General features: G+C 38.0%; 5 protein-coding genes and 2 pseudogenes across 12 annotated transcripts; 2 read left to right on the forward strand and 5 right to left on the reverse strand.

Moving 5' to 3' along the window:
- Positions 1-69,359: 69,359 nt before the first annotated feature.
- On the reverse strand, positions 69,360-113,681 carry C1D (C1D nuclear receptor corepressor). 3 transcript variants are annotated; one of them, XM_074332079.1, is made up of 6 exons: positions 113,244-113,681; positions 106,399-106,567; positions 74,039-74,185; positions 73,236-73,302; positions 72,866-72,921; positions 69,360-70,230 (listed from the first exon to the last, which is right to left on the reverse strand). In XM_074332079.1, the coding sequence occupies exons 3-6, from the start codon at positions 74,174-74,176 to the stop codon at positions 70,066-70,068; spliced, it is 426 nt and encodes a 141-aa protein (XP_074188180.1). In that variant the 5' UTR covers positions 74,177-74,185; positions 106,399-106,567; positions 113,244-113,681; the 3' UTR covers positions 69,360-70,065. The 3 variants fall into 3 exon arrangements, with proteins under 3 accessions (XP_074188180.1, XP_019573760.1, XP_019573767.1); XM_019718201.2 differs by lacking the exons at positions 106,399-106,567; positions 113,244-113,681 and adding an exon at positions 86,861-86,942; XM_019718208.2 differs by lacking the exons at positions 106,399-106,567; positions 113,244-113,681 and adding an exon at positions 84,212-84,346.
- Positions 113,682-117,652: 3,971 nt separating this feature from the next.
- Positions 117,653-139,977, reverse strand: DNAAF10 (dynein axonemal assembly factor 10). 2 transcript variants are annotated; one of them, XM_074332080.1, is made up of 8 exons: positions 139,693-139,976; positions 132,291-132,391; positions 130,088-130,218; positions 127,912-128,013; positions 125,012-125,127; positions 124,073-124,207; positions 121,243-121,340; positions 117,653-118,600 (listed from the first exon to the last, which is right to left on the reverse strand). In XM_074332080.1, exons 1-8 carry the CDS (start codon positions 139,873-139,875, stop codon positions 118,393-118,395), a joined length of 1,074 nt encoding a protein of 357 aa, XP_074188181.1. In that variant the 5' UTR covers positions 139,876-139,976; the 3' UTR covers positions 117,653-118,392. The 2 variants fall into 2 exon arrangements, with proteins under 2 accessions (XP_074188181.1, XP_074188182.1); XM_074332081.1 differs by lacking the exon at positions 127,912-128,013 and having other exon boundaries at positions 139,693-139,977.
- A 305-nt stretch (positions 139,978-140,282) lies between these two features.
- On the forward strand, positions 140,283-147,351 carry PNO1 (partner of NOB1 homolog). The gene is made up of 7 exons (XM_019718223.2): positions 140,283-140,575; positions 140,813-140,962; positions 143,098-143,181; positions 143,368-143,428; positions 143,665-143,782; positions 145,682-145,752; positions 146,456-147,351. The coding sequence occupies exons 1-7, from the start codon at positions 140,369-140,371 to the stop codon at positions 146,521-146,523; spliced, it is 759 nt and encodes a 252-aa protein (XP_019573782.2). The 5' UTR covers positions 140,283-140,368; the 3' UTR covers positions 146,524-147,351.
- A 3,421-nt stretch (positions 147,352-150,772) lies between these two features.
- PPP3R1 (protein phosphatase 3 regulatory subunit B, alpha) lies at positions 150,773-215,299 on the reverse strand. The gene is made up of 6 exons (XM_019718240.2): positions 214,865-215,299; positions 179,901-179,940; positions 161,384-161,560; positions 160,264-160,323; positions 157,681-157,865; positions 150,773-152,911 (listed from the first exon to the last, which is right to left on the reverse strand). The coding sequence occupies exons 1-6, from the start codon at positions 214,865-214,867 to the stop codon at positions 152,864-152,866; spliced, it is 513 nt and encodes a 170-aa protein (XP_019573799.1). The 5' UTR covers positions 214,868-215,299; the 3' UTR covers positions 150,773-152,863.
- On the reverse strand, positions 158,584-159,900 carry LOC109438390 (transmembrane protein 106C; annotated as a pseudogene).
- A 33,200-nt stretch (positions 215,300-248,499) lies between the features above and the next one.
- Positions 248,500-263,898, reverse strand: CNRIP1 (cannabinoid receptor interacting protein 1). 5 transcript variants are annotated; one of them, XM_019718255.2, is made up of 5 exons: positions 263,742-263,898; positions 263,190-263,394; positions 262,727-262,885; positions 261,027-261,177; positions 248,500-249,502 (listed from the first exon to the last, which is right to left on the reverse strand). In XM_019718255.2, the coding sequence occupies exons 1-5, from the start codon at positions 263,773-263,775 to the stop codon at positions 249,338-249,340; spliced, it is 714 nt and encodes a 237-aa protein (XP_019573814.2). In that variant the 5' UTR covers positions 263,776-263,898; the 3' UTR covers positions 248,500-249,337. The 5 variants fall into 5 exon arrangements, with proteins under 5 accessions (XP_019573814.2, XP_019573824.1, XP_074188185.1 ...); XM_019718265.2 differs by lacking the exon at positions 262,727-262,885 and having other exon boundaries at positions 263,742-263,893; XM_074332084.1 differs by lacking the exon at positions 263,742-263,898 and having other exon boundaries at positions 263,190-263,696.
- A 16,106-nt stretch (positions 263,899-280,004) lies between these two features.
- LOC109437648 (large ribosomal subunit protein uL10) lies at positions 280,005-281,597 on the forward strand (annotated as a pseudogene).
- The last annotated feature ends 2,900 nt before the right edge of the window (positions 281,598-284,497 follow it).

Genomic DNA, 284,497 nt, shown 5'->3' on the forward strand with positions numbered 1-284,497 from the left:
TTGTCCTTCTTTTTGTATCTTCATTTAGCCTATGTTTTGGTTTCTACAAATTTTGTGGGGTTTTATAATATTTTTACTGCCTTTATTGATTCAAAAAGATAAACTTAGTTCCAAGGACCCTGAAGACCTGTACGGTGACCTATGACTCCTTCTTCTGACTGCACAGGGCAAGCATTTGATGTTTAAATCAGACTGAGCCTATTTTGTTGTTGTTGTTGCTCTTGTTAGTTTTTGTGAAACTCACAAGTTTTCTTGGGGCTGCACCTGCTGAGTGAAAAAGCCTGAGAAAGAGAAACTGGTCCTGCTAAAGGGGACCCGAGTTAGATTATGTCAACAATTCCACTGCCCTGAAAGGACATGGCCTGACAGGTCCCGTGTTGTCAAATGACAATTGTAACCCCTTGCATTTCAAGAGTCACGCACAAATGGTTCCATCTGAAGCCCTCTGGGTAATAGTAGCCTTTTGAGGTTATGATATCTCTGGATGGAATTCAATAAGAGAAATTCACTTTCAGTTGAGCCTTTGGAACAGAGCCAGGTAAGCCTAACAATGCAATATGCTTCCAAAGAAAGCTGGACTTATCCTCTTTCTTTTCTCCTTCCTTATTCTCCCTGCTTCTAACCTTGTTCACACATTACCTCTTCCCACTTCCATTCCCTCCTTCTATCAGCAGACAGCAGAGCCTTCAAAAATAAAACCCAGCACTTAAATAGGACCGGTTTGTATAGAACGACACCAGCTCCCATATGCTGTCTTGAGAATTCATCTCTTCCTCGCTGACCTCTGCTACTTCTACCAGGAAAATGGCACAGAGCCACCGTGAAGTGGAGGCCAGGGATTATCACAACCACCAGTTTTCCATTACTTGTTCAAAGAAAGAGTTTGATTTGTTTTTTCTTACTATTTTTTTCCTTTTAAACTGAAAGCAGAGGAACTATACAAAGCCTGCCCAAATCCCATACCAATCTCTCTCTCTCTCTCTCTCTCTCTCTCTCTCTCTCTTTGGTTTATTCATTTTGCCAAGATTTTCCTTTAAATAATTATTATTTCTTGGCCTGGAAAAGGTTGTAATTCTCTTTGTCTTTTGCATTTGATCATCCAAGTGGATTAATGTGGGTGTTAAATGGGTGGAAGAAGTCGTTTTCTTTGTCAAATTCTCTTAATCATCCTTTTGATTTCACACTCCCATTCTCCCCACCCACACTCACATGCCTCCCGCCCCTACAGAAATGTGTGCGTGTGTGTGTGTGTGTGTGTGTGTGTGTCTTCTCACATGTTGTTCTCTTTATTAGAACACATTTGAGAGCCTGGAGTAAGTAGATGTGTAAAAGAGTACACCACACAAACGTACACCTTTGTATCAATCAACTCTGACTGTGTGTAGGGATCAGGGAGGGGTGCATGTTTACACTTTTCTTTTGCTGTCTGTAGCTGCAGCTTAAAATTTGGTTCTCTGAAAACCTCTCTGGTTCTAATGTTATCAGCTCAAAGCGCTGCCTTTGGGTTTTGTTTGTTTTTCTCTCAGACAAAGCAGAAAGGAGGCAGCAGTTAAATAATATTTAAACCAACACCAGTGAAGGCCAACCATCCCAAGTCCAAAGCTGGTGATCCTCTTGTGAGAACAAAGCAATGTCTTCTAATCTCAGGTGCAGCACCTTGGGACTCTTTTAAACAGGTCCCATCAACCCACAATCCATGGGCTCTCCCTCCCTCCCTCCCTCCCTCCCTCCCTCCCTCCCTCCCTCCCTCCCTTCCTCCCTCCCTCCCTCCCTCCCTACATGGATTCTTACAGATCCATGCTATAGTGAAATCAGTATTAAAATTTAGAGACTTAAAAGTTACCATGTGTGGGTGAATGGGAAAGCACTCTACAAACTTAACAAAAGACACTTTGAAGGGCTTGGTCCCTCCTGTTCAGTAGGAAGTGTCCTAGATAGAAGACTACCTGGGAGGCAAGCAGCCAAGCAGAGAAATTCAAAGACATTTGACCAACTGGCATTAAGGTAGTTAATAGAAATAAAAATTTAGTTGGTATCTGGAAGATGCCATCATTAAAATCAAGTGCATTTGAGGCCCCACATGTGATTTATCACCCAAACAGTTCCATGATGTTCTTAGAGTCACCAACTTCTTAACCTACTTGCAATGATAAACTCTTAGGGAGTGATACCACCTGGCATAGAGTCATTAAAGCCTTCCTACACCAACCCTGTCCATGAAGCTCCAAACACTGACCGTCCAGGCACCAGTGGGGGTGTCACTGTGTCCCAGTATAGAAAATTCATGCACACCGTTACCTGCATGCGATCCTCTGGTCACCCAGTCATCAGGATGAGCGATCATCATGATAGATCTGTTATCTGTCCAGTTAAACAAGAAAAATAATTTTGCCTCAAGTACAAATTTTGATTGATTGGTAATAACTATCTCAGAAGATGTACTGAAAAAGATTGTGAAGCCACATCCAAACCTAGCAGACAAAATATAATCAATTAGCTATGTCTTCCATGGGTGAGAGAGGTAACGTAGATGCTGCCTATTAGCTATTCCTGACAAGAGGATTGCAAAGGCTAGAACAGAAGACTTCATATCAACGTTTCCAATTCTGCCAAGTAGAAAAGCCCCACATATTTCCAGAACAGCAAGTGTTTCAACCATTTAAAACGTGTTTCTCTCTAACAGCTGCCATTATCTACAGTGTGTCAGACACTATAGTAATATCAGTACCTACATCTTTATAATAACATTGCAAGGTAGGTGTTATCCCCTTTTTGCAGCTGACAAAATATACGTTCAGAAAGGTTAAATAACTTGTCCAAGGTCTCCTAGACAATAAGTGGTGGAGCCAAGACTTGAATGCAGGTCACCTGTGAAGTCCAAAGCCAAGGATCCTGCTATAAATCCTGCTGCCTCCTTGGGATTAGAAGACATGAAGGAAGCATCAGAGAGCGGGAATCCTTGGTAGTTCACTGCCAAGCCTTACAGCAAAGTCTTCAAAGTGCCCATCATTCTTTTTGGCTCCTGACAGCTCCAACTAATTGTCTGCCATTAGGCAGTTGAGATTTTTAATTACAGTTATATTCAACTGGGCTGAAATTTCAGCTAATTATAATTGAAATTGAGGGCTAAAATCAAGTTTCAAAGGTCATCCAGTAGTTTTCTTTGGGCATATGTGTATATTTTAATGTTAAATAAGTAAAACATGTATATGATTTTAAAAATCAAATACTATTTGAAATGACTTATATTGAAAATCTATGACCCTCCCCCTGCCTCACCCAGTCCTGCTTCCCAGAAGCAAGCACTTTTAATCATTTCTATTTTTATTTTTCCAGGTGGTTACTTCCAAACTCTATATAATAGATGTATAGTTCTATTTCTTGATTTATTATCTTTAGACATTAGATACTGACTTCCATTATGATAAATTAAAATGTAACTCACCTACACCACCTCTACCTTACTTCCCTTCCCCTTCTTCCCTTTCCACTTCCTCATCCCAATTTAGTTACATACCATTTTCATTTCTTCCACTGAACACTTGCAACTTCAAGTGGCATAGTAAAGCCTCATTTCTTGTTCCATAAACTATTCACAACTATTTCCTTTCTTCCGTTCCCTAACCTCTGTCAACTATACCTGTAATATTTACATTATCAAAATAAATAATGTTTATAGTCTCTTTGAAACTATAGTTAACACCTCCATGAAGTATACAAGTGAATTCTAAAACCTGAAAACCAGAAAGTAACATAACATTTCTGATATCTATTCACATGGATTCTTCTTCTTCATATTCCATCAATTGGACAAAGCCATGCCACAGATGAGTTTGCTTTAAGTTTGGACCATTCCTTTATTGTATAGTGTTGCTGTTATTTTCCTGAAGCCTCAGATTCTTTTTCCTTATTTTCTGTAATATTATAAAAGTCTCACAATTTCCAAAGTTTTCTATATACAGCTTACCCTACAAATTCCCCTGTCACCCATGAAAGAGGTGCCAAGGCATTTTTCGCAGCAGCCCATGCCTTTCCTCTCCAGTTGGAATTAATTTCTCCCTAGTGCTGAGATGCAGCTGCCAGGCTGGGATTTCTGTTTGCTCTTCTTCTAGGTTGGAGCCTTTGTCTTCCATGGAGTCCTCTTTCTTAGTTCACTCCCTTGATTTTTTTTTTTCTGTCTTCCTAAGACAGAATGAATGATCATAATCTTTCTGAGTCCTTGAAAAAACTGGTTTTTATTATGACCTCAAACTTGATTGATAGATTAGCTAGGTATAGAATTTTAGAACAAAAATAACATTCACTCAGAACTTTGAAAGGATTGCTCCATATCTTCTAGCATCCAACATTGCTGTTAAAAAGTTTAATGCAATCCAATTAACAAATGGGCAGAGAACCTGAATAGAAATTTCTCCAGAGAGGACATACAGATGGCAAACAGACATCAGAAAAGATTCTCAACATCACTAATCATTAGAGAAATGCAAATAAAAACCACAATGAGATATAACCTCACAACTGTCAGAATGACCATCATCAATAAAGCAACAAATAACAAGTGTTGCTGAGCATGTGAAGAAAAGGAAACTCTTATGCACTGTTGGTTGGATTACAAATTTGTGCAGCCACTATGGAAAACAGTATGGAGGCTCCTCAAAAAAATTAAAAGTGGAACTTCCTTGTGATCCAGCAATTCCACTCCTGGGTATTTATCCAAAGAAATGCAAAACACTAATTTGAAAAGATATATATGTCCCTATGTTCACTGCAGTGCTATTCATAATAGCCAAGATATACAAACAACCAAACTGCCTATCAATAGACAATTAGATAAAGAAATTGTGGTACATATATATATATATATAATGAAATATTACTCTGCCATAAAAAGAATGAAATCTTACCATTTGTGACAACATGATGGACCTAGAGGATATTATGATAAGTGAAATAAGTCAGACCAAGAAAGACAAATACCATATGATTTCACTTATATGTGGAATCTAAAGAACAAAATAAATGAACAAACAAAACAGAAACAGACTCTTAAATACAGAGAACAAACTAATGGTTACTAGATGGGAGGAATGGTGAGGGGACTAAGAAGTACAAATTGGTAGTTACAAAAGAGTCACGGGATGTAAAGTACAGTATGGGGAATACAGTCAATAGTATTGTAAAACCTATGTATAGTGTCAAATGGGTACTAGACTTATTGGGGAATCACTTCAAAAATTATATAAATGTCTAACCACTATGCTGTACACATGAAACTAATATAAAATAATATTGAATGTCAACAATAATTTGTTTAAATAGTTATGGTGATATATAGTACAGCATAGGGAATATAGTTAATAATATTCTAACAATTATGTACAGTGCTGACACTGTACATGTATATAATATAGACTTATTTGTAAGGTATATAAATGTCTAATCACTATGTTGTTTTGTACAGTTGAAACTAATAAAAAATAAATAAAATAAAAAATGTTTAAAGAAAAAGTTTAATGCCAGACTGATTGTTATGGTCCGAATGTCTGTGTCCCCCAAAACTTTTATGTTGAAATCCTAATACCCAATGTAATGGTATTGGGAGGTAGGGCCATTGGGAGATGCTTAGGTCATGAGAGTGGAGTCCTCATGAATGGAATTAGTGCCTTTAATAAAGAGACATCAGAGAACATGTTAGCTCCTTTTCACAATATAAAGATACAATGAGAAGGGGCCAGTTATGAGCCAGGAAGAGGGTCTCATCAGAATGCAACTATGCTGGCGCCTTGATCTTGGACTTCCAATCTTGAGAACTGAGAGAAATAAATGTTTGTTGTTTATAACCTACCCAATCTTTGCTATTTTGTTATAACAGTCCAATCAGACTGAGACACTGATTCTTGTTCCTTTCTAAATTGCCTGCTTTTTCTCTAAGAAAACTTTTAAGATCTTCTCTTTATCCCCAATGAAGGAATATTTTATGATTATTTGTCTTGGTGTGGATATTTTTTTATCTGTTTCATTCAACAATCAGTAGGTCTTTTTAATCTGAAGACACATCTCCTTCTAGTTCTTGGTAACTTTCTTTTCTTATTTATTTAATAATTTCCTCTTCTCTGGTTTCTTCTGCCAATTCAGAAACTCCAATTAAAGTCAATCTATTATTCAGAGGATGAAAATCCTGGATTTATCTTTTTACCTTTTTTTTTTTCTAATTCTTTCTTTCAAATTCTTTCTTTCTCTCCTTCCTTTCTTTCTTTCACTCTTTCACTCTTTCACTCTTTTTATTCTAAATTCTTAGAGGTTTATTTCACTTCGTCTTTCAACTCTTATATCAACTTATTTTGTTAGTAATCATCTTTCATGTTTCTTATTTTATCCTTTTTCCCATTTTGATGAGATTTCTCCTGTTTTACTGATGCAATATTTTCTCAAGTCCCTATGAGGAAACTAAATTTTTAAAGTGTTCCTCTTTCCCATGAATTATTTCCATTTCCTCCGAGCTCATTTTTGTTTGTTTCCCTTGGCCATTCTCTTTCATGTTACAGCTCAAATGTTCTAATAATCCTCAAATGTCTTTTCACATTTAAGAAGAAAGCAATAGAACAGCTGACTAAGAGCTCTGTGAAGAAGGGTTTAGTTTATCAACTGGCAGGTTTTGCTTCAGGTGAACAGGTGGGACACCAGTCATAACATCTGGAAATGCTTCTATTCTAGAATGAAGAAAGCCTTACTGTGGAACAGTAAGTCTCGCAATAGTCCTCCTCCAAAGAGCATGTTCAGTTTCTTTAGAAAATATTCAGCTTGAGGACAAGGACTGTTTTAGGTTGCACGAAAAAAACGGAGGGAGTGGGGTCAATAGTTCCACGGATCTTCAATTTGTCTTCAGCCCCACTTCCTACCCCGACCCTTTGACATGCATGCTGTCTCCAAGGACAGAGCCTCTCTATTATTCTTTTGGCAAGGGGTGCTCTCCTTTTGCTAAAGCCCAGGTGCACATTCCAACCCCAGAGCTTTCTTCAATGTGTTTCATTAGCCAATTATTTCTCCATATGTTTTCTTCCTTCTAGATACTTGTTGAAAAATATGAACCATTGCTACCTTCATAGTATACACTTAGTCCTTTAAGTTTTTACAAGTTTATCATTTTCTAAAAAAAAAATTCTTTACTATAACTTTAATGTCATCAGAGAGAGAGAGAGAGAGAGAGAAACTTCTGCCATTTTGAACTAAAATTTCTACAGTGGTTTTCAAGCAGTGTTCCACAAAGCCAAGCTCATGGGGAAAAGGGTAGTAGAAAGAGCAAAGGTGGGACACCAAAATGAAAAATGAGCTGATGAGATATCCCCCCTCAACTAAAGCTCTTTGCTTTTATTATTGTGCTTTTGCAGATTTCAGTTGGTTAGATTTTCCTATAAGAAAGAATTAAAAAATAATTCAAAACAAAATACAATCAAGTGCTAAAATAAGTGGCCCAGAAAATGAACTTTCAAGTGTGGGCTAGAATAGTCCCAGAATGGTAGTTAAGAGAGGTAGGGCAAGTAGAAAGCTCTGGGGTTGAAAAGGTATGTGGGCACCCGATTCTACAGGACCTTTTAAGCTTACAGGACCTTGTGTTAACAAGTCTTGGCTTTATCCTAAATATAAAGGAGAAATTACATGGCTTAAAACAAAGAAGTAAAAATAATTCATGTGTGTTTTTCAGACACAGAGATCAATGGAACAGAATAGAGATCCCAGAAATAAATCCATTCACATATGGTCATTTAATCTATGACAATGGAAGCAAGAATTTACACTGGTGTAAAGACAATTTATTTAATAAATAGTGCTGGGAGACCTGGACTGACACATGCAAAAAAATGAAACTGGACCACCTCCTTACACAATATACAAGAACAAATTCAAAATGGATTAAAGACTTAAATGTAAGATCCAAAACAATAAAACTCCTAGAAGAAAATATAGAAAGTAAATTTGCAGACATTACCCTTAGTAATATTTTTACTGATATATCCCCTTGGGCAAGGGAAGTAAAAGAAAAAATAAACATATGGGATTACATCAAACTTAAAAGTTTTTTCACAGCAAAGGAAAGCATCAATAAAACAAAAAGATACTCCACTGAATGGGAGAAGATACTTGTCAATGATACATCTGATAAGGGGTTAATATCTAAAATTTACAAAATACTCATTCAACTCAACACCAAAAAGACAACACAATTAAAAAATGGGGAGAGGACATGAAGAGACATTTCCCTAAAGAGGAGATACAGGTGGCCAAAAGACATATGAAAAAATGCTCAACCTCACTAATCATTAGAGAAATGCAAATAAAAACCACAATGAGATACCACCTCACCAGAGTCAGAATGGTTATCATTGATAAATCAACAAACAACAAGTGCTGAGGAGGATGTGGAGAAAAGGGAACCCTTGTGCACGGTTGGTGGGATTGCAGACTGGTGCAGCCAGTATGGAAATCAGTATGGACGTATCTCAAAAAACTGGAAACGGAACTACCTTATGACCCAGCAATTCCACTCTTAAGTATCTATCCAGAGAAATCCAAGATGCTAATTCGAAAAAATACATGCACCCCTATGCTTATTACAGCGCTATTTACAATAACCAAGACTTGGAAACAACCAAAACTCCCATTGGTAGACGACTGGATTAAGAAACTGTGGTACATTTATACAATGGAGTATTACTCGACTATAAAGAAGAATGAAATCTTACCATTTACAACGATATGGATGGACCTAGAGAACATTATGCTAAGTGAAGTAAGTCAGCCAGAGAAAGACAAATACCATATGATCTCAATTATATGTGGACTCTAAAGAACTGAGCGAAGTAAAAAGAAATAGTCTCAGAGATACAGTGGAAAAACTGATGGTTGTTAGATGGGAGGGGAGTGAGAATGAGGGAGAAGGGGAAGGAATTATATAGCATAAATTGGTAACTACAATATTGCCATGGGGATACGAAAGACAGTTTGGGGAATATAATCAATAATGCTGTAAAGAGTTTGTAGGGTGTCAGATGGGCACGTGTCTTATCAGGGAGACCATTTCATGGATGGTATAGATGCTTGACCACTGCACTATACACCTGAAGCTGAAGCTGAATAATATTGTATGTCAACTATAATTTAATATGTATATAGTCACGGGATATGGAGTACAGCATAGGGAATAGAGTCAATGGAATTGTAATAGAGATATACAATGCCAGAGGGGCAACAGATTGGGGGAGGGGGGTTATCACTTTGTGAGGGGTGAAATGTCTAACTAGTACATTGTTTTGTACACCTGAAACTCATTTAAAAAAAAAAAGGAATTGGGGAAGTACAAATTAAAAACAACAAAAAGAATTCATGTGTGTTTTTAGAAGTTCCCCCTGACTTCAGATGCATAGATGTGCTCATCAAGTGGGCAAGGACCTTGCACATTTCCTCTCCCTTGAACCTTACATGTCCTGTGGAGGTGGGACAGGCAGGCATTATTGCTATTCCTAATTCACAGGTGAGGGAACTGAGGCTTAGCGAAATTGTATGAATTGTTTGAAGTTACATCCATAGTAAATGTCAGAGCCAAGCCAGGAATCTGCCTTTCTGAACTCCTTTTGGAGTTAAGTTAAAGGTATAAAGGAACCATTGTGAACCAGTGGCGTTTGGCCCAAACTGACCAGTCAGTGTCACAGACCAACCTGAAGGCCTTTCCCTGCACACTCAGGAGCTCCTGCCACCAACTTGCCAACTCCTCAAAGCTTGGTATTCCAGTCACACCAGGTAATCTGGAGTTGAGGATGTAGTGCAGAAGGAAGACAATACTGTGAATCATCATCTACTATCTCCCCTCCCTTTTGTTCCAAGCTCCTTTTATGGATACTGTACTGGATCGAACAGCGTCTCCCCGAAATTATGTCCATCTGGAACTTCAGAATGTAGCCTCCTTTGGAAACAGGGTCTTTGTAGATGTACTTAGTTAAGATGAGGGCATGCTGGAGTAGAGTGGGTCCTAAGTCCAATGACTGATATTTTTATAAGAAGGCCATGTGAACACACAGAGACACACAGGGAAAGGACTGTATGATGATGAAGAAAGCAGAGGTGAGAGTGATACATCCACAGAGTGTCAAAAACTGCCCGGAGCCCCCAGCAGCTAGGCAGAGGCAAGGAAGGATTACCATACAGGATTCGGAGGGAGTAGGGCCCGGCCAACACTTTGATTTCAGACTTCCAGGCTCCAGGACTGGGAGAGAAAAAAAATTTCTGTTGTTTTAAGCCACCCAGTTTATGGTAATTTATTACAGCTACCCTAGGAAATGAATACAAATTATAAATTCAAAGCCAAGCAAAAACAAAAGGAGAAGAAATAACTAGTCGCATTTAAAATGATCGCCAAAAAAATTACAAAACATAGGAAGGATTTAACAGAAAAATTAAAACCTGACTCCTCGTTTTGGTGCAATGACAAATGTTTTCCTGGGTGCTCAGTTTGTAAAATAAGGATGCTGTCAGCTGAAAACATGGACTTCGAGAGAGAAATGATGTGGCGGCATTGAAGTCCAGGAAAACTGAGCCTGCCCCCACCAGGACATTTTTGTACATTGGGATGGAGGCCTGCAGAGCACTGTTCCACACTGTGGAAGCCACCATTTCCTGACTGTGTGTCCTTACTGTGCTAAGCACTTGACTAGCTTTACCTCACTTCATCCTCAGACATTCCTGACTGGCAAATACTAACTATTTGTTGCCCGTCAGACTAACCCTGAGAGGTGCTTTTCTACAGGCGAGCTCTAATGTCCCTTTCAAGGTTTGAGTGCTGTGAATTCTTTGCTTCTCTCTCTCAGCTAAGCCAGCACACAGCCAACTTCAAGAAAGGGCTTTCCTAGTCAATGAAATACTCCCTGTTTCCCGAGCTCCAGCTAAGCCTAGAAGTAAACACACTTTGGGGCAAACCAAAACTCTTCTTTGTCCTGGCTTTTTGCCCTTGTCAAGTTGAGTGAACAAGAGTCCAAAGGTGAATCATATTTGGCCTTGGTACAGAGACATCGGGCATATACGCACGTACACACATCCTTCTTACCCAAACACACCTACCCTAGCCACGTGCCTGTTACCAAGGCCTTACTGGCAGAGACCTGGCCCAACTGGTATCCTAACAGGTGAGGGTGGAAGGAGATCAAGAGTAAACCTATTTCCAGTTAACCACAAGCTGGTAGATTTCCAAGATTAAGCCCTCAGGAGCATATTATATTTAATAGCCCAAAATGGGCTCCTCAAGGTATCTGTCATAGATGACCAAAAAAGAAAGCAGAATTAGAAACCCTTTGTAATCTGAAGTGAGGAAGAAAAAACTTATTGAACTGAGAACCAGGAGATGGGGGATGAAATCCACCCTACTGACAATTGCTAACCGTATGACCTTGGACAACTCACAGCCTCAATTGACAAAGGATTAAGTCATCCACGAGGCAATTCCACAATTCATGCGGTGGGCAAATCCCTCCACTAGCTTTCCTCCATTCCCTGGACTTCTCACTGCTCTCATCCTCCTCACACTGCTGTCCACACATGCGGGCACCTGCACACTCTGCCTTTGCACAGGCTGTTTCCTCCCTCTGGAATGCCCTTTCCAGCCCATCCTCTGAGTGTTCAGACACTTCCCGTCAAGATTAAATCCACAGGATTCTACAAAGCTGGAATCCTCTTGGATCCTTTCAGTTTGAAATAATCTCTTTCTTCAGCTACTATACCACTCTATCTGTGATGAAATTTGATTCTTTCTATCTCATATTTTAGTTATTTGAAGTATGTTTGTTAACATCCCCTTCCATTAGTCTGTGAGCTTCTGGAAGGCACATCCTCCACCTGGTTCATCTTTTGAATCCCTGTCATTCCTGGCACATGCTCAGAAAGTCTACGGAAGTTGCCCAAGGACACAGAACTCATTAGTTATAGTTATTCTCACTGTGGTTTTTATTTTGTTTTCATTTGGGGCCAGAGTTCCAGGAAACTAATAAAATTGGTTCATGCAAATAACTCCATGTTATGTGACAAAGAAAATTTTACACACATATTGGAAACTTTAGGATGCATTAATGACTATGTTTTGAAAAGGACAATTGGAAGGAAACCGCACTCTTTATTGTTTGGCTGAGCTTAATTCTGGGGAACATGTGTGGCATGTATAACGGCTATCATCAAAGGACCAAACAGGTGTACCAGGGCTGCGCCTGGGGTCCGAATTCTGTGTATATTCATTAGAAAGACATTCGTGAGTTGCTTTGGAAGCGGATTGTGGTGGAGAGAAGGAAAAATTTGCTCGGCAGCCATTTGAAACAAAAAATAGTCCCCCTCCCAGTGTGCTCCTTATCTGTGCAGCCTGACCTCAGGTTGGAGGATTAGAACATTTCTTAAAGAATAATGGATCTGTTTGCCTTCAGAGTCATGACCTGTTTCTTCTAATTAAGACAAACATTATACTTCAGTATAACATGAAGAAGGGAGGAAAGTGAGAAGGTTTTGAAAAATGAAGCACTTTTGTAAATTACCTAATCCTATTTGTTTTGTTTCCCAGGTGTTACCAGCCGCTCCTACTTGAAGCCTAGCACAGCAAACACCATCCATTTGTCCTCTAATGACAGACTGAAATTATTTTTAAGGCCATCTCTGTGATTAAAAGCTCAAGAAGCAGCCATAAATTACCTGGCAGAGCCATCTATTTACAAATATCATAAATAATCATAAACATTATATATAACCATAAATAAAAACCATAAAGTTCACCCTTTTCCAGCAATCAGACAAAGCCAGCGAGGAGGCCAAGTGGCTCCATTCTGCTGACCCTCATCTGCTGGTGAATGAGACCTTCAACTCCCGCTGGAGGAGGCTGGCTAGTCTCTCTGGACTGTCTGAGAAAAATTGACTCAGTGTGCAATCCCATCCTAATGCTTGCACATTAAATGCTGGTAAGCAAACACCACTAATCACCCCCATGGGGGCTAATATTGATTTGGATCTTGGGATTTCTAGTGTTTAAGAGCTGTGATCTGACATCAGACAGTGGAATCAGATGGCCTAGCTTCACCATTCACCAACCAAGCCACTTAAAGAAAGTCACTAAAATTCTCTCAGCCTCAGTTTCCTGAACAACGATAATGCCTACCCCATAGGATTAAAGAGTAAATTAGATAATGTATATAAATCACTTAGCACAGTGCTTGGCAGATAAAAAACAATCGAAAAACAATGTTCACTGCTATTATTCCTCAAGTATGTTTCTTGCTCGACATGGAAGTTGACCTGTTTTGCTTTGTTTTATGTAGCTTAAAAAAACAAGTGAAAACTGAGGAGACACAAACACACACTCACACACAATGGAGACTGTGAGCGAACAAGGTAGTCCCTGGTAATATCTGACTGGGAGCACTTATGAAACTATTATATTACAGAACACAGGCAGCATTGCCCAAAACAGCAGAGCCTGAGACAAAGGCTTAAGTGCCAGCTGTTGATTTGGGGGTGACATCTCAGGAGAAACAAGTGGGAGGCAAGAGGAAAAAACTAGGGAAGAGGAAAGAGTCGGCATAAGGATGCACTAGTGAGTTGACCACTGTTCTGTGAGCCTGGGTGCTGGATCCCGTGGGACCACATAGAATGCCCATGTTGTCCACCAGGGAAGAAGAGGGAGAGCATTGCTCCACCAGCTCCTGTTGCCCTTTGGTCAAGGGTTTTCCCGTGGAGCATAACCTCCTGCACAATTTCGGGTTGCACAGGCACGAGTTCCAAGCAATTCCTGAAGGAACCCCATGCTGCAACCAATGGAGGAGAAGCACACAGAGGAACATAGCGCGGGCCTGAGGATTGCAACCATGAAACTGGTGGAAATCTGTGAACTACTCATCACCACGGTGACTGGATGAACAGATAAAGCCAAAATGATATTAAGTTATGAACAGCCCTAAGCTATCAACCTGAAGAGGTTGAAATGTTCTTAAAGTACACAGCTAGGAAATTAACTGTTTTCTGAAACACATGCTATCTCCAAACGTCTTTAAGCCCATGCCATTGGATGAGAGGAACTTGATTATTTCTTGGCTCCTGACTCAAAAGTTAACATCCCGGCCTTGCTTACTTCACTCTTTTTCATCCCTCTATTTCAAAATCAAAGAATCTCAAAGTTGGCAATTCCACCTATCTCCATCGGAAACATGGGGCCTTTCCACAACAGCCATGATAAAAAGTACCTACTGTGTGTTAGGACACTCCCAGTGAAGGAAATTTCAATTCCTCAGGAGGCAGCTGTTACCTCTTTCCATAATTCTATTAGAAAAATAATCTGTTACCAGAGGGTAAGGGGGGTGAGGGGTGGGAGAAGAGGGTAAGGGGGATCAAATATATGGTGATGGAAGGAGAAGAACCCTTAAGAATATAAGGGTATTCTTTTATCACCAGTGTACAGTTACTCGAGTAAATAGCTGTAGGTCGCTTTGGGTAAGGACTCGGGGAATTACCACCGTGTGTATTTGCCATGATGTTGCTGGGTCCTTCCTCCTGGGAATTTGATTTCTCATTCAAGGAATGGATTCTGGATTAGAAAATTTTCTCAGGTTAGGAAACTGGAAAAGAATTGTGACTTTTTAATGGGTGATTGCTTTCAGCCTCCTAATTACACTTTCTTAATTTTTTTATTTGTATATTTGAATAGTACCCCTGTTGGCTACCATCTGTTTTTCCCTTAGGGGTGCCATGTTCTGTTATATCTCTATCATTCTCTGCAGATGAGGACTGCCAGTCATTACAATAATTGCGTCTATCTGTCTCTGCTAATAAAGCCTTGTCACCTGACCTCTATTTTTTTCAGGGTCCTAGTGTGCCCATTGCTACTAGTAAGTGCAATTCTGCAATGTTATTTCCTACCATAGCCCTGGCCTGCTATGGGATTTCCTAGTGATGCTGGGAAATTCCTCACCAGGGCTTCCCTTACTGCTTTGGAAAATGGTATATCCTGTGACCCCCCCCTCCCATGGGACATGGTCCTCTCATTGGTTTTCTGTCTCCTATAGTATATCCACTCTAACATGTGCCCTTCTATGAGCCTTTTAATCCCTTCCTCCAAACTCATCTGCTGTGACAATCTTGTATTTCTACCTCACTTAATGTACTTTTAGGAGCCATCCTGTTATTATATTCAAAGCATCTCTGAAGAGTCCTTACCAGGGTATAAAATTCTGCATCTCAAAAGAGAACTCCCAAATCAATAAACTGTCCCTTACCCAACCCTGTGTTCCATGCTTCCCTAAGAATTCAGCCCAAGAATACTGTCGCAGCTCCAGTTGGTACATGCTGGCTAGACTCTGAACTCCTTTAGGATACAGTGCCTTTCCTTCCTTATCAGGCCCAGACTTAAACCCAGGAGATGGCGTAGGGAAGGTCCTGGAAAGGAGCTATTGTTTTGTGTGGAGTGTCCTATCTACTATCTTCAAACAAGAGGTCCTTATTAGGGTGAAGAGGCCCACTTCTCTGGTATCAGAAGTTTTAGAGGATTCTGAGGCCTTCAAGATTTGGGGGTGCATCACCCTAGATGTAACCATCTTATGTGGCAAGATTCTTTCCCAACTTTGGCCTAGCCAACCTTCATTGGTTGAGAATTAAAACTTTGGAGCAAAACTATTCTTGTGGTGAAGCCCTGGGCCTGGTCCTCAGTTTTCATTATCAGCTGGGGTGACCAATTTATCCCAGTTTGCCTGGATCTTTCCCAGTTTTAAACTAAATGTCCCACATATTGGATACACCCTCAGTCCCAAGCAAACTAGGGTAGTTGCTCACCCTAGTGTTGCCTCCCTCACCATCCCCTTGAAGGAAATGAAAGCCTATTGATATGCTACCAAGAAGGCCCTCTGGATTTCGTGCTTGGTTTTTAATTGCTGATTAATTACTCACTTCTTATTATCATTTTCCAGAGCATCAGCTACTTTTATCAATAGCCACACAATTCCACCTTCTTATAGGTACTATTTCCCCAGTATTTCTCGATACCTGATTGGTCACATCTGCTAAATGCATTCTCCTCCACCAGGATGTGATTCTAATCCACTGCCGGTGAAAGTTTTAACTACGGCATGACCATGTTGTTACTTGTGCCAGGGATTATCTGTGCTCTACCTTCTACTAGTGATGGGCCCTTTATTGGCAATTGGGCATCGAGTGATCTGGCTCCAAAATCCCACTCCAGCATCTGATTTCTTGACTACTTGTGGCAGCAACTGCTGCAAGTTGGGTTCCCTTGGAAGCGAATCCTAAGATGTAGAATGGCATGCACGTGAGTGACTAGGTAGTGATCTTGGAATTGACACATGCAGAAGGGAAGGGAGGGAAACAGGATTGGGTAGGGGGACAAGTTGTGCTGCATTGCGGTTTCAAAGGAGGACTCAGCTCACCCTACCGTGAGCTCTGAAACCGGTGTGACACTTCAGAGTTGTCCCCAGTTACATCCTATGTAGTAAAGAATTTAACCTTATCCAAAGAGAAATTTTGCTTTTGCCTTCAGCTCCTATGATGTTATCTCGAAGCCCCTGGAATGCCCCACCTGATACAAGAGTCTCTGTTTACCTAGGGGTTTGGGCCAGTGCATATAGTCCAACAATATGAGTTAGGTGCTTTGTGTCATGGGGTATCAAGTTGACCTCTGGAGGAGTTGGAGACTGAGATCAGCCATGTGGGCAGCCAACCATGTCTATGTGATGAAGGCCCAAGTAAAGACTCAGGTCACTAAGGCTCATGTGAGCTTACCTGGTTAGCAAGGCTCTATGTGTTTTTCACACATTGTTGCTGGGGAAATTAGTGCTGTCCACAATTCCACTGGGAGGGGACTACTGGAGCTCCTTATGGGAAACTTTCATGAGTTCTGTCCTCAGATGATTGTAATCCGTATCCTTTCACTGGAGTAAACTGTAAACATGAGCATACCAGCTTTCAGTGAGTTCTGTGCATTCTTCTAGTGAATTATTGAAACTTAGGGGGTGTCTTGGAGACCTCAAAACTCTGCAGTGGGTATGGGAAGTGAGGACAGTCTTGTGGAATTTTGTATATCCTTACTTTGATTAATCATTGGATGTAATGTGTGTTGCCCCTAGAAGGATGGTAACTTTGGGTGAGGTGTTCTTCTGCCAAGGCAACCCAGTGGGGCCTGGCAGCTGGGGGTTTTCTGTTAATAACACTCTCACAAACTGAGGAATGAAGCTGTGATATATAGCAAATATATCACAGTATACAATGCAATGGGACAGGCTTTAGTCATCAGATGTAAAGGACTGGATTAATATTTCTTTGAAAGAAAGAAAGAACATTCACATGGCCACGAAAGGGGGAGAGTGCTGCATGGAATGGGGTGGGGGGAAATTATATTACTCCCCCCCCTTTTTTTTTTTTTTTTGGAATACTAGAAAATGGCATGCTTGTTTCATGGATAGATTCTGTCTGTGCCATTATGTGTCCATCCATGATTTTCTATGACTGTTCTCAGCAGCTCATTTAGTGGAGTTAGTCATTCAATGCTGATTTCTAATAACAACGGCCAAAGGCACTCATATAATCAGGATCCATAGCCCCTTGCTGGAACCCCTCTCAGCAATATCCACAGACTGACTTTAACAAATTTCCTAAAATTTGAAACCTGTGCATAAAAGTCAGAAGCCAAAACAATAGCATTGCTGTTATATGTAGTGCTTTGTCTATGAGGTGGACAGTCCTCTTTGTGATTTACATCATGCCGATCAAGGCCAAAGGAACAATCTGAAAACAGGGGTGTCAAGATTGCATTAACCTCATAAGAACACAATTCTAACAGTTAACACCTATCAGCTGTAGTAAGTAATGACCATCCAACACACACCCAATTCCAAGCCAATTTTGTTAAGGCCTTCTGCTGTGGATCTATAGCCACTGATCAAAGTATGCAGCAGCCATTAAAGCCCTAGCAGAGCATTTAAAAGGCCACCAAGTTTTCATTGGCCTTCTCTATCTTCTGCCTCTGCCTCCCTCAAAAATTGGAATGACTTTCTCCTATCTAGAAAGCTTTGTTTTTTAATTAAACATCTCTCAAGGAACAGTTTCCACAACTTCCCTTGGTACTCGCTTCCTACGTTCTTTCACCCTGAAATTTGAGTGAAAAACATTTTAAGACATTCCCTTCTGCCATACTGCCAATGAAAATAGATTTGGGCTATTCTGCTCTCAACTGAATTTTAAATGTTCAGAAAATATGAAATTTTTCCTTCTCTTCCTCTTACCCGTTCAGACACTTGGCAAGCAGTCACATTAATATTCTACTAACCCCAGCAAAGTAAATAGCTGCTACTTTCATTGATGGCTCTCCTAAATCAAATGATTTATCATGGCTGCACAAAAGAGCTGTGTTTCAGCTCAGGAACCACAAAGGGATGGATCCATGCCAAAATCCAAATCCTTTTCCAGAAAGGGCTCTGGTAAAGAAAGGTCATCCCCAAGAACAAATCCATTCATAAGTCCTGAATAGAGTAAGCATTAAGTCCACAATTGAAGTACAGTCTTCTTTATCAAAACTGAGTGCAAGATAGAGATTTTTTTTCTCCTAATTAAACAGTTAATCAACTTCTCTTCCATCTTTCTTTATCATGACAGATGGATGCTTAAATATAAGATTTGGGATTTAATGCTCTTCTGAAGCTGTATTAGTTTATAGCACTACAAGGTATTCCAGCCATCACTATAATTACTATACATGCAAAGTAGAGTACAATAATGCAACTCGTACTTGAATTTTGGAACATAAAAGTGGAAGAAATGAGAATTCTTAAGCAGCTTTTAATACTCAAAAAGAGGCTACAGAAGCATCTATCTCTTGGGTCTACAAACACTGATGCCCACACTCAGCAGGGAGGAAGAAAGGCAGTCATGCAACCGGAAGTGCTGAGCACACAGAAGAACAAAGGCCCACGAGAAGGAAGTAGCTGCTATTCGGAAACAGCACTATTTTCTTACCCAATGTTTCCGGGTCTTCTGATTTTCCCAGAGAAACTGGACATTCAGTCCTCACGTAAAATTCAAACATTGTTAAAACTCAAAATTCTGGGAGCCAAAATCATTCTGAATGCCAAATTTAGTTCATGCACCACCAATGTGAAATAGGTGAGATTCTGGTTAGATAGAAGGTAACTTACAACAGTCCAGATTCCTTCCAGCTCCACAAAATACTGCTGCACAATTAATCACCCCAAATTTAGTGGTATGAAACAATAAGGATTTTATTATGCTCAGGATTCTGTGGTCAGAAATTTGGATGGGACACAACCAGGATAGTCTACTATGGGCCGCAGCATCTAGGCTTCAGCTAGGAAGACTTACTCGTCTGGGGTAATTGAATGATGGGGGCTGGAGTCTTCTAGAATTTCTTCAATTGCATGTCTAGAACCTGGCCTGGGATGTCTCAGAGTTTGAGCTTAGCTGGAACTGTCAACTGTAGCTGCAATATTTACATATATGGCCACCCCATGTGTTTTGGGCTTCCATTTAACACGGTGGCATCTGGATAGATAGTAGGCTTCTTACCTAGTAGTTCAGGATTCCAAGGGCAATTGTTCCAGAAAACAAGGCATAAGGTCATGGCCTTCTGCAACTCAGCTTCAAAAGTCATATCTCTATCGGTTGAAGCAGCCACAAGCCCGCCCAGATTTAAAGGGAGCAGACATAGACCCAATCTCTCCAAGTGCAAAGAGAAAGAACTTGGCAGCCATTTCTTTTAAAACCACCACAGGTGGATAAAGCTTGTGTTTGGATGCCAGAAAGATCAGAATTCAAATCCTGGCTGTATTTTTTACAGAGTGGAATTGAGCAAATTATTTAACATCATTACTCCTCAACTTCCTCATTAGATTAGAAATGTGTGTGAAACCCAGGACACATTGTGAGTGCTCAGTGAATGGTAACGATTAGGTTGGTGCACAAGTAATTGCGGTTTAAAGGTTTAAAAATAATTGCAAAAACTGCAATTACTTGTGTACCAACCTAATAATATTTCCATTTTTATCCTATTGTGGAGGAAGATGATCAGGACTTTCTTAACTAGAGTACCCTTGTAGTTCTACAGTGTTTCATTCTTTAGAGAACTTATTCCAGGGTCAGTGACTGAGCTGCCAGGCATTTTGTTTACTGACAACACACCTTGAGTGCCTAAGTTGATACAAGGAAGGTAACTTGCAAACAAATTGTGACCCACCCAGAGTACAGCAAAGAATTCTCATACCAGTCTCATGATGATGCTAGCTTTGACCTACTCAAATCATTGAGAAAAGAAACACCCTTTGAAAATGGCTGCCTGCTGTGGAGTCTACAAAACCCAAACCACCACCAGTCTGTAGGTTTTAGGAGAGAGAGAGGCAACAAGAAATACTGGGTGGGCAAGTAGGGAGAGAAATGATCTTACAGTGCTTCTCTGCCTTAAGTCGAAGGAGCCTCTTAGTACCTGTACGTGTTATAAATAATATAATCACCTCTGTGCAATTGGACAGAGCTAATGGAGCCAGTGAAGCCCGTAGTATATAATATTTATTTGAAAGAGAAAATGATTTCATTTTTATTTTATTTCTGGTACAGCAAAGCATTCGAGTAGCACACAACGAGCTTTTCAATTACATGTTTAATTCATTCAGATGATTTGTGCACAGCAAGGAGATCTTAATCTCAGGGATTCTTAGTAAGAATGTCGTTAGGTTAATACAGTTCTCACAGGCATCTTGGATTGGGTTCTACTTAACACCGTTTCACAGATCGAGCCCTGGAGCTACTATAAAGACTGCCACAGGCCCAGCGGGCAATAGTAAAACATCCCTCTGCTACCGTGTTTCCCTGAAAATAAGACCTAGTCAGACATTCAGCTCTAATGCATCTTTTGGAGCAAAAATTAATATAAGACCTGGTCTTATTTTAATATAATATAGGACCGGGTCTCATATAATATCATATCATCATATCATATCATATCATATCATACCAGGTCTCACATTAATTTTTGCTCCAAAAGATGCTATAGGGTTGATTGTCCGGCTAGGTCTTATTTTCAGGGAAACACGATATGTCGGTTCCTCAGAGATGACTTCTCGCACCTTCCAGGCCAGACCAACTCCCACGTGGAACATACACTAGGATGGAGTATCTCTCACATTTGTAATAAAATAGTCATTTGTGTAATTATTTGTAATTGTCGAGGTTCCAGACTAGAATGAAAATTGTATGAAGTCAGAGACCAAGTCTTATCTCCAGTGCCCAAAACAATGCCTAGTTCACGATCAGTGTTCAATACAATTTGGTGAATAAATAATCTGCAATACAGCATTGTTTCCATTGTTTGCAAATTGACATGAAAAGGAATCCATTTGTTTTCCAAATCAGGCTATAAAATAGTATGTAAAGTATGTAGTAGAGTGTAGTTTTTAACAGTGTTACATGAATGTGGGCATGCTATTTATCCTCAGTGAGTATCAGTACCTCATCTGTAAAAGAGGGACTAATAATAATCCTAAATATAACGTGCTGTTATACAAGGATTGGGTGAGAAGATTAATTAAATAAAATACTGTGAAAACAAAATTATTAATAAAAAAAAATCTCAGCAAAGTGCCTGAGACATATAAGTGCATGATAAATATTAGCTATAGTGAAGAAAGCACTCCTATTTTACAAAGAAAAGTACACTTCCATATGTATATACAAAAACTAAAACTTTTCATATGAAATTGCTAACATGAATATGTTGGTGGGATTTTAGATTTTTAAAATTTTCTTTTTGTATTTTTCTCTATTTTCTAGACATTAATTCCGTTTTAATTTTTTTGTTGTTGTTAGCGGGGTTATAGGTTGGTTTTCTTCTGTAGCTCTTGCTGCCTGACCCTGTATTATAAAGCAGAATATTTTGGAGATGACATCTGCAGAAAATAATGTCAGACTTATTTGAGGGAGGAAGATCAAATAAAGGTATCAGATGGCTAAATGGATAAAAGTGTTACCTGGCCACATTCTCTAAATTCCATTGAAATGATAAAGTAAAGCACACAAAAATAAATTTTAGAAGAGCTTAAAAACCAAGAGTTGCCACTAAATATCAGAACCTTGAGAATCTAAAGAATCTGCAATTCCATTAAAACAAATGAGAGGCTCACCAATAAAGAAACCTAAAACAACCCTATGATCAGAGGCAGTAGAGATAAAAACAGGAATAGGTGGCAGGTCTGGTCACTAGTGGAAGAATTGTGTCCAGAGGCTGGTAGAGTGTCCAATGCCGGCTTTTGCTCTGCAGTATGCAAATTTTGACACAGGAGACTCTCAGAGCAGATGTTAGGACTGGTACAAAGTAATTTCCTAAATAACTTTAAGCTACCTCAAGGGAAGAAACAAGCCTTCATCTGAAGATAAACTACTGGTCACCCTAAAGAAAAGTCTAGCCTACCAGGACCCATCATTGCTCTTCACTCCAGAACAACCACCAACACCTCCATCCAGAACTAAAGGAAACAGGCATTTCCACGTGCACTAGGAAAACATATCTGAGCTATCAATTCTGTTCATTTACACACACTTACCTAAAAATATGAGTTGTCATAGAGTATTGTCAAACATTCAATAGAAATCCATAGCTAGCAGAATGAAGGGAAGGAAGAAAGGAAGGAAGAAAGGAAGGAAGGAAGGAAGGAAGGAAGGAAGGAAGGAAGGAAGGAAGGAAGGAAGGAAGGAAGGAAAGAAAGATAGGAGGGGTAAGGGAGGGAAGGAAAGAGGAAAAAAGAAAAAATAGTTTCAGCATGGCTGGAGGAATCTCTGAACTCCAGAGATTAAGAGAAAATTCTTAAAAAATTAATAGAGGGGGAAAAAATCTACATTCAAAAGAACAAGAATCCTCCAGGTATAGGGCTTCTCCTCCGTAACTAGGATCCAGAGCGCAATGGAGTAATGTCTTCATGTTCTTCTGAAATAGCATGATGAACCCAAAATTCTAGACTCAACTATCATTTAAGTGTCAGGGCACAATAAAGACTTTTTCAGACACATGAGTACTCAGATGTTTTAAAACTCAGAAAACTTTTCTGAACAAATTATAGAAGTGTGTACAATATTAAAATGGAAAATGCATCTAAGAAAGAGAAGGGATTAAGAAAAATAGTAGTGAGTAAAAATAAACCATAAGTATATAGTTACTGCTAAATAACTTTAAAAAGCATGGCGTTAACCTTAAATGATTTTTAAGAGAGAGGTGGAAGTCACACCAGTTCTTAAATGCTTGGCTTGGAAGTGGCAAACCTCACTTCTGCTTAGAGACCGCCGGTCCAGATTTAGTTCGCAGCCTCATCTAACTGCAAGGGGCTGGGAAAACTAGGAGAGTGCATGAACATTGTACTAGGTGAATATGAAATGTCTTCACCATAGTTCATAATGATTTTATTTTCTCCGTAGACTATATTTTTCAACAACACGTTATATCCCTCTTTGACTTCATAATGGTTTTCATATTGGATCCTATTTTTCTAGAAATTAATCTTGACCCATCTATCTTTTTGTTTTTGGTTATAATTTATATGGTATAACTTTATCCCTTTATTTTCAATCTTTCTGTGCCTTTTCATTTTGTGTCTCTTGTAAACATCTAATAACTAGAATTTATTCTCTAAATTCTTTAAGTGTTTCTATCACTTCATAGGTTATTTTAGTCTAGCCATCTTAGCTTTGATAACTGATATTTGATAACTGATAACTGTTCCCATTCCTGCTATCTTTTTCTTTTTTATGTGCTATCTTTGTGTGTTTCTTTTTTCTTCTTCATCTTTTATTTTTTGCTGACTAAAGAAGTTTTCTTTTTTGCTCTAGTAATTTGGATATTACATGTTCTATTTCTACTTTTCTCCAGATTAAATTTACACTGAACACATATTTAAAAATCTTTAATTAAAGGTTGAAAAATAACTGTATATATAAGCTCCTCTTGAAACAAGGCAAGATGCTTATCATGCTTCTATTTTACTCTTTCCCTCTGCATCCTCTTCTGTTTGTCAAAAACACTTGAAATTCTTGTTTCCTTTTATTATTATTATTATTATTATTATTATTATTATTATTATTTTAAAGTTAGGCCTTTATTTACTAATAAATCATTTCTTAAAATTGCCAAGTAGTATTTACACTGGGACTACAACTAAGGCTCAAATTTAGGACATTTACTATTGCAACTCACTGTATTAATTTAGTAAATAAAGTGTTCTTAACTTGATGAAAATAGTTACAGCAAACATCATAGTTTAGGGTGAAATAGTAGAGGCATGTGATTAAAATTTAAACAAAAGAAAGATGCCATATGGCATTATTCTGCATTAATCAATGCAGTTAGATAAGAAAAGTGAATAAAATTTCATAAATATTGGAGAAAAAGAGACAAAACTGCCATTATTGTCAGATTACATGATTATCAATTTTTAAAAAGCAAAGAAAATAACACCCCCCCCCAAAAAAAAATAAAGAACCAATAAGAAGTTTCAGTAAGGTACCCAATCACAAGATCAATATATAAAAATCCATAGGTTTGTACATAAAAAAAAAAAAGAAACTAACAGAAATTGGGGTGCAAGTTTACAGATCCCCAGAGGAACAAAAACTATGAACTACCTAGAAATAAGCAAATAAGGAGATGCATAAACCTTATGAATAAAACTGTTTTCCTGAAGTACTAAAAATTTTTGCCAAATGAATGGGAAGACTGCATCTTGTACAATAAATATCAATTCTCCCATAATTAATTTATAAACTCCAAGGAATGCCAGTCAGAATATCAACAGGGTTTTTTTTTTAATGGAGCTTAAAAAGCTGAATGAAAAGTTCATTTAGAAGATCAAGTACACAAAAAGCAGTAAAAGTAAAAAGTGGCAGTGTTTTACAGGGTGATATTGACATGATACCAAACAATGAAATAGACTAGACAGTTTCAGAAACCAAACGCAAATTTAGTATGCAACAAAGAAAGGATGAACTAGACAATAAATGATGTTGGAACAAATGACTATGCTTTTGGAGAAAAGGTATAAAATTAGATTCTTACCTTATACTATATGCAAGAATAAATCCTAATGAGATTAAAGATCTAAATATTAAAAAGTTATCAGAAGAAAGTTTAAGATAATAACTTTATTTAGGGAATGTTTTTCTAAGCAAAAGCACAAAATGTATAAATCATAAAAGTAAAGGTTCCTGATCTAACGATTCACAAAGTTAGAACATCTCTAAAGCAAACAACACCATAAACAAACTTCAAAGAAAAATGAGAAACCAAGAGGCAAGATTTGCACTATAATAAAGTTACTACCCATTCATAAAGAGTACCTAGAAATTGGGAAGAACAATTTTTTTTAAAAAAGGAAACTAGATATGATTAGGCAATTAACAGAAGAAACACTAATGGCGAATAACATGAGAAAGTATATTCAACCTCACCAGGAATCACAGAAATGAATATTAAAGAATATGATGATACCATTTTTTATCTCTCAGACTGGCAAATATTTAAAGATTCATAATACTTATTTATGAAAAGAATGTCGCAAAATGGATAAATATACATTGTGGTGGGAATGCAATTCAGTATAGAAGTCCTCCCTTATCCATGAGGGATGTGTTCCAAGATCCCAGTGGATGCCTGAAATGGTAGATAATACAAAATCCTACATATACTACGGTTTTTCCTTACATACAAAGCTATGATAAAGTTTAATTTGTAAATTAGGCACAGTGAGAGATTAATAACAGAATAATAAAATAGAACAATTATAGGAATATACTGTAATAAAATTTATGTGAATGTGGTCTCTCTCAGCAAATTAGCACAAATTTATTTTTCATTCTTCATAATTTCAGGAATGAAAGATTCATTCTTACTATAGATCTTAGCAACCTCAGCATTTTCTTTCCTTATTAAGTCAAGTACTTCCACTTCTTCACTTAAAGGAAGCACTTTTTGGCTTCCTTTTGGCATATCTGAATTGCCAGCGTGACTACTCTTGTGATTTGGGGTCAGTATTAAGTAATATAAGGGTGACTTGAATACGAGCACTGTGATACCGAGACAGTCAATCTGATACCTGAGATGCTACTAAGCGACTAATGGGCAGGGGGTGTATAGAGCTGATGCACTGGACAAAGGGATGACTCACCTCCGAGGTGGGACAGTGGGAGATTTCATCATGATACTCAGAATGGCATGTAATGTACATTTTATGAATTGTTTATTTCTGGAATTTTCCATTTAATATTTTCAGGCTGCAGTTGACCACTGGTAACTACTGAAAGCAAAACTGTAGAAAAGGAGGGACTACTGTGCAGGCTTTTTGGTGGCCACCTTGACAGCGTCTAGTCAAAAATGCAGACACTAGGCTCTTCCACTTCTGAGAATACATCCTATGAAACACTCATACTGATGGCCCAAGTCAAGCCACGTGTACTGGAATACTCACTGGTCCTTGTTCACTTGGATTCAGGTTAATGTCCACCACTAGCATGGTTATGCCAATTGTGCTGCAAAGCAGTCACTAAGATGAGGGAGGCAGAGCTGCATGTACTCAGGAGGAAACATTTCTAAGACACTTTGTTAAGAGAAAAAAGCAAATCACAGAATAATACAAATGGACAGCTGGATGCATTTATTTTTTAAAAACTATATATATGTAGGTTTTATATCTACTGTGTGATCAAACAGTACGGTAAATGTTTAAATAAAACAAATTTATTACCATAAAAGACACACTGCCAAATACTCCCCCTCGCTTCGAACACACTTGTTGTTGCCACTTTCTGAAGCAGTTCTGGAAGTCCTCTTTTCTGAGTGTCTTTAGTTACTCTGTCATGGCTGCCTTGATATCCTGGACCGATTCAAAATATTTTCCTTTCATGGTCATTATGACTTTGAGGATGAGGACACACAGTAATGTTTTTATTTGACAGAAATTGCGGTATCAGAAATGATGTAAGACACAGAGAGTTGTCATGATGGAGGATGAAACCGTTTGCCCGTTTCATGTTAATGCATTGTTCGTGCTCCATGATTTATGGCACACTTTAAAGCACACCTTCTCTCAACCATAGCTCTAATGCAAGTGACTGCACCAAACAAGCTGAAACTTGTCACGCACTGTTACTATCGTTCAACACATCACTTCCCGTATTGAAGATCATTGCCTTTCCGTTGGATGAAACTCAGCAGCAGCATTCACCATAGTTTTTTTTATCACACCTCAATGTAAATATACAGAAAAAGGTCTGAATGATACAAACCAAAGGGTTAGCAGTGGCTATCTAGTGGGAGGAGAACAGCATCAGTGAAGGAAGAGATTAGGTACTTTGACTTCTTATTCTATGTCCATCTGTACCATTTAAATTTTTACACAGAACAAGCATTCACATATTACTTCTGTAATTAAGATCAAGTATCTCCAGAACTCCCTGTTTTGTTCCTAACCACTGGGTCCTGTCCTAAGCACTCACATCCGTTCAGTAAAGGCAGCTAAAATCACATGGCTTTGTGAAAAGAACTTAAAATGCACTCTGTGAACAAAAACCTTGCTCCAATTTCATCGTGTTTTGCTGCTTTATTTTCCCATTGCCCCATGTGTGTGTTTGTGCCGACTGCTTTGTATATATCTCTGTGTGTGGCCTTAAACCCTATGGAGAATCTCAGTGAGAACTATGAACAGTAGAGGGTCCCAAGTCTGGAGCCTGGGATCCAGTTCACTCAGTTCCACTTAGTAGCTGTGAAACCCGGAACAAGTCCTAGCATCTCCACACTTTTATTCTCCATCTGAAAAATGCAGTGTCTGGCCCTGTGGTCTCAATATCTCTTTCTGGTTCTTAGCCTTTGGGATTCATGTTCCGGGCTCCTTCTTCTCTCCACATCTTAAAGGCGCTGCAGCAGCAAAGTGTGAATGTTCAGCTCCCTTCATCAGCACAGATTGTTGAGATTTGACTATAAGTCCATGTGGGGCCAGGGGCTGATGAGGAATTGATGAATCTCTCATCTGCTGTCAGAATGTACACAGAGAATCATTTTTATTTCCCCGACAGCACCACCCATTTGGAGGACAGATTGACAGTTTACGTTGGGGGCCTCTTTGTGAGGGTCTGGTGTGGGCCCCGGCCAGCAGTCACAGACCCAAAGATCTGAACCAGGTGTCGCCTTCTGGGAGTGGCTGTCTCTCTGGTTGGTCTGCTCTTTTGTCAGTGAAACAACTCCTGTCATACCACCAGTCGCCTTTGGTTCTGTTCTGTTTTGTTGTTTTCAAATGTATATATTTTCCCCACCTGATTTACCATATATAAAAGATAACATATATGCAAATATATATATATATATATATATATATATATATACACACATATATATAAAGAATATGTACAACTTTAAAACTAATACTATAACAAATACCCATCTATACCCACTATTGTGTCTCCACGCCCACCTGCCTGCCCAACACATTGCTTTTCCTACTGTCCAATATTAACTATTATCCTGATTTTTTTGTCATTAATAATCTCCTTGTTATTCTTTACACTTTAGTTAAATATGTAGAATTATCTTTTAAAAAAACATTTTTTTCCATACAATTCTTATAAGGATTAAATGAGATAATGCCTAAAATGCTTAGCACAATGCCCGACACATAAGTATTCAAAAATGTTACCTGTTGTCATTCTTTTAAACTGCCACTAACATAGTGCAAATGAACTTTTGTTCATGCAGCAATTCATTTCATTCATTTTTTAATCACCTACTATGGGTCATCTTACCTCTGCCATGCTAGATGCTATAAAGTCATACAGTTTGGGTTTGTTTATTTTTAATCTTTTTAACTTTTTATTTTTCAATAATTATAGACTCACAAGAAGTTGTAAAAATAGTACAAGAAGGTTCAGTGTACCCATCACCCAGCTTCTTCCAAAATCCTATATATCTATAGCACATGACAAAACCAGGAAATTGACGTTGGCACCATGCAATTAACCAGACAACAGACCTTCCTCGGATTTCATCAGATTTTGCATGGCCTCTCTTTTTTGGTATGTGCTTGGATATAATCCTGTGACATTTTATCCCATGGGTGGACTTGTGTAACCACCACCACTATCAAGATATAGAACGATTCCGTCACCACACAAGAATCCCCTATGCTTTATGCTCACACCCTTCCTCCCTTACCTAACCCATGGCAACCACTAATCTGTTCCCCATCTCTATAATTTTGTCATTTGAGAATGTTATGTAAATAGAATCATACAATATGTAACCCTTTGAGATAAGCTGTGCAGTTTTACACTCATGAGAAATTGGCCTTACGTGCTGACCCTGAATTTCTTGACTGGGAAGGATTTCTTTACTAGATTTCTTCTGAGAATTAGTTCCATCTTTGTTTCCTTCCTGAAGAAATCTGAGAAACTCAGCAGATAAAGGATTTAAGCATTAGGATTCACCAGGACATTAGAAGGTGTGTCCATGAGGCATACTGAATGGGAGGAAGGGAGAAGGAACAGGTGATAATCCTGGAACTAGACCCTCTAAGATATTTGAGGGTCCAGATGTGAGCTTAGTAATTAATGACAAGAGTGTTCAGTTGTTGCTCATGCTGGAAATTAACAAGCTTGGAAGAGGTTTATCTATAAATATTAGAAATGAGTTTCAAATACATTTGTCTATCCCTCCCACCCATAGCTGAGCAAAAAAAAAGATTGTTTGCAAATTGAACAGCAAGCCAGGAAAACAATCAGAAAGCCCTTTCAATCAGATATTTTGGAAGGCGCTTGTCTACAAACATCCCTTGCCAAGTTTCCAGGCTGTTCCTTTGTAAGCTCATTTTTGAAGATTCGTCACAAAGCAGGAACTGGAAGAAGAAACATGTTTTATTTTGTGATACAATGAAGTCCTTTGTCCAACAAATAGATGTGATAATATCATTGTGTTGGATACACTATCCCCTTCTCCAAAGTGGTTGTGGCTGCTTTTTTAATTTTTGCACCTTCAGTCTGGTTGAGAGCACTGAAAGAATGGTGCTAAAAGCCTCTTTTCAGGCACTTCAGGGCCATTCTTTTGTTTGAATTTACTTCCCCTTCCCCACCCCGTCCCTGGCACCAAACTCAGCCTTACAAATCAGCTCGGACTGGCAGGAGGGATGAAGTCAGCAGGGACTGTGCCAAGTTCCTCTCCAGGCTCTGTTCACCCAGGCCTTGCTAACTCGTCTCTCCACACAGAAAAGGAATCTCAGCTGCTCTCAGGAGAACTTTGTACATACGCCAAATAGCATTTTGGGACAGTTGGAACAGAGACCCTCCCCACTTCCATTTTACCTAGACTGTGTCAGGCAGAGCTGAACACTTTGCAATTTACCGTCTTTTCCCTTTAAGATTAGAAGCCCTGTCTGATTCTGAGACTGATTCCCAGAAGGGTATTCCAAATGAAGAAGCATTTCTGTAAACCAATGACACCAAAAATTACTTCCTGTGGCAAACCGTTTACTGTCTCCCACTGGAGTAGAGAGCTCACTCTCCTGAGTGCTACAGTTTTCTAAAACACACAAATCCTACAAAAATGTAAGGACATGACCACCGATGGTATTTCCCAGCTGCAGGTGTACAGATTTTTAGGCACCACAACTTTGAATTAGCTGAGCTGCATGGTGTTTAGAGCATTTCTCAGTTGGGACAATTTTTCCCCTCAGGGGACATTTGGCAATTTCACAGGGCCTGTGAAGAGAAATAAGATAGCCTAGATTTGAATCCTACCTTCATCCTCCACCTAACCTACCCAAGCTTCAATTTCTCATCTTCAAACTTAAAATTTTTCTACTTGCCTTACTGAATTGTTGGGGGCATTAAATGAGGTCAGAACCTGCAAACAGCCTACTGCTTAGCATACAAGGGGTACTCAGTAAGAGAACAGACTGTTCCCCTTCATTCCTCGCCTCACACAACCTCCTTTCTGACCGCTGAGTCTCGGCAATCGCTCTCCTCTGCCTCACTGCTGAGTCAGCTACTAGAGGAAAAACCTGCTCTGCTTCCTTGTGGGCAGACCTTCTGGTCTGGTGGGGAGGGCTACCACCACCCTGATTTTTTCCATCACAGGTGTGAGGACAATATCCAGAGTACCCCAAGTGCTAGCCGCAGAATGTGTTTCAAGGGAGGGACCACAGCCCAAGTCTGAGCAATCATGGCCATCCTGAGAACTATAGCTAGAACTTTCAGGAAACACATTCTCTTCTTTCTCTGGGATTGATCAGAAAATAGAAGAACTAAGTAAGTCGGGAGCGTCTCCTAGCTATCTTTGCCAACGCAAGAAAAAAAACCAAACCAAGAAGGAATCAACATGTATAAACAAGGGACAATAAATAGGCAGGGAGAGGGAGAGATGGTGTTCCCGTAATATCTTTCAATGAGCTGTTTCTAGCTGACATGTGTCTGAGTTAGGTTTCCATCACTTACAACTTAAAGGTCCCTGACTGACAGAGCTGTGTGAAAGGAGTTAGAAAGCACAGGGTATCAGGATACTAACCAACCCACAAATACCTACTAGGTAACATGCCAAGCCCTGAGAGGAAGAAAAAATAAAGTTCCTGCCCTTAAGCTGTTTCCAATCTAGTTGGGTGGACAGACAAATACATAGCAAAAGGTTAGCATTACAAAGGTGTGTGAAGGCTGAGAAAATCACAGGGCATACTGCTGATAAATTAGCAGGCATTCCTCTGTGCTGGAAGGAGCAGGGACCCCTTCATAGAGGATGTGACTTAGCCATCATGGCTCCCTAGCAGCCTGAGCTAAGAAGCTGCCCTCTCATTCTCCCGTGTGCTCAGAGCTAGAGAGCGCCATTATACCTCCAAGGGCTTCAGCTGTCACTGGGCTGTCACCACCCTGATGAGCCTGGTAAGACAAGCCCGGTCTTCATTGGCCCAATGCCCACTCTCCTCCTGGGCACTGCCCATCACTCTCATTGATCAACTTCAAGTGTATAGCCCCTCTCCAAAGCCTCTCCTCTGCATTTTTACCAACCCCCAGGATGTGCTGTATTTCCTTGCCCCACGCCCAAGCCCCTATCCTTCCCCTTCTTTCCAGACCCTTCCACTGTACTCGCTGAAGCTCTTACTCCAAGATCAGCAAATACCCACATCTCCTCCCATCTCAGAAAGTTCCTTCTACCCCTTTTCTATGCTAAGAGTCAGCTGTCCTCTGAGCACAGTTCCTCTGAAAGGTCCTTGCAGGTGGTGAAACTTGATCTCCTCATTCCCCTGGAGCTTTGCAGTCAGGAAGTAACATTATTCCCAAGGTCACTTCCAGGTACTGCTTTGCCCTCTGGACACAGTCATGGCTCCTTTGGGGATTGGGCCTTCTCACCCTGCCACCTCTTCCCCTCTTCATTGCTCTCATCCACAGATATCTTGGCTCATAGTCTCGCTCTTCACCCAATTCCTGGTATCTTTCCTGGTGACTTCAAACCCATGTGGAATTTCCATTTAACATCCTGGGGTTTCATCCCCTGACACAGTCACCACATTGCCCAACTCCAGGAGCAAAACGAGCAGTGTACACTTGTGAGTGGCATGCCCTAGAGGTGTTCATTGTACTTTCTGCCGGTCCTATGCAGCATCACAGTGTCTTGACATCATCTCCAGTCACCTTCTCTTCTGCCCAGCGAGCCACCACCTCCTTCAATCATTCTGCATCACTCCAACATGAATTCAAACCCCTCAGTCCTTTCAAGTCACTTGCTCAAGTATCCCCCCCATAACAGTCCTTCCCTATGGAAGATTAGGGAATCCATTACCTCCACTTTCTGGCAGTTCCCTTTACTTTCACTTCTTTCTTAGTTCATCCTGGAGTTCACAGTCTATCATTACAATTACTCCCTGGTAAATACTACCAGACTTTTGTCGCCTTCATTTCTTTCCACCTGGCTAGCAAAACGTCAGCCCTGAATGAACCAAATTACCTGCTATCCCCAACCATCTGCACCCAGGAAGCAGTATTTCCTGAGAAAATCACAAAACAAGGAAGGTGGGTATCCAATAAATCATGACACTTCCCTCTCCCTCATCACCCACATCCCCTAAATCACCAAGTCCTAGGGAGCCTTCCTTCTCAGTACCTGTTGGGTACACACTCTTCTCTCTAACTCAATGCCTCCACTGAGGTCTACACAGCATCAGCACCCACACAGACCACTGAAACCACACAGGTTGAGTTTTAAAACATAAATATCATGTCATTCCTTTATCTGTTCCTAAACCCCTTCAATGACCTATACTTGTTATGAGAATAATATCAGAAATTCTTATCACAGCCTACATAGCATTGTATGACCTGGCCCCGTTTATGTATCTACTCGGATCTCATGCTCCCCTCTCTCTCTGAAGCCCTGTACACCAGCCTCTTTGATTTTTTCTGTTCCTTAAAGTCATCATGCTTCTTTTAACCCCCGGAGTCTTCCCATAAGCTGTTCCCTGTCTACAATGCCCCTTCCCGACCTTGGTTTAGGTCATTCCAGCTCATCCTTAGCCCTCAGCATCAATATCTCATCCTCAGAAATGTTTTCCCTAAACTTCCTTCCCAAACACACCATAAACAAGGTCAAGTTACATTGATAAATGATCTCTTGATACACCACACTTATCCTTGAAAAACACACCAAACATATAACTAGTTGTGTTATTAGTTGTTTAAATCCTGTTTTCCCAACTAGAAAGTAAGTTCCATGAGGGACAATAACTGAATGTTTTGCTCACTATTGTACCCCCAATGACTTGCACACAGTAGGCATTAATGAAGATGACTAAGTCAGTGAATGAGTGAAAACATGAGCTTGGCCTTGAAAGGTGAGCAGGATTCAGATCAGCAAAAAGGATGAAATTTTTATTATCTCTGTACAAAGTGTGAAAGTGGTTAAGCAGCCAACCAATATTTATTGAATGCTATTGAATGTATAAGCTTTTTGGTGGTGACTAGAAATGTCTATGAGTACTAACAGATAATAACGGTCTTGGAAGATACATGTTTCAGAAACATCTACCTTCTATTTGTAGATACTGCTACCACCGCTGTGTCCAGAAGGGGTCTAGGGGTTAGAACTGGGGGTGGGAGAGGTGACAATAGTGTCAGTAAGAAGGCACCTTTCACCATTTTCAGATAGAAGTCTCTGCGACATCTCTGCTAATTCTACAGCCAGGGAATTACCAACCAAGAGATGCTGAAGACAAAGGAGATGTAGCCTCTTAGCTGCTGGCACATAAATTCATAAGATGTAAACACATACCACTAGAAATAATACTCATCTTCAACTTGAAATGACACTAAAGAAAACACACAGTATATGGCAAAGGATGCAAAACAAAGGGAGTATTAAAAATAAGAACATAAAATAGAGTGATTGCCCTAGAATCAGAAATCTGTTGTAACAGGCAAATAGTTCCCTAAGGTTTGTCTGAAAAACAGAGGTCACTGTCCTCTCATCTCCCACTTCCCAGAAACAGACAGTTCCAAATCTTATTGTGGATTCTTTTGCCATTTGTCTTCACTTCTCTAAAAACAATACTATATACTATATTATATTAAAATATAAATATACTTAAATATGCTCGACTACTACTTCTTGATTTTTCCCATTTAAAATTCTGTACTGTCTTCCAACCATCTCAGATGAGGACTTAGCTCTTTTTTATGACCCATACTTGCTGCCACTTACCCCAACACCACGTAAACACACATTTTTCAATCCCCTCTTCCATCAAAAAGCTGTTTTATAATTTTGAGTGAACCGATATTCAATGCTTATATTACTATGACTATGTAAATAAATTCACAGATTAATCATGTTTTATATTTCAATTACTTTTCCTTTCCTGTACTTTTTGTCTTTCCTGGAGTTATTGTCTCCTTTTTGATTTGGATAGTTTTCTGTGGACTTACAATTGAGTCAATCCTTAATTCTTTCCCAGCTGTGTAAATCTTTCAATACGTTCAAACATATGAGATCTTCTTTCAGTTTCATCTTCCTAAAGAAGGCTCTTCCTAAACTTTCTGACATTCTCCGATCTGGGCAGGCTACTTTCTCCAAACCAGCTGTCCTGATGCCATCTTGGAATCACCCTTCACCATCATCCTGGGAATTCTTTGGCCTTGCTTTTGTGTTGCAGCTCAAATCTTCCTCTTTCTTAATTTACTCCCTCTCTTTTGTGGAGCATCTGAGGAACAGTGCATGGAAGATACATTATTTGGGGGAACTTGCATATCTGAAAAAAAAATGTCATTAACCTCAATTTGTTAGATAATTTGACTGAATTTAAATTTTCAGTCTAGATATCACTTTCTAGCTGAATTTTTAAAGCATTGCTCCATTTCTTCTGGCTGCTGCTATTACTCTTAAAAAGTCTGAAGCCACTCTTATTGGCAGTCATGTTTTTATTTTTCCCCTGGAAATTTTAGGATATTTTCTTCATTCTTAGTGTTCTATAATTTTAACATGACATGACTTAGTGTGACCTTTTCTTCTGGTTATATATGGTGGCATTTTCTTGCTTCTTCATATGTGTAGTAATTCTTTGATTGGAAACTGAACATTGTGAATTTTACACTGTTGAGTGCTGAATTTTGTTCTATTTATTTTAAGAGTGTTGGACTTTGTTCCAGAAGGCACTTGTATATTAGTTTGACCCTTTTGAGGCTTGTTTTTAAACTTTTTTACAGCAGATGTAGAAAATACTTTATTTAAGGGTTAATTTAGCTCTCTTTGAATGCATAACCCTACTGGGCTGTCTACTGAATGATCTGTACATACGTGTATGCAACAAGGCTACTTCAATTCCTAGTTAGGTTCTGCTTTCTGTGCTTCAATTCAAATATCACACCGAGGCATAAGCTTGGACAATTGTAGGACTCACCTGACATATCTTCCTTCTCTCAGGGATCACAGTCCTGCTCTCCCTATTGTCCAATGTCTGCAAACAGTTGTTTTATATAATTTGTTCTGCTTTCTAGCCATTTTAGCAGGAAAGCAATCTAGGCTCTATTAGCCCATGGCCAGGAGAGTAAGCCTGGTGTGACCTTTTTAAATTCATTTTTTGGGCACTGGCTGGACACTTTTAATTTACAAACATGTGTCTTTCAAATCTAGAAAATTCTCAGTATTATTCATTTGATAAGTTTCTCCCTTCTGTTCTCATGTTTTTGTGACTTCCATGAATTGGATGTTGGACATGCTGAGTATTTCTCTACTTTTCTTGCTTTTGCTCCCCTCTTTTCTATTTCCTTGTCGTTTTCTTCTATCTTCTGAAAGATTTCCTCAACTTTACCTTTCTAGTAATTTTTTTATTTGTACTCTCACATTTCTGTTTCTAAAAGCATTTTCTTGTTTTCTAGGTGTTCCTCTTTATAGTATCCTGTTCTCATTTCATGGTCGTGTAAAAGAATGTTGAATGGCCATTCTGTAATAATCTTACTGTGGCAATGTCATTATCATATTCAGTTGTGTGTATACAACACCTAGCACAGTGCCTGAACAAATGCCAGTTAAATTATTGAATACCGTATGTATAGATGAGTTGAAAAAATGGTGGAATAAAAAGCAAATCTGGGTTGGAGGCACAGGCTTAGCTACTTACTAGCTGAGAAGATCTTAAGCAAGTCATTTTCTTTTCTCTTTGAGTCCCACTTTCTTCATCAATGAAGTAGAGATGCTGTACTCTGCCCTGGCTACCACCCAGAGCTGCTGTAAACATCAAGGGAGGTTCTGAGATCAACGCAGAGGGCAAAAATTACCCTCACAGAGAAAAATTACCTTCAGGAAAACTCTTAAAACACTCATTGAGTGTATTGCACATGGTCTTATGTATATAGCTTTGAACAGTAATTCTTTGCACACAAAATTTGAAAAACACTGAGCTATCTCTGAAGAAATAAAAGCAAAGTCTCTATGTAGGTAGAGGAGTGGTCATGAGCATTTATGGTATTCTGCTTTTCAGATCCTATCAAATCTTTAGGGCAGGTTTTCTCACTGGGGACCAGATGATTCTTTGTTGTACAATGTTGTCCTGTGCATTGTAAAATGTTTCGCAGGCTCCAGGGTCTCTACTCATCCGATGTCCATGGAAACCTCTCCTTTACTCCTCCAACCCTCTGCAGTTATGACAACCAAAAATGTCTTCAGACATTGCCAAATGTCCCCTGGGGAGGATGCACAATCACCCCAATTGAGAACTGGGAACCTCTGCTCTAGGGTAAGTGGGAACTATGTTTTCTAAAGCCTTCCTGATTGCCTTCAGTTTTGACTCCATTCTTCTTTAATATTAAGTCTCCGAAACCTTGTTACCTGTTAATACATCAGTTTGTTGTTGCTCTGAAGATTAAATGATATAATGTATAGAAAAACATCTAGCATCGGGCAAGGCTCATTGATAAATGTTTGCTGGTTTTGAATCTACCCTGGCTTGGTCAGACCCATGGGCACATTGTTTTTCGAAAAGCAATAAAGAACATGTCCACCCACTTCCTGTCTTTCCAAGCCCGCATTTCCTGTCAGGTATCATGGAGCTACCGCTCAGACCCTGGGCCACAGGTTTCCTCCTATGAGGGGGTTAGGTTTAAAGCTGACATATAAATTAAATGCATTCATTACGGGATTATATACCATGTGAAAGTGTTTTGTAAACGTACTACTTCTAAACTTTTGTTCGAAGCTACCCTCCCAGGCCTCCTTAGGTAGTAAGGAGTCATTTTGAGATCCTCAGATTTCCTAGCTCTGTCTTTGATTTTGTTCAATAATTAATCAACTTTAGAGATAATGTTCTTATATGTACTTCATTGTTATTTTGCTTTGCCATTTTGCTTTGAATGACCTTATATCTAGAATGCACGCTCCTAGATGAAAGTGGGGGCCATAGCTATTGTCTCTTGATCCCCCAACAGTACCTACATGGATGTCTTGCATAAGTGCTCAAAAACATTTAGTGATTTGTAGTGCTTTTAAAACATTCTGCACATTGTTTGACACCATCAAAAGTGGAATCGAATTTCGTTGTCCTTGGATGGGCCAGCTTAGTGACTGCCATCTAACAAACAGAACTCAGCGGAAGTAATACAGCTTATCTTCCAAGACGGTCTTAAATGGTGATAGCTTCTGCCTTGCGCTCTCCATTTTATATTGTATTATTTTATATCATTTTATTGTGGTGAGAACACTTACCTTCTTAAAAAAGCTTTTTAAATGTACAATATAGTATTACCCACTATAGGCTTAGTTTTTTCTTAGAACATACACCTGGGGAGCCCTGAGCTGACACATAAGAAGTCTGGCTACCCTGAAGCTGCCATGCTGGAGTCCAGAGAAGCCACATAGAAGAAGAAAGATGCCCAAGGAACACCAAATGTTCTAGCCCCAGCTGTTTTAGTCTCCCCAGGATTAAGCCCCAGACATGTGAGTGAATGAGCCTTCAGAAGATTCCAACCCCAGCCTTCAATCTATTCCATTTTATTTCCCAACTGCCCCCACTGAGCCCTGCCCAAATTGCACACTCATAAGCAAAGTAAATGTTATGTTTTAAGCCACTAAGATTTGGGTGGTTTGTTAGGCAGCGTTAGAGAACTGGGAGAGATTGGACTCAATGGCAAGGAGCTATGGAACACCTAATCAAAAATACTACCCATTTCGAATACATTCCAAAAATGAAAGGTGAATGGTTAAAGTCACTCTAATTGCACCATCTTATTTTGCTGGTTCCTTCTCCTGAGCTATAGAAAGAAGTAATGTTACCTTGATGAAAAAACACCCAGAAACTCTCTGGGTTGACATAATATGAACCCCCACATTCCAGCTTCCAGGGAATTTATATTTTACTTTCCAACCCACACTTTTAATTTTTTTTGCTAGGTGCTTTCAACTAGTGGTTTCAATGATATTAATGATGAAATGTGGCTTCTTGCTAGACAGAAGTGGAATATTTGTCCTTGACTCCTTACCAATTGAAGTGCAGCGATGATCTTATTAAAGTCTTCTAAGAAATTCAGCACAGCCACCAGACTCCTTTTTGCTCAGACTGATAGGTGTCCAAATGCAGACATTATTGCCAGCTCTGAGTCCAGCTAGGATGGAAATAGTTTCGTAGACTGGGGGCGAGTCTCTTCCATCAGCCCTGATACTCTCAGTGGATCCCTTTGCCCTCTCTGGCTGCATTTCTTTTCTAGCTTCTTGTTTAAAAATCAAACTTCTCTGGCCTTCACAAGCAATTTACCATGAAAAATGTAAACTGATGTCAGATGTTAGATTCATCGAAAAACATCCAGGAAAATCAGAACATTGTATTTTAATCAGTTGGCAGGTGGTCCATGATTGTGATGAATTTCTTACTCTTTTCCAAATGTTAATGTCCTCTTGAGGAATAAACTGTTCTAATGATTGGATTAATGGCTTTGAAGGTGAGCATTCAGCTTATGATAGTTTCAAACCTTGGAACTGTGCATAGAGAGGTGTTAGGTTATGCACTCGACAGAGAAATAATTATGACCACATAATGAAAAGGAGGAAGCTTTCAGAGAAGGATTACGAAGTGGGTCTGAGTCATGAGGAAAAGACACTCCTTCAGCAGGATGAAACAATCCTTAATCAAGTGCAGCTCAATGTGGAAGACACGAGGTCAAGTTTCCTTGAAACTGCACAATTCACACCGACCAGAGCCCCAGTTGGTGAAAGCATTTTCTGTCTCTAACGCGAAAGGAGGGAGAGTCAGAGCGATGTTTTTCTAGCAAAACTCAACTTTCTTTCAAGCTAATGTTGAGTCCAGAAAGTCCGGAAACTTGAGAGTAATAGGGTAAGTTCCCAGCTTTTTCAACTCCCCAGGAGGAAAGCAGGGCAGACAACCTCCTGGTGACCAAACACACTTCCAGCTGCAGGCCAACTGGTAGAATTTGCTTGAAAACAAATAAAGAGCAACTGTCAGCAACAGGAGAAAAGAATTGGAAATATTATCCAGAAAGGAATTATTGGTCTCTCATGGCAGTGTTCCTTTACTTTAAGCCGTGGCTGATAAAAGCTTTTCATCCTCTCTGCTTTGCAATCCCTAATTGAACCCATCCTGAGCTACCTTCACAGGAAAACACGGAGAGTGCTTCAGCACACAATGCCGTCACACATGGAGTACACGACTTCGCTGGACTTTTAATGATGAAGCCAAGGCAGGGAGTCTCCTTGCTTTGCCTGAGATAAATATACTGTGAATCCTATAGGTGCAAAAATTCAGCTGAGTGGCACTGAAGAAGGAAAGAGCAAAAACTGGTTACCGCCTCTCCCAACTCTTGTCTTGTGCCCAAGCACAGGCAGACCTCCAACAGGTACAATAAATTCGTTTTCTATGTGGTGTAACAAATTACCACAAACGTAGTGGCTTGAAACCACACCCACTTATTATCTGACAGTTTCCATGGATCAGGAGCCTGGACCTCACTTAGCAGAGTCTCACACGGGTTTCACAAGGCTGCATTTTCATCTGGATCTCGGGGTCCAAACTCACTGGTTGTTGGCTGAATTCAGATCCTCCCAGCTCTGCAACTGAGGCCCTCAGCTCCTAAAGACTTGCTATCCCTGCTGTGTGGCCCTCTAACAACATGGCAGTTTATTTGTTCGAGGATGTGTTAGCCATAGCCTCCTCAGGCTGCCATAACAGAATTCCATAGACTGGGTGGCTTACACAACAGGAGTTTATTTTCTCAGGTCTGCAGGCTAGACATCCAAGAACAGAATACCAGCAATGGCTGGGTTCCAGTGAGCGCTGCTTTCTTTTCTTTCCAAATCTCACCTAGAATTCTTACCTTTTCTTTAATACCTCCAGTGATGGGCAGCTCACTACCTGAGATAGGCAACTCCATTCTGAGCAGTTCTAACTGCTGAGATGCTCTGTCTCCTTCCAATTTCACATGTGGTTTTCCAGAGGTACTTGAAATAACTGTAAGTCCTTTCCAAAGCCATTGTGTCTCACACTTGAAGATGACTCTCTTTCTCAAATCACTTCTCCTCCCAGAGTTTATCAGAGTTGGTGTCTTTAGCATTTAGAGTGAGACTCCTTCCTCAAGTGGAGCTGTCCTGTGCATTACAGGATATTTAGCATCACTGGCCCACTGGGAACTAAATTCCAGGAGCCCCCATACTTGTAGACCACCTTTGATATTGCGACAACAAAAGATTCCCCCCATACTGCCAAAAACCTTTGGGAAGGGAAAGATATGGTCCCTGATTGAGAACCACTGTGAGTCTAGGCCGTGACCCCCCACATGCCCTCAACCATTTACTACATTGGACATGGTACAGTTATAGAGTGTTTTGTCAGCCCACGGAATTCTCAAAGCAGCCCATGAACACAGGACTGCAGAGGGGACAAGAGAACTAAGGACAAGAATGAACATTGAATGGAAGGAGACTTTTTCCCTTTGCCATACTTAGGAATCTGCTGTCTTACACCACTCCCACACGTACCCACCTAAACACCACCCTCCTTCCTCCTATGGTGATTGCATATGTTACCAATTAAGTAATTTTGCTGAATTAGAAATCCAAATTACATTGTTTCCCACCCAAATAGCCACCCCTCAATTATTCTGCCAACAGAAGTGCCTTGTAGTTCTTTAAAATCTTTTACCTTTCGCCATTGTTTTCTTAGCTATTAACAGACTACAGTTGGATCTTTTGATTTTGATTAAAATTGCTTGAGTCAGAATGATTGTTAAGACAGAAGATAATTGAAATCCAAATTGCCCTTGAAATTGCTTTGAAATCAGAGTACAACACTGGCAAGAGATTATGATGTCATCAAATGTTAGACCACCACTCAGGCCCTCCAATATCTTGTCCACTCATTCCCAGATTTTTCTTGATTACACACAGTATAGCTGTTGTATTTGGGAAAGCAGTGAGCAATAGGCAGTATGGTGGTAAAAGCATGGGCTTCTTACTTTGAATCTTGGGTCTGCTGCTGTGTGACCATAAGCAACTTTGTTAACCTCTCTGTGCCTCAGTTTCCTCTTGTATAAAATGGAGATAATGCGTACTTCCTTCAGTTGTTGTAAAGACTGGATGAGCTAAGGCACTTTAGCAGGTACTGTCAACACTCCAACAACCAGCTCCCTCACAGACGCCCTTATTTCCTCTCATCTGGTCTGGGATAGCAGCCCTCCAATACTCTGACCGGGCCCTGCCCATTCCCTGTCCACACCTCCCTGCCCTCCCCTGAGCCTGACACACACAATCCTCTGTCTGCAGGGTCCTTCGCACTCTGCACTGCCCACAGTCACACAAACCCTGTCTTGTCAGCATTTTATCCAAATTTCAAGGTCCAACAGATATGCCACCTTCTCCAGCAGCCTCCGGGAATCTTCCCGGTCAAAGTCCTGCTGTCCTGTCTTTCCAGCCACACCCTCTATCTAGGCTCCCCTGGCCCCTGTTTCTCTCTCTCCTGCACTGGGGACATCTATGCACACTTCCCCTGCCCACGCTGGGCAGTTAGATCAGCTTTGTTTCACTCACACTCACACCCTCAGGGCAGCACTTTGCCCACAGTTGGTGCTCAGCGAAAGGCTCTGGAAGTGACTGCCCATAACACACCATGATATCAGTGGCATCGACAAGAGGGTGGGAATACCTGGGTCTCAGTGTGGAGCGTTTGGAAAGACTTCAGAGAGAAACAGCCCACACACTTCCTTTGCCAGATGTGTCCTTATCTGTAGGAAAAACCAGGACATGAACCTGTTTAAATTATGCAGGCACAGAGCCTTGGACAGTTTGTAGAAGCCACAACCAAGGGGGTGTGTATTTAAATTGATGGGAGGTATTTAGGGGGGGCGAGGGTGGAGGGGGTCTGACAAACAAGCTTTGGAAAGTTCAACTTCACTGAGAACAAAACCATCTCGCTCGGTGTATTTCCTCCAGAAGGGGAATATTCTTATCTGAGAATGGGCAGGACAGAGTAAATCCTCGGGAGAATGGGCCCTGGAAGGACCTGCCTGTCTCAGAGCTTCCCAGGGCCAGCTTGTCGTGATTAATGAAGGGTGTACCCTATTATCACAAGTACCCCAGGACTGGGCTGGTGAGGATCTAGACCCACAAACACAAACAGGCTGGATGAGAGGAAGGAAACGCCTTGCTGCCAAGTGCCCTGTGGCATCCCTTGCCCCCTTCAGGGCACATGTCTGTGCCTTTTCTGCCTAGCTCAGCTCTTCAAAACCCATCCAGCAATGTGAGAAATGCAGTTCTGCAGATCTGCTGGCATTCTCTACAAGGAGTGGGCCCCCAAATTAGGCAGGAGGATTAAGGCCTGTCGCATTCTCTCCCTGTGGCCCCTTCACTGACTTTGTTGTCAGGAACACAGCCCAGAGCGGAAGGAGAAGAGAAAGACCTGGCCTCAGGCCAGGGGTCAGTCCCTGAGGGCCACAGGCTACCCCTACCCCTATCCTCCAGGCCCTTTGACATACCACTTCCCAGCACATCAAAGCCTGCTTTCAGGAGGGATCCCAAGAGCCATGTTTATGCCCTAAGGTCCACAGTTTCCCAAAGGGTATTCACAAATATTGAAAAAAGAAAAGAATGTTTTGCCCAAATGGGTTTGGGAAATCCCCAATTAAAAGATGGTTATTTTCTTGAGGACTTCTTAAAGCCTTTCAAATCTAATGAACACTGGGAAATTCCAACAATGTCATACAGTATATGGCATTTCCCCACATCACTTAGTCATGGAACGCTTTAACCAATGGCATCTCCTAGAACCAGCAGAATTTAATTTAGTCTGTTCCCTCTCTACCCCAGGGCATTCTCAGACTTTCATCCGTGGACCCACTTTCAAGGATCCACAAGGTCAAAACTGTGTTCAGAATAATAGTAAGACATTATTTGTCTTCTTCCCCGTGTTAACATTGGCAGTTATGCTACAAAAGCAGGGTATGCTACGAAAACAGTTTTATTTAAGAATGTCCTTGATGAAGCCAGGAAAATACTAACTTGATTAAATCACAACTTTTGAGTATACATATTTTCAATATGTTGTGTAAATAAATGAGAAACATATGAAAAGCTCTTCTGCATACTGAAGTGCAGTGGTTGTCTCCGGAAAATGCTTTTGTGCAGTTCTTGGACTCGCAAGCTGAACTGGTCTCTTTTTGTTTAATGGGGCATCATTTTACTTGACTGACAGACAAACTATGTGGTTATACAGATTATAAAGATTGGGTATTTGGCAGACATTTTCTTGAAAACTAATGAAATGAACATATCTCGACAAAGAAAACAACTGAAAGGGTTTGATGTCAATTATAAAACTTTGAGCTTTCAAGCAAAAATTAGAATTTTGGAAAACTTGCATGCACCATCATGAGTTTGACAGCTTAAAGACTCTTAATGAGCTCGATGGTGATATTAACAAATGTGATGTTTTGATGATATGATACAAATGAAATATGTCAACATTTGGAAGAGCCGAATAACTCAGTGAACTAATATTTTCAAAATAATTAATGCATGATGTTACAAAATCTTACATGGGTAGAAGATCCATTCAAAGTGCATTTAAACCAGTGGATTTTAATGGAAGAGAATATGAAATTTTCATTGCTATGGCTTCAGATTCTACATGCAAGCTCCTAGAAATTACATGTCAAGATCTGTTGTACTGTCAAAGAAGAATATCCATAAATATCTGAGATGACTATTAAAACACTCCTCCCTTTTCTAACTACATACCTTTCTGGGGCTAGATTTTTCTTCACCTACTTCAGACTAAGCAACATACCACAATGGCTTAAATGAAGAAGCAAATGAGAACCCAGCTCCTCCTATTAAGCCAGGCGTCAAAGAAATTTACAAAAGTGTAAAACAATGTCACTCGGAGTCTTACTGAGTGCTTGTTTTGGAAAGCGTAGAAAAATTTGTTCAATAAAATAATCTAATCTGCATTTTTTTATATTAGTTTCAGTTGCACAAGGCAAAGTAATACTTAGATGTTTATCATTTATATCCCTCACACTGTGTGAACCCCCATCCACTACCCCTCTGACATCGCACAGAGCCTTTACATTTCCACTGTCTCTATTCCTAATGCTGTACTCCGCTTCTTGTAAGTATATACATACATATATATATACATATATATATATATGTATATATATATGTATGTATATATATATACAAATATATATATATATAAAATTATAGTTGGCATTCATTATTGTTCAGCTTCAGGTGTACAGTGCAGTGCTCAGGCATCTACATCATCCCTGAGCTGGTCTCCCTAATGGGACACGTGTCCATCGGATACCCTACAAAATCTTTACAACATTATTGATTACATTCCCAAAATTTATTTTCAAAACCCCATGGCCATCTTGTGGTTACTGTTTTCTAATCCCCTCACCTTCCCCTTATCCCCACCCCCCTCCCATCTAGCAACCCTCAGTTTTTCCTCTATGTCTTCAAAACTGTTTCTGATTAGTTCATTCACTTATTCTTTTCTTTAATTTCCACATATAACTGAGATCATATGGTATTTGTCTTTCTCTGTCTGACTTATTTCACTTAACATAATGCTCTCTAGGTCCATCCATGTTGTTGCAAATGGTAAGATTTCTTTCTTCTTTATGGCTGCATAATGCTCCATTGTATAAATGTACCACAGTTTCTTAATCCAGTCATCTACTGATGGGCATTTCGGTTGTAATCTGTTTTATTGTAATGGTTTTATGATTGATATTTTAATGAATAAATATTTTAAATATTTCTCATTTTAATTTTTATATCTGGGATCAGCAGACTTTTCTATAAAGGTACTGATGATAAATATTTTCGGCTTCATGGGCTACACAGTCTCTCCTGCCACAATTCAGTTCTGTCATTGCAGCGTGAAAGCAGTCATAGGCAATACGTAAACAAATGGGCTTGGCTGTTTTCCTATAAAACTTTATTTACAAAAAAACAGTGGTGGGCTAGATTTGGCCCATGGGTCGCAGTTTGCTGACCCCTATCTTATAGGTAACTATTGATATAAGCAACGTAAACAAAAGCTCTAGGCAGTCATCACTAATGTATGAGTGTAAAGGGGCTCTGCAACCAAAAAGACTGAAAAACACTGCTCTACCTGAAGTATGAACACTTCCTCATCTTTAAAAGGAATTCAGATGTAGAGAAAGACAGAGGGAGATATGTTGGGGTGGGAGCCCTTCATCCTGGGGACATCAGCCTGCTCTGACTCCCTGTGGGGCAGATCCCATAGTCAATTGATAGTTTGGGAAGGTGAACACAACTGCAGTCTACTTGACCATTCCCAGTCACCTCTGAAATTCACTTTATCTAGAAAAAGACTGGTTTCAGCCACTGTGGCCATTGCCACTGCCATGAGCCCATCCAAATGGATGAATAAATGAAATCCATAAAATTCCCTTCTTCATAAAGACAAAAGTCACACCACGTCAAAGCAGATCTGTAGGGTAATCTCTATCCAGCCCCAGGAAAACTACAGGGGATTCTCCTGTACTCGGCCTAGTGGCGAGAGTGGCCTACATGGAGGTGATGGGAAGCGGTCTGATCTTCACACTAACAAAACACTTCCAACTTAGATAGCACCCGAAAGATTCCAGAATGCTTGGAGCATGTCAACTGTAGAAGACTTGTTAGGCTTAGCAAAGAGCTGGCTCCTCGGCCTTAGGTTTTCATTGAATATTTTAGTGCAGGAACTGAGTCACACCTGCAAATCCTATGACAAATGATGTTTTACTAACTTTGAAGAGCTCCAGCTTATTTCCTGGGTTCTAAGCCAACCTGACATAATTGAGTCCTTTCAACAACCTACTAGAAAAAGTTGGTATAATGTCTAAAATATTTCAAGAAATAAACACTTCTTAATGTGTTAATAAGTTCTGTGTCAATCAGCTCTAATAGAATAAAAGCCTATCTTTAGAGACCTCAGGCAAACTCAGAGGGCTGCCATCACCCTATTGCCTGCTGGACCTTTTTTCCAGCCAGCTGACTGTTTTTGTTTGTTTGTTTGTTTGTTTATTTTCCCTTCTGCAGTGCTTTGTGTGACAAGTCGTTTTCTGGCGCCTTTCACACAGTCAGCGCTCCCATCCATCAATCTTCTGGGTATTCTTACTTCATTCCCTTGATGATTTTATTGGATCAACACATCAAGCTGTGAGTTTTGCAAACATGAAATGCCAACACAAATACAGATACACCCAGAAGAGTGGCATTCCCTCTGCAAATAGCAAGCAACACCCTCCACCTCCACACCCCTGACACACACATCAGCCTTTCCTCAGTCACAAAATCTAGCCTTCTCCTCAGAATTCTGCTTCAGCCTCACTGAATGGCAATACACAGGGGTTCCAGTGTTGTCCTTGCTCTTAAAAGGAACACAATCACCAGAGAAGCAAGACAAATGCAGACTACACACATGCAAAAAAAATGGCAGCCCACTTTTTAAGGGACAGACCAGGTGGCCTCCATCTGCTTACAGTGAATAAAAGCAGCCTCAAGGTGAGAAAGCATAATCTTTAAAGGTAGTAAGAACTGCCTTCTCAGAGCCGAGTCTGCAACGTGGTATGTGAGCAAGTCACGAGGACAAGAGTGGGTTTGTGGGGCTGGTGCAAGGGAGAAGGAGGGAATGGAGACCCATTCAAGGGCCACATAGCGCTTCTCAGCTGAGCAGGGTAATAATAGCTCCTTTCAAATTGGGCAAATTTCTGGAGGAAGCATCCAGGAAAACTGAGTCCTGGATCTTTGAGGAAGTCCCAAGGACTGCGCATGTGCGGATGAGACAAAGGGCCACTTCACTTAGGTTCCAGCAAAAAGCAGGGATTTAAACCCTCCAGCACCCAGGAAATCTAGGACCTTTAGGTTGACAAAGACAGAATCACACAGGCCATAACTAAACCGACTCTGCTGCTCACTGGTTGCCTGAACCGGGACAGGTTCCCAGGGTTTTTTAGCCTGTTTCCTCATCTGTAAAATGGGTCACAATAGCACTGTGTTAACTCTGGCTGCCATAACAAAACACCACTGATTGGGGGGCTTACACGGCAGGATTTTATTTCTCACAGTTTTGGAGGGTGAAAGTCTGAGAACAGGGTGCCAGCATGGCCAGGTTTTGGTGAAGGACTTCTTCCTGGCTTGTAGCCTCTTTGCTTTCTCCACACATAGCAGAGAAGAGAGAGAGCCCCGGTTTCCTCCTCTTCTTATACGGGCACTCATGCCATCAAAGGGGTTCCATCCTCATCTAAACCTAATCACCTCCCAAAGGCCCACCTCCAAATGCCATGTTGAGGGGTTAGGGCTTCAACATGTGAACTTGAGGGGACACTAATTTTCAGTCCATAACAAGCACCTACAACAAAGAGTTGTTATGATTAAATGAAATGTATCCCCCACATGGCTTATTTAACACTGTGTGGGGTACCTCATTAGAGCTCATTAAAGATGGCCGTTATTCTTATTTGTTTTAGGGAGTGGGCAGAAGAAGCATTTCCACAGGCCAGCACCACCATTTATCCAGAGTTGTGTTTGGCAAGCAGTTGCAAATGATATTTCGAACACGGGAGTTTGTTACCTTTGGCTGGGAGGTAGCCAGGCCTTGCTACCTGGTCTCGGGAACCTTCACGCTCCGTTGTCTGTGTCCTAGATCTGAGGTATCGGGAGGGATATTCTTCCTCAGGGCCTGGTACCAGGGCCTCCCTGGCAGCCAGCTAAAGATAAGGGCCCTCCTGGGTCCAAGAATGTAGGCAAGAACCTGTGACTAGAGGTCACATCCTCACCTTGTCTTTTCCCCTATAACATGGAGCAGTTCTCAAACTCTACTGTAAACCAGAATCACCAAGAGAGTTTGTTAAGTCACACACTGCTGGGCTCCACCTCCAGCATTTCTAATTCAGCAGATCTGGGATAAACCTGAGAATTTGCATTTCTAACTAGTTTCCAGGTGATGCTAATGCTGCTGGTTTGGGAACTCCACTTTGAGAATCGCTGGTGCAGACCGTGAAGCAGAAGCTGCATTACCTTATTTCCTCTGACAATACAATAATCTCATAAAAGATGGACGTTCCAGTAACATCTATGCCTTCCCCCAAGATTCCAAATTGATGATAAAATCAGCCACTGCAGTTTTCAATGCAGGAAAAGGTGGAGTCACTTGTCACTTCAAAAAGTAGACATGATATCTATCTCCTTATATTTTAGGTGAGTAAACGGACAGCTCAAATAAGCTTGGAATATGTTCCCAGAGTATATGAAAGGAACTATGAAGCCTTGGAGAACTAGGACTAGAACTGAGGAAGGGAACAGAATTCTAAATAGTCAACTAAATGATTATCCCTTTTCCTAGCATTTTCCCTGGCCTAAGACAGTCTTCGTTTTATCTCTGACACCTGGTGTGAAACCAAAATATGTCCAACACTTGTCCAAGTCCCACCCCCATGTTGCTCTAGGAAATAATTTGATTGATTCTTATTTGTTCAACGAATTCGTGGCTTCCTGTCTGTGTGTGGGATTCAGTTTCCCACTGCACCAAACTAGAAGCGCAGCAGGTGAAAACCTCAAATGCTCTTTATCCACCTGCACACTGGAGGCAATCCCCAGGGAATTCCTCCTGCTCAGTGTATTTCGAGATCTTTGCTCTCAAGAGTTTGCCCCGGGGTGCAGTTTTATTCGGCCCCTCGAAATCAATGCCATTTCTCTGAAGTACACCAGGCCGTGCCCAGCTGTTTCCTAGACACCCTCCAACCATTGACGCGACTTGCTCTTTAGGGGAGGTTAAGCTGTGTTGTCACTGCCATGCCTGACAGGTTTGTACCCTTCCCTTCCCAGGGAGGTTTGAACCTTGAGCACAAAGTTATAATTATAGCATAAGGCTCAGTTCACAGCTTGGATTGTTCAGTCTGAACCCAGATCTTCATAGAATTCCTCTTATTGAAGGACTCCATCCACTCTGCTCTCTAAGAAATTCAGTGGTAATTTCCCAAGTTACTTCAGGACACCAGCGCCACCTTTGCTAGAGATGTTAGTTTCTCTCGGACTAAGTATCACCTAAGTCAGTGAACCTTCACTGCTATACAAGAGTTCTTCTTTTATTGGGAGGAGGTAGCTCCAATGCAAGGGGGTTACCTCAAAGATTTTTTTCAGATTACCTCCAATCTGTCTTTTCCTTCCTGTTGTGTGATCAGAAAGCCTCAAGTACCCTGAACAAACTTATCACATTAGACCCACATGTCCTCGATTTAACTCAGTGCCACTGCAAGCAACTCTGGCCCCAAGTGACAGGTGACAACGTCTGAAAACATTTGGGTGGTCAGGACTGGGGCGGATGCTCCTAACATCTAGCAGAAGGAAACCAGGGGCTGCTAAACATCCTACAATGCACAAGACAGCCCCCACAGCGAAGTATTATCCAGCTCTAAATGTCAACAGTGCTAAGCTGGAGTAACCCTGACTTCCCAGAGAGAATGAGCTGCCCGACTCCTGAGGACTCAGTTCCTAAATAATGAACAGGATCTCTGGTCAAACTTCCAACCTGAGAGCACTTGAGAAAGCCCCTAAATCAGGGTTGCTTCTTCACAGCCATGTGGAAAGAATGAGAATTTAAGGCCATGGCGTCTTCCTTGGGTGATGGGTATTTTAGGTTAGGTCCTCCCGGAAGAAACAAGGACAAGAGGTTCACTTGGGAAGTGATCCCTGGAGACCTCAGTAGAGGAATGGAGAAGAGAGACCAGGAAGTGGAGGAAGCCATTAGAGGGGGTTTTCAAGCAAGTTACCACTGTGGGCAATTAGAGCCTAATCCCACCAGGGAATGCTGGGAAAGACTGTAGAACATTATCTTCAGTTATCCCAACTACAAGGCAAGGAAGCTGAGGTATTCACTCACACAGTTATTGGTTGAGGGCTCCCTAGAGATAGTAATTCCCCAGCACTTCCAGGCCACCCAAACACAGGTAGAGTGGGCTCTCAAGCAAAGTCCTCAGGCAAAGAATGGCAGGTGCTGGCAGTTGAAAGTCAGCCTGGTGTGCATGAAACCGATATGTGCAATTGGTTACGGATGGGGCACCACCAGAGTCTGCTGCTATGGAAGTGCCGGGTACATTTATTTCCTACATTGTATTTCTCTCCCATTTGAATATATACAATGAGCATTTCTTACACTAGTTACAAAACTAAAACATCTATAACTAAAAATTCCAGAGGGAAAAGCAGATAGATAGATAGATAGATAGATAGATAGATAGATAGATAGATAGATAGATAGATAGATAGATGATAGATAGAAATGATGGGATTAAATGTAGCTCTTGATATCAGTGAAGCCGTCCAATTCACAACTAACAACAAGGTGATTCAGAATCATATTTTACCCAGTATGAGACAGAGGTGGCCCTCCTTGCAGCATTGGTAGCATGGTCAATACAGCTCCATCATCTCCTGTGCCACAAAACTGAATCGCAGGGCCTTCGCGGTCATTTTCCTAGTGACTACACAGGCTCCTGGACACCACAGGATGGGGCAGCCAAGGCCGAGCTCCTACATTCCCAACCCGCATGCCTGGCTTTGGATCACTCATCTACAAAATTTGAAAATTTAAAGACTTATAAAAAATATTTCCTCAAATTTCAATTAAAAAAAAAAAAAAAAAAACTACTAGCAAAGTAACTCAAGCAAAGACAAGAATGTTAGAGGAAAGTGAGCTGGCTTCAATCAGTCAACAATGGAGCGTCAGAGCTACCCAGTCCATTTAGTGAGACCTCACTTTTCAAAGTCTGGGCTTTGTGGATTCAGAGACAACATAATTCAGAAGTCCAGGCCTTATCAACCATCAACTGCTTTATTTTTATTTTTTTTTTCACTTTAATGCCCAATAGTCTGCACCTCCACTCATGTAATAACACATAAAAGAACATTCTCAGGATACATACACCCAGCCTCTAAGCAACTTTTGAGACGCCCAAAGAGGAACCCATCTGTCAACTGCAAACACCACACAGGATCTTCTGTGTTCTTTTCCTTCTCTGACTCTTCATAATAAATTCCTACTGGTTAATGTGATGTGGTTGAGTGTAACTTACTTAGTTTGTATTACCTGCAACCAAAATATCCTACAGGCAATGCTGGCCCAGTGATGTTACTCTGGCTATGAGAGGTCAGAAGCAGCAGTTGGGTTTGGGGGTCTGTCACTGCCTCACGGATGCGCTCAGCGTCAGTGACACCTCGGTGTGTGTTTTGGTTGGTGGTCATAAAACAGCGCACTTGCCAGGTCAATTTATTTGGCTATTTGGGATTAGCTTATTAAGAAACAGATCTTCTTAAAAGCATGTGTTCTACAGGAATCACCTTGAGGTCCATTCCCAGAAATATTATGGTAATTACAAAATAGTTGGCATATGCCCTAAAAGTTTTCAGGAAGAAGTCATTTCTTCTTTGCTAAATAGTGTTTTGATTCCAAAGACGTACTTGTACAAGATTCTAAACTCTTCACACACCTGAATGTTTCTACGGTACCTACTACTAGGCTCCCTGCTTTTCAGGCCTGCATGCTGGTCTTTGGACCTTTTTCAGGTGAAGCTCTTTCACAATCAAATAATAAGTCTACCCCACCACCCCCACACACACATCTGATTGTAAAGCATAAGGCTCTCGCTTTCACCAAAAGCAGACCCTTAATAGGAAATTTAGTAATGAATGTACCGTGCTTCAATTCTGCCAAGTGCTCCCTCGAAATATCTAATTCATATTGTAAAATTTTTAAAAAAATTTTAATGTTTTAAAATGATCTAATGACTGTACCAACTATCTATTCTTCCAAACTGCCCAAGTACCATCCCTTCGTGAGTTAGATTGTCATAAAGCAAACCAACTGGATGATACCATCACCACCTGCAGAAATGCTGTCCCCAACTTAAAACTTAATATATGGCCTCAACCTTCCTAGCCAGTCAATAGATGATGCATTTAAAGGTTTATAATGTCACTCGTACCAAATCAAAGTCTACAGTATTGCCCACAACCTCTCCCCATGTTTCCTGTAAAAAGACTATGAGTTTAGTTCTCAAGTAACAAATCTGTGGATGAACCTATATAATTCTGTGGGCAGAACAGAAAAACCACATCAGCCAAAGTGATTTCTTTGTGGCTTTGGGGTATTTCTTTTTTCCTTAGCTGCCAGGCAATGTCAGCCCAAATGGCCATACTGTTTGGATCAAATTATTTATCTCAGGTACCAATGATATCAATGTTCTTTCCTCCATTTTGATTACTGGCTCTCAAACTTTCACATGCACAAGAATTCCCTGAGAAGTCTGTTTAAAACCAGACTCCTGAACCCCAGATTCTGGATCAGTGAGCCCAGAATGGCACCTAAAACCATAACTGCCCAAAGTGCCCAGATTTCATTTTGAGAACTGCTGACTTAGCTGTCGGTATTGTTTCTCCTTTCCTTCCTTCCTTCCTTCCTTCCTTCCTTCCTTCCTTCCTTCCTTCCTTCCTTCCTTCCTTCCTCCCTCCCTCCCTCCCTCTCTCTCTCTCTCTCTCTCTCTCTCTCTCTCTCTTTTCTTTCTTTCTTCCTTTGTTTCCTTTCTTTTCTTCCTTCCCTTTCTTTTCTTTCCTTTCTTTCTTCTCTCTCTCTCTCTCTCTCTCTCTCTCTCTCTCTCTCTCTCTGCTTTATTTTTGATAAAGCAGGATATATTCAGTCTTTCAGAAGCAGAAAAGGAGGTATGAATTCTAAATGATATTTTAAAAGCTAACTGTACTTGTTTCAATTGCCTTAACTAACACAAGGTTGATTTAAATTATAATGTTATTCAGAAAAAATCAATATCAGTCTAGGATTAATTTTAGCATCTTTCCCACCAAAAGAAAGTTTTTCGGTTATTCTAAACTTAATAAAAATAACAAAGTAAATTTAAAGAAATTTTTCAGATTTCAAAAGTACCTCAGAAAATATGTATTGATGTATATATTTGTGTACTTGCTACTTAGCTCTAATTTAAAAGATTAATCATGAATATTTGGGAAGGAGAAAGGGTGGAGATTTTTGTGATGCCAGATAAGGATGATAGCCCTAAAATTCAAAACAATTCTTTAAACACACACACCCACACTCACACATCTTTTTTCAATTAGTAAACATTTGAAACCCTACAAGACATTATCATTTAAAATCTCATGAGACATTATTATTTTATACAATTAATATTAATTTAGATTTACTCGTAATTTTTGGGGGGTCTTTATTCTTCCCATCCCCAAACTTACATCTGTATTCATTTTCCTTCTGTCTAAAGAAAACCCATTAGAATTCCCTTTTGTGTGAGTCTGCTCACAACAAATTCTCTAAATTTAGTGCTTGCCTAAACTGTCTTTATCTTCATTGAAGGATATTTTCAACAGGCTTAGAATTCTAGGTTGGCAATAATCTTTGTTCAGCACTTTAAAATATGACTCCATGGTGTCATACCAATGACCTTGGCGAAAACCTGAGAAATCAACAGAACCAACACATGCCAAGCACATTCCATTGTCTCCTAGTTTCTATCATTTCTGTCAACTATCAGTTTGTTGCTTCTTTGAGTGCAATCTATCTTTTTTTTTAATCTGGCTTTTTGTTTAACCTTGGTTTCAGTAATATTACCATGATGCGCCTAAATATTTTCTTTATAGTTAGCTTGTTTCAGATTTGTAGGCATTCTTTGTGGCTTGATGAATTTCATTCTCTTTCTCCTCTCCTTATGGAACTACAATTACTCATAATTTAGAGCTTTTCCTTCACCCTCCATGTCTTTTACTCTCTACCCTGATTTTCCATCCATTTTGTTTCTCCATGTTTCATTAGGGGTATTTTCTTTAACCCTAACGCAGTTCACTAATTCTCACAACAGCTGTGTCAATCCGCTGTTAAACCTAAGTACTGACATCTTCCAATTTCATCATTAAATATTCTGTTCCAGATATTCTATTTGGTCTTTTTTTATAGTTTCCACATCAGCCAAATTTCTCCATCCTGTGCTTTACCACCATTACCAAAGTATGTTTATTTTGATTTCCATATCTGATAATTCTAACATCTGAAGCCCTTGTGAGTCTATTTCCATTGTGTTGTTTCTGTTGGCTTTCATTCATGTCTCCTGTCTGGATATTTTTTATTATGCTTTAAATATTATATTTGTAAAATTCTTTGCAAAAGTAATTTGAGGTCTTGGATAATGATATTGTTTCTCCAGGAGAGAGTTATTTATATTTTCTTCACTGGGTGCCCGGATCAACTTCCCATCTACCTTTTCTGCTCCTAGAGTACAACCCTTTGGAGTACCAACTCGAAGTCGGAGGGGGTGGTGGGGGAAGTACTAGAACTCTTTCTCAACCTGGGTGAGTCCTGGACAACAATCCTTATTGTTTGTCTTCATGGGGCATCAACACTATTGCACGATCACGTGATTTCCTGAGGAAAAGGGAAAAGCAACCTCAGCTTCGATCACCTCTTTGAGCCTTGCTCTATCCTTAAATCTTGGCCTTGGAATTCTTTACTATTTTGTTCACTTTCTACCTTCTTTAAGCAAGTTCTGTTTGTTTTCTGGTTTTGGTTCAGCTTTCCAAGTTGGACGCAGGAGGGACAGTCCAAGTTACTCTGTCCACCGTCATTAAAAGCAGAAGACACTTAAACATAACTTCCTCCTTTCTTTTCAATCTTAAATAAGAGAAGCTAAGAAGACAAAGTTTTCTAATTCCTTCAATTCCCAAGTGGTTTCTCAATTTATAATTACTTAATCTAAAGTAACAAAGTACTCATTTGACCAAAACAATGTCTTTTAAAACAAAACTGTGCTTCATAGCCACAAAGTTTGTCATAGTTGATGTAACCATAGGAATAACTAGATGTACACCCTTGATGTTTTTCATTGAGATTATGGTTTTTAAAACAATGGGTTAAAGATATTTCAAAGTTTGCTGTAACTTTTCAAAATGACCATATAAGTATATTAGCCCAAGCAATATCTAATTAAAAACTGTCATTCGTGTTCTATAATGCTTTTTTCCAATTTGACTGCACTCAAATTTTAACCATTTAAGGAAATCCAATTTCAATTTAAAAACAAACATATTTTATGACCAAAAAACTACTGACTTTTTTTAGAACCTCTTCAGATTAGCATTTGAGATTCAGAAACTGCTCTTCAACCTTTCAAATTCCTTTACGATTTAATGAACATTTGTTGAGAACCAACTATATGTCAAACATATAAGTATATATTGCTAGGTTCCTTTTTAAAATATGTCAGACTCTCGCTCATGTATTTTGCTGATTTTTGTGTCATATTAAACATTAGTGTCTGTAACATAATCAGTGAAAAGAATATTTCCCAGTTCTCTGTGTAATGTATCTTTCTAAGACAGGCTTGAAATTTAATCCGATGTTTGCATTATCTTCCTCATAAACAGGGACAAATGCAATTGCTAATAAATGACATCAAAATTTTTTTTCTACTCACCCAGCAAAAATTATCACCTGTGCTTAGAATTTTTCTAAAGCAAGTCTGTAACTAATTGGAACTTCGAATCTCTACAGCAAGGACCCTGGATAGGATTGTAGTAGTAGAGAAAGTCTCTGGCTTTCCAGAAACACAGATGCAACCCCCTTTTATAAGTGAGAAAACTAAGTTGAGTGAGAATGAAAGACATGTTTAAGGTCCCAGCTAGGCAGGGCCAACCCAGGTCCAGAAGCTACATCTATCTCCTAGGTCAATCCAGAGCTTTTATTCTACATCAGATATCTCCTGAATGCATTTTAGTTTGTGTTTATATACAAATTATTTAACATTGTTATTTGAATGTTTTGAGTAGTGAGATTTATTTTTTCTTTCTTGTTTTCTTAATCACTTCAGGCAAAATAGAGAAACCACCGATTTCTTAAAACCTATAATAATTCAATGGGCTTATGTTCAAGTTGGGGAAACCATTTCTTTCATTTGTGTCAATATCTAAGAACTTCAGCAGTACCTGAGATGGCTCAGATGAATTTTAAGTTCATTTATAAGTTCCTTTTAATGGCACAGTGAGTAGTTAGGCTGGAAGGAATCACCCTTCCCTCACAGTGGTGCAGCCAAGTCAGAATTGTCTCAGGAAGAACCATGGTTCACTGACAAGATTCACTGTCTGACTTTGAGCACATCTTTGTTATATATATTTTTTGTTTATCTTCACATTACAGGTTCGCTTTGGGAAAGTAAATAAAAGCAAGAACAAAGTAACGGATATTGAAGACTGTTGGCTTGTTTAAGCTTTTTGCAAAGTTTCTATTGTCTACTGCAGTCTCAGAATCAGTGCTTCTGAACCTTGGATGGTCATTACATATCCTGAGAAGCTGTAAGCAATCCTGATGCTGAGCCTCATGCTCAGAAGGTCGAATTTGTTGATTTGCGGTGGGGCCTGGGCATGGGGAATTTTCTTTTAAAGCTCCCAGAGTGCTACTGATATGGAGCCAGGGCTGAGAGCCATTGCTCTAGACACTGCTGTGGAGTTGAGAACAATTTCCATTTGTAACAAATACAGGGGAATCTGTCCCTTGTGGTGTGGCCTTCTTTTTCAACATGAATTAGAGAACTTTTGACACTTTTTCATATAACATAATGTCCTTTCCTTTGTTAGAAAGGTTTCACCACCTAACTCCTTCAAGGATTGGCCTGCATTCTCAAACGACGAAGCAAAACCTTAGCTCTCCAGACAGAGTACATAAGATTCAAGACTCAATTGGGTAAAGAAGATGTGGTACATATAAATAATAGAATACTACTCGGACATAAAAAAAAAAAAGAATGAAATATTACCATTTGTGATAACATGGATGGACCTGGAGAATATTATGCTAAGTGAAATAAGTCAGACGAAAAAGACAAATACCATATGATCTCACTTATATGTGGAATCTAAAGAACAAAATAAACTGACAAAAAAAAAAAAAGACTCCAAAGTCAGGTTTCAGGCAAAGAACCTCATATGTGCAAGGTCTGAGAGCTCTAACTTCTCAATATGACCTCTTCAACTATTAACTTGGAAACCTTATTTAGAACAAAGGAGATAGAGAACAAACTAGAAGAGAAATTTTTCATCCAATTTCTCCAGTTTTGATGTAAAACATCATCTTGACTTTACTATTAACAACATAACATTTTATATAGCATTTTATTTCAAAAACCTGACTCCTTTTCATTTTGAATTCATATAGTTGATAGACGTGGTTGTGCCCATTTTATAGATGGAGAAGCGGCTGCATAATTTCAGTGATTTATTCAAAGTCAGAGGTCACTGATAGAATCAAGAAGTCAAAGCTGTGTTGAAATGTTCTTTCTGATGGTCTACAATTCACACTAAAACATATTCTACTGAGATATTTACCTCAAGATATAGTTTAAGACTGAGTGATTTAAGTCTGGATCATCGAATTCCATGAAATTTAAAATAACCATAAAAATAATAGGTCTGTAAAAAAATAAATCCTGAAACTTGTAAGATAGGTCTCTCTAGTCTGTAAAGACAGCTACAAGTTATATTTAGTTTTAGCCTTTAGTTTTACCATCACTTACTTTCATAACCAACTTTGTTTCATTATATTTATAATTTCCCTTAATATATTGATAGCCAATACAAATAAATCAAAATCATGTGACCAAATGAGAGACATAAGGGGAAGTTATAGGCAATTGTTACTGAGGAAGCGTGTAGAACTTTCCTAGAAATTTTCCAAGAAAATTTACAATCCTCTGGCCCCCAAATATTCTGGACTATTAGAAATAGCGAATTAAACTTTTTCAGCATGGTGACTCTACATAGTTTCTAAAGGAGAAACTCAATACATCTCACACAAATCTATCTTGCATTGGGACAACAAAAATGCTCCCCCCCAAAAAAAAATTGCTCCAAAGGAGGGAATGGTGAGAATTATTTCTCTCTCCTTGTTCTCAGTTTGCAGCAGACAGTGGTGGCCAAAGTCCAAGCCCAGAAAGGTTATCGGCTACATTTCAGGTCTCGGTTCGTGTAAATACAGCTGGGACATCTTATTTGAGTCCTGTTAAAGGAAGGTGAGACTCTGTTGGCCATACACCTCATTATGGGGGAAAAACTTTTCTATTTTCCAAAACTTCATTTCCACTAAGAGTCAAGTAACATAAGGTTCACTGAGCCATATCATATGTATATCTAAAGGCAATGATAATGTTGCCAACAAGAAATAAAATCAAGAAGGGCTGAGGCTCCGAGTACTAGGGGTAGGTTCCGAGCTCAACAGGGAAGAAACTCCAGGAATAAGGCTCCAGAATGAGATCTTGGCTTCGCTCAATGCTCAGCGCTCTGAACAAAAGCAACCTTTCTATTCTGTATTTACTACTTTTTGTAATTCATTTAGAAGTTTTCAGACAGGCTAAATACATTTTTGTCTAAAAATGGAAAGAATATATTTTTTAAGTATTATGTTGAAAAACTGAACACTATTTGGGAGCAAAGTGAAGCTATATTTTCTCCTAAACAGATTTCAAATATCCCTACAAACTAATAAAATAACGAGTGTTTGTTACCTTGTCACTCTCTCATGACGATTTCACATTTTTAGTTGAAGCTACATATCATGTGTAAGGTACTCAGCTTGGAACTAAGCCATTGTAACTTTATAGCAATGGGATGAAATCCTCAAAGAGATTCACATAACTTAAAATCTGCTTGCTAAGTGATTTTTTTAAAAAGAAAAGGGAAAACAAACTCTTGTCTATGAACAAGATCTCCAAACTCAATTACTTTTTCTCCAAGAATGCTGTTTAAAACGGGCTATCAAGAAAACAATTCCTTCCCATTGTTCCTTGACATTCAAAATCTCTGTCCACGAGTTTCTTACTAAACAAGTTTTTCTTAGTATCTGGCTCGGAGGTTTTCTTCTTAACTTTTATAAATAGAAAAGTAATTGCATAGGAATCTTGAAAGATATTTTTGTGACTAAAAGAAACCAAAAGAGAACTTCACAATAATGGTTTTGGTAATAATAAAGCATAAATTTAACTTTTTACACTTATGATAACATACATTTAGTGATGAGTTGGGCTGGGGTTTTATCTGTTTTATTTAAATGTCAAGTTTTAATCACTATATTTTTTCTCCCCATCACCCATTAAATCCAAAATAGCTTTCGCTTCATTTCAAAAGCCAAAATAGAAAATTTTCTATGTTCTTTTACTACCACCCAGTGGTTCTAATCAGTAAATGCAACGACAAATCTAACATGGAAGAGACATGAGCCCCTTTAAGAAAACATACACCAAGAAAATCCAAATTATTAAAAGTGATAAATTTTGAAGAGAGCAGTTACATCAGAAAGGGTGACTTTGTTTTGCATAACTATTAAGGGAAACTCCCTGAGAATTGTAGATTCAAGCAAGAGTGGGAGCAGTGCGCTTCTCTCTTTGTATTCTCAGAGGCTGGCTGGGCATCAGCACACAGCAGGCACTCCGAAAGCACTTGTGGACCTTAACCAACTATATCTTTAAACTGTTTCATTAAAATGTTTATTATAAACAAGTGAGGGAATGCACAATACAAAAACTGAATTGGCAGTGAAGTATAAATGGACCAGAGGCTGAAAGAAAATATTTCGAATGTTAATTATCTTCTGGTGGGGAGAATTCCTTTTCCTTTTCTATAAAGAACATGTATTACATGGCCAGGAGAGGAAATCAGTACACTAAATAAATTAATGTACGGAAAATTATGTTTGAGGAACATACCCAGGTGTGCACTTCTTGAATAGGTGCAAGATGGTCTGAGCTGCAGGGCAACTTGTCAAACCTGGAGGACTTTCCCATTGCTGACACCAGCAGCAGAGCACACTGCCAGAAATGTGGCATGGCTCCAAATCATGCTGAAATGTGGGTGTGCAAATTGAACACTGACACAACATAAACCCAAACTGAAACCTGCTACACGGTATTGGAAAATTCAGTGCAAGTTTGGCCAATCAGCAAACCTCATCCAGGGATCTCCTGTGAAGCCGCCTCCGTGAGCAACAAAGACAGAGGTGAAGCCTCCAGAACAGACTCATAGCCTCGTCTCCCTGTGTCGTCTTGGCCAAGGCCTCACCTTTCTGAGTCTCAGTAACTCTGCAAACAGAAAATAATAAACACCCACCTCAGCCGGCTGGTATAGATCACAAAGGAGCTAACCCGAGGCCTGCCTCTCCTGACTAGCTGGTGCTGGCTGCCAAAAATAAATGCACAGACCCTCCCACCCGGATCATGCCTAACATTAACACACGGAACAATTACTCTCCAGAGAGGAAGGGATGACTGAAGAACCTTTTTATTCAGTAGTATACCACTTTTTCAATTGAATAACCTATGCTTTAATTACAGACACTAGTACAAAAAAAATAGGGAACATGGAGCCTGAGTTCCAGCTGTGAAAAAATGACAATCCAGTGGGAATTCTAAGATATCATTTATTCCATTTTATTCACTTTGTCTTGATAAAAAGCAAAAATATTTAAAACAATCGATAAGCATAACATTAAAACAAAGCCCTAATAAATTCAACTGTGCTTCTCAATTCACCTATTAACTAGCATTTCTTATTTCTGACAGAAATATATATTTGTGGAAGATGATTCCAATACTTTTTTTTGCCTTGTAGAAATTTGAATATATCGAAAATGTCTTCTAATGTGTCAGGAAATTTAAGGAACTTGAAGATGCATTTTAAATTAAAGACCACATCTTATTCTGAATGAAAGGATCCAATTGCCAGCTTCTCGGGACAGATCCTGGTCCCACTCCAATTTTATTACTAATAAATGTAAGATTTTCTACATTGCCTTTGATTACAATGATTTTTTTTGCTTTGAACTTCTACAAAATACATGGCAGAATCTACAAACAAAAGCTTTAAAAATAAATACCACCACCAAATGCTGGCGAAGATGAAGAACAGGAACTCTTATTCATTGCCAGTGAAGATGCAAAATTGTCAGACACTTTGGAAGACAGTTTGGTGGTTTCTTATAAAACTAAACATACTCTTCCCATACGATCCAGCAATCACTCTCCTTGGTATTTATACGAATGAGTTGAAAATGTATGCCCACACAAAAACTTGCACACAATTACAGCTGCGTTATTCATAATTGCCAGAACTTGGAAGCAATCGAGACGCCCTTCAGTAGGTGAATAGAAAATCAAACTGTGGTATATCCAGACAATGGAATATTATTCTGTACTGAAAAAGAAATGCGCTATCAAACTATGGAAAGACATAGAGGAACCTTAAATGCATATTACTAAGTGAAAGAAGCCAATCTGCAAAGGCTAAATACTGCCTGATTCCAACCATATGATGTCCTGGAAAAGGCAAAACTATGGAGAAACTGGTTGCCAGGGGTTGGAGGGACGGAAGAATGAACAGGGAAAACACAAGAGGATTTGGGGGACAGCGAAGCTGTTCTGTATATTGTAATGATGGATACATGTCATTACACATTTGTCCGTGCCCATAGAATGTACAACACCGAGTGGACCCTATATATCAATTATACCTTAATTAAAAAGAGTGAACACTAATGTAAACTATGGACTCTGGGTGATAATGATGAGTCTGTGTAGGTTCATCAGTTGTAACAAATGCAGCACTCCGGTGGGGGTACTGATAATGGTTTAGGTTATGCGTGTGGGGGTAGGCAAGGGGTTGGTTAAAAGGGGAACTCGCTGTACTGTCCACTGTGAACCTAAAACTGCTCTAAAAAGTAAAGTTGGTTAATTTATTAAAAATTACATATAAGGGGTAAAGTGAGTACAGGCCATAAATACATCTCACACAATTACAGCCTAAGATGATTATTTCAAATGTTTCTGTAAATTTCAAGGCAGCACATAAGAATTAAGCTTAGCAAGACAGAGTCTAAGAAGATACTAAACGGTACATAGTACCCCCTTAAAAGGAAGAAAGCACACATGAATACTATTTCTAAAGCTCCTTTAACATTTCTTTTCAATGTTACATATTTGAAGCTACTTTCATTATCAAGCTAAGTGACAGAATGAAATTTAATTACAGGTATTTCCACTGTTATACATTTGGCAATGTAATGTAGCTGGGTAACTTCAAATAACAACTTGTGCTAAAATAAAATTTTTAGTGCCCATAATGAAGAAAACACTGTTAGGTTTGTCCTTTTTAGTATTCTCTACAAATTTAAAAACTGACAGATAAAAATCTAGCAATTCCACTCCTTAACCCTGATTTTAATGGTTCCTAGGACAAATCCTAAAATGATTTTTACATTTGGCTACACTTCTGACATGTATCTCTTCTGATGCTGAACAATCAATTTCCATTATAGATTGCAGTGAGAAACAGACCTTGAAAAAACTTATAAGCATGTTTCCTATGAACTAGCCTCCTTTTATGAAAATTAGGTACAATAAAGTTCCTCCTGCAAATAGTATGAAGACATTCTAGCGAAGATCACACTCATCTACATAGAACCCTACTGCTGTGGTATCTAACTTTATCCTGAAGAACATTTAGCAGTTTTGAAAGAGCATGGAAAGCAGATCAGAAAGAGAGCAACTTCCAAATAATAATTCTTATTTTTCTGGCTATCTCTGGAATGCAACTTGTCTAAAATTAAAAATAAACTGAGCCCAAATGTAGGGAAATGATTAAATGCCTACAGTTTTATATAGTTCTTTTTAAACAATTAAATATTTACTACACTTAAGCATTCTTATATTATTTCCCCATCACTGAAGTATTTTATTGCCTAACATTTCAAAAACTAAATTAACTAGGATTCACCGGGTTAAGTGATTATCACGCTGCTTCTTTGAACAAATTTTGTTACTGATTAGTACAACTTTCTCATTTTTTTACCAAAAAAATCATGTACGTGACAAAACCACCACCAAAAGCCAGTGCTCCCTTCATCTCTGCTCATATGAGGGATTATCTTTTAAATCACTTGTCTTTAATTCTGATGATTACCTTAGTGACGCATACTGACATTGATGATTCATTCATTGGACCTCATCTGTGACTCTTCATCCTAAAAATTAGGCTTTAATTTATACTGCTCCCTCCCTCTTATTCCTTCCAGTTTTTGATGCAAGAATTAAAAGAAAATATAGTTATTACCTTTACAACTTAAAACCATCATCCATCGGTGTTGAGCACCTGGATTTCTCACCCTCCGAGGATGCCGTCTTCTCTCCTGCTCATTTCTAACTCACTTCTGCCTACTGTACCTTTACTTTTACGTCAAGGTTGATTTTGTTTCCATTCTTGTATTCAGTGTTTAATCTATTGGTTGATTCTAAAAGCTGAAAAACAATTAGCAGTATAATAGTAAAAAAGATTAAACTGGGCCTAAATTATTAACAAAAACAAAAACTTCTGAGTTCTGATATGTAACTTTAAAGAAATAAAACAGAACAGCACATTATAAAGATTTTGAGGAAAAAAATGTTTAAGATATTGTTTTTAATCTATCCAGATGAATTCAATGAGACTTTTTAAAGTGTACATGCTCGTCATCTAAGAGCACAAATCACATACAACTTGTGTAAGATGTTTTAAGTATTTGTTTTCATTATTTGAACGTGACTGCTGCATTTTATGAGGAAAAGACCCCATGCCACATAACAAGCTTGGTGAAAATCTTTTCTCCATGGAAACCTGACGGTTTTCTTTTCTTCAGGGAAAGGAGCTTCTTCAAACCAAGATAACAACGTTTAAAAGATGGCACACTCAATCATCACTGACAATGTCTGCTAGAAAGGTCTGAACGTTTTGGCTTCAGAAAGAGTATCACAGACCCTTGACATTTCAAGGTCAAAGTTCTGAAATCTCTGCCCAAGTTCAAAACTATTCCTGGATAAGTTTACACAGGTTCCTGGTTTTTAGAATTACATTTTCATCTTGTATCAGTTTCTTCCATGTACTTTCACACCCAAGTTATTAATCTTTTTAATTCCTCTCATCTAATGGCCATTGTATTATTAGGTTGGTGCAAAAGTAATTGCGATTTTTGCAATTTTTAACCTTTAAACCTCAATTACCTTTGCACCAACCTAATAATTTGCTAGGGCTGCCACCAGAAAGTACCACAAACTGGGTGGCTTACACAACAGAAATGCATGATCTCAAAGTTCTGGAAGCTAAAAGACCCACATCAGTGTTGTCAAGGTTGGTACCTTGGAGGCTGAGGGAGTGTTCCAGGCCTCTCCCCTAGCTTCGGTGGTGCGCTGGCAATCTTTGGTGCTCCTTGGCTTATAGAAGCATCATCCAAATCTCTGCCTTCATCTTCACATCATGTTCTCCCTGTGTGCCTATGTTCCAATTTCCCTTTATAAAGATACCTGTCATACTGGATTAGGGACCACCCTAATGACCCAACCTTCACTAACTGCAACGACCTTATTTCCAAATAGGGTTACAATACGAGGTACTGAGAGTTAGGACTTCAGCGTATGCATTTTGGGGGAACACAATTCAACTCAACACAGCCGTTTTTCATATGATAAAGTTTGGTATTTTCCAATCACTACATACTATTTGAGCAAGTGCTGCATTTCCCATGCCTACAACAGAACTTGGCACACACGAGGAGCTCAATCAATATTTGTTGAATGAATGAGTAAATAAATGAATGAGACGGCAAGTGAGGAAAAACACCATGGATGCTAAGAGGTTAGCCAGGCTAAATCATTAGCTGAACAATGCCTTCCTGAATGGAATTTAGCAGGAATTAACATGTGCCTTGGCAAAACTGCAAAATACGATATACCCCATGGATCTCTAAGGTCAGTCATAAATAGAATCACAAATGTTAAAACTCACAAATATCAAAACACACAAAACCCAGAAACTATTACATAGGGTATATCCTTTAATAATGATTTCTTTCTTAAGGGAAAAATAATAAAGTGTCATAAATAGGGTAGTAAATGATTTCTATTTAAGTCAGTCAAGGAATGCATTATTTGAGGGAGCAAAGATCACTAAATGAAACTATCAGCCAGATACATTACAACATGGTCTATAGGCAATCCATTGCGACAGCACTAAATCAGAGGCGATTCCTTGTTATAACAATTCTCGTTATTTTAACACTTAAACCTTTTTGGAGAAGGTCCAAGATGAATTGTATACTCTAACAAATTGTGTGTAACAAGCCTCTATGCTTTTTACAGTAACATTTTCAACAGAGCCTCTCAATAGGTAATGCATACGTAACAAGGAACTGAAGGTATCCTTTTCTATTTCTCCTAATCATCTCATTCAAATCATATCACCATGAATTTCCTGGGTACTTGGCTTTAAAATACTGTATTACTATAAACTTTAAATTCAAGCCCTGGGTAGGTCTACATTCATTTCAGCCAGAAGCATCTTGAAATGTTGAATTATCATCTTCAATTTCCTTCAGTCATTTATTGTAGCTGCCAAACTGAAATGGTGTGCCTGAAAGGCAACACTAAACTGGAAGCAAATAATAAAAAGAGTCTCTTAAATGTTTCATTTATAAAGTCTTATTTTTCCCACCATCAAATTTTGTATACTGTCGGAAATATATCACTTTACAAAATTGACATCTTGCATGCAGTTATTCTGCCATGATACATTTGCTAAACTTCAAGGGACGGGGGCAGCTTCGTTTTTCAACCTTTTATGAACAGACGAGCAATAGAGAATGAGGGCAGTTTTGGTTTTGGCCTTGTGGGGTGGGGTTGGGGGTAGGGGCACAGAATGAAAATTAAACCACAATTGCAGATATCACTATAGCTATCTCCTTTTCTGGATAGTTTTACTAATATTCCAGGCTATATTAAAACTTATGCCATAAAATAAACACTTTAAAAGGGCACATTGAATCAGAGGGTGGCTACTCCAAAGAGCGGTCTATGACAGCTCACTCTGATAAGAAAATGAATCTGCAAACCAAAAACATTCAAATCATTTTCTTGAAATCCTGCTCACAGGCAATATAATAGCAAATTAATCAAGCAGAACAAATCTACAAAATTCTATTAGAAAGCCCTATATACTTTCCCCCTAACATAATTGATAATGACAACTATAAAATGCTAATACATAAAATAAACAAAATATGGTTTAGATTTCCAAAACTAAAGATTTTTAGACCATGATACAGGGGAAAGGATTTTTTTTTCAGTCAAGTACATTCAGATCACGTTTATATAACATAGGTTGCTACCAAGGTCATTCGGTAAAAGAGCCATTGAATTTATCTGAGCAAGTTTACTAATTATGCTCTGAAGGGAAAAAATGAGACGCCAGCGTTTCTTTTTCTTCTCTTTATATACTAAACTTTAGCTATTACACGGGGGTCAGAATCACTGTTCAAATCTTTCTCAGGTAATGTCACTTTGTAAAGCCAGAATTTCTGATAATTTTTTGCATAAAATTATAGTTTAACTGTATCATAACTCAGTGATTCTTAAAGCATCTTTTTCTTCAATGACTTACTCAAGAAAAAAAGTATCTATATCAATCCACTGTCCATTTTTGAAGCATTTCCTACATTTGTAGCAAAATTTCAAAGCCTTATTTAGAAATAATGCCAATCCATTTCTAATAGCTAAGTAGAACAATTTTTTAATCTGCAGGGTATCTTAAAAACCAATCAACTCGCCATAACCTCCTAATTCCAGGAACCATAATTCAAGCTTCAATTTTCCTCTTAACATATTCTACTTTACTAAAATGAATTCCCATCCTGCAACTATGAACAAGAAAATTGTACTTAAAATAATATTAAAAGACAAAATCTCATTATTTAGTATTAGATTAATAGTCTATAATTCCAACCTTAAAAATATCTATAGCTATAACCTCTCCAACTTGTTAATTCCCAAAGAGATTAATAAAAGGTGTAATTAACATCTAAACTTAGAGCAGACTGTCATTTGGAACAAACTATGTTAATAACTGCACCGTAGTCAAATAGATCAACCCCTCACCCTCTATGGTTCTAACTAACGTTAATGAGCACAATTTGTCATAAATTTTCCAGGAACTCTGAAAAACCGAATTGAACAAAAAGACTTTTTTCATAACACTTTATAAAAATAGAATAAAGGCTGGAGTTGTTTTATTTGGAAACTAGCTCAGTATTTGACAACATAAATGTCATTAAATATTTGTGAAGTGAATAAACAAGAAATAAACAACCCAATGCACTACTACCATTCAGCTCCTTATTATGTGCTAAGTATTTAAAATTATATATAATAAAATGGAATACACTCAAACTGTTTTTTATTTCTACTAATAAACAGTGAAAGGCTTATTTACCTAAGAATCTCCAATTTAACAAAATAGAGTTGGACTTTCACAAACTAATAATTTGGCTAATGATATTCTGTAACTATGACATTTTTAATTTTTTATTTCTGAAATTAGAAAACAAACAGAAATGCAAGTTTAAAGTTTCTTTGCAATAAATAAGGCTACATGTACACTACACTTGATTTGAATAACTTTAACTCTCCCATAAAGTTACTTTAAAAAAAAAATTTTTTTGAGAGAATGAAGGTGAAAAAACAGTAAATAACTATAAATGTTCTTCCACTTCAAAAACTATCTGACATCTGAGCCAGAAGACTTTCTGCATTTATCAGTGACTTCCTCTTCATGTGTCATAGAAAGAGTTCAACATGCTTCACAAAATCCATTACATTTTAAGACCGTTTCCAATATATACTACCATAAATCAAGAAAGCCATTTATTCAAGGTTACTTATGGAGAATTAATCACACAGAAAATTTTAACAACTTCTTTTTTCAAAAATTAAAGTACTTTACTGTTCTTGGCATTCCTACATATAATGATGTGGATTCAAAGAGTGAAAGCACTGAGGGAATATAATTAAAATTCATGGGTTAGACATAAAAAATAATTTTAATACACAGAATTCTGTGACAAATATTAGAAAAATCAGAATATAAACACAACGTAATCTCATTTGGATTTGTCCTCTGCTTAAGTGGCAGCATATAACATAGAAAGTTGTTCCAAAACAACTTGTGTGCACTTGATAGAGCCTCAAAACACATGTGATCAAACAATCTGAAAAGTGAGACCAAGAGAACTGTGGGCACTAAGCATCAACGACAAAAACTCATGAATGTCTATATTCCTACTGACTTCTAAAACCTATCTTCTTAATTTCAAGGGCAAGTTTAATCAAAAGAGAAAAATAAACAGGTCAGCTCCACAACATTTACAGCCTTTATTGACAGGATATAGCCATTATGCCAAAATTCAGCCATCAATACACAACCTCATTTCCCATCTAAAATTAATGAGAATATATTTTACTTTAAATGGGACACAGAGGCAAAAGTGCCAAGAATAAAAGTATAACCTTAAAGTCTTAAATTCACACTTCAAATATCAAAAGAAGCAATTCCCAAAATCATGAAAACATGAAGTAACGACACAGAAAAAAAAAAGGACATTCAGTCATTTCATTTTTTCTTATATACAGTGAAAACAGATGTATTTATAACTTCAGCCTTCAGACAGCATACTTCATAAAGTCATTATTCATTTAAAATAGACAAATGTTTACAAAGAACATTTAACTTAAATTTCATAGTTGCTTATAAAATGGTACTTGAAAGATTGACCTACATAAGAAAATAAAAGTCCTGTCAAGAGACATGATAGACTATAAATATAAAACATACCACAATGTTAAAAAACTTCATAGTACTCTATAGGAAAATCAATAAAGATAACTTAATCTTTCTGGGGGAAAAAAGTATTTAGCATTACAAATTTAACTGTAAACTTTATATATGAACTCAATAAGGAATACATCTAAACTTTTCATTGCCACATAATCATCACCTTTTTTGTGTAAAACAATAAAAATGATGTACTTTTTGAACACGCGCACATCAAAACCAAAATGTTAATTTTTACTTTTTCCTTTATTGGCAGCTTTGGATGCATTTTTAGGTTTTGGTTCCCAGAGGGCATTTTTTACAAATCTTGAAGCTGCACCTTTGTCCAGCTTGCCAGCCTTTTTCTTGTCTGTGATTTCCTTGACTCTGTTCATGTATACTCTGATTCTTTCCTTAAAGACAAAACAAAAAAAGAAGGCGATAGATTTATTAAGCTGCTCACCACCACTAACTTTATTATACTATACCTCAGTTAAACTCAATAGATAGGTATTTATTGCCTGTTGAGTGGAGCTAGTAAATTCAAGGGAATAGGATAAACTTGCTCCATGCCCTTCTAGAGTTCATAGTCTGGGGGTATACGGACATTAAAAAGTCATTTCAGAAGTGTTCTCAGTGTTTCCAAAGAGGGAGAACTATACTAAGATATCACTACAAAGATAAACATTGAACTGTTTATATGTGGTTATACATTCTTTAATTTAGCATTAACCTAAATCCACATATTAACTCTTATTTACCTGAAGTCTACCATCTAAAAGAGAGCTCGCATATACTTGCAACATATAAATTAAACTCTCTTAAAATTTTTCTAAACAGGAAATGGATGAGGCAGGATTTATTTATTTTATGTTACCTTCTAGTGACACAATTAAAATAAGCAGAATGCAAATGCAAGATCTTTTATTCAATTTCATAACCGTGATTGATAAGCACATATTTCCTAATGACATATACAGTTCTAATCAGACTTAACAAGGTGAGAAACATAATAGGTTGCCATACCATTAAAATCTTCTGAGGCCATTAATCAGAATAAAGAGCTATTCTATACTTCAATTGGAGAAATAAAGGTGATGAGAGCCATAAAATAGCACAGTAAATGATTGATCACTGCTTAAAAGCAAGTTTCATTAAAATAATCAAAATAGCTATATAAACATACACAAAAATTGCAGAACCTTAGAAGTCTTTTATTGTAAAAGACTGACAACCCTGCTCAAAACCCTCTCAAGGCCACCCATTTCTCCCAAAGCAAAAGCCAAAGCCCTCACAAAACACACCCACTCCAGCCCTGCCTCAAATGACCTTTGTCCAAGACCCACAGCCACTCCCCACTCCTTCCTGTCAGTTGAAATGTTAACCCTGTGAACAGGCCGTGCCATTACCATTTAACGTGGCATCCTATCCAAGCACGCCAATCTCCCCACCATGTGCTATGTTTACATTTTTTTTCCCGTAACATATACTTTCTAACATACTATATGTTCATAGATGTATCATTTGTTTGTTTATATTAATCATTCGTCTCCCTCCACTAGATAGCCTGGTGTCTGCCACAGGGCAGGGATATTTACCGGCTTTAATTACTGAGGAATCACCTCACTTGGAAATGCCTGGCTCCTAACAGACACTCAAATATTTGTATGAATAAATTGACTATTTTCAATGCCTTTCCCTATTCACGATGGATCTCTCACACACTAATTCTGTGATCAATTAGTGATGTCTGTCACAAGGTCAGAAAATGAGAATAGGCTTATGTATGCTTTTTATTTGTCAACCCTTGTCCAGAATATGAATGTACTCCTCCATAAAATGAGTTCTGAGGGAGAAAGAAGACAGTTGATTTATCCTTTTCCAAAGACAGAACCAACTATTAAAATACTCCAAATAACTTTGTGTTAAAGGAAAAAAGAGAAATTTTATAAATGTAAAGTCCATACGTATTAGAAAGTTGAAAACAGATGACACAATGCATACTTCTTAGGATTTAAAGTCAGTATCACTGCTCAAATCAAAATCTGTATATTACATTGTTTTATACTTTTGCTTTAAGTATTCTTCACAATTTCTGTATTTAAAAATAAATGTATTTTTCCCCCAAGAACTTTAAAAGAAGTCTTAGTCTACACATTAACAAAATGAAGAAAACAGATCTGGTTTACCCATTTTTTAAAAAATAAATGACCAAGTACTTCCAAGGTTGTATGTAACATAAGACTTGAGAACAATAATACAGTGTCAAGTATATTTCACATATATATTTACCTTATATTTTATAAACACAAATAAATATATTAATATTCTTATTCATAAAGCCAGGTCGAGGAGGTTACCATAAGTTTGATTTCAATTTTTTCTCTTCCAAATTGAATGATTTAATTTAATTTTTGAAGTCAGCAAATCTCTAAGATACCAGACCTTATATACTGTACTTATACATCTAAATGGAATACAAAGACAAACCTCGAAGATTTATTACAGGTTGTAAATATGTCACTAATGCGGAATTACTGGACAGTACACATACAACTGGTGCCAAAAAAGCTTTTAGCTTTGTTGCTGAACTGGATTCTTTACTGCTGAGAAAATGAATTAATGGAAGAATTGAAAAGGTGGGGGAGAAACTTTCCCGTCTTTGCTAGTAAATCAACTAGAATATACTTTTAAGAATTGTGTAAGAGATTTTTTTTTTTTTTTTTTTGTTAAAGGCAGTTGTAGAGATGAACAGGATTTCAAGAATTTATAGGAAAAATAATATGGAAGTTATAAATAATTACTAGAATCGTAACATTTTCCCAACCAGAGATTTATGTAATTGGTATTCCATATGGAACACCAATTCTCTGACAAAGGTAAGAAAAAGAAAAACTAAACACATGATGAAATCTGACTCACTTTTATAATTTCAACTCTAAATAATTTTGTCCTCCACAATTAGTGTGATAAAGGCACTGTGACGAACTTCAGGAATACTACAACAAACAAACATGCAAAGTAAAAGGAAATCCACTGTAATCTTACCAATTCCTGCTTTACTGGATGTTCCTTAGGATTAACTCCCTGAGTTGCCAAGTAAACTACAAGAGAAAGATTTCATGAAATAAAATGGTGTGTATGTTAATTAAGAACATTCATTAAAGAAACTCTAGTTACTCACTGAAAAAGTCACACAAGAGATAGATTAAATCTTATATTATTCAACTGCTATGTAATAATAAATGTATGTGTGGCTCACAGGTATGTGGTATTCTGATTTAAGAGAAATAAATATCTGACTATTAAAGTTGTCATAAAGTATAATTGTATATAAATGGCTAGCATTTAAAAAATAAATCACCTTTGCCACAATAAATAATTTGCTTTCTGATTAACTCCAAAGTGATATACATACCCCAGAACATTGAATTTAATGTGTAAGCAGAAACTAAATCCACTTTTGCTTGTTCAAGTGGGTCCAACTATTAAAAGAGAGAAAGAAATAAAAACTTTCAGCACCATCACGTAATATTTTAAACTTTCACCAGGCTCAATGTATCAAAGAAATGTTTTTTTCACTTCCTATAATCCAATAACCAAATAATCTGGAAATAATTTGCAAAAGAAGTTTTGTTAACCCGTGATTTTTCCCCACAAATTTTCAATTCAGGGTACCATCTTTAGTTAGACGAGGAATGTGTATAATCCAAGAAACATTCTTTTGAATTATTTTAATTTCAGGAGTTACGATCTGGGCTTTGTATGTCAAAAGTAATTTATCAATATAAACATGGTACATGATGCATTTATGTATAAGAAGCAGGCTAAAATGCTTAGGCACTACCAAAGACAGAAAAAACATAATGAGATTTGTTTTCGACTGTCAAAGTCAATTTACTCTTTTTGTCCTATAGGCTTTCCAGAAACCCTGATAACATCATTGTAATACTTAAAAGGCCAATGATAGAGTCTGTCAAAAAGAATACTGTGAGTGCTCCTTTTTTTTTCAAAACCAAATACAGTCAAAATAAAAATATAGTTAAGAGGTATTTCCTAAAATTGTTTTGTATTTTTCCCCTAAAAATACCTAAACACTTATAAAATTTAAATAAAAGGGGAAAGGAGCATATATCATTAATCTATTTCTTCTTCTATGTTTCCTACCACAGCACTTGGTTTTATGAATTTCATTTTTAGAAATTATGTTTTTTGAAGTACCTTCTGCAACAACTCATTTCTAGAAACAGACATCATGGTCTTCAGCATCTCATCTACGGCACCAATAGAATTCTCAAATGTTGATAAATACTCATGAATTTCTGTTGGATAGTCTTCATTAATTTCCTCTGCTGCCATTATGAACAACTGGAAAAAAAGTAAATTCTTAGAATTCATACTGGAGATAGACGGCTCTTCAGTTTACAAAAAAAAATCAATAGGTCATATCATATATTTCAAAAGTGCTAAAAGAGTTAAAACCTGAAAATAATTAAACAACTCTTAGAATATAATTCTAGAGCAACTACATTCAAATTTGCCCTCTTCTTAAGTTGCCAGGGAACAATTGGGGGATGGGGGAGACAGAGCCACCCAAGTTCACTAACAATACATACATCAGGTTCTCCATGCTTTTCAAGAACTAAAGACATGACTACCAAACATGGAGTAGCAACAATCAAAATCCGACATTTAAAAAACTTTCTGTTGAAGTTAAAGACCAAGCAAAGCAATGAAAGTGTGGTAAGTATATCCCCTAATGCTTGCTGAAAAAAATGATAAGCAAAGCTCTTCTTTTTGAAAAACTTATATATTTTAGCCCTTCTAAATTTAGGCGTTGATCTAGCAGCATGGTATATTAAATTAAAAAATGGGAAATCCTAGATCTAAAATATCTCGTGATTCTTTATCACTAAAATCATTTTCAAGCCTACATTTATATTTATATATATTCCTTAAGCTTATTTAAAATATTAATAAAATTCAAAGAGTCAACAAATCACATAAAAACAGAAAAGAAGAAACTTGGGAGAAATAAACTATATGGTTTTCATTTAGGCTAGAGCATACCTTGACAGCCCATACTTTTAAAATTCACATTTATATCATAATATGTAATATCAACGTGAGAAAAAGCAAAATCCACATCAATGTATTTCTGATGGTATCTAAGACCAAATTTCAGAAGCAATTCTAAGCCATATGTACCATCTTTAGGTTTAAAAACTTTTAATAGCTGAAAATAACTATTTCATTACATAGTTAAGGAGAACAGCAAGAAAGTGTAAAATAGCAAATAGCACAACAAAATTGAAGGAAAAAGACTTGGGCTTTGCATCTTGCTCGATCACTGACTTTGTCACCTGACATAAATCACTGAATCTCCCTGCGCCTCAAATACCTCATCCATAAAATCAGGCAGTTGGTCTAATGATCTGTAAAGACCCTTATAATTCTAAATGTTACGACTATGTCATTTAAGTTTAAAAAGTTCTATTTGAATATTTAGTCACAATATATCAACATTTCTATTCAATGAGTATATGTATTCCACTGAGACATCTGGGTTCATTTAAAAAAAAAAGTGAAGTCCACCTGACTATCACTAGTCGTGCTGCAAAGTTACTATCCAACTACTGTGTAACTAGCAATTAAACAAAGAACTGTAATAAAAGAAAACCACACAGGAAAGAATGGTGACTTCCTATTTCAAAAGGCTGACTGGAAATCCGTATTTGCCTCCCATTCTTCCCAAAAGTCTCTCCAAAAATGACAGAAGAAATGTAAAAATAAGTCCATAGTAATGCTGGAAGCCAAGAGGGGCACATACCCATCAGTACACCTCAACAGTAGAAATTTTTGCAAGCTAAAGAGCAAACAGGATCAGACCAATAAGAAACACAGCCAAGGAGCCTGCAATCCCTTACAAACAAAAGAGGAGAATCTAGAAATAAATAACCCAAAAATGAAGGGCAGTAAGAGCTGGGCCATGCGGGCTGAAAACAGCTAACCCAATTTCTAGAGCTGTGAAAAGACTGCTCCAGCATCTGCTGCCCAGATAAAGGTGCAAGTGCAACGGACACAGTGCAAATATAGACTCATTATTTCTTCTCTTTTTGTAAAATCTTAAATCAATAAATTTGAAAATATGAATAAAAAGAATAAGGTGCTGGGGGAAAAAAATCAATTATTAAAACTAACCTAAAAAGAAGTACACAAACCAAATAAATACATTATTACCATAGGGGGAAAAAACTGAAAATAAATCAAAACATCTATCCTCCAAAAATAGCCAAGCCTAGAAGATATTATAGGTTATTTCTTCCAAACCCAAGAAATAGTTAATTCCTATGGTATTTAACTGGTTAAGAACACAGAAAAAGATGGAAAACTTACGATACCTATTTCATAACATACACAAAAGCTCCAGATGAATTTAAAAGAATAAACATATTAAAAGATTATATAAAATATTTATATAACCCAAAATGAAACCCAAATGCTATAAAAGGAAATGGCTGACAGACTTTACATAAAAACTGGAAAAAAAAACATCTATATAGTAAAAGTATAGCATAAGCAAAGTTAAAAGAAACAGCCTGGGAGAAAATATTTGCCAAAATATAACAAAGGCTTAGATTATACAGAGTTCCTACAAAGCATAAAACAAATTAAAATGATGAAGACATAACCCATCAGATTGGCAATAATTTTAAAGATTATCAAAGTTCAATGCTAGCAAGGGTATATACACTAAAGATAGAATATAAATTGGTACAGATTTTTTAAATGCACATGCCCCTTAACTCAGGAAATCCTCTGGTCTAAAGAAATCGCACACACGCATAAAAATGTATCAAAATGAAGTCCTCAAACTCTTTGCATTTCCTCCACTTTATCTTGCATCAATTTTTCCCTCTGCTGGATCATTATCTATAAAGCTCAAAACATTTCATTTTTCCATCTTAGACAAGAAACAAAAGAAACATCTTGACTTCATATCCCACTACAGCTAAAGCCCCATTTTAGAACAAACTCCTCAAAAGAGTTGCTTACACTAACAGTCCCAATTTCTCTCCATTCTTTCTTCAATCTACTACAAACAGGTCTCCTATTTCTCACTCAAAATTGCTTTTTTCAAGGTCACCCACAGCCACATTGTTAAATTCAATGGTCAAGTTTCAGTTCTCATCATTTAACATCCTTGACTCCCTTCATTTGGTTTCTAGGGCATCACATTTTCTCCGTTTCCCTCCCACCTCACCGGATGATTTCTTGGTCTCCTTCACTGCATCCTTCTCACATCCTCAGCCTCTTACCCCTGAAATGCTCCAAGGGCTGTCTGTCCTTGATTCTCTTTTCTTCTAATTTACTCCCTAGGTGAGCTCAGTGCTTTAAATTATAATAAACTCAGTTTGTATCTCCAAGTTTGTATCCCAGCCCTGCCCACCCCACTGAACTCCAAATTTACGTTTACAACCCGGTACTCAATACCTGTGACTGAACATTAATAGATTCTCTAGCAGAAAGTGCCCAAAACCAAATTCCTAATCTTGCTGGCTGTAATCTTCCCCATCTCATTTCATGGTTAACTCCGCCTTTCCAGTTGTTCAGCCCTAAAATGTCGGAGTGGTCCTTGACTCCTCTCTCACCCTATCTTTACAACATATTCAGAATCGAACTTCATCCTATCACCTCTACAGCTGCCACCCTGGTCCAAGCCAGGCCAAGCCATCTTTGTGCCTTGCCTCTATTGTTGCAATAGCCTCCTAAATGGCCTCCTTTGTTTCTGACCGAAGTTTATTAGAAAGAAAATGAGTGGTTATTCAAAATCTAAGTCAGATTATGTCATACCTCCACTAGGAAACTTCCAAAGGCCTGCCCCCTCACACAGAGTAAAAGACAGTCTTTACAATGCCCTATGAACCCACCACAACCTGCCCTCTTGGTTGCCTCCCACTCCTCCCCTCGCTCAGTCCCTCCTGACTCAAAGGCATCTGCTCCGCTCACATCAGATGAGGCGTGCCCCTTCCTCAGGGCCTTTGTACTAATGTCCCCCCACCACCCCAATAGCTTCAGACCTTTACTTTACCTGCCAGAGCTTTACTTGTCATCTACTGGTAAACCTTTCCTGACCACCCTATTTAAAATGCCCACCCTGCCCATCACACCCTGCACTCCCTATCTCTTTCTCTACCTTACAACCCTCAATAGCATCTGACATATTTATTTCATTCGTTTATTGTCTGTCCACCTCCAAAGACAACTACCTGATGAGAGCAGGAATTTTTGCGTTTTGTTCACTAGCACTACCTGGCAGTCAATAAACACGGTGAAAAAATACACTACGAGTATAACAAAATACTAGAAATAGTCTAAACATTCATCAATTGGAAAACAGCTGGAAAAAAGTCATAGAATATTGTATATAGCACAATGTGTGTAATATTTGCCATTTGTGTGTTTTTTAAACCTGTATCTGTAGATATGTAGAACAAGATCTGGAAAGAGACATAAAAAATAGACATTCTCTCTGAGAAGGGCCAGGAATTAGGGAGTCGGATGAAAGCAGACTCATTTCTTAAACTCTTTATTCTTTATTAAATTTTATTTCAAAAAGCATGTATTAAATTTGTAATAAAAATAATCACGAACTTTAAAAAGGCATATTTTAGTAAAGTACTTTGGCTTTTAACAAATACTGCAAGTATAAAAAACACAAAAAGGTCTTTATTTAAATGTAAATTTTTTCATCCAATTTTTCTATTAGAAAATATTTTCCCTCTCTAGAATCATAACGGGGATTTTTGCTGCAATTATTCCCTGTCCCTAAGCCCCAATAAACAAGTAGTTATTTATTGTTAAAATGGGTTAGGGTGAACACTGACAGTGAGGCAGTAAGTAAGAATAATTACCCTCATTAACTCTGAACTGAACCACTTGCCATTTACCTAACAAAAAAATAAAGGCAAGGCAGACTAAAATATACACATTCTTCCATTATCAGAAATTCCCCCCTAATTCAAATGATTTCTTCTAACATTTTATATACACAATTCCCGAATATTGGTTCCTTCTTCAGGAAAAGTTTGGGAGGGAGCTGCAGAAACTTCCCCCAGTTCCCTTTGTTACTGGGACCCCAGGGTGAACCAGCGACTGTCTGGTATGAGCATTGGAACTCCACCACCTAGAGCCAGGTGCTATGTTAGCACACCAAACAAATTAACTCACCTGTTCCTACAAACAAGAAACCGAGCCACAGTGAATTCCAATAATGTGCCCAAGGTAGTACCCAGTAAAATGTCCAAAGAAGAGAAACTAGAAAAGAACTCACCCACCTTTGCTTCTCACTCCCCTCCGGGGTTCTGTAGGTATCCCTCACCCCTCCACTTACTCCTTCTAAAGCTGCAGAGGTGGAAACATGGAAGAGGACAGGAGAAAATGTGCTTCTCTTCATCCTTCAGGAAGATCTGACTGCAACTAAGGGGCAGAGGTGGGGAAACCCTGCCCAGTAATCCCTGCAGGGTGTCATTTCTGCTCGGCTCCTCTCACTGGTATGGAAGCCATAGTACCCACAGAAGAAGAGGGGTGCACAGCATCACACACAGAACTGAACTCATGCCCCTACCTCCTCCCTTCAATTCTCTACTTCAGGGAGGTCAGTCCAGCCAGGAACCTGGGAGTAACCGCACTCCTTCCTCAGACCCCAAATCCATTCATTCTTGTCAGTATCGCTGCCTATCTCCTTACACCACAAGCTTCCCCCCCTCTCACTGACTAGATTATTTCGAGAGCCTGAGTAGTCTTCCTACTGTCAATTTTTCTCCACTCTCAATTTTAGAATGCTACAAAATGATTTTTCTATAGAGATAGTCTGGCCATGGTACAGCCCTGCATAAAATGCTGCAATCGTTCCCCACCACTTTGAATATGATTTCCAAACCCCTTATAGGATGGGTGCCAAGGCCCTTATGATGTGGCCCTTGCTTGTCTGATGAACCTTAGCTTTCATGGCTCCCCTCTTCCAGTCCTGAAGTTATAGCTGTGACGGCAGTTTTCCAAACGTGCCATGCTCAGTCACTCTAATCTTTCACCCTCTGAGTACCACCCTCCCATCTGTCTGAATAAACGCAACTACAAGCTGCCGTGTCACTTAAAACACTATCTGGTACCATCTGTTGATCTACTTGACTTCCCTTTGACTGTCCACTCCATGAGGGAGCTGCGTTATACTGGTGACACACCAGTGGCTGACACATAGAATGATTCTGTCTCAATTTGCCCAGGACAGCCCCAGTTTAAACCTGTTGTTTTAGCCTGCCCTCTGCTCAGCTCCCCATTTCTCCCCCAGAATTCCCAGTCTGAGCAATCCATGATATGGTTGCCCTCAACAAAGTAGGTCCTCTGACTCTCACAACCGCTCCTCACCCCATTTTGTCAGAGAACAGGAGAGTCAGAGGAGTTGCTCTGGGTACCAGCCAGGGTTCAACCAGAGCAGCAGAACCAGCAGGAGGTATATATGAAGAGATTACCAGAAACTGTTTCACACACTTGTGGTCTGGCAAAGCAATTCTGAAATCTGCAAGGTGGGCCTTGAAGGAAGGGCATGCTGGAAAACTCCTGGCTACCAGCTGAAGCTGCTTTTCAGAGCTGAAATTTCTCGTGTCAGGGAAGTCTCAGCTCAGCTTCTAAAGCCTTTCAACTGATTGTGTCAGTCCCACCCACCCAGTTTATCTAGAATAATCTCCTTAATTTAAAGTCAACTGATTGTGGATGTTAATGACATCTGCCTTTAGAGCCAACAGCTAGCATGGTTTTCACTGAATATCTGGGGGCTGCCGCCTAGCCAGGACGGCCCCTCACGAGACCATGACTCTCCTTTAAGCCACCAGCACTACAGCAAAGAAAGGTGCACTCCTGGGATCCCAAGTTGACGTTCTGACAGCATTTTCCTACAACAGCTTTGTTATTCCTGATTGTCAGGTTCCCAAGTAACAAAACTAGACTTCAAATTACAGCTCACAGATGTGGAGGAAATGACTTTTTTTTTTCAAAATACCATTTTGCAGCCCCAATGAAGTTATAGATTTAGGCAAAGATCACAAACAGATAAAAGTATGACGGAAGTTTTAAGAGGGGTGAGAGTGACAACACCTAAATACATGGTTCTACTCGTATCTTCAATCACTACATGTTGGACAAACACATGTTATGAACCTCCTCGTGTGAAGCAATATGATGTACCCAGCACCATCTGTGTAGCATTTCCAACTCCCCCAAAACGTTGAATCTGAATCTAACTGAGCTTTTAGAGCCAACTTCCATTTCACAGGAAATATGGAGGATAGAGAAACAAGTTAACACCGCCAGAAAGAAAACAGACAAATCTGAAATGAGAAATACTCTGTAGGACAACTGGCCTGGCTTCTGTAACAAGTAAATGGCATAAAGAAAAAAAAATTGTAAAAAGGGAGGAGAGGTAGAAGAAGAGATTAAGGAGACTTACAAGATATAACAACCAAATGTAATGTAGAGACCTTGGTCAGATACACAAGTGTAAAAAGATACTTTTGAGAGAAAAAAAATCTGAATATGGATTGGGTATTAGATAACACCAAGAAATTACTGATAATTTTTCATCTATGAAAATAACATTATAGGATTTATACCTGAAAATATCCCTATAATTTAAAGATGAATACTAAAATACATAGGGGTAAAATATATAACATCTTGAAATCGCTTTTAAAAAGCAAAGTTAGTCTTCATGGATTAATTACACTTTGAGAGCAAAGATTTTTATAAAATCTATGTATATTGTTCCTATAGTGAAATTAGATAGCTAACTCACAAATTAACTTTTAGAATATAACTCAGCTCATAAATTGGGGAACAAGTCAATAAAAGTATAGTCTAGAATACTTAAGCAGTTCTATTATATCTTATCTCATTCCAAATATAATTGGGGTGAGTGGGAAGATAGGTTACTGGGTACTACCACTTTGGTGACAACTGCTAAACAAAATTCATGAAAACAAGACAGAGCCAATGACTTCAAATGAAGTTTGTCTTACTAACATTTCCAACAAAGTCTGACATTCAAGGGTGTCTAATTAAGAATGTAACAAATTTCCTTCTTAAAAAAGAAAAATGGTGATGTCTTGTATCTTTACCTGGCCCTTATAAAGATGTATGCACGAGAAAATTAACAAACCAAGTTTAAAGTCAAAGGAAAAACTAGGGAAAAATACATGCAACATAAAGACAGATAAAAGGAGCTTCTAAAATCAATTTAACAAAAAACAAACAAATTAAAAAAACACCATACAACCCAAAAGAAAAATGAACAAAGAAAATCTGCAGTTCACAAATAAAGGAATCCAGATGTCCAATAAGCATAAAGTTACTCGATCTTATTCATAATTAAAGAAACATAAATCAATGAAACAAGATGCCATTTTTCATGTCAAACAAGCAAAAATTAAAAAGATTGATAGTCCCTAGTATGGTCAAAGGTGAGGAGAAACAGCCTCTCATTCACTATTAACTGAGAGTAAAGTGAGCATTTTTGTGGGGCAATTTGACACTATGCTTCAAAATTATAAATGTACAAATTCTTTGACCCAGAAATTTTACTTCTCGAAATGTGTATTTTCATACAAGATAATGTTCAATGACATCCACTGCAACACTCTTTAAAACACTGAAACATTAAAGCAGGAAACCTATGTATCCATTAATAAGGACTAGTTAAATAAATTATGATATACTCATTCAATGAAAAACTCTGCAGCACTGAACAAGTATAAAGTAGAGCTTAGATTCCTTAGATATATTAAAGTGAACAAAAATTGAAGAACACCATACATAATACATCCCATTTGTTTTAAAGAAAAAAGATATATGAGTGTGGAGGCATACTTGTATATGCGTGTTAAGTTTTCTTAAAGGCTCCAACTCCTGGAGACCCTATGAATGAGTGATGCCCACACTGTCCTGTCCTCAAGTGCCAGGCTCAGCTCCCGTGGACTCATGCCTATGGCTTTTTATGGAGTCATTCCATCTCATATTTGGTCATTTCCTGCTGCCTCCTGTTTTTCCCTAAATTATTGTCTCTTCCAAAGAACCCTGCATTCTCATGATGTGCCTGAAGTAGGACAGCTTCAGTTTTGTCATTTTTGCCTCCAATGATGGTTCACACTTAATTTGCTCTAGGACCCACTTGTTTGTCTTCCTGGCGGTCCAAGGGATCCATAGAGCTCTCCTCCAACATCGTATTTCAAATGAATCAATTATTTTCCAATCAGCCTTCTCCACGGAAAAAGGAAGAGAGTAGGGATAAGTAAAGGAATTATCAGGCAACCAAGCAAGGACCCAATTAAGGTCAGGCAACTGAGAGATGACCCAACTGAGATTGGGTAGCAATAATTTGTGTCTTCTGTGAATGTCTTCAGCAGTGTTCAATAGGCCTGGAACAAGAATGGTTACCCAGGAGGAACTGGATGGTGGGCATAGAGGGAAGATAACGACATGCAAAAGCATCTTTAAAACAACTGACTGGGAGAGAAGTAAGGATTTTCCCTCTGATTGGAATACCCCTGCCCACCCTTCTCCCCTGTATTTTGGTCCTAGTGAAACTTGTTAATCCTTTAAACCCACAAGTGCCCCCTCCTCCATAAAAGCTCCCATATCATCTAAACAAAAGTAGTCTCTTCTTCTTTGCTCCCAAGGTTTTCCATAGTTATCATACTTGTGTATCCATCAATAATACTCCTTCTTGTGTATCTTGATAAATCCAAGGGTGTCAATCCTCATTTTACTTGATCCATCAACTGTATTTGACAAAATAGAACACACCACTTCACCCTGAATTCCACTTTAGACTCTCAAAATTGTCCTTTTTCCTTACTAGCTGTTCCTTACGTCTTTTTTGCTGGGTCTTCATCTTCCCAAACCTATGATGGCTAAAATGCCTAAGGACTCAGGTCTCCTACTGCTTGTCTTTTCTGTTTACATTCACTCTTTTGGTGACTGCTTCCAGTTTTGAGATTTTAAATACCATCTTTTCACTGACAACTCCCAAATGTTCTTTCCCAGCAATGACGTCCCCACGGAATTCCAGACTTAACAGACTCAACTGCCTACTCAACATCTCCACTTGGATGACTAACAAACATCTCAAACTTAACGTGTCAGAACTGAACTCCTAATCTTCCCCCACAAATCTGTTCCTCCCATAGTGTTCCACTTCTCAGTTAATAACAATTTCACCCTTCTGGTTGCTCAGGCCCCAAACCTTGACAATCATCTTAACTCTTACAACCCACATTCAATCCATAAGCAAATCTGTTAGCTTTACCTTCAAAATACATCCAAAATTGAACTGCTACTCACCACATTCACTTCTTTTCACCCGGTGAAGCCACTATCATCTCATCTGAATTATCACAACAACTTCCTAGTAAGTGTCCTGGCTTTCATGAAACTACCCTATCTCCAGCAATCTGTTCTTCAGGCAGCCAGAATGACCTGTTAAAAATCTGAATCAGATCATATCATTCCTCTGTTCAGAACTTTCCACTGGCTATTTACCCACTAGGCTATTCCTTCAAGGCAAGATTAATGTTGCATGACATTTGTATCTTCACATGACTAACACAATATCTTACAACATATTAGCTACTTAGTTCACTATTTGTTAACTGACTAAAACCAATGAAAGTAAACTAGAACCAAATTTTGGAGAATCTTAATATCGGATTAGTTTAGACATAAATATTAGAGTCATCACATAGATCAAATAGAAAAACATATGATAATGTACGTTCTGGGTCTGTTTCCATCCCTATGCCAAGTAGAGTTACACGTAATTATGTACTAAGCTAGATAACAAATCCAACATATAATTCTTTTTGGAACTAGAGAGACATCTGTAGATGTTGCAACCAGAATTCTATTATTGTAATGCCTTTTTTTGCACTGCATTATCTTAGAATATAATACTGAAATGTACATACAACAATAACAATCAGTAAATACTGCTGTCTTTGGCAGACAGTCCATGTTAGTGTCACCTGTAATTCTCCTTCAGACTTACAGTAAAATCTCTGAGAAAAGATAGATTTCCTCGTTGTAAAGCTGTTAACCTCTAAAAACAAATTTATCCCAGTCTGATGATAGAATAAAATATAACTTGTAAAGATTGCTCAAGATTGAGACGAATAATTACATCAGATTATAATTAATTTACTTCTATTGTTTAATTCTAATGTTTAATTTGAAGTGTTTTCCAAATTATAAATATAAAGCAGCAAAATTACTTTCCAAAATCCATGGGATTTATTATATTTTCTCATCTCTAAAATAATTATAATAGTACCTAGGACTCTTTTGACATTAAATGAATAATAGAGGCAGCCAGATGGCTCACTTGGTTAGAGCACAAGGTCTTAACAAAAAGGTTGCAAGTTCAATTCCCACATGGGATTGTGGGCTGCGCCCTCCACAACTAGATTGAAGGACAACGACCTTGGAGCTGATGGGCCCTGGAGAAACACACTGTTCTCCAATATTCCCAATAAAAAAAAATAAATTAAAAAAAAGAATAATACAGGTAAAGCTATTGGAACAGTGACTGGCTCAATTAGCACTCAATATATTAATAATAAAATGATCAAATACCCTAATCCAATGTGAACTATTTAGAGCCATACTTGAAGGGTCAACTATTTGGAAAGAGTAGCTAACAGATGTTAAGAGTCATTTAAAAAGTTAACAGCAATTGAGAAACTATCACCTCTGAATTATAATATATACAACACAGCTATTTGCAGGAAATTGTAACAACTTTGACTGAAAAATTTTTTGTGATTATGTTGAAAAACCGTTGTCCAAATGTATAGATACAGAGAACATTTTGATGGTTGCCAGCTGGGAGGGGGGTTAGGGGTGAATGAAAAAGGAGAAGGGATTAAGAAATACAAATTGGTAGTTACAAAATAGTCATGGGGATGTAAAGAACAGCATAAGGAATACAGTCAATAATATTTTAATAACTATGTATAGTGTCAGATGGGTAACGGATTTACCTGAGTGATCACTTCGTAAATTATACAAATGTCTAATCACTATGTTGAAATGAAACTAATATTGTAATTGAAAATTATTTTAAGTTATTTAAGAAAATGGAAAAGAAGAGGAAAAACCATTGTTCATGCTGTCATTATTTTATCTTTCAACAACGAGTTCTATCATTTCAACCAATCACAAACAGTTCTATGAATTTCAATAGCGATTATCTGGTTATTTTCAGATCCAACCTCAACATACGGTTAAGTCTCAGTTCTGACAGTCACATAGTCCAAATGTTAACAAGTGGATAGCAAACATTCATTGGGGCAGATGCATCTTTATCAAGCCAAACTGAATTGCAGTCAACAAACGGGAAGCCATTAAAGATCTTTTCAAACAGCGAACAGAAGTTTGAATCACGCTGGGCCATAAAGTAAACTTTCCTGGGCCATAAAGTAAAACTACTTTCTTGAGATTATCCACTGCAGATTGCGACTGAAGGTCGAAATCAGCCCACCATCACAGGTGGGCTAATATAGCAACTGCAGGAAGTTCGTGATCATGGATGTAATCGATAAAAGTGGATGACATAGGAAAGTCACTCGTCTACATCTTTCCCTTTGGCCTTCCGTTTTAAACATGGCTTGAAGGCAGCTGAAAATTAATTGTAAAGACATGTGCTTTCAAATTTTCCGCCTTCCAGGATCTGAGAGGCGGAACTAAGGAGCGAAGAAAAAGCGCCAAGGCCAGACTAACAGAGACGTGAGGTGCCCAGCCAGGTAAGCCAAAACCTGCAAGCAGCCACAGGGCAAGTGAAGGGGGGGTCCTGCAACAAGGCTGGGAAAGCGGAAGGCTACGAGGCCCGACCTCGCTCCTCACAGCCAGCCAGAGAATGAAAAGGGACCCCATCACAAGGAAAGCGGACTTCTGCAGAAGCATGAGAAAAAGTCAAACCCCAGCTTTGAAAAATACCTCACTGCCTTTCCACTCCTGTCTCCCGGAAAGCAGTCGGCCGGCGGTGACGTCACGAGGCGCCGACTCAGCCTACGGCGTGAGCGGCGCTCTGTGATGACCTCACGCTGCTGAGCCCGCCCCTCTATTTTCCTTCCGCTCTCAAAGGCAGTGATTTAAAGAGCTTATAGACTACGTTATGGAGGCGTTTGGAACGAGGCGCTGGGCTCCTTTTCCTAACTTTGTATTTGTTCAACATTCCAAATACAAGTTGAGCGTATTTAACTAGGAAAAAATGTTAGTTACTAAAGCTTTGTTCAGGTTTTTACTTTCACAGAATCTCATTCCGGGGTCCTGGTTCCAACTACACTGCCATTGGACCCCTCAAAATGAGTCTTTTCCAAAAGAGCAGCTTCTGTAGTGGAAATTATCCTTGTGAAAGATTATTTTTACAATTCGTCCCTAAGAGATGCTTTTGTAAAATACAGTAAAAATGAGTTACTTGAAAAATGGGGGAAAAGATAGGCAAAATACAAGCTCAGGTTTTTAATTATTAGTTTCAAAAACAAAATTACATTTCAGTAAACACAATCAGAACCAACATACAAGGAAAAAAAAATCACAAAAATTGTTTATATTGTTCATTAAAAGTGTAGTATAAGCGATTAAGCATCTTTTTTACATGCCTAACTTTTTATTATTCCACAATTATAACTTAGCAAAAAACTTTGAACACCCCATATGTCATTCCCTAAAGTTTTTAAAGTAGCAAATGAGCTTTCTTCTGGTTTATTATTCTAATCTAGCCAAATTAAAGATAACCTTGTTTTTATACCCAGAGTAGAGAAATTAGTCTCACAGAGATAAATTGATGGCAATGGAAGAAGAGCTATTTGGATTTTTTATTCAATTACAGCTGCCATACAATATTTAGAAGAAGAGTTTTTTTAAGTAATTTCATCAAGGTAAGAATATTCGTTTTTAGCCTTTATCTAAAACGAAACAACTGATGAATTTTCAAAATTCATCTTCAGTCCTTCATCAGTTGCCAATTCCAGCAATAAGCCTTTAAAGTTATCTTTAAAATTAAATTACTTTTGCTGAAAGCAATAAATTCCAGATTTTGTACATTGTTAGCGTCACAATTACCAAACTAATTTTAAAATATCACAAGGTGCAATATTGGTCCTAGTGCACAATTCACACAACGGGAACTCACCCTGTGATTTCAACAACACCCAAACTAATCCATACCCTATTCAAGAAAACCAGTTCACCAATCATGATTGTTGCAGCAATGGTGAATTGCCATTAAAGTTTCTAAATGATTATTCTCGATTTCTGCACTCATCTCATGGTGGACAGGTAATAACAAATAGTTCATGGACTGACACCAGTCCACAGACTTTGGAGCACTGTCCTTGAAGAGTTAGATACATAACCTTGCCACGAAGACTGTTGAGGCGTAGGAAGACTGAAATATCACTGAGAATAAATCAGACCCTGAGAGTTTATCCTGACCAAAATGATAATGAGGCTTCAAGGCAACTTGTCGCAGCTTTTGTCATTTGGGTCCTTCAGGAAGCAAACATGGAAATGGAGTTAGGAACAGAAGAGGTTTATGGGGATGGTCTTTGAGAGAAGTAGGGAAGAAGTAGGATAGGGCAGAAAGCCTCAGACCATGATGGATATTTGACAGGGTCTTGTCCAACCCAATGGTGAGCTCTAGAGCAAAGAGTGCCTCTTAGACGAGACCATGTTGGGCAGAAAGGGACAGGCAATTGTACCCCACCTCCATGTTCAGCCATTGGCAACATCATGGCTTCTGCTTAAGAGCTGAGGCAGAGCCTAAAGGCGCTACCAGCTTGAGGTTGCCAGTCAACTGCACTTCTACAACTGAATGGTAAATTCTTTCATAAAGGAAATGTGATGGGCACACCTCAGCTGCCATGCACTGGACCATCCACACCACAGTAGCACCACAATCCCACGATTTGGTAAATATTTACAGAGTCCTCATTATGTGCCAGGTAAAAAAGAAGTTATCCCAAATCTTCTGCGTGTTACAGGTAGAACAATGACAAAAGTCCCTCCCCTCAAGGAGCTTACATTCAAATGGACCACTAGGAATACCTCCCCCTCTTCTTTTCCTCCCCTTTACTCCACTTTACTCTCCCATCTTTTCCTTCACCACACTTTCTTCTTCTATAATCCCTGATTTCAAGATTTAAACCTTAGTGTTTTCTGCTTCAGTGTTGCTCAGCCCACTAAGGAACAATGGAGAAAGAAAAGTCATCCAGTGGAATCTAAAAAAAAAACCAAACTCATAGACACAGAGAACAGATTGGTGGCTGCCAGAGGTGGGGGAACTAAGGGGGTTGTGACGTAGGTGAGAATAGTCAAAACTTCCAGTTATAAAATAAATAAGTTCTGAGGATGTAATAATGTACAGCATGGTGACTATAGTTAACAATACTGTATTGTATATTTGAAAGCCGCTAAGAGAGTAGATCTTAAAAGTTCTTATTACAAGAAAAAATTTGTAACTATGCTAGGTGATGGATGTTAACTAAATTTATTGTGGTAATCATTTTGGAATATATAATATCAAATTATTATGTTGTATACCTTAAGCTAATACAATGTTATATGTCAATGCCATCTCAATAAAACTAGGTAAAAAAAGAAGTTATACCAAATCTCAAATCACGGAGGGGGTGGGGGGAATTCCCCCTGATAGTATTTCAAGACCACTGCATTATGCCACCTCACAATTTCTGTTACTCCATGTCACATCAGGAGGCTGAATTGACCTCAAAGTACTAGTGAATACTCCAGCCCTTGGCTGCAGTGAAAGAGAGTGGATATGTAACAATACAGCTGGCCTTAGAAGTGGAAGATAAAGGCACTGATCCCATTCCCAGTGAAGATCAATTCCTTCCCTTTGATTATTGTATAGTACAAATGATGGGGAGTGATGAGACAGCAGCTCTTCAGGGCAAAATAGCTCTGTGACCCTAGGCAAATTATTTAACCTCTCTGATCCTCAATTTTCTCACCTGGAAAATAGAGAGAATAATAGTACCTATTTCTTAGGGATTATGAGGACCAAATGAGATACTGTAAGTCCTTACCACAGTACCTGGCACAGAGTGAACATTTAATAAATATTATTAGTAACAATAATCATCACTATCTAATATCACTAAAACAGGAGGAAATAAAAAATTCTGATGTTAATGAAAACAAAGAAAAATTTTTGATGTTGAATTAAAGAAGTTTCTTAAACGTTAATGTTAAACTATGTATAACAAAATCAGCATCCCAATTAATACCAGAGTAAAATATTGGAATTTTTTTTCTATCTTCTGAATGACAGCATAAGAAAAATCACCATTTTACAGCCGTTATACTAATAATGGACTCAGGTAAGATTAATCAATAGATGATAAATGGAAATAGAACATTCACACTTAAATCATCTCATCACAGATTATTTTTGAATCACAGAGCTAAAAACTGTAATTTTACAGTGGTACCAGCATGGTCAGGTGAGGGCCCTCTTCCAGTTGCAGACTGCTGACTTCTTGCATTCTCACTTGGGGAAAGCAGACGGGAGTTCTCTCAGGCCTCTTTTATAAGGGCATTAATCTCATCATGAGGGCTTTACCGTCGTGACCTAGTCACCTCCCAAAGCCCCCAGCTCCTAATACCATCACCTTGGATAGTCGTCGGCTTTCAACACGTGGATTTGGGGGGGGTGGTCACAAACATTCAAACCATAGCATTCACCTTTGCTTCACTGTGTTTTATTGTCCTAAACAGTTTACATCAAAAATGGAATAAAGACAGAATGTGAAAACCTTCCTAGAATAAGCCATTTGAAAAAATAATTGTGATAAGGCAATGCTTAGTTAAGAAATTGATTCCTGTCGTACTCCTTTCAGATCCCCTGAAACTTTGCCATATAACATCCTTCCCCCCGCCAAAAAATCAATGTTTATAACATAATGAAAATAAATGCATTTATCACTCAGAATGAATCCTTCCTATGAATTGCATGTAGCTCTATGCTCTGATTTCAAAACTGCCTCCTGCCATTTCCACGTCAACACTACCAGTAAACTGAATTTTCTGGACTGATGCTCAAGGTGGAAAGGGAAAAGGCCTTGGACCGAGACTCAGATCATTCCTCATCAAAGGTATGGGCATACGTGCCAGTGAAGTGCTCTGAACCTAATCTGTAGAATCTATAAAATTATGATTCCCAACCTACTAATTATTTTTTCTAAATTTTATGACAGAAATCAGGTGCTATTGTTTGCAATTGAATGCTTTGAGAATATTCCCATGTCTATTCCTGAAAAGCTTGGCTCTACTGAATTTTCAGTATTGTAAGACAGGCAGGCGCCTGTTATGACAAGGCTAGATAGTGAAACAAAGGGACAGTGGATGACTTTTCAGCCCTCTCTGTTCCTGTGCCTTTTGCCACATGACATTGCGAGTCCTTCTATCAGGAGGCAGAGTATATTTTTCCATCCTTCGGTTCTGAGTTTGTCCTTTTGATTTGTTTTGGCCAATGGGGTAACAATGGATGTGATGAACGAGGCGGCTTGAAAATCTGGGCTTGCTCTGTTGTGCTTGTGTCATCACACTGAGGATGTCCCAGGAGGAGGATGAGGGGCACACAGCAGCAGAGCCCAGTCACGCAGCCATGCCCAGCCTAGACCAGCTGACTCAAAGCCCACACCCAAGAAACACGAGTGAGCCCAGTCAAGATCAGAGGGAGGCAGGCCAACTTAGTTGAAGTCTTCAGGCACCTGAGACATAAACGTGTAGTATTGTGTCACACCGTAATTCTGTGGCACTAGCCAACTGCCACAATTCCATACAAATACATGCCAGAGAAGAGGAATGAGTTTAGTTTCTCAGAAAGTGTTAATTCTCCTAGATATTAAGAGAGTTATTTATTGAACTAAAAAAATGTCAAGGTGCCTTACTCTTAATGTATAAGCTATATATCCACTGGGACTCATTTCATAACATTTTTAAAGGGATATTGGTGAAATATAATATTGAAATTAATGGGAAAAAAGTTTATTATAATGCTGCATATCTGTTCAAAGGTATATATATTTGTGCAACAAGCGGCACAGTAATTACCATCTGACAATGCATCACTGTTAGGATATTCATCTGAAGGTTCTACAGTGCATCAAAACTATTAGTTTGCAGGATGAAAATATTAGTTAAATTTCTACAAATGGGAAGGAAATTTGATAATAAATTGTGTAAGAAAAGGTTTGGTTTCTGTCCAATTTGAAAATTAAAAGAAAAAATATGATTAAAATTTGATTTTATCATACAGTAACAAAATTCTGGTTATAACTGCAACACTTATTCTTTCTTAGAATGAATCAGGACAGAATCAAATACTGATTGGGATTTTTGTTAAAATTTTTTCTGACAAAATTACTAGATGCTAAATGCAGTAAGATACCCTAAATTGGATTCTAGAACATATAAAGTACATTAATAGAAAAAATTGGTGAACTCTGAATAAAATTTGGAGTTTAGCTAATAGCAATGTACAAATGTCAATTTCTTAGTTTCAACACAATTGTACCAGGGTAACTTAAGATATTGACATTAGGGGAAACTGGTGAGGGATAGACAAGAATTCTGTGTATTATAGTTGCAGCTTCTCCATAAATATAACATTATTCCAGAGAAGGCAAGAATTCACTTAGGCAAATAGAAATTCAACACAGGCTTATACCCAATTACAATGCAATCCCCCAAACACGCTTGTGTTAATTGTTTTCAGATTATCCCAAAAGGTAAAATCACAAAAAACCACTAATTCACACAGAATTCCAGAGTCCCTGAAAGTTTGTCTTTGGACATCACATTGAGAAAGATTGCTCTAAGAGTGTAGCAGAGGAAAAGTCTGTGTAGTATAGTGGTACAAAGTACACCTATAAAGTCAGAATTCCAGACTTGTAACCCCAGTACAGAACTTAACGGCTGTGTGACCTTCTGCAAGTTACTTTCCCTCTCTGTGCTGCAGTTCTCTCTTCTGTAAAAGGAGATGGTAATAGCATCTTCCTCATAGGTTGTTGGTAGGATTAAATGAGATAATCAAACAGAAGGTAAAATTGTGCCTGGCATTTGCTACTCCCTACACTTCCTTTGTGCTCCATGCTCAGCCAGTCTTACGTGAAGAAGGGCAAGCTGATGAAAGGATCATAGGGCTAAGATTCCTTCCATTTGACAGCATTCCTTTGCACTTACTTTGTTATTTTCTTCCTTAAAGGTTTAAAGGAGCTCCTGACAGCACTATTTTTGCTTTTTCCTTATGTAGTGGGCATCTTTCTTTCTATCCACACTATTTCTTAAGTTCCCATGAGGAAGCTATGGTGTTTACTGGTAAAAGTGCCAATTCATTTCTGGTTTGATTCCATTGTAATCACACTGTCAACTTTACAAGATGTTAATTAAGGAATAAGAGACAATTGGGTGTGCTTTACGAGGCCAGTTATGACATGCCTGGTAAGCCCAGTGAGTGAGCATTGAAATGTGTTTCCTCTGCTCCTCACTATGTGTTAATGGCTCAATTAAACATTCCTTAAAGGAGAGTTTATTCTTGTTCCAGGGGTGGGCGTTTTGTAATTTGTTTTGTTTGGGGATTTTGTCCCGGAGTAGGTCCTTTGAGGCTGAAGGAATTCTACCGCTCTGTTCCCAAACATTTTCCAAGGCTTCCTTCGCTCCGTCCTCAGGGAGGAGTATCTGGAAAAGCTTTCACTGCAGTCTATGGTCTTGATTCCAGGACCACCAAGAAGCATGGCTATTTTTAAAAATTTATTGGGAACGTTAGTTAATAACATTATGTACATTTCAGGTGTACAATTTTTTGTGTGTGGGTGTTCAAATTTATAACACAATAGCTGTACACTTAATTTTGTGCTCACCACCCAAAGTCCCCTTCTGTCACCATATAGTTAATCCCTTTTACCGTCTTCATCTTCCCCCTTCCTCTCTGATAACCACCATTCTGTTGTCTGTATCTATGAGTTTGTTTTTTTTGTTTGTTTGTTGCTTTTTATTTTATATTCCACATATGAGTGAAATCATATGATTCTTGTCCTTTTCCATCTGACTTATTTCACTTAGCATGATACTCTGAAGATCCACCCATGTTGTTGCAAATGGCAACATTTCATCTTTTTATGGCTGATTAGTATTCCATTGTATATATGCACCACATCTTTTTTATCCGATCATCTATCAAAGGACACTTAGATTGTTTTCATCTCTTGCCTATTGTGAATAATGCTACAGTGAACATAGGGGTACATGTATCTTTTTGAATAAGTGTTTGGTAGAAGATATTTGCAAATGATACCTCTGACAAAGGGCTAATATCCAAAATATATAAACAACTCATGCAACTGAACAATAACAACAATAAATCTGATTTAAAACTAGGCAGAGGAACTGAATAGACACTTTTCCAAGGAAAACATACAGATAGTCAATAGATATATTAAAAGATACTCACCATCACTAGTTATAAGCGAAATGCAAATCAAAACCACAATGAGATACCACTCACACCTATTAGAATGGCTATTATCAATAAAACAAGAAATAACAAGTATTGGAAAGGATGTGGAGAAAAGGGAACCCTCACACACGGCTGGTAGGAATATAAATTGGTGCAACTACTATGGAAAACAGTATGGAGGTTCTTCAAAAAATTAAGAATAGATTTACCACATGACCCAGCAATCCTTCTGGGTATCTACCTGAAATTTTTTAAAACACTTATTGATAAAGTAGGATCATTTATAAAGGAGCTCCACAACTGCCCTTTGAAGGCTCAGCTGTAACTGCATCTCTGATTTGGGCAGAGAGACAAACTTGAAGAAATACCAGCGTGTCTTATTTCTTCATGAAGAATCCAATCTTTACTATTCAAGTGAACATTTTCCCATTGGTCTTTGAATACAGTTCCAGGTTAATGTTTCCATATCAGCTCCTTTTTAAAATTAATAATTATATAATTAAATTGAAATGTCATTTTTAAGGAGGAAAAAGATGAAGGAATGGTGTAAGTTCCCTGTGACCTGGAATAATTGTGTTCATCATTTAATAAGGGTTTGGATTTGAGCATATTTTTTCACGTATCATATTTGATAGTTGCCTCATCTTGGCACCAGCATCACACTCTCTACTCAGGATTACTCACCATTCTTCAAGGGGCAGGAGGGGACATTCTCAGTAGAAAAGACTGCTTGACTTTGCCCTGTATCCTCCACCCCTCCAGACAGGGGCCACGTTGGAAGTGTCAGTACTTAGAGCACTAATTGAAACAGAAAGTATAAACAGAATTTTGAGAAGCATAATTTAGAAGCCATGACTCCTCACACTACTTCTAGTTCCCTGTCTCCACATTGTCATTCCTTGAAGCTTAACAAACTACCTAAAGAACCTGCTGGCTACAGCAAGAAGCCAGAATCAAACACATGGGCTCACATCAAAGCCCTCACATAACCTTTAAGGACCTTATTCATAGCATCTCATTTATTGAGCACCTACTATATGCAGAGTCTTCTGTTATAAGACTCTATGTGGTGAGAGACGTGGAAATGTTTCACAAAGCTCTTCTTGTCTCCTCTGAAGTTCCCCAAATAAGTTGATGTATCCACTTTGGTACCACCCTTGCATCTTTGTTTCCAAGGAAACTGCAGGAACATATCTTGTTTTCCTCTGTGCTTCTGTGGAGTTCCTACCTTGTAGAGCTTTAGTGTCCCAGTCCTACAAGTGGTTGTTTAAAAGATCTAGTCATTTCGTTTCCACTTAACCAAAAACAAGCTAGCTAGTTATAAACCCTAACCTGTTGAAACAATGGCTGCATTAAGTAACCCCATTAATAGAACATCATGCTACATTTCAATATACGAAAAACAAAACAAAACAAAAACCTGTTTTCTTTCATTTGGACTTGGAAGTCTGTAAAAAAAAAAAAAAAGAAAAAAGAAAAAAACCTAGAGAAGAAAATTAATTGGACAACTGACCAGGCTATGTGTTATCATATATACATAAGAAATTCTTCCACTTCTGTTAAAAACTTAACAAGTAAGTTCCTTGTTGCAATGCAATTCTGACACTACTCAGAATTATTTCAGATTTAATAGGCTAAGGACACAGTCTTCCAGAAGACTCTCCTTACTTCAAATATCAGCCCAAGGGTTCTCAGGCTACTACACTCTGACCAACTGGTTACAAATTCGGAAGTTTCCACTAGCTCCTCAGGTTCAGTAATTCACTAGCATGACTGAAGAACTCAGGAAAGTGGTATACTTACGATTACAGTTTTCTTATAAGGGATCCAAATCAGGACCAGCCAAATGAAGAGACACATAGGGCAAGACCTGGGAGGGTCTCAGACACAAACCCTCCATGTCCTCAGGACAGGTCACTCGCCCAGCACATCGATGTGTATCACCAACAAGGAAGCTCAGCCAAGCTCCAGGTGGCCAGAGTTTTTATTGATATCATGTTCATTACATAGACTTGCGTGATTGAATCATTGGCCACGGGATTGAAGTCAAGCTCCAGTTCTCCTCCCCTCGCTGGAGGTTAGGCTGGTACCATCTGGCTCAAAGCCCCAACCCTCTAATCACATGGTTGGTCATTCCAGCATGGCCAACCCCCATCCTGACACTATCTAGGGGCCCTCTAGGGTCACCTCATTAGCATAAACTCAAGTAGGATCTGAGGGCCCCACCGTCAATTACAAAGGCACTCCTACCCCTTCAGAAATGCCTATAATTTAAAGGCTCAGTCCCAGGAACCAGGAACAAAGACCAGCCAAATTCTTTGTTATGTAACACTAATAACAACTAATGAATAGTTCCAAATAGCGTTTTGAATCCCAGTTTCAAGCAAGGCTGGAATTCTGTACTGCAGCTCTTCTCAGTTGACTTGGTATGGCTACTTTTAGCAACAGTAATAGGATAACAATACCAGGACCTGGCGTGGTTAAGTAACTCAGGATTAGAAAGTACTTTTGGTTCCCGAAATAAATGGGAAAATGGGTTTGCTGCTAATTGTGACTGTGGTTCAGTAACTGGGCTAATTTCAAAGCGAGGGTTGGTTTATCTGACAGTTTCCACAAAAAGGATTAATTCAGCAGAAAGCCGCTAGAGAAGCAGATCTCACACACTCCATAACTTGGGCTTGGGGAATACCGTGTGAAGACTGCAAGTCAACACAAGTGTTTTCAATATAATGGGAGCTTGGGGTGTCCGTCCTGGGAACTCAAGCCCCAATAGCCCTTATCAAGCAAATTAACTTATAGGATCATAAATCACAATGGATATTTGAAGAGGTCCTGAGTCCTGCCCTTTGCCAAAGAAAGACTGGGACCCTGCAGGCAAAGGAGCGTTGAAGGTGAAAATATTATCCAGATAAACTTAAAAACTTGTTTATGCTACAAAGTAAACTAAAATGTGGAAGTGATTATTCTGATAACAAACAAGACCGGAAATGTTTGGGTAGAGGCATTTATAGTAATCTGTACTATTTTGGACTTGCTCTAAGCTATGACTTTTGCTAATTGGAAAACAAATAGCTATCCATGAAGAGGGCCTTATTCTTTGACAGATCTTTTGTAAAACCCTTGTCCCTAGAGTAAAATATTTGCATCTGGATACAAGAGATAATGGGTTTGAAAAATCTTAATTACCAAAATTGGCTTAATCTCATCTACAGCATAATTAATTCTCCACATTCAGAAACAGAGTATATAATGTGAAAGAAGGGTAGAATGATGGGTGATTTTATTTGCTCGTTTTGCTGTTTTAGAGGGTAGGGAGTAGAAACTTCTCATTTTCTTTAGCAACCATCCTTGACATGTGTTTAATTCCAAATGGGGGTAGAATCTGTTTTTATGTCTTATGTCAGTAGCCGATTTGTTCTTTTCATATCAAGTAATAAACAGTATCTTATTACTGTATTAGTATTATTTTCACTACATTCCCCCAAGCGCCTGTTAGTCGCAGGAGCAAAATTCTTGACAAGATCAAGTCGCACTGACTCTCTCCTATGGCAGCCAACACACAACTGGTCCTGGGGGACCTTCCCTGGGCTGACTCTTCTATTGCTTCCTTTTCACTCTCCCTTTCCTCAGTGTCTTTGACCACTGCAATCATCTAAGAGCAATTTAGAGCAGGTGGCATAAAAGTATAATGTGCAGGTAAACACAGTAGGGAATTCGATCTGCATTCAGATCTGGCACTTCTTTTGCAAACTCCTCAACTAGATTTCAAGTTCTTAAGGACTGTGACCTCTTTCTACCTCTCTAATTTCTTTTTCTGTGCCTGGTACATTACTATAATCCCATCTTGCTGCTGATTGGTTAGTTGATAATTAGATTCACCCTTGTAACTATTATACAAAGAAAAGGTTAGAAAATGTGTACACTGATTAGTATAAAAGAAAGAAACCTGGCATCATTTCCCTGACCATGAACAAAAATACAGTGGAAGTGTTATACAAACAACAACAAAACTGTCAGCAGGGAGAAGTACATCTATATTATGAAGGAAAATACTATGTTGTGTTCATTCAATACATCTAAACATAACATGTATAGAATTTCAGAGAAAAGTAGATAGTTCTATAAGGTAATGACATCTGGGTGAATTTTTTATTCTATTTCCCAAAAATTCTGTGAAAGTTTTATATTACCATGTTTCCCCGAAAATAAGACATAGCCTGACAATCAGCTCTAATGAGTCTTTTGGAGCAAAAATTAATATAAGACCGGGTATTATATTATGTTATATTATATTAGACCCAGTCTTATATAAGACCTGGTATTAGATTAGATTAGATTAGATTAGATTAGATTAGATTAGATTAGATGCGGTTTTATATAAGACCCGGTATTATATTATATTATATTATATTATATTATATTATATTATATTATATTATATTATATTATATTATATTATATTATATTAAAGACCCGGTCTTATTTTACTATAAGTAAAGTGTAAAATCTTATTTTACAGATTCGTCCTCACAGTCCTCAGAAGGAACCAACCCTGCCAATATCTTGCTCTTGGACTTCTGGCTTCCAGAAGTGTCAGAAAAATTTCTGTTGTTTAAGCCACCTGGTTTGTGGTACTTTGTTAGGATAGCCCTAGGAAACTAATACAATAACCATTAACCATTGCTTTGTATGTTGTACAGATGGCCTAAACAGGAAGTTTAACCTTAAAACCAATGTGTGCTTGCCCACACACAAAAATGGATCAAAAGCTGAGAACATTGCAAAGTACTTAAGGTCACAAGATTTCTTAAATCAACTTTATTGAGGTATAATTTAAATATAATAAAATGTATTCATTGTAACTATGCCATTCAATGAGTTTTGGCAAATGCGAGACCATTCCAATTAAGCTATAAAACATTTCTTGGAAAGTTTACTCATGCCCCTTTCCCAGTGAATCCCCCACTCATGTCCTCGGCAACCACTACGTATCATCACTATAGATGGATATCGGGAAGTCCAAAGTTATACACGGATTTTCGACTGTGCAGGGGGCAGCACCCCTAACCCCTGTGTTGTTTAAGGGTCACCTGTAGTTGTAGGATTCTATTTGAAATGTTGTACAACACACTCTTCGCAGCAGTGATGAACACGAACCACAGTAAGAAATACGTTTTCCTCATGACCTATACTTTAAGTATGACCAAGACCAAAATGTCATAAAAGAATCCTTACTATTTTCAATGAACTCTGACTCATTCACTTCCTCCTTCATTTGTCCAGTCTATATACAATTATATAAAATGGTGGAGTAACATCTGTTTAGAGGACAGGAATATAGAAAAGAGAACAAACACCCCATTTATCTCATTTGGTCTTCTTTCTGAAGAGCTAACTAATATTCTCCCGGGTCATAGTTTTCTTTTCTGCCACAAAATAAGAGGTAGCCCACAAACCTAATATTCACGTAGACAGTTTATTATAGAGAAACCTTTAAGCGTTTTCATCACCATTTTGGGCATAGGAAATCTTAGGCACATACAATTTAGATCCTATGACCTGTTGTTAGTCAAAATGCATAATCCTAAATGGGCTGCCGGACTTCTTCTGCCCAAGGCAACAGGATTTCCACTCGGGCTCTACACTGCCCTCTCCTGGTACAACAAAGTTCACATCCTGGCAGCTCAAGAGTCCCAAACCCTAGTCTAGACAACTAAATGCATCCTTTTCTTAAGCAGTGGGCAGACATACATGAACTTCCATTCACCTCTGGACCAAGAAGGAAAAAGAAAATAAAAGTAATAAGAAAGAAAGAGAAGAAGACATTTGGCTATGTCTAGCTTTGGTAATTCAAATTAAATTAGAATGGTTCTTCATCTACCCATCTACCACTTAGTTCCTTAGTTCTTTTTTTTTTTCTTTTCTTTCTTTTTGTTCTTTCTTTCAAGAAATAAACACAAAATGGCTCATCAAAATAGCAATGACTAAGTGGTTGGGAAGAAGAAGCCTAAGTTTGATGTTGCCTTGTTTCTAACAGAATGAAAAAAAAAAATCCTAAACTCAAACCCTATAATTCAACCCAACTTGTCGCCACCCTCTGATTAAAGCATTTTTTAAAAATAACAGATAGAAAGTTGAGATCTGCACTGAGATAAAGATGTTTAGCATAGATCAAAAGGAATGGTACATATGTCAGTTAGATTAAGTGACAGGATGTGGGGAAGTGCTGAGTCCTATATCCAGTTACTTCATGCATGAGCACATTTGCTGAATGAGGGACTCTTAACAGGCTGCCGTGCATAGATGGAAACCAGGGAAATTAATGGAAGGCAATCTACAATGGTTAGAGTGTTTGTTCTGATATGCATCCAAGCCCACATTTCTCCTAATTAGTAATACTACTGTAATTTTTTATAACAGTCTATCTTGCCATGCCCAGGATAGTAAATTATCTTTGAAACTTTCATGTGACATTCCTGAGGGGGTCAACGTTATGATGTAAGTGCTTGATATCCCATATACATAAACTGAATTACATATAGACAGACTATTTCCCCAAGCCTAGTAGAAAGAAAAATATTTAAAATCCACCCCCTCCCCAACACACCAAAAATTCCATTTATGGCATTTTGGGAGGCAAAAGGGACAAGTAGTGTAGAATAATGTCAATCTCAATGGAGCCCAGAAAAGAATAGTAAGTTATTTTTGAGGTGAAGTGGGATTGGGGAAGGGAGAGAATGAGGAGGTATACTTTACTTGCTAAGAAAAATGAAAAAGTCAGACAGTGGTTATTTTTCTGGATGTGTGAGTTACACCAAAAGAGTGCTGCGAAAGATCACTATTAATGCCACATATTTCTTTGGGATGCCATTCATACATTATCCTTCACAATGCAGATGATATTGGCTAGTCAAGATCGGACTATAAATCAGAGAAGTTAAAAAACTATATTAGGGAAATGCTATGTGGCTTATTGTGAGGGTTGCCTCCTTACTTAACATTGTTATAAAAATCTAAAATTCTAGAGCTGGAAAAAACCTTCTCATTACCCTCAGCAGCCTTAACTACTCCCAGTTTAGTAATAATCAAATCAAATCACCTTTTAGCTAAAATGGTTCCATACCCTTGATAATCCAACAGGCCAGGACTAAGGTGAGGGGATTGAGGCACTTGCCGGGGGCACAAAATTTAAGGGGGGAGTTGGTGCCCAAAACCTCAGTAATCAAAATAAATAATATTTTAACTTCCCCTACTCAAATCCCATCTCTGTCGGATCCTGTCTTTATTTAAAATTTTGATATATTGTTCATCAGGGACTTTTTGCACTTATTTTGATATTTGAAAATACTACTCATCTTGATTACTGAAGTTACTGGCACTCTTAAATTCTGCACCCTATGGCAAGTATTTCACTCACCTCACAATACCCCTGGAGCTGTAAATCCATTCCAATATTTATATAACTTCAGATTCAGAAATTTCTTCCTTGCATCTAACCCAGGGTTTCTCAACCTCTGCACTACTGGCATTTTGGATGCCAGATAATTCTTTGTTGTGGGCGGTTGTCCTTCACACTGTAGGATGCCTTGCAGCATCCCTGGCCTCCACCCAGGAGATGTCAGGAGCGCCCTGTCTCCCCGTCCTCCTACCATCATTTCCAAATCATTCCTGATCGAGAGCCATTGATATAACTAAAATTTCTCATGCTGCAAAACCACCTCATTCCTTCCAGTTGTATCCTCAGTAGATAGAAAGCAGCCTTTCATTGTTTTCTAAATAACAACCCCATGAGATTCTTTGCTTTGTAGAGTGTGTGTTTACTTTATAATCTGATTAGAGTAATGATAATCGTGTTAGCATGTCTAGACTTACTGAGGTCAAATCCCTGGCCTCTGTAAGGTTTATTCCTGTCTAATATCTGACATCTCAGTAGACCACTTGGCCATCTGAAGCGGTAGCTTCTTCCAGAAGTTCAGAAATGCCTTGTAATTATAACCCTTTTGTCAAACTATAAACTCAGCTCTCTCCTTGCCTTAGGCCACAGAGACTGGTTACTCCCCTAACCACATTTCATTCTCTTCAAAGTGGATTTCATCTTGGAATTTATCAATAACCTTTATGTAAGCTATCATATCTTCTTCCATCTCAGAAGCTAAGGGTCGAATGAGTCAGATTATATTAAATAATTCAGCAATTCAACTTCCTCTGTGATCTTAGTTTTTGAAATACTACAATTTGGGGAAGGCATTTTGCCTATAATGAGCAGGAAAGATTTAATAAAGTATTTAGCAAAGTAAAAGCCAAATTCATTACAAATATTTTTAAACCTAGAGTCAGACTTGGAAATCAAATTACACTTGGAAGATAAAAATCCATTTCTGGACACTAGTTTTATAACAACATACTGAAAAGTCTCATAGTCATCCATGCAAATGGCAATATGAATTATAAATAGGTAGTCAGATAGACCAGCTAGAAATTGTTCCCAGTGATACACAATCTGCCACCTTCATCCTCCACTCTGTTGAACTTTTATAAAATTCTGGGTTTTCCCTTCCCGGTAGGACTGATGTATGTGGGGATCAAACTATATACAAGATAATTAGTTTCCATATTATACCAGTCAGGGTTGTTAGCTGCAAGGAACAGAAACTAACTCTGGCTGATTAAGTGAAAAAGAAGCATTTGCTGTTGAGTTGTTGGATAGTTCAACATGATTGGGACAAGGCTCAAAATGACTAGAGAAAGAAAGCTGGGAAGCAGGTGGAACCCAGCCAAAAACACAGCCGCTAACCCCTCTAAGAGGAAATCAGCACCGCTGCCCCCACCACCGAATAACAGATGCTGTCGATTGCCCAGCAGACACAGACCCTGAACTCGGGGTGGTACTGCTCATGCTACCATCACCTTGGTACCTCTGGATTCTCCACTGCCTCTGCCTTGTTATGTCACCAGCTCCCAATTCAACGTCACTAGCAGGTGCATCTATATAGTCAAGTCCTGGGTCATGTGCCTGCACCCTACCTGCAAAGAAGGCTGTGACAATGTCTGGACTTTTCAGCTTCGAAAATGGGAGGCAGGCACCTAAGAAAATGACAGCTGTACGTTATGATAAATACAGGTAGGATAAAAGTGAGGTAATTATGAATAACAGATGAAATCTTGGGCTCTGGAGTCAGAACATCTGAATTTGAATTTATGCTCTATTATTAGCTATGTGACCTTGGTCAAATTATTTAAATCCTTAATCATTTCTATTTGTTCACCTCTAAAACAGAAGAAGTACTGTTACTGCCTTAGAGGCCCTTGTGAGAATTAAATAAAAACATCCATGTAAAATTGCTTAGCACATACATGGTACATAGTAAGTAATTCTGTATATCTATATATGTTGTGTATATATATACACATATTTATTTTTAATGCATATGTATGTATTCCAGTATGCACTATTGATAGCAGAGATAGAGCTTCTCTATCCCCGTTCTCCTCCCCTCTTTTATAAACACCTACCAAATACTGACAGTGTATTTGCATATCTCAGACTATTCATTTAGCTTAATGCAGGGCAAGGCAACTCAATTTGACTTTGGTTTCCCTGCTGAAAACATACATGATATAGCAGAGCAATACCAATGAAGAAATAATTATCATTGTGCATATGCTATAGTAGCATAAGAATGGAAGTTCAGAGAGTTGTAGGATTAATTTTCTCTGGGGAGCTAGAAAAGTCATGATAGAAGGAACTTGACAGGGAACATGAAGAACAGAAAATAAGAAATTTCCAGAGAGTAGAGAGAAGGACCCATACTGGGCAGTGAGAAGACTCTCGGCACTGCTGTGTAGGTGCTGGTGTGCCTGAGAATGGGGAAGAGATTGGAAGGACAAGAGCAAGGGGTTGATGGGAAGGTTGGAAAAGATGAGCTGAGAAAGATAGACTGGGACCAGGTCGTCAAACCCTTTTGGGTCACACCAGAGTGCTATCTTTTCATCTGCAGACACACATGCACGTAAAAATGTTAAGAACTGGCCATTCTCCCTAGTAAAGTGTCACAATATTTAAGAGTTTTCATTGATTATTCAGAAGTTAAATCCCAAAGGATTAAGGCTGGCTTAAGCAAAATAGGGGAATAGGCAAAGCTTGTCCCAATCTTTTCCCTCTTAACTTCTATCGCAGGTCCCTAGGGCCATCTGGACCGTCTTTGCCTATACATCATCCAGTGCAATGCGTTCTGCCCCAACTAATGCTCCCAGCTCCTCATCCTGCCATTCTTCTTCCTCCTCCATTCATCAGCACTCTGATTTCTGTTTCATTAACAAGACTGAGAACGGGCTAAACTGGTGGACCAGTCTCGACTTCTGTCCCAGTCTGCGGACCTTCTTTGTAACAAATTGCCCTAATAGTTGCCCAGAAACAATATAAACCCAATTTGACCCCAATTTCTGTTAGCTCCTAGACCTACATCTTCCCAACTTCTGCGTCTCCTCAACCCCAGCCACAGTTAGAACACATGCTCTAATATGGACAGAAGAATGTTTATAGACCACAAAACAAGAATGCTCAAAACAGGATTGCTCCAGAAAATCTAAGGCGAGTGGTTGTTTCATGATTTCTCTGAAGGAAATAGAAGGGTCTTTGGGCTGGGGACTAAGTCTATTCTTCCCTTTCTAGGCCTAGAGTTTGGTCCCAAGTTTTCCAACAGCATTAACTCCGAGTTCTAAGCTCAGGGACTCCAGTAGCCACATGACCAAAAATGGAAGGGTTTGGCTCCTTGCGCACTGTTTGCAGAGCTACGTGGATTTCTTTCAGGTTTTATTTCAGCTGCCAGGAGCCCAGGGGCTCGAGCCTTGTGAGAACCTCAAGAAATATCAGGGAATTGAGAGGAGACCCAGAGAGCTGGTAGTGGTGAGCTGTTGCTGATATAACCAGGATGGAGAGCGAGAAGGCCTAGAAATGGGCCCACTGCAAAGAGTTGTGGCTGAGAGCGCTTCGTGCCACAGGGCCAGCCTCTTTACTGATCTACTCTGGTAAGACACAAGGAACGGTTAAAAATGAGCAATTATCCTTGAGACCGATTCGTTCCTTCAGGGGCAGTATATTTTCCTCACATGCTTTCCTCTTCGCAGCAAGCAAATGCATGTGGAGCCAGTGACTACAAAGTTGGTCATATTGAATTTACTCAGTTTTGCACACGTCTTCATGCATGAAGCATTGCAAACCTTCATATGTAGACTGAGGAGAGAAAGGAAGACAAAAAAAAGAACCCCGCGGCAAGGCCTAAGGAAAAGCTTGTGAAAAGAAAAACGCCAAGATAAAGCAACACAATTTGAAATCCTAATCTCCTGAAATGGTGCCTTTACAGCTGCACTTTCCACATTTCTGAGGGGGTCCTTCAAAACTCCGTGTCAAATCATGTTATAAGCTCCTTCTTACCTGTTTGTGATAGGTTTCAAGGGCCAGTAATTCCCCCATGTGTGGCAGCAAAGTTTAGAGATTTGTGCACTTGAGTAAACGTCCTGCATTGCTTTTTGTGGAGTGCTGGCGAAGGAGCGAGATTTGTTCTCCCTTTCAGAACTAAATCATGCAGCTTCCAGGGACAGTCCAGAGGCAAGCCGGAATCACTCACTTGGTCAGATAATCTAAAGGCCGATGACTTAATATTATACTCTCTGGTTTTGTCCAGTAAGATACATAGCTAGGTAGAATGCCCCTGCATTTCTTTTTTTTTTTTTTCAAGTAGACACTACCAAACAAGACCCCATCTGTAAGGGAGACCTTTCTGGTATCCTTTCCCCAGTCTCCCTCCTGTGGTACCCTTATCTATTGCCAGAGATGGCCTCAAATTCTGGGCATTGGCTGGCTGCTGGGGTGACGACAGTGCCAGGGGGCTCAGGAAAGAAGAGTTATGAAACCATACTAGCTGTGGAGAGAGGGCTTCATCGGCCATGGGAAGGGTGGCGGACAACTCAGTTTGTCTCCTCCTCTACCCACCTGGTGGCACTCTGACTGGCCAGAGGCTTAAACAGGAAGAGGCAGGCATGATAAGCTCTGCACGGCATCTTCAGGACAACAGGTCACAAACACAGTGTCAGCCGGCGCCAGGCAGGTAATGTAAGTGAATGAAATGGGCCAGGTGTAAGGCAATACAGATGGTTGGGATCTAAGGAAAAAAAAGAAGAAAAGACTATCTACTATATTATTTATTTGCTTGTTGTTAAAAATAAAGATAGCTTTCTTTAAAAAAAAAGACAATGGTCTGAAACAAAAACCAAATTAGTTCCTCCTGGCAAAGTCATGTACTTTCTTGTATTAGGCTCTATTGTTCCCTTTTCCCCTTGACTGTCAAGAGGCTCACAGCGATATTATGTCCTTCCATCCTTTCCTCTCCCAACACACACACATGCGCACACACATATGCACACATTTGCCTGGTAGTCTGGAAAGATGTGACATAGGTGATAGAAGTGTTATGCTAATTAAATATTTAGAGTTGCTAATTTATTATTATTAAATAATTGATAGGTGCAAAGTTCTGTTTTTTAATTTTCTTCTGTTTTATGTCTTTCCATATAAAACTCTCTACTAAACATCCAAACTCAGTGGAAAGAACAGTTAAGATGAGTTCTAAATTCTGGCTGTATTAGTAAACTCCAAAGTTATCCTAATTTTCAAAACATCTTGTTATCCTCATTTTAAGGACTTAAAGTATCCTTTTGGAAATTTTTGGTTTTGCTTATGGTTTTGTTTTTCGTTCTTTCTTTTTTTTTTTAATTATCATCTCTGTCTGCAAGCCAAGATTATGAATAGAGATGATATACTTTAGGAAAGGGCCATCGATCCAAAATTAATCTCTCCCAGAGTTAATTCCTGAATAAATTAGGCTGGATGCATTTTTCAACGCTATAAATTATGTGTAATAGGTATAAATAAAACATGAACTGGGTTTCCTCATTTATAACTTTGTATCTATGACACTCCAGTGTAGAAAGGGCAAAGTTGTTTTTGTTTTTTCTTTTTTCGTTAGAGCTGTTGGGCTAGCCATCTCAAAGATTGCAGGAGATACTGTAAAATCAAATAGATGTCCTTTCTATGGCTGAAACAGCTAATAATCGGAAGTCTACAGAAAAATTCCCTCTGCGTACTTATGCAAAAGATCATGACCCTCCTCTTGAGACCAGCAAACCAGTAGAAGAATTGCCAGTAAAGATTTAAGACTGAGGTGGGAGAGGAACCAACATCTCTGGGACTTAGGAAGGCTGTTCTGCTGTATGAAATACATGGCCCATTGTTGGCTTCAGGTTGTTTTATGGTTACAGTTCAGTTCTTGGAGAAATCGATGAGTTGGGATGAAAATAGTTCTCCCTCAGCTGAGGACCAACATGTAGTGGGCACTGTGGTGCAGCCCATCCCCTTTACTTGGCCAGTACACACACCCCTTCACTGTGTGAATGTCCTAACAGCCTTGCCTGGGTCATTTTGCCCTGCCCCACCAAGGCGGGGGTGGCTCCCAGCCGAAGAGCCACAAGAAGCCAGCCCTCTCACCTCATTCTGTTTTGAGGTTTATACTCCAGAACTATACTGTCTGATATGGTAGTCATTAGCCATACGTAGCTATTTAAATTTAAAATTCAGTTCATTGGTTATGCTAGCCGTATTTCAAATGCTTGATGGCCCTATGTAGTTAGTGGTAGCTGTACTAGACAGTGCCAATTATACAGAACATTCCCAATTATATAGAACATTCCCATTATTGCAGTAACCTCTATTGGACAGCACTGCTCCAGAGTCTACCCCCCATGGATCAGGCCAAGGTAGGTTTTACCTCAGGCAGTGTCCTTGCTCACTCATTCCCTGGCCTGTTCCTCTACCTCCTTTTGTTTGCTTCTGAAGAGCACTCCCTCAATGAACCACATGCTCCTGAATCCCTGTCTCAGGCTCTGCTCCGAGGGAATTCAAGCCACACCCTTCCGCCATACCTTACCCTCTGCATTTCTTCTCTCTGGCTGTTCCTGACTTATACCCTTTTGTAATAAACCAGTGATCTAGTGAGTGAGTGGGTTTTCTGAGTTCTGTTGTGAGGCTCTCTAGCAAATTAATTGAACCCAAGGAAGAGGTCGTGGGGACCTCTGATCTGTAGCTAGTCAGTCAGAAGTCCAGGTAACAACCTGGACCTTCCACTGGCATCTCAAGTGGGGCAGCGTGGGGGTGGGGCAGTGGGTGGTTGTAGGACTGAGACCTTACCCTGTGAGACCAGAAGCTGTCTCTGGACAGACCGTCAGAATTGAGTTGAATTGTTAGGACACACAGCTGGTGTCTGGAGCATAGCTTGGTGGTGTGGGGCAAACCTCCCTCCCCATATTGGAATTTAGTAACTAATATACTATTTAAAAGTAAGTTTATCCTACAATTCCTGACTTTGCAGACATCCTATTGAACCACCGGGTTAAAAATGCAGACTCTTGGGCCCCACTCCAGACCTACTGGAAGGGACTTACTGTGAGTGAATTTCTCACTTTCTGTGAGAAATTTGCATCAGTAACTGCCCTCTCCCTCATGTGCTCTCTGCTTGAGAGGGTACATCCATCTTCTCCTGTTCTTGGATATCAGTGCTCCTGGTTCTTGGGCCTTCAGACTCTGACCAGGGCTTACACCATTGGCTCCCCTGGTTCTTAGGCCTTCGGGTCGGGCCTGGAACTATACCACGGCTTTCCTGGGCCTCCAGCTTGCCAACTGCAGATTGTGGGACTTCTCAGCCTCCATACTCATGTGAGCCAATCCCTCATAATAAATCTCTTTCTGTATATCTCTGCATATCCTATTGATTCTGTGTCTTAATACAGAGTTCAATATATCTTTTTAGGGGGACACCCATCAACCCATTCCATGATACAATAGCAGCAGCCATTGTATCAGACAGAAATCTGAGGAAGAGTTAGGAGCTGGCAGCTGTGGACAGAAGAACCACATTAGGCATCGCACTGTGGATTGTGTTTGCTGGGAGTCAGGCATTTGGGGGAGAGTGAAGGTAGTTAGATATGAGCTCTTTCCATCTGTTTCTAGCCAAGGAAACGAACTGCAATTCTGGAAGCAGTTCAAAACATGCTGCAAAATGCCTCATTCCTGAGCCAAATGCAGTTGGCCTGTGCTGTACTGGAGCTAAAAAAAGAAGAAAATGGGGGAAGAGGATGACTTTGTACTATTTCTCTACGGTCCTGAGGGCACAATGAAAATCGACACTTTTAGCTTGAGACGTTAGCTGCCAGGATTCTAGTAGGGTTTGTCAAAATACACGAAGTAAATGTGCATTCATTATTCTTTGGGAACCCTAGTTCTGGTGGCCTTTTCCATAAGCCATTCAGACCCCATCAGCATCCAAATTTTCCCATAAGGCTGTCTCTTGATTTTATTTCATTGGAGTTAAATGTCCTGTTTGGAGCCCTCAGAATGCCTCACTTAGATATTACACAGAGTTTCATAAAAGACCAAAGAGAACTATCCAAACATATTTAGAAGCAAAAGCCACATCTGCTGGGCCTTAACACACAGAAGATTATGGCTCTTTATGCTTAGGATGTCCTTCTTGGCATCCATCTACAGGCTTTTAAATGCCCTATCAGACAAGCCTGGACACTGCTCACATTTATACATGTGAGGTGGCAGTGGAAGGGAGAGGGTAAGGATTCAGGCAGAAAAGGTGAGATGCACTAGGGAGGCAGAAGTGAGAACGAGGAAATTACACCCTGATATATGATAATCAATGAACTTGATTGCACAGTGACCAGAGGGAGGGTATGTCCAGAAATGAAAGTAATAATAATGTGCTCCCTACATTTACTGAGCACTTACTTGATATATATGTTGCTCTTCCTGTAGCTGTGGATTCATGGCTTTCATCACATTTGTAAAATTATTATCCATGATCACTTCAAATATTGTCTGTCCTCTATTTGTTTATTTATCTTCCGTATTGTTTAATTGATGGGTCGATGTTTTCATCTCCCCATGTCTCTGTTCAGTATTATGGATAATTTCTTTAGCTCTTTTTTCTAGTTTACCAATTCTCTTTTCAGCTGTTTCTAATCTTCAGTTTAATCCATCTATGGTGTATGCACACAACCAGGGCACACAGAAAACCAAATAGCTTTTATAGCACCCACAAAACTTCCTTACGTCAGTCTCAGGAATTTTCCAAAATAAGAGAAGGCCTGATTTTTAAAAAAGTAACATCTTTATGCGATAAAAACTATAGAATTAAGAATTCAAAACTACTACTAAGTCAGTGAACTTCCTGTCGGTTTGTTCAATATGGACTTCTTCAATTAGACAATTTGATTACACGACTGAATACCAGCTGCACAATGTAGAGAGAGACTGCTGTTCTAAGTGGTCAGTTTGGCCTAACAATCCATATATGCTATTGAATAAAAGTGATGACTGGGGCCTTCCAAAGATTAACGGGCCAGTATTGGCAGCTGAGCCTGCTCCTACCCCTGGGGAGGGGGGATTTGCTTCACGTTTCCCCACAGGATCCCTCCTGACCGTTGTGGTGGCCCGTCACCTCCTTCACCAGGGTCTTCTGTTCCACAGAGGGAACACCCACCCCTCTGGGGACAGGTGTCTCAGACAGTGCTTGACAAATGTGTCTCACACCAAATTCCACTTTTCCTAGTAAAGACAACAAATAAAAATCCTCTCCAATCTGCAGGACGTCCTGTGGAACTTGTCAAATGGGAATCAACTGTGGCCAAAGCTCAGCCATCTCAAGCGAACCCAGGGGATCTCTGTTATGAGCATGCGTCACTGATACCTGACTTATTGTAGGGGAGGGAATTCCAGACAAGAAACCAGAAGAACAGAGGGAAATCAGAGTTTTACTATATTTTAGCAGCATTACCTTAGGCAATTCATGTAACAGCTCTGAGCCTCGGTTTTTCTCATCAGTAAAATGGGGCCTGGGTTGGGAGTACCTGCTTTTTGGCCCATGAATGATTGGGGGGCAGCATTTTGGCTTCCCCTCTGAATTTGCTGTAGGCTTCCTCTCTTAGCTAACAAGTCTTCTATATTTGATGGCAAAGGTGTCAACTACCTTGAAGCAAATGACAAGCCACCAGAGGGCAGACAACTTGGTTTCTCTCCTTGTTTTAAAGTCCCCAAAGCATGAGCAGGCGAGATCCGAGTAGTCCCTATTTGTCAGGCCTCCCCTCTCACACATTGTGGCCCCTCTTGTACGCTCCTCAGAGGACAATGCTGTCCTACAAAGGTGGGGTATGGTGACCAACTCATCCTGGGCTGCCTGGGACTTTCTGGTTTTCAGAGTAGAAGCCCAGCAGCACCCCAGGGCAAGTGGTCCCCTGAGATGGGGGCAGAACTGGTACGTAGATTTGAGTGGCTTCTGTTGGAGGCCTTCGCGTGTTGTGTGCAAGCAGATGTTCTGGCTGCTGCTGGGTGCCTGACCTACTGGGTTTCCGCTGCCTTGCAGCTTGACTTCAGAGACGGCTCCTTCCTGGGATCATCCCCAGAGTCACTGGAATGCTTCTGCCTCAGGCCTCACTGAGCTTGGTAAATAACAGGCCAACCCGAGGGACCAGCCCCTCTCTGGTGCCCTTTCCCCACGGCAGGTAGGCAGCTAGACACGAGCCACACTAATTAACAGGTCTGCTTTTTTCTCCTTGCTTTCCCAGTTTGGCCCTGACAGAACAGCGAGGGGAGGGAGGCCCGGGGGCCCAGAACTGCAGCCCTGTATCCCTGCTGGTTACTAATGAGAGTCTCTGAGGCCTGCAGCTGGTACTGTGTTGACTCTCCTGCAAGTTATTTATCCTTTGGTGATGTATGCCCTTGTATCCAACATCCAAAAATTACTCAGCTCCCGCGCACAGCACCATGGGGAATGTCCCCTGCTCTGGGAGTTTGCCGTCTTTGTCCCTATAACTTCTTCAGGGTTCTGCCCACACCCACCCTGGTGACTCTGTTTCCCACAGTCTTGCTCTAAATATCTTGTCTCTTGTCTGACCAGGCTGGTTTTCTCTCAACAACAGCTCTTTAGATTTGAGGGGGGGGGCGTCTCAGTTTCCAGAAGGCCTATGCTTGCCTTTTCCCATTCGATGGGTCTGTTTTACGGGTTACGTGCACGGCAGGCCTGGGACTGAGCGTTCTAAAAGCACCTGCTGTTTTGGGCTGCCCAGCTCTTGGTCCCTTGCATCTCGTGATAATGGTAGCCTGACTTTGTTGTGGGAACCGCCTCAAACTTCACGTTGTTAGGAATTTGTGGGCGCAATAAATGGGCCTAAACAATGAGAACACTCTTTCTCCCTGACCATCACAATTAGCTCAGGGAGGGCACCGGCCCTGCCAGGCTGGAACTGTTGGGGGAATGTGCCCTCTGCCCACTGGGATGACACACACTTGGTCATTTTGGCCACCACCTGGGGAAAGCCTGCCTGAGAATGCAGTCAACCAGAGGACAGCCAGCCGAGACTCAGACACTGCCTGGCAACACACTGTGAGCCTTGCAGCTTTGGTTCAGCCACACCAGAAGATAATCTGCCCTCAGATTTCACAGTCACACACCACTTTATATTAAGCCAGTGTCAGTTGAGATCCTGTGTCTGGAACCCAAAGAGACATGACTAACATACTGCAGCTTTCTGATTCTGGGATCAGTGTTCCTTCTGTTCTACTGTGCTGTCTTTCTTTATCCCCAACCTGCCACACACATTCCATCATCAGCATCTTCACTTCAGGTAACCTCCCCTGACCTGTCCAACCACCCTTCAAGCCCAGGGCAAGACTTCTCTCCCTCCCGCCAAGCAAGTGTTGCACTTTATCTGCTTGCTCACCTTGTTAGCACGAGGCAGTGGCCAGCCTGCAACTGCCATGCCTTTCCCTGGGTCCTCATTCAGCTTCTCCAACTTCTGGGCCAGGCATGTGTGCTCAGCTCGGAGATGAAGGGTCCTGGTTTCTGCAGGGTAGGTATGCCAGAGGCACGGGGTTCAGCTGATCCTTGTGGTTCCCAGCTGGTGTGTGTGGGTCCCGGCTGGTTCTTGTTCTTCCCCACTTATATCCGTCTCCCCTCCCCAGCTGCCTGCCTTGTGGACTCCAGCTCCAGCATCAGACCGAGGACAGCGGCTTTATAGAGACTGCTTAATCAGCTCCCACAATTGGGTAAGGTCAGGTTCCTGTAATAAATCCCTAGTGATTTTGCTTCTCTGAACGCAGACTGATACACCACCCCACACCCTCCTATGGAGTCCTCTTTAGTATGCTATCAAGAGTCTATTTCTGTTGCTTAAAGCCCCAATAGCCCAAACCACACATATTGCATAACACATAAGAAAGGATTTTCAAATTACAAAGCACTGAATACATGCATGTTCTTATTACTTTTACTAATACAGACTGTCCTAGAAAAGCAAAGAACTCAAACAGATAAATGCAAATCTGAATTTTGCCACATAATACTTGTACGACTTTGGACCAAGTTATTTCCTCTTTCTGAGCCTCTTTCCCCCTCTGTAAAAAGAAGGAAAAAAAGTAGTGAGGACTAGGTATCCATGCATACACAAGAAACTCCCAAGTGATCACTGGTTTAAACAAGAAACAAGCTCCTGTGTCTGTCAGGTAGAGCAGTCCAGGGAAACAGCGTCAGGCAGGCCCGGTGGCCCCCACCCATCAGGCATCGGGCTCCTCACTCTCCAGGTTGGTTCTACCTCCCTGGAGTACAGGCCCAAGCTCATGGTCCATGGTGGCCACACCTAGCTGAAAGGGAGGCAGGCAGGTGTAATCTTTATTATGTGCTGTGATAAAAATGGAGCTCTGGTTCGGAGGAAGGAGGAACAAGTAGGCGTGGGGAGGCCTGCTGCCTGCCACAGTGGGAGGCAGTAACAGGGCTGTGGTGAAGACCTGAGGGAAACCCGTGCCAGCTCACACCAGGCCACTAACGAGCGGTGGTTTCCCCTCCCTGCCTTCCCTTGCAGTGCTTCTTTGCTCTCTCCTGATTTCATCAGAATCCCTCCAAATTGACTGTGAAACATTTTTAAATAAAGTCTTATATCCTTAAAGTAGTGAAATTGATGGGGGAAAACATGCATCCAACAGGTTCCTCCTATGTATAAAAAAGGTGAGGTTAAGAGTTTGAGTACTAGAGACAGACAAACCATGTTTCTATTTCTGGATCTCCTGCTTCCTGGTAGTGGGGTTTTGGGTAAGTCTCTTCACCTCTTAAAGCCTATTTCTCATTTGCAAATGTCAACAATAGTACTGAAAAGTTTTATGGTGAGGATTGAAGAATATAATACAGGACAAACACTTAGTATAGTGCCTGGCACAAAGTAAGTATTCAGGAAATATTAGCTGCTATCGTTGTCAACATTATTATCTTTATATATGTTATCCTGATCAAGTCTGTCTAGAGACATGCTAGTGGTTTTCCCTCTGGTCTCACTCTTCAATGCTTTCTTCAGCTTCAACCACCTTTTGAAAAGGAGAAAAAGAATGAGGCTTGTGACATTTCTCCTAAGAAGCTTTACTGGGCAGCTTTGGAAAATCTACAGCAGGCCCCAGTGGCCCTTGGTGGATGAGTAGAGACTGTGGCCACCAGGACTCTTGTGTGAAGACCCCGGGAATTCTTCGGGTTCTCTGATCTGTTTTGTAATAATTTCCCCTAGTCCATTGTTCCTTAAGCCCTCGGTGTGAGGACCAGGCCAGCACTCAAAGGGTTCCCAATGTGTTTACAGCAAGCACAGATCCCCTCTGAGTGTGAATGTTATCTCTCACCAGATAAGGGATGTGCTCAGCCCAGATCAAACACTTGTTTATCTGCAGGGTACTGAGAACCAAACCTCTGCTTCTGTTCCTCCCAGGTCGTTTATTTGCTAATCCTTATCGCCTCTGATGGTGGTGTTGTTTGCGCACCTGATCTGTTCTTGGCGTGGTTAGACCAAGAGGTGCCCTGCTTCTCAGGGGAAATGGAATGCAGAGTGGCCTCCTAGGGCCAATGCAGGAAGAAGAGAGATGGACCAGGGCGTCAGAAGATGCAGCACCAGTCTGTCTCCAAGGGAGACTGGGCTCAGCTGATTCAAAGGCCTCTTCCAGAACCCACATTCCAGTTTGCTACAAAAGACCTAGTATGAGCTTTTGAGGGATAAAGAAGAAAAGTTGAAGACAAAACGAGGAGAAAGTGTGTGTCTTCAGCCTGCTGTGAGGGAGAGTTGCGAGTCTCTGACCACAGTGTTTATTTGTGTTGCTTATTTTAGCTGTGTGGTCCACAGCGCCAAAAGTGGGCAGATGGAGGCCTCCTGCTCATTGACTTGTTGGTGCAGAAATAGCTTGTAAAAACAATGACTATATCCCATGCAAATCCGGAGCAAGGAAGGTGGGGGGAAAATTCTAGAATGTTTGCAGCAAGTTAAAATGATGGTATAAAGAAGTTCTTACTCTGAGACATACTACTTCATATTACAATTAGAATTTATAAAATGAATTAGTGGTGGGAAGTAGAGTTATATACTATTTATTTACTTTACAAGAAAATGCCTTGCTTTATAAGAAGCCAAATGTTTCCTCTTGGAAGTCGGCTTTTATGGTGCACTAAAAATAAGGCTGAATCTGTAATAAAGCTTTTATTTAATTAACAACTTTTTAATTATACAACTTTTGATACAAATTTTAATTATACAACTTTTGAAGTGTTATCGTATATAGTGTTACTTTTCATAAACACACTCACATTTTGGGAAGAAATTTACATAAGATAAAATCTTTCTCGAGGTCCAGTTTGACTTGTGTGCCTCGCTGGAATTAAACAGGGCAGTTTTTCCAGTTGCACTTGAAAAGCAAGATCCCTTTTTTTGTGATAAAAGGTGTGAATGCCCATTCTCCCACAAGGGGGCAGTGCATCACAGGGTCTGTCGTTAACAACCAAGTCCTGAGATTCCCCACACACAGCCTTAGGAGCCTGCCTCTTTCCAGGGGAAGGCGATTCACTACAAGTGAAGAGGCACGTCTCACAGTGCTTAGTGACACGGACCCTAGACTCAGTACATTTAAAATATAATGGAATGGTAACATTTAAAATAAAAAACAGAGAAACTGAAAGAAAAGAAAAAAGAGGCTCATCTGATAGTGCCTTTGCATAGGCATAATCGAAAGCTCTAAGTATTTGCCAGAAACCATTTGGCTGTTCTCATGCAGAAAATGGATGAAATCATTTTGTGTATGGGACAATCCTAAGACATTAATGGGAAAAATTATTTTTCCTATATAAGTAACAAAATGTATCCATCTAAGTCACCACCAAAAGTCATTTTCAGTAGGAACAAATACACACTGAGTCATAAAACATTGTTTTCCCTTCAAGTTTCTTTTGTGAATTTATAGAGATGCATGAGGTAATGTGCTCCATTCATGTTCTACTGCACGTGTCTTTGGACTGCCCCTCAACGGAACCGGTGCTTAGGATTTAAAACAAATTATTAAGTAAAAATAAATTCCCAAGAAAAGAAATTTAGGGTAGAAGATCAGTTTGCGTTTTTAAGGGGAATATCCCTCTCATAATTTTGTGCTGGGCAGGACTTTCACTGACTGTACGTGAAGGAGAGTAAAACTGATTCAACAGGGCAGGGAAACAAGTGATTCCACAGTGTCTTATCTATACTATTTATAGCTGAGAAGCCAAAAGTGCCAATTGGGTGCCAAGACCCAGATTCAGCCTAAAGAAGCATGAATTGATCACTTCCTAGTTTTTAGCTCATGGGAGACTTTATGCTGAACCATTCTGTCACACTGGCAGAATTCACTTATGCCTCCTTATATCCATTTCCCTGTCTTCCTCAGTACCAGAATTCCCAAATGTGAGTTAAGTATATCACTTAATATATGTACAGAATAAAGTCTATGTTTCTCAGCCTCACAATGGCGGGTGTAGTCACATGACCAAACCATGGCCAATGGGATGAGAACAGAAGTGTTTAATATTCCAAACAAGTGATTTTCCAAGAACCCCTGAAATCACATGAATTTCACATATTACGAATGTTGTAGGTGGCTCTGTCTCTTGAATGGAGGAGGGAGGGTAAGCTAATGAAAGTGTGATAAAATTTATACCTCTCTGAGCTTTGCTTAAGAGATGGTGAACACTGAAGAAACAAAGTGACTTAAGAGGTACTTATTAAGCATGTATAAAGCACAAGAAGTGATGGTGTTAGCTTTATTACTCCTGTTAAGTGAAAAGAATCAAAGCTACCACAGATTTCAAAAACAGAAATTTATTCATAAAATATATTAAAAAGTTTGACAAAAATTAAGGCTACAAAACCCCCATAATCTCAACATCACTTACCATACATAGTCAATAACCACAAGTCTCACTAATTCAACTCTTGTTTAAGTAAAAAAGAGGTCTTTGTAAGTCACAGTATTTCATTTTACAAGTTGCACTGCTAAAACCAGTTACCCAAATCTAGTCTGACTATGCCACTTTGGTATTTTATAAAGTAATATCTTGTATTGAAACTTAGTGACACTGAAATCTCGCAAAGTGTTATGTATGAAGGTTAATTTTCACAGCTGTTTTACCAAGGCAAATTTTAAACCAGAACAGCGATCCCTCCCACAACCCTGTAAACACTAAAATGCAACACAAGTGTTATTATAAAATATGGAACGTTGAGGATGTCGAACAAGTGTAACATATGTTTAAATACAGACAAGTATCAATTTTTTCTTTGAAATGGAGGGAAAGGGGCAGAGCTGGCTCTGGAGACAGAGGTGCCCCAAAGTACAGCAGCAAACCAGGGACAGGCCAGGTGACGGGAACACACTGCTTGCTGGGCATTTCACACCCAGAGAGAGGCTAGCCTGGAAGTTTACATCGGGGGCCTTTTTCCATCGGGCAAATCCAACTTTGCTCAAGGAGGGTCCGACAAGGCACAACACATTTTAAATTCTATGAGTGTTCTGCTGAAAGGTCTCAAGTCCAAAGTCTTCAGATCAAATTTTATGGAGTTTTGTAATAATCAGCACTCTTACCATTTGATCAAATGAACTACAGATGCAGAGACCTCTTTTATCTGGACTCCAGTCCAGACTGGAAATGGGCTGGGAGGACAACGTCACGTTCTGCAGAAGGCTGACTGACCCCGCAACTCCCATCTCCACTCCCTCAGAATCTTTCTTTGACCGCTGAGTAGGGTATTCGCTGAAAACAAGATCCAAATGGTCAGAAGAGACAGGTGCATCTTAGCATTCACCATTTTATTTTTATACACATACTCCAATAACTCTATTTTCATTTCTCAGTTGATTATTAGAACTGACAAATACTTAAAGAATGGTTCTAAGGTTGAGCTGTATGCACATGAAGAGACACTCTTTCAACCTCAACCTCAGCCCTAAAAAAAAAAAAATCTCATCAAAAAGAGAGAGTTTTACTAAAACCCTTTACACATCATTTCTATTCAACATGAGTCTGTGTATTCTTTTTTAACATGTAAGTTCTAGGTTGATCGAGCATCTTTTATAAATTTACTTGGTGCTCTTGATAATATTTTATTGTAATTCTCCTCTAGATTGGGATTGCTAGATGCCACGGGCAAATAGCACGCGCAAAGGCAAAAGCTGTGAGTAACATTTGCAGAACCCCATCGAAACACTTCCAGAATGGAAGACAGACATTGGTTTCTAACCCCAGAGCTCCGATATGTAGCTCCAAGTCTCAGGTCCCTTGTGTACCACTTCTATGGGAAGGCACGCTGGGGGAGATTTTAGACCTAAATGTCACCGCTTCAAAAAAGACAAAAGCAATTCTGAGGACATTGGATTTTCTTTCAGCTGAAAACATAAATTTATAAAATAACAAGAGCTGTAGGTGAGGAACTCATAAACACGACTTGGTCTAGATTTGAGAGAGGGGAAAGGAAACATCCCTCCCGGACGGAGATGTATTCCTGGTGAAATACAAGGGTATGCGCCAGCCTCAGGAGGCCTCTGAAAGCTTGGTAGGTATCAACTGTGATGCTCCCTGTATTTCATAAATGTTAACACAAAAGTTTCAGAGACATAAAGCTACTCAGAAGCAGAGCGGAAACAGAGGTGACAGGATGATACCTACTATTCTTTTTCCTCTCAGACTCTACAACTTCTTTTCATTAAAAGGAATAAAACATTCAGATGGATAAAAGTTTATGGAATTTTTTTTCTATGTCTCTCGGCAAAGGCTGTAGTTATTTAGCATTTAAAAGGTAACACAGATTTTTTTTAAAAACCCTCCATATTGTCTATTAAAGTTTTAAGACTGTGTATGTGTTTCAAATATTTAAAAAATCAGCATCTTGGGGGCCATTCATTCAAAAAACAATTTCTGAATAACTAGATGATTTTCCTTAGGAACTCTTGGGTAGGTGCTCAATAAATATTTATAATTTAATTGTATCACTATCAAGGGAGACTGGTGACAGGAAATAAAGCTAAACATCATTTTACTTAAATCAGTTCTCCTTTTCTGGCGTAATACCTGATAGCAAAACGCCAAACCAACTGGGAGGTTAGACTAGATATCTGTGATAAGGATTAATGCTCAGATTGAGGTAAATTCAAATTTCTAATTGCATACAGACCCAACTTTACTGATACTAACTAAACCCACTATAGTAAAAAATTCTAGTTGCAAACGTGTTCGCGTGTCACACGGAAACAACTCCATATGAATATTACAAAGAAAACTGGGACTAGAGCTTCAGGGAAACAGCCTAAAGAGTTTGGTCAAGTAGGTCAGTGGTGCGTATGGTTTCCACTGTGGAGTGGAGTCTGAGCTGGAAGAATCAGGGAAGAACAATGGGCAAAGGCACCAGGAAAAGGGGAATTACGAAGTGATCATTCTCCCGGGATCCCCATAACTTTCCCTCTGCTTTTTATTCTCAGAAACTATGTAGTTTCAGAAACTATGTAGTTTGGATCTGAAGTAGTCACGCTTGGTTTTTGGTCAGCTCTCTCTGTACATACTTTTTAACAAGTACTTTTCAATGGCAGCCCTGTGTTTCAGAACCTTTTCTAGCTTCTCCAAGGAGCTACTAAATAGAGAGGTATTTTGTAAATGTAAAAGTCCCAGAAATACTGAGAAGAGTGGTTTTCTTCTATATTTTTTTAAACTTTATTTTTTGAAATATCTTTCATTTATTTATGGCTTGTATTGTTCTTTTTCCTTAAGTGACATTTAGGGAAGGAAATACCATTAACTCCCAATTTTTACCAGGCCTTTTAAATGAGCAGCTAAGCTCCTATCTGCCACCGCTGGGCCCTTAGCATTCAGAGTGCAGTGCATGGGAAGCTGTCATGTCACTCACTCTGCCCACAGTGTGCAGAAAGCAAACTCAGGGACAAGGCTTTTCCTGGACACCAATCAGCGGCCCTGGGCTCTATTTTAGTTCCATCACAAGGATGTTATCTGAACTCCGTCATGTGACTTATCAGGACCTAAAACTAAGAATTCCAACCCTTTTCTTATCTTCTAGGGATAGTGTTCTACTGATCTGATGACAATATTTCACAAAAGCCTTTGGTGAAAGTTTTCCTATTAAAGGAAAAAATAAATAAATCTAGCAAAAAACCATGATTTCAAACCTATGAAAAGAAGTGCTCCTGGCCTATTCCACCACATAGAAGACACCACTAAAATAACAAACATATTTAATGTCAAAAGATGGTTAATATTTACTAAGTGTAAAATAAGTAGATTGGTAAAAAAAAAAAAAAAATGCTTAGAAAATAACACTTAGTTCAATCTAATCCTACTTTACAGCCTCAAGTGACTTAACAAGTAGCCGTGTATGCTGGCAGACTTACTACTTCCAGAGGTGAAGGCCGCCGGCACCCCCCGCTGTCAGAAAGAGCTCTCGGTTCTGTGGCAGGTGTCGGACCTGCCACACAGTAGATTTATGAGCCTAAACAGGATGAGAGACACACAACTGGTTTATAAGTTTATAGGACAAACACTGGCTGTCCTAGAATAGAAACCCTATAAATAAAGAATTTTCTCTAATTTCAACTGTTATAAAAGTAATTAAAAGTGTTTTCTGGCACTTCTCTTTAAAATGGCTAGAGATTTATAGGAGCCCATCAGAAATTAGGAAAAGCATCGTTTTCCTTTATTACTTTATGAAGCAAAGTTCTACTGGATTTAAAAAAAAATGATGTCATCAAATTAAAAGTCCATTTAAATTTAGAGTATCACATAAATGCAAATAGATTTTATGCATTTAAATATCTCCAACTCACCAAGGAGGAAAAGACTCAAAATACAAACACATATACTTCCTAAGCGAAAAAAAAAAAGATTGAATTATTTTAAAAATAAACTTTACTTTTTAATGCAGTTTTAGGTTCACAGCAAAACTGAGTGGAAAGAAGAGTTCCCATATACAGAACGAATTTTTACTTAAAGCTCCCAGAGCCTTATTTTCAATCTACACTGTTGGGCTTGTCTAGTCTTAAAAATAAGGACCATGAGGATTTATAGACAGTGTTTATGGTCCCAATAAGCCAAGGCCTTATCAGTCATATTAAACCAAAAGATAAAAATGGCAACTGGATGAAGGTTAACAGCTTGTTAGCACCTTATCAACCACCAATAAATCAAGCCTAATACCGTGTTTCCCCGAAAATAAGACCTAACTGGAAAATAAGCCCTAGCATCATTTTTCAGGATGACATCCCCTGAACATAAGCCCTAATGTGTCTTTTGGAGCAAAAATTAATATAAGACCCGGTCTTATTTTCAGGGAAACTGGCAGTGCTATATTCACTGTGGGGAATTTAAGAAAAGAGAGAGAGAAAGAGAAAGACAGAGGGGAGGAGAGAAAGAGGGACCGAGGGAGGGAGGGATGAAAGACTTCTGTGTTGTAGAAGGAGTCTGGCTAACTTGATCTAAGCCACACGTAAGACACTTCACATTTTAGTGAGTGATTAGTCATGACATTTGATTTTAACAATATTTTAAGAGAATTACTGTTAGCAGATAAATACACATTATCTCAAAATACACATTTTAAGTGTGTTAAGAGTCCTCAAGTAATTAGGTTCAAGTGTTAAAACATTTTGTTTTGTAGATTAAACTTCTCTTTTTCTCCTGGAAGTTCATAAAAACACAAAAAGCAAGAGGGAAAATGACCTCTGTAAATACACCAGTTATTTATTTGACAGATTAACTAAATGTAACAAAAAAACTTTGGAGAGGACAATATAATTTACAGATAATGAGAAATATGTTGCAATTGTCTATAGAACAATTTAGTAAAGTGCTTTATATTGTTGATACTTAATATATTCTGGAATGACAAAAGCAAAACAATATTACAATGTATATAGTTACCTTGTTAAGAATTTAGTTCATCAGGAAGTGATAGTAATTTACATGCAATAGCCATCATTAGTGTAATAATAAAATAAGACAAAATAGGAATGTTTGAGAAGTACCACTGAATCCAGGGTAGAGGGAGCAAAGGAGTGAAGTTTTATTTCCTGAACAACTTACATATTCCAATCTCATAGAAACTACAAATCTCTAACTGATCTTTCTTTATTTTTATACTCCAGGAAGCTCAGAATCACATTTCCAATCCATCTCTTGCAAAGGACAGGATGGTTCAGCATGAATTTTATGTAATTCCCTACTCCAGACATCACATTTTTTTTAACCAATATTTTCCCTTTGCCCTGCTTTCTTCATCTATTTTTCTAATATTGTAATACCATATGTTTCTTTCTAAGCTACCTCAAATACTATTTGGACTAAGGCAAAGTATGTACCATGTTTCCCCGAAAATAAGACCTAGCCGGACAATCAGCTCTAATGTGTCTTTTGGAGCAAAAATTAATATAAGACCCAGTCTTATTTTACTATAAGATCTGGTCTTATTTTACTATAATATAAGGCCAGGTCTTATAATATAATATATAATATAATATAAATAATATAATAATATTAATATAATATAATACCGGGTCTTATATAAGACAGGGTCTTATATTAATTTTTGCTCCAAAAGACGCATTAGAGCTGATTGTCCGGCTAGGTCTTACTTTTGGGGAAACACGGTATGTATGTATGTATGCATGCATGTATGAATGAATAAATGAATACATAAAATTTTGAGCATCTACTATGTACTAATCACACAGATTAGCACTTACATAATTTCATTTAATATAGCAAACTGGAATATAAAATAAAATGTGATGATTTATATCATATACATATATATGTTGATATATTTTGAAAAGTATATAATTAGTACTATAGAAAGGTATATGTTGATATGGACCTAAAAGTATATAATTAGGTATTAATACAGATATTAAATATTTATTAGGAAACACAAAGCCAGCTTTTGTTGATCGAATTCCTAACATCAGCTAGTTTTCCTGTGATTGCTCCTAAACCACAAAATAAGATACCTAGTCAACTGAGGCCTTTATTATAATCAAGAAGTCTCTGAAGAACTTTTGGAAAGTACTCTTTGCAGAGAAAAACTTGTCAAGATCCCACAAGAATATATTAAAAATAGCTCCCTTCACATAAAGACCTGGAAGGAACCCTGGTGACTAAGTCTCTTTCTTAGTCTAAAACAAGTTATGAACATTCCTCTTCACAGAAAGACATTTCCCTCATATTTACCTTTTCAGAAACAGAAGCAAAACCTTTGGTGGGGTGCTGTGTTCTCATGTCAAAAACATGAAACTTTCCTTCCAGAGATGTAGCTACTAACTTATTCATACTTATATCTTTTCTGTCAAACTCCAAGCTGCATACCTGAAAATAGAGAATATTTATTATTGATTATTATTCAGGAGGTGCTTTTAAACTAAGTAAAACAACATACTTATATCTTTTCTGTCAAACTCCAAGCTGCATACCTGAAAATAGAGAATATTTATTATTGATTATTATTCAGGAGGTGCTTTTAAACTAAGTAAAACAACTTTAAAGTTATCAGCTCGTGTGAAAGCATTTCAACAATAATTTTGTCTTCTGAACTAATTCATCAAATACTTTTAAACCATAAAAAAATTCCTTCTTGGTTAATAAGATCAAAACCATCTTGAGTTCCCCTATCAGATACATTTGGAAAGCCATAATGTAATTTTTCACAGTTATTACATAATTACTGTACACAGTTAAGTCAAGGCCGACTTTAGAAAACAGGAGGAAACCCCATTCTTTACTAAAGGCATACAACTCAGAAACTAAAAATCTGAAAGTACCTGGGAAGGCTATTACTATTTCTGGCTTTCTAATATTAGCAGAAAAAGTCCTTTCACTTTCTTATTTTGGTATCACAATGCATGGCCCACAGGGGTCCCCGGACGGGCCTCAGGGTGTGGTGACTCACCCGCCATTGTCATCCCACATCTGGGTGTGTGTTCACTTCCCAAGAGAAGTTCTATGATTTTCATTAGATCCCAAAGGGCTCTATGGCCCCAAAAGGTTTAGAACCACTCATAGACAGACAGGTTGGACTGAGATGAGTTATGGGAGGAGCTTTCCTTTTGCCATGGTTCAGAGGCAGAGGAAAACACACTCAGCGAAACTGAAAAGAATCCAGATGTGCATTACCCCATTTTTGATGTTGGTCTCCCACCGCAATGACATATTTCTGAGATCAAACAGTTTGATATCCCCGTTGTCATAGCCAGCACAAACAACACGTTCCTCTTGATTATAAGCATTGCCTGGAAGTCAAGACACATGTGTCAGGCCCTAATAAATGCTCATCTGAAGGCTGCTGAAATAATCTTATGAAACTACACACATAACTTGTACGAAATCAGATTTTTAAAATCACAATGGGCAGAATCTCATGTTATCAATCCTAACAGAACACGAAGATTATAAATTTGGTATCTGATTTTTTTTTTTTTAAAGTTCATGCTACACTAAAGGGATATGTGAAAGTGTTTATTAGATTCTGAGTTGAAAGCAAATGTTCTCTCTATACTATATATGTGAAAACTTTAAGGCCAACAACCATAGTGTAAACATAGTAGGGTTTGGTATTTAGAATAAATACAGCTACGCCTCCATTGCTTTCTTTCTTTCTTTTTTTTTTTTTTTTAAGATAGGTTTATTTCACCTACTTTTTTTTTAAGTTTATTGGGGTGACAATTGTTAGTAAAGTTACATAGATTTCAGGTGTACAATTCTGTAATACATCATCTATAAATCCCATTGTGTGTTCACCACCCAGAGTCAGTTCTCCTTCCATCACCATATATTTGATCCCCCTTCCATTGCTTTCTTTGGCAGTAACTTTATTTGAATGCAAATAGAAACTACTGTAAAACTTATTTATTTTGAAAATGTTGCTCTGCTATTATCTCCTCTTTGCAAGGAAACCTGACATAAGTTATAGCACACTGGGATCTATGTTTAGTTGTATGGATGATCACACCTGAAGCAAGTTTATAATCTGTAGTGAGATGCATCCTGCTTGGTAGCAAAGACTGTTTTCTGGAGTACCTCCTGCTGAGGAAAGCATGGCGAGGAGGCCCATGTAACTGTGCCAGGCTATCTGGGCACCTCATCCCAGTGCTTTTGTTCTCTACTACCTCCAAAGCCCTCTTTCTCATAAACTCCAGCCCTGGGTGCCACCTAGATGATACAGCAGCGTCTTAAACTCAGGATGTCCAAAACTGACCTCACCATCTTCCTGTACAAACCATCACAGCTTTTGTGGAACTTTTTCAATTAATAATGTCATTCACCCCACAATCAGCCTCAAAATCCAGTCACCTTGGACATAATCCTTTCCCTTGTTCCTCATCTCCAAAAAATTGTCAAACTCTATTTATTTTGCCACAATATTATCTTTTGAATAAATTCCTTCTGCCTCTTTCTCATTGCTTCTAAACTATGTCTTTCCTGGAATATTGCAGAGTTTCAGAACTCATATTCCCTCTGCCACTCATCTCTCTCCCCACTACACAACACAATGTTAATTTTCCTCAAGTTCTGATCTTATCTCAACCTTGCAAAAACCTTCAAAGGTTCACCACTGCCTCCAGACCATCTAAACACCTCTGGCCATGTCCCTAAGCCATCTTTATAGCTATTCCGACCATTACAGTATTTCCTTCTACATTCTTTCTTGGGCACTTTTCAAGGTGTTCCTTTATGCTTGAAATTTCCTTCCAATTTCAGTGGTTCTATTTCTATACATCCTTGGTCTGAGGTCAAAATGACCCCCCACCCCTCACCCCCCAGTCACCTTGGGATTCCTTCTGCCTCTCGTGACCTTTCATCACTTCCACCCTGTACTATAATTTATGTAGCTATCATGTCCTCTTTACTAAACTATAAAGTGCTTGAGGCTAGAATATGAGTCTGTTTCGCCTTTATACGCCCACAGCTTTGCACCTACATGGCATTTATAAAAAACTGTCAAATCAATGAAGTTTTTTAAAACTTAATGTCCTATATTTAAAATTGTACTTATCTCCCTTAGATCAATGATGAAAAGACTTTAATGGATGCAATGGTAATTAGTTTTTAATTATTATATCAATTTTCAGATGAGGATTCTAAATACTAATCCTGAAATTTCTCCCCAAGTGTGTGTCTTAAGTTTATATAATTGTTCATAATATATACACACATAGTAATTCCCATACGATAACTTATTTTTTAAATTAGAAGTCTAAAACTTTCTTCCTCTATTTAAATAAGTCCAATTATAAATAAAAAGTTGAACAGTTCACATATATTGTCAAATCCCACTTTTAATGTCTGTTATCTACACAGGATTATACTAAGAAACGGGGGAAAGAAAATAGAGGTTCAAACCGAAATATGGCCCATATCCCTTATTAGCAAAAATTATTTTAATTGTGGTGCTCAGCAAGAGACACAAGGGCAAACATCAATTTGTCCTACAAAATCAATATTCATTTTAAGTAGATAAAAGAGAGGAACAGGGTTATCAAATTTATAAGAAATAATTTTGTAATGGCATAACTATTTTCTAGAAAATATATATACACTGTGTAGACTACAATATAACATTTGTTAGGTTACCACTCGCCTCCGAGGCTCTCCTTAGCTCCATTAAGGGCATTTGGCTCTAAACTAGGTCAGTAGTATCTAGCTAAACAGAAGTACATAATAATAGCAAATATTTTTGAGCACTTCATAATTAAGTACACTTCTAAGGGTACTAACTCACTGACTCCTCATAACCACACTATTATCTAAACTCCATTATTACCTCCATTTTATAAACGAGGCAACCAAAAAACAGAGACGCTGAAGCGCTTGCCCCAGGCCACACAGACAATAAGCAGCAGCATGAGGATTGAAACCCAGGCCCCAGAGCCTGACGTTAACCACCGTCTAGTTGCCTCAATGAACTGTCAGAATAACCCACAGAACAGACTAGAAGGAGACTACCGGGGCTTTCTTGAAGCACTGTGCCTTTTACCATCCGATACCGCAAATCTAAGAGTTCTTCAGTAATTTACCAAATGCCACTGTCCAACAGTCTCGCTTGTTTTCTCCTTGTACAGGTTCCATATTAGCAACAGGATCACCTTTCTGCCTTGGGTCCCACACCTTCACAGTTCCTGTCATGAATAAAAGTGAGTTGGCAAAACTCAAGAGTGAATCATGACATTCATTTCTGTATTCTCTTCGTATGGCTTCCTGGAAACACCGTGATATGATACTAGACATCATAACATCTGAAAAATATTCACTTCCGAAAAATTTTCTGACTTCTAAGTGGGTAAGTTGTACTTAATAGCAGAGATATAGCCCATATGTTACTGTCTGATTTAAATTTCCAAATTAATAGAGACACAGAAAAGCCAACTGTTTCTAAGTTATTGATAAGATATGACTGACAAGGCAAACACACGTTACGTAATTCAAATCATGCTTTATTTTCTTTGCTTAAGCCTAAAACTAATGTATTATTTATTTAGAGTAATACCAGTGCCATTTTAATTTTTTCCTTACTATCCATATAATCGTTGGTATTTTTCTTACACTAATGATAAACTAATTTTTACATCTCTGATTTCTTATACGAGGTTTTAGAATACTATTTCATATACAATTAAGTTGAGTTTCCCTGTGGCAATAGAGAAGAGGGAAATATTAAATAAAATTAAGGAATAATTCTTCTCAATTTAATTTCCACTTCCTCATTTTAATGCAAATTACAGGACTACTAAGTGATGTCACTGCTCGTGAGAAATACAAATGCATGTAATAAAATGGCTAAAGCGTAGGTTTCTGAAAAAGAGTAGGAAAAGGGTATAAAAAAGTCCTTAAAAGGGATAATAAGTGCAGGAAAAGGGGCGCAATTTTACTAGATTTATCACCAAGGATAAAATAAAATTGGTCACTATCAAGGCTGCTTTAAGGAGAAAAAAATTTCCTGCAAATGTGACAAGAGATTTGTATTACTCTACAGGGTTCACACAATTGATAAAATTCATATTAATTTCTCAATGGTTAAATGAGCTAAGAACACAGAAAATTTACAAAGCAAAATTAACTAGTAAACAAATATAGAAAGAAGTTAACACAAGTTGGAATGGAGTACCACTTTTATCTATAAAATTAGGGGGGGAAAAGTAAATGCTGGTAGCGTACACTGGAAACCTACCTCATCTATAGTAGTTGATTAAGGTAATAGGTACTTTGGAAAGTTTGACAGTAAATTTTAAAAACCACAAAATACATGTATTCCAAAAGAGTTATATACATGATGATACACATTTCTTCATTATTTTTAAGTCACTCTCCCAAAGCAATAAACAAGAAATGTAAGGCAAACTGAATGCTTATTGACAGGCATGGTTAAGGACACTCGGACACACCCATAGGGTGGAATGTTACATAGTCGTTAAAATGATAATTGGGAAAACCATATGGAAACAGCAACATCTACATACGACAAAACATAAATGAAAAAAGTAAGATAGAAAATCATATTCACAACTAATAACTATACAAAATTGTACACAAGACCGGAAAGGAAAACAAAATACTAGTTATGCTAGTGTGGTAGACTGAATGTTATTTTTTCTTCTATATTACATACTGTTTTCAGAATTGGAAAAAATACTTGATTTCTAAAACACAGTCGCTCTTGGGTAACTATTAGAAAATTCCATGTCACTTTTCTTTTAAGACCTGTCGCTGTTAGTGACTGTAGAGTGGAAAAGCAGAGTTGGTGCCCTTGGGGGTTTCTACAATGCTCAGCAGAAGGGTCACAGAACTTCAGTGTTCAACCAGCTGTTGATATGACAATTTTCACAAGTACAATTTTCACAAGTTTTGCTATGAAGGCTTTTTAAAAAAAGAAAATGAAAAGCTGCCACCCACATTGCATCATCAGCTGCCTCAAACACCTATAAAAATTTTTTAAATCCTTCAAGGTTCACAGGAAATGATGGTTGTTAGTAGTTGAAGTGGCTCAAAGCTAAAATAGTAAGTGCTATGCCTCTATCTCAAAATACCCCAAAGTCTGAAACAATTTAGGGACATGCAATCAAACTTGCCTATTAAAAAAGTAGATTGCCAGATTTAGGGGGTCAAGCTTACTTACCAAAAAGGATTTCCAGATAGAGGATATACTGTTGTATAGAGATTTATCTTTTGAAAAAAAGTTAAAATACTTTGACTTACCATCTCGGCTGCCAGTCACAATTTCAGGTGCTCCTTCTCCAATTCCTAGTCCACCTACACCATCTATAGTATTTATAATTTCTTTATGGCCCTTTACAGAATACACTGGGATCTCTGGAGCTTCCAAATTCCTAAACAACAGAAGATAGCTTCTTACTTACACCACATGTCCCAAACATTTAATCCACTACTAAAATTTAAGAATGCATGCCATGGTTAGATTTTTGTTTAAAAACAAGGGTTTTGCTATGAAGGCAATTTACACATATACTTCCCATTTCTTCTCTCCGCTTTAACATCTTTTAAGCTCTCAATGAGAACGGTCACCATTCGCCTTGGAATTTGAACTCCTGAGCCCACTTTACTTAAGTGTTCCTCAAAAATGATCTATCTAGGACCTCTGCACACGAATTACGAAGTGTGCTTATGAATAAATGCAGATTCACGGGCTCCTCTCCAGACACAATGAATGAGGAGCTCTTGGATGGGGCCCCAAACCTGCTGACGCTCTGCTGACTGAAGTCTGATCATCACTGCTTTAAATGTAGAGGAAATTCAAAGTGATTTAGAATGTTTCCAAAGGAGCCCTTGATAGTGTCGTCTTGAGACCTTCTAAGGAATATGAGTAGTGTTTACTTTGTACACATTTCTCCCTTTATAATGTTTTATTTTCTCACTGAATTCCATACTGATTTTCATCTAGTTATGTATTTTTCAGTGCATCATCATGTTGGTCACAAATATTATAGTCAAACTGGCTGAAGTTTGTCTAATTGTAGGTTATTTAAGGGAAAGGAATGCAGGGAAGTACCTATAACTCCTATAACTGTGTGTGCTTGAGTGTACACTAGACGGCTGGGTGATGAATGGCTCAAGGAGGTTATGTTCATTCATTCCTTTTCCTGCACTTCCCCCTTCTTTTGCTTTTCTACTGGAGCTTCCTTCTATCCACGTTTCTCTTTAACAAGTCAGTTCTCAACAACTTATGCTTTAAAAAAAAGAGTGAATGTAGTTTTTCATGAAATGCAATCCCAATTTATTAATGAGCCAAGATTAGTAAAATCTCACTTTTCAAATTTGAGATAGTTCAGCCTAGTTTAGAGATAATGTTTATCTTTGTAGCATTATCGTGAAAGAATCAAGAGACTAAACAGAACAGAGGTTCTACTTAAAAAAAAAAAGCAACTTTTGCTATTTTTACAGACTTTAAAACATTACTTTTTAAAATGTGAAATTATAAGACTTATCAATGAAAATAAGTTGGTAATACCTGTTCTATACTAAGAATTTATTAGGAAGATAATTTGTTGCATATTCTTGTATTGAAATATATATATATATTTTAAAAAATAACATTCAGACTGGTCTTTCTCAATTTCTTTGAAGGTATATGACACAGCATGTAAGAACAAATGCATTCTAATAACTGCTAACTTAATTATTAAGTAGCTACAGTAAGGGTAAATTAAAATAGCTTCATTCTATTTTATATTATGATTCTACAACAAATAAATAGGTCCAAGTAATTTAATTACAAAATAGTAGATTCCAAGTGAGAATCAAGAAAGGTCACATTACAAAATATGAGGTAGTGAAGAGTTTCTCTCTAGAATATTAACTTAGGTGTAACTTAGATGATTAAGAGATATTCCTGAAAAGTAATTACAGAGAAATTTGAATTCATTCAACTCTAATTTAAATATGAGGAAATAACTCTAGGTAAAACATTAAAATTAAAAGCATTTGGCACAATTGTAATTTTGCTCATTCAAAAACAGGTTTATCTTGATTTGCTCAACAGATGTGATCCTAAAAGGTTATGCTTCAATGTTAGTTAACACATTTAAAAATTTTTAAATGAATTGGGAGTTCTACATTAAAAAATGAAAACAGACAAAAATTGAGTGTATTATTCTGTAATGCCAAATGTCTTGCTGAAATGTAAACAATTAATAATCTAATATTTCTCCGTGTTATAATGTACTTTTTCATATATTGTATCCTTCAAGGTGGAGGGGAACAGCCCTTTATTTACAAACACAAGGTATTAAATGCTAGCACCAAACAGTATTTGTGGCAATAAATATTGGTAACAATTTGTGAAATAGCTAAAAGAAAAATCAGAATTCTCTTTTTCAGAGGAAGAGTAACAAGACTATCATATAAATTGCTTATCTCGTGTCTTAATAGTGATTAATCTTACCATATCTGAAGGTTTCCAGCAAAATCTCCAGTAGCTAAATATCTCTGCTGCAAAGATGTTGCACCAAATGTTCCACATTTAATGGGTTTGGCCTTTTCAATCTTGACAGAAGGGAGAGAGGATACATTATTTATGTAAGCAGCTATTTATAATCCACAATATTTATGGCTCTTTTATGGGATTTAAATGAGGCACATAACATAAAATGCAATTAAAATGTTTTCCAATAAAAATTGTCATGCTTTTCCTTTAGTCATTTTTCAGTAGTTTAGAAGTATATAACTGTCAAAAAGAGTGAGTTTTAATTTTGCCTTTCCTCTCATCTCAGTAATGAGACATCCGAAAGCTGAATGTCTACCATTCTCCATTGGTTTGTAAATGTGAAAATTTCAGCATAATGTGGTATTCTTCTTTAAGATCTTCAGTAGAAATGAGAACATGATGAAGACATTATTCTTTCCAGATGGCTACAAGAACAAAAATGTTTATGTGTCTCTTCGAGTTTTCCCCGCAGAACCCTATAAACTGAGAATGTTTACGTCCTATTCTCTGTGCGACCCTTTCAAAAGATATCATTATATGGTACAAAGCTTTGGAAACTCCCAGCTTGTTGAGTTTTTTCATGGTTTGGCATCTGGAAAAATTAGCAGTCAGTATGTAACCAGGTATAAAATAAAGCATTCACAGTCGCCTTGGAATTGTCCAGTAAACAAAATCAGTCATTTACAATAACATGGTTGTAAAAGACCACATGAATGAGATGCACAGAACTGCAGAATGTTAAACTTTTGTAATGCATAGGTGGTCCCAGACAGCATCAGTTATTCACTGATTGATATTCATTTATTTCAGTTATTTTTCCAATTTTATGAAGAAGAATATCTTACAATGGGGCAACACAGAGAATCAAAATTTTTGTCAATTTAACAAAGCTGACAGTTTCCACATCACTTATGTCCTCCCTACCTTCCCCTTCCCTCAAAAGTAGCTGAAATAATACATTAATAGTGATATAGCATCTAACCCTGTTAGGACACCATCTCTACAGTTAAACTAATTCCAAGTTCCAGCTCATGCCAACTGATAACACAGCGACTCCCTCCATCCCACTTGTCTCACACTGAGCCTGGGTCTCCCCCAGCTCTCAGTCATGGATAATGGCTGCCATGGGGTGAAGGTGAAGACAGACCTCTCAGGTAAGAAAGCAGGTGGGCTCTGATGGCAAGAATATGGTTCTAGGGACTCAGGATTAGGAGCTGAGAGGGAACTTGCATCATATATTAATATAACTCTATGGGAAAATTCTTCTCAGAGAAGGCCTGAGAAGACTGGTCACCCGTTTCTTCTCTTCTGCCAGCTAAAGTATTCTGCTTCCCCAAATTCCTCTCCTTTCACCTGGAGCCTCTGAAGGGGCTTCTATTCTTCTTAGGCCATGGAAGAGGTAAAATGTAACTTCTATTTTTCAGTGCCTACATCAGCACACAGTTCTTCTAAGATTTTATTACTGGGAGTAAAAACGTGGGAAGCACAAACTTGCCTCCTTTACCTAACTTTTGCCTATCTTTGGAATAGAGAATCTCAAACCATGCTCAGGGAACATACTGATCTTCCGGTGCCAACATAAGTTAAACAAACAAACTGATTTTTTCCCCCTCAAATTTCAGTTTTACTTCAATCATGTTTTCAGCTTGTCTGTTAGAAAATACTAGCAAATGAATACCAGTAAGAAAACCTAGAAATGAGGATAAACAATTTTATGTATGGTTACTTCTTGTGATATAGTCAGATTTTCCTACTGGAAAAATGCTTCCTTGTGCAGAGATGGAACTATTCCAATACTTCATGGTGTTTCATAAACAGGCACCACGAGGTCCAGATGTTCTGACACCAGAACACATCTGAGAATTCCTATCCTAGAAGAAACCAAACTGAGAACCTCTCTATTACACGAGAGGTTACCAGATAGTTTCACATTTGTCACTGCACACATTCTAAAAGTGGGTCTTTATTGCAAATATAATGGGATGAAATAAAATGTACCTACATTTAAAGGCACTGACTCACAGGAGTGGAACCAAGGCCCACGGTGTACAAAATACACAAGGCCACTGACATCTGGCCTTGCCGGTCTCGCTCACCTGGTTTCCTGCTTCTCCCCTTCTGCCCCACTCCAGTCACACCTGCCGCTTTCATTTTGTACTTCAGACACACCAAAGTCCTTTCTACCGCAGGATGTTTGCATTTACTGTTCCCACTGCTCTCCCGTCTTCCTCCAATTCAGATTTCAGTTTAAATGCCACCTCCTCTAAGAGGCCTTCCCCGCCCCTCCAATCTGAAGAGGAACTCCTATATCACTGTCACTTGCCCTGTTTAATCTTATCAACAAAATCATTTTATTTATTCAATTATCTACCTCTTCCCTTTCTAGAATGAGTACCATTAGACTGGGACCTTGTCCAATTTGTTCAATACCTAGTACGAGCTCAACATTCGCTGACAGAAAGTATAAACGAACATCTATTAATCTCTGTCCTAGTGCTGGGGAAAGAGAAACCACTGACAGGGTTCACGTTCCCACTGCGCCACCATATTTTCATGTGACATACTGTATGCTTTCTGGCACCATTCATATACAATAATGAAAATAGCATCCATATATTGAACACCTGTATGTCACATACTGTTGTAGATGTTTTCAAGACTAGACCATTCCTTCTCTTTCGAACACACTCAACTGCAAACTAAGCATCTGGAACACCCTCTCCAGATGAGGAAACAGGTTCACAGGACTAAGAGACTTGCCCAATGTTCCTAGAACCAGGTAGAGTCCAAGCTTTTCTATGAAACTAGGCTACCTCCAGGCCTACGCATAAATCAATTAAGGAAACATTTTATTATACAGCCCCCATTCTGCAAACCTGAGAGTCACTAGAGTACCAAAGAAATGTTCCAACCAACCCGGAAACGGATTGGTGAGGTAAATGATACAGGCGTGAATTAAATGTACTTTCAGATTTGCGTTCTTTGGTTTTTAGCTTCATTCATATCTTCACAAGATATAAATATATGGTATTTATGTTTCCTTCATGTTCTCTTTTCTCCTTATATCAAAGAAACATGGACATTTATAGATACTAGTGGTATGCTGTACAAGAATCAAATTAAACTCAAAATATATAAACATACTAACAAATAAACTCAATCACATAAATATCTCAACTGCACTGCAACGAGGACCTTCGCTTTGCTCAGATGGGCTGAGCTATGCTGACAGGTGGACTTAGAAAAGCAGGGGGTGTTATCTCTTTCATCAGCCATTCATGGAAACCATAATAGCAGCTAAATTAAGAGAGGACATTGGAGTGAGGTAATTTTTTATAATTGATAAAAGGGCTCCCTCCCTGCCCCCGTTAAATATTTTACCTTTGCAAAAAAAAAACAAGAAAAAAAGACGAAAAGAATTCACTGGTTGCTTAAAATATTTCTTGCTAGAAAACTGTTATTAAAAAAAAAGATCTATTTTGTGAAATTTGTTCCACAGTGAAATTTAGTATGTATTAACTTTTGCTATATGATATTTAAAATTACCATCCATGGTTGTCACATGTGACTAACTGTTGGTTCTCTTTGCTACAATAAGTTAACATGATTAAAGAAGCCCATGATCGATAATTCCTGGGAGAGCTATTTTTGTTCTGTCTGGGGGTGGGTCTAGTACAGCCTGTCAGTATTTCCTCCTCCACACCCTGGCACTACTTAATTAACTTTCAAAGGTTTAGTCAACCAAATGCTAACAAGCAGAAAATTCAGTGGCACAGAGGCTAAAAATGCAGAATTCTATTAGATTATAAGTTTTTTAAATGTAAACATCCCCAACTATGATTCCATTTTTCAGGACGAACCCCTAGTCCTTTGTGCCCATTTGAAAAAAAAGGTGCCCTTTCTGGGCTAGTGAAGTCTCACATGGGTAAGGCTCGATGAGAAAGAGATGGATTTCAGCTCTCACTGAACGCTTGGCCACACACCTGTGTGTGATGCAACAAACTGTTCAACTATGCATGCAGGCCCTGACCTCATTCCCTATCTATCCTCTTAGTAACAAGATAAGAAAGACATCAACAAAGGTCCGTGTGCTTCCCTCCTTTTCATTTTGGATGCACGGGTTTTGGGGCACATGATTGGGGTGGTTCCACAATGACAGAGCCAAGTACATTTTCTAATATTTTAATACATACATAATTCACCTAGCTCAATGGTAGTCAGCCTTGGTACTCACTAGAATCGCCTGGCTGAAATGTAAAAAATACTGTACAGATGTACAGGCCTCACTCTAATCTAGATGCAAGAGTCCCAGTGCATCAGAATTTCTGGAGGGCGGCATGAAGGCATGAGTATTTTAAAACACACATACAAAACAACAACGGCAATAATACACATTCAGGCCACCCTGATGCACAGTGAGAGCTGGGAATCACTGAGCTTGTACTTAACCTATACATATTCTTTTTCATGGTATCATCACAACCAAATACAATGTAAGTTATTAAAAGTGTTTTTACTTTTGTTTTATCCGTTCTTTAGACAGTAAGCTGTTTAGGAGAAGGGACTCACCTTTCAAATACCTTTTGTCCTTTAACGTAGTACCCTGAAATAATAGGTTCTCAACAGGTAGCATATGGTAGAAAAAAGAAGTCCCAAAGGATATACGTGTAAATACAAAATGTAGTTACTATTAGGATTGCGATTATGGGTGATTATTAATTTTCTTCTTTTCCTACATCTATTTTTAAAATGTTCTATCATTAACACATGATTTTTGTTTAAAAGGCCAAATTATTTTTAAAATGCATGAGAATCCTCCAGAATCTCTACAAAAGACAAAGAGCACTATTTTACTTTATGAACAAGTATATTCCTGAAATGTACACAAATGATCGTTTTGTAAAAGAGAAGTTACAAGTCTGTAGATGCTCTTTGGTTGAGCTTTGATTGGTATTTGTTCCTAATACTTCACCTTTAAGTTTCTTTCTGCTATTCTAATATTTCCCATCTGTTCAAACCCCTGACCCCAATCGAATGATCAATAAACCAATATTTAAATTTCCCAAGTTATATTCTTTTACAGACATACATTTACTCATTCTTTTAACAAGCAATTTATTGAGTGACTGCTCCTTATATACCACACTAAAGAATGACATCTTCCTTACTCTCCAGGAGCTTACAATCTACCATATTTTGCTGTGTATAATGCACACTTTTTTGCCCAAATTTGTGAGGGAAAAACAAGGATGCATGTTATATACGGGTAGTACTAATTCCGCATCTATATAAATGTTTTTAATTCTTTTATTTCTGCTTATGAGTTAAAAGTGTAATTCTAGAAATCAATAACGATATCTGTATGCAAAATAATACCTGTACCCTGGAATACGATAATCAGTTTTGTTGAACTTACCACGAACTTGCAACGATGAAGAGTTCTTAGCCTTCTACAATGCTTAAATATCATAAATTTGTTACCGGTACATAAATTTTTTTGTACTTTGTATCTGTTCTTGTGTTTTGTGATTGTTACATAAAATTTCTTGTACCGTAATATGTTTAAAAATAAATGCTAAAATTCCTTTATAATACAAAAAACAAGTATCTAAATGTAAACAAATAAAAATTTGAATTAAAAAAATTAAAACAAAAGGTTTTTTTCCCTGAAAGTTTGGGCCAAAAGGATAGGTGCACATTATACGCGGGGACTACATTATACACAGCAAAATATGGTAATTAGCGATAAATGGAACAGAATGATATAGAGAGGGTGCCAAAAAAATGTATATACATTTTAAGAAAGGAAAAAACCGTATTAAAATTATGCTGATGGTAACCACTTTGAGCACCTCTGGTAATTGCAGAAGTCAAATGTGACTTGTATTCATCTTTTGTTATCGATATATATTGAGCATGACAATTTTAATAGTTTTTCCCTTTGTTAAAATGTGCATACATTTTTTTTTGGCACCCTCTGTATTTCAGGCACAGATAGTAAGTACCATAGGAATGTAATGTAAGAAAAGTTAGGTTGTGTGGGGATCAGCAAGGGACTTCATAAATCAAAAAATCTGAACTGGACCTTTAAATAGCAACATGTGACTGGGGGATACAACAAAAGGTAGAAAAGAACAAGCCATGTTTATTCAGAGTGGAGTGCCTGAATAGAGAAGATAAACTGAACAAGAAACTTGGCACTCAGAGAAAATTAAAGTGGACTGGGGCCTTACATACCGCCTAATCTAAACCTTATTATCGAAATTGTTTAATCCCTTAGTCCTCCAAGCAGATTCTCTCCATAGCTTTTGATCCCTGGAGTTGTCAACCTTCCCTGTAGTCTATTACAACCCTAAACATTTGAGTATGACAATTTTTTTTTTTTTAAGGGAACCCAAATCAAGGCTTTTTTAAAACTGTAAATTGGTATAAAAATGTTAGTTAGTATCACTACTTTCAAGTTTTCACAAGTAATCTCTACAAAACTCGTAAATCTGGGCTTGCCACACCCTGCTTACAGCCCTTCAGTGATGTCCCATTTTTCTTAGAAAAAAGGCATAAATCTTTAAATGATTTACAGTCTTGCAACGCTGGTCCCTGCTTACCACTCCTGTTTCAGAAAATAACGTCTCTCCCACCGCTGAGCTTCCGCATATGCTGTTTCCTCTGGAAACCTCCTCCTCTGCTCCTAGTTTGGCCTAGTTAGTTTCCACTTATCTCAAATCTGGTTTTACTCTCATAGAACCGTGTTCCTTTACGCTAGAGTTCACCTTGGTTTGTATTTATGCATCGTTAGTGTCATTATTTAACTGATACTTTCTCCCACTAGACAACTCCATGAGATCGGAGACATTGTCATTCACACGCCTGGGAACACCCGTCAATCAACTGATACTTGTTGAAAGAATGAATGTTAGGTTGTCTCCTCCAATTACACCGCAGGCATCCCGGTGCCTGCTTTGGCTCTGCCTGTATGAAGAAGCCTTTTACTAACAGGGGCCTTATTGACAGACTCTCCACAAACTGCGCACTGCCCAGAAGGGCCTCGAATTTAGACCCGAAGTCGGAACGTCACTTCCAGGGATTTCGCTCTAGATTGTGGAAGTGGGTGAAGGAAAGGGTCGGCAGGGCGCCGATGCACAAGCCCTCGGAGAATTCAAGACTCCAACGTAAGCATTTTACGTCGAAGTTATTCCTCAATCTGCAGTCATCTCCGCTACTCCTGCGCAGCTCAAGCTGTGCTTTTAGGGGACCCTGAACGAAAACTTTGCCAAAAAGAAATGCAGACCCCCAAGATCCGCACTCGCCGCCAACGGCACTCCCAGATCCTGGAACTGGGCAGTCTCGACCCGGAACCCACCTCCCGAAGCAGCTTTAGGTCCCCGTGCTGGATCTCGTACAGCTGAATGACGCCGGTACCCCGTGCGAAGTTGCCCATGGTCACAAATTTGGCGCTGCAGGGCACCCACTTACAGTCAAATACCGTGTAGTTGAGGCCCTTCTGGATATGGGCGATGATCTGAGGCTTCTCAAAGGCCGACATAGTGCAGCCGACTTCGCCTCCTCCGACTGACACACTCAGACCCTGACAAAACACTAACCTGGAAACCAGACTCCAAACAGTAATGACAGTTTGTCCTTCCCACTTGCCGTACTCGCCCCCTGACGCCCTAGCAAGCTGGATGTAGTTGTCTTAGTTAATGCCAGATGTGCTCCTGAAGTCACACAAGATTTTTCTTCACCGATGGCACAAATTAGTTCATCGCCTTTACGTACTGCCTTTAGCACATATTCAGATGAGAGATCACAAAATGCTCTGGCTGTGAGTGGCGGGACCAGAGGGAGACCCTAAGACTAAGGCATATTGTAGGACAGCCCCCCTTCCTTCCCAACAAGCAAACACAAAATCGGGCTGGAGGTCCCCTGCGTGGGCCCTTAGGAAAGGGGGCGGGGCCCTGGGGTGGGTTGACCAACGCCGGAGCCGCCGCGCACGTGTTCGAGCCGGAAGCGCCTGCTGTTCCCGGAGATTTCTAGGGATGGCGACCGAAATGGAGGCACAGAGCACCGGGGCCGAGGACGGCTTCACCCAGGTCACCCGCAAGGGTGGCCGGCGAGCGAAGAAACGGCCGGCCGAGGAGATCTCCGCGGCGGGGAAGGACGGAGACGCGGGCCCCATGGACACGGAGGAGGCCCGGCCCGCGAAGAGGCCTGTCTTCCCGCCCCTCTCCGGGGACAGGTTCCTGGTACTGGCGGGACCATAGGACAGGAACGGGGTAGAGGCCCGAGGGTGGTGAAGCCGGTGGCCTTTGGGTGATGTTGAAGCTGCGGGGCCTCTTCTGGGGTGAAGTTTTTAGAGAATTGACTCTGCTGAAGTTTAATTCGTTCCGTTAAAGGAAGCTTTTTGGAGGATCAGCTGTCATTTTACAACTCCGCCCCCATTTCTCCAGACATCTCCTGAGTTGTGTGTACTTGTATTGTAGGATGGGAAAGAAGAAACAAGAAAAATTCCAGTCCCAGCTAACAGATACACACCATTAAAAGAAAACTGGATGAAGATATTTACTCCCATTGTAGAGCACTTGGGACTTCAGATACGCTTTAACTTGAAATCGAGGAATGTAGAAATCAGGGTAAGGAGAATGTCAGCCTTTTCCAGATGCACTAGGGTTTCTCCTGCAGGGATGAAACTGCCTGAATAGATTTTCCTCCCTGGGACTTATTTTGTTAAATGGTTTTTCTCCCAGTTTTCTAATTTAGTGATTTTTGAACTTTTCAAATGCTTTCTGAGCCTGCATTTAATACATATTAGTTGAATTCATAAATTGAGTCTGCGGTCATACCAAAATACTGTTCTCTTGTGCATATTTTTTATAATGTTCTGGGTTGAGAAAAGACCAAGTGAAGAGGTTGTCATAAACAATAGTATGTAATTAATGAGCTGAAGTATGTGCTGCAATACAGGCAGTATATATTTTATGGTATTATTTTGGGGGAAAATGTATTATTTTGAGAATAAGTATAAATTTATATATATATACACACACATACATATATATGGGTGTATATATATACACCCATATATATGTACACACACATCTATGTTGATACATATATGCATATATTTTTTTCATTCCATGGTATCAGTCCAGGAGTTATACAATTAAAATTAATTGACTGGGCTTTTTCTGAGTGCCAATTTTGTATCAGAATCAAAGACCAAAATTAATTATATCTTTCTTTTTGAGGATTGTTATACTGCCATTAGGACTGGTATAGACTCCTCTCTGCTGAGGGACTAGAATAATGGAATAAAGCTGAGAGGCACTACTCCAAATAGTTGGTAAAGTTTAAAATATCAAACTTGACAGTAGAGGTTCTTGCCACTTTCATTCAGGTTATTATCGTTTCATGCCAAAACTTGTTTCCCTTGCTTCCTTGCTTTGTGCGTTCACCACTCCATCCTGTATGCCAGAGCCAGATTCATGTTCCCAGATCACACTGATTTTATTATGATACCCTGTTATCTTCAGTGTCTCTGAAGGATAAAAGTTTTTGACTGAACTTGCCTTTCAAGTAGGCGTCTCACCATCTCTTTGAACATCTTTATGTCCATTCATACGCATGGCTTTCCTCTCTCATGAAGGCCCTCCCCTCCCCACATCCTTTGTCTTCCTCCCTGGGTGCCATTCATCTTCCAGGGTCTAGCTCAAGTTCTTTCTCCTTTATGATCACTCCATTTTTCAGTTGTGTCTTCAGTGACTAAACTGTCGTTGCACTTAGCCGTCATATGTGTTGCAGCGTCATCACTAACACTCGTTGATACTGCTGTGTGCTAAGCAGTGGTGCTTGGCGTGCATTGCTCCATTTTGGCCCTATGAGGAAGCTGACATATCCCCGGCTTATGGATGTGAGGAAACTGAGGGTCAAAGGAGTGTCTGCCAAAGTCATCAAGATCATAAGTGAATCTTGATGCTAGTGGTGACCTCTCAGGATTTCCTATTCATACCTCCTTATTTTACAGATGAGAAAACTTAAGACCTAGAGTATCTATGGGACTTGCCCAAGGTCACATACGGGATTGGGGCTGGGATCTAGTTTTAAATGTGTCATTACATAACCCTTGTATGATTTTAAATTTGCCAAACTAGATTGTGAGTCTATGTGGGAGAGTGGAAATAACAGTTCTGCAATCAGACCTGGGTTTGAATTTTTTACCTTTTTCACTTTTTAGTACTTTGGTTTCCTCAAATATAAAGTATTTATATCACTTAATATTCAGGGTTGTCAGGAAGCTTAGAACTAGAGTGTGTCAAGCATCTTTGTAGTACGTGTCATATACAGTGGTACTTTCTGAATAGCAGCTATTTCTGTGATTATCGGATAAACTCTGAGGGCAGGATCCCTGCTTCCACCATTCTTGGTAGTCAGTACTGGAGTTGGTGGTCTGAGGATGGAAGTGCTTCAGCCTGTGAGCGAGTGTGCTGCGCCAGCGGCATCTGGCTGTTAACCCCAGAGCAGATCAGCCCTGGCGTGCAGCCAGACACTGGACAGTCTGTGGGCAGAACTGTCCAGCTCTAGCCGGGCAAGTTTTGTTTTGCAAATTAAACACAGTACTTACCTCACCCAAAACTTGGTCAGAGAGAAAGTATTGGGGCGGGTGGTGGTGAAGGAAATTACAATAATGGGCAAGGTCATTCCTAGCATTCTGTTAGAATGTGATTTTCTTCATGCCCACCTGCAATTTGTGCCTTTTTTTTTAAAACAGACTTGTAAAGAAACCAAGGATGTTAGTGCTCTGACAAAAGCAGCTGATTTTGTGAAAGCCTTTATTCTCGGGTTTCAGGTTGAGGTGAGTGATTTCATGACATCTGAAATAGGGGCTTGAAAAATACTCGGTATGAATGTTTCAGTGGATTTGGGCATTTATTTTTCCATTTGAGTTTTCTATAATTGTACAATTTGTAAATTTTAGCTTAATGCTCATTCTCAGTTATCTAAGTGGAAAGGCGTCACAGTATTTATTTTTATATTGTAGGACGCACTTGCCCTCATTAGGTTGGATGACCTCTTCTTAGAGTCTTTTGAAATTACAGATGGTGAGTATGTGGTAGTCTTTTATTACAAAATACTGTACTTTTACACTGCTGACTTTGTATTGTGTGTGACTCCCCACTTTCTAATAGCATCAATTGAGCTGTATTAGCAGTTTTTTTTCCAAAAAATGTGCATTTTGTGTCTTTTAGTAGAGAATTTTCATTAATGAGTAAACTTGACGTGGAAGTGGGCGGTGTACTGGAATGGCTTGCCTAGAGGTCTTGCTTTTCTTATTTAGTGAAGCCCCTGAAGGGAGACCACCTGTCGAGGGCAATAGGAAGAATCGCTGGCAAAGGAGGAAAAACCAAATTCACCATAGAGAACGTGACACGGACGCGGATAGTTTTGGCTGATGTGTAAGTATGTGATCTTAAGAAAATTACTGTTGTGATTTATATTTGATCTTTTGCTGGTTTCAAAAGATCATAAAGATTGTATTTTATGGATAATGTTGCCACTAAATCTTTGTCTGTATATGATTCTAGCTAACCTACTTTGAAAGCAGATTAAGTTAGTTGAGGAAACCTTAGAAATTATAGCTTTTTTCTCAGTTACCTATGAAGGAAATGTTTAGACTCTATTAAAAGAAATTGCATGACAGGTGAAGATTAAAATAGTATCTCAGGGGAATCTATTAAAGCAGTAGGGAGAGCAAGGAGTAGGTGTTTTAAATGACATTGTGAGGCTTTCCTTTTTTAAAGTGTGTGTGTGTGTGTGTGTGTGTGTGTGTAAATATATAAAGGCCTTTCATGAAAGGAAGGTGAATAGTGCACATTGGGTGAAAAACTAGAGAGCAGTTACATGTGAACATAAGATGATACGGGCTTACAATAAGGATGCAGGAAGTCAAGCTAGGATGACGCTCTAAGGTCGAAGCTGCTGTGCTGCTAGGTCGGGATTACTGGCAGATGGCTCCAAGATTACATAATGCCACAAAGTTGAGACACGAAGCAACTGACTAGAGGAGGAGGGATCTGCCTGCTACTGAATCCAGAAATAATTTTGTTTGAAATTGTTTCATCTTTGCTGTAAACTGAGGGGCTTAACTGTATATAGAATCTAAATTTTAGACTTATTTTTTATACCTTAAGGACAACTATAGTATGACTTTGGTGGCCCTTGTTACCTGAGGACAGGTGTATTATTTTATGAATTGAGCCTAGAGTTGGGACTATGGAGCCGGGGGAAAGTTTTGAACTAGAAATTTCAAAATTTTTGAAGTATGTACCACATTTTAAATCATATATAGCCCTAAAAGCTTTTAATTTAGAAATCTAAAAATGTAACTGTTTTGCTGATCAAATGATGAGTAGTACATATTAAATTTATGTTTATTTATGTGTTAACTTAAAATTTACTAGTTGAACTACCGTGTTTCCTCAAAAATAAGACCTAGCTGGACAGCTCTGAGTCTTTTGGAGCAAAAATTAATGTAAGACGTGGTTTATAGTGTTTCAATTATATTACATTATACTGTATTATATAAGAACTGGTCTTATATTATACAAGACCGGGTCTTATATTAATTTTTGCTCCAAAAGATGCATTAGAGCTGATTGTCCGGTTCGGTCTTTTGGGGAATCACAGTAATTTTTGTACCAGCTTTATTGCAGTGCAATTTACATACAATAAAATTCACCTGCTTTAAGTATACAGTTCACTGAGTTTGGGGGCAAAGGTTTTATAGTCCTATAGTCTCACCTCACTCACATAGTTCCATCACCCCAAAAGTTCCTTGTGCATCTTTGCAGCCCCACCTGTCCCCAGGCAATCACTGATCTGCTTTGTCACTATGCTTTTGCCTTTTCTAGAAATTTACAGTATACAGTCTTTGGTGCATGGCTTCTTTTAGTTAGCATGTTGTCTTGAAACTCTCTATTTTGTTGAGTGTATCAGTGATTCCTTTTTATTGCCAAGTACCAGTCCATTGTGTGGATATATTGCATTTTGTTTATCCATTCAGTTGATGAACGTTTTGGTTGTTTTCAGTTTGGTGCTATTATGAATAATGTTTGTTTTTTTATTTTACTTTTAGTTTATGACTTTTCCAATTTTTAACTGGGATATAATTCACAAACCATAAAATTCCCCCTTTCAATGTGGGTCCTTAGCATATTTACAGAGTTGTGCAATTATCACTGCTGCCTTTATTTAGGAGTCTGTATCCATGGTGATTTTTCGGAGTTTCTGGATTACAGGATTTAGTTTAAGGAAATGCTTTTTGTTGCTAACTTGTCTCACTTTTTCTCTTGTAGGAAAGTTCACATCCTTGGCTCTTTCCAAAACATCAAAATGGCAAGAACTGCCATCTGCAACCTTATCCTGGGTAACAGCAGTTTATTTCTTTGGTGTTTTCTCTGGGAAGAAAAGAATAGGAAATCTAAGAACTCAAACCAGAGTTGCAAGTCAGTTGAGGGTGATGCTAAAGATAGCAAGGAGAAACGCCTAGGGGTTGGCACATGTGGGCCTAAGAGAAAAAAGTAGGCATCTTTTTATTTGGATTCCACCTGTCAGTCTGCTAGAGAACAGAAAGGGTTTATTGGCTTATGTTGCTTAAATCTTTGCTGCCTTCTCCTGATGAGGTGCACAGAAAAGCCATTTCAGAATAGCAGCAGCAACACCATGTTTTAGGTTCAACAGAAAGGAAGCCGCTGACAGCACCAGTCAACTTAATCCACTTATACCCATTTCGCAGAGGGCAGCCAAGTCAGTAAGGTCTGATAAAGGTTACAGGAGCTTAAAACAGTTTGCTCAGAAAACACTTGGGATTCTCCCTTGGTGCCCAAGTCTGACTAACTAGCTTCTTTTTGAAATACTTTGACAACTTGGTAGTTTTGGCTATTAGGATTTAAAATGTTTTTTGGAGAATATTTGGGTATGGTTTCTTGTTAGGTCTTTTGTTGATTTAAGATAGATCCAGTGGGAAATGCCCGTTCGTTTTAGAGTTTTGTAGACTATTTTCCATGTAGCTTCAAAATATGTGAGTATATTTCTATAGATAGGTAAGCTGTTTTTTTTCCCCTCTACAGGAAATCCTCCATCAAAGGTTTATGGCAATATTCGAGCTGTGGCTAGCAGAGCAGCAGATCGATTCTGATTTCAAATCAGAGACTTCTTGTCATTGGACTCTAAAGAAAAAGACCTTACCCTCTCCCGGTGGTCACAAGAAACCACGTGAAGAATTTTTCCGTCACTGTAAACCGCAGTCCCTTCTTCAGTTCTCAGCCAGAAGCATAAACAGAAAGGAAAAGTTTGATGATATTCACACTCAACAGCTTTAAGGGTAGTTTAAATATCAAAATTTAGTACCATTATTATAGCCAAACATTAATACAACTTACAATTTTTTGTTTTCATTTTAAATCACATGTAGCAGATTTGTATAGTTTCTAATTCTCTTATTTGGAGGGAAACTTCTTGTTTAAACAGTTCTGTATGAATTTGTAAGTTATTTATAAGTTTATAACTTTATAAATTTGTAAACATTCTGAGTTGTAATTAAAGAATTGTCTGAGAAAACTCTGAATCATGACCCTTAATACTGGGTGGTGTGTGACTATTTTAGAATTGGGTCATAAGCAGCAGTTTGGCTATATACTGTGTGAACGAAAAAGGCTATTTGTACCTGTTCTGTAGTTTGTAAAATTGAAGACAAAGCTTTATCACAAGTTGACATGATGAAAGAGTATTATTTTTCCTATCAGTGTATCATGGGAGTAGACCTTACCAATGATGGATCTATTTCTTCTAAGTACAGTGAAACACGGTAAAAGATTGTTTTTCGTCCTAACTTTACTCCTTACTGTATTCTGCAAATGTAATGGACTGTTTGAACTAGTGTCTGCCTGTTTAAATATTACCTGATTCAGTTTCTGCATTTTTTAAGTGAAAGAAATTCACTTCATTAAACATGTATGGTACTACATTTGCTGGTACATCTCTCAAACCCTTAACCAAAACTTTTTCAACTTTTAAGATGGGAGTATTAAAAAGTTCATGTAAAAACTAGAAAAAATATTCTTATTAAGCTTCTGCTTTCTTTATATCAGTTGCATGTGCCACTGTCCCAAACCAGTTTGTACTTTGTATAGGATTGGATATACTTACATATTACAGTGAGACGCCAATGGGAAATTGCTGGGAACATTTCCCACCCAAAATAAATTTTTTTCCTTTGGCACCACAGCAGCACGGAGAGCATGGTCTGTGACTGTACCAAATCTCTTCACTCATCTCTTTTTGAAAAAGAATTTGTTGGGACTTTCTTATTCTGGAGTCTGCAGAGACTTCAGAAGGTACTTGCCCACCCGGTGATTTGCCCAGCAAGTCATATTCAAAACTGACTACTTAGGGTATACTTTTCTGGGGAGTGGGACCACAGTTTTAATCAGGTTTTCAAAACTTGAGGACTGAAATGAGCCATTGCTAGGTAACCATAAATATTTTGGGTTGATTTTTAAGGAAATGTATAATTTTGACCAGGAAGCAGATTTTCTTAAAGTTGTGTTTTGATATTGTTTGAATTGACTTCCTTTTGAAGATTTCTTAGGTAGGTAGAACTATTGGTAATGCAGGAGAGTAAATGTATTTCTCTGGCAGTTGCAAAAATTTGAGAATGCTGAAGTTGGATTTAGCACCTTGAGTTTTGGGCCCCTCCCTGGTCAAGCATCTCCCCTTCCTGGGGAAGCAGTACTCCTTCGGGTTTTGAAAGAGAAAAAAATGTTAGAGGAAACCCAATTCTTGGAATGGGAATGAAGAGGTAATAAATCTGACTATATCACAGTGATAGTTTGATCTTAGCCTGGATCAAATCACTTCATGAAAGCCTTTTTTAAGTCCTGGACACTAAGTCTAATACCTCAAACTTGAGCCATGTTTACCCGTTTCTGTGGCATTGGTCATGCTATACGGTAATTACAGGGTATGCCTCTCACCCTAAAGCCCCATGGCTGGATGTTCAGTATCTAGCACAATTTCTGATACATGATTTACATATTTATGAGCTGGGAATGGGCCTGAGGAGTACTTTCTTAGGTATTTGGTGGCTGATAAGGGAGGAAACCATGTTTCCTCCTAACCATTCCAGACGATTTGGGTTCCAACTCTCATACTACCTCGAACTAGGATGGTAGAGAAGAAAGCTCATGTTCACTGAGCATCTGGGAAAGAGACCTAAATCTCCTGATTTCAGAGCCCTGTTACGATTGGGACAGCATGCTTGTTAAGATTACTGGAAATATACAGTAACAATTTACATAGCCATCCTACAACTTGCAAAATGCTCATATTGTGCAAATTTTAATTACTAATTTGGTTAAACCAGTACATCTTTAGGTTTGAGAGAGCAAGGACTTTGCTAATTTGATCTGGTAGCTGACAGATTTATAATGTCCAAGGAAAGTGACAGGTTGAAGTAGCAGTGGACTTTTAGTTTAATATGTTAGCTAATACGAGATTTTTGAGCACGTGGGAATTTTTGAAGACTAAGGATTATTTCAAGACATGAGCTTGAATGGTTAAGACCTGGAAATTATTCAGAAGGATTATTTTTCACCATCTTGTCTAGTCTCTTAAATTCTAGTCAATAGACACATAAAATTTACCATTTTAACCACTTTTAAGTGTACAGTTCAGTGGCATTAAGTATAGTCATTGTTCTGCAATCACCACCACTATCCATCTCCAGAACTTTATCCTCCCCAACTGAAAATGTATCCATTACACATGAACTCCCATTTTGCCTCCTCCCCACCCTTGGACCACCATTCTAGGAACTTGGTTAAGTAGGATCACAGTATTTGTGTTTTTGTAACTGGCTTATTGTACTTCACGTCTTCAAGGTTCATCCATGTTGTAGCATGTGTCAAAATGTCCTTTCTTTTAAGGCTGAGTAAGATTCCGTTGTTATGTATAGACCTCATTTTGATTATCCATTCATCTGTCATGGACATTTGGGTTGCTTCTACTTTTTGGCTATTGTAAGTAACGCTGCTTTGAACATGTATATACAGCCATTCAAGTTCCTGCTTTTACTTCTCTTGGGTGTGTACTCAGAAGTGGAATTGCTGGATCATATGGTAAATGTTCAATTTTTTGAGGAATCACTTTACTCTTTCCCCTAGTGACTGCAGCATCCGACATTCCCACCAGCAATGCACTAGGGTTCCAATTTTTCCATATCCTTACCAACATTTTTCCTGGTAACAGCAATTCTAATGGGTATGAAGTGCTATCTCATGGTTTTGATTTGAATCTACATTAGTGATGTTGAGGATCTCTTTATTATGTGTTTCAGGCCATTTGTACATCTTCTTTGGATAAATGTCTATTCAAGTCCTTTGCCCATGTTTTAATCAGGTTGTTGAGTTGTAGCAGTTCTTCATATATTGCGGATAGCAATCTCTTTTACAATGATTTACAAATATTCTGTGGGTTGCTGTTTCACTGTTGAGACATATTTTCTACTCTTAAGACCATTAGAACTAGGTTAAAAAAAGGAAGACCTAGGGCTTAAATGCATCTATCGGTTTAGGCTTAACTAATCCTATACTCCTAGAAGTCTAAGGGGTCAAAGAATCCAGTGCACAGTTATCACATAACTAGTGCATACCTGGCAATATGGGTGTTCTGGGTATAAAACACCCCCAACAGCTTATAACTCATCTGGGCCAGGTATGTCATTTACCTGCCACAGGTGTCTCAAGTGGCAGGCATGTAGTAGGAACTCTACAAAGTTGTTGAAAGTCTCAAAAAATGCTGATTTTTGTCTTTTATGGAGAGTAACAAAGTACTGGATAGAATTTTTTACAATAAAGGCTAGACAGAATTCTAGACAACTGAGGCTACCAGTGAACAAAGGACAAATTCCTGCCCTTGCCAAGCTTTTTGGTAAAGACATTTATAAAATACATTAAGTGAATTGTATCAGAAGAGGTTAATACTAGGGAAGAAGCACATAGAGTGGGATAAAGGAGACCAAGGTGCATTCCTATATTTAAATAGGGTGGCCAGGAGAATTCCTGTTGAGCCATGACATACCTGAACGAAGACCTAGAGGCGTTGGCTGTGGGGTATCTGGGTGAGGGGAGAGTGCAAAGGCCTACAGCAGAAGCCAGCTGAGGGCTCCAGGAACCACAAGGAGGCTGAGACAGCTGGAAGCAGAGGAACAGTGCTAATGAGATAGGGCTCTAAGTCGTAATGACTTGTGTTTTTACCCAGTGATAAAGCAGATTCATTTTTACTTATGGCTTATAGTCAAACATCAAACATCAGTTTTTGAAAAATCCAAAAGAACGAAAAAAGGACTATCTAGTGACTGTGGAAGCCCACCAAAAACCACTGAATACTTTCAAGTTGCAAATATTTTATTTTCTTATTCATACAGTATGAAGTTTTCTAAAGATCCCACAACATGATGTTTCATGCAGAAGAAAAACTAAACATTCAACATAAACCACCCCTCCCCCACCCGCCCACACACACTAAAAAAAAAAGAAAAAGAAAAAACCCTCATTCCCCAGTAAGGAAATAATGTTTGCACTATTTTTCTGTAACGCCAGCCAAGATATGCACAAGCAAGAGAAATAGAAAGCATTTGCTAAAATATTTGTAACAAATACTTATGTACAAAAAATTCACAAAAGACTAGTTCCCCCTTGAAGCAGAGCACATGGCAGTTGACACTGGAACAGATCAAACCACTGGCTGCGATTATAAGCCACGTACTGATCCAGAGGAAGAAAGTTACATGTAGTGGAGATTTTCAGTTTGAACATTAACATTTCCAAAGTTTGGCAACATTATCTTTTAAAATTATGCAAATTATGTAAACAAGAGGTACATTTTAAATCGATCTACATGCAAAACTCCATGTCATGCAAGGACACCAAGCACCGAGATTTTTCTCTCACAGACAGAGCCCATGATGTGCAGCACTCAGTTGAAGGAACAGCGATGGCAGGCAGGTGCCCAATTTAGGATTCATTCGCCTTAATTCAACCTGCCCTTTTCCACTCATGACTATCAAACCAGTTTTTATTGGAAATCTATACAGGGAAAGACTACTGTCTCAGAAAGCTAACCAAAATGTTTTTTCCCAGCCAACAGTACCTTTGCAGAAAAGGGAAGGGACAATAGTAAGTGTTGGAACATGATACACTACTTTTATATCACACAAATTTATTAAGTCATCATCCATTAAAATATGGTCAAATCAGGAAAGAAAACCATCGTGCACTGTATGTCGTGTGGTAAATAAACTTAAGAGGTATAAATTTGGATAAAATCGTGCTCCTCTGTGGCATACTGACGAGTAGGATTTCTCCTATATAGGTCACAAACATATGTGGGTGTTTAGATACATACATGCACGTAAGTATCACCTGTTTTTTTAAAATTAGCTGCAAGTCTCTTGAAACACAGAAGGGAAATTTATGGTTCAAACATAGGTTTAATGACAAATTATTTACCCATGTAATAAAACAAATGGATATCCTATGTGGTTACACAATTACTTTAGGTACTTTTCACTAATATCTAAGATAAATTATGATTGCCTCACATGGCTTCTGGCCTTCATGTATAAAATCACAACTGAAACTTACATTTACTCAGGGACATTTAATAACTGTAATGGCTCCTAGTTATGCAGTAACAGAATGAAGCAGCCATAGCTTTGTGCAAGTACTGTATGAACACAAGAACGAGCTCTTGGCAGTAGCACTGAACTATACTTTCTCCTCAAGCCGAGATGTAGTAAGAGCTGCTCAGCAATGAGACATAGTCCCTGGAAATATATTCATTGGTATAAATAAAGTTACAAACTCCTTTGTTACAAAAATGTCATTAAAGTAAATAATAGGACGTTAACAAATGCTTTGTCAATCTCTCAAAGGAGAAAGCACAGGAAAAGGAAAGTAGCTGGCCTAACACCCGGCTCAAATTGTACAATCTCCTACCTATGTATAAAACTGTGTGAAATAAAAGTAAGGATGTTTTACGTTCTGCTTGGCACTTTTGTACTCTATCATTTTGTTTCTGAATCAAGTATATTAAATTAAAGCCAACCTACTACACATATAGAAAGCTACATATATCTATATATAAATATTTACATATGTATATATAGATACTTTCTTGTTATAAAAGATGAAGAAAAATAAATTAAAAAGCCAACCCCTTCCCTTTCTTCACCACATTGATATGCTCTTTTCATGTTGCTGTCCTTCAGACTTTAAAGTGCTACACTGAGTTATTGAGAGAGTAAGAGTTCAATAACACTTAGTTGGCTTCATGAGGCTCATGTTGGAAAATGTGGCTTCACAGAGAAAAATACTTCCATTTAAAAATACACAGAGAGCATTGCTGGACGTCTTGAGCAGATCTTCAGAGATGGAGAAGAAAGCAAAAGTGTTGGGTGGTACTCTTTAAAAAAAGAGTCACACATCTACCACCATCTTTTTGTGGATATCTAGGCCACCTACAACCTGCAACAGATGGGAACAATCAAGCTTAGCCATATTGAAGAAACTCTTTTTTTTTTTACTAGTCTAAACACCTTATCAAAACTACAATTTAAAAACATATTATCTTAACCATTTTCGGAAGCTGTGTTTTTTTTTTTTAAACTTGTACTGCCTCGAGCTAGAATTTTCATGGCTCCTTTCTTCCAGGGAAACAGGCATTTTCTTGCGTGCCAGCACAAAGGCTGGCAAACTTATTCCAGGGCCAGACAGTAAAAATTTTAGGCTTCGTAGGCTGCATAGCATTTCTCTCGCATTTTCTTTCTCCACATTTTTTAACACTTTAAAACCGCAAAAAAAAAAAAAAAATTCCTTAGCTCAAAGACATACAACAGGCCATGGGCAAGATTTGGCCCACTCTGTAAGTTTGCCAACCCCTACCTTAGTAGTTTCATAGTAAATGATAACCAGATGTTACCATAAAAGTCCTCAAAAACCAAATATGGGTTTTTCACTTTCAGTCTATTCTAGAAGGTATTATAAAAAGTTCCAAATGAATAAAATTTTCTGCACATTATTTTCCCATGGAATCAAATACATGTAGAGCTGTAGACATCTCAGTGAATACTGATGTGGTAATCTAAAAGTGTAATTACCTGTATTATTATTTGGGGGATAATAAGTATACCCTGCATAAAGAAAGTGCGTAAGTCATAAGTGTGCACAGCTTGATGAATTTTCGGAGGAAACACCCAGGTAAGCAGCACCCAGACCACAAGCAGAGGACTGTCCTTCGGGCCCCCTCCCAACAGCAGCCAGCTCCGGGCTCTGACCCTACCATACACACAGGGAGCCACTATCCGGACTTGAACAGCACGGATTAGTTTGGTCTATTTTTATACATTTTATAAATGAAATCTTTCGTGTCTGGCTTGTTGCACTAAACATTACATTTGTGAGATTATTCCATGTTGTGTATCGTTGCATCTATATTATTTTTTATTCAAACTTATTGCTTAAAATTTTTTTATTTGAAAAATAAAGTTTAAACAGTCCATAGTTCTACATTTTCTGCTATGAAAACAGCAGTTTGCTGCCCTGCCCTCATTCTTTATTTCCTTTTACCTACAAACGCAATCATTTAGAATTTTTAGCTGATTTTCATTATTTAGCTTCAGGTTTTCAAATAACATTCCTACATTGCCTTTTCTTGGATTTACAACTACAGGCATTATCTAGCACAGAAAACGAAGACTTAGCTCTTTCTCACACACCTGCTCCACCGATCTCCTACCCCACATACTTCCTACCCTTCCAATAGTTCTATCTTTATTTTGATTAGAAAGAAACTCAGCATTTTAATTATGACTATGTAAAATACTATTTACGGCCGAACAGAATCACATACAATGACTACTTTTGCTTTCCTACACATTTGTTTTGCTACAGTTAATAATTATCTGACCTTTTCCTGGGCTGAGAAAGGAAAAGATGTATTTATCATTAATTCAACCCCAAACTTTTGGTTCTAAATAAATTCAAATATATTACATAATTCTATCAATTTCATTGTCTTTAAATCACTCCCAGATCTTTCCAACCTGTTCTAAGCCTATCATCTCTGGATCTCCCCTCACGATCTTCCTGGAGATTTCCTTCTCTCTCATGTTGGACTCTCTACTTCCGGGATCCCACATTATCTTCTTTTGATTTATAACCTTACTACTGTGGGAGCACATCCTCCAGCAGTTTCCAAAAAAGGGAGGCCTTGCATCCCTGAAAACGTCTTTATTCTTTCATTTAGTTGAGTTGGTAGAGAATCTAGTTTGGAAATAACTGCCCCTCAGAACTGTAAAGGCAATGCAGCTCCACTGTCTTCTAGCCACCAACTTTGCTACTGAGAAATTCACTGCTGTATGATTCTTGAGTCTTTGTCCGAAGCTCCTGCCCCACCCATGTACCTCAGCTTTTGGAAGTTGTAGAACCATCTCTGTCTCCACTGTTTTACAATTTCATGACAAATGTACCTAGGTCCAGATTATTTTTATGTAATATATTGGTACTTAGTAAGTCCTTTCAGTCAGGAGACTCATAACTTTTGCCTCATTATCTTTGATTCACTTTGATGATTTCCTTCTCTTCATTTTCTTTCTGGCATTCAATGTGTGAGATCTCCTACAATGGATCTCTAAATGAAAATTTCCAAGAGCTCTTTTATATACTATCCAGTTTTTGTTTCAAAGATTAAATGTTATATTCCTGAGGCTAATGATGATGAATTTGTTTTACTTTTAAAGCTTTAACTGGGCTTGCAAAACCTGTTTTTCCAAGCTTCTTTTCTGGACGTGGCTTCATCCTTAGATGCCCTATGGAGGTTTTCCTCTGATGTCTGCTGAGTGGGTCTCTGCCTCTGTGGAAAGGGCTCTGGCACCTCCACAAACATGGTGGGGCTGCTGTGTGCTATGCTTGGAGTAATGTGGTGGGACCACTGCTTTGGGGAGATCAGTTTTCCCATCTCCTCGCTGGAGGGTGTAATTAACGCTAGTTGCCAGGAAGTCTCCTGTAGCAGGAAGAAGGCTGGAGGTGTAAATATGCTTATCTTCACTTAATTCCCCCAAAAGACACACACCCACCCCTCATCTATGCCTCCTGCTTCCTAGCCTAGAGACTCTATTTCACCCTCTCCAATGTCCCTCTAAAGGGCAGGAGAGTCTGAAGAGAGTAAAAAAGGAGACCTAGTGTTGTAATTGCACTGTAAACAGACTTGAAGCAATTTTCCTGTTGTCAGCCTCACCTTCACCCCCTGTTTCACTTATCTTGTGCCACCAATTTCTGAGCCTTTCTGCATTGTAAACCAGGCTGCTTCTCAGCTTTCCAAGCCGACAGCTTAGAATTCACTTTTTCTCCTGTCTGCCAGTCATCAGTTTACTGATTATAAGTTGCCAAATCTAGTTGCTATCCTCTGCTGTTCACTCTGTCCTTGTGGGGTCATTGCCTTTTCTTCTTAATCTGGTTCATTTCATTGGAGTTTTGAAAGGAAGCAAAAATAAGTATGTTTTCAACCTACTAACTTTACTCTTGTCACTAATCACTTAATTTTATTTGTACGTTAAGTACTCGGAAAAATTTAAAGTAGACATATTTAGTATGTGATCTTTAAAAATAGCTTTTCCCATCTCCTTCACTGTTATAGCTTGAGAAACCAGAATTAAAAAAACTCAGTGAAGCCTAAATTATGGGCTTGACCAATGTTCAGAAAGGTTGGTATAAAACACAAAATAAACATTTTTTTCTCTATTCCTGGACTATGCCCCTGAAAAAGACAAATAAAAGCAATTTATCAAAAATACTGGTAAATGAACTCAAAATTTAGCTTATATCTTCAGTGTATAAATAGCATCATTTCTATTACTAAAGACATATTTTAATATCCTTCCACTACAGGTGATTTATATGTAATTTTAGACTACATTTTATATTTACTAAATGCAAGTAGTCTTCATTTATATACATCCCTTCCATGTCACTCTAGTCAAGAGATTTGGTTTCCATTCTTGTATTTTTACCCCTGAAAGGTTGGAATTTCTTTTCTTTCCTTCTTTTGAAAACTGGCTGCTCTCTATGATGCTACCTCCAGCCTGGACTCATGCCCTACTCAGTCCGAGGCCGGTCCATGCGAGTCCCGCAGTGATCTCTGGCAATAACGATGAAAGAGAAACGAAAGGGATAACAAACACCTGTAGCAGTACCACCTGGCAACAGTTCCAAGTCTCAAGTCTCAAGCCTAACTCTCTTCCAAAAAGACTGTTCTTTAAACTAAAGCACCACCCTACTTTTTGAAACAAAATGCAAAGATAGTATCCCCTTGAGATGAAGGAAGATACTTAAAAGGATAATGTGAAAGTCTACATAAAGCCAAAGTAGCTACTTCAGTGCTTACTTAACACACAACCAAAGTCATTTGTTTTTCCTTGTGTGGTCTAAATAAAATATGAAAAGAAAAGGAGGGAAATCTTCCTTCAGATAACTTTCCTAACTGAATCAAAACTTTTTCTTTGCTTCCTTTGCCTCTCCTCTGGATTCTCTATTATTTCTAGCTTGCAGTTAAAACTCTTTATAACTCATTAAAAAGCTAACGTCTTTGCTTTAAGGCCCAAGTAGAAAAGCTTGGTGGTTATGTTCCTATTTGGAAGCAACGAGTGGTGGCCAATCCCTGGATCTACTGAAGAAAGGCAGTAAACTAACAGCTAAGCCGTTTCCTCAGTTCCCACCTAGTTATTTTCTAGGACTCCCCACAATTCGTCCCCACCTCTGCAGATCTTTTGCCTCACAACACAAAACTACCCACCAATAGCTCGGAAAAGAATGGGAGCAGACACCACCATTTACATTGCCTCGCTGGTGAGTTTACAATGGACAGGGACTCCATTTGTGCAAACCAAGCTTCTGGATTCCTAGCTGAAACTCATGAACTCAAATTTCCACAAAAGTACTTTCGAGCATGTTTATTTTTAAATGAACCTTAAGAATATAACCTAGTTGTTATTTGCGGGACTACCAATAATAAGTAAAAAGTTACTAGTACAATTCTTGTGGCGTTTTATCAATCACTGAGAATATTGATTTTTGCGAAACATTATTTATTAATAATTACAACAAAAAATTGCAGAACTCTGAATGGGACTGTTAGGCAAAATCAAATATAAATTTCTAGAGCAAAGTAACTATAAACAATTCTCTATCAAGTGATTTTAAAAATATGACTAATGAAGAACCAGCTCTTTTGTACTTACAGCACAGAATTCTTCAAAGGATATTCTTCCATCTCCATCCTTATCTGCATTTATTATGGTTTTGTCTACAATTTGCTGTAATTGTGTATCTTTCAGATTGTTCCCCACCATCATCTTCAGCACCTGGAAGAGTTCCCCATTGGAAATATAGCCATCTTTATCCATGTCGTAGATACGGAAAGCAACTAAAAAAAAAAAAGAGTACGGAAAAATCAATGGCAAGTATCAGGCAATCACAAGTGAATACTGTCAATAAGAAAAAAAATGGTAATTTGTCAAATATTTAGAATTGTAACTACGAGGATTGCTCCTTTTCACATATAGATGTTGCCTTAGGTGCAGTTTAACATGGTTAAGAGTATGGGCTATGGAGTCAGAGTGGTTGGGCCTAGAGTAAGTTATTTAACCTCGCTAAGGTTTTAATTTCTGCACATGTAAAACTGAGGCTAATAACAGTTCCTACCTCCCATGTTCTTTAGAGCACTGAATGAGATAATATATGTAAATTGCTTAGAACATTACCTAATACGTGGTAAAAGCTCAACAAAAGATAACAACTGCTATTACTATTATTCTCATTTATATAGAGTTCATTTGCAAAGGATATTTGCATATATCCTGTGCCTCAGAGACCGGTTACTGAATGTCTCTCTAGTTAAGAGTTGAATAATTTTATGTATGTATGTATGTATGTATGCATGTGTCAAAAGCAGGGTTTATTATTCTACTATTCTACCTAATCCCCAATGTATGTTCCAGCCAGTGGATGAAGGGTAAATCAAATACCACATAGACACTTAGTAAAAACAACTGTAACTTTCTATAGGCAACAAAGTTTTGCCTTTTTTTTTTTTTTTTTTCCCAAGTCTAGGCATTTGGGAGTACATGAAAAAATTTCAGGTATTGAATGGTCTGTGCTTTCTTCTTTTATGTATCCGAAATGTTCTCTCCCTGCTGCCTCTTCTGTGCAGATGAGGCCCTGATAACAGCTGTGCAGCTGCACTAACAGTCTTATCTCTGTGTCACTCTATGGTTTTACAGAGTGTGACGGTATGCTTTCAATTTATAATGCTCCAAAGAACGGCTGAAAACATCTGAATTAAATTCTTCAAACCTTCTTTGAGTGCCTACTATTTGCTGGGCATAGGCCGGGCACTGGGTAGTGATGCTGCTGCCCAGTGAAATAGAGAAATAGAAATGGTGCCACAGAGGGGTTTTTTCCTTCCAAGTGGCAGGAGGATGTTTGCTAGAGATTAAAAGAACTGGTTTCTCCTCTACTTTTCCCACCTGGGGGAGGTATGGAACTCGGGCGCTGGGAACAGATGCTGTGTCTCTTCTGACAGGTGCTGCCATGGAAGAACCAACAGCAGTTTCTAAACACCTATGGATTTTGCTGCACAATACACAGTGATGTGTCTCCCAGGAGCGCTGGGTCATGTGGCCAATGTACGACATCTTCACTGAAGTTCTCATGAAGATCACTATGCTGTGCACCTGGATATCAGGTAATGCACAGAGTACACACAGGACAACGGCTCTCCCATCTCAGCCTGCATCGTACAATTCACCAGTTGCTCATTCCGAGGTGAAATGAGGGAGACGTTAGCTGTCACCTATGACCCAACCACTGTGTTCATGTACTGACCCTGTCTGGACAGGCTGGTCACTGCCAGAGTAGAAGCTGGAGTTCCTGGTTCTCAGGGCGGCCCTGACTGCGAGGATTACCAGGAAATCCTGCTTATGAAATGTGAGTTTCACCATTCTGCTACGTCATCATCCACAGGACTGAATGTGGAAACAGGAAGAAAACCACAAACCGAATGCCAGGGGACACACAGGAGGACATACTGCTTAGTTCTCTGAGGGCACAATCACTCATCACTGTGTGGGAGCAAAGCCACCCCCTTGTTGGCACGTAACCTGTCCCTGTGCACATGAGACTTGTGATGCTGTCCCTCCTGGTGGACTCCACATTAGGAAGTGGGCAATGGCTTCTTCCTGCTCCTATTCATCTGGTAAATCCTCCCTGTCATCTTTCTTCCCTTGTAGGAAGGGGGATCAGCAGAGATGGGATGCTGGGACTCCATGGCCAGGCCGGGCCACCTTTGTCATGTCCTGCCTCTTGGGTCCAGCCCGCACTCGGTGTGCATGCACCCAATGGCCAAGAGTTGAATAATTTTAAAGGGCTGCTTACATAAACCAAAACAGTGGAACTTCTGGTTAAGTATCTCTGAAAAGAATGTGTGCAAACTAAGTTACCCTAAGCACACTAGTACGTTTCTTCCCACTTTCATTAGAAAGTCTCTTATCAAGTCTTGTAGTTTATATAGTTGGTTTCAGTAGAAGGAAACTCTGTTTTCCTTCTATCCAACTAAAACGTAACAATGACACATTGTTAGAAAATATTAGTTACAAATGTCCTAAAAGGATTTTCTCCAGAATATAAAATTTTTATTATGTCCACTAAGGATCTAGAATAAAAGACATCTTTTAGAATATTTTTAAGAGGCGGTTATAATGCAGTTTGGGGTACTAATTGGTGGTATAAGAGAGAAGATAAACACAGTGAAGAAAAATACTTACACCTCAACTTCTGTTCCTTATCGCCTTTGACACTGAACTGAGATACACCCTCAATGAATTCTGAATAAGAACAGAAAATGTTTACAAATCAGAAGTTCCAATTTTTTATATAGGTAAGCAACATATACCCAATACACACACAAAAACTTACAGACCCACAAAATTTTATTTTCTTGCTGCAAAAGAAAATATTACATAGCAGTGTTTAAAGCTGAAAATGCCAAATTTGAAACTTCAACAAATAAGGTTCTACATATGTTTTAAATTTGAAATTGGAGTTCCCTAATGTCAAATCAATTTGAACAAATATTTATGAAGTACCACAAAGCATAATACTCAAAAACATATTCTTCAAGCTATTTAACTCTTTCTTCTTGGAATATTATAATAAAAAGGGGCTTTAAGAAAGGATTATATATGGTTTTGCCAGAACAAAAACAATTTTGGATTTCTGGTCCCAAAATTCAGGATTATTTAAATAAACTATTGGAAATTTCATGAAAATAATCATTTTTATTCATTGGCTTCTAAACATTAAATCAAAATCAGTTTTAGATACCTTCATTTATAATTCAGTTCCTGAAACTAAAATAACAAATCTGTTGATTGCCCAGTGAAATGAAATATTTACTTTGAAGTACAGAATCAAGTATAAAATTATGTATCAAATTAATATCAGCAAACACTATTGTCTTTGTAAAATTTAAAATCTAACAAATCTAAAATAGACTAAAATAAATGAATCCTTTCTATACTGCTCATATCCTTATTACTACAGTTTATTTTTTATTGCTTAGTATTGCATTCTTTAAAAAAAAAAGTTTTAAAAAATGCAGCTAGTGTTGTAAGTTTCCCTAAAGACTAAGTTTCTAAAAACAAAGGAAATACTAAATCTCATTTTTTAAGTACTTTATAAAGACAATTTGATCATTTATGATCCAAAAAATAAATGATACTAGTTCATTAAGGTCATATACCACAGATTTTAACATATGCTATTATTGTAAGATCACCAATAATATAAAAACAGTTAAGGAAAATAAGTTTTTCAAACACTTTTGTATATATAGTTGTAAGACTACTCATACTAACTTGTGATGTTAAAAAACTACTTTCTTACCTTTAAAGTCTACTTCTCCATTCCCATCTGTGTCGAATATATCTATTACTCGCTGTACTAAAGGATTCTGTTGTAACTCCGGCAGAGACATGAACTCTTCCACACTCAAAGAACCAGAATTGTCCAAATCAAGCTTCTTAAATCTCTTCCCTAGCCTTTTAATTTCATCAGCATCAACTAAAAGCAAACAAAAAGATATAGCAATATTTACAAAATGACTTTATGAAAATTGTAGACAAAAATCCAGCAGTTAACCAATAGTTTAATTTCCAATTTAATTAAGTTATATATACTGATGATTAATTCCTTATAACAGAAAAAGTACACCATAAATATTTTGTTTAGTTACCCTTTTGTTCGTCTGCACCTGCCATAACATACAACCAACGGTGTGCTGAGCACACCAAGATATTACAATGGGATTGACAATGCTAAGCTGACCGTGGAAGTCACGTGGTTCCTAACAGGCAGGCCAAACCCATCTGCGCTCTGCACCAAAGCACCTTGATTTTCACTTCTTTTTAAATTTGAATTTACTTTATTCCTAATAGTTCATGGTTCAAAATTTGAACATTGTTCTAAAATTCAAAGTCCCCCTCCCACCCCACCCTGTAGATATCCAATTCCCCTCTTTAGAGGCAATGTTGCTAGTTTCTTAAATATGTTTCCAAAGATATTCTTTGCAAATATTAGCAAATAAAACACAGCTTTGCCTTTTTTTAACACACACACAAAAACCCCATGGCTAACAAAATTCACTTTTCAATGCTCCAAAGGAGAAAAACCAAACAACTTAAAAATGTTTGCATTAGTTTATAACTACTCTATAAAAATTCAGTATCTGGTCTCTTATATACATTCTTGAAAAGGCGTCTTCATTTTCTTCTAAATTATATTATTTTTTTCATTCCTTTAAAAATCAGACTCACACATAATTTTGATCGTGGATTAACAGAAATAAACAAATATATAAAAATTAAATGCAATCATGAACTTTTCAATAAAAAATCAACAAGTCAAATGTTATATTGCCCAGAAGTATTATGCTCATGTATTATGTACACACGACAGCGTGACAATTAAGTTCGTGAACTTGGTGCAACAATGTTGCTAACCTTTTTTGATATCAGAGGGATTATTCATTATGAATTTGTACCAACTACACAGTAAACCAAGTTTACTATTTGGAAGTGCTGAAAAGGCTGCATGAAAAAGTTAGACAACCTGAACTTGTCGCCAACAATTCATGGCTCTTGCATCACGACAACGCACCAGCTCACACGGCACTGTCTGTGAGGGAGTTTTTAGCCAGTAAACAAATCACTGTATTGGAACACCCTCCTTACTCACCTGATCTGACCCCAGTGACTTCTTTCTTCCCGAAGATAAAGGAAATATTGAAAGGAAGACATTTTGATGACACATTCAGGACATCAAGGGAAATACGACGACAGCTCTGATGGCAATTCCAGAAAATTAGTTCCAAAATTGCTTTGAATGGTGACTAGACGCTGGCATCGGTGCATAGCTTCCCAAGGGGAGTATTTTGAAGGTGACCATAGTGACATTCAGCAATGAGTAGCACTTTTTCTAGAATGAGTTAGCGAACTTAGTTGTCCGACCTCATATGTATTATGGTCCACAATATTAGAGGCTGACATTATAAACTGTTTTGAAAGTTCAAATATATGACAGCCTCATTGTAAGAAAAAGGCAAAGTATATATTTTAAAAACTTAAACATACAGTGTTAAAATGGTAAGAACTATTAATTACCTGCACTATTAAAGTACAGAATGTACAACGACAAGATGCTGCTCTAATATGAATTAGTTCATATGCAATTGATAAAGAAGGAAGAGATGTCAATAGAGCACAGAAATGTCATTGGTTCACAGGGGTTTTCTGGGCAAGTTTACTCCAATTAAAGAGAAAGTCTTAATAAAATATGAAAACCTTAAGAAAAAGTGAAAACAACAAATGCCTCCCATTAGAGAAAATAACATCCAGTTTAGTGGTTTCAAGAACCCTGACACTTTTCAACATTGTTATCTGGTGAAAACTAAGGGCGCAAATGAACAAGCTGCAAAGACAATTTCTCTCGTCTACCACCACTCTCCTCCACATGTCAGCCCCCACCCCAAAAAAAGCAATTAGCAAAGATGACTATACCCTGGCTCATTATTTAATTTTTACAAAATTAGTTTCTGCTGAGGCAGATGCCCTCAAAAACCTGTTCCTCAAAAATAGGAAGCACAAGCCCCAGCTTAAGGCTCGCAAGTAAACAGACAGGGTGCATGATACAAATGACAGAACTAACTTGTGCTAGTATTTTAAATATCAAATTGGTTTTTGTTACTACTCTGTTACAAAGCTGCGTAAGGAGTGGTCTGCTGTACCCATACTTTTCCCAGACATGTCATTTTGCAGCACGTGCGGTTTTTCAGAAATACATGTTGTATTATAGCAGAAATTCCTTTATATTAATGATTCACATAAACAATGCTTTAAATAGCACAACACACATGTATTTATAATAATCCAATCAAAATTTAAAATATACACTTCATGAACACATCAATTTCTTAGAGCATTGTACCCCTCTATTAAAAAGTATTCCTTCTTTACTGCAGATAAAAGCAGACTGTTCAAATCAACCTTATTTTCCAATTCTCCATAATTAAATTAGATATCCTTATTCTTGGAGGGAACAAACTTAATAATAAATTAAGTCCCACAAATGCTTTTCACTTATTTGTCTACATGTTTCCCCCTCCTCAGGGCAGAGTTCATGACTTTCTCTTCAGTGTTCTGTATACTGCATATATCAAGCGCTCAATAAATGTTTTAAATGAGTATTAATTCTAAGTGTTTCAGATTTAAAACATATTGATCAAAATGCCACCAATATTTATAGTAAAACTCTACTTATCTAACCAAACACCAATTGGCAAACCTTTCAGAACAGTTTCTCAAAGTTCATAGATGTTGCTGAAAGCTACCCTCTCTCTCCATGCTTGCCTTAATTTTACATACATACCAAGGATTACTTTCTTCTAGCAATCTTCAGTTTTGCCTTAGTTTACAACAACAGATCACAAAAGGTGATGAGGAAAATGAACAAAATGGATGACTACAGATTACAAGTGGAAAAGGAACAACAATGTCTCTACAAACACTATATGGACAAAAAAGGGTCATTTCGTTTAACAATAGCGCTAGAGTATACTACTAATGGAAAAGAGGGAAGGCAGACATGTAGTACCATAATATTTATGGAAACTGTCAGATTCCATTTACTGAGGCGGGGACATAAATAACAGTTTAGAAAGTTACATCATGAAACTGAAACTGAGGTGCTTGAAGGATTATATTTCAATTACCTAGAAAACCCCATTAATCCAGAAGACAGCATTCCATAGTCTTGAATGAATAAGGAATATTAAGAATATCCTTATGAATAAGGAATATTCCTTATGAATAAGGAATATTAAAAATATCAATATAATAAAGATGAATCATAAATCGTCAAATATACTTTGTTCAATCCATCCTTCTTTACACTATCAATAGTAATCTTTCTAAAAGGCATTATTCCGCCAAATTGCTAGCTCTTGTGTTTAAAAATTTCTAATGGCTTCCTAACGCAAACAGGATAAAAAGTCTAGAGTTCTTGACATCAATATTTAGCCTCCATTTAAGTTTCCATCTTTCTCTTCCCCATTACTTTTACTTTAGCTACAATGCTCTTGGCACTATTCTTCAACAGCATAAATTTCATGCCACCATTCCCTTATAAATCCTCTGCTGGGATGTCCTTCCCTGAACTCTCCATTTACGAAAGCCCTATCAATTTTTCTGATTAAAAAGGGGAGGGGGTGCTATTAACTGTATGTCCTGTGGTTATGAGTATCATTAACTCTCTCTCTGGCAAAAGCCCTTAAAGCAACATTTAAAATCCATTTACTTCCTTTTGCTTTAAACATCTTATGAAATACTATAAACTAGTTGATACCTGTTTTAGATGACTAGTTTAAACCTTCCTCAAAGGCAAAGCTATGTTCCAGTGATCACACTTTAACTTGACAATAACTGGCTTTTTAAAAAGCCCCTTGGAGGAAACAAGCTTCTTCTAATCTTCTATTCATCATCATCATTCTCTCATACCCCATGCAGCCAAAACTTACTTTGAGCTTAAGAAGTCAGTGTAGTTTGAAAAATGGCAGTATCTATTCTCCAACTACCCATTTATTTCTCCTTTCAGTCCCTTCCTTCCTGCTTGGATATATAAGACACAGACTAGATTACTCAGTCTTTATTATCCAGTTGGGGCTAGTTGAGCACTGAAGGAATTCTGTACCTAAATAATTATATTTTAAAATGGCTAGCTTGAAAGGCAATGCCATGAATATATTTTAAAGACAAGATCTAACAAAGCTAGTTTTCAAAAACAAATGGTAAAACTGTTTCTTTTAGATATGTAACAAAGTAACTTATTTGGTTGTTACTGTCACCAGAGAGAAGCAGTTATTCAGCACTTCCACTTGCCTAGAAGTGTTTAAGGATTAAACATATCCTAAAGTACGAAACAGGTCCCAGTTCTTGAAATATCAGCATTTACCAATCTCCTACAAATTAGACACAGATCTCTGAAATAGATAAAACTATTTATCTATTTCACTGAGTAAAAGTTAAATATGAACAAATTCCAACTTTTGGCACCAATTGTCATCAAACATTTTTCCTACTGCTCTGGATCATACGTCCTTAAAACAGATGGACAAAAAAACCCACAAAAAACAAAAAAACAAAACACACCTTCTTGACTCATCTTGTGACTCAGATACTCTTTTTCATATGTTTTGCCAAGTTGAAACTCTTTTTCATATGTTTTGCCAAGTTGTGATTTTTTTCTTTTTGTAAGGATTCCTTTGGGAGGACTTTTTTAATAGTTGAAAATACCTACATATTCAATTTAAATTCTATTATTCAAAGTATTAATCTCATCAAATCACATATGACATATATATTATCTAAAATTTAAGCAAAGGATTAAAAACTTAGATCTTTTAGTTTGAGTTTATGAAATATAAAGTTATTAACAAGGAACTGATGAATTGCTTATAAAGAAAACACCAAATTAAACTGTTGAGAATTTACCCACCCTGGGTATATTCAGGGGTAAGTGTAAAATCTAGATGGTTACTTATTTCAACAAGTAATTTCAAGAATCTAATATCACCACATAAAATAATTAAGACCTTGCTTTTAGAGAGCTCATGTTGCTACAGTAAATTTAGTATATATTTTCAACTGGACATATGTGTGTTAATACTAGAGCAATATAATATTAATAGAGATAGAAGGTTGACTATTCAGTCACCACCCTCTCAGATGAAGAAACATAACCATCTCCCTTTATTATATATATTTTTCTCATTTAGTAAAATGAATACGAGAGATTCCAAAATAGTAGAGAAGAGATCTAGTCTCTGGCTTTTAAAGCACTGTTACTACTACATTTATTAGGTTGGTGCAAAAGTAATTGCAGTTTAAAAGGTTAAAAATAATTGCAAAAACCATGATTACTTTTGCACCAATCTAATACACCAAGCTGCTACTCCATTGTTAGGGTTAAAAGTAAAAACAATTTGAAGTCTAATTTCTTTCAGGTTATAGTGAAGTTTCTCAGAATCAAAAGGAAAATAAATAAGCAGAATGGTAGACAAATAAACTTTCCTTACATTTTAGCCAATTCCCAGTAATTGTGTAGTAGTTAACAGCCACAAGACTATTGCTCCTTCAGGAAATTCTTTTAATAGCCACTTTATAAATAATTTACAACCTATTCGTCTATTAATGATTTAACAACAAAAACAAAATAAAGCAAGTCTTTTCAAACCCTCCAATTTGTGACAGCTCCTAATTTTTTCCTTGTCTTTCATGACCATGAACTTCTGATCCAGTATTTTGTAAAATGTCCCTCAGTTTGAGCTTGCTGATGTTTTCTCATAATTAGAATGAATTTGGGCATTTGGGGGCAAGAATACGAAAGAAATGATGATGTGTCCTTTTCTGCACATCATATCAAGGAATTCCTGATGTCAACATGTCTTTTTATTCGTGATGTTAACTTTGATCACTTGGCCAAGGTACATCTGCCAAATTTCTCCACTATAAATCTACAATCTTTCCCTTTGCATGAAAAAATAACTGGGGGTGGAGCGGATACTTTGAGACTATGCCAATATCCTATTCTCCTAAAACTCTGACCTAATTTTAGCATACACTGGTGGGTCTTGTCTACAAGATTTTATTACTGTAGTATTTGCCTAATAATGACTTTCATTTTCCCTCTTTTCTTTTACATTAATGAAATGCTCCTGTTTTTTTTTTTTTTAAAATAAAACTGTCCTTTCTCCCAATGTATTTCTTTATTCAATTATTCACATCAACATTAGTTCATGGATATTTATTTTATCCTATGGGTTAAAATCCAATTAATATCATTTGTTAGTCAAATTGTTCCATCTTTGGTCTTCAGGTATTACCTCAGGTTGGCTCGTGTGAGACCTTTCAACAATCCCCATTTTGAACACTTCCTTAATTTCTGGCACCATAAAATGTTCCAGTATATGTAGTATTTCTAAATCTACATAATATTTCTGAGTATACATAATATTTCTAAAAAGAAATTCCCTAATCTCTTTTGTACGGCAGGATATTTAGAACTAACTTTAGAATGAAAGCTATTAGGAAACATTACTCTAATAAGGGATCTCAGAATTTGTACTTCAGAGGTATTCTGTAAAGAGCCATCAGACATGATAAAGTTACCCATGGAGAAACATGTACTAACTCTTGTAACGATTACCACAAGCATAAAGCTTTACAGTGTTGTCAAAAGAAGCTACTGGGTAGTATTTCAACATAAAGACTAAAAATCTTTTGTAAAATTTGTCTTACAAAAGTAATGTAATGACAGTATTTTCATGTTACCCCAATAAGAAGTAAAAACCACCAGGGGGCGCAGTAGAGACAGTCACAAATAAAACCATAAACAGCATCAAAAAAAATCCCAAATTTTATAATGACCCTGGGTATAGACTAGCAGTTTAATATTCTGCACAGAATAGTTTGACAACAGAACAGAAGAAAGAAAGCACCCTACCATCATTATTATATCGAAAAAGTACATTATGAAATATGGACACAATCACACACATTTGTGCTGGGTGTTTTTTTTTGTTTTTTTTCACAAATGAAAAATTTTCATTCACTTAAAAGTTCTAGATTTCAGGGGTACATTGTAATTTTCTAATGCAAGAGTCAATGCGTACTTTTGGTGTTTTTAGATTATAATTCTTACATACTTTAAAAATTAAGTAACTGTCAAATACGTAAAAGCTAGACATAAGCACCAACAAAATAATTATCAAGTTGTAATCAAGACACTAAAAAGAAATTTTAATGCAACCGTGAAAAATAACATTCCAAAAATGCATTAAATATACAGTTCTATAGGTTGACAAATGTGTACACCTATATACACATCACTACCAAGATAAAAGCCCATTTTCATCAGCCCAAAATGTCCCCTTGCGTTGTTTGCAGTCAATCACCCACCTCGCTCCCCACTGACCCTATGCAACCACTGTTCTGCTTTAACTAAATTGTGTCTAGAATTTCATATAAATGAGATCATACAGTATGTACTCTTATGTCTACCTTCTTTTTCTCATCAAGTTTTGACCTTAATCCAAGTTGTTTCATGTCAGTAGTTTGTTCCTTTTTATTGTGGAGTCATATTAGTCCACTGTATGGTTACACCATTATTTGTTTATATATCCATTTGTTAATAGACATTCTTGTTTCCTGTTTGGGACAACTGGGAATAAAACTGCTTAGAATACTCATTATTAAGTCTTTTGGTAAACAAATGTTTTCAAGGAATTGCTGGATCATAAGGTAAGGATATCTTAACTTTCAGAAACAAAGTTTTCCAAAATGATGTACCATTTTACGCTCCCATCAGCGATATGAGAATTCCAGGAGCTCCACATCCTCGTCAATATGTGATATTATCAGTCTTTTTAAGTTTATCCATTCTAGTGGGTGGTAGCAGTATATGGTTATAATTTAATTGGTGTTTCTCTGAGGATTAATGATCTTGAGCATCTTTTTCACGTGATTATTGGCAATTCATATATCGTCATTTGTGAAATGACCAAATGTTTTACCCTTTTTAAAACTGCGTTGTCTTAAAAGAGTTCTGAGATGATCTCTGTATATTGATGTAAATCCTTTGTTAGATGTAGATATTTCAAGTATTTTCTCCCAGTCTTTAAATTGCTTTTTCATAGGTGTTTTTTAGAAGAGCAAAAGAATTTCAATTTTGATGAAATTCATTTTTTTCTTCTATGATTGTGTTTTATGTGTACTAAAAATCTTTGCCTATGCTGGTTTGGTTGTGAAGAATTTTCTCTCTTGTTTTCTTCTAGAAGTTCCACATTTTTAACTTTTATGTTTAAATCTATGACACGTTATTTTTTGTACATGGTATAAGTAAGGGTAGAAGTTTTATTCCATATAAAAATATAGCTATTTTGTTGAAAAGACTCCTCTTCCAATGGCATCTTTTAAGCTTTTGTCAAAAATCAGTCAACTATACAAATTAACATGCTGTACATCTTAAATTTATACAATGTTATGTGCCAAATATATTTCAATTAAAAAAACTTAAATCACATATATATTAATATGTATGTATATATGTTTATACCCTCTTTGTTCCATTGATTTGTCTATCTTATGCCAATATCAGTCTTACATTTTATAGAAAATCTTTAAAGCAGGGAGCACTGTCCTCGTATTTTGTTGTTCTTTTTCAAAATTGTTCTGGCTTTTCTAAGACCTGTGTGTTTCCACATGGGATTAACAATTAGTTTGGTAATTTTTACAAAAAAACCTGCTGAGAATATGACTGAGATGGTCTTGAATCTACAGATCTGAGTAGAACTGGTAACACTATCAAGTCTTCCAATCTATGAATGTGGTTAACTCTCTCCATTTTTTTTAGGTATCCTTACATTTCTCTCAGTGATATTTTATATTTCATAGTTCAGTATACAGATCTTACATATACTTGGTTATATTTATACCCGAACAATTCATGTTTTCATTCTATTATAAATGGTACTTTTGTAAATTTCATTTTTTTTAATTGTTCACTACAATGATACAGAAATTCCACTGATTACTACATATTGTCCTTGTATCCTACAATCTTACTAAATTCACTTATTGTTATATTTCTAGTAATTTAGGATTTGCTATATATAAAACCATGTCATCTGAGAATGAAGATTATTTTACTCTTGCCTTTCCAATCAGAATGCTTTTTTTTTTTTTTTCTGGACTTACTGTCCTAACTAGGATTTCTAGTACAATTTTGACAGCAATTGGTCAGAGTGAAAAACTATGCATTTTTCCTCCAATCTTAGGTGGAAAACATTACCTTTTATCGTTAAGTATGATGTTACCTGTAGACTTTTTAGTAGGTGCCCTTTATCAGATTAAGGAAATTCCCTTCTATTCCTAATTTGCTAAGAGTATTAATCACAAATGAGTACTAAATTTTGTCAAACACTTTGCTACATCTATCGAGAAGATTTGGGTTTTTTTCTCTTTTATTCTGTCAATAGAATGAATTACACTAATTGCATTTTTAGTTAAAATCATACTCCTGGGACAAACTCCACACGGTCATGTTTTATTGTCCTTGTTACATACTGCTGGATCTTACTTACAAATATTTAAGGATTTTTGCATATATATTCATGGTGAGTATCGGTCTATAGTTTTCTACAAATGTTGGTATTGCTCAGTATAATGCTAGCTCCTATTTTCTGAAGGAATCTGGATTATGATTGGTATATTTTTTCATTAAATGTTTGCTAGAATTTACTAGTAAAGCCATCTGGCCCTGGAGTTTTCTTTGTGAAAACATTTTAAAATAAGGATTCAATTTCATTAATAGACATCACACTATTAACATTTTCTACTTTTTGTGTCGGTTTTAGATATTTGTTTGTCAAGGAATTTGCCTATTTAACCTAAATGTAGAATTTATTGGTATAAAATTATTCTTGACATTCCCTTTTATCTTTTTAACATCTGCGGGATCTCTAGTGATTTCAGTTTTCATTACTGATATTATTATAGTAATTATGTTTTCTTTCTTCTACCATGTTTCCCCGAAAATAAGACCTAGCCAGACAATCAACTCTAATGCATCTTTTGGAGCAAAAATTAATATAAGACACAGTCTCATATTATATAAGACCCAGCATTATGTTATAGGAAAATAAGACCCGGTGTATTATATATCATATCATATCATATCATATCATATCATATCATATCATATCATATATGTTATATTATATATTATACCTGGTCTTATAGAAAAATAAGACTGGGTCTTATATTAATTTTTGCTCCAAAAGACACATTAGAGCTGACTGTCCAGCTAGGTCTTATTTTTGGGGAAACATGTAGAACGTTCCTTCAAAACATGAATAGTATGTACCACTAACTTACTTTTATTTTATATAAAAGATATAGCCAAAAATGACCCACCATACCAGAACTCACTCAGGCAAATGAATGTTGTCCAAAGATGTCACAAAAGAAGCTTATAACAATCCCTAAAAATACATTCTTAGAATTATTTTCAGAGCTCATTAAACTTAAGAAAATCTGTCACAGAAAAGCCATGTAATATAAAGGGTTGGAAGAAACCTTGGAGATGAAAAACTCAAGATGAGAAACAGACCCAGAGAGTTAAGCTGATCAATGCTGTAAAGCTTAATAGCAAAGATGGGTTACAAGATTTCTTGAAATACTTTTTAATTGCTTTTGCTACATTAGTTCCATCTGAAGAGTTAGCACAGAAGCTTAGGCTAAGAGATAGTAAACATTACTGTTCCTCAGCTTGCATTTTTGGATGAAGTGTGGAGAAAAGGAAACAATATAAATGTTCCAACTCCAGGTAGATAATAATTGAAACATATTTCTAAGATGTTCCCCAACTTGTATATTACTGGTTTCCCTGATGAAGGTGTTTGTAATTGCTGTTGTTTTTCTCCTTTTGGTTTATCTACATTGTGGTTCAAATCAAAATAGGCAGTAAGTTATTGAAAAAGCATGTATTTTAAGATCATAAAAATACATCTTCAATTTTTGTTTTAATAACCCTGGCTTTGAAATCATACTGTTATATTTTTAAAAACCTAAGTGTACATTGTGTAGGTCAATAACACATCTTATTCAGAAGACATGGCTCTCAAAGATTTCCAGTGTTTTGTAAGTCAAATCCAACCCCAACCCATTATACAACATTCTCCAGGTTTTCCTTATCTTTATTTCATGCTGTGCTATGTTTCACTTAAACACATTAGTTGCACTTTTCTTTTGGCTTTGTACCACCCCCGACTTTCAAAAAATAATGTAGTATTTTCACAAAAGTGCAGATTCAAGTCTTCTTTTCCTTGAGCACCAACTATGCAAGACTGACTTAACGGCTGCTCCAGAGCTCAAACTGGTTGCCACAAAAGTCACATGTACACCAGTCTCTGCTTCTTTTTATTTCCTTATTGGCTTCCTTTTTAATATTAAGAAAGTCCAGCACACAATTTACAGAATGGCTTTTGCTTTCTTCTTAAAGACATTGTTCACAAACAATTCTGGCTTCTTACTCTTATTTGAACCAATTATTTTCCTGATAGTTGTTATCCTGGGATTTCCACTGTGTCTTAGAGATTTAGTTCTTGGCTCTCACTTCACCTTCTTTACCTTCTATTTCATTTTTCTAGGTAGGTACATATTCAAGAAGTTATAAAAGGTAAATTTCCCGGTCCCTAAATATCTGTAAATGGCTTTAATTTGATCTCACACCTGAATAATCATTTGGTTGGTATAAATTCTGGATTTAGGAACTCAGAACTTTGAACTGACCCACTGCTTTCCAATATCTATTGCTGCTAAGAAATTCAATGCCTGTAGTCTACTATTCTTTTTAGGCACCTTCCAACCCCTCACCCCCACCAACCTACCCCCATTTAGTAGCTTTCAGGGTTTTCTTTTTACTCTTGGAATTTAAAATTACAAAATAGGTTGAGACTTAATGTACATCTTTTTTCATCTAAACTTGACTGTCAGAATGCTCTTTCAATCATAAGATTTGATTTTTCAGAAGAGGGAAACTTTCACCCACTATTTCACTATTTGTGCCTCTATTTTATCTAATACAGTTTCTGAAATTTCTTTAGTAATAGATCCTATTACTCCCTGTGTTTGTTCCCACATCCTTCTTTCCTTGCATATTTTTCCATATCTTTTGCTCTAACGTTCTGAGGGAGATCCAAGAATTTATACTTTTGCTAAATGGTTATTTAGGCTTTTCACCAGCTAAAGTAACTGATTTCTGCATAACAGCTACGAAATTATTCAAATTTGTGGTAGACTATCAAATTACTATGTCATGGACTTCACTGCTAAAACTACAAACTGCTAAATACTGCCATGATATCAAAACTTGACAGTATGGATTTGACAGCTAGCACTTCACTTTTCTTAAGACTACTTACCTAAAAACCTGATGTATTTAGAAAACAGTAGACAATCCAGGTATTAAAAAAAAAAAGTACTGTAACAGCAAAACAAGGTAACAACTCCATGCACTATACTTCAGAAAACCTTTCATCCCTCTCCTTATTACTCAGCTCTAAAGCTTTACTGAAAGAACACAGAATGTAAGTAATTCTCCATGGACTAGGTAAAATAAATTAGAATTCAAGATCACTAAATTACTAAGTAAATGATAAATCATGGCTGGGGATTGTTTAAGAAGTATGAACGATGTTATACATTTATGAGGATTTTAATCTAAAGTAAAAAAATGCACAAGTCCATTTCAAAGTTAACCATAAAATTACTTTATAATAAATGACACTTTAGGAATAAAATGTTTTAAAAACATTTTTGCCTGTTCACATTTAAACTGAGTTTTTATTGATATTAAAAAAGGCTTCCTCCAAAGACTTTTGAGATGATGAACCAGAAATTACTCCTCAGAACACACATTATTTAAAAACTGGAGTTCATCTAGTCCATTTAAGAAAGGCAATATAAAGGAATGCAGATATGAAGGAGGAAATCAAATTAACTTTAGATTAACTTTTTCAAAAGTTTTGTTTTCAAAACAAAGAAAAACCCTAGTCTAACAATATGAACACGTAAACCTCCCTGAGATAACCTAATTGAGAGCAGAAATTAATAGCACAAAGTCAATAGCTCTATACTTTCAAGTCACCTGTAAATATTCAAACCAGAAAAAGATTGCTTAAATATGAGAATGTTTACTTAAAATTAGAGCAGTGTCCTAATGGTTAAAGATGTCTTCAAAGTTTCTACAGATACTTCATTATGCAAAAGGAAACATTTCTTCAGAGTCTGCCAAACTCTTCTTGGGTCACTTTCTAATGGAAGAGATTTGAGGAATCTTTTTAGATAAAAGACTATTAGTCTTTCATCTACATTCAGTCTACAAAATTGGCTCTATACCTACCAATTGTGTCAAAACCATTCAGAATTATACTGGTTTTATGAACAGTAAAAATAGTTGAATCTGATTTTCCACTCATACTTTGAACTGTGCCCCAATCTAGTCCTCTGCTCAAACTATCTAAAGTAGTATCTCACACAGTCACTTTTCCAAGTTATCGTGCCAAGTTACAACTAACGTCCCAATTTGAGCAAATCTCCCACACAGAGAATACATTTGCACTATAGTCTGGACAGGTTAGCCAGACAGAAACAAAGTCACAATGGCCTAGAATAATTTAACTCGATAAAAAGTGAACACTAAATTGAGACAAAAAAAAAAAAAAAAAAAAATTCAAGAATACCTTTTGTCTTAGACAAGTTCAGTTCTGCCTAGTTATTCTTGTAGACAAATATAACATTAATCTTGTAAGGTTTATTATAAGAGGACTGTGATTAAAAGTAAGACTCAGGAACATGACTTCCTGAGATCAAATCATGGCTTTGTTACTTTACCTACTGCTGTCTGACCTTAGGCTAGTTACTGAAAAGCTCTCTGCCTCTGTTTTTTCATGTATACACAATGGGTAAAGTAATACCTTTCGCATGAGGCTACCATGAAGATTAAAAATATTAAAAATGTATGTGAAATGCTTAGAATACTGCCTGCCCATGTGTTGTTATTATGAAAACAAGTGTGGTGATTGGTAACTACTGGGTTTTCCTAACGGTACAGCCTTTAAAATTATCCAACTAGTTGTCTATCCAACACAGCTAGTCCAGCTGTGAGCTCTTACTAGCTTATTCAATCAAGAGATACTTAACTCAGCGTTTGCTTTATGCCAGGCATTGCACTTATACTTTCACTGTCAGTCAATACGTCAATTTTTTTATTGGTGAAAATTAGATTCACCACACTTTTTATTATTAAAAGCTTGCTGTGTCGCATGGCATACTTAAGTATAATTAAACAATTATTTCTCCTTCATAGTACTCTTAGTTACTTCCCTCTCCATTTTTACATTCATTAAGAAGAAAATTTATTAGGTTGGTGTAAAAGCAGTCGCGGGCTAAAAGGTTAAAAAAAACTGCGAACACCTTAATTACTTTTGCACCAACCTAATAAAAGATTTCAAACACAAAGGCTGAGACTAGTATAATGAATCCCATATACTTTTCAACTTTGACCACTAATACACGTGAAGCCTTATTTCATTTACACATCCACTTCGAATACTTTAGAGCAAATACCAAATGTATCATTTCCTTGTAACTGTTCAGTATTTATCTAACTCTAAAAGATACTCTTTTTAAAAAATCACGATATTACATATACCTAAAATTAATTATTAATAAATTCCTTTATGTTAAATAATCAGAGCTCAAATTTCCCCAAATGTCACAAATGATTTTACAGGTTTTTTGAATCCATCAGATTCGGCAATTCGGTAACGTCAATAAAACGAAGGTGACCTTAATAATAATTTTTCAGTAGAGTGGTAGGGGATAAAAGCCAGATTGCAGAAGGCCAAGAAATTAGCAGAAATTCGGAAATGGAGATAATTGTAGATGCTCTTCTCTTGAGAAGCTCAAACATGAGAAAGAATAGAGAAAAAAATGGGATGTACATGAAGGATCAGGATCAAAGAGAAGTTAATTACGTTAGTAAACTGAAGAGTGATGGAGAAACTGAAGACATAGAACACAGGAAAAAGACGAAAAACAGAAAAACTAACAAAATACAGTCTTGGAGATGAGGGGATGAGATTAAAGCACAGTGAAGAGGCTGACCCAGAATACGGGAGGTATAACCCAAACTCTGACACTGAAGGGAAGGAGTCAGTTAAGCAGGAGAATGGGATTGGAAAAGCTTCTGGTGTGTGACAGGGAGGGGTGGAAGACAGGGGTGATGGCGGTGGGGAGAAGGTAGTAATGAGGTTAACCCTTAAAATGTTCTCCATTTTCTTCAGAATTATGAGAAGCTAGACTATAAGCACGTGGTGGGTGCTTCTTTGTGTCACAGGGCTGAAGACAGTACCTTACAGCATGATTTAGACTCTTACTATCTTTTTAAAAAGTAGCACAATTTAAATACCAAAAGAACAAAACAGACAGTAACTACCTGAAGAGCTACCATTAAAAACTGGGACAAGTATATAAGGTCTCACTGAGAACGCAGAATTGAGCTGGGTCTTGAAGGGAAGAGAAGGCATGACAGGATGTATAACCAGAGCAGGGAAGTATAAATAGTGAAGTGCCTCAAGGATTGATTTTAACTTTCTTATATATGATGGTAGCTGTTTATAGATAACACTAAACTCTTCCAATAATGAAGAGGTTGGTAAATGAGAAAAAACAAAATCACTACAATGTGTGGGTGGGGAAAAAGTGGTGGTTTTAATGTGGACAAGTTCATTTGGGGGAAAATTAATCCAAACAATGTATCAAATATGGAAAAGTACATTGTATTCTAGTGAACCAAGCAGGGAACAGAGAAAGAACTAGATACTGGATAACAGAAGAATTCAGATAGATTCACAACTGGCTGAACAATCACTGACAAGTACGAACCTTTACTGACAAGGCTCAACAATCTCATCGCAGTACAGGTGAAGCACTCCTGAGGACAAAACGGAAGGGACAGCTAGCTGGAACAGCGTAGGGCATCTATTTCAAACACTTACTGCACATTTTAAAACCTGGCTTTTGCCAAACAGATGTGCAGAAGGGAACAGTCATCTTGCCTTTTGCCCTGGTATGTTTTCTATGCAACCAGGTAAATGACCCTCAGTCCCGGATTTAAAGGGAGAGCAGAAGATAAGAACTTGGGAAGATCTGTCCCCTTAGGACTTCTGTTTCTTGACCAAGAAACAAAAACTAACTACCTAGTACCTCTTCCTATCAGAGTCGTACTCCCAACAGACAATCTCAACTCTATTTACAGCCTGAAGCCTACCTAATTAGACTTCCAAACCTCCTTCTGACCCACTAGCAACTGGAAGAATAATCATGTCACATCCTCCAACTGAACAGTAAGTGGCAAGGCAGGATTTTAAACAAAAGAACCCTTTCAATTCTAAAATAACACCATAAAACTGACACATTAACTTTGCCAGAGACAAGAATTATAGATGTATCTAGATAATACCTAGAACATTAGTCTATAACTACTGTATCTTGACCATATTTCAGAAATAGGTTAGGGTTAAAGAAGTGAACGTTCTCAAATCCAGAGGACCACTATCGTTATGGGTTCAGCGAGCTTGTTCTGTAAAAAGCCAGATTGGTTTATATTTTAGGCTCAGTCTCTATTGCAACTACTCAACTCTGCCATTGTAACACAAAAACAGCCATATGTAATCAAATGGGCATGACTGTGTTCCAACAAAACTTTATTAACAAAAACTGCCAACAGGCAGTAGTTTACCAACCCCTGGTCTATAGATCATAAGGTTTTGGTTTTGGTCAATTCTAACAATATGTTGGATGCAACATTTTATCTTCATGTTTAGCACAGAAACGCCTACATATGATGAGAAATTCATAAAGGAAAGCCTGGGAAGAAATAGTAAAATAACATGTAAATAGTGGTTAGGATGGCAGAATTATGGGTAATTGGTCACAGAGTATCACCACTTAAAAAAATTTTTTTTTAATTGTAAAAGTTACAAAATGGAAGGAAAAGTCGATTAATAAATAAGTAATTTCAGCTTATGGTAACTGCTGTAAGGAAGCTGTAAGGAAAATAAACAGGGCACTACCCATGATAGAGTTTCTGAGGAGAGCAGGGAGAGAGAAAACATCTCCAAAGAGGTGACATTTATGCTGGCAGCTGAAAGACAATGAAGTCAGAGCTGATACAAGAGCTATGTACCCAGAGCACATAAGCAAGCAAAGATGCTGAAGAGAATCAAAAGAAATTGACAAGTGTTTGGGGAAAAGAAAGGAAACTAATGAAACATAATGAGCAACTAGGAAAGTGGTTGTAATACCACAAAAAGGAAGTGGCACCTTATTGCAAGGTAAGACATCTCAGAACAAGGCAGTTCCAGCTTCACCAAAGAGGAATGGAAAGGGCAAGGAAATTCAGAATGGTTTAGGAGTTCTGGGACCCCATGATGGTATCTACATTTACCAAATGACCCCATTCCAATTCTCAGGATTTCCCTCTTTCCCAATCATTGCCCTTCCACACAACAGATTTTATGATTTTTATTAAGCTCCCTGGTCCTCTGACTGATCCTTGAGTCAAGAATTTCTAACACTGTCATTTTCTGTTTTTGCATTCTCTAGTACAGTCAGAAAAATCCAGCCCACTCATACTTCTTATATTCCTCATTCTCCTCAGAAAGATCTTTTGCAATAGGTATTTGGTCTACCAAAGTTTTGCCTTCAGTAAGTACTTCATTTTATGTAACTACAAGAGAATAAGTTAACTACTGGATTAAATCACTGAGATTTGAGGTTTGATTTGTAAGTACAGCATACTGCAGATACTACTGTGTTTCCCCGAAAATAGGACCTAGCCAGACCATCAGCTCTAATGCGTCTTTTGGAGCAAAAATTAATGTAAGACCTGGTATTATATTGTATTATATTATATTATATTACATTATACCCGGTCTTATACTAAAATAAGACCAAGTCTTATATTAATTTTTGCTCCGAAAGATGCATTAGAGCTGATGGTCTGGCTAGGTCTTATTTTTTGGGAAACACAGTAATAATGAAGAGGTCTATAAAAAAAAATATTTCTTTCTCCCGATAACTTAACACTATAAGTTAAATTCACTATCCATTTTAAATAGTTAAGGGCTAACTTTGCTATATATATAGAAGTGTATGATATACACACACACACATATAGATATGAAAATAAAAGAAATTCTTGATAACAAGAATATTCGACTTACAGTGTGAGCACATTTCCAAAGGATAACTTGCCTCATTTCCCTGCAGAAAAAAAAAAAAAAAAGTTGTTAGTCACAAAATTGGCAGAAATTTCTTTAAAAGGTTAAACTTAAATAAATATTTCAGTCACAAAACAAAGGGAAATAAGCCATAAACGAATGTATCTAGATATCTAAATTATATTTTTGGTAAGAAAAAAATATACAATATGATAGAAAGAGTTCTTGAATCAAACGGGCCTGAGTTGTGACTCTGCCACTTAAGACGTATGCAAACATTTGATTAAAATTTATTTTAAGTATTTTTAATAGCCTAAACATGTTGTACACCAAATCTTAACACATTGAAAACTGTCAATGTTCTAACATGTCTTGTTGGGTGAACTCATTTTTGGGGTAGAGCTCAGAATAAAGCTTCTATTGCCACTACTATTTAATTGAAGAATTTCCTGAGGCTGCAAAGCTGTTAGGAAAAGGCAAAACCCTGTTACCATTTATACCTGCACTGGCACATAATTTTCCATATGCTGTGAAATTAAAATAAAAATATGAATAGGGAGGTAGGTCCAATGTCAGACAACCAACTCAAATTTTTCTTTTCATGGGAAGTTCTTATCTCATGGATGGTCTCTTAATATAATAAATCTAAATTCCTAATTTATAAAAAATATGAAACAAACTACCTGGTTTTTATACTAGGATTCCATGTGAAATTTATTTAAGGAATAAAAATGCTCTAGAAAAACTACAAACCAGGACCGATGTTTACCAAATCTCAGTAACTCAGCCCAGGGAGGTCAAGTCCCTGGCAGGAGACCACATCATTGGATTAGTAATGGAACCAGGAGCAGTTCTCAATCTAGAGTCAAAATTCCAAGTATAACACTCCTATGAGGTAAAAACCATGAGGATCTTTTAAAAAGTCCACAGAATTTAATGTACACTGAGGTTTTAAAGTTCAGCGATAAAACTGAGTAACATGTATCCTATACTCCATGTACCTAATCTTGACAATAAATATAGAAAAGGAGTAATTTTAAATATCTGAATATACTTATGTACTCTAAGAAGTTACTGAATACAGCCTGAAAAATGAAAAACCCTTTTAGTCTGTCTGGGTAGCTTTTAAACTCCTAAAGGTATCTCTTATTCTATGTAAACTTAAGGTCTAAGAAAAGTTTATCAGTAAATTAGCATCTGCAGTTCTTACCATGTTGCCAATAATTAGGCTTTTCCTTGAAAATTATAGCAGATAACTGCAATTTTCCAGAACTGATTAATTTAATTCTAGGCCACTTTAAATATCAAATATAAATTAAAGATAGAAGAAATAGCAAACATTAATAAAACTTGACATTAATGAGAGGAGATGGAGTTCTGTTTATTTTGCACCTTACTTAATTGATCTTAAGATTCTTACCATGATTCCGATCTTTTACTGCCTCACATATTCTTTCACGCCTAGATTTTTATAATACACTCTACCTTAATTTTAAGATCGAGTGGAAAAATCTTATTCCACTCTACCTTAAAATTAAGTATGTTCTCTTGCATGGCTCTAAAAAGAGCATAATGACACTTTCGATCACCATTGTGAGTTTTACTGATTAATGCTATAATTGTTTTATAAGTGAGGGCAGAAGGGTTATGGTAATTTCAGGGAGGACTTTGAAACCAGGTCCTTGTTCCTCCAGCCCACTGACCTTTACCGTGTTATCAATTCTTTATAAACGCTACCATCCGACCTCTCCTGCTATCTCTCTGCTAGCCAGCTGCAAGGCACTAAGACCCACAGCCCAGCCTGGCCAGGGCTCCACAGGACTTTCCCACTACACTGGACGCCTCATTTCTCTCCTAAGCTCAGAATCCATATATCCAAATGGTGATTTTAACATCAATCTCTCTAATTCTATATTCAGCAAAAACATCTGTCAGATATTAAGGCAAAATGCTTTTTCCAGATAACCAAAAACTGAAAGAATTTTAAGCTCCATGTCAAAAGAAAATTAACTCTTCAGGCAGAAGAAAACTGATACTAGAAGAAAATTTGCACCTAGACCAAGGAACGAAGACTACCTAAAAAGGTAAATATAAAAGACATTTTTCTCATTTTTAAAGGTCTTTAAAAATATAACTATTGGACAGAAACATAGTAACAACGTATTGTGTGGTTATAATGTGAAGGAGTACAATGTATAAAAAAAACAAAAATATGAGACGGAAAAATGGATGTATATTGTTAAAATCTTACACTATGAAAGAAGCATTACAACATTATTTAAAAGTAGAACCTGAGGGGCTGGAGGGTGAATCGATTACCAATGGCCAATGATTTAATCAAGCGTGCCTATGCAATAAAGCCTCCACAAAAATCCAAAAGGACAGGGTTCTTTCTGAGAGCTTCTGGGTTGGTGAACATGTGGAAATACAGGGCAAGTGGACGGATCTCCTAGAGAGGGCATGGAAGCTCCTCGCCCCTTGCCTGTGCCTTGTCCTATGTGTCTTTTCGATCTGGCTGTTCCTGAGTTATAACATTTATAATAAACTGGTGACCTAGTAAGCAAAATGTTTCTCTGAGTTGTTTGTTGCTCCAGTAAATTAACCAAACTCAAAGAGGCTATCTTTGAACGTCCAATCTGTAGCCAGTTGAACATCGAGCACTGTAGATGACAACCTGGACTTGCAATTGGTACCTAAAGGGGAGAGAACTAGCCTAGGACTGAGCCCTGAAGCTGTGGGATCCAGTGCTATGTCTAGGTAGACAGGGTCAGAATTAATTTGAATTATAGGACACCCAGCTGGTGTCCCAGAATTGTGTGGATGTGTGGGGAACTCACACACACACACACACACACAGTAATTGGGTCCCAGAAGCCTTACACACACACACAGTGCCAAAAAAGGTATACACATTTTAAGAAAGGAATAAACTGCATTGAAATTATATGAATGGTAACCACTTTGAGCACCTCTTGTAATTGCAGAAGTCAAACGTGACTTGTATTTATATTTTGTTAAGGGTATATATTGAATATTACAATTTTAATACAGTTTTTCCTTTCTGAAAATGTGTATACATTTTTTTGGGCACTGTGTGTGTGTGTGTGTGTGTGTGTGTGTGTGTGTGTACCAGGGGTGCCAAAAAATGTGTACAAGTGGACACTTTGGTCAGCATTGCTCAAGCAGTAGCTCACCATAGTCAGAAGTGTCTGGACGCTGATGGTAACCACTTTGAGCACCTGTTGTAACAGCAGAAGTCAAATGTGATTTATATCCATCTTTTGTTATCAGTATATATTGAGTACTACAATTTTAATAGTTTTTTCCTTTCTTAAAATGTGTATACATTTTTTTGGCACCCTCTGTATATATAAATTATATGCTTAATAACAGGGCTTCAAAATAAACAAAAGCAAACACTTAGGGAACTGAAAGGAAAACAGACACTTGTGTTAGGAGATTTTAACATTTCTCTCACAGTAACTGACGGAAAACAAGCAGATCAAAAAAATCAGTAAAGATCTGAACACACTATCAACCAACATGTCCTAAAAGAGCAGAATATTCTTTTCCAGTGCACATGTAACACTGACAAAGACAGACATTACTCTGAGACTCAAAAAGTCTCAATAAACTTAAAAGGTTTGAAATCATCAGAATATATTCTCTCATTACAATGGAATTAAACTAGAAAGATTATTTGGAAATATCCAAGTATCTGGACACCAACACAATTCTAACAACCCATAAGTCAAAGGAAATGACGAGAAATCAGAAAATATTTTGAATAAAGTGAAACAGAACTTATCAGAATTTATGGGATACAAGTAAAGCAGTGTTTTGAAGAAAATGCTATTTTACAAAGAAAGGCCAAATCACAATCTGTTCCCACCTTAAAAAGCTAGAAAAGAACAAATTAAACCCAAAGCAAGGGGAGAAATAGGGGGGCGAAAAAGAAATTAATGAAATAGAAAGCAGACAAACAGAAATATAAATCAATAAAACCAAAAACTTAAAAAGAAAAATAAAAGGACATTCTAAACAATGTACAAAAATAAATTTTATAACTTAGATGAAATGGACAAGTTTCTTGATAGATTCAACCAAAACAGACTCAAGAAAAAAGAGAAAATACCTCTATAGCTGTTAAACTGAATTTGAGTTAAAACCCCTCTCACAAAGACCTGGATGGCCTCACTGGTCAATTCTGTCATATATTAAAGTGCAAAAACATATCAACCCTACATAAATCCTTTCAGAAAGCAGAAGGGGAGGGAATCATTCTTAACTCATTTTATGAGGCCAGCATTACCAATACCAAAATCAGATAATGGCACTACAAAAAAGAAAACTACACTCCAATATTTCTTCAGGACCATGAATGCAAAAATCCTTAAAAATATTTAAGCAAATTAAAGCCAGAAAAAAAAAAATTAAAGAATGAGACATCATGACTAACTGAAGATTATCCTAGCAACACAAGGTTGGTTTAATATTCAAAATCAATGTGATTCACACTACATTAGCAGACTGAAAACGAAAAAACACCATATGGTCACCTTAACATATACAATAAGAGCATGTGACAAATTTTCACACACATTCAAGATAAAATAAGAACAAGTCAGCAAACTAAGGCTCATCCTCAACTATAAGGACTATCTACAGAAAGCTTACAGGTAACATCATGCTTAATATGAATGTCTTCTCTCTAAGATCAGGAACAAGATAAAGACGTCTGCACCAGCCCAATAAGGCAACAGAAGAAATAAAAGGTATAGAGTGGAAAGAGGAAGTTAAACTTGCCTTTACTTGCAGATGAAATAATTGTGTATATACACGAATCTAAACAAACTACAAAAAAGCTAATCAGAACAAACAAATGAATGAGGCAAGGTCACACGATACAAGATCAACATACAAAAATAAAATGCATTTCTATATTCTGAAAGCAATTGGAAAGGAAATTAAGAAAACATTTCCATTCAGAAAATCATCAAAAATACAAAATACTTAGTGGTAAAGTTAATAATTATGTGCAAAGACTGTGCAATGAAGACTGTGGAACAGAGCTGAGAGAAAGTAAAGATGACCTAAAAAAGGAGTGCTGAATCATGTTCATAGATCAGAAGACTAGTTGTTAAGATGACAATTTTCCCCATACTGATCTACAGATAGAAAACAATTCCAAACAAAATCCCAATAAGATATTTTATAGAAGCCAAGAAACCAATTCTAAAATTTACATGGAAAACGCAAAGGACCCCAAGTAGACAAAAATTTGAAAAAGAACAACAATTTTGAAGGACTTAGACTATCTGACTTAAAGAATGTAGACATACACTCTCTCTGTCTGTCTCTCTCTCAAGTGATTCTTGACAAAGGTGTCCAAGTTATTCAATGGGGAAAATTTTTTGCAAAAATGATGCTAAAATAAATGGATGAGTATGAAAAAAAGATTGGATAAGACATTTTACAACAAAAGATACATACATAGCAAGTAAGCACATGGAAAGATGTTTTACATCTTTAGACATTAGAGAAATCCAAGTTAAAACACAATGAGATACTACGTGTGCATCTAGTATATACACGGTAAAAATTTAAAACCTGACACGTGAAGTGTTGCTGAAATCGGAGAACAAATAAATGGTTGTGTGCTGGGCAGAATTCTAAGCTGGCCCTCTGAAACACAGCCTGGTACATACCTCCCAGCTATTAAAATAATCTAGGTACCGCTGCAAAGGGATTTTGTATATGTACTTAAGGTTCCAAATCGGTTGACCTTAGGGGGAGATTATTTGAAAAGAGGGGAAGTCCGAGATGCCAAGCACGAGAAGAATTCAACATTCGGGAGATGGAGTGGGCCATGTGCCATTGAGTGCAGGTCGTCTTCTAGGGGCAGCTGAGAGTGGCCTCCAGCCCTCTCAGCTCAATCCTACAAGAGCAAGAAACTGAATTCTGCCTACAATCTAAGAGCCTGGACACAGAATCTTACCCAGAACCTCCAGATGAAAAGTCAGTCTGGCTAATACCTGGATTTAAGCCTTGAGACACCCAGAAGAGAGCCTGTGCTGAACGCTGACCTACAAAACTATGAAATAATAGGTGTTGTTGTAAAGCACTAAGTTTCCGGTAACTTGTTACACAGCAATAGAAAACTAACACCCAGAAATATAGAATACGTATGTGGCTAAAATTAAAAACGCTGACATGCCAAGTGTTAGTGAAGGTGTGGAGCACCTGAAATATTTATACATTGCAGGTGGGAACTCAAAATGGTATAGCCATTTTGGAAAACAAACTTTGGTGGGTTCCTAATATTAAGTGTAACATAACATTCAGAAATGAAAACACGTCCACACAAAGATTTCTACACATATGTCCATAGGGTACCAGGTAACATTTCAGGGTGACAGAAATGTTCTACATCTTAATTGTGATGGTGCTTACAAAATGGTATACATTTGTCAAAACACATTAGCTGTACACTTAAAATTGGTTACTTTTATTATATGTTGAGTATACCTCAATGAAGCTGATTTTTAAAACTCAGTAAGAGTCCCAAGTATAATGCAATTGCTTTCTAACACATAGATTACATCTTTAGTTAAGATAAAAATCTCATCACTTTCTTTAAAATAATATAGTTTTCTATCATACTATCATCCACAATTCAAAAGCTATATGGATTAGTTTTATAAGATACATATGCATTTCAAGGTAGCAAATTATATATTTTTCAGATTAATCTTGCAGTATCATGAGAAACCAGAAACTTTTTAGTTATAATAATCTTGCCCCTTGTAATTCTTTCATCCTTTACTTAGTACCCTTCTCAGATTCTAAATTCCATGAAGGCAGCAACTGACTTATTATTTTGATATCCCTTGCCAGATTTAATATCCTAAATTTATGCAAGGAAGAATTTTATAGATGCATATAAAAATCTAGATGCCTTAAGGAACTTGGGTTAGGTGGCATTTTTAAGCATCAACTTGTTAAAGAATGTGGCCAGATTAAGGGCATATTAGTAGACTCAGTAAATCCTTAGAAGTCCAATTATTAAAGAATGTTAGGTTTTCACTTCCCTTGATACTCACTTCTCATGAGTATCTACTAAGCACTTGGTTCTACATACACTTTAAATAAGCAAGCAGTACTCCAACACTGAAGTAGTATTTATAGTTCACAAGGAGAGCCTATAACCAAATAAGACAATGTTGTCACCTCTTAAAGTCTACTTGATAAAGACAAGTATCTAAATATTCATGACAGCATGCCCTTGAAAATATTCTAAACTTTACAGCATGCACCTATAAAATTTATATTCTCTCACACTCTTAAGATCAAAGTAACTCCAAATAAAGTAACAGATCCAAAAAATGTTTTCTTCATTTCTTTGTCAGAAAATTTCTTTAGAAACCATTTTCCTATTCCTACTGATTTAATGTGTAGCAAAATTGATAATTATTAATAAATTTTTAAAATAATACCGAACAATATGCAATTTAAGAAAAAGTCAAATCAATCGAAATGCCTTTAACTTGCCAAACTTACCAGTTAATGTGATTTTATCAACACCAATTTTTTTCCTAGGGTAAAAATCACTGACCATCTTAATAACTGTTCTAAAACAGATATTCCTTATTCTTAAAAGTATAAAACAAGGAATGGAACTGTGGATAGGTGAATTTGGGGGAAAGGAAACGAAAAGGATCAAAGGGCAGAAGCAAGTGATAAAACCCACTGATAGCAGATTTTAAGGGACAAGTCTGTCTGTGTCAAGCTACGAGTCCACAAGTACCCCTCACTCTAGCCACTCACTTCACCATGGAGGAAATATGAAGGACGAGATGAATTTAAGGGGTCCTAATAGCTGTATTAATTTGTTTGACTACTAATGAAGATGATACACATATTTAAATATAGAAGGAAGGGGAGAAAGCAAGAGGAAGGGAGAGAACAGACATAGAATGTCAAGAGACAAAAAGTTTCCCAAATAAAGTATGCTTAATTTATTTTCTTTTGGAGGACAGTGCAACAGTATAAGAAAGGAAAAGGCAATAAATCTCAGAGTACAAGTTGTTAGCTAAGTATAAATCAAACATGACCTTATTTATAACAACAAATCTGGCATCAGAGATTTTGTGGATACTGTATAAAAATGAATTACAATGCTATCACATGGTGGGAAATAAGGTAGCATATCACTGTTAAACAGTGACTAGTTTTCCAAAAGAAGTCAAAAACATATCTGTACTTGTCAAATGATTTTAGGAGGAAAAAACTGAAAATTTCTAGCCTGATAAATACTACCAAAATCATACTGTTGTATGAATTCATCTAGCAAATGTTTGAAAATACATGTTAACTATTTTAAAGATCTTACTGCACAATGGGGCCTGAAATAATCATACCTATTATCCAATTTTACAGTTTAAAACTTATCTCCTATTAAATAGTATCTAACCTAACCAACCCTATTTTTTCTCTATTATACAATATTAACCATGATTTTTCATTTATCGTGTATTCTGCAATCTTGGTGAACTCATTTATTAGTTCTAGTTTTTGGGGGTTTTTTTTGGGGAGAGGGGTATATGTCTCAGGATTCTCTACGTCATGTGCAAATAGGAGCAACTTTTCTTCTTTTCCAATCTGTGTATCTTTCATATTCTTGCCTTGCCTTACTGCACTGGCTAGAACGTTCAGCACTGTGTTACGTACTAGTGGTGAGAGCATATTATCTTTGCCTTGTTATTGACCTTGTGGGGAAAGAAGTCTTTCCTATTAAGTAAAACAATGTTAGCTGTAGATGTTCCTCTTCCAACTGAGTTAGTTTTTTCTGTATATGTATTTCTCTTTAGTTTTTTAAAAATCATGAATGGGTCTTGAATTTTATCAAATGCTTTTTCTCCATCAACTAATGTGATCACGTGATTTTTCTTCCTTAGCATATTAACATGGTGGATTACTTATATTAATTGAATTTCAAATAGTGAACCAGCCCAGCATATATCCCTGCAATGAACCATTACTTGGTCATGGTAAACAATATTTTTTTTACATGCTGCTTGATTCTATTTACTTATATTTTATAAAGGATTTTTGCATCTACACTGATATGGGAATATTGATCTATTTTCTTTTTTTCAATTTTCCTATCAAGGCAATGGAGCTATTCAAATTATCTATTTCATACTGGGTGAGATGTGATAGTTTGTATTTTTTCAAGAAACCAGTCCATTACATCTAAGCTGTCAAATTTGTGTGTAGAGTTGTTCCTATTCCTTTGTTTTTTTCATGTCTGCAGGGCCTATGGGATGCCCTCTATTTCATTCCTGACACTGGTAATTTGTTTCTTTTAGTCCTCTGAGTCTTGCTAGCAGTGTCAATTCATTGATCTTTCTGAAAAAAACGGCTATTTCACTGATTTTTCTCTATTCTGTTTTCAATGTCACTGATTTCTGCTTTCACCTTTATTTCCTTACTTCTTCTTGCTTTGGGTAAAAAAAAAGTTTTTAAGGTTCTTGAGGTGAGAGCTTAGATTAGCAGAGACTGTTTTCTCTTTCCTAAAGTGCATTTCCCTCTCAGCACTGCTTTAGTTGTGTCCCACAAATTTCAGTAGGTTGTACTCTTATTTTCATTCAGTTCAAAATATTTTTATTGCCCTTGAGACTTCCTTTTTGACCTATGGATTATTTAGAGGTATGCTGTTTAGTTTTCAAGTGTTAAGAGATTTTCCAGTTATCTTTCTGTTACTGAGTTCAAGTTCGATTTCACTGTGGTCACAGAACACATTTTGAATATTTCAATTCTTTTAAATTTGTTGAGATTTGTTTTTATGGCCCAGTATATAGCTTATTGGTATATGTTCTGTAGGCAGTTGGAAAAGTTGGTATAATCCAGCAGTTTGATGGAGTGCCCTATAAATGTCAATTACATACTATTGGTTGATTGTATTGTTGAGTGCTTCTATATCCTTGCTGGTTTTCTGCTTACTTGTTCTATCACTTTTTGAGATACAGGTGTTGAAATCTCCAACTATAATTTTCGACTTGTCTGTTTCTCCATTCAGTTCTATCAGTTCTTGTTTCTTATAGTTTGCAGCTTGTTTGACACAAACACATTTAAGACTGCTTGATGGCTTTATCCTTTCATCATTATATAATGGTCTCCACTGCCTTTGGTAATTTTCTTTGCCCTGAGTTCTACTTTATCTGATATTATTATACCCATTCCTGCTTTCTTGGGATTAATGTTTGCATGATACTCGTATATCTTCTTCCTTCCTTTTGCTTTCAATCTTCCTATATGATTATGTTTGAAGTGAATTTCTTGAAGACATCACAGAGGTGGGTCATGTTTTTAATCTATTCTGCCAATATGTCTTAATTGGTATATTGAGACCACTTGTAATTAATATTATTTTGGGTATATTAGGGTTTAATTACCACTTTACTTTTTGTTTCCTGTTTGTTCTCTGTTTTCTTTATCCTGCTTTCCTGTGGGTTACTTGAACATTTTGGAAATTCCATTTTATCTAGTGTTTTTATCTGTTTGGATAGCTTTCTTAGTAGTTGCTCTAAGTATTCTATTTTATATATATATATATATATATATATATGTGTGTGTGTGTGTGTATATATGTGTGTGTGTATTATATATATGTGTATATATGTGTATTATATATATATGTGTATATATGTCTATACATATATATGTGTATGTGTGTATATGTGTGTATATATATACACACACATATAACTAACTTTTACACAGAATACTACTGTCATTTTACCCTCCCCTACTTGTAACTGTCTTAAATATTTCCTCTACATACCTTTAGAATCACATCAGTGTTAGAATTTTTGCTGAACTGTCGAACAGAATTTAGAAAACTCAAAAGGAGAAGAAAAGTCTATTGTACTTACCCACACTTTTATACTTTGTATTGTTCTTTCCTCCTTCCTGATGTCCCAAGATTCTTTTTTTTTTTTTTTCTTTAATCATTTCCTTTCTTTTTTCAGAACTTCCTTCAGCCATTCTTTTAAGGTTAAGTATTCTGGTGACACATTCTCTTAATTTTCTTTCATCTGAGAATGTCTTGATTTCCCTTCCATTCCAGAAGGATGTTTTTACTGGATATAGGGCTTTGTGCTGACAGTTCTTTTCCTTCAGTACTTGAGAAATGTGTCATTTCCTTCTTGCTTGCATGGTTTCTGATGAGAAATCTGTCATTTGAACTGTTTCTCCCATCTATATAGAGTATCATTTCTCTTGTTCCGACTTCAGCATTTGTCTTTTTTTATAAGCTTGACTTTGAGTTAGCTTGTTATAATTTCTATGGGTTTATTTTAATATTCACTCAGCTTCTTGAATTTGTAGGTTTGTATTTTTTGCCGAATATGGAAATTTTCAGCCATTATTTCCTTAAGTACATTTTCAACCTTGTCCTCTTTCTCCCTCTCCTGAGAATCCAATGATACAAGCATTAAATCTTTTTTAGTCCCACAGTTCCCTGAGGCTCTGTGGATTATTTCCTCAATCTATTTTCTTTTCTTTCTTTCTTTTTTGAGAATATGCCTGCCAAATATTCAACTGTGAATGACCAAATTTTGTCAGTTGTTCTCAAGTAGTTTTGATCTTCTATGAAAAAGGCAGCTAGTTCAGCTTGTAAATCTGAAAAAAGTACTTGTTTCTCCTGAAAACCACCATCTTAATGTAAGTATGCAAAAGTGGTGCTCTGTACATGTATCAATTCATCATAAAGAATACTCAAGACATATGTACACAATGATTACATTTAATAAATACTCCTTACTGCTTTACCAAAAGTATTACATGCAACTAGCGTTCAACTGCACGGCAGTGAAAAATACAATGACTGCCAGTACAGTATGATACCACTGTTTTGATTTCATGCTAAGGTATCAGCAGTTTTACCAACCACTGCTTTTGCACCATCAGTGCAAATGTGAACACAGTGAATAAAACAAATCATGTTTTAGTGTTATTATGAAAACAGTTTTGACCTTGTGGACTCCCTGAAAGGGTGTTGGGGATTCCCAGGTATCCATGGACCACTCTGAAAACTGCTGATCTAATTTAAGATCTTATTTAAGTTTTACCAATAGGGAATATCAGTATCTAAAGAATCTGAAGAGTATTTCAATGAAAAAGAAAAAACTCCAATACAGCAACAGTAGACTATGGATATATTCTACTAGTTCCAATATTCTATTACTATACTAATATCCTATGTTGTTCTGTAATACATAGTCCCAATAGCATTCTTTATAGTGGAATAAAATAAAATCCCGAATTATGTATTGTATTCAATTGTCATGTCTCTCTTTAGTATACTGCAAATTGGAATTCTTCAGTCTATGTCTTTAGTGACTTTGACATTTTTAAAGAGTATTGGCCAGTTATTTTGTAGACTGTTCCTCAACAGGTTTGCCTGATGCTTCATTATGATTAGATTCAGATATAACCTTCTGGCAAAATACCACAGCAGTGGTAATGTGTTCTTTCCAGATATCAGGAGGTAGATAATGTTGACTTTTCTCATTACTGGTAATGTTAATTTCGATCACTTAGCTAAGGTTGGCCAGATTTCTCCACTGTAAAGTTACACTTCATGTTTAATAAGCATCTTGCCTGAAGTTACTTTTAGACTATGTAAATATTCAAGGTACTCCTCAAACTTACAACTCATTTTAACATCCATTGATGATTCTTGTCTGAGTCAATTATATTGTGATGATGATAATGAGACAGCCAGCCTCTAAGATGATCCCCACCTTCTGGTATTCAGTCTTGTAGAATCAATCCCCTTCCCTTGTGTAATCTGCTTTTAAAAGCAACTAAATATGACAATATTAAGGGATATCACTTCTGTGGTTAGATTTCAAAAGACTGACTTCCATCTTGCCAACAAGTCCTTCTCTGTAGCTTTCTCAGCTTGTACGCTTTAATGAAGCTCACATCGCAAGAAACTGAGGGTGGCCTCCAGCCAATAACTCAAAAAGAACTAAATGCCACCAACAACCAATGAGTGAGTATGAAGTGGGTCCTTCCCCAATCAAACCTTCAGGCGAGACCCCAGACCTAAGGCTAACAACTTGATTTCAGCCTTCTGAGAGACCGTGAAGCAGAAAACCCAACTGAGCCCACAGAAACTGGAAAATAATGTGCGTTATTTTAAGCCACTAACTTTGGGGTAATTTGCTATGGAGCAATAGGTTACCTGATACAATTGCCACATGGCAGTTTTTCTAATTCTATCATTCTTTCAGCATTTATTATTTGGTTTTCTCCTGTAGTTTTGGAAAGGCTTTCTCCTTTCCTGTATCTATTTATGTATTTCAGTGTGGACTCATGGGTTTTATTTTAATGTTACAAACTTTTATCATCATTAAACTTGAAGCTTAAATTGTCCTATATTTGGCCAGTGGGAGTCCTTTCACAAAAGCTGGTTCTTGTGTCCTTTTAACGTGTCGCCATCATTCTCTGGGCCCTCATTACCTTCTGGCACAAGATGCTCCAAGAATACATTGTACCTTCCCTGCCCCCGTCCTGAAATCAGCTTTCTCTCCAAGGAGTCCTAGGTCCTTTTAGTGGAGAATGGTTAATGATTTTATTTAATGAAGAAAAGTTCTCAATTTTAATGTAGTCTAATTTATTCATCTCTTATTTTACACTATGATTAATTCCAAGCAACCCTCATTACTCTTTTACTGAGCTGTTTGAATGTAACTTTTTTACCATATGAATTTGTATGTTTATATTGCTTTATTAATATTCTGAGGTATTTTTCTGCATGTAAAGAGGGCAAGAGCCTGCTATTTATACCCTTTTACCGAACCTTTAGTGAGGAGAGAGGGGGAATGCCCATCCACGTGCGTTGTAATGTGCTAGGCACAATGAAGTATAAACTCTGAGGATTCCCAGGTCCCCCAAACATACAATACTGATATCCAGCAAGTAGAGAACCTGGGCTCAGTGGAAAGATCAGATTAGAGATGTGCTTTTGGGAATGATCAGCCTTCCCCACTCAAGGGAAAATTCATAAAAAATGGAAAATTCATAAAAAATAGTAGAAGACTAACACTTGAAAAATTAGGAGACATTCACCAAAACCAAGCAAATACAATAAGAGAATCAGTAGACTATGGTTCTATTCTAACAGTTTAAATATTCTGTCATAATTTATATTACTCTATAATGTTTTCTTATGCTATAATAGAACATATATATTATTTTGATTCCATTATGGCTTATGTTCTAATATGGTCCTAAAAATCATACAAGGAAAAATTTTAAGTAGAAAGGAGTTAAGAGTCACAAAGGGGACAAACAATAACTATTCCCATTTTTTGGTAGGTTCAGGCTTTACTAAGTGATATTAAAAGCAAGGTATAACTTTAATTTGATAAATAACAAGTTATGCAGACTGCTATACTAAGAGTAATTATCAACGCTAGTCCTACAAAGCTATCATTAAAATGAGCTTAAGGGAATGAAAAATTTTTAATGATCTGCCAGTTTACTATAACATACAGTTGTAAGTACTTCCTTATTTAATGAACACACAAAGATGGACCACATTATTCTGCATCTCTCTCTCAGAGAAAAATATTTTCCAAGCAGTCACACAACTACTAGGACAAGATTCTATCTTGGGGTGGTGGGTTAGCTTAGTTGGTTAGAGCGCGGCGTTCTTAACTACGAGGTTGCCAGTTCCATCCCCACATGGGCTGTGAGCTGCGCCCTCCACAACTAGATTGAAACAACTACTTGACATGGAGCTGATGGATCCTGGAAAAACACACTTAAAATAAAGTAAAAAAAAAAAAGCTATTAAAAAAAAAAGATTCTGTCTTCCCTAAGACCTGAATTAAATGCAAAGAGATTTTTCCTGATATGGAATCAGTTGCCCATATGATTGCCTCATTACATTGCAAGCTCCATGATAGCAAAGCAGCTTTTTCCTAGTTATTATTCAGTACATGACACATAGAAAAAACTTAAGAAATATTTTTGAATTACTACTGAAATATGCTTTAAATCTTTATTAAGTAAATCCCTTTTTGTTATTTCTTTGGAAAAATGCATTGAGTCCCAAACAACTGGTATATCATATATCAACTTGAAACACAGTCCATTTGGTAATGCATCATCTTTATGCCAACCCACAATTCTTCCAGGATGAGGCACCCAACATTTAAGAAAACTCTGAAAAGACTGAGTATTTATCCAAAAAGGTTAAGAATGATATCTGACAACGTGCTTAATACACTGTAAGCAATTAATAAAGCCAAGGATTTAGTAAGATTTCATTCCCGAAGGTGAAAGATATCTCTTAAGTAGCAACAGACACATGACAAAAGCATTATTAAAGCCGAGATCTTCTAAAAACACTATTGAAAAAAACCTACTGGCCCTTTTCACCTGGCTTTATTCTAACAATTAAATTACTTTTCTTCAAATTAAGACAATTCTTTATGTAAAGTCCTAAAATCCTTCAGACATTTCCGATGTATTAAATTTCAGTAAGTACTTTAGTTCAAATTAAACATGCAATACAATAAATGTTTTTGTCAACTTCTAATGGATTTTTTTAAAGGTAAAAACTGATGGATATAGTAAATAATCTTGAAAAGTTAGCTCTGTGAATATAAACATATGTGGAAAAAAAGGAAAGTTTATTGAATACAAAAAAAACATGAAATAACATTTACGCGCTAGGCACTGTTGGAGACTTTACATACATTATCTCATTTATCCTCCAAATCTTCTGGAGAAACGGGGGTGTGAAAGTCAAGCGGCTTACACAAGGTCACACAGCTGATAGTAGCAGAGACCAAATTTGAACTCAAGATAATGTAATTCCCATATTATTCTTACCAATAGTATATAGCGACACCCTTTCTATATTATACAAGAGAAGTAGTAAGTTATTTAAGCCAATTTATTCTCATCTCAGAACACTTAAATTCAGGTGGTTTGTCACTACCAACTCACACTAGCTAGCAATTTAAAATGTGTTGTTGTTGTTCATATATCTAAAAAAGTAGTCACAATCACAGAAACATGACAATAAGGGGATATGAAATGGGTAGCTGAGTAGAGGACTAAAGAGATGGAAAATATAAAATACTATTATGTGGAAATCATCCAACTTTTTGTAGGGAGCAATAATAATTTGGTACTATATCTTAATTTAAAAACACAAAAATCTAAAAACAAAACAGAAAATTCTATAGGCATAGCATTTTCAATAATAATAATAATAATAATAATAGAGAAAAATCTCGCAACAGAAGAAATAAAGTCATAGCAGTGGAGCAATTCTAGATGATAGTTAAGAGACCATTTTGACTATGGTCACAGGAAATAACTGAAGCAGAGAGAACGCGTAGGTTACTAAAATGGAGAAGGTCAAGGAATACTAAAGCAAGGATGTACCTAACGACTTAGTGCTGGTTCTGGAATCTAGTGGGAAAATGTGACACAAGTACTTAAATTTCGAATGAAAACTAGAGCATCTGCAAAGATATTAGATGATAGCAATAAGAAGAAATAAAGGAAGATGCAGTCAGAAGGAAATGACTTTGAAGGAGAATTAATACATAATATGAACTATTAGGAGTCAGTAAACTATAGCCCCAGGCCAAATCAGGCCTACCACCTCTTGGGGGGTGGGGGTGGTGGTGGTGGTGGTGGCAGTGGGTGTGTATGTGACTTCTTTTAAATTGAGATATAACTGACACATAACGTTGTATTAGTTTCAATACAGCATAATGATTTGATATTTTTATGTATTGCAAAGTGACAATAACTCCAGTTAACATCTGTTAACATACAGCTATAATATAAAACTTTTTCCTTGATGAAAACTTTAAGACCCACTCTTTGCAACTTTCAAATATGCAATACAGTATTAACTACAGTTAAACCAAGTTGTGCCTCACATACTCATGATTTATTTTATAACTAGAAGTTTGTACCTTTTCACCACCTTCACCCACTTCGCCTACCCCCCACCACATGCCTCTGGCAACACCAATCTACTCTCTGTATCTCTGAGTTCAGTTTTGGGGGGCTTTTTTGCTTGTTTTTATAGATTCCAGATATACATAAGATTATACAGTTTTTCTCTTTCTCTATGCTTATTTCACTTAGCATAATGCCCTCAAGGTCTATCCATGTTGTTGCTGATGGCAAGATTTCCTTCTGATAGCTGATTATACACACACACACACACACACACACACACACACACACAATTTTCTTCATCTATCCATCCTTCCATTCATCAATGGACACTTAGGTTGCTTCCACGTCTTGGCTATTGAAAATAATGCTGCAATGAACATGAAGTGTGCATTTCTTTTTGAGTTAGGGTTCTCCTTCAGGTAATAGTTGTTTCCTTCAGATAAATACCCAGAAGTGCAACTGCTGAATCATAAGTCAGTTCTATTTTTAATTTTTTGAGGAAACTCCATACCGTTTTCCATAGTGGCTGCACCAATTTACGTTTCCATCAACAGTACATGAGGGTTCCCTTTTCTCCACATCCCTGCCAACACTTGTTATTTCTTCTCTTTTTGATAATAGCCATTCTCACAGGTGTGAGGTGGTATCTCATTGTGGTTTTGATTGGCCTCTCCCTGATTAGTGATGTTGAGCATCTTTTCATGTATCTGATAGCCATCTGTATATATTCTTTGGAAATATATCTCTTCAGAGACTCTGCCCTTTAATCTGATTTTTTTTTTTTTGCTATTGAGTTATACCACTTCTTTGTAAATTTTGGATATTAGCCCCTGATACATGATTCGCAAACATTTTCTCCCATTTTGTAGGTTTCCTTTCATTTTATTGATGGCTCCCTTTGCTGTGCAGAAGTTTTTTAGTTTGGTGTAATTTTACTTGTTTATTTTGCTTTTGCTGCCTTTGCTTTTGGTGTCAAATCCAGAAAATCATCACCAAGACCGATGCCAAGGAGCTTACCACTTATGTTTTCTTCTAGTTTTATGGCTTTAGGTCTTACATTCAAGTTCTTAATCCATTTGAGTTGATTTCTGTATATGGTGTAAGATAGTAGTCCAATTTCATTCTTTTGCATTCTGTGGCTGTCTAGTTTTCCCAACACCACTTATTGAATAGACTGTCCCCTTCTCCACTGTACATTCTGTGTTTCTTTGACGTAAATTAATGACTATATCTGCATGGGTTTATTTCTGGGCTCTCTATTCTGTTCCATTGATCTATCTGTCTGTCTGTATACTAATACCATACTGTTTTGATTACCATAGCTTTGTTAAGGGGTTTTTAAGTAAGATTTTTATTAAACTATAACTAACATACAATATTGTATTAGTTTCAGGTGTACACCATAGTTATTCAACGCTTATATATCTAAAGACGTGATCACCATAAGTCCAGCAACCATCTGACACTATACTATGTTATCACAATATTTTTTTACTATATTTCCCATGCTTTACACTACGTCCTCATGACTTGTTTTATACCTGGAAATGTGAACCTCTTATTCCCTTTCACCCCCCGCTTTTCAATTCTTCAATTACAGTTCACATTCAGTATTATTTTATATTAATTTCAGGCGTACAGCGTAGTGGTTAAACATTTGTATGATTTAAGAAGTGATCCCCCTGACTAGTCTAGTACTTACCGGGCACTATATATATAGTTATTACCATGCTATTCACTATATTCCCTATGCTTTACTTTATATCCCCATAACTATTTTGTAACTACCAATTTGTACTTCTTAATCCTTTCCCCTTTACACCCACACCCTCAATCCCACCTCCTTTCGGCAACCATTAGAATGTCCTTTGTATCTATGAGATTGTTTCTGTTTTGTTTATTTTGTTCTTTAGATTCCACATATAGGGGTAATCGCATTGCATCTTTCTTTCTCTATATACTGCACTCAGCATAATACCATTGAGGTCCATCCATGCCATCACAGATGGCAAAAACCCATTCCCGTCCATGGCTGAGCAATATTCTACTCTATGTATGTACCACCTCCTCTTCATCCATCCTTCCACTGACAGGCACCCAGGCTGCCTCCACATCTTGGTCATTGTAAACAACGCTGCAACGAACATATGGATGCATACATCCCCTCAAGGTAGCGCTTGGGGTTTCTTCAAATAAATACCCAGAAGTGGGATTATGGGTCCTTCTTTGTCTTTTGTTATAGCCTTTGTTTTAAAGTCTGTTTTGTCTGGTATAAGTACTGCTACCTCAGCTTTTTTTGTTTCATTTTCATGAACTATCTTTTTCCACCCCTTTACTTTTAGTCTGTGTGTGTGTGTGTGTCTTTCAATTGGAAGTGAGTCTCTTACAAACAGCATATGAAGGGTTTTGTTTTCTTATCGATTCAGCCACCCTAACTTTTGATGGGAGCATTTAATCAATTACATTCTAAGTAATTGTTGATCAATATGTATTTATTGTCATTTCCTTATTTGTATTTTTGACCTTTTTCTTTTTCTTAAAGAAGTCCCTCTAACATTCCTTGTAATACTGGTTTGGTGGTGATGAGCTCCTTTAGCTTTTTGTTGTCTGGGAAGCTCTTTATCTGTCCTTCAATTTTAAATGAATGATAGGTTTGCTGGGTAATCTTGGTTGTAGGTCCTTGCTTTTCATTACTTTAAATATTTCATGCCAATCCCTTCTGGTCTGCCAAGTTTCTGTTGAGAAATCAGCTGAAAGTCTTATGGGAGCTCCCTTGTGGGTAGCTAATTGCTTTTCTCTTGATGTTTTTATGAGTCTATGTTTAACCTTTGGCATTTTAGTTATGATGTGCCATGGTGTAGGCCTCTTTGGGTTCATCCTATTTGGGACTCTGTGCTTCCTAGGCTTGTATGTCTATCTCCTTTGCCAGGTTAGGGAAGTCCTCTGTCCTTATTTCTTCAAACAGGTTTTCAATTCCTTGCTCTCTCTTTTCTCCTTCTGGTATCCCTATGATAAGAATGTTGGTATACTTGATGTTGTCCCAGAGGCCCTGTTAAGGGTGCTTTTAATAGCTTTATTGACATATACTTCATATACATACAATTCATCCATCTAAAGCAGGGGTGTCCAAACTTTTTTCAACGTTTTTTACCAAGGGCCATATGCGGTAAAATACACAAAGAGCCGGGCCACTCACTCGAGGTGAAGTACGTATTGCCTCACCTGGTTTATTTAAGTAAACTAAATATATTTTTGGAATTTGCTGTGGGCCAATTAACAATGGATTGCAGACCGCAGTTGGCCCACGGGCCACAGTTTTGATACCCCTGATCTAAAGTATGTAATTCAATTTTTTTTGGAGCATTCACAGAGATGTGTATTCATTATCACAATCAAATTTAGAGCATTTTCATCACCCCAAAAAGAAAGCCCGCATCTATTGGCAGTTACTCCCCATCTCCCTGCCTCACCCCTACTCTAGAGAACCAGTACTCCACTTTCTGTATCTAAAAAGTTGCCCATTCTGGATATTACATATAAATAAATGGAATCACACAGTATGTGTTTCTTTGTAACTGGCTTCTTTCACTTAGCAGAATATTTTCAAGGTTCACCTATGCAGTAGCAAGAACCAATATTTCATTTCTTTTAATTGCCAAATAATATTTCCTTGTATGGATATACCATATTTTATCTATCTGTTCACCTGTCAATGGACATTTGGACTGTTTCCATTTTTCTGGTTATTATAAATAATGCTGTTATAAACATTCATGTACAAATTTTTCATTTCATTTCTGTGAGTATACATTACTTAGGGATAGAATTATTAGGTCATATGCTAACTCTACATTTAACATTTGTGAATTGTTTTCTAAAGCAACTACACTTACATTCCCACCAGCAATGTTATGAGAGTTCCGATTTCTCCAAATCCTCACGAACACTTACCTGGTCTTTTTGGTAATAGCCATGCTAGTGGGTATGAAGTGGCATCTCATGTGGTTTTGATTTGCATTTCCTTAATGACTAATGATGTTGAACATCTTTTCTCATGTGCTTACTAAACATCTGTTTATCTTCTCTGGAAAAATGTCTACTCAGATCCTTTACTCATTTTTCAGTTGGGTGATTTTTTGTTACTGAGTCGTAAGAATTCTTTATATATTCTGGATAGAAGTCTGTTCCAGATCTATGATTTGCGAAAATATTCTCCCCTTTTATGGGTTGTCTTTTCATTTTCTTGGTGTCCTTGGAAGCAAAAAAGTAGTTAATTTGGGTGATGTTCAATTTTTTTCTTTTATGGTTTGTGCTTTTAGAAACAATTCGCCACCTGTGTTTATAACTAAGTTTTACTGGAACACAGCCTGCTTGTCTGTTTATGTATTGTCTATAGCTGATTCAAGCTACAATGCCAGAGTTGAGCAGTTGCAAAGACTGGCCCACAAAGCTTAAAATATTATCTTGCCCTTTAAAGAAGAAGTTTTCCAACTCCTGATCTAACACAATGCCAACAACTCCCACCTACCCCTAACTTAAAAAGAACAGCCTTCCTTCACTTGAAGGGTCTGCAAGGCAGATGATATCCTTCGGAAAAAAGCAAAATTTTAGTTATGGTAAACTAGGTACAGAAAACATTTTTGTGAAGAGGCTGACAATATGGGGTGATAGCTATGTATCTATCGGTGAGGGAAGAGGTACACCGTAACCTCAGAAGCCAGACACAATTTTAGTGCATACCATCCCATGAGAGTACCAAATAAAATATTATTCACAGCACCAAATAAAATATTGAAGACATTGTGTTTACAATTATAAGACCTAGCCTCTGGTAGGCTAGGGCCAGTTTATAAGAATTTAGCTACCTTGGAGTAAGGTGGTCAAAAGGTACAAATTTCCAGTTATAAGATAAATAAGTACTAGGAATGTAATGTGCAACATGGTAACTATAGTTAACACTGTTGTATGTTATATAGGAAAGTTATCAACAGAGAAAATTCTAAGCATTCTCATCACAAGAAAATTATTTTTCTTTTTATTGTCTCTATAAGAGATGATGGATGTTAGCTCAACCTACTGTGGTAATCAAACCATCCTGTTGTATGCCTTAAACTTACTGACGTATGTCAATTATTTCTTAATAAAACGGGGGGACAAAAAGAATTTGATCTTTTTTCTGGTATTCAAGAAACATGAAAACTACAATGAAACCTTAGGAAAAAACCTGCTTATGAGACTTGCAAGAGAGCTTTTCCTCTCTAATAAAAAGACATTTGAAAAAGTGCTCCCTACTCTCCTTCAGCCAGACATTGGTATATAACATTGTGGTGACTCACTCCTGATATGAGCTTTAAAGTACACCGGACCTATGTCCTTGATGAAACTGATGATCAAATGAAACACCATGTAACTCTCTGGCTTTGGCCTTTTCATTTTGTGAAAAGTTTATTCCTTAGTACTAGACCACTTTTAGCTGGGTGGGTATTCTGTTACTTGTAGCCCAAAACATTCATATATTTTCTACTTTGTTAGCCGTACAGAATTCAGAATGAAGTATCATGAAACCTGTATCTTCCAAAAAGACTACATACTAGTTTTTAGTAGTTTGATATTCAAAAATTTAAACAGCATTTTGCACTTTATCAAGTATCTTAGGTAATTACCTTTCCCAATACCAACAAGAACTCTGAATTAGGCAGTCTTGTGGTTATTTTACAGACATAAACATATAAATATTCAGGTTATTCCAATATAGGTCTTCCCATCTACATCCCATACTTATTCCACTGCATCATATTGTCTCATAATACAAAAAAAAATTCATTGAAAGCAACAAAATCAACAAAATAAGTATTCTTTCAGCACTTACTTGTCTGGAATTATAGACTCTATTCAATGAGCAACGTAACTAGAATGAACAATGAAGTGTTCAAATAACTGCTCCATGTTAAGTTCAAATTGGGCGATCAAGGGGACCAAAAGAAACCTAGCACCTTGTAACAGCTCCTACTGTAGACTCCTACCTGTGGCTTCTTTTATGGAATAAATCCATCGCATATTCAGTGTTCCTCTTTTCCTGCTGCGTTCTATTTTTCCCACCATTATTGTCTTTTCCAAAGGACCCTGCATTCTCAAGATGTGCCTGAAGTAGGGCAGCTTCAGTTTTGTCATTTTTGCCTCCAGCAATGATGATAAATATAACTCAGATGCACCTCTGCTGGCTTCCCAAGCCAGCTGGACAAGAGGCTACTTACCCATTCATCATTTACATTTGCATGCCACGAAAGACTACAACTGGAACTGGCTTTACAAAGATGAATAAAATGCATCCCAACAGTTTAGGAGAAAAGGCAATTAAACACAATGAAATACAGGATGCACTGTAATGAATGCCACTTACAATGGCCATTAATTGCCTGGGGGATTTGGGAAAGTTTTCCCAGAATGCCACTGGAATGGCATCGTGATGTTTCCCAGACAGAAAGGGGAAGAACACTGCAGATAGAAGTAAAAGTAGATACAAAGGCAAAATAAGTGAAAAAGGACGCGACATCTGAGAACCTCGTAGTCTGACTTGGATTACAGCGTAAGGATGGCCAGAAATAAGGATCAGAACATGAGTGCCACACAAAGGGGTTTAAATTTTTAATTCTAGAAGATGTAACATGACTTTTAAATTATGCAGTGACACTAGACTTCCTTTTCAGAAGCAAAATTCTGGTGGCAACATGGAGGACAGAATGGAGGAGGAAGAAACTGGAGGCAAAAAGAATAAAGCATCAAGCTATAGAAATAGTACACATGAGAAATACATGCACTGCAACAATGCCAGTGGGAATGGGGGTGAAGAAAAGTTGACTCAAAAGGCATGTGGGGACCTAAAGGAGAGGACGTGTTTCCTATAACATGCTACTATGTTCCTGAAAAAACTTCATGTTCTTAGAACTTAAAAACGTTACAAATAACAAGCCTTAAGAGCTGGAAGCAGACACTCAAAACCTATGTAACTCTGTAACCAGAGTACTAACAAAACCAATAAAAATCCTAATAACCACATTAACATATAGATGTGTTCAAAAACTAGTAAGGATGGGACTTTTTCAAGATACAATGAAAGTAACAGAAAAAAGTATAAAGAACATTTCAAGCTAAGTTATAGAAACAAAATATGCACAAATATCTGGGGAAATTGGACAATAAATTCTTCCAACACAGATACATGGCCAAATTGCATCAAGAAGAAGGAAGACTGGGCTATATGAATAGTATACAGTACCGCATTCTTTAGCTCACTGCTTTCAGCTGTGTTAGTGCATTTTGGATTCAGCTGGCACTACTCTGGCACAAAGCATTAATGCGCGTATGCTGGGAACGTTATAAGTACAGAGGGTGCCAAAAAAATGTATACACATTTTAAGAAAGGAAAAAATGTATTAAAATTGTAATACTCAATATATTCCGATAACAAAAGATGAATACAAGTCAAGTTTGACTTCTGCAATTACAAGAGGTGCTCAAAGTGGTTACCATCAGTGTCCAGACATTTCTGATTACGGTGAACTACTGCTTGAGCGATGCTGACCAAAGTGTCCACTTGTGTACATGTTTTTGGCACCCCCAGTATACTTCCCTCTTTATCAGTAGTATGTGAGCCAGACTGGAATGGCTCAAAAGTCCATCAAGTCAGTGACTGAGCCTCCCACCCCCAATCAGGCAGGCCATGTTCCTGTATTACACTCTTTTAGTACAGACTGCAACTGATGACTGTTTAAAACGTAGGTAGTCTTAAGGGGAGAAAAAGATATACTAGGTTTCCAGATAGGCGTGAATGGACAGAAAGGGTTTCCATTAAGAAATACTAGAAAATAATGAAGCATGAATAAGATGACGATAATGAAAGTGGTTTTAGTTAGGTTCAGTTTGGTGTCTTACAGATATCCTTATTTAAATAAATATCCAATAAGCAGTTAGATCCATGGATTAGAGAATGACATGGGCTGAAAATATGAATCATCACTACGTAGGAAATGAAACTTTGAGAATAAACAAAGAATTCATGTATTCACTCATTCAACAAATATTTATTGATTCTTGTAACATGCAGGGGCCTACAGTGGCAGCAGAGTTACATGAGAGTAAAGAACAAGACAGCCAAGATGCCCTCTCTTAGGGAGCTCACATTAAATCATGGGAAGACAGAAAGCAATCAAACACCTACGAAACTAATTAATCATGTGCTACAAAGAAAGCACGAAGGGTACACAGGAACATGGCCTAACCTGGTGTAGGGGTGGGAGACTCAGTCACTTACTTGAAGGACTTTTGAGGCTTTTCAACATAGCCTATGCAAAAGGCTCTGATGGTAGAATAAGCAGAAGAATAAGCATAGCATACAATACAGAATAAAATGTAACAAGGCCAAGTGCCTAAGTATAGGGAGAAAACATGTGGAAGAAGCTGAAGTAAACAACAGATAGAACCTATGGTGTCTACATTAAGGATTTTTAGTGTTATAATATACGGAATCTTATATGGGAAAGTGATACAATCATATTCAAAAGGACCCTGGACAAAACCCAGATGAGAGGCTAGCAACAAAGATTAAAAATTGTTAGAAAGGTAGAATGGCAACTAGCAGAAAATGTCACAGAAGCCAAAAGAGGAAAGAATTTCAAAGAGTTCCCAACAAGGTCCAACATTACAAAGAAGTAAGAAGAATGAAGAACCAAATAAATTTAATGAGTATCTGCTAGATTTCCAGATGCACTCTCTATTATCACCACAACCTGTGGTATTGTTATTCCCACTTTACAATGTACTAAATAAAGTAAGGTCTAGAGTTTACGGTATTTGTTCCCAGTCACATAGCTAATAAATGGCAGAACCAGAATCTAAATTCAAATCTTTCCAATTCCAAATCTCACGCTGGTAATTAAAAGACTACTGCCCACATATCACACAACAGTATTAACTATAGTTACCATAATAAGGTTAAGTGTCAATAACAGACAGATGCATAGTCATTTCTAATCCAGTGCAATCCAACAGAAATTTCTGCAGTGATGGAAATGTTGCTTGTGGCATCACACTCAGGAGGATATGAAAGAAAATCATCCCTGAAACTAGACAGATTAAGAAAGAATAAATTTGGGGTGGCCGGTTAGCTCAGTTGGTTAGAGCTCAGTGCTCTTAACAACAAGGTTGCGGGTTCGATTCCCACGTGGGTCACTGTGAGCTAAGCCCTCCACAACTAAACAATTACTTGACTTGGAGCTGATGGGTCCTGGAAAAACACAATAAAAAAAAAAGAAAAAGAAAAAAAAAAGAATAAAGTGTTCATAGATAACTCTTATAATGCCAATGGTAAAGGTTTGATACTTTTTTATAGGTTGTTATGCTTCACTCTTTTGTACCTAGGTTTAAAATGCATACCTAATTCTAACATACAAATAAAAACTGAATACTCTGTATTGTTTACAAAAGATAAGAGAGACCTGGCTAGAACATGGGTGAATTTAATAATGCTACCAGAAAAACAAGTCCAAGTGACATTTAATTTACAGAAATGTGTTTTGGGATAGCAATAGGGCTAGTAACATGGCCCTCTTCAGGATACTCTTAAGAAAGTGCTGTCACTAACAAAACAAAGCTCTGAGGAAGGAACCTATAAAAACCTACGACTTGTTGAATTATTAGTGTTAATTTTAAAGGATTCTCTTAGAAATCTTCAAATGTTTTAAATAGTTTTATAGTACAAAACTATGAAAACCAAAGACAAACCCAGAAACATATATTAATCACATTTCATTTCAAAATTTTGTTCATGTGCCAGATCTATATACATTAGCTACAACTGAACTGTCAAACTCATGACCACAAAGAAAGTATGGGAGTCCAAGGAGAAAATTCAGAAAGTGAGACAGTGGATGTGGGCTGTTAAAGAAAAGGTTTATTTGGAAAGGCAAGTGAGGAAGAATTTTTAATCTGGCAAGCTTGAAATAAAATAGATGCTTTATCCACTATACTTGAGAGGTCGTTTTCTCTTTTTAATTTAAGAAACTGCTATCCATGTAGTTAATGCTTAATAAGGTGATAAGTGGAAAAAAGAAGTACAAAAAATGTTCTAGTAAAATATTATTTTCCCTAAGAATTTCATAAGAATACTGTCATAGCTCAGAACCTTGTTAAAGTGCCAGCTTCAATTATGAAACTACTACCTGATTAGAAAAGTTACGCTGAATTGTTTTTGACTCAAATGTTCACATTTGAAATACAGTTAAAAACCTTGGATAAAACTGATAGTAATGAGTAAAATGGAGCATGTTATTAAAATCTCTTTAAATCTGACCTCTGTAATCTTTTTAATAAGAACTAAATTATAAAAAGGTTAATAAATCCATACACTGGCAGAGGTTTAAACGAAAAAAAAAAAAAGGTGGGGGAGGAATCTCCCTCTTGGAAGAATATACAAGAAAGTCAGCAGTGAACAACACAAGGGAAAGGGGTAACCAGGAAAGATTTACTTTCCATTGTATACCTTTCAGTATGATTTGAATTTTTAAGGAAATGTATTAATAGTGACTTTAAAACTTTTTAAAAAAGTTTAAGAATATCAATCTACAACTAGATGTTTCCCTTACATAAAACCTGAACGCAGAAAATGGTTCCTTTTAGACCTATGTAACTTGATCAGAAGTTACTAAAGCAAAGACTGACAAAGCAGTGAGCTCTTTTCTGGTTTAAACTCATTTCCCAGATTCATTTCCTCTAGGTCAGTGACCCACTGTTGCCCTCTCCAGGGTTCACCTACTATTTAGTATTTACTTAATAGCCTTTTAACTGCCTATCAAATCCCCCAAAATGCTATTATAATCCTTTGTCATACTCCTCACCCTCAATCTCAACTTTAGCAAACAATCTTGCCTCAAACTATCTCAAGTCACTGAGATGATTTAGAACACCTGATATGAACACCATTATTAAGACATCTGTTGTCATGGCCTACTCGCCTCACCCTGATTCCTCCCCGCTTGAGAAGGCCCCCCTTTCCTTTTATCCCTCTTCTTTATACCACTTCCAGGGCTCAGCCCATTATCCTCTTTCTTACAGCTCCCTCTCCTGGCTTCTCTTCTGACTCTAAAGGATACATCGCCTATCCTAAAAAGAACTTACCCCAACTGTAAGCCACTTTTCTTTGTCCTTTTTTCCCCCATAAATATCTCAAAAAGGAAATGACACTCACTGCCTCCACTCTCACAGCACTTACTCCTTTATTGCCCTCTCCTAGGCAATCTACACATTCATTCACACATTCCTTCTTCAAACACTACTTACTATCTACTATAAACCAAGCATTTGGAATACAACACCAAAAAAGACAAAGCCAAGGCCTCTGCATTCTCAAAGTTTGCATTCCCTTGAAATCTTATTTTCATTACCCAGGACTTAATCGAGTTACTGTCTTTAAAGATTATGACCTCTAGGCCTTCATTTTTATCTCCTTCTCTCTCACATTAATGGATGAGAAAACTCTCTTTCTCTCTAAGGAGTCATATTCCCTCCTACCTCTTTGGGGACCCTCAAACTATCAACAATTCTACCTTTTCTCTTTGAATCTTCAACTGCATCCTCCTTCCCAGCTTATTCCCTTAACGACCAAATACATTCTTCCTCAAACCTAAATTCTCTAGCTTTCATCAAAGCTTCAAAGAACAGTTATACTCAATGTCTGGCTCCCCACTTATTCCTCACCTCACTGTATCCTGGCTTCTCCTTGCTATCAGTACAAAATGGTGTTTTTTGTACTGTCAGAGTCACCAAAACTCTCCTGATCTCTCCAAAAGGCACTTAAGTTCTCCTCTTTCCTGATCTCTGCAACATTTTGACACTGTTCAGACGCCTTCAAATCTGACATCACTCTGCTAATTTTCCAACTATCCCTCCAGCTATTTATTCTCAGAAGGCCTTCATGGATTCCTCATCCTCTACCTCCCTCTTAAACACAATATTCCTTACAGGGTTTGCCCTCTTCTCATTTTATACTTTCTCTACAGGATTTCATCCAGTCTCATGGCTTCAATTACTACCTAATACAAATAAATACACAGTGTTCAAATCTTTAATCCAAGCCGAGATTTTTTGTCTGAGCTCCAGATATAGATAGTCAATTACGTTTTGGCCATATCCACCTACGTGACTCATGACTACTTTAAATTCAAAATAGAAATCATCACCCTCCAATATCTCATTTTTCTGTATCTTCTAGGCAGACAATGTGTATTTCTAACAAGTACCAGGTGATGCTGCTGCTGACGGTTCAGGATCAACACTGAGAATCACTGCTCAAACATGTTGTCTCTTCCCACATCCAGGCTATCAAGTTCCTTCTGCCATCTCCTATGCCATGATATCTATGCAGCAGGCACTATTAATATTTCACAGCACCCTATCCTATTGAACTTAGAATCCTGCAACATAGCATTCCAAACATTAATTACCAAATGATAAGAAAAGACTAACGATAAACAACAGTCATCACAGTAAACTGGAAGTTTCTTGAGGACCGGACAGGTTTCCCATGTATCCCTAGAACTGAATCTTACCCAAGTAGGTGGCTCAATAAATATTTGCTGAACGGATGGCACTATCATTTATCCAGTCACCCAAGTCAATAGCCGTGGCAGGATTCATCCCTTTTCTTCCCCATAATCCAAAAGTCACCAAGTCGGTGAAGATTTCATACCTCCTCTCCATATGTACCCTTACTACATTCTTTCAAATCCTTATTTTTGATATGAATTACTGTAATATTCTTAATTGGTCCTCATGTCTAGATTCATCTATCCTTTTTAACTATCCACATGGCCATCAAATTGATCTCTCTAAAAAAGTACAGTAGTCCTCCTTTATCTGCATGTCACTTTCCATGGTTTCCGTTTCATGCTACTACAGTCCAAAAATATTAAATGCAAAAATTCCAGAAAAACAATTCATAAGTTTTAAATTGGACACAGTTGCCGTTCCAAGTAGCGTGATGAAATCTCCCACTGCCTGGCTCAGTCCCACTCCGTCCTGCCCGAGACATGAACCATCTCTTTGTCTGGAGTACCCACAGGGTACACACTACCCTCCCATTAGTCACTCAGTAGGTATCTTGGTTATCAGATCAAGAGAGAAAGACCACATTCGCATAACTTTTACTACAGTATATTATGATTGTTCTATTTTATTATTATTGTGGTTAATCTCTTACTGTGCCTAATGTATAAATTAAACTTTATCATAGGTATGTATGTGTAGGAAAAAACACAGTACATATACATACGTAGGCTTCAGTGCTATCTGAGGTTTCAGGGATCCACTGGGGGTCGTAGAAGGTATCCCCCTCGGATACAGGGAAGACTACAGTAAATAAGACAATGTCGGTTTCCTGCTTAAAAAAAAGGTTCCCAATGGCTTTAGGAAAAAAAATATAAACTCCTTCATAGGGCATGCAAACCCCTCTACGATCTTGACTCAATCTACCTGACCACACTTTCTCTCCCTTCCACCCTAACCCCCTACTCTCCAGCCATGCTGACCTGGCTTGTATATCTCATGCCTCGGTGGCTTTAAAAATAAAGCTCTCATCTAGAGTGCCTTTCCCATCGGCTAAATACTCATCCTTTTAAGACTCAGCTCAGACACTATTCCCTCCAGGGAAGCTTTCTTTGAGTGACATCTCCCTGCCCCAACCCCATTCCAGTTTGGATTAAGCCTCTCCCCTGACATGTGCTCTTACAGCACCCATGTTAGTTTGTTAATAGCACATATCACACTGCAAAATAGTTTACCCCATTTGATTAAGTTCCTTGGAAATTACAATTACATCTGTCTTGTCTGTACAGTCAGTGCTAGATATATTGAGATGCTCAACTAAAATTTAATACATTCCTTGCTATTCTCCAAACATTGGCTCTCAAGATACAGCATATCAGAATTACCTGGAAGCCCTATAAAATCTAGACTGCTTGGCCTCCTTCCCAGTTTTGGATTCTGCTGGTCTAGGGTGGGATCTAACAAGCTCCCAGATGCTGCTGCTGCTGCTGCTGCTGCTGGCAGTCTAGGAAGACCATTCTGAGTATCAGTGTTCCAACTATATGTTGTCTCTTCCTATCACCAGATTGAAAGAGTCTTTTCCTAGCTGCCTCCAACTCTGCCTACTGAGAGCCTAGTAATCTTTTTAGACCCAGCTCAATTATCACGTCTTTCATAAAATTATCCCTAACCCCAGATAAAACTCATCTTGCTCTTCCCTCAATTTCTATTGGGCTTTGTGCATAATATTCACATGATAACTCATGCTAACTTTTTTCACACCTATTCGCATTTGTCTTATGTTCTCTACTTAAACGAAAGTAGGAAACCAGCCTCAATCATTTTAATATCTTCCACAACTGAGGACAGTAACCAGTGAACAACAGATAAAATCACAAGTGTTTGTTGATATGAATGAATCCCTGTTGCTTGCCCAGATTCCGGGCCCAGTCTGTGTGACTGGCTTAATCTTCCTGGCACAAGCTGACTGCCTTACAGCCTTGCACTTTTGTTTGCCTTACTACCTATGACAGATGTCTGATCCACCTACACTGGTCTGTCACTCTTGTTGATGATCTACCCTTAATCAATTTCTTTACCTTATACTCTGATCCTTTTAAATTTTCTCATTCACTATGGGACATAATGAGTGGAAAAATTTTTTCCTCATGACTGATACGAATTATAATTCTGCTGGGCATTAAGACAGGTTGCTTTTTATTTTTATTTTTAAGTAGCCTTTCTTTGTCACAGAATCTGAACTAGAATATGAACTAGAATTGGGTACAACTCCAAGTGCAGTTAATGTAAACAGCAATAAATGTGTTTTAAGTTCTATTTACAGATTCTGGAGATAATTTTAATAAAAAGTTTAAAAATACAAAGCTATAAGGTCATTTATAAAATTTAAGGTTGCCCTAAGTAACGAAATTGAAAAGAATAGCTAACTACTTATGCCCTACATTCACATAAGCATCCAGAGCAAAATCCGTATTACCTATTCCAATAAAAACATAAAAAAAGACTGGTCATATTTCTAAATTATACTAAGCACATAGTAAAAACTATTTCTGATACATGAAAAGTTAACTAGGTTTCTAAAAATCCCCTTACAAAATTTACTCCTTCAAAAATTACTGAGACTGTTTTCAATCATACCGACCTAAACATTCTACTATTATTTTATTCTTTTCCCATTCTTCTTACTGTCAGTAACACTGATGTACTCTATCTAAAACTATACATGCCAATCTAGATAAATAATTGTGAAGACATCTATTTATTTCAATAACATCTACTTTATTTTATCAAAGACAACTGACCATTAGTGATTTGGGGCAAATTCCTAGGAGTTCAGTACTCAGTGTTTTATATTCATATACAGTCACCATCCCACCTGGATACTCAACAGTTTCAAACTCAAATAGAAGTGAAGGGAGGGAAAGATTTACCGCTCAGGAAAAAAAAAAGTAAACTACTTTTAAGATAGCAACTAAAATTAATACCTGTCGGAAAAGATTCTTGAGAGCTTCAATCCAATCTTAGAAGCCTTTTTACTTTCCCCTTACTCAACTTAATCAGCGAAATTCATAAATTAATTCATAAATTAAATTCTGTTGACAAAAATGTAAATATGTTCATGATACCCAGTAAGAGTTATTTTCCAAAGGGAGTGAAAATTTCCAGAACTGCATGCTCAATTAACTAGACAAATGAACCAGATCACGCCAAAACCCAATTTATTTAAGTTAACCGATATCCCATATGGCAGACTTGAGCTACAGATACTTGGTCTTGATACTTTCAAACCACTGCTATATTCAGCAGACGAAAATAATCCTAAAGTTGGGAAGCAACTGTCACAACATATTATGTAGGTCCTGAGATAGTATTGAGAAGACGAAAGAAAGAAGAGCCAAGTAAATCAGAAAATAAATATGAAAAGGAAACCAGAAAGAAGAGAGAAATAATGACTTGGAAGAAAACAATATCGTATGATCAATCTTAAAATATTTTTTAAAGATAAGGAAACACTGAGTACTGGGAAGATAAATTTAAGAACTAAAAGAGGATTTCCCAATTCAGTCTGTAACTCAAAAATAAAGGGGTGGAGGGTGCTGGGGGAACACACTACAGGAATGAAAACCTATTTGGAAACTAGATCATTCTGCTATGTATTAGACAAACAACAAAAGGCTAGATCATTGTTCCTCAAAATTTTACTGTTTATAAACAGGTAAACATTCACTGCAATGGACAAAGAAAGATCTTTAAGATTTTAACTTTCAAATACGATACCTGTATGAAGAAGTTGTATTAAAACACTAAAATGCAATTCGTAAGTCCATAAGATTATGCCCACAAAGACTGTACTGGGAGTGACTGATCTAAGCTGTTTTCTGTAATCGTCTGAAAAACCCTAAATTTTGTGACTTTGGAGTACAAAGTTGTCTCTGACCTGCCTCCCAAGGTGTAAGAGAAAAACTTCCTCTACATCTCAAAATCATTAATCACTTATTAGGTCTGCTCCTAATTTGTATTTTAAGTACACTAATAAGTGCATTTAATCATTTCCCCTGTATTTTAAGTAAAAGCTGACTTACTTGAATACAAATGTAAATAATTTCATTTTCTTCCCTCACACTCCCACCAAATTGGGTTTAAGTTGCAATCAACAGAATTTCTCTCTTCACTAATCCACAACTCTATTTCGAAATAACTAAATTCTACATCCAGGGTGAAATACAATTAAAAGGTGCAAGAAAGTACCCAACATCTAACAGTCTAAAAATCTTTTGACACTTGTTTAAAGATTTATCAAATCACATGTTCGAATCTCTGATACATATGGAAAAGCACTGCTAACCTTTTCTACTCCGTACACAATTCTAGATTACAAAAGGAAACTACACCGGCCACCGCGGAGCGAGAGGACCGGTAACAGGCTAAAAGGGCGTCGTTGATTTCTTGGCTACAGTGACAGAGGCGGGAGACACACCCCTAGCGTCGGTTTTAAACACTACAGCACTGAATTCTACCTAGGGATTACTGTGAGGGTAAGGAAAGACAAATTTAAATCGCCATGATTCAAAAACAACCATAAGAAAGGGACTTGCGAAGGTAACAAAGAAAACGACAAACGCTTGCCAGTAAGAAAGCATGAAAAAAACAGGCATCGTCTTTTACCAAAGACCGAATTAGACTATGTTTTCAGGAATATACACCTTGGACATTTCCGGTTCGCCAGTGCAGAGAGAAAAGCAGCAGCGAGGGAAACCCCATAAGGGTGCAAACTGCAGCGAAATAAACACTAACAGGAGAGGAGGGAAGTGGCAGGATTCCTGCCAAGACTCATTGCTTGAAAATGGGGTGTGAGTGGGAGAAAGAGCAAGCAGCTCAAGAGAGAAAGTGGGTCTTACATAAAGAACCATTTATCACACATTATTCCCGTAGGATTTCGGAATATCCCCGAACTTGAGAGAGACTGGGGTTGAAAGGGGGCTCCACACGGAGGGTCCGAAAGAAGTAATGCGGGGGGCGGGGAAGGGGACAGCAGCAGGCGAAGGCGGGGGGTGGGGGGTTGAGGCAGAAGCGGAATCCCGGCGGCCGCGGGGGAGGGGGCGGAGGAACGCCCCGCAGAGGCCCGGGGGCGGGCGCGGGGGCCCCGCCGTCCTGTCAAGCGAGCCGCCCGCCGCCCCCGCTCGGCGCCAACGCTCCCCGGCTGCTGAAGGCTCTCTCGGACCCGCCGCGGCACCAGCCCGGCCGGCTGTCTCGAATTTTCTACCGGGGGAAGCCGACCGGGGGCGTCGGGGCTCGCCCCCGCCCCCGCCCCTGGAAGCGGCAGGCGAGGGAGGGCTGGTGCATTGGGGAAGCAAAGGTCTCACCATTTTGCTCGGCTGTCGACGGCTCGCTTGGGCGGAGAAGAGTGTCGGCGCTCAGACGGGCTCCCGCAGGAAGCGACGGCGGCGGCCCAGCTGCGCTCAACTGAGGCTGTTGCGGCCCTCGGGACGCCCGCGGGGGAGGGGATGCGGGCTGGGGGAGGGGAAGCGGCGCCGCGGGGCCCGCACCGGCCGGATGACTGGGCACGCGGGATCGGGCGGGGGAAAAGAGAAATTAAGGTCGAGATTCAGAGATCGAGAAAGCGGGAGGAGAGACGGCGAGAAGGGGAAGAGGCAGAAAGGAAGGGGAGAGGGGAGAGAGGAGGGCCAGGCGGGTCAGGGGCTGCAGCCTCGCGCTCGCGCTCTCTCCGGAGCCGTGACGGACTCACTGCAGTGGCTCGCGCTGACCCGCAACCTCAAGGCACGAAAAAGGGGGAGGGCGGGAGAGGGAGGGGAAAGCGGAGCGCAGCGGGGCGGAGGGCGGGGGCGCGCGGAGCCGGCGGCGGAGGCGGGGCTTCCGTAAGCGCCGCACATCCGGGAACCCGCGCGCGGCCCGGCGGCGGCGGCCGCGGCGCTCTGGCGAGCTCTGGTTGGGGAGCGCGGAGCGCGCCGACCACGTTCGCCCCCCGCCGGCCGCTCCTTGCGTGCGGTGCAGGGGGGAGGGCAGGGGCGGGGGCGCGGACGTCGGTGACGTCGCGTGGTGGAGCCCTTCCTGTCATGTGGCTGGAGGCGGGCGGGAGGAAAGGCAGGGCCAGGAGGGGAAGGAGGAAATGCGAGGGTGCCCATGGAGGGAGGAAATGCAAGGGGTTCGTGAGCCGGGGGCGGAGGGGGACTTGAGCCCGGGAGTGAGAGTCTCGGGATGTGGGGGCGGGTAGGGGGGTTGGTGGAGCAGATGAGCCGCCTTCAGGTGTCTGAACCACCCAGACACCGCACCAAAAAGAGAGAAAAATCAAAGCCCTGGGGCTAGAAGGAATCGGTTTGTTTTTGCAGACTTGTATCTTTCCATCAGTGTACAGACTTGGACCCACTACAGAATGGCACGGCTCATCTAGACTGTTGTCACCCTGCTGCAGCACCCGCAGGCCTCCATTCCAGTATGAGTTGACAGAGTGAGGAGCCAGGTTGGATCGACAGGGAGGAAAGCCAAAGCTGGCCGCAGCTTGAGAGGCGCGGGAGCCACTGGACAACCCAGTAGAGGGGCTGCTTCGCACGCACTCTCGCAAAGGCAGCTCTGCATTTTCCTTAAACCTTCCAGGCTGCCTTTTGAAGGGGTGCAGCAGTGTTTGTTTTAGAAAAACGCGCACTTGTACCTTTGGTAGGGCAATATCCACTTTGGTGGCAATTACCGTTCCCAGAAAATTCAGATTACAATGGAAAATGGAGTCCACAAAAGAAGAGGAAAGTTATGTTGGGGCGGGGGCCAGGGGAAGCTGACGGGAGAGGTGTGATAAGGATAGTGAAGAGAACATTTCGCAACAATTTTAACCACTTACTCCTTTTCAAATCTTGATATCATCTGTGTATATGTGTTAGAGAACGAATGCTTTCTGAGTGGTCAGAAACTTCGTATTGACAAATCCTTCAAGTGTTATAAAAAGCCGTATTGTTTTTAAAGCAATCTGTTAAAGCTCCTTGCATGAGCGTTTTATTCTTTTTCCGTGTTATTTTTTCCGTGTGATAAGCACTCATCTTTTCTCCTAGAGGCTCAATGATGTGTCCCAGGTCTCCCCCCTGCTGTACCCCTCCCCCCCTTTTTAAAGAACTACTTAGTTTTTGTGTCAGGATGAATAAGGAAAAGTAACTTGGACTGATAACAAGCTTGATACATTCACTGATCACACAGTGAATGTATCAAGGAAAGACCAAGTAATGACACTGTTTCTTCTACCATTTAAGTTTCTTGACGTAGATATATTTAGGTACATGTCCCAAAACAGGGAAAAGACCCCAAACTGAATGTGTCATTTCTAGGTATATTATTTTTAATTAGTTTCCTTCATCAAATTAAGACATGTTCATTTTTATAGATGGAATACTTTAAAAGATTCCTCTCCCTCAACTCCACTTCTCAGAGATAATCACTGCGTATGTATATGTGTGTCCCTCCAATATGTTCAGTGAAAATCAAATTATCATTTTGACTGAAGATTAAATACTAAGAAGAAATTTGAGTTATATGGGATGCAGTAGATTTAGCGTAATTCATAATTTTGCCATGATGTGAGCCAATTTAGACTATAATCATTCAACAAATACCTATTGTGACTAAATCGGAAATTCAAGACCTAAGCATTGTGAAAGATCTGTTAGCATCTGATACTAACCAAGGCAAGAAACACAAGGCCAGTCCACTGGCTCCTTCTCATCTTATAAATCTCCCAGAATTCACCACTTTCATTTTCTCAGCTTTGTGTTATACTGCATAAAATACAGGCATGTAGCAAATTGCATCTCCAACACCAAAACTAATTATTCTGAATCCATTGAGAAAGGTAAATCTAAAATGCACCTTTAATAGCCAGGTTTTTTCCCTAATGCCAAAAAAAAAAAAAAAAAAGATAGTCATTTTCCTTTTTTATCTTTTTCAATCAAGTTTTGCTGTAAAACTTGGTATGAGAGGGAACAGGTACCAAATGTCCTGCCAAAAGCACACATTTTTAAAATAACTGGATAAGTGAAAAGACAAAGGACCTATCTAATAGGTGGATAATTTTTCCTAGACAATTTAGCAACCAAAAGATGATTGTTGGGAAGTATTGTGTCAGATAAGTTAGAGGGAGAGACACTTAAGACACAGATCCAGTTACAAGAATGTTAACAGCTAGGCATAAGATAATGAGAAGTAGCAATGGCAGAGAAAAGGAAGGGGTAAATGTGAAAGACAGGAAGCAAAAATGGACTGACTATGCAACTTAATGCATGTAGGGAACAGAAGAAGGAGACATCAAAGAGGACCAGTTTTAGTTTGTATGACAGAAAATGGAAAATGGTGATACCTTGAGAGAAGTAGAGAAGGCAGGAGAAGTTTGGTTGCTGAGTGAAAAGAGATGAGTTTGGATTTTAAAGTGCTAAAATTGAGTTACTGATGAGATGTCGCAATGGAAGCACCCAAGTTGAAGCTGGAAGTGCAGGTTAGAAAGGAATAGAGATGTGGGAATCAACCTAAACGCAGGTTGAAAGTGAAATCTTCAAATTTTCCCTTATTTAGTGATGGGGGGAAAAAAATCCCAGAGACGGTAATAAAGCTGCTAAGTATAAAGAAAATTAAAGGAAAAGAGTTAAGAAAGAGAGAATGTGTGTTTACAGTCATATTTGACCATAGGCAGCCTCAGGCTTCAGTGTCTCTGCAATTATCTTTAAGTTAGAAATGTCACAGGAAATTGCGTCATCTGTAGACCTTCAAGATCATTGTGATATCCAGAAATATGCCTTATTCTTAAAGGACTGATCACTGTCATTTATTTACATATAATATTGAAGGTTGTAATTATTTACATATAATATTTACAATATAATATATAATATTGAAGAAACAAATTACCATTCCTATAGTTGTTTAAGGTATTCCACTACAGTACTACCCCAAAATATCCACTCTTATTCATGACTACATTAACTAATGTCAGCTACAAGCCATGTTTAATTTTGTATTCTTATACATAGGAAGAAAATGCCAATTAAATAGGAAAGTCAATTAAAACCAGTTGAAAGTAATGTCTGGTTTTGGTGGTGGTGTTTTTGTACACATTTGTTAAGGTAGATTTGATGGAAATGACTACCACTACTCCTAGATAAACATATGAACCAGTTCAAGCATCCCAGATTTAAGAATATTTTGTACCTTTTTGAAACCTAGTTTCACACCATAAAATTCTCTTTTCGGTGGGCACTGAGGTTGCATGGGGAGTAGATTGCCTTTCTTCCCAGAATCCTTTTTTGTACCAAGGAGAAAACAGGAATGCCAGCTAGCCCCCTGCTCCAGGGTGTGGTTGAGGGAAGGTTCCTTGGCACCTGAGATGGCAAAGAAGTGGCTAGTACCTTTCTTGCTGAGTAGCAGAGGTATGAGCCAAGGATTCTGTTGCATCTTGGAAACTCGTTTCTCCATAGAAACCATTTTACAAAGAGTTCTGTAAACAGTGGCCCTCCTACAAAAGCCTACTTAAATTATAATGTAGCTGAAACTCTGTACATTTGCTATTAAAAACACAATAGTAGAAAACAATGTTCTTAAAACATGGATAGCTTTATGATTAATGAGTTTGAGGAAAATGTATACCACATACTGGATGGATTTTTTTTTTTTTTAATTTAAACACAACTACTTTTTAAATTATGGACTGTAGGCAACTTTTCTAATTCCTTAAAGGAATTAAGAACATTGAATTTGTTCAAAATAAAATCTTATTTATTTTTCAGGTGAAACACAAAGTAGAAATATTTTTTAACTAGGGAAAGTTTCCCAAAATTATGTGATAAATTAATTACATAAATTATTTTTATACTATATACTGGACCAAAAAGAAAAGGGGAAGAAAAGGCTATCCAAGATTTATTCCTAAACCTCACGAATCCACATTTGATTTCCAAGCTTTGCAGGAAAAACCCACAGTGTTTTTAAAGACAGCCTGTTAACACTCCACATGATGAGCTTTATTCTTTTTCTGTGCTGATTATTTTTTCTTATGCTAAATACATTACAACTGGGTAATTATCTGCATAAACTTGACAGTTGAAACCGTTAGATAGAAGACAGAAATCAGAGAACATAGAAGTGACAGAGCCAGACCAAGGGCAGAAACAAAGGTAACATCTACATTTAAGTAGCAGAAAGAGAAATAAGTGACAGAAAAGATAATGGACTAGGCAGAAGGGCAAAGATGACCAGGATGACCAGGAAGCTGAAGAAGAGGATGGAAGTCGGTGTGGCAAAGGACCAGGACAGATGGAGAAGTGCAGGGAATTGGTTTACATCTGTCTATGTTTGTTGAAATAGCCTAGATTATGTCTTGAAATAGTTTTCTGAATTACAAGTCTTCTTTGGTCTCTTGCACATAAAAGTGAAAACAAAAAAAACAACAAAAAAAAGCCATTTATTTGGACTTTGAAAGTATTTCCATGTTACTATAATAGTTTACTAAGAGTATTTACCTTAAAGCATTTACCTAAACAGTATTTACCTAAACATAACAGAAAATATGATTTAAATGTAAAACAGACATATTATGACACTGGAGAAGACCTGTTTGTCATACTTGTTAATCACTAATATACTTACATACCCACAAATATCTACATGTGCTCCACACATGATAGGGTGTAAGACTAGAGTAAGACCCTAGCTCTAATTTCACCTCTGGCTCCAGTCCATTTCTGTATGAATTTTGGGAAGTTATTTAAGTCTAAATCTGCATTGTCTAATATGGTAGCCAGTACCAACTTGTGACTATTTAAATTAATTAAAATTGAAAAAAATTAAAATTCAGTTCTTCTGTCTCACTTTAGCTACATTTCAAATCCTTGATAGCTGTATACATAGTGGCTACCCTACTGGACCTCACAGAAAGTTCTCTTGGACAGCACTCATCTAAGTCTTTACCTGAAAATATTTATCACCAAACACTAATATAGTGTTTATTTATTATGGAGTATGGAAATTTCAAATATAACAAGTGAAACTATCTTAGGTGTCTTTAGCATTTAAACAAACATACAATAGACACTTAAAAAACAGAAAAGTATATCTGAACAAATGAAAATGTGCTAATGTCAGAAAAAAAGTGTTTATATTAGAGATTGAAAAAAATTTAAAGAATATTGTCAATAGTTTTACTGACAAAAATGCACATATTCTATGTTAAAATATTCAGAGTAGGCTTTTCAGCATCAAATAATATATTGCAACAAACATAATAGAAATTTAAAATTTGTAAAAATATTTTAGCAACTACATAGAATTAATAGTTGATTTACTTTGTTTTCACTGATTAATTTTATTTTTTATTATAATCCAATTTTTATATTTTACCCACAGCATTAATAGAGATTTCAAGTAGCAATCAGGACACTATAGAGAAGTTTTAAAGAGAAGATAGTAAAGGATAAAGTATTAACTCTGTAAGCTCACATAGATTCATAAGAGATCATTAATAAATAAAGGATCAGGGTTTCAATTTTATATCCCATCTAAAAATAATATTCCTTAGTGCTGAATCAGGACTTCGAGCATGCAACGTACTGAATCCAGTTCTTTCGATTCTCAGGGGTTTTTTTTTCAAGGAATTTTCAAGGTAGACCTTGGCTTCCAAACGAAAGGAAACGAGTTAGCTGGCAAAAGAAGATTGGTTTGGCGCAGACTATCTATTCATTAACTTAACTCATCTGATATTTGAAAAGGTATACACGCCAGGATCAGGCTGACCCTTAGAAAAGGGAACAAGGTTTTACAGATTATAACCCACAGGTACTAGGGATTCATTGGCTTTGGGTGGCAGACTTCAGAAGTTCCCACTGCCTTCTCTTGGGAATAGGGAGGCAATGCAGTGCCATTACAGTGCTATTAAGTTGTGGATACACCATAACTGGGGCATAGCTTAGGATGGCATTTTCTATGTGGGGGTGTGAAGAGAATGGGGAACACTGTGGCTAAATATTAGACATTAGTAACCTGTCCTTTATGTCCATTGTTTGCACTAGAAACGACTACTGTGAACTTTCCACTTTTGAGCAAGCCTGTTCACTCTTTTGCCTGACTCTGGACACTGGGTAAATGTTTAGTGACATAAATGGAATAGCTAAATTCTAAAGGACACCTTTGGGGGAAAACTACTGGATCAATATGTTTATTATAGAAAATGTTTTACATGCATACAGAAAATTACAAAGAAAGGAAAGTCATCTGTATAATACCAGCAAGAGATAATTATTGTTTACATTTGGATGTACTGTATATCCAAATCTTATATATATATGTATGTGTATATGTGTATATATATATATATATATATATACATATAGGAAAGTTTGTGCCATTGTAGACTCCCACCGGTAGTGCACATTTCTCAACCACCATACAAATTATATATTTTAAATGCAGATATTTATATATACCAGGGGTGCCAAAAAATGTATACACATGACTTGTATTCATCTTGTTATTGAGTATTACAATTTTAATACAGTTTTTTTCTTTCTTAAAAATGTGTATACATTTTTTTGGCATCCTATATATATAATACATATATATTATATATATATGATATGTATATACAGAAAAATTATATATATAATTGGGACTTACTGTTTTCTAACATACTTTTCTACTTAATATTTGGGAATATTTTCCCATGTCTGTAAATACTCTTCATGAATGTGATTTTTATTTTTATATATTCAATAATGTTAGTATGTACCATAATTTATTTAATGAATCTCCTGTAACTTAATTCTGATTTTGGTTGGTTTCAGTTTTTCCTATTACAGACAACAGTATATTAACATCTTTGGAAATCTTTATGCACATCTCTGATTTTTTAGAATATATTTATAGTAAAGGAATTACAGAACCAAAATGTATAAAAGTTTTTAAGGTTTTTAAAATATGTATAGTTAAATTACTCTCAGGAAAGTTTGTGCCATTGTGACTCCCACCGGTAGTGCACATTTCTCAACCACCATACAAATTATATATTTTAAATGCAGATTTTTTTTAGAAAACTGGCACCTCAGCAAAATTTGCATTTCTTGGTTTACTGGCAATACCTTTTTTTTAAGTGTTGAACTTTTAACTACTAAAAATATATCCTTGTGATTTACATATTTGTTACTCACTTTTCTTGGGAAAATTTATCATTTTTAGTGATTTATAACAACTTTTTTATGTGAAGGATGTGACCCCCTCATCATGTGTTGGGACAATTTGCCCCAAGATTTAGTTTGATTTTTGATTCTGTTTGTGGCATTTTAAAAGTGTGTTTTCCCATTCCGTATATGGGAGAAAATATACATATGGATGATAATGGAAGAATTCATATCTTTACTATACAAATATCATTCTAGTTAATTAAGAACGACTTTTTTCATATTATCAATTTATCCTATGCTGAACATTGTGTATACATTCAATGGTGATTGGAATGTAGATTATCCAATAAATTACCAACCACTCTACTTACAGAGTATGGTTTAATTAATGATGACTTGACAGTGGCTACTTACTCTGTTTTCTATTGAATAGCTAATCTGATTCATTCAAAACTTCATCTGACCTTAAAGATAAGCAAAACTGATCTGTCAATCATAGTCTTCAAAGAAGAGACAACTAATGTATGCATATCCTGCATCAAGAACATATCATGAACTGCACATTCAACTAAATTTAGAGATTGAAAAACAGCTGAAGGTATCTTCTGAAAATGTCATATGATCTAGGGTCAACTGTGTGTATTATTTTGTTATAATTCTGTACCAGTTGCACAAGTAACTGATATAATGTATATGACTATAAAATGTTCTGTATGGTAGACATTACTTTATGGTTTTTCTCTACCCAAGTACATATACTACTCACAAAATTTTATATCATATTGTTCTTTCTCTCCAAGGTATCCTAAGTAAGGTAATTGATAGAAGATTAAACCAGCCTTTTATTTGTACATGGGGTAACTGCAACATCTATATTCTACATCTATATTCTGAGTATATGAAAACAATTTGCTTCAACCAAAACAACATCATAGCTAAATATAGTTACAAGCCTGAGATCCATCCTGGGTAGTTGATTCTGCCGGAATGGATTCTTTCTTGTGTAATATTCTAAATTAGAAATACCTGTTAAATAATTGACTGGTTATACCACTTTTTCTTGTAATGATTAAAGTTATCATGGAAATTTGTTTTTTCAGACCAAACTTGTTGGAACCAAATTTAAAATATTCACTAGTATATTCTCTATAATGTTATTCTTCCAGGAAATATCAGAGTAACTAAAAAGACATATTTTGAAAAAATATACTTGTGTAAATAAATATATACAATATAATGTTGTAAATTGTGAATATTCAGTAAATGGCCATATATGCATATTCAAGATTGTACACTAAAATTAATCAGTATGCTTTTAAAAATAATTTGCTGTTTTGAAAAGAATTTATAAATGTCTGTGATATATATAGAATTTATAATACTGTAAATAGAACGTTTCAGTTCTGCATAATTGGCAAATTACACTAGTGAGTGCTAAAATAAGGTCACAGCTGTAAATTGCAGTATAGATACATTTTATGCATTTATCAGAATGGAGAAGTTGATTGTGATGTAGGATATTTCTTTATGTGTGCGCCCGGGATCGTGGTCTCGCAGAACCAAAGAATGGAACCACAGACCAGAGAGGTAAGGTTTTGTAAAAGAGGATAGTTTATTAAAACAAAGAGTTACAGCTCTCAAGCGAAAGGGGGTCCCCAAAACTAGGATGGCCACTAGCTAAGGCAAAAGGTTTTTTTCTTTTATACTTTTTCTTGTATATATGAGGAGTAGGGCTGGAGCCTAATGGTACTGTTTATCAGATTCGCTCGGTTGTTCAGTCTGGAGGAGGCTTTTGAAATGACCTATCTGCCCCAGAGTGTAATTAATGTTTCTGTTCTGGTAGCCCCAGAGCATAATTTATGTTTTTGCTCTGGTTGGAGTGAGTTATCTCAGGGCTAAGGCTTTCAAGATATGACTGTTTCTGTTCATTCTACCAGGGAATTCCTGACTCCCTGATATCATGTGAACTAACCTGTCTCAATTGTATTTCTAAGAAAATATTTTAATTAAAAAGTATATTTTGGAATAACAATGAAATGTTTGGTAAATAAATTTTCTTCAGTGAATTTTATATGTTGTGTGATTTTAAAGAGTATTTTCAGATCATCATAAAATATAGCATTCTCTTAACCAATCAGATTGACAAACCTAAAGGAAGAGAGACATTAACAAGCAAGCAGATTACCTTTGCCCAGAAGCAATTGAGTTTCTGGTACCATTCTACTTCAGGCACAAATTTTGTCAATGGTGATTCTGCTTAGTAAGTCCCAATTAGCTTTTCCCATTAATTTTCCAAAATAACTGCCCATTTTAGGTCCGAGACCTAATCATTAGTTACTCCTCTTACAGAGAAGACTCTCTCTTTTACTATCAAAGCATTTACTATTAGCAAGACCTGTATGGTTTCCCAGCGTCAGCATCAGTGGTTTCATAAGCACAGTTTGCCAAGGAACAAAAGAACTTTGCAGAAAGCAATGGGGAACAGAGAAGAGTGAAAGAGAAGGAAACAGTAGATCCTCCAGTCCAACATAACCATTGTATCCAGGTCCACACAGAAATCCATACTTCATCTGTACTCTTTCTGATCATCACCCCTCCTTTCTTGCCCCTGAACTCATTTCAAGTCCTGAGCTTTGAAGTTCTCACCATACACCCTCTCCCAGCCCATACTCAGTCTCTGGGTCCCCTTCTTCCCTTGTTTCCTTTTATGGGATCCTATAAAACACTGAAATCAGAATTAGAATGGATCCACCCAAGAGCCAGAGAATGGTTTCATTTGCAGAAAGCAATAAAGTACAGAAAATACTTTAAAATTGATTACAATGTCTACTATGCTTGATAAGTACTTGTCTCTGACTGAACAGAACTTCCTTCTGTCTGTCATGCTATTTAATAAATTGCAAAGTGATAGTACAACCCACCATGATATATTTCAGTCTGCTATTCACTATAAAACATCTTGATGTTATAGAAGAAAGACCTTTCTTCTAATTGAAAAGTCTGGTCCTTTTAAAGTATGAATATAGCTTTTATTTTTACTTTTTCTAAGTTATGCAACAGTACAAGAACCTCTTTTTAATGACATAGGATGAAGAGAGATCGCATAAAATGAAACTTTTTGCGAGTCATTTTAAGTTAAAACTAAATATGTACATGTGTGTAATGGATATTAGTAATGGATATATTCAGTGTAGAATAAAACCTCATTAATCTGAATACCAGAGGTGTTGAAATCAATCATTTGCCTTTAGCAGATGCCTTAAAAAAAAGTTGGGTCTCTTTAGGCCCAAGACAAATTGATCCTGGTGTTCAAAGGGTGTGTGCTTAGTAAGAGTTAGGATTTAATGGGGTTGAGATCAGAAGAGGAGTCTCAAGAGGACTCAAATCAACTAGTGGTTGAAATGTGCATGTTTATGTGACAGAATAAATAGGCATTGCACAGACATAAGCTGCAGGATATTTAGACAGTGGTGGGTTGGAAGGCTTAGGCACTCTAAACCCTGAGTTTAAGAACTTTGAACCCCAATGAAGTGCTCCAGTATCCAGTGTTGGTGAAGCACTGAGAGATCTGAGCATGGCTGGTTAGCAGGGCATGAAGAACCATAGCTGTGGCTGGAAGAACATGGGACTGAGTATGAACAGTTTATAAAAACACAATTTTAAGCACTTGGAAGCCTGCACCATATTTTTAAGTCTTCCCATTTAACTGAAAATATTTTTGTAGATCTAAGAAGAATGGAGATTAAATGCTGGGGCTGGAAGTAAAACCCAGGTCTGTGTGACTCCAAAACTCAAGCTTTTCATCACCACTCTGTTACTATGTCATACTGCTGTTTGGTGCATAACTATGGCGTGTGTGTGTGTGTGTGTGTGTGTGTGTGTGTGTGTGTGTGTGTACATAAATTATCCCTCATATATTTTTCATTGTAAAATAAAAATAGTATTATTCTGTCTTATAACTGTTTCCCTCACCAACTCTTGTGTTCATGTAACACATTAGGCTTGGAGAGTTCTAGTAACAATGGTTTCAGGTCCCTAACTCTAAGCCTAAGAACTATGTTTAAATAAAAGCCAATTCCTTCCATAAAAAACAGTCTCAGAAGGCCATACTAAGGCCACTAATGACTTGGGCCATTAGTCTGTCAGATAGCAAGCCGAGAAGTTGCGATGAGAGAAAAGACAGTGGTCCAATTTCTCTGATTTTGTAAAAACTGTCAACTCATGGAGACATTTGGGAACATTCATGACCACAGACTCACCAACTTTTTCTCATTAGGAATGTTTTGGGCTCTTGTATAGAAATAACAGAAATATAATCTTCTCTAATGTTTCCTCAACTAGCGTTTCTACTCATTAGGTAATAATACGTAACAGTAAACTTTTTAGAAATTATAACTTTGTTTATACAGTAAAATGAATGTAATTCCAACATACACAGGAAACAGATATGTGGACTAAGAAAGTTAATTTTTAAACTACCTTTTTTCTGTTTAAACCCAATTATGGTTCTATTGCTTAAACAAGTACTTCTCCATAATACTGTCTTATTATATTTCACAGTTGAAGTTTGTGATTATATAAAGCAAATCAGATAGTATGTTTTACTAATATGGAGTTTGGTAAATCAGATCTAGATCCTTAAATTCTGTCCAATGGTTTGCTCTGCATTTTCTCAGTCCTTTTAGGGGAGCAAAATGGTCCTTCCCTCCAATTCTTCCAGTATGTGGACAGAGTAATCACAAATGCAGGGGTCCCTATCCATCAGGAGGGTATAAGCATTGTTAATGTGAACTTGAATTAAAAAAATGCCTTTTTAAAAAGAATGAAAATAGAAAATGTGCGTCTCAAGATCACAATCCCTGTCTTGGATGCATTTTCTCATCTCTAACATGAGGGATTGAGAATGGGTGAAGGCTAAGTATTGTCCCTTCCAGCTCTAATGATCTTTGCTTCTATTGTTTCGAACAGGCCTTATGAAACCTGCCAGAGCAAACCTCAACAAGCTCCAAGTGGAGCCTCTGAGAGAAACACAAAGGCTTCTCTTAATTTCTTGGGCTCAGCAACTGTTTTACTTCACAATCTCATTTACGCCTGCTGGCTATAGAACTGGGCCTGCCACTTTCATTTCAACCTGTATCACATGGATCAAGGTCAGAGAGAACTGGGCATTCTTATGGACCATATACATAAGAAAATCAATTTTAAAAATAAAGCTAGGAAATATACTAATATAAAAAAAGTTCCCATGACAAAATGATTTTTAAAGGGGGGAGGGGAATGTTTCTTATAAAGAGATTATCAAATACCCCTTAATCACAAATTACTTACAGTCATGGAAATAAGACCAAACCTCCAAGACAGCATTCAAAGAGGACTTTTGCAATTTCAAAAGATCCTTATTTCTGCCGTGAGGCAGCTAATAAAATATTCCCAGGGGCTTTTTTAAAGAACTAAGCTTACTAGTTGATTAGACTCTGGTATTCCAAGGGATTCTTTGGCATAGAAATGATTTATAATACCCCTAATGATAGAAGAACAGGTGATACAGGGAGAGAAAACTGTTTGAACATGTTTACAAATAAAGGTCTTTTCAAATAGCAAACACAAAGGGGGAATTAATTACAATTTCATGTCATTATTGAAGGTACTTCAAGACTGTTTTCTTCCTTCACTTAAGACGGCATAATTTTCTAGATTTTTTAAAATCCAAAATACTTTATTTATTCTAGATTTATTTTACCTGCGTTCAATTATTATGTAATGAAAATGTTTCCTGAAGATTCCAACAGCAACACAAAGTGCCCGTACATGTATGGCACAACACACCATAGTATAAATTGTACTTAACCTTCACTATCGAAAATAAATACAAAAAAATCTACAATCTAGGAACCAATCTGGAATCCAAGTTCTCTAGGGTGGAATTAGGTGTGTTTTAATTCCAGGTAATTGATTAGGTCTAATCACCAAAATAGAAAGCTTCTAATTTGCCAGCAGGCAATGTTATAACTGGGGCACACCAGTGGAAGGTAGCACTGGAGTTAAAGCACAGACTTGAATGTTAATTCACCCACATTCTGCCTTCTAGCACCATCCTCCCCCTGAACTACACCCCCATGTATCTTTTGCATGCAGAGCTCTCTTTGAAGCTGTGAGAATTCCATGCGTGGGAAATCAGGGGAATCAAAGGGGCCTTATACAAAAGCATATGGTTAAGAGTCCAGGGGGTGCTGAAAAATACTACATGTTAGTAGTCTCCCCGTGGGGAGCTCATCTGAGTATGAGACCTTCACATTTTGTATTTCTTGTGCTTGGGATATTTAAATGGGCAGCCTCAATCCTATAGCACCAGGATTTGTTTTCACATGTAATTCCCTTGGATTTTTTTTTTTTTTAACCTACTTTGACGAAAAAAAAAAATAAAAAGAAGGAGCCAAATAGGAAAAGAAGGCAGGGGCGGGAAAAGAATAAATCATTATGCAGCTCTCAACCTCCACAGGGAAACAGCAGTACAAACCCACAGATCCAGAATTGTCAAGCAATTGGGGCTGTTTGTTTACAAGTCACAGAATCAGTTATATAACTGGACAAATTAAGGAAATCAAGTGAGTGTTGGAAGGGGAGAGAAGACTGATACTTTTTGAGTTAATCAAGAGACTTCATCTTTGAAATAGGTTCATACAGACTTTCAGTTTACTTATTTTTAGTTGCTTTATGAATTTAGTTTTTGAGACTACTGTGCCAAAAGAACAGTGTTTCTATGCCGATAATGACCCCGCATTCTTTATCATTGATTTTAGATACCTGAAAACACTTTCTCACAGTGGGAGTTGTTAATGTATCAGCATACATTTATAAAGGAAATCGGAATAGTTTTTTATCTGTGGACTTAGAATTCCTCTGTCTGATTTGACAGGAGAATGTACTCTATGACCAATTGATCAATTTTAATTCCCCCACCCTTCAGCCCATAACCTCTTTTTTTATTGGTTGTTTTATTTTTTTGGTTAAGTTCTAGGACCATATAATATTTATAAAATGAAGAGCTTTGTGAATATTTCTATATAAATAAGATTGTTTTTGGATCTGAGACAGTGTGGACATTGAAAAAAGAAAGGAAAGTTAGAAAGTCAAATGATTTGAATAGGTCATTATATTATTGAACAAAAATGAATTTCATAAGTAACTTAAGCTACTCTCAATAAAACTCTTAGATTAGAAAGTTTTTATGATCTTTTAAATACCTGTATGTATATTCAATACTCTCTAAAAATAGGATTTATTCCCCTGAAATCTTACAACCAGGTTTTAGTGCTGTCAGAGTATAATCAACTTCATATAGTAAGTTAAACTCAAATTACTGAGGTTTTAGTCAGTAAATTTAAGGGACATTGTTTTCTTTCTCATGTAGCTGACTGGTTCTTCAAATTGGATCAGTTTAGTGTTATACGTTACTACCCAGGGAAAATCCTAGGGGAATTATTGGAGAAGAATTGTTTTTCACCAGGCAGACAAAGCTGAATTCAGGCCCTCAGGGGACCTTCTCAGGGTGTTTACTGCTAATGGTGCTAGAGCCCCATGACCAGGAAGGAGTTGCACACCTGAGATGTCGTACCCAGAGGGCCGCTCAGCTCTTGTACCTGCCACAACGGACACTGAGAATAGGGATTAAGTACAAGTCAATCTTTCAAGGTGTATGGGGGATGGCTATTGTGTTTTTCTTTGAGTCTCACAGTAGAGCAGGATATTTGGTGGCCTATGTCCTTCAACCTGAGTTAAAGGTAGGGCTGAGTTGATCACTGTCTAGAGATAAGAGGAATGCAACCAACTACAATAAAAGACTTATGCTTGTTGGTAATGTTTCAATGAATGTGTTCCCAGCTCAGCAGCATCAGCCAGCCTCCATAATTGGGAATCTGATATTTACCAGCTTAGAACAGTGGTGTTTGTTTGATAAGTGCTCTCCATCCATTTAATTGTCAGTGAATGTTAAACAGAATGAATGAGTCAAAATGAAAGAACAAAGATGGATATCAACTTAAGACTGACTTCTCTCAATTGCTATTCACATTCTTAGGTACTTCTGGACTTTACGGCCATATCATTCCAATCATAGATCATAAAGATGATTTATGCAATTTATGTGGAGGTAAATTGTATAAACAAAATTTTATACAGTCATATATTGTATGGGTTATTAATCACTGTTTGAAGATAGTGATAGTTTGGAAAGGTGCCTGTAATTTTTTTTATTACTTTTATCTTACTTTGCCTGCTGTCCAAATATATAAGAAAATATTTAAAATAATAATCACAATTATCATATTACTTTACCAACAATACTTTACCCTGATTTAAATAATGATCTTAACTTTTCAAAGCAATGTTAGATATATGAGCTAATTTAGACATTATTAGAGTTTATTATACTTATATATATTTCTCTGAGATGTGAAACGGCATCTTGTCTTATTCCAAGATGAAGGTAAGTTGGATCTTAGACATTTAAAATATTAAGTATATTTCATTTCTGTATGTATATTATACTTTAATACAAAGTTTAAAAGGTGCTGATAATATAATAGGCACTTTAATTTGGCATAAGAAATTATTAAGACTGAGTGAACTAACTCAATTCTAAAGAAAGGATAAATGTAGCTTTTGTTTCTTCAATAAAAAAAAATTATACATCTTTTAAAGTGATTTTAAACTACCTATCCTTCAAAATAACTTTTAACTGATGATTTGGGGGTGCTCTTGAGCTCTCTGGGGATGGGACTGAAGTTTCATTAGAATATCTTAGTTTAATTGTTAAGTTAAGAGAGAGGATAGGGACCAAGAGGAGAAGAAATGCCTATCTGTGCAGGGCAGAGCAGCTCTAGGTATAACTTCTTGGAAGTGGTTGTTCGAGGTGGTAGAAAGAGAAGGGACTGTGGAGTCCAGTGGTGTGGGCTTCAAGCTCTGCTCCATTACTTAAGCTCACTGAGCCTTGCTTGGTTTCCTTGTCTATAATATGAGAATGTTTCTTTGCAGAGTAGGTGCTCAATACTATTATTGCAGGCAGCGGACATCAACAAAATGGCCTGATGTCATTTGGACATCAACCAAATGATGTAAAAGGGTTTTTTGTTTGTTTGTTTTCTTTTTCTTATTGGGAAACTGTGTTTCTCCAGGGCCCATCAGCTCCAAGTCATTGTCCTTCAATCTAGTTGTGGAGGGCGCAGCCCAGCTCCAAGTCCAGTCACCGTTTTCAATCTTAGTTGTAGGGGGTGCAGCCCACCATCCCATGCGGGAATTGAACCAGCAACCTTCTCATTGAGAGCTCGTGCTCTAACCATCTGAACCATCCGGCCGCCCCTCTGGAAGCTCAGCAGCAACTCATCTTCCACGTAGTGGTAGAGGGCGCAGCTCACTGGCCCATGTGGGAATGGAACCAGCAACCCTGTTGTTCAGAGCTCGCGATCTAACCAACCAAGCCATCTGGCTACCCCAAAGGGTTTTTGTTTTAAGTGCTAGAATTAAATAATTGTAAAATAGATGAACCGATTCCCCTTCAAGTAATGAGTAGTTGAAAACACCACCAAAGATGGCAGAATAAGCTATGAAAATGGCTTTTATAAAACATTTTCCCTTTGGCTTTTATCAACTATAAATGAAAGCTACTCTATTCACAGCCTAAAGCTGAGGAAATAAGCTTTTGTAAAATGCTAATATTTTCACCTCAGGAAAATAATTGTTCCTAGGAAAGCCAAAATGTTCCTACACTTAATCCTACTGTTGAAAGTATAAAGATTTGTTTTGTGTTTCTTTTTTTTTTTCCTGAGTTGAAAAACCAAGGGCTGTTTTAAAAACTTTAAACAGTGATCAAGTGCCATATAAATTCTCAGTTATGAATTACCTGAGGACCTTAATGTAGAACATTATAAATACTAATTAATTTTTACCAACACCCCTGTGGTGAAAGCATTTTTGTACCTCCTCCCCTTTACCAGGCAGGCAGATGAAGATTCCAGGGGACCAAGTAACTTACCCTGGGGATATGTGGAAGAAGTTGCTTAGCCAGAAAAGGGAACCCAGGACATTGCAATTGGAGCCCTATGTATTTACAACTTAAGAAGAGACTCATTCCTCATGTATAAAAACATTTCTGCTTCTCTTTAGATTGATAACAGTCTGTGTGTAGTGGAGTGGTTTGTGTGTCCTATTGAGACTCTCAAAAACGTTAGCTATTTGTTTCCAGGACCTGTAATCACAAATTATTTGTTGGTAATACAAACACTTCAAACGTTGAGATCTAAATTTACTTACTAAGCTTTCAATTGCTCCTATAAATGATTTAAAAATGGAATTTAAGAACCATGAAGCCTGAACACAACAAGAAAAATAAAAGATTTTTCCCTTATCAAGTAATTGATTTACTTGTTCATTGTGGTTTTACTTTTAGATTTTTGTGTCAATGACTGTAATTTGTAAGGTAATCCAGAGGTTATTTTGTAATCCCTTCCTCTAGTCCAACTCTTTAGTGTATAGAGAGCACTTATTAGCTAAAACCCTTCCCAGTTATACATTGGCCAGTGACTAGTATAAAAGGTTGTATAATGGGTAATACAATGTATAAACAACTGTGCTCTTTAAAGCATTCAGTTAATATAGCACATTTACTCATACACCAAAGTAATTTGTAATTAGAAGAATCCTAGGAATGAGCCAGAAATAGCTGTGATGACTACAGTTTAGTTAAATTTGATAAATAAACACCTAATGCTATTTCTTCTTCAAACTCTAAAAATTTGACAACTGGGATCTGATTTATGATTTTTAAAAAACAGAAAAATTGAATGTGTCAAGAGCCAGCACAATATACATTTGTCCAAATTTTATTTTCCAAAAAATAGCTTATCTTAGAGGCTGTTTGACTATCAGTAGCATGAAAAATGGAATTCACCACCACTGGGTAGTTGTTTATTTTTCCATAATAAACTGCAATATTGGTTTATATTGGTCATGCTTTTGGAGTTGTGATATTTAAAATAACACCTTGAAATTGCTGACTATAATATAGAAAAATAGGATTGACTTTGGTCCTATGAGATAGATTTTAGCTTCAAGGTACTGAAGTGTATTTTTGAAAATGAGCCGTGTGAGTGTTTTCCACCAGAATATTTATGGATATAGTAAGTTAGGCAGTCATTCCCTAGAGTAGTTTATGACATGCCAGTAGCTGAAAGATGAGTATAAAAACTAAAGCGTCCAGTTGCAACTAGAGAAAGACATTTAAAAAAAGAAGAAGAAAGAAAAATATCTTAATATAGATAGATAGATAGATAGATAGATAGATAGATAGATAGATAGATAGATAGATAGATAGATACTATGTTTAAAAAAAGTCCACACATTTGGAAAACTGTCCTTATGTGACTTTCTGATAGACCACTTTCTTTACTGTTTCTGGGTTAAAATAAGTAACTCCTGAAGTTTTAATTTTGGTCTCTTAAACAAGACAAAACCAGTTGAACTGCTTTACATTATCTTGTGAGCCAGGAATTGAGGCCAACAGTCATGAAAAGATAACCACAAGTTGATGTTTTGTGTTTTGTAGGTTAATACCCGCAAAGAAGTGGGTGAGTTATTTATGTCCTTAAAAATAATTTTAGAAGAAATTAACAATCTTGTTACTACTCTTAATCAGATTATTTCCTACTCTTTTTTCTGGCAAAGAATTTGTAAATGTCAGTAAAGCCCTTCCTATGCATAAATTACTAAATTCAAGTACATGCTAAATGCCACTGCTGCTGTTGATAACTACGAGTATACATATAACAAGATTAAAGCCATTAACATAGATTTTAAGAGCTCTTGGCAAAATGATGTTCTTAAAACCATCACATTTTAGACACCTTTCTAATAGAGTACAGAGCCTAAGAGAAAAATCAGGCAAGATTGTTTTACTGAGCTGTCGCTTTTCCCTCTGGGGCTTATTAAGTACTATACAAACAAGGCTGCCTCTTATTTTGGCTTATTTGGCTTTGGCACACACCTCTTAGGCTAGTGGAGCCAGCCCTCTGGAACTGTCTGTCTCATCTTGAACAGTTTGTTATTCATATTTCAGTCGCTCTTTTTTAATGCCTGTTTTTCACTTGATAATATCAGAGTCGCTGATACTGATCAAACCAACTGAAGGTAGACTAGGGTGCGAACATTTCAGAATAGGACATTAATGCTGTACTACATGTATCTCGCTCACTGACATAAGTTGTATAACATCAGGGCAGAAAAAAAAATTGTTCAGAAATGTCTCCTTGCATCCCTCATAGGGTTACTGGTTTGCCAGGCCAAGAATTAAACAGAAAATAACCCATTTTTACAGCCACATCCTTTAGATGACATATGCAGAAGCCACATGTGTTGGCATTTCATCACTTAGAGTATTATTCATGTATCAACATTTATCTGAACATGGAGGAGAATGGCGCCAAAGAGTAAAAATGTGTTTACTTTGACCTCATAGAACTTATGCTTGGGAACGTCTTATGGGTATAGAGTCTTCTGCATATTCACGCATCACACCCATTACTGTTAATAAGGGATAACCACATACATCGAAAAGAAAACATGCCCTTTAGAATTGAACTTAGACCTTGGGGATGAAAAGATCTCCCCAGCTAACAGCTGATGGGAATAGTACAGTCTCAAATTTGCTCCCTGCTGACCTGACATCATTGAATTTGGAAAAGCAAAGCCAGGTTCAGCCCAGGGTAGTAGAGGAGAAAACTGTTTTGAAAAAAAAAAAAAAAAGAAAGGTGATTATAATCCAGGCTTTTAAATTAAGTCACAGAAGGCCCTGCCTAGTTATATCATGAAAACAAGCTCCAGCTCTAAGTTCCCAGAAAAGAGAAGTTTGTGGTAGATTTATTCTTGTTTACTACTTTCAACCAACCACGTTTAATTAATTTTTCATAAAATCATAAAAGTAAACCCATATAAAAATTATGTAAAATATTTCAATATGGAAACCAATTTACATTTCATTTTCAACATTCATGATAAGGGGAAACAGGTGGTAAAAATAATCATGACCCACAGAAACTCACAAACCTTGAGGTATATCCCATCACTAACCTTCTTGTCCCCGAATGTGAACAAGGGGCCAGCCAGTCACTGAAGGAACACAATATTCAGAAAGTGTTTTGGGTGGGACATGATGGGAGGTGCTGAGAGCGGGCCACAAGTAACTGGAAAGCACAGTTCTTTCCTTTAAAAAATGTATAACTCAGCCTAAATGTCAGTACAAAGCACATGGATAAGTTTACATTCACTTTCTTGCCTTGACCTTTTTTCTCACCTTTGGAAAGGAGAGTGAACGAAGGGGTAAAGTTCTCAGTAATTTATTAAATAGGGTGTAAACAGATTTCTGAACAATGGGAGCCCTTAACTGTCTTCAGACGAGGGTGGGATTAACAAGACAAATTTTGAAAATAGGTAAACTTGAGCCTGTCTCTTGAACCTTTCCAAGTCTCTGTTTTCATCTGTACAATGGGAGAAATCCTGCTTCCTTACAAGGTGTTTGAGGACATCAAATAAGATACAATACATAAAGTGCTTAGGATGGGCCTGGGCAAACAGCAAGAGCTCAAATAAACAGTGGTCTTTATTATTATTAATGATGGATAGTGGCTAATACCCATTTAATGTCTAGCATCCTTGGCATGGGATGTTTTTGACTCTCCCCTCTGGTATTAATGGGCGACTCAATGGGCCACCTAGGGAATGTAGGGAATGTCAAGTAAAACTCTGTCACCTTCGTCATTTTCTCCTTGGGTTTGATCCAAAGGCTGATTTAACACAGTGTCCCTGCTGGAGGGGTGTGGTGGGGAAGAGGGGGTAAGAAGGTGAAGAATCAGGTCAAGTCCAGTGAGGATCGTGACCTCGAGCCTTAGCCAAACCAGCATCAGTGCAGCACCACTTGGCTTTGCATCCTTTGGGACTGAGCAGCTCTGCATGTACCAGGCTGGCCTCATTGGTATCCCAGAGAGAGCACATGAGTGATTTCACTGAGTCCTGCGAGGTTTTGCTAACTCCAGGACTAGGAATCTCAGGCACCTGGTTTTGGAATGAAATATTGTTTTAGAACAAAGGACAGCACATTAGCTATTTCAGATTACTCCATGATAGAAGAGATAAGCCCCCTTAAAAAGGGAAAAGCCCCCAGAAGTGAAATCACAAATGCTGCATTATTGTGGGATGTAGAAAGAGGATAAGTGGTAACATTTCTGTCTCCTGCCCACATGAATTCAGGTGATGGAAGATGTGACTGTCCAAGAGAATTAAGGGTAAGTAGATGGAAGAAAAGCTTGGTCTTCGAATTAGGGAACCTCAGGTGAAGGGTACCATCACAGAGGAAAGTTAAATTATTGTCGTGTGGGAGACCCTGCTCACTGTGCCATTTGTCATTCAGGGCGGCCTGCGGGGTCTCAGCTCCCACTCCCCACATAAGAACGCAGGACGTGGTGAGGCCAAAAAGGAACACCCACGGAGCCATAGGTAGGGGACTCGTACTACTATATTCTCGCTGGCGGCTGGGTTGGAGACACAGGAAGCAGGAGCCACACTGTTCGCAACCCTCACTGCACTGCTTGCAGGCTCAGCCACCATCTTCTTGCTAGCCCCCATTTCTCTGCTAGCGTAGCCACAGCAGTTATATTAGTGGCCAATGGCTCACTGGTTACAGCTGACGGCCAACTAGCCACAGCTGATGGCCATCCAATCACAGTTGATGACGATTTACTAGCTGAGCCAGCACCTTTCTTTTTTGGGGGGCGGGGGGAAGGGGAACAGGACTTTATTGGAGAACAGTGTGTACTTCCAGGCCTTTTTTTTTTTCCAAGTCAAGTTGTTGTCCCTTCAATCTCAGTTGTGGAGAGTGCCATTCAGCTTCAAGTTGTTGTCCCCTCAGTCCTAGTTGTGGAGGGCGCAGCTCAGCTCCAGGTCCAGCCGCCGCTTTCCAGTTGCAGGGGACGCTGCCCACCATCCCTTGCGGGACTCGAGGAGTTGAACTGGCAACCTTGTGGTTGAGAGCCCACTGGCCCATGTGGAAATCAAACCCGCAGCCTTCGGAGCCAGGAGCACGGAGCTCCAACCGCCTGAGCCACCGGGCCGGCCCACCAGCACTTTTCTATGTGAGGCCGAGAGCCTGGAAACTGGTCTCTGGGGCTCTGTCCCCACAATTATTTTAATGCATCTGGTGAAGATTTGATTTGGGAATATCATTGTAAGGTGGAGGTCTTGAGACAAATCTGAATATGTGTGAACCAAACTGTGTACAATTTAGACTGATGCAGAAAGAACATTTTGTTTTACTTGAAACGTTTTGATACAAATTAAGTATTAATAGAAAATCCGGTATCTACTGTCTTAAGGAGAATAAAAGGGAATTCTGGGGGCCTTGAGCCCTAAGCTCTGAGAACACATGCTAATCATAATTAGTGAATTAATTGGTGGTGCTCTGTAAAGTTAGGAAGTTAGACCCCCATGCAAGTGTCCTGATGAGCTCAGAAGCTTAAGGCCATCCATCTGTCCTGCCACTAGTACCATCTAGTGGCAGCCAGGACAATGTGTAGGCACCTTTTTAAAACTTGCTTTTAAAAGTTATAAAAGCATACATCAATAAAACTCATTGTTAAAAACAATGAAAAATACACCATAATTCAGAGTAAATTGTCAAGGGTCTTTCATTCCCTCTCCCAATTCCACCCTCTCTTCCTTATTTATAGTCACCTGCTTTTGCTGTGCATTTCCTCAAATCCCAATCTCTCTCTCTCTCTTTCCCTCTAAATGGAATCATACTACATATAATGGGAGATGATTTTGTTGTTGTTGTTATTGTTTAACAGATATCTTCAAGTCTATTACCTAGCACAGCAGAAACTATCACCTGTGGGCCCAGACACTATAATCTGCTCACAAGTTGAAATGTCGGGTTGGCTGTCAAATTTGAGCTGGAAGAGTTATTTGGGCCTTGAAAATGCCTTTCGCTGGATGAAGTTTTTTTGTTTGTTTTTGTTTTTTTTAAAGATTTTATTGGGGAAGGGGAACAGGACTTTATTGGGGAACAGTGTGTATACTTCCAGGACTTTTCTCCAGTCAAGTTGTTGTCCTTTCAATCTTAGTTGTGGAGGGCACAGCTTCTCCAGGTCCAGTTGCCATTGCTAGTTGCACGCCCACCATCCCTTGCGGGACTCTAGGAGTTGAACTGGCAACCTTGTGGTTGAGAGCCCACTGGACCATGTGGGAATCGAACCGGCAGCCTTTGGAGTTAGGAGCATGGAGCTCTAACCGCCTGAGCCACCGGGCCGGCCCTAGATGAAGTTTTAGCCGCAGACTAGCCATTATCGATTCCCCCGCCTAAGCTGCACCTACCTTGCTCCCTGTCCTGAGGAATAGCTCCTCTCTTGCTCCATCCTGTGGCCTAAGCTGGCGATGGGCGGTCTGGTCCAGGCTTCCACCTCTCTTGTCTTGTCCCAGTCTGTTTACTCCGCCTGAGAGAGCTCTCTTGCTCCCATGCAGACTTCTCTGCCCCCATGTGCCATTGTCTGTCTTTACCCTCCTCACACCTCACCGTTGCAGATGCTTCTGTACTCCTCTCCCCATCTCCGAAGTGCCAACAGGGAGATCACTCTATAACACATGATCATTCTGTCATTTTATGCTTAAAAAATCCCTCCAGCTCCCATTTTCTGTAGAGCAAAGCCTAAACAGCTCAGCAGGTACGCAAAGCTCCTCCCACACTGGTCTAGGCCTCTTTCTTCCTCCACTATTCCCTATGCTCCAGCTGCACAGAATCCCTCCTTCCAGAGTGGATCACATGCCTTCATACGCCGATACCCTGCAATACCTTCTCTGTGCCTGGAAGGTGCTTTCCCTCTGTCTTCCTGATTAAATTCTACTTATTTGTCAAGATGCAGCTCAGATATCATCTATGAAGCTGCTTCCAACTCCCACAGGCGCCTCTTCTATCATTTCATGTATTTTATATCCCTTTCTACTAGAGCATTTACTGCATTTTACTAGAACTGTTTGGCAATGAGCAAGAAGAGCCGTCTGAATACTTCTTGTGATACCCTTACCATTTCTTGGCCCACAGAGTAGCTGGCACATGAATATGTTTTGAATGAGTAAATGAACATTAACGAGAAGGACTAGAATGAATAGACCTCAGGGCAGTGATTTCCAAACTGACTGTGATAAAGATCCGCTAAGGTGCTTGTTAAAATGCAGATGCTTTGGACTTACTCTGAAAGTACGCCTCATTTGGCAACTCTGAAAAGGTGGAACACAAGAATCTACATTTTAACAAAAATCCCAGCTAATTCTGATGGCCCGTGAGAAACCCTCCCCTAGAATGCAAATCAAATAATCTGAAAAAAAAAAGCAAAAAACATTTGTTCCTCGAGATATCATACATTGAAGAATGTGCTTATGCCCACAAGAGATCCTTGAGGTGGTTGTTCTTGGCACTCCTGAGAATAAATAGATGCCAGCCTACGTATGAGAAAGCCACAGTGAAGTGAATTCCGTGAAGACTCTGTAAAGAAGCATCAAGTTCTACATATAAGGGCTGAACTGTTTCTTTTTCAGAACAATTGTCGTCAACTCCCATATGTTTGTTTTGTTAGAACAGTCACTATTTAGCCATGGCCAAGCTGTTTTCATTAATATGTTGCATTTGTGTCAAGCGTCTCTTTGGATGTTCTCCAAGCATTTTAGTAGCTTTAAGCTTGTCTTCCTTCACTCCCTGAGGGAGGAACAAGCCCAAGTTCACCCCAACTCAACTTGTTAGAGATGCATTGCTCAAGAGCAGCTCCCGAAGCACCAGATGCAGAGTGGGATAATTCCCAGCCCCCTCCCCTCTGCTCAGTCTCATTTTCCCCACCCACCCTGCCAAATGTTGTCTTCAGCAGGTGGCTCTCTCCCCTGCCTTCAAGTGTGCTCAATTTTCCTCCCAAGATAGATAAGCTCTGAAAAGATTTACAGGTTCTAGACAATGGAGGACTGCCAAGGACAACACTGGCCAAAGAAAGACTCCATACAACTAACTGATGGGCTTTTACAGAGACAGTAGAAAATGTGGGCTAGGCTCTGGTTCAGAAGGCAGAACCTTTAGGCAGCAGATGTGCACCAGGTTCAGAGCACCAGTTCTCCCAGAAGTCCAGGGGCTCTGACCTTAGCCACGTGGACCAACCTGGACTTGCCCTGACTCCTCACTCCTGTGCTTTCCTCCCGGTGAAACCTCTCTTTGCTCTACAGACTCTGATTTCCTCAGCTCTAAAGAGGTTAACCCAGTTGCATTAACCCAGTTTCTGATTTAGGCACTTCTCTGACTCCATCTTTTCTAGGTTCTTCCTTCTCAATCATGGCCTCCTTAGCATGCCTACTCTTCAGCTTTGTGTCTCCAAACTCCGTGAAGACACCACTCCAGGGCCAAAGCAAGACACTCATCTACTCAAAGCAGACCAGCTGAGAAAGACATTGCACTCTTCTCCAGTGGTTTATGAGGTACATTTTGATGCTTGTCAGTTTTATGGAAAGAGTGATATACCTGAAAGAAAGAGGACAGAACCACACTGGCAGCTACCATGGCGAGTCTGTTCAGTGGTGTGGCCCACTGAAGTTATTCCCTGATGTTTTGAGAAGATGGTCTGATACTGACAGCTTGATTTCTTGCCTCATGGGCACTTTGCGTTAGTGTCTTCAGGGTTTTTAAAAAGTAAACATACTGTAAAATTAACTCTGTGAGCGTGTGTGTGTGTGTGTGTGTGTGTGTGTGTATGTGTGTGGTATGTGATGTGGCATGTACAGTTCTATGAGTTTTAACACGTGTATAGATTCATGCAGCCACTACCACTATCAGGATACAGAGCCCCAGGAAACTCCTTCATGCTGCCCCTTTGAGCGTATACAAGCTTTACTTTAAGGCCTTACTCTTATAATAAAAACTAGGGGGGAAAGGTTAACCTCTATAGAAAGTTAAGAAAAATCATCCGTGTTCAATATTTGAAGGAATTTGTCATTCCGAGTTGGATCACATCTATAGGGTGAGAACAAATTCCCATGATCCTAAGTCCTAAATGGGTTCTTAGGATTTGTCTTCCCAGGCAAATTGGCTAAGCTATTCCTTCCTATCCAGGCAAGCAAGAGCTACCTCGCTCAGGAAAAGCATCCTTGTCCTGGATGGGAACCTGATGACTTAAGGTTTCATCCGTTATCTTTTGAGTTTAACTAACACGAATCTGAAATCATTAGGCTGCAGCCATGAAACTTCTGAAAATAAACTCTCAGTGTGGTCATATTCATTAACTCTTTAAGATGTAATCATGTAGATTGGGGGAAATAAGTACCAAGTGCACGCATGTATCTACTCCACTACAAAATACAAGCCTAAAAAATAAACTGTGAGAAGATCAAGATTCCAGCTGGGTTTTGACTTGAAAAAAAATTAGTATATATATATATATATATATATATATATATATATATATATATATATATATATATTATATCCAGAGAAATATATATATATCCAGAGAAAGTGACTGATAAAGACAGGAAAAAACAGATGTTTCAGCTTTGAGAAATTCACAGTGTTCCTATGTTTAATGGGTTTGTTGAACTTTTCTGAATATTCAAAAAAATTCTGGTCAAATAATTTTGACATTTCAAATTCTGCTTCAAGCAGAAGGAGGTTGCCAATAACACCATGCTTACTTCATGGGCCATTAGGAGTGACCTTCTCAGTGGGAAGGAAACATCAGCTTTTGGGACTGTTAAAAACCAGGGTTTGTAGACTTTTAGAGGATGGTAAGTGTATTTGAGTCGTTTGGGTTTTTATTCTGCCTCTTCCACTCACACTAGCTATATGACCTTGGGCAGGCAGCCTAACCTCTCTGAGCTTAATATCCTCATTTTAACAATGGAAATCATATATCATTTACTGGGTGGCTTGGAGGGCTTAATGAGATAGTGTACATAAAATGTCTGCCACACAGCAGACACTCAGTGAATGTGATGTTTGCTTTTTCTTTCCCCATTTAATCCATCCTTCTGCCTCCAAACAGAGACCCACTGAAATTAGCTCAGTCAGAGTTTATAGTTTTCTTTAGCCTAAGAGAAAAAAGATGGTTTAATCTGTCTTTTAATTTATCCTACGACTTTACGTTTGCCCTGGCAGGAAATAATGTCTTGGAACTAACTTAAAGCGTTTACCTTTTCTTTTTGGAGTAGTTCTACTTTAGGATCCTCAGGAAAGAAGGAGAGTAGCTGATCAGGGCTCCCCAGATCAGGAAAGCCTAAGTTACACTGTAGTACACAACAACCTCATGAACAATCCCAAATCTTGATAGCGTTTTACGATAGTTTCCCATTGACTGCCCCTCTCCCCAAAGAAAAGGATGGATTGATGCAGCACAGAAGGATGGATGGATGGATGGATGGATGGATGGATGGATGGATGGATGGATAAGCGATAAAGCAAATGCAGCAAAATGGTAATTGTAAAATCCAGGTAAAGAGTATGTGGATATTTTCTGTACAGTTCTTCCAGCTTTCTTGTATATTTCAACATCTTTCACAATAAAATGTTGGGGACAAAAGTTTACTTCTCACTTATGCTATGGGTCTGACAAAGGCTGGCTGGGTTTCTGCTGCGTATCTTCTCACTCCAGGACCTAGGATGATGGATCATCTTGAAAATGGCTGGTTGCCATGGCAAAGGGAAAAAGAGCTCTGCCAGGTATTGCAGACAGTTGGATATTTCAGCCTGGAAGTGACATGTGTCACTTCTGCTCACAATTCCTGGCCAGAGCTATTCTCACAGGGCCCTACTCCAGCCCATGGAAGTGCAGTCCCACCATGTGCCTAGACAGGGTCAGGCTGGAAACATTTGGTGGACAGCACAATAATTACCCTGACAAAAATAAACTCCTTAAAAGAACCACACACCTTAGTACCATCATCAGTAATAATAGTAACATGAAAAGGCACATTCACTTAAAGCAGTGTCAATAAGAGAACTCAGAGGCTTTCTCTTTCTCATCCACTTGCTTTCTTTTGGTCTCCTTTAAAGGGAACAGAACTAACCCGCGGAAGGCTAATATGTTCCAAACTTCTTGCTGGCTGGTTTTTCAGTCAGTCAGCCAGCCAGCCACTCAGCCAGCCAGCCAGCCAGCCACTCAGCCAGCCAGCCAGCCAGCCACTCAGCCAGCCAGCCAGCCAGCCAGCCAGCCAGCCAGCCAGCTCTTTCTAGAATCTCATCACCTTTTTATTGAGTCAGCTCATTTTCACCATCAGTAAGAAAACGTGGATGCTGTCCAGATAACTTAAGAAAAGCAGAAGTTAGACAGAGGCTGATGATGCTTTTCAGAAATGGGGTAATAACATAAAATATTTGACTTAAAAATATTTCAAAATTATTCTCAACTTGACATTTTAGAGGAGTCAGGAAAGACTTCATAGCTGAGGTGACATTTAAGCTGGCACTTGAAGGCATTTGCTAGGTAGAAAATGGAGCAGGGCATTCCAAGCAGAGGGAACAGGCTGTGCAGTGGCAAGGAAAGTCTTCTGGCTTGCTGCATCTGGAGAATCAGAAATGCACCGTGGCCAGAGTCTAGAGTGACTGTCGGGATTACTGTTAAAGCACTAGTGTAGAGCTAAAAAAAATTGTTGTAATTTTCATGTTAGCAAATGGGAGATGGAATACTATACTTATTAAGGAAAAATTTTAATTAGTCTTATTGAATGCTGTGACACTACTTAGTATGACTTGCAAGAGAAAAGGTCATTTTCAAGTAACCTGCTGTGTAGAGCACTATAGGTTTCTATATGAATACTGAGTTTCTAGAAATTGAATACTTCTCTTTAGTGACAATCATTTTTAAGTTGTATATATGTTTTTAATATATCCACAGTAATTTTCTTTGGGAAAAGCAAATGGTCTACTAGGCTGAAAACAAATTAAGACAAAAATCACCAGGTTAAAAAAACAAACACTGCAGGAGTGTGGGAACAAAATGAAGTCATTTTAAATAAAATGTGTCAGGTGGAAAGTGATAGGGAGAAGAGAAAGAAGATGCTTCTCATGTGATACATTATTTAATTTTAAAATACTTTGCGAAGTGGATATTATTATCATTTCGTAAATGAGAAAACAGAAGATCAAATAAAGTGGCTTCTTATAAAATTAGCTGTTTAAACTTGAGCTTTGTTTTTCAACTTCTGAGACTGTTTTTTTCCCTCTGTAAAACGGACACAGGACGTGTGCTGTCTACCTCACAGAGTAGTCAGGATAAAAGAAAAAACAAGTAGAATTTTTTACATCATTCTTGACCTTTCCTAGATTTTAAGTTCTCTGATTCTGTTCTGATATTTGCACATTATTCAAAACTGGTCTTTATAAAGAAACTTTGTGAAGCCTGTTTGTGGAGAAAGTCTTTTCCTAGAATATCTTAAAATATACAACTTCAAACTGCTTATTTTTAAGTAATTAAAAATATTGTCTCTATCTGAATCCTTTTTTTTTTTTTTTTTTTTTTGGTATAAAAATAGAGCACAAACTTTGGTCATTATTTCAATTAGCAAATGCATGGAATATCTTAGAAAGATAAGTTTTTTTCCTTTAAATTCGTTCAGTGTTTCTCTTGGCATTTTAAATAATTTTGTTTGAAAATGTATTTTGCACTGCCTTTTTAAATAAAACACACCTAATAATATTATGTGAAGACACTGTTCTAAACGTTTTACATACATTCACTTATTTAATCCTCACAACCATTCTACAAGTTAAATACTACTATTACCTTCATTTTTCAAATGAGAAAATTGAAGCACAAAGATATTAAGTGACTTTCCTAAGGTCACACAGTTAGTAAGCAGCTCCAGAATCTGAACTCTTAAACACTGAGTCATGATGATACATTTCTGAAGATGATACATCTTCCTAGATGAAATAGGGCCCTAATTATGTATATCAGTTTTTATTTAATAGCCACAGAAACTACTGTGATTTAGTACAGGATTGTGTCTCTGTAGTCCCTGTCTATTATACTTTTTAAATTTACTTTATCTGCTTTTTATAAGCACATTACATTCATTATCTCATTTAATCCTTCCAACAATCATGTAACATGGAATTTTATATTTTATATGTTAGTCTCCCTATTTTATAGATGAGGCTAAGCCACTTGCCCAAGGTCACATACTAGTAAGTATCAGGCCCTCAAACACAGATCCAAAGTCAGTGTTCTTAACCACTATGCTATAGTATTTTCATGTCACAGAATACTTCTTTCTTTTTTGCTTATTCAAATTCTACTCACCTTTCCAGTTTGCATTATTGTTTTCCAGAGAAACAGAACCAATAGTATGAGGAGATTTAGCTTATGTGATTATAGAAATTGGCTCATGTGATTATGGAGGCCAAATTGTCTGCCATCTGCAATCTGGAGAACCAAGAAAGTTGATGGTGTAATTCAAGTCGAATTAGAAGGTCTAGGACCCAGGGGAGCCAATGGTGTAAGTCTAGTCCGGGTCCGAAGGCCCAAAAATGGGCGCGGGGATGGTCAATGCCATAAATTCTAGTCTGAGTTCGAAAGCCCAAGTACAAGGAGTGTTGAGGTCCCAGGGCAGGAGAAAATGGATGTCCCAGTTCAAATGAAAAGTTACAAATTGCCTTCTTTCCTATAATTATTCTGCTTCCAGTTTCCTAAAAGCCAGAAACCAGATTACCCTCTATGTTGGAACTGTCTCTAAAATATGAGTTGTGAGGTTTTGAGAGAAGACCCAAGCCTTTAGTGAATGGACATTGTGACATCTGTGATAAAGATCTTTATTTTTTGGCATGTTTTCTGTGCTCAACTGTGATCCAGAGAGTTTAGAAGACTGGATTAGTGATTTCTCAATAAGCAACGTGTCACAAAATATAAATTCAAGGCATGTCTCCTGATCTACCTGTTCAAAGTGTTGTAGTCATCAACAGAATTAGAAGGATGGCCTTGTTCCTCAAGCTTCTGGGTAGCCATCTGATGCTTAGAAGTAAAAAGACGTGGCTACAACTTGTATAAAAATAGCCCTTCCAGATGGCTGAGGGGCAAAGTTACAACTCAGCAGCTTGATATAGCTGAGCACTCAAGTTTTGGAGTAGGAGGAGAGCTATGCGAGAAGTAGCCAGAGACACTGGGCTTGAGTCCAATCATAAGTAGAACAGTATATGCCAGGAGAGATCACTTAACGTGGCAGATTAGCTGTTAAGATTTCCTGTTTACTTCATCTCCATCTCCTCCCCACCTCCCTTGATTCAGCTTTACCTCTTAGCCCCTAGGAAACACACACACACACACACACACACACACACACACACACACACACTTTTTCTTTTAAGGAGTATAAAATAGAGTTACAAACTATAAATTTTAAAGGGCTTTAGAATTCTCCTAGCCTAACTCCTCGTTTTGGAGACAAGCAAACTGAGACATAGAAAATTGAGATGACCACGTAGGCTCAACCAGAGTGTTTGTGGGACTCAGATCTCCAGCTTCCCACCCAGGGCTCACCGTCTGGCTCCTCTGTGGGAGGGTGTGTGCAGTGGGCCACATTTTCCCCAGTCCTGCCAAGAATCACGGCAAACTCAAAAATCAAAGCCTTGAGTTTTTTTGTTTTGTTTTTTAAAGCCATGGAAATATTGCAAAAGCCACGATACTGCTTCCACCCCTCAAAACAAACACTAAAGCTTTGATAAATGAGTCACCAGCTTGAAACATCTTGTTTCATAAGTGAAAAAGAAAATATTTGCTAATCAAATGCTTTAGCAGATTAAAATATGTAGTTTTCATATTTTCCCACCTTCTAATCACTGCATTTCTATCGGATATTCAGGAAGAAAACTTAAGCCTGTCTGTGGTGAATACATTGTTTTAAATATCTCAATGTCTGTTTAAATAATTGAGTGTTGGTGTTTAAAATCCAGTCATTAGGAATGGGTTAATGCTTACATTTAGTGGTCGTCGTAATAGACATTATTGTTTTTGAAAAACGGTGAATTGAGAAGCTTGCTGCTCTCCTAAACCAGCGCATAACTAGTCCACATCCAAGACACTGCTGTGCTCTGCTGGCAGTACAGCTTCATTGCAGGTAAGTGACAGAGGTGGAAAGTGTTTAGGTGCCAGCCTTCCAAATTCAGTTCTACAATACAATGACTCTTTACAGTACTCCCATTTGCCTTGCATAGTCTTACATGAAGGGTTTACAGGTATCAAAACACCCACATCTCCAACTAATTTTCTCCAACACAATAGGATTTGTGCTTCCCAGGTGGATATTACAATACTAGTGTAAATCAGTATGTTACTTTTGAAGAGGCAGTTTCTTTCCTTCTTAGGGATTCACCCTCAAACTTCATGGAGTACAGGCTTTGTGACAGGTACCTTGCAGTGCTTTGGGGGGGGGGTGTCTACCCTGAGGTACACCTGCTATTATAGCACCACGTCCTCATACTGCTCAGCGACCTAGCTGGCTGATGGGGGAGTGTTCACCATGGAAGGAGGAATGGAGAGAGGACAGGGACAAGTATTTTCTGATTGCCCACCAAGTGTCTGAGCCCGTACTAGCTCTGTCAGAGCTGGCTAGAGCACTCTTGTTAAACTGTCAGAATTGACCTATGAGTAAGTGTGGTAATTCTACTCCAGGTCTGTCCTCCTCACCCTGCAGCACAGATGGAGATCTGAGTGGAGCTGGCCTGGAGCAGAGGTCCACCTGCTAAACACATATTGCCCAAATTAAGAAGGCAAGTCAGGATATGATTTTCAACACCTTTATTAAGAAATATCAAAAGTTCATTACAGTTCCATACACAGTTTACAAAGTTCAAGTGAAGGGGAATGTTGGGGTGCCATCAATATAACACTAGGGTCAATTGCCAAGGAGACAACCCTGTAACTCCTGTCACCTTGCTTGACAGTGGTCCACAACCATGGTTTTTCCCATTTCCACTAGGCCACAGCACAAAACCTTAAGTTACTCGAAAGAATTTTAATACATTATACATATATCTTAAATATTTCTCCTTTTATTTTGTCATCATTCTTCGCTGAAAAAAGCTAAGCTGTTTATAGGATGCACGTTCGAGTCCCATTCACTGCTGTTTGTATTACATTTTCACAAAGCCTGCTGTGAGAGCTGCAAACATTGCAAGTTAGCATGTTACCATATTACACTTGCAAGAGAACCCAGTCACATTGTTATTTTTTTTTGTTTCACGTTTCACAAAAGAGGGAAAATCACTCCACTTGGAAACAAAATACCACAGTCATTCAGTAGAACCGTTAAGTATGGGACACGCCTGCCAGGTCCACTGAGGTCCTCACAAGCGGCCAACAGCATGACTGGGAACAACCGGAAGCAGGAACACCAACACAGAATACGGGAAGGGATCTTCTCGGGACGGTACGTCACGATCTTTTGTCAGGGACATTGCATCAGAGGGGAATGACACTTTCAAAATAATCGGGGCTAGTAGGTCACTGGCACCCGATGGGAAACAGCAACGGTGTGGTGTGCCTCGGTGAAGGCTTGTGCTGGGTTATCTGAAAGTAGATTTCTGAAGAGATTGTCCAGCAACATCAGAAAGAGCCATCTTCAAAGGAAAGATTCCTTGTTCACCCACATAAGACTGCGTGTCTCGTTGGGCTTGCACTCGTACTCAATGACAGAGAAGGGGCTTCCCCACTGGCAGTGATCTCGCTTGTGGTAATTGTAGAACTTGACTTGCCACACCGTCTCGAAGGTCCCAATGTCAGTGAACTGAAGGAAGACAAACACACCCCATGAATACGTCATTCTGCCATGAGCAATAGATGAGAGCTAACATTAGTGAAAGAGGTCCTGCATCTTCAACTGTAATCAATCAATACGTTTTGGGTTGGCAAACCTTCGCCTTTTATGAACTATCTTTCATTATTACGGGAGGTATTTTCCTGAAAAGCTATGTGTGAACCATTTTTCCCCTATGAAATCTTATTCTCATTGTATGAGTGGCATTCACTATCATATTGCCCTTAATAAAACGAACTCTCCAAATACATCTGTTTTTCCAAATTTAATTTCTGGAAACCGCTCATAGAATCTCAACATTTTAGAGCTTGCCACAAAAGGGGGATTGGGAAGAGAAGATAATATTTAATGATTGTTTTTTTGGTTTCTATTTCAAAAGACAGCTGTACAAAATAACATAAGCACAACATAACTAAACATAAGATAACAATTGCCCTCTATCGCTAATTTCAATTCCAGGGAAAACAATTTTATTGAAAGCATTTGATTGTTAAAGACCCTAATTTAACTTTTAAATACTACCAAGTGTTTATAAGTGAAGATCCATGCCCATGTCTCAGGCTTTGATTGTAACTTACCCAGAACTATATTTTAGTACCTACTAAATGCCTTGCATGTATAACATTTTGTATAAGGCATGATTCTTGCTCTCAAGAAATCTGTATTCTGCTTCCTGAAGGTAGGCCCTGAAAATCACTGCACCGAACTCTCCTGAGCCATAAGCACATACTTCTCATGTAGCTGAGAAGAGGGCACAGAATACCCTAGAGGCCACTGGGCAGTTGCTCAAGTGGCCTGTGGGGTAGCCTGACCCTGCTACCAGCTCCTGGAGCTATTTAGGGGCTCTGGCATTCAACAGCATGATGCCTGTCCTTATTTTCTCCTCTGACCCTCCCCTGTCATGGGAGGGGACAGGGACTGACTTGGCAGGGTTCTTAGACTTGTCAGGAGCCAGAAGACATGGGAGAGGGAAGGCAGTGAGCAGCAGGAGCCTTCGGCTGCTACAGGACGAGGGTGATCAGGTGCTTCCCAGATTGCTTTCCAAGATGCTCTCAAAATTATATCCTGCACCATTGCCTCATCCTGCTAATTTAATCCCAAAACAAGATTTGGCTTTCCTTTGGGGTGTTTGCTTGACTTGAAACAGTGGGTGATATACCTAGAGTCCACAAATTTTCTCCCAGATAAGAAAATGCAGTATGTCTTTTGAGAGAGTCTTGGCTTAAAGACCTGTACAAGTATACAACAGCTTTATTCACAATAGCCCAGACAGGGTCAGCCCAAATGTTTCATCATTCACCTGGTGATAGATAAGTTTGGTATATCTATAAAATGGCATTTTACTCAACAATAAAAAGGAACATACTGGCATCCTGAGCAAAAGAATCTAGACTCTAAAGGACACATACTGTATGAAACTCATATCTACATATAAAATCTCAAATATACATATAAAATCTGTGCTGACAGGAAATATCTGTGGTTACCTAGGGCCTGGTGTTGGAGGAAGTGAGTGATGGAACTGTGCAAGGGGGAAGTTTTTGGGGTAATGAAAATATTTTACATCTTGATTGGGTGGTGGTTATACGAGTATTATATGTACATGTTTGTCAAAACATTTTTGTCAAAACATTGATCAGTGTTCTTTAAAAGGGTACATTTATTATATATAAACTATACCTTAAAGTTGATCAAAAAACAAAAATATTGATTTTTAGCCAGCTACAAAAAAACAGGTACTCTAAACACTGTCAATGGGAACTGAATTATACAGCCTTTTGGAAGGGTAATTTGTATCAAGTGAAAGGTGTGAATATACTCGGGTCTAGAAATTCCATTTATAATTTATCTTAAGAATATCACAGTGTTTAGAGTAGTGAAAAATTGAACACTAAATGTCCATCTGTCAGACATTAATTACAGCATATCGATATAATGGAATACTATGTAGAAATTCTAAATATAAACATTTAATAAACTTTTTCTATTATTTATATATTACCTGAACTAAGCAGAGTACCAACAAAAATGTCTAATATTAATTCAATTAAAATTATACATGTTAATAAGTTTTATTTTTGTCTATGTACTTATTTGTATTTTCAAAATTTAATGATTGAGTTTACCTTTTATAATCAGAAAAAATGTTAAGTCAAACTGTACTTACAAGAATTACCAAATAGTTAATATCCTTAATATATAATAATTTATGAATTAATTACTAAGAGCTACTAAGAACATTTGGATAAAGCTGGAACATAGTTCATTAAAAAGAAAGAAATGGCCAACATCTAAAAATATTCAAATGTAATATTAGTAATTCAAAAAATAAAACTTGTACAGAGATAATATTCACCTATCAAATAAGCAAAAATTTCTAAATACCAGAAGAAATCTAAGCACCCAACTTTAGAAAATATTATGAAAATGGCAGCCTACCCATGTGATGGATTTATATATCCATTAAACATGAATTTAGAGCTTTTAACGATGAGTGAAAATGATTAGAACAATGTTAACAGGAAAAGATGGGTTAAAACAGTTTATATACAGTATGAGCTCAAATATGTAAAATAAGATGTACAGAAAAAAGAAAATGAAAAAATATTAACAACAGAGTTTCTAAATAAAGAAATTGAGTGGTTTTCTACTCAGATATTTTTGCAGTAAATGTTACTTTTATAATTAGAAAAAATATTTTAAATGGTGAAATGGATTTATCATTCATGAAAAATTAACACATATATTCCTCAACTCCTAGGGATTTTACAAATTCTCTTAAGGATACATATATGCTAATAAAAATACTACAACTTGTGTGTACAACATGGTAGTGGTGGTAAGAATGAAATGAAATCTCAGTCTATAAGTCACCAAGATTTTTAAAGAGGGTTTAGTATTATTGTTTTTGACCAGCACAGGGCATTCCACACTTTAAGTATAACTGAATTAAATTAAGTTAAAAAAGTATTTTACCAACACCAGCTTGTCTTTTGAGGGAAGCAGCATGAAACCATGCTCCGTAAGAGGAAGAAACAATACTGAGGCCTTATTTTTTAAATAGACAAAAGTTGGTTGTATAAAAACCAAATTAAGAAGATTATGACCAGAGGTAAGAAAAAACTTACGGTATTATACTTATGTCTGAATAACCTTAAAACTAAGAAAGTCTCAATCTAAGAGTTCTAAGTAACACAAGAGACCAAAATAGAAATCTGCTGACAGCAACAGTTATAGCTAAAGATATGGGATATTAGGTGCTTCATAGTTCGGTTTTGTTTCTTCTTTTTTAATGTTGGATCCAAGGTCATGGTGTAGAAAATTTAACTGTTGCTAATTATGCATATAATTGCCTCTTTCCCATGCTTTAGTTGTTTTAACTTCCCATTAGCCTTCTTCCTTATTATTCTTTCCTCTGGGGTTCTATTTCCTGGGTATGTCACAATCTAGCTCAAAATTTCTTCTCCTTTGGCTAAGAACAGATGGAGTCTTAAACACTGACATTCTTCTTGAAGAACATAAGCAACTATACAGCCTCTCCCTCCCAACCCATCTGTATCTTCCAAGGAAAGTTTACTCAGGCAGGCATCCTGGTGATGCAATTTATACACAGGTATAATTCTGTGCATCTGTATAGTACCCTTTATTTTATACAACTCTTTCCCATATGTCATTCCACATTGGTCTTGTGATTGGTTTTAACATCTCCATTTTATGGATGAAAGAACTAAGATTCAGAGAGGTTAAGTGACTTGCCTTTGGTATAGACTGTGAACCCAGCCAATGATAGGAGCAGGTCAAGAACCTAGGTGTCCTAATTCCTATCTAGGAACCATCATCCCTGTACCAAACTGTTTATATGAGCAAAGAGCTAAGAGTTGATGACTAGTTTTTCTCTTTTTTCTCTCTGAGTGAGGATATATATGGATTGTCACCTGTTGAATGCTTTAGGACACTGAACTGAATATTTTAATCCCTCCAATATTCATATGATAAAATCTAAATCCCCAATGTGATGGCATTTGGTGGTAGACACTTTCAGAGGTAACTAGATCATGAAGGTGGAGTCCTCATGAATGGGATTAGTGCCAATAAACATGAGATCTCTCTCTCTCTCTCTCTCTCTCTCTCCCCCCTCCCCTTCATATGAGGACACAGTAAAAAAAAAGCAGCTGTCTATAACCTAAAAGAGTGCTCTCATAAGACACCAGATCTGTTGGCACCTTGATCTTAGACTTCCAGCCTCCAGAACTGTGAGAAATAAGTGTTTGTTGCTTAAGCCACCCAGTCTACTATATTCTGAAACTGGCATCCTACTATATACCTGGACATTTGCTATAGTGTCCTTACAAGTTGCAAGTCTTGGTACATTTTTATTTCACAACTAATGTGGGAGAGAACCCATCAGATTCCAAGGAGAGGAGACATTTGTTGTCCTCGTTAATAAATGAGTAATCTGAAGAGTTTGTTTTAAAGAATTTCTGTGGTCTTACAACCAGTTGGCCTAGAATTCACCATGCCACCCACCTCCACTGGAGATATGAAATTCACCAAGAATAAAATCATTCAGAAATCCACCGACTTGAGAAAATAGAACAAGCTTATCATATTTATAGAAACATGACGTTCCTTCATTATTAAACAAATTCAGTATAAATAAGCATCTGTGACTTTTAGTGTGGTGTGACCTATCAATTCCTACTGGATTCCAAGTCTCTTTATTCCTGTAATGCTTCAAATTTTATTAATTGTATACATGTTCTTTATTTCTCTTAGCTGAATATATAGGACTAAAAGTTCTGGGTCTTATGAAGTATGTTTAACTTTATAAGAAACTATCAAACTTTCCCTAAGTAATGGTCTCATTTTACTTTCCTACCAGCAATATGAGAGTTTCAGTTGCTCTACATCCTCTCCAACAGTTGGCATTGCTAGTCCTTTTAACTTTAGCCTGTCTAGTGATAAGAAGAAGGAAGACAATAAAAAGCAGAAGTCAATGAAGAAGAAAAGGAAAAACTGAAGAAAAACTATAAGGAAAAACTGTAAAGAAAGAAAAATCAATGAAACTAAAATCTGGTTTTTTTTTTGTAAATGCCTTTAAATTGATAGCCCCCTAGTAAAACTGAGTAAGAAAAAGAAAACAAATTACGAACAGCAGGAATGAAAGAGACGCTATCACTATAGATCCTATAGACCTTAAATTAGGAACAACCTTATACCTATACGTTTAATGAAATGGACAAATACTTTGAAAGATACAAAATATCAGTAGACGTCTATCTACTAAAGAAATTGAATTTGTAGTTAAACATTTCCCAAGAAAGAAAATTTTAGGCACAAGTGGCTTCAATGATAAATTCAGATATTTGAGGGGAAAAATATCAATTCTACATAAATTTTTCAGACAGAGGAAGGGACCCTTTTCAATTCATTTAATAAAGCTAACGTTACCCTACACCAAAACTTGACAACGATATTACAAGTAAAGGAAAATTACAGATACAAATTCTCCATGGACTTATGCATAAGATTGGCTTATACTTTTTATTTGCTTGAGATATTAATAAATCAAATCCAGCAATATATAATAAGGATATTATATCAGGAGCAAGAGAGTTCATCATATTAACAAAACAAAGGAGAAAAACCATATAATCACATTAATAGATGCAGAAAGACCATCTGGCAATTCGACATTCATTCATGATAAACTCTCAGCACACTAGGAATAGAAGGAAAGCTTTTCAACCTGATTAAGGGGCATTGATGAGAAAAAACCTATAGTTAACATCACCCTTCATTGTAAGAGACTGAGACCTTTCCCTGTAAGATAAAAAAAAAGGCAAGGTTATTAGCTCCTGCTACTCCTATTCAGCATTGTATTGGAGTTCCGAATCAGTACCTAAGGCAAGACTCATTAGGGAAGTAAAAGCGGTCACTATTCACAGATGAACAACTGCTTGCAGAAAATACTAAGCAATCTAATAAAAAGCTACTACAATTAATAAGTGAATTTAGCAAGTTTGCAGGCTACACTATCATTTTTAAAACCACTACATTTCATAAAGAAAAATACTAGCACTGAACAATTGCTATTTTTTTAATATATCACCAATTTTGTAGGTGAAAATTGGCATTGCCCTATTTGTATTTTTCACAATAGTGAAATTCAGCCATTTTCCATATATTATTGGTCATTTGTATTTCTTCTTTTGTGAATTGCTTATTTGTTTTAATAGTAGTTTTCTATTTCCCATGTCTTACGGTTATCTTTTTCTCATAGGTTTCTAAGAATTCTTTGCAGTATTAAGTTACAGATCTTGCCAAATTACTAGACAGAGCTGACATGAGGAACAACTTTTATACTTGGGAGTGCTTGCATAAGGCTCTCCACTCCACACAAACAGCCTCATAACAAGCTCATATACCTCCCTGCCTTATTCCTCCAAACTCCCACCAGTCTCCCACTGAAGAGGGCCTACTGAAGGGGAACCTTATGATGATTTGTGCAGGCAGCTTCTCCATCTGGCCTCTGTCCTTGGAAGGACTGAGTAGGGAATTAGTCATGTTAAAACACAAGTCACCATTCTCTTTGAAGGAGGGGTTGTGAGCTTTTAGAGCTGGGTAATGCTTTCTTAACTCCTAGTACCAGGGCCTGTGGAATTATTTGAATAAAGAGATCACTGCCATTAATCTCAGTCAGATGGCATTTGACTACTTCCTGGCTTGAGCTTCAGTGGGCAGTACAGGGCTGTGGGAAGTTACTAATGGCAGCAGCAATTTCTGCATGGGTACTAGCAAATCAAGGCAACACAGCTTTTTTCATCAATTGTCATTTGCCTTTTAATTTAAATCGCCTTTTAATGAAAATTTAATTTAACTTTGTTTATGATATTTGACAAAAATTTTACCTTGTGTATAATCAAAATTTTCAATTTTTACCTTTGGATTTCTTCCATTTCTTTTAGGTTCAGATTAAGTCTCTTTGATTTTTCAAAAAGTTGGCTTTTTTACAGATAACTCATTGATCTATCTGAAATACATTTTGGAGTATGGTATCAGGAAAGAACAACAGTGATGTTTCTCCCAAATAGCCAATTATCCTAGCATCATTTATACAATGATTTAAAAATCCAAAAAAACTATGTACTTTGAAGTAACTTTAGACTCATAAGAAATTGCTCTGGTATAACCTTAATCCAGTTTCCATTGCTGGATTCATCTACTCCGTTGGATTTACTTGGACATCTTAAGACTTCCCTGTTGTCTGTGAAACAGTGGTTGTGTCTGTAATTTACAATACTTGAGCTTGAAACGTTGGTGACAAAAGTCATAAAGTAGTATTAAATGCTATATAAGGCTTTCATTACTAGAATGACATTTGAACTTAACATTAGAGTTACTGACTTGAGTCAATAATATATTACCTACAATATTTAGTTTCTAATCAAATATTGCCAAACACGTAACAAAACAGGAAAGTATAACCTATATTCAGGAAAAAAAGTTCATTATGTAGTAACTTACTCTAAATGGGGCCAAATGCTGGATTTACCAGACAAATATTTAAAACCAGAAATTATAAATATGCTCAAAGAAGTAAAAGGGAATATGGTTTCAATGAACAAACAGGGTATCTCAAGAAATGGAAACTATAAAAAGTACAAATGAAAATTCTAGAGGTGAAAACTACAATAGAAAAAAAATAGAAGATAAGCATAATAGCAGACTGGAAATGACAAAAGAAAAAAATCAGTGAACTTGAGGATATATCAATAGAAATGATCATTTAAAGAACTATAAAAGAAAATTGAAGAGACTTGAACAGGACCTTAAATACCTGTGGGATAATACCAAGCTGTCCAACATATGTGTAATTGGAGTCCTATACTCCAAGGAAAGGAAAGAATGGAGTTGAAAAAAATTTTTTTAACAAAATAATGGTTAAAAATAACCAAAATTTGGTAAAAACAAAACAAAACAACAACAACAAAAAAACCTATAGATTCAAGAAATTCAATGGGCCCCAAGCAAAAGACATACAAAGAAACCACACTTAGGTCCACCATAGTCAAACTACTTAAAACTAGAACTGTACAACATGCAAAGGGATTATTTATTTTATATATACATAAAATGCTACATATATAAATATTATGTATATATGTCTTATACTTAAATTAAAATATCTCCATGCAAATAAAGGAAAGAAATAAAGATAAGAATAGAAATTAATGAAATAGAAAAATGGACAGTGAAACATATGAAAATAAAGCTGGGTTTTTAAAAAGCCCAATAAAATTGCTAAATTACTAGTTAGATTGATCAGAGGGAAAAAAAGGCAAATTATGAATATCAAGATTGAAAGAGTGGACGTCATTGCAGATCCTAAGACCTTAAAGGATGGTGAAGGATTATCAACAATAACTCTGTGCCAATAAATTTGATAATTTAATTGAAATCAATGAATGACATCAAAGATAAATTACAAACATTAACTGAAGAAATAAAACCTGAGTAACCCAACATCAACTAAGGAAATTGAATTTGTAACTAAAAACCTTCAAACAAAGTAAAAACACTTACATTTATTGGTGAATTCTATCCAACATTAAAGAAGAAGAATATCAGTTCTACACAAACTCTTCCAGAAAACAGAAGAGTGAACACATTCCAAATCATTTTACGTTGCCAGTATTATTACTCTGATACCAAAACTAAATGAAGAAATTACCACAGAAATTACCAAGAAAAGAAAACCACAGATCAATATTCCTAAGGAACGTAGATATAAAAATCTTCAACAAAATATGAATGAATCAAATCTAGCCATGTATACAGAGAATATACCATAACCAAATAGTATTTACTTTGGGAATCAAGGTTGTTGTAACATTGAAAAAGCAAAGTGATCTACCATAGAACAGAGTAAAAAAGAAAACACCATGTGATCACCTCAAAAGATCGAGAAAACATATTTGAAAACATTTTGCAACATATTCATGATAAAAACTCTAGTAAACTAGGGATAGAAGGAACCTTCCTTAACCTGAGTTTACCAAAAAGAAAACAAACCTACAGCTAACTTCATATACTTAGTGTTGGAAAACTAAATGCTGATAAATTTAACAAAATATATATAAGTCTGTACAGGGAACACTGTAATATGTTATAGAGAGAAATTAAAGAAGAACCAAACAGAGATATCATATTCATGTATTAGAAAGCTCAATATTAAAGTGTCAAATTTCTCCAAATTAACCTATAGATTTAATGCATAACCAATGAATATCCCAATTTTTGGAGAAATTGATAAGCTCATTCTAAAATCTGTCTAAAAATGCAAAGGGTCTAGACTAGCCAAAATAACTTTGAAAAAACAAAGCTGGAATATTTATGCAACCTGATTGAAAGACTACAGTACAGATAATGAAACAAAATTGTTTTGGCTCTTCTAGGTCTTTTGCATTTCCAAATTTAAAAGACTGATACATAATTAAGTGTGTAAAGCAAGTAAAATTCTCATACATTGCTGGTAGATATATGAAATGGTACAACAGTCTAGATATTTCTTATATAGTTAACATATACTTACCTTGTGACTCATCAAATCTCCTCTTAGGTATTTGCTCAAGAGAAATGAAAATGTGTTCATACTAAGAATTATACTCCAATGTTCATAGCAGCTTCATTCATAATACTAAAAGCTGAAAACAACCCAGATGTCCATTTATTGGAGAAAGATAAATAAACTACAGTATATCCATACAATGACTATGACTCACTAATAAAAGGAACCAACTACTGATACATAGAACAATGTGAATGAATCTCAAGGACATTATGATAAGAGAAAGAAGTCAGACACAGCAGTGTGATACTATTTACATGAAATTCTAGGCAGTTAAAACTAAGTTATTGAGACGAAAAGCTCAGGTGCCTAGGGTTTGGGGGACTGATTACGAATAGGCATGAGGAAATTTTTCAGGTGACAGAAATGTTCTATATTTTTTATTGGGGTGATGATTACATAGTATTACCCCATGTGTCGAAACCTATGTAACTGCACATTTAAAACTGGGACGTTTTATTGCATGTAAATTTATATCAAAGGTGATGTAAAAACCTTCAATGAATTCCTATAGGCTTTAGGATAAATCTGACAGGAAAGAAGGTACTGTAACATTTAACACCTATTTACTTCTCCAGCTTTATCTTGGGCCAGTCCCTGCCTCATTCTCTGCCCCTGCATGTGGGACTTTTCTCATTCATTACAACACATTATGCTCTCTTCCAGCTCTTGACTTTACTAGCTCCTCTTTTCTTATGTGCTCCCTCTTCCTGCAACTCTTATTCATCCTTTAGTTCTTCCTTAAGAAAGCCATCCTCCAAATCTTGGACTAGGATAAGACCACTGGTATATGCTCCAAAGGCATCTCTACTTTTTCACCGCATTTTATATAATAATAATAATAATTATTTGCTTTATTATTGATAATCATGTATGAAGTATGTTTTCCTTCTCTAGCTTAAAAAGTCCATGAAGCTAGGGATGTCTATTTTTTTTTCATCAGTCTTCTACCAGTGTCTGATACATAAAAAATTCACATATGTTTGCTGAAAAATCAAGCAAATAAAAAGTTTAATACAATAAAAATCTAAGAATCCTAAATAAAAAATTAGACATTGAATTTAGCAATATATTAAAAAATAATACATAATTTTAAAGTGGGGTTTATTTTGAGAAATAAAGGTAGGTTAGTATTTGAAAATGTATTATATAATTTTTAAATTAATATATCAAAGGAAATAAATTATCTCCATAGATGGAAAAAGGAATTACATGAAATTTAACACATTGTCCAATTAAAAAAATACCTTTAATGAACTAGAAAAAGAATGCTTTAACTTGATAAATAGTTGAAACTAACATTGTACCTAATAGTGAAACCCTGAAAACAAGAATACTTATCACCACTAGCAGGCAACATTATTCTAGAAACATTAGTCAATGCAGTAAGGAAAAAAAAATCAGAAATTGATACAGTTATGTGTAGTTTATGACTTTCTATTTGAAAAACCCAAGATAATTTGCTAAAAAATTTTAGTAAGCAAGTTCAGTAAAGCGGTCAGTTGCAAAATACATATTTTATTTACAACATATTATAAAAGCAATGTATTTAAAACAATGCAGCATTGGCGTAAGAATAGACAGATAGATACACTAGATTAGAAAGTGTAGAAAGAGCCTTAAATTTTTTACCATATAAGAAATTACTATGAAATTTACTATTGGAGAAACATGAGTTATTTAATTAATTGTATTGGGACATTCTGGACAAATAGATTCTAATATGAAACCATGAATTGAGATAATATTTCATAATTTCATAACATTTCCTTTTATACCTTTTCTTAAAGGGAGATAGTGATTGTGTCCTATGGTTTCCATTTGCCATGGTACCACAACCCGACACCCCCAAGTAGGCCTTACCGGCATTGTGATCTGGATGGGTTGTCGTTCTCCACTCTTGGTTGGGGCCACACCTTCTGTGTCATATGTGCCCGTATAAACAATTCTGTCCCCATCAGGTTCTTTAGACTTCAGCTCCAGTGGGACAAGCACACCACCAATGGAGATGTTCCTGCAATGGACCATCTGTGTTGCGTTGACCACATATGGTAGGAATTCGCTTAGGTTCCCTGTGCTGGTCTGCACCACCACCCGAGGCAGGAATTCTACAGGGTATGGCTAAAGGAGACCTTGTAGGGGGGTAGAAAGTTCTGAACATTCAGGAGGCTTGGGTTCTCCAACTAACCACGTATGTGACCACAGACCAACTACTTACTCTCTCTGGACTGACCTCAGTATTTGCATCCAGAATAGCTACAAAAGGCCTAGTATGACTATCAGTGGTCCTCCTCTTTAGCTTCTCATCTGGGGAACTACGAAAAAGCTACCTATACCCGGCCACATCACACACCCCAGGGATTAGGAGTCAGTTGGCCTGGGGTGTGGTTTGGGCACAGGTAAATCTATTTTAAGATTCTCTAGGTGATTCTAATGTGTAGGTAGGGTTGAGAACCACTAAACTAATTCTCTGATTTTTTTCTGTTCCAACAATCAGGGGTCCTGTGAGTTGCAGTACTCATTCTCAAGCCAGTCACACCACCAGAAATTCTCACTGGCACTATTCCTTTGTGTTAGGGTAATGTTCCCAAAGAGTAGTCCCTGAACTAGCAGTACCACCTGCCAACCTATTAGGAAGCACATTCTTAAGCCACACTCTAGGATGAGACTCAGCCATCTATATTTTAGCATGCCCTCTACATGATTCTGATCGCTTAAGTCTGAGAACCACTGGGTTAGGGCATTGAAAAACCCTTGATAAAATTAAAGTGTAACTAGAAAAAAAATAGTTTTGTCATTAACACAAATTCATTTCTAGATTAGTTTGAAAAATAGAGAACTACCCTGAAGAACATGGATATAGAACAGGTAAGTTGAGAGAAGAGGTTAGTTCCCAGGAAAAACGGGAAACGAAAAGTCTGGATCCTATGGAGAGGCACAGAACACTGGGACATAGGAGGGTAACGGGGCAGTTGTGGGGGATGTGACAAATGAATGGACCAAGAGCACTAGAAACAAGCCAGGTTTGGTTCTAGGTCCTTGAAGTAATGACTACGGAGGACACTCAAGCTATACTAGGTGTCTGGTGGATGCAAATCTCCTCCTGTCCCCCAGGCTCAGTATATGGTAGATGATAGAGATGGTTGTTTCCTCCTTCCACACTAGACTTTACATCAACTTTAGGTGGAGGCTGACAGGTAAAGGACTCCACCCCTGGATACTTACCCATAAGCTACCACACTTGACCTCACTGACTTTCCAGCCCGAGGTCTACTGGGTGCATCAACTGTGGTAGCAGGAAAGAGATAATTTCTGCCACGAATAAATTTTTAAAAACCATCTTTTTATTGTAAGGATGTTGCCAATCCCAGGCACCATCACCGGGCTGAACAGACAACTCCGGAGAAAAAGAAAAACACCCACCACAGAAAACCATCAAACTAGGCCAAGCCTAGGAGACTGCGCCCTGACGTGTTCCTCCAGCCCTGCGGTCCTCAGCCACGTAAGGGCGGATGAGGAGCGTCCTCAGGGAGCCCCAATAACCACCCCACCCCCGCATTTACACTTCATTCCTCAGCCTTTCTCCCTCGTTCAGCCTCGCTGTCAGACTCCGGCGGGATGCCAGGACTTGGGAGAGGAGGACCTGGATTGCGGAGGGTGAAACCCGCGGCAAGCAGCTCCCATCTGCACCACCCCGGCCGCCTGGGGGTCCGCGCTGATGGCTGGGCAGAAGGGATGAGAAATTTACAAGGAAAAAAAATAACCCTAACCCCCCTGGCTTTCTGTTATTGTTTTAAACATCTCACCTCGCAATGGGTGGAGGGAAGAGAGAATGTAGGAAAGACAAGCGTTTGGCAGAGAGGACCAAGAGGAACTGGGAGCAGATTTCTAACCCCCCACCCCCGGTCCCGCTGGGCACTGGGCGACCCAACAGAGGCCAGGGAGGCTCAGGCTGCCCCGGGGGCCTCGGTGTTCCGCGCGTACCCCAAGCGGGGCCGGGCATCCGCGGCGCGCGCCCGCACTCACTCGACCTGCAGCGTGCTGGGCTTAATCTTCACCTCCACCTTGTAGGAGGAACCGGTGAGCAGCTTGATGGTGCGGTTCTGACCGAAGCGCTGCCCATCCACCTTGAAGAAGACCGGGCCGTCATTGGGTTGGATGCGCAGCGCGATGGAGAGGCGCACCAGGCCGGGCAGGTCCCCCATGGCTGGGCGCTGGGCGGGCGCGGTGGCTATGGGGGACGGAGGAGAACGCCGGCTGCGACCCAGCGGCTGGAGAGCGGTGGGCGGAGAGGAAGCGCGGGGAGGGAGAGGGAGGTGGCGGAGGGGAGGCTGCCTCTGGAGCCCTTGCCGTCGCGGCGGTCCGTCTGGGCTTTTGAGGAGCAACTCGCGAGGCCGTGGCCTCCCCTCCCCCACCACCCCGAGAGGAAACGCGCGGCAGGGACAGCTCCGAGGCCCCGAGCCTCCCCATCCCCCGCTCCCGGTGCTGCGTTCTCCGCGCGGGTGGGATCCCTGCGGCCGGCAGGCCACAGGCAGATAAGCGTAGCTGGGGGCGAGAGAGTTAATCCTGTTTACGCACCACAATCCCTTTCAGCCAGGGGAGCGGAGGACATTTAGGCTCCTCCTAGAGCGGCGCGGGGCGGTAGGAGAAGAGAGGTACTGGGGTTCAGCGACACTACACCAGGGAGCGAGATCTGGGAATCTGGATTCCACCTCCGTCAGCAAAAGGATGTGGACACCATTGCTCGCGGGTCGGGATCCATGCAGGCAGGAGGAGACCGAGAGGAGAAAGGGAGACGGGAAGCGGAGCGGAAACCGCTAGCCAGTGATTTAAGTTTCAGGAAATAGGAGTCTTTCCAAAGCTTAGGGGAAATGGCCAAGGGAAGACTCAGTTCCTTCTAATGTGGACTGCAAACCACACTTGATTAGGAAATGCGCAAGAAAGAGCAAAAGAAAACAACCAATATCAATTCAAGGAGCTCCACCTTCTTGTGGATGTGTATTTTCATTATGTGTATCCTTGTCTCAAGAGTGACATGGTGTAACGCATCACATATATATTTACAGATCTTGATGGATGAGCTATTAACCCTGGCCTGTGTTGAAGGCATCGTTGGTGGCAAGAGGAGGGATCCTTAATAAAAGGGTTTCGGCAGAGCACTCGGTCCGACACCTCAGAGTTTAGATTTGCATAGTAAGCATAGTTAGAGAGAATTCATAGCAGAAGTCGGTTGACAGATCCTGATTTTGGAAGCAAGGGGGGACCAAGGGTTTTAAGGCTCTATTGGGAATGACTTCAGAGAGCGAGCTCCTGCTTCAGCACCACCTAGATGGTGGATAGTACCAGGGCCCGAGAACACACCTGGGGCGTGGAGAACCTGATTCGTGAGGACGAGAGACCGGCCTGTTTGGTAGTTTTTGTTGACCCAGGTTACTACTGCTTGTCTCTAGAAATAGCATCGCCTCGAGAGTTATTTATTTCCTACATTGTTCTACAAAAAGAAATCTGCTTTAACTCTCATTTTAGAGTTGTTTGCAATATTCCCTACACCATTTTGAACAGTACTAAATTCTGCAGGGCTACAGAATTTTGTGTGATTATTCGCGTCTCTGATATTCTGACATTGGATAGATTTGCTGATCACACCATACTTGCTGACAGTATATTATATCCTTAAAAGGCTGATATATATATATATATATATATATATATATATATATATATATATATATATATATATATTACATTAATGTAAAGATATATATAGCTAGCTAGATAGAGATAGATATCTCTATCAAAGGAACCCTAAAAATATGTGCTGACTTAACCAAGTTGTTCTGACTTCACCAGAAGGGAGGGAGTATGAGTAAGATGGGAGGGAATGGCTTGAAAATGTTCCTGGCAGCAGAGGCAGTTTGCCTAGTGTTCAGCCCAGAAGCAATGCAATCAGATTTGTTAAAATTCCCCTCCCTACTGTTTTGCCAGTTGTGTGACCTTGGGTAAGTTTCATAACTTCTTGGAAACAGTTTTCTCATCTGTAAAATGGGTGGAGGAAGCAGATGCTATCTCTCTGATAGGGTTGCTGAGAGGATCAAATGAGATGATCCACATTCTTGTGCCTCACTCTAATATTAGCAATTATCATTAAGTGGAAATGCAAAGGTCAATAAACACATATAAGGATGTTCAACCATCTTTAGTAGAAGAGCCAGACAAATGCAAGTTAAATCAGTAATATCAAAACTGTTTTTGGCTTTAGCAGCTTGGCAAATTTTTAAAAGGTTTAAAACTCAGTGTTAGTAAAGATGTAGGGAAATCAGCACTATTATAAGCTGGTAGAATAATATAACTGCTACAACCTTTTATTGGAAGTAATCTGAGGAATATAGTAAAAGGTTAAAATTATATACGTGTGTGTGTGTGTATGTATCCTTTGAGTCAGCAGTCCTACTTTTAAAAACCTAAGAAGAAGGCATAATTACATTGGCTATATGTAATGTGGGCATTAATTGCAATAGTAATTGTAAAAATCAAAACAAAGCATAAACTGAATGTCAAACAGTAAGTAAATAACTGAATAAATTCTCATGTACCATAGTATAGAATTTATGTCACTGTTAAATAATAAATAATATGTTGTATTGGCAAACACATATGCTAAAACTGTTAATGATAAAAGTGGAGTGGCTACACAGTAGCAAACTATGGAAGCCCAAGGGCAGGCATTTTTGTCTGTTTCACTCATTGCTGTATCCCCAGCACGCGCAGAACAGTGCCTGTCACATAGTAGTGCTCCATAAATGTTTGTTAAATTGAATTTCTGTCCTTGTTTTTTTATGTTTGAACAATATTTATTGGATTTCTATTGATAATATATTTCACATGTTATGTTAGAGTCCAGAAGAAGAAGATACAAGCTCCAATATAGATGCTGATGTAAGAATACAGTAGCAATACTGGGTTCAAAGTCCTATTGGAGAGGCAAGTATAACAAGCAAAGGAAATATAGCAGGAGACAAGAACATGTCAACTTTTCTCTATTTAGAATATAGAGGTTACTTCTCCTGTTATTTTTGTGTTTCTCTAACACATAAAATTCAAATATTACCATTCCCACTGGTTTGGTCAACATATAGTACTGTTGACTGAATGAATGTTCATTTAGTCTTCATAAAGTGTTTGAGCTTATTTTTTTTTAATTTTCTATTAAAATGTGAGTAATGTGTGATATTAGAGACAATTATATCCTTGATGATCTGTCCTTGTTTTAAATACGTTCATATGGAAATTCTTCCATTTCTTGAAAAGTCATTAGTTAGATTCATATGATTTATCTGGAATAATGTAAAGAGAAAAAATCTAATTGCAAATAATATCTACAGTATGATGCCATTTTAAAACATTAAAAAATTTAAAACCATGTAAATTTGTATATGTTTTTATTAGCAATTTAAAAAGCATTAGAGGGTACACAACAAACTTAATGGTTATTCTTCTGGTAGATGGGGGCTGGAAATTATTTTAAATTCTGTTTGGAAATTTCTTTTGGAATTATTTTAAAATCTGTTTGGAAATTTTACTTTTTTTCTCAACTTTTTGTGCAGCAATCCCCCAGTCTCAAGCCATCTTCCACCTGTGTATTGAAGAGTGTGTTGGACACGGAGTAAGGTGACCTCAGTTTGAATCCTGGCTCAGCTACCAATTGGTTGTTTTATGCAGAGCACTTCAAATCTTTGCATTTCAGTTATCGTTATTGTAAAATGGGAATTAAAACACTTCCTTCCCAACTTTGGGAGAATTAAATGAGGAAATGAAAAAGCGTTTGAAAACAATTACTTTTCAAATACAAGGTGTTAATAATGCCGCGCAACATGCATTAGGAATTACATTTTCAGAACTATAAAATGCAACTTCTTAAAATGGACTTAATTAACGTAAAAGTAACTGGACCATTTCTCATCACTAATACAAATGTGCAAAGATTATGGGTATGGAGTCTAATGAATCTATGTCTGTATCTCAATTCAGCTGAGAACAAGCTGCATGACCTTGAACAAGCCAAGCTATGTAGCCTTTCAGAGCCCCAATGTTTTCATTTATACAATGATGGTGGTAACATATATGATGCTCATAGAACCAAAAGAGATTATATAAAACACACAAGAGGATCAGTCACATATAGACACTCAATAAGTTGTAGCTATTTTTATTTATTTGAAAATATGCTTACTATATTTTTTTAAGGTGTCTAGCATTATTACCTCAAATTGATGACCCTAAACATTACCTGTCAACCAGGCAACCATTAATTATCATTCTTTGGAAATCGGTAAATTAAGCCCAAATGAATGGTGAGCTTAGCAGAAGAATCAGGCTACCATTCCATGTTCGCCGTCCCAGTCTCTATGAATAGGCTTCAAAAAGTAAACAGTATTATGACATGGGACATTGTGTGTGTGTGTGTGTGTGTGTGTGTGTGTACATACATATAAAATCCAAACTCAGCACATTTTACTTTCTTTTTCGCTCGACCTATGTTCAGGTACAGCTTAACATTTGCAGGAATTATTTCTTATTTTTGTTTTTTAAATCAGTATCAATGGTTTGTGATGTGCCATCCTTCTCCTGCCTCAGGATGTCTTAGCATCAGGGATCTCAACCTGTTCACTCTGTATTTATGTTAGGACTTCCCCTCCTCATTTGATTTGCTAGACTTGAAGACAAAGCCATTCTCCTGGACCAATTCTGAAGAATCCAGGTCCTACCTTAGACCCAAAGGATTTCTGTAGCCATAGGGATAAGCAATAGGTCTCCTGTGTGTCTGCTAGACTCTTGGGGGAATCTGGTTACCCCCTTATGCAGTGATGGTGCAGACTCCGGCTCAGTGATGGAGAGCCTGACATTAATTCTCACTTGCATTTGTTCTAGACCAATTTAACATAGGAATTGGCATCTAAATAAAACTTGCTATTTCCTGCCATGGATGTTATCTGGGAACAGCCAGGGCAGCAGTACTCACATTTTCTCCACAAATATAAATAAATATTCCATTAAAACTAGATTCCATAGAAATGGCTTTCTACTCTTTCTGATATTAATACAGAACTATAAGAAAAAATTGTGGTAAAATATGCAGAACATAAAATTAACCATTTTAAAGGTGTAGTTCTATGGCATTCAGTACAGTCGCTATTGTCCGACTATCACCAACATCCATCTCCACAACATTGTCATCTTCCCAACTCAAGCCGTGCACCCATGGAACACTAACTTCCCATTATACCCTCCGCCCAAACCACTGGAGTGTTATACCTCTGCGTCTTGTTCTTTCTCTTCTTTCAGGCCCCTGATCAGATGTTAGCTCCTTAGAGAGGCCTAAAGTTAGTACCCTATGCCTTCAGCTTACTTTATTTTCTTTCAGAGCACTTATCATCATCTCCAATTCTAAAATATACATTTACTTGTGTACTTGTACATTGTTTCTCCAACCAGCATAGAAATACCTTTAGGGCAGAGATTCTACCCTATTTACAACTTTATTCCTAGTACCTAGAACTGAGCCTAGAAAAGAGTAGGTGCTCAATATTTGTCAAATGAATCAATCAATGAATTAAGTCTTCAGAATTATTGGTAATTATCCCATCCATCAAGGTCCAAGTCAAATATTGCCGTCTCCTTAAAGCTGTTACTGACTAGTCCAGCCCTCACCAATAGTCACTTCCTTTGAAGTTCTACAGAATCATGGTGTAGTCAACTCATAAGTAATTGGAATATTGGGGGCAGTGGTAAACTGGAAGAGATGAACATGGATAGCCCAAAATCATAGTAAAAATAGAATTAGTCAAAGTCTAGTACAAAATTAATATATTTATAGTGCACCCAATATTTTAGAACATATTTCCCCCCCTATAGATTCCTTCCAAAAGGCAAAGATGATACAACCACTTTTAAGGACACAGAATGTTACACACATTGCCTGACCAAAACAATAGCCTGAAGTTATTCTTTGTTTTCAAATAATACTATGAAGTCCACAAAAATGTGAGCTTATCACTGAACAAACTGTCTTTCTAGCATTCTATATATTCCACCTGGGGTTTGAGATATTGATCACAGTTTTACTTTTGCTCTCCACTGCCCTCCCCCACCGTTCTCCATCTTCACACTGAACAAACTCACAAAGCTGTCATTTCTCAGGTTTTACAAACACAGTTTCCATGTATTACTCAAGCACTAGTCACTGCCGCTTTCTTCAATATGTCCTCTGAAAAACTCATGGTACTGTATGACTATGATTACCCAGCAGAAAGGCACATTAAAGCTATCTTCTGTTCTCAGGCTACAAACATTTTTAGTTTAGTGCAAATCAAACCAGACAGGGACATTCACCGAGTCTCCTTGTGATGGACCCAAACCATCACCACCTTTTTGCTTCCCACAGGAGCACTGTTTAAACATGACCCTAACCTCTTTTTCAAAAACTCTGTTAAATGCATGCGGCAAGGATGCAGGTTGCTTAATATTTCCCCCCTTTCATTTTCTTCATTTGTTCAAATATTTCAACATTTTCTTCAATGTTAAGATGCTGACATTTTGATTACTAAGGTTATATTAATAATGATCAAAATTTTAGATATTCAACAACAGAATATAGCTAAGATTTTCTTAGAATAGTGGCAGACTGTCAGGCGGTGGCACATTATTATAGGTTGTATGTGATTGGTGAGAGGTTTAATGCTTAGCATATGGTCATAACTACTAATAGATGTCTTTTAACACAAAAGTGTGGCAATTTTAATAATTTTTTTCACAAATAAGCTGCACATATTTGAAATGTACAGTTTGATAAGTCTATTTTAAAAGATTTTTACTAAAAATATAGCTAACATACAATATTATATTAGTTTCAGGGGGACACCATAGTTATTCAACATGTATATACCTAAAAAAGTGGTCACCATGATAAATCCAGGAACCATCTGACACCATACTGTGCTATCATCATATTATTGACTATGTTTCCCATGCTATGCGTTACATCCCTCTGACTTATTTGTTTTATACAAATTTGGACCTCTTATTCACCTTCCCCCTTTCCCCCTTTTTAAAATTTATCGTTAGAGTTCACATTCAATATTATTTTATATTAATTTCAGGTGTACAGCGTAGTGGTTAGACGTTTATATAATTTAAGAAGTGATCCCTCCTGACTAGTCTAGTACCCACCTGGCACTATACATAGTTATTACCATATCATTGACTATATTCCCTATGATTTACTTTACATCCCCATGACTATTTTGTAACAAACAATTTGTACTTTTTAATCCCTTCACCTTTGTCATCCTGACCCCAACCCCCTCCCATCTATCACCCCAACAAATCTAGTACCCATCTGACACTATGTAGTTATTACAATATTATTCACTACATTCCTTATGCTATACCCTACATCCCCATGACTACTTTGTAACAACCAATTTGTATTTCTTAATCCCTTCCTCTTTCTTCACCCACACCCTCAATCCCCCTCCCATCTGGCAGCCATCAAAATCTTTTCTGTATCTATGAGTTTGTTTCTGTTTTGTTTGTTAATTTTGTTCTTAGATTCCACATATAAGTGAAATAACATTGCATCTGTCTTTCTCTATCTGATACACTCCATTCGGCACAACACCTTCCAGGTCGATCCATGCTGCCACAGGTGGTAAGAACCCATTCTCTTCCATGGCCAAGCAATATTCCATTGTATATGACAATTAAGTTAGCAAAGTCATCCTAAAAGAAGTGCTACATACCTCACCACTGAATATCACTAAGGTCCCCTTCGAAGTGCTCCCCTTGGGCAGCCATGTACCAATGCCTCCACCTAGTCCACCCTTCAAAACAATTTTGGAACTCTTTTTTTGGAATGGCCATCAGAGCTGTTGTATTACCCTTGATGTCCTGAATGACATCAAAATGTCTTCCTTTCAATATTTCCTTTATCTTTGGATAAAGAAAGAAGTCATTGTGGGCCAGATCAGGTGAATAGGGAGGGTGTTCCAATACAGTTATTTGTTTACTGGCTAAAAACTCCCTACAGACAGTATCGTGTGAGCTGGTGCATTGTTGTGATGCAACAGCCATGAATTTTTGGCAAAAAGTGCAGGTCATCTAACTTTTTCATGCAGCTTTTTCAGCACTTCCAAATAGTAAACTTGCTTAACTATTTGTCCAGTTGGTACAAATTCATAATGAATAACCCCTCTGGCATCAAAAAAAGTTAGCAACAGTGTTGCAACTAGTTGGCGAACTTATTTGTCCGTCTTCGTGTGTACCGCCTCCTCTTTATCCATTCATCCAGTGATGGACACCAGGCTGCCTCCACACCTTGGCCATTGTAAACATTGCTGCAATGAACATATGGATGCACAGGTGCCCTAAAAGTAGCATTTTGGGTTTCTTTGGATAAATACCCAGAAGTGGGATTACTGGGGCCTTCATTGTCTCTTCTTATAGCCTTTGTTTTACAGTCTATTTTTGTGTGCTACAAGTATTGCTACCGCAGCTCTGTTTGTTTGTTTGTTTGTTTCCACTTTTATGAAACATTTTTTTCCATTTCTTGACTTTCAGTCTGTGTGTCTTTCAACCTGAAGTGAGTCTCTTGTAGGCAGCATATGTAAGGGTTTTGTTTCCTTATCCATTCAGTCACCCTAACTTTTGATTGTAGCATTTAATCAGCTCATTTACATTCAAAATAATCGTTGACCGATATGTAGTTATTGCCATTTTATTATTCATAATTTTGATCTTTTTTCCCCCCTGTCTTAAAGAAGTCCCTCTGACATTGCTTGTAATACTGGCTTGGCATGATGAACTCCGTTAGCATTTTTTTTTGTCTGGGAACCTCTTTATCTGTCCTTTGATTTTCAATAACAGCCTTGCTGGGTAGTCTTAGTTGTAGGTCCTTGCTTTTTATCACATTGAATATTTTGTGCCAATCCCTTCTGGCCTGCAAAGTTTCTGTTGACAAATCAGCTGACAGTCTAATGGGAGCTCTCTCATAAGTTGCTAGTTGCCTTTCTCTTGCTGCTTTTAGGATTCTCTCTTTGTTTTTAACCTTTGACCTTTTAATTATAATGTGTCTAGGTGTGGGCCTTTTTGGGTTCATCCTCTTTGCAACTCTGCACTTCCTGGACTTGTATTTCTATTTCCTTCACCAGGTTAGGAAAGTTTTCAGTCATTGTTTCATCGAATAGGTTGTCAATCTCTTGCTTTCTCTCTTCTCCTTCTGGTACCCCTCTGATGCAAATGTTTTATGCTTGATGTTGCCCCAGAGGTCTCTTAAACTATCTTCACTTTTTAAATTCTTTTTTCTCTTTGATGTTCTGATTGGGTGTTTTCTGATACCTTGTCTTCTAAATCACTGATTTAATCCTCTGCTCCATCTAGTCTACTGGTGATTCCTTCTAGTGAATTCTTGTTATTTCTTTGTTGAAGTTCTCACTAAGTTGCTTGAGCATCCTTATAACCATTGTTTTGAACTCTGTCTCTGATCGGTTGCTTGCCCCCATTTTTATTTATTTATTTATTTTTCTGGATTTTTCTCCTGTTTTTTCATTTGAGACACATTTCTTTGTTTCCTCATTCTGGCTACCTCTCTGTGTTTGTTTCTATGTCTCCCAGTCTTGGCCAATGGGCCTTATGTAGTAGGTGTCCTGGGGGGACCAGTGGCACAGTCTCCCTCATCACCTGAGCTGGGTCTCCAGAAGGGTCCCTGTGTGCATTGTGTGTGTTCTCCTGTTATAGTTGAGCCTTGATTGCTCTTGTCATGTGAGTGGGTGGGATTGACCCTCAGGCTGACTGGCTGTGAGGTTTGGCCACATCCACAGCTTGAAGGCTGCTATGTGGGAGGCTTATCCCACTGAGTGGGTTTCACCCCAGGGGTCTCTGGAGCCTGTTGAGACCACCCTTTGTGTGTGACACTTGTGGGGCTACTTGGATGATGCTCTGCTATGGTCTGAAGCCAACTCCAAGTATGTTGGTTCTTGGCCCGCTTGGGAGGGGCTCTGGTGCAGGCCCAGGTCAGACACTGTCTGTGACTGGCCAGAAGCTATCAGGTAGGAGCTGCAAAGTGATCCGCAGTTTTCTGCCTTTGTTGGACCTGGAGGCACGTGGGAGAGGTCTTGTTGTGAACTGAGGATGGCTACCACCAGTACCAGGCCTGGGGTAGCTTTGCAAAAAGTCAGGGTACCCTGAGGCCTGCTGTCATCTGCCAGCTCCCTTAAGGTTCAGCCACTGATAACACCTCATGTGGTATGAGACTTGGGTGAGGCAGAGCCTCAGGAAGTCACTAGAGTGGGAAGAATTGTGGTCACCAGGTTAATGTAAATTCTGGTTTGGTGCCAGTTCTGAGCCTGGAGCAACTAAGCAAAAGTCTCAGAGCAGTCGCCCCCTACCTGGAGCCTGCTGGACTCCAATAATTTTACAAGAAAGAGAACAATGTAGGTGGGGCTGACTTCTCTTGGAGAAAGTGCCTCTGGCAGCTTACAAGTTGGGTGGAACAGGGCCCACTGAGTCAGCAGGGCCAAGCAACAGAGCTCACCAGGCCAATCAGATTCAGATTTGGCTGGAGTGGGTGGGTTCAACACAGGAAAGATAGCACCCGACTGCCGGCTGCACTGAAAGGTGGACCTCTCACCAGCAAAATGCGGACTGTTTTCCAGTTCTCCTCCTGAAGCCACACATCTCACTCTGCCCCCTAGTATGTCTCTGAGTCCCCTGGAATCACTGTTCCTCTGCTGGAGCCCAAGGTGAGTGCCTGCGAGCAAGTGGCTCTGTGCAGGGAGTGTTTATAGAGCACACCTGGGTTTCCCGCAGCCTTCCAACCAAACTGAACGTTTGGAATCCCCACTGTTTTTCACAGTCAGATGTCATGGGTGTTCCTCTTCCCAATACCAGTACTCAGCGCTGGGGTGTCTTGTGTGAGGGGCTGGGGTCCCTCGCTCCCCTGGGGGGGAACTCTGCGGCTGAGATATCCCTCCTGATTCTCAAGCACCACATTCAGCTGTGGAGCCCATTCTGCGTCTCTGCCCTTCCTACCAGTCTCAATGTAGTTTCTTTACATTTTCAGTTATAGGACTTCTATTCTGCTAGACTTCAGATGGTTCTCTAGGTTGGTTGTTCTATAATTTAGTTGTAATTTTAATGTGTTCATGGAAGGACACAGACAGTGTTTATCTACTTTACCATCTTGGGTCTCTCCACAATATTGCTTTTTAAATGTACTTTAGCTGAAAACCACTTAATACACCACCAGATAATTGGTAATTGATTACTATAATTATATTTATATACTCTCATATGATTCTCTATTTTTTCATATGTCTTTTGTCTAAATCAGATCATAATTTTCTATTCTTTTATTTACACCACAACACCTAGCACAGTTGATTGAGTCAGGATTCATTTGCAAGTGGTTATAAAGAAACTCATTTCTAACTAGCTTGGGAGAGACAAATGGATATATTACGTAACAAAAGGAAGCATTGATGAAGCAATACATAAAAAATGGAAGGATCAGCTGGACCTCAGGAAGAACTGGAACTAGAAACTTTAGAACCAAATCATTGGAGAGAGAGAATTATTTTCGCAAATAAGGCGGTGCTGTTTTCCAAAGAAGGACCAAGGAAGTTGCTGGGAAGGCACGAGAAAAACAAAAAAAAAATAAATGACAGAGGAGGAAATTGAGCTGAGATGGTCTAAGGCCAGTGTGTGAACTCTGAGCACAATGCCTGGCAAGGCTATCACACTGACAACACTTGTCAAGCTACTCAAATTTGGCTCCCTATATATAATAGCCTTGACTCTGTCTAATCTTACAGAAGCCATAGCTTTGGAGTTCAAGATAGGAATTTTTAATGCTCTCTTCTAGTTTATTCTACATTTAAAGTTCTCTGATTGATTAAGAAACAAATTGAGTGAAGGAAGTTAGAACATCTGGATGTTTCCCACTTTCTGACCCCACCTCTTTTCCCATCATGCACACATGTACCCACATACTCAGGCGCCTGAAATACCCTCAAACTGAAACAATACACAATCCCAATACTTTTTGAAATGTAGAGAAGGTTTTGTGGACACTAAGAAATTCTCATGCCCTGAAATCACAAAATGCAATGAGACAATTTCCTGCTAATGATGACTGACCTAGCTCCAAGCTCTGTCAGGATCATGTGATTGGCTTGGCAGAGTGACCATTATTTTCTTGCTTTTTCTATCTTATGCTTTACAAAATACCATCTTGAGTAATCACAAGACCTGTAATACTGATGAGTAAGGAACAATGAACAGTGGAATAGGTTACTGTATGTTATAAAGGAAAATCAGTTGACATTGAAAATCAAAGCACAATTCTCAAAGACAAAATTGTCACTTAAAGTACAATATGCTGTCTGAAAAGGTACTGGAAATTGTGAATGAGGAGAGATGGGGCGCTGCATAACAGGTTAAGAAGCAGCAAATAAACCTTTTTATTCTTTTCTTGAGATGGAAAGGTGCTATTCAATCACTAGATTCTGAAAATCTGACCAGTGTTTTTGGAAAACAATGTGTCAGGAATTTCCCCCTCATTATTTACTAGTTCCATATGTAGCATAGACATTGTAAAAGCTCGAGTTAAGTCTCAGTTTCAGGGAGTGCCTCAGTGCAGCAGGGTTCATGCACTGGGCACGCAGATAAGAGATAGGGTATTGAGTCAGAGGAGAGGGGTCTTGAGAGCAGCAATATGTGAGAGGCCAGTGTTAACAAGCCAACAGATCTTGGTCTAACATAGGTACTGTATTATTTATCTAAGGATGCATAAAAATTACCCCCAAAATAGCAGCTGAAAACAGTATGCATGTATTATCTTGCAATTTAAGGGGAGCAATCAGGAGTCCAGAAGAGTGTAGCTGGGTGATTTTGGTGCAGAATCCCAAACACTCAAGCTGTTAGCTGTAGCTGCAGACATCTGAAGGCTTGCCTGGGGTTGGTGGGTCTGCTTGCAAGCTCAATCACAGTGGTGTTGGGAAGACTCAGTTCCTTTCTGACTGTTGGCTGGAGGCTTCAGTTCTTTGCCCTGTGGGCCTCACCACATAACATAACAAAGATGAAAGAGAGAGAGAGAGAAAGAAAGAGAGAGAGAGAGAGAATGCACTCAAGACAGAGATCACAGTCTTGATAACCTCATCTCAGAAGTGACATATTGTTACTTCTACCATACGCTACTGTGAAGTGGGAATGGACTACACAGGGGTAGACGTCACTGGAGGCCCACTTGGAGGCTAGGCATCACAGGTACAAACTCATTTCTTAAGATTGTTCTCCCTAGGAACTATCAGGTCAAATCTGAAATCTGTATAATAATGAAGCCTAAAAGCACAGACATGTATTTGTTTGAAGAAATAGCTTTTTTTGTTGTTTTTAAGTGATCATTGCACTACAAATATTTTAAACATGGGTCAGCAAATTGTAGCCCTTGGGCCAGTTTGACTCTGTCTATCTTTTATGGCCCATGAACTAAAAATGATTTTATATTTTTAAGTGGTTGGAAAAAAATTTAACAAATTATATTTAATGACATGATTCAAATTTTAGTGTCTATAAATAAAGTTTTATTGGGACACAGCTATACTCATTTGTTGAGGTGTAGCCTATGCTGCTCTTGTACTAAAACAGCAGAGTTGAGTAATTACAACAGACACTGTGTGGCCCACAAATTCCAAAGTATTTACTATTTGGCTCCTTACTTAAAATGTTTGCCAACTCTTGACTTAAAAGGACATTTTAAATAAATTAAAAATTTAAATTTAAAATAAAGTCTCTATTATTTATAAATGACAGTGCTCCCTGCTGGCCATCGCAGAGGAAAAAAAGCAGCTTGGAGAGGATTCAACCAATGGCTGCATCCTAGGGAGTTTGTTCATTATTTCCATTGCTGGGGACCGAGGGCCACTAAGTTTCCTATGTATTCTGAGGCCTGGGAGTTCTACTTGAATTATGGGAGCTCATCACTATCCTTCTAAGAAGTACTTTTTATTGTTTAAGTAGTGAAGGATAGTAGAATTTGCCGCTTTAAATATGCCACTTTGGCATAAGGGTTATTTTAAGCCAAAAGCCACTGAGTAGAGCAGATACAAGAACATCTCTTTGCCTTCCCCCTATTTGTCTAAAAGGAGGACAAAACTTTGTAAAGGTGTGTCCCCTACCCTCACTGCAAGAAAGGTCAGAAGTTAATCACAAAGATTGCTCTAGACTCTATCAACCCAGAGAAGGCACCAGAGAAATCTCTGACAAACCTAGCTGAAACTAGCCTATATCTACCATTAGTTTCCCCCATAAATTTGCCTTCCCATAATTTGCCATTCCTAGAAGCTAAAAGTCCTTTTCCTTTTTCTGGTCAATACTCTAGAAAATTATTGTTCTTTGCTAAAATGCCATACGAGCCCAAGTTCTAACTACCTACTTATTACTGAGCAGTCCCAGGTGTACGTGTGATTCACATGTTAATAAAGCCATCTGGTTTTCTCTTGTCAATCTGTCTTTTGTCAGTCTAATTTGCAGGGCCCCAGCCAGTGAACTTAAAATGAGTAGAAGAAAATGAAAAATTTCTTCTCCTACACAATTCTGAGTCAGTTTCCTTTCTGGCAACCCAATGATATCTATAAAGTTAGTGTGGGGGTGGGGATAGTATAATCAGAGAATGTACACTAAGGTTTTAGAAGTAATAGTTGCCCTTTTTTTTCTTTATTTTTCTTGTTTATATTTCCTAGAATAAATAATGAATATATATTGTTTTATGCTACAAAATGAAAGGATAATCAAGCTATTTTTACAAACAGGATCAGAGAAAGAGATGGGACCAGATACCTGGGATGCACTTTTTGCCACAACTGAGCTTACTCAGTTTAGAGCTGATTTTTTTTGGAGAGTTAAGGGAAAAAGTTGAAACAGGAAACATATGGGTTATTTAGTTTGATACAAAATAAGCTAACATATTTTTCTAAAGAGACAAAGTTTTTCCTGGCACTGAATTTAAGGAGAAATGTTGTATGTGTGTGGGTTCTTGTTCAAGGTACACTGAGTAATTTAATAAATATCTTAAAATGTGGTTTTGCAAAAAACAGAATGTTCTTCAAATGGATTTTCACATTAGTATGCTGTGAAAACTAGAGACTTACATTGTATGTTAACATGGTGAAGATATTTCTGTAAGAGATCAAAATAATAAGATCGAGGTAAGTTCCATTCTCCAGTTATTACCTAATGTAGGTAATAGACCCTAGCTCTCACACTCACCTACCTCAGAGCCAAATTCAGAATTTCAATGCTTCTTCCAAAGTAGATCCAAATTCACATTTAACTATGGACATATTTGTGGGTAGTTTGTGATCCACATTCCTCATCAACCAGCAGAAACTTAATTAAACTCATTCATTAGAGTTTGTTGCCCTTTCCAGTTACCTATTTCTCTACTTTCTCAACCCTAAATCACTATATATCCTCTCTGTGGTCCAGGTTTAGTTTTTGTCCTCAACTGAGGATAATCCAGGTGTTGTCCACCTTACTCAATAAAACAAAAGTCCAGTTTGATTAATAGAATAACCCATTTATTCTTCTCAAGCAAGATGCTAATGCCATATCAATGTACAAAAAAATGACATATGAAAGACTTCTGCTTTTGACATGATGGTACACCATTAGTTTCCTCCTACAAAACAATTGGAACCTACATAAAACACAATTTTTATTATATTGCTTGTATCACAAATAGAGAACTTTCCAAAGGAAAAAAACAAAAACCCAATGAATCTTGATGTTTCTGAAAATGTAGAGTTGAACAGGAGGCAAATGAAATTGCAGCATCAGGCCTGCAATCCAGAAACCAAGCTGTTAGGCCAGTGGCAAGATGGAGAAGTGGCAAGGAAGGAGGAATGAGCTTGGGATTCCTGATGCTCCAAATAGGGGTTAGAAGTGCTGGTGGATTTGTAGCAGTCCTTGTTTCCTGGTAGAAGTGAATAAAAATTGTATCTGGAGGAAGCATCCTCACTTTGGGCCACATGTTTTTCAACAGATGAATATCTACCAAATATCAGCTTACAGTCAAAGATCACTTAACCCATGTAGATTTAAAAAAAGAATGAGATTCCACATAAACAATAAGCAACAAACTTAGACCATCAAGAACTTTGTATATTAGAATAGCAGACAGGAAATATAAAATAGCTATGGATGAAAGTCTTAACAAAACAAAAGATGAAATTGTAAAGATGAAAAGAGATTATAAAGTATAATCAGGTGGCCATGAAGAAGAATTTAAAACCCGATGAAATCAAATAGCAGCAATCCATTTCCAGAAAAACATTATAGATGTCAGGAAAGAATCAAGCATCTACCAGTAGTAGAATGGGTACATTTTGCACAATAGCATAATATATTTCAATGAAAACAATTTAACTATTGTTTTCATTGAAACCATTTAGAGCTATATGCAATACTATAAAAGCATCTCTCAATGCTAAACAAAAGAAATAAGATCCTCATGACTATGGATATAGGATTTATATAGTTCTAAATCAAGCACAATTAAGTTACAGTAATCAAAAACAGTTTGGTATTGGCACAAAGGCAGGCATATAGACCAATGGAATACTATAGACAGCCCAGAAATAAACTTCCATATATGGTGAAATGATTTTCAGCAAGGGTGTGAAGACCATTCAGTGGGGAAAACGACTGTCTTTCCAACAAATAGTGTTGGAAACATGGGTATCCAATTGCAAAAAAAATAAAAAAAATAAAAAAACAATAAAAAAAAAATGAAGTTAGACCCTTACCTTACATCATGTAAAAAAATTAACTGAAAATGCATCAAAGACCTAACTGTAAGACCTAAAAGTACAAAATTCTTAGAGGAAAACATAAGGAAAAAGCTTTATGACATTGGGTTTGGCAATGAGTTCTTGGATATGATACCAAAAGCACAGGCAATAAAAGTGAAAATAGACAAATTGGACTACATCAAAATTAAAACCTCCTTTGCATCAAAGCAAATAACCAACAGTGCAAAAAGGCAACTATGGAATGGCAGGCAATATTTGTAAATGATATATGTAATAAGGGGTTAATATTCAGAATACATAAAGAACTTCTACAACTCAACAGCAAAAAGCCAAATAACTCTATAAAAAATGAGTAATGGACTCAAATAGACATTTCTCTGGAGAAGATATATAATACGAATGACCAAGAAGCATCTGAAAAAATGCTCAACATCACTAAACATTAGGGAAATGCAAATCAAAACCATAATGAGATATCATCTCACTCCCAGTATGATGGCTGCTATCAAAAACAAAACAAAACAGCTCTTGCCAGGCGTCCTCCTGAGAGTGATGTCATCTTTAAACCATGCATGGCAATCCCTGACGCACCACCGTGATGCCCAGGGAAGACAGGGTGAGCTGGAAGTCCAGCTACTTCTTTAAGATCATCCAACTTATGGAAGATTATCCAAAATGCTTCATTGTGGGAATAGACATTGTGGGCTCCAAGCAGATGCAGCCGATCAGCACGTCCCTCCACAGGAAGGCAAGAGTGCTGATGGGCAAATACCATGATATGCAAGGCCATCCAAGGACATCTGGAAAACAATCCAGCTCTTGAGAAACTGTTGCCTCATATCCAGGGGAATATGGGCTTTGTTTTCACCAAAGAGGACCTCACTGAGATCAGGGACATACTGCTGGCCAATAAGATTCCAGCTGCTGCCTGTGCTGGTGTCATTGCTCCTTGTGAAGTCACTGTGCCAGCTCAGAGCACTGGTCTAGGGCCCGAAAAGACCTCCTTCCAGGCTTTAGGCATCACCACTAAAATCTCCAGGGCACCATTGAAATCCTGAGTGATCTGTTGTTGATTCAGACTGGAGACAAGGTGGGAGCCAGTGAAGCCACACTGTTGACCATCTTCCCCTTCTCCTTTGGCCTGATCATTCAGCAGGTGTTGATGATGGCGGCATCTACAACCCGGAAGTGCCTGACGTCATAGAGGAAATTGCATTCCCACTTCCTGGAGGGTGTCCGCAGTGTTGCCAGCGTGTGTCTGCAGATTGGTTACCGAACTGTTGCACAAGTACCCCATTCTATCATCGATGGGTATAAGCCGTTCCTGGCTTTGTCTGTGGAGACTGATTACACCTTCCCACTTGCTGAAAAGGTCAAGTCATTCTTGGCTGATCCCTCTGAATTTGTAGCTGCTGCCTCTGTGGTTGCTACCACCATGGCCGCTCCTGCTGCTCCTGCAGCCCCAGCCAAGTTTGCAGCAAAGGAAGAGTCAGAGGAGTTGGACGAGGATGTGGGATTTGGTCTCTTTGACTCATCCCCAGAAAGCAACCAGTACCAACTTTATTTGTGAAACAAGGAAAATAAAGGCTTACTTCTCTTAAAAGTAAAAAAATAATAATAATAAAATTAAAATAAATAAATAAAACAGAAAATAACAAGTGTTGATGAGGATGTGGAAAAATTAGAATCCTTGTGCACCATTGGTGGGAATGTACAATGGTGTAGCTGCTATGGAAAACAGTATGGTGTTTCTTTAATCAAAAATAGAATTACCATATGGTCTGTCAATACCACTTAAGGGTATATATCCAAAAGAACTGAAAGTAAGGAAGAGATAATTGTACAATCATTTTCAGAGCAGAATTACTCACAATAACCTAAAGGTGGGAGCAACCCAAATGTCCACTGACAGATCAATAGATAAACAAAATGTGGTATATACATATAATGGGATATTTTTTGGCCTTAAAAAAGAGAATTCTGACACATTCTACAACATGGATGAACCTTGAGGATATTACGGCATGTGAAATAAGCTAGTCACAAAAAGACAAATATTGTATGATTTCACTTAAATGAGATATTTAAAGTAGTCAAACTCATAGAAAGTATGGTGTCTGGCAGGGTGGGAGGGGGAATGAGAGTTATTGTTTAATGGGTATAAAATTTCAGTTTTGCAAGATGAAAATTTCTGGAGGTTTGTTGCACAAAAATGTAAATATACTTGATTCTACTGAACTGTGCATTTAAAAAAGGTTAAGATGGAAATTTTTATATTATATGTCTTTTACCACAATTGAAAATCTTGAGGAAAAAAACAAAAAAGCAAAATTACTCTGCTGGTTAGAGATACACTTCTATGTGTACATTTATATGTGCATATAAGTTATACAGAAAAACAAGAAAAGGATTATCATGCAGTCAAGATAGTGGTCATCTCTGGGAGAAGGGAGAAATATAGGATGGGGAGGAGCACACAGGGTTCTAGGCCACTGGAAATATTCGATTTCTTGAGTTTGGTGGTAGTGACATCACTGAACTCAGGTCTGGTCACTTGTTGTATGAAACCCAAAAATTCCAGAGACCAGAGTTGGTGAGGAGAAAAGGCATTTTCTTTATTCTAGATTCTGGCAACCAGGGAAAATGGCAGACTGCTGTCTCAAAGGCCACCTTTCCCCTTCCTAGAATGGTCAGAAGGTTTTTCTAGGTACACAAGAAGAAGCAGAACAAAGGAAAGGGGGAAGTTAGTCATGAGACTTGTCCAGGAAGATGTCTCCTGGGGTCCAGTTTGTTCAGCTATGGTTATCTCGAACCCGGACTTCGGGGTGATTCATGGCATCTGACAAAATCCCAGTCCAGTACTGCGGCCTGGTTGCTGGTGTATGGATGGCTGAGGGCTGACTCAGTTTCTTGCAAGTTAGTGTTCTGCTGATCAACGAGGTATGCATGTAGCCTTGGGAAAGCAGAGCAATTAAATCAGGCAGTGAGGGTGAGAAAAAATAGAAAAAATATATAAACTACAAAATAAAGTACAGCAAACTGTAATTCAGTAAACCAAACTAGATTGCTAAATCCTTAAAAGTGTACCATCAGCCTTACAGTTACGCATATTCACTTCATAATTTTTCTATACACTCTTTATGTTTTATGCGTTTATATAACAATTAAACTGTTTTCTTTAAAAAACTATATAATATACATACTGAATAGTGCATAAAACACATAAACAGTTTAAAGAAAAATTATGAAGTGTATATCTGTAATGCTTATATGCATATACATATGTATATGTGTTACGGGTGGCACTGTTATTTCTATTTTCAAGATTTAACACTCTGGTTTGGTTTGGCAATGTAATCTAGCTGAAAACTTTTTAAAACTTTTTTTCTTTTCTCTGCTTCCCTCCCCTCCTACCTGCTTTAATAACTGTTTTCTCAAGGCTGCAGGCTTTCCTAAATCTGCTTAATCTCCAGGAGTCTGACTTGAAAGAAGCTGTTACAGCCCTGCGCTGAGACTCCCTCCTTAGGCAACAGAAACTGAGATACCTTTATTTCAGAATGTGTGTGTGTGTTTTTTCCCCCTCATTTTTTCAGATGTCAGTGCCCAGGAATTGATCAACGCCCCCTTTCCTTTGTTCTGCCTCTTCTTATGTGCGTATAAAACTTTTGGCTGTGCTAGGAATGGGAAGATGGCCTTTGAGACAGGAGTTAGCCATCCTCCCAGAATGCTGGCATTTTGAATAAACCTGCTTTTCTTTCCACCAACCTTGTCTCTTGATTATTGGCTCAAGAGCAGCAAGCAGCTGAACTTGGATTTTGTAACATATGTATATGCATATGTATATATACATATTCGTGTATGCATATGTATTAGTTTCTTGTTGCTGCTGTAACAAATTATAACAAAGTTAGTGGCTTGAAACAACACAAAGTTATTATCTTACAGTTTGGATGTCCAAAGTCCTAGAATAAGATGTTGGCAAGTCTGTGTTTTTTCTGATGGCTCTAGGAGAAAAATCCTTCCCTTGCCTTTTCTAGCTTCTAGAGGCCACTTGCATTCTTAGCTCATGGCTCTTTTTGAAGAAGACTCCATCTTCAAAACCAGCATCATAACATCTTCCAGTCACTCTCTCTCTGCTTCTGTCATCACATTGCATTTTCCTGAATCTGACCCTCCTGCCTCCCTTTTATAAGGACCCTTGTGATTACATTGGGCCCAATTGAATAAATCAAGATAATATCCCCATCTCAAAATCTTTAACTTAATCACCTTTGCAAAGTCTTTTTTGCTATACAAGGTAATGATAATATATTTACAAATTCTAGGGATTAGGATGTGGGCATCTTTGGGAGGCCCTTCTTTAGCTTACCACAAAGTGGTTTCCTTCTTTCTTTTTTGGTCAGTTTTTGTATTGGGTTGGTTGTTTTTTATCACCAAATCTTGAGAGTTCTTCACATATTCCAGATATAG

This window comes from Rhinolophus sinicus, linkage group LG05, assembly GCF_036562045.2.
Source record: "Rhinolophus sinicus isolate RSC01 linkage group LG05, ASM3656204v1, whole genome shotgun sequence".
NCBI classification, from domain to species: Eukaryota; Metazoa; Chordata; class Mammalia; order Chiroptera; family Rhinolophidae; genus Rhinolophus; species Rhinolophus sinicus.

Bases quoted from the DNA above. Each gene is read 5' to 3' on its own strand.
- PNO1 (XM_019718223.2), top strand. From the start codon at position 140,369: ATGGCGACCGAAATGGAGGCACAGAGCACCGGGGCCGAGGACGGCTTC. The intron at 140,963-143,097 runs GTAAGGAGAATG...TTTTTAAAACAG, and splicing joins CGAGGAATGTAGAAATCAGG to ACTTGTAAAGAAACCAAGGA. The intron at 143,429-143,664 runs GTGAGTATGTGG...TTTCTTATTTAG, and splicing joins GTCTTTTGAAATTACAGATG to TGAAGCCCCTGAAGGGAGAC.
- CNRIP1 (XM_019718255.2), bottom strand. From the start codon at position 263,775: ATGTCCTCCGCTCCCCTGGCTGAAAGGGATTGTG. The intron at 263,395-263,741 runs GTGCGTAAACAG...CGTCCCCCATAG, and splicing joins CCTGGCTGAAAGGGATTGTG to CCACCGCGCCCGCCCAGCGC. The intron at 261,178-262,726 runs GTAAATGCGGGG...GGTCCATTGCAG, and splicing joins GAAAGGCTGAGGAATGAAGT to GAACATCTCCATTGGTGGTG.
- PPP3R1 (XM_019718240.2), bottom strand. The intron at 160,324-161,383 runs GTAAGAAAGTAG...GTTCTTATTCAG, and splicing joins TGGAGAAGTAGACTTTAAAG to AATTCATTGAGGGTGTATCT. The intron at 157,866-160,263 runs GTAAGTATTTTT...TTTTTTTTTTAG, and splicing joins TAAGGAACAGAAGTTGAGGT to TTGCTTTCCGTATCTACGAC.
- C1D (XM_074332079.1), bottom strand. From the start codon at position 74,176: ATGGCAGCAGAGGAAATTAATGAAGACTATCCAACAGAAATTCATGAG. The intron at 72,922-73,235 runs GTATGTATATCA...TTTCTCTTGTAG, and splicing joins ATTAAATTCAATGTTCTGGG to TTTACTTGGCAACTCAGGGA. The intron at 70,231-72,865 runs GTAAGATTACAG...TTTGTCTTTAAG, and splicing joins ATCCAGTAAAGCAGGAATTG to GAAAGAATCAGAGTATACAT.
- DNAAF10 (XM_074332080.1), bottom strand. From the start codon at position 139,875: ATGTCGGCCTTTGAGAAGCCTCAGATCATCGCCCATATCCAGAAGGGC. The intron at 128,014-130,087 runs GTAAGTCAAAGT...TATTCATGACAG, and splicing joins TGTGACTGGCAGCCGAGATG to GAACTGTGAAGGTGTGGGAC. The intron at 121,341-124,072 runs GTAAATATGAGG...CATCCTGTTTAG, and splicing joins TTGCTTCTGTTTCTGAAAAG to GCTCATAAATCTACTGTGTG.